At 39.5% G+C, this 288,358-nt stretch overlaps 2 protein-coding genes and 1 long non-coding RNA gene across 5 annotated transcripts; 2 read left to right on the forward strand and 1 right to left on the reverse strand.

The window, feature by feature from the left end:
- Positions 1-5,910: 5,910 nt before the first annotated feature.
- LOC142600313 (uncharacterized) lies at positions 5,911-52,353 on the reverse strand. Of its 2 annotated transcripts, XR_012833732.1 has the most exons (6): positions 52,335-52,353; positions 51,591-51,650; positions 16,670-16,883; positions 16,215-16,379; positions 15,176-15,367; positions 6,362-11,705 (listed from the first exon to the last, which is right to left on the reverse strand). It is a non-coding gene; the product is annotated as an uncharacterized LOC142600313 (long non-coding RNA). The 2 variants fall into 2 exon arrangements; XR_012833733.1 differs by lacking the exons at positions 16,215-16,379; positions 16,670-16,883; positions 52,335-52,353 and having other exon boundaries at positions 5,911-11,705; positions 51,591-52,324.
- Positions 52,354-52,384: 31 nt separating this feature from the next.
- EIF3E (eukaryotic translation initiation factor 3 subunit E) lies at positions 52,385-73,803 on the forward strand. Of its 2 annotated transcripts, XM_075743486.1 has the most exons (13): positions 52,420-52,629; positions 54,423-54,537; positions 57,496-57,613; positions 58,859-58,901; positions 59,362-59,466; positions 61,447-61,572; positions 63,081-63,205; positions 64,272-64,398; positions 66,469-66,570; positions 67,583-67,692; positions 72,054-72,156; positions 72,408-72,542; positions 73,633-73,803. In XM_075743486.1, the coding sequence occupies exons 1-13, from the start codon at positions 52,540-52,542 to the stop codon at positions 73,669-73,671; spliced, it is 1,338 nt and encodes a 445-aa protein (XP_075599601.1). In that variant the 5' UTR covers positions 52,420-52,539; the 3' UTR covers positions 73,672-73,803. The 2 variants fall into 2 exon arrangements, with proteins under 2 accessions (XP_075599602.1, XP_075599601.1); XM_075743487.1 differs by lacking the exon at positions 61,447-61,572 and having other exon boundaries at positions 52,385-52,629.
- Positions 73,804-99,045: 25,242 nt separating this feature from the next.
- On the forward strand, positions 99,046-219,389 carry RSPO2 (R-spondin 2). Its single transcript, XM_075743491.1, is given in 8 exon segments — positions 99,046-99,388; positions 99,642-99,782; positions 99,784-99,838; positions 99,840-99,996; positions 158,874-159,062; positions 170,013-170,156; positions 171,179-171,367; positions 217,307-219,389. Coding segments are annotated over 8 exon segments (1,137 nt in total). The 5' UTR covers positions 99,046-99,236; the 3' UTR covers positions 217,417-219,389.
- Positions 219,390-288,358: the final 68,969 nt, after the last annotated feature.

Genomic DNA, 288,358 nt, shown 5'->3' on the forward strand with positions numbered 1-288,358 from the left:
AAAGAGGAGAAAGACATTTGTGGGAAAGATAGTCCTAGACATAAGTACTTTAGCTGAGTTGTTAAATGGAAAAGAGAAGATGCCTGCAATCTGGTTTACTGTTCCATCAATTCATTAGATATTTCTGTAGTACTGTGTGCCATTATTCCTTTAATTTGAGGTTGCCACTTGTCTGTCATGTGAAACACCATTTGAATGCCAGGGCAACTGAGATTCTGGCACACATTGTTGACAGCTGTTTTGAGACTACGAATATGATGTGTGCTACATCTGGTGAGGTTGGAGTGGAAAAGTGGAGTGGAAAAGTACAGTGGAAAAGTACAATTTCTCTTTTGAGACTGCTGGGAATGGCTTACAGCATCTAAGTAAGTCCCTTATTCAATAGAGACTCTATAATGACCTACCCATACAGATACTCTTGAAAAATCAAAGCCAAAGATTGATTCGAATATTTCTGCAAAGCTGGTTTGTTCTTTGTAACTAGGAAAAATGACATAGAACATTAAAGAAGAGAGATGCTTAAATGAGTGAATGAGTTAAATCAGTGAATCAATGATCTAAAAATATTTTTCATTAATTTTCATGACACAGATGTGACCATGCCAAGCAAGGCATCATGTGTACTCAAGCCTAATAAAGTCTAATACCTATGACTCAGTGGCAGAAGTGGCAGCTGGCCTCTTGGAAGTTGCAATGAATAATCAAGGCATTGTTGGTTTTGGGCTAACTTTGTAGACAGTGCAAACTGAGTACAAGAGTGTAAAACTGCAAATAATGTGCTTTAGAAAGTTTGGAATATAAAAGCCAGGTGAGCAGCGTTACCTCTGCTAGCTCCAGACCTGACTATTCTTAACAGTTGATTTTGGTTTGTGTGTATGTATGTGTAAATGTGAGTGATCTGGGTGTCTGCACTGATCTGCTGTCCTCCTAGTCCTGTGGTTTTACCAAGAGAAAAGTCATCCCTAGACAGAAAGACTAAACTAGCAACAGAAGAGACTGACACGGAGTCTATGAAAGGACATGTTTCCTTTTTCCTTTTTTTAAACAGAGACAGAGGTGCCAGACTGTGGAATAGGAGTGTCAGACATAGAGAAGGTACTTTTGGGTTCAAATCTGAGAACTTCAATATAGGTGGGTGCTCAGCACTCGGAAGATGTACCCTCAGTACTTATGGGAATCTGATGAGGAGCTTGAGAAATCATGAGGTCATCTGTTAATTCAGACACAAATTTTTCTTTCAAATTAAGGTTAAAATGGCAGATTTTTCCCAAGCTTTGTAACTCATTTTGACTTAATTTTGGTACACATAAGACCGTAAGTGCAACTGAGAGTACTGAAAGTACCTCAGACAAGAGAACTAAGGATTTTTTTTTAATTATGCTCCACTCATTTGGTTTCATGAGAAAGCAAATGAGCACATCCACACTGAAAAAAAATTTCAGATAATATTTATTTGGTTTCCCCCCTTTTTTTCCACCTCTAGAAAAGAAGGCACAAGGCCAAACAAAGAAATACCTATAGAAGAGAGTAAAAACATCTAGTGAGAGCAGTACATTTCAAAGCCATCCGTGACCCAGAAGTGTGTAATCTTTAGAAAATTTAGAAAACTGCTGCCTCTTTCTGCTTCAGTTTACCATTTGCCTAACAAATTCTCAGAGCCTTTATTTTGCAATTTGCTGCACAATAGTCCATCTTTACCAGGAGAAGACAAGAAATGCTTAGCCCTTTCCAACCTAAACCAGGGAATCCTTGGAGATGTGAGATGTAGACTTGACACCAATGGACAGGCCTGGACCTGCACATAGGTCTCCCACTTTGATGACAAGTATCCCAACCTTCCAAGTATTATATGTAAAAATGGCCTTTTTTTGTTGTGCTTTGACAAAGCAAACTGTTTGTGAGAAACTAAGGGATGCCTTACTAGGTGTTCTTGGACTATGGCTCTCAGAGCAGTGAGTTAGACAACTAAGTCTGGGAGACAGGAAAAACCATCTTGGCTCTGGAGTTTCTCATTGGCTTTTCTGTTCAGTTTCCTGATTGCTCTGAATCCTTTCATAGGCTCCTAATGCTTTCGTGTATTATACTGAGGTAAGACAGACGGCATGGTTGGGATTGATGATACTACAGTCAATCTGATTTTTTAAAAGTTTGGCCAACACAGACGTCTAACCTTAGACAAATGGCTAGGTGAGATAGTGAGTGAAACTATCTTGGCCAGACTCCCTCACTACGGAAGATTCCATTGCAATTCGCTAATTTTTGCTATCAGATATATAAAACTAAACAGGACTAGAATACTATTTCTCTGTCATTGTTGTTTCTGTATAGGAAGAGAAGTAACAGCAAGTTAAAGCCAAACAGTATCACGTAGAAAGCAATCCTTGGATGTTTTTGAAACTTTTACTCTGAGCCCCTAAGACACTAAAGCCTCTGCTGCAGATGGGTTCCACCACTGGGGCCCTTGAGGCCTCCTGGATCTGCACATTTGCAAGCAAACTTAACTGGCAGCTTAGTTCAAAAATAATGCAAGACTTTAGCTTTCTCTTTGCAATCTGTCTTCCATCTTTTTAATTTTCATATAATTTAGGTAAATTTATGCAACACAAAGCTAAGATGTATGAAAAATATAGCTGTAATGAAATGCTTAAAAACAACAAAAAAACCAAACCACTGCAAGAGTCCATTGATGATAAACAGTAAAGGACAAAAGATTTACTTTTCTGTGGGGATGCAGGAAGTTCATGTGTACATCCATGATGAATAACCAATGGTTTTGAAAACTTCTGGTTGCCACAAATGAGTGTCTACATTTATGAGTGCATAATGTATAAATAATTAAAAAGGTACACAGTGACATTTTAAATGTCAAAGAAATTATAATTCAGGCTTTCATTATATTATTATACCATGCTGAAGCTAACAGTTTTCCATTACTCCCTGAATAATAATGTAATAATGATTTAGTGTTCAGAATAAAAAATTGAAATATCCAAATTCAACCACAGAAGTTCTGGAAACCATATAACATCTGGGTGCTGACTAAACTGGAGACCACCCAACCATCATTTGGCCATTGGTTCTTCAAGTAAAACCTCACTAGCTTCTAGAAGTCTGAAGTAGTGCTTAGTCTTTCAAAGCTCTTCTGGATGGGGAAAAAGAGAAAATCAACATCTCATAGAGGTAAAATAGTAATTTTGAACTTTCCCTGATATTTAAGTGGATAGGAAGCAAGGTTTCTCAAAAATAACATATCAGGAATACACGGGGCTCTCATTTAACAAACAATATCTTATTTATGATAAACAAGGTTTCTCTTCTTAAAACATGCAGTGAATGGAGCTGACTGAGTAGCTTTGAGATTTTCTCAATTTTCTTTTCCAACCAGCAGCTTTCACTTAATGTAAAATCACTCTGTGGCTGATACTCACATTCTTTAAATATGTACTTTTCCCCAAACTAAAGTCAAGTTCTTTTGCTATTTCTTAATACAGATTGATTAGACTGAGTGTCAGAACTCAATTAAGACCATGTGATGATGGAGCTTGCCTGGGGAAAGCGAGTACATCAACAGCAACACTAATATTTTATTTCAGATGGGGAAAGTCTTTCTGTTGAGGTTGCGTATTTCTGAGTACTGGAATGATTTGGATAGAATTTCGCCCCCAAAATCTGAGCACTCACATTCTGTATTTCTATGTGCTACAGGGCCTTTAACAAGGAGTTGTAGTGCTGTCAGGCTATCCTAGGCTCTACTGATTTTTTTGAAATACGACCAGAGTGGAATTTTATTTTCATGACCACCTTATTCTTAGTTGGCTGATTTTGGCAAGGATTCCTGCATTTCCATGAAACAACGCCACTGGCTTCAAATGAAAATATAGTCCTGAAATTGGAAGTGAACAATGAGCACGATGCAATGCTTGAACAAGAATATGCTCTGGTGCAGCCAGAGCAGGAATTACCATTTTAAGCACAAGAGTGAAGACAAGTCTGGATTTTCTATAATAACCATCACCAAAGCATCTAAGTGCATCCCAACTGCATCCCCAATCGGCTTTATCAAATATTCTGTTCTTCCTTCCAGATCCAGTGAAACTTCACTGTTCTGGGCACGGATGTACCAATGCTGGACAAGAAAGGGGCATCTTGACACCTTGCCAGCTCCTCCACTGCAAAGGGGATTTGTGGAACTGGACAGAGGTGGGGAATGCTCCATCCAGGCCTTGAATAATGTCATACAGAGGTCAAACTGTTCTTATGTGGCACAACACAGCCTCGAAGAGAGATATAGTGTGGACACGAGAGATCCTCAGATGCTCAGTGACCCCATCTTTGCTCCAGAGATGTATCCAGTTTTCATGGTTGGTGCTCAGTTCATTGGAAGCACCATGTCTCCAAAAGCCAGAAGGATGAAAGTGCTTGTGGAGCCTTAGAAAAAAGTCAATAAAATGCCAATAATCAAACCAGTCACCTTCCCAGCCAATCCTGTCACCTCCTTATGCATTATAAAATACCCAGGATACTCTTATTTTAGGAGGAACATTCTGGATTGATAAATAGAAACCTGAAATATTTGGAAAGTACTACTCCAAGGAATAAGTGTTGCAGGAGAAAGGCCTACAGTTCCAAAAATGCATCACTCATTGTATGCTACAGTCTGTAGTACAACTTTTCCAGCTTTATTTTTTCAGTATGGAAGTGTATAAAGTAAATTTCTATTTTGCTCTGAAATTAAGCAAAATGAACTATATATTTATATGGTACTTCTTTATAAAGAGTACTAAGCCTCTAAAAACTGAAGATTTCTTGTAACTATAAGGATGTACTGGTTTTATGTGATACCTTTTTTATGTGTGAAGTAAGAGTTTTTACTGGACAGGACATGAAATCATTAATAAAAATCACCCTTTTCACAGAGGAAAAATGTCAACAGATCAAGTTTAAAAAAATAACTAGCCAATCCTCTGCTCTTCCACTCCCCCTTTTTAAGACATGTTGCATCTTAATTAATTAGGTTTGAATTTACTGAGATTGATAGTATTACCATTTTAGCAATTGTCCCATCATCCATAAAGTCTGCTATGAAGTCTAGATCCAACTTTACAATTATATGTAGTAAGTAAACAAAACCATAACTTGAAAATTAGAAGAAAATCAGACAGAAAATGTATACCTTTTGGCTGCCATAGCCGAATAGTATAGGCAATGTCTGTGAGTCCCCTAACTGAATATTTAACTTGGTTTTATTTAACTTATTTTGTAGTATCCCAAAATGTGCCATAGAGTCTTTGGCTTTGATTTTGCAAAGGCATCTGACTGAGTAGATCCTTATGGAGTCCCCTTCCTGAATGAGAGCTTAGATACTGTAAATCTATCCCAGTCTCCCTAAAGAGAAATCGGACTTTTCCACTGTCTGCACTCAGACTTCAGCACCTCCAGATGTAGCACGCATCGCAGCCTTCACTTCAAAACAGCTGTCAAGAATGTGTGCCAGACTTTCAACTGTCATGCCGTACAGGCAGGATCCCACACGACACACAAATGGCAAAACAGAATTAAATAATGGTACCTGATATGAGAAGAAAAATGCAATAGAGTTACAAAATGGTAGCGGTCATGCTCACTGACTTTACAAAATTCAAAATTTCTCTGCTGGAGTGAGTTAAATACCAGACAGTTCTAAAAATCATGAGGTAAAGATGTAGCAGCATCTGTTGAGAGAAGAAATCTACCTGCTTAACGTATTTTAAAAAAAGGTGTCCCAAAATTTATCTGGACTTTTAACTTGTCTAAAACAGCCATTCCATTTAATTTAGCTATTATTTACTGTGTATATAAAGCTCTTCTGTTCATGACTGATGAGGCATAGCGTATAACTAGTGGCCTCTATATAGCCATCTCTATATAGAATTTGGACTAATTTCATCAATTACTAACACTCTTCCTAAATATAAGTAGAATTTTAGTTAGTAATGCATTTGACGAGGCAGATTAAGATGACAGCTTTCATTAGTCAGACATACAACCATTGTAAAAATCTTCCAAACCAAAAGGTTAGTCTTAAGAAACTAGACACTGATGTTGGCAGGTTCAGAGGTATTTTTTCAACTTTATACAACAGTTCATCTGTGCCATTATAAATGACTCAGAAAGTAATATACTGAAATATAAACTGATGGCCTGACACTGAAAGAGGCCAAAGAACAAGGAAAATTTAGATGGTCCCCATCAAGTGGTTTTATTTGTCAGACGCTATGACACCAGAAGCAAGCAACTTGAACTGAAACTCAGGTAAATACTAGGAATTCAGTTTTTCATTGGATTTTGAAATAAACACCATCATAAAAATGACTATTCAAGAAATATATTGTGAGAATTATTTCATTAAAGATCTCTATGACAAAGCGTTTCATTTTGTGTAAAGCACTGCATGTTATTAGTTATATAGTATCAAATAAATTGAGGAAGACTCATCTCGGAGGACTCTCTAGACATTGCTTTTACACAAGATCAAGTCAGGCCAAATGATCTAATAGTCCCTCATGACAATAACATTTATAAATCTATGAAAAACTTTAATAAAATATAAGATCAAAGATGATCTTGTATTTCTAAGTCTTTTGAGCTTTAACTTTTCTCCCCCCGCTCCCTTTTTGTGTTTATCTGAAAGTAATTCAGCTTTTTATTTCAGCTTTTCTTGTATATCTAAGCACACTGGTTGCACTGGTTGTCCACTATTCCTGTTGTTATTCTTGAATTCAGTAACCTGCCAGACACAATTTCTGTTATGGTGGCAATCTAAGTATTTAAGCTTCTTATACACTATTTGCAAACTTACATAGGATGTTTAAAACAAAGTATTGGATCACCAAAATCCATCAAAATTATATTTTAAATAAATAGTGCATAAATTTTTCCTACCTCCTCACTGTGCAACTTGCATGTTATCTTAAAAACTTGTCCCTTGTTCTTAGATCAGAATCCCATTAAGTCCTTATGGACATAATGTCCTGCCAGGTTAGCTCTAAGTAATGAGATAATTGGATTATTATAGTATTTTAGGTATGTCCTGCTAACTGATAAATGTAAATTTAGACACCAAAACTCATGATATTATTTGTTCCCTCTTAATGTAACGTGTTTTTTTATTCCTGCCAAACGGCACTCATCTACTTGTTCAGAGTGAGAACTTTCCATGTGCCAATTAACTACTATTTCTTGAGTGTCACTCAAGTAATATTTCAGTATTTCACTTTTTATTGAGTATCACTCACGTTGGTAAAGAAATTCTGAACAGGTTTTCCTAATACCATAGCAGCATTTTTATTATATGCTATTTAAAACTATCAATGTAGTTGCAGGATGGGTTTGTCTTTTTATCTGTGTTTGAAAGATTGTAGTGCCCATGTAAAGCTAATACAAAGTTTGGGCATTTGTTTGGTTTTTTAAATAAATTCAGGAAATATTCCGCAGTAATAAGAAAATGTGTATGTTCAGATGCTACTAATCATTTTAAGAATCTACATAAAGAGATGGGCTAAACTAGTTTTCTTTTGCTTTGTATCCACTTAACAGCAACAGGAAGCACTCAAAAGAAAACTGTACTTGCTTGACTTTTGTATACTAGTTTCACAGACCCAAAGAATTATGTTAAAGTGAGCTGCCAAACCTGGGGCTGGTGCCAGCCTGAGCACTCCCAGTTTATGACCAGCTGCTCTGCTGCTGCCATTCGAATACCCACTGTCCTGCAGTACGACAACACTTCCTCAAGAGTAAGATTTCACAGTCACTGCGGCATATCCACCTTTTCCAGGGTATAAGCCTCAGTTAAAATATGCCAGGAAAAGACTGTAGCCTACAAAGCACCCTAATATTCACCTGAGTTTCTACCTGTGCTTATACTCCCCATGAGGTATTAGAATCCCTAACTTTTTACGAGTATCTGTATCTAAACTGACGGCATCCACTGTAGCCTGACACTATCTCAGCTGGTTTCTAGCGGAATTCATGCCAGTGGGCACAGTCTGGATCTGATTTGGAGGATGGCGATGGAAATAGGGATTGTTAAAAACACCCCATTATCATATGGTCTGGTAGTTGGCTACAGTGCTGTTCTACAAACATGATTTAGTGCAGATGTTTCATTTAAACTCTAGATTTATAAAGGTACACATTTTTTTGGTTTACTCTGATTATAACCACAGTCTACTCCTCCCCAGTAATCAACTGCTAGAATTTGTCAAATGTTGTCATTTAATATGTGGGTCACTTCCAGTGCTGTGTTTGTTGCATGGAATGCTCCACTTCCATAGAAACAGATGTTTTAACTTAACAGCAAAAAGAGCTTAAACAAGTGCATGTGAAGGCGCAGTGCAAATAATGTGTTTCATTTCTGTTATTTATAGCTGTCCTCAGCTATCATAATTTTTTTATTTGAAAATTATTAAATCAATTACAAGAAGTTTATTTGCAGGTACTGCCAAGAATGATGTGTGCTAGGCAACTGCTTCTGGGGAAAAGTGTCTTCTTCTGGGCCATTACAGAGGTGTTTAAGTGAAGTCAGTGCATTTCTGAAAGACTGCAGTATGACAGGGTCTAAACTCTGAGCCTCAGAGTATACACAGAAAAAAATTACCCATTTTAGATATCCCAACCCTTCTGGCAGATATACCAGGTGGCAAGGGTGGTGGAACTAGTACTTACTTAATTCCTCAGCGTATTTGAAAAGGGCAAGGCCAGCAGAGATGGTGGTTAGAAGGAAGACTCCAGGGAGGGGGCTCTGGCTGGAAAAAGGCTGCGCTGAGAGGATGGGTTTGTTCTTTCTTTCAGTTTGATTTGACTGAAATACATCCCACCAAAACTAGGAATTACTATTGTATGAAAAAATAGTAAGTCTTATCTAGAACACAAGAGGGAAATATCTTTTTGAAACACAGAACTATTTACACACACCACAATGAGGTAACAAATCAGCCATCTGTGAAATTCTTTGCTCGTTTAAATCCTACCTGGCTAGTTTCAGGTCACTGTAGGAGCCACTGATTTTTATAAAAAAAGTGGTGTTTGAAAATGAGCCATACTGCATACTTTCCAAAGCACACAGACAGAATAATTTGTAACAGTGCTGTAACATTCCACATCCAGGGGTGGATCACGTAAAGAGCGAGCTGCGTGCAACCAAGGTAAGGGCTGATAGCTGATGTTGCCTAACATCATTTCCCAAACAAATCTGGTAATTTCTACACTTGAACCGTGGGCAAGGCTGAAAGTACAGCCCAGGTTATTCCAAAAGTTCACCGTGTTCCTCTTCACGGCCCACCCTAACGCCCTGGATGTGTACTCCACCCACCTATACTGGGGTTTCTGTGCAGAAGACAGAGCCAGGCCAGATGAGAGAAATATCTGTCTTTGGAAGGCCTCTTCAAATGTGGGACACAAAAGCAGTAAACAAATCAAATGGGATGGCAGACCAAATGTGTTCCACATTTGCAAAAATAACAAAGTTGAGTCAGGAAGAAAGGTTTATGTGTCTTCTCCTCGTACAGTCCTTCCCAAGGTACTTTCTTTCAATCCCCCCAAAATTAAACCCAGCACAGACAGCAGCAATATTTGTGAGTATGCAGCATCGACCAAATGCATCGCAAAGCCACTGACAGTTCCACATGGCCTGGCACGAAACACGGCTCAGAGGGGTGCGCAGGTGCGGTCCTCCTCCACGGTCCTCCTCCGTGCCTGGACACATTCTGCAGGACACGCGCGTGCCACTGCACAGCACCACTGGAAACAGGCGTTCACACCTCACCTGCCACTTGCAGTTGACCCAAGCTCAGGAGCCAGGCTGGCAACGTCTTCCCATGAAACTCTCAAATCTCTGCCCCTGCCTATGAATACCTGCATGGGAACATCTCCAGATCATTTCGCTAGCCATGAGAAGGACCTAGGGAAGTCTGCCTCTGTTCATGTTGGTGACTGAAAGACTCTTCAAACATCTTTTTGAGGAACTTGCGAAACCAAGGGAACCAGCTCACATCTCCTAGATTGGTTACACAGCATCTGGTAGATCCGCAGTCTGGTGTCCAGTAGCTATGCTACAATAATAGGAAGCAAGATGCAACTGAAAAGCATACAGGCGGTATGGGATAGAACTGCTGATCAACATCAAATGTACATTAAACGTTGAATGTAATATATATAAATTACTGAAAAGTTTGTCTAAAGTTTCTACTAATTCATTTTTCTATGAAAATGTTGATGTGACAAAAAAATCACTCAGGGGTATTCATTAAAGGTATGCTTTAGCACATCCTTAATGAGAGATGGGAATTTTTGAAGGTTGGGAAATCTGGAAAGCTCTTACAGCTCCTTTCAGCGTATTTAAACTGAATATTTAATGGCCGCACATAGCAACTGAGCATGGTCCAACCCAACCCTGTAATAAAGAAAAATAGTATCAGCTGATATTTTTAAATCCTACTCTCTACACAAACTCAGTCAGTCATCGTGATTGTTTGGCAGCAAATCAATATGAAGATATCTTGCATTAATATATTATATATTAAGGGGTATTGGTATATTATTTATTCAATAAACTCAGCCCTTTCCCTGATTTCACATTTTCTACAGAGCTAATTTATTTTGAATTCATTTTTGTCTTAAGATTAAATAGTCAATTTATGGAACAGTTTACATGAATGAGGGTAGTCATTTAATACTTGAAATTTAGAATTTCATTTTGACCTGAGTCAACTATCATTATTTTTAGTCTTTGTTGGATAACTTAAACTTTATAAAGTGGGCAGAAGGGCCTCATTAATTTACCAGGACTTTCATTCATTCCAAAGTTTGGTTAAAGAAGGAAGATGTATTGCACTAGCACTGGATAAGCAGGTTAAAGGAATACTGGGGCCAGACATATTTTTCTTGCTCTCTTAATGAATAAAATCATTATTTTCCTATATATATGGTCTTCATATTTAATACATGCTCTCTCCCTGAACAAATGAACCAAGAAAACATATTGGAATAAACCCCAATTGATTCAGTAGACCTCAAAATCCAGAATCCTTTTTATGCATCAGATATGCAGAGTTTTGCCTGCGCATTATAGTCACATATATCTTTTTTCCTGTGATATGGTTATTTGCCATAGTGTCAAAGTCTAGAACAAAGATTTGACGATCCAACTTTAAATATCAATGAGAAAAAAGTCTTAGTCTGAGACGTTAGGTGTGGCCTCTTCCTGCTTTTCTTTCTATCACGCCTATTTTCTATTCATCAGCTAACTAATCCTCAGGACAAACCTAAAAAGTAAGGAAAAAAGTCATAACAAACTTAGAGCTTGCTTTCTGTACCTGGCACCATAGCCATCTGTCTTCTATCAAGCTTTTCCATGTTCTTCAACTCCTTTACTCGCTGCAAAAAGTAATGGAAGAAAGTATTCTCCTGTCAAAACCCTGTCTTTTTAGGGATTTGTGTGCTGAATATCCAAGGGTTCAAGGGAGCCTCTTGCCATGACTGCCTTCTCCATGGGTTTTCTTTCACTCCTCTGATGTGTATGCCTATGCCTTCAAGGCAGAAGGCTTGCTAGCAGGTCTTTCCTCACTCCCCTTCTCAACTTTTTTCTAATTTTACCTACATTTATATCCTCCTTCTCAATTCTGTAAATTTAAGAATCCATGCATTGCAAGCTCCAGTGTCTTCTTGATCTGAAAGACAACCATACAAAAAGAGAGCTGTTATGAAAAGCATTTCCATAAGGCAAAACTATCCTGTGACAGTACCTTGATAATCATAGAATCATAGAATACCATGTTGGAAGGGACCTCAAAGATCATCTGGTCCAACCTTCCTTGGCAAAAGCATGGTCTAGACAAGATGGCCCAGCACCCTGTCCAGCCAAATCTTAAAAGTGTCTAGTGTTGGGGAATCCACCACTTCCCTGAGGAGATTGTTCTGATGGCTGATCTCATTGCAAAAATTTTTCCTCTTGCATCCAATCAGAATCTCCCAAGGAGTAACTTGCACCCGTTACCCCTCATCTTCTCCATGTGACTCCTTGTAAAAAGGGAGTCTCCATCTTCTTTGTAGCCACCCTTTAAATACTGGAACATGGTGATAAGGCTGCCTTTTCTCAAGGCTGAACAAAGCCAGTTCTCTCAGCCTTTCCTCATACAGCAGGCTTCCCAGTCCTTTGATCATCTTGGTGGCCTTTCTCTGGACCCTCTCCAGCTTGTCCACATCTTTTTTGTATAGAGGGGACCAAAACTGAACCCAGTATTCCAAGTGTGACCTGACAAGCACTGAGTAGTCGGGTAATGACTTCTTTATCTCTGCTGGTGATGCCCTTGTTGATGCAACCCAGCATCCTGTTGGCTTTCTTTGCTGCTGCAGCACACTGTTCACTCGTATTGAGCTTGTTGTTCACCATGAACCCCAGGCCCCTTTCCACAGAGCTGCTCCCCAGCCAGGTAAATGTGATGCACTCCTGGATTATGTTTTCCCAGGTGCAAGACCTTACATTTGTCTTTGTTGAACTTCATAAGGTTCTTGTTAGCCCATTCTTGTACAATATTGAGTTTATCTATCACCCCACTGTTTCCCTTAGGTTGGTTTCTACTTTCTGTCTTCTCCAGTTACCACCACTCACCACTGTCATTTTGCAGGAAAGAGTTAGATGCAAGAATAAAAATTTTCTGTACATACGTGTGTCTTGTCTCAGCAAAACCCTCCTCTCATTTTTAGCCTGTGCTTGCACACAACGCACGGATGAGGAACCCCATCTCCTCTGGCAAGCACCAGACTGCGTCCCTGGGAGGGAAAGCAGCCAACCATGCATGGGAGGTATCACCAGCAAAAAGTGCCGGCTAAAAAAAACCCAATGGCTGCAGTCTTTGACTCGTGTCTGCTGCTACGGCGCATCGCCTGCAGGCCCTGCTCCCAAAGCACTGCCCGGCAATGCTGACAGAAACCTTGATAAGTAACGCGCGCATGACTGATGTACGAATCGGTTTGATTTTCCTCCATTACTGTATTTAACACACGTTCGCTAAATTGCAAGATTCAAGACTCCAGGCACCTCTGTCATTCCCCTTGAACCCTCTTCACACATCCCAACACATATAGCTGTTAAAAACATGTAACTACATTGATTCGGACACTGTTGCAACCCATATGTAAATATGTTTACATGCTTCATTAAACTTCATTTTGTTAAAATCAATGGAAGATCTAAAAAAAAGTAAACAAAAAATGCAGGACAAACAGTAAAGTCAGGTGAAGTCCTGGATGAAACATCTTCAAAATCTGAGTTTTATTTTTTTGGGATGTTTTACCTTTCCCAGGTAAAGGTTTTGTGTTCTGGGAAAACTCATTCGTCCTAGTGCTGCGTGCTGAGTCCTGCCAGCCCGAGCACCCCAGTCCCCCAGCAGCAATTCTCCTAAACCCCAAATCCTCACCGGATCTGCAGCACTGTCAAATTTGGTAGTGCTGCAGTTGCTTTGGTGGCAAGATCAAGCAGTTAGTTAATTATCAAGATGTAGAGATAAAATAACATTTTCTAAACTACCTAAAAAAGACTGAAGAAAAAGGGATTTTTTTCTATTTCTATTTGGAATTTCAGAAATAAGTTTGTGTGTTAAAACCTGCACGGAGCTAAATGCTGTTTCCTTGAAACTTGCATATTTGTGAAAAACTCAACTGGACAAAAAATCCACAAAACCGGTATTTTAAAATCAATTGCTTTCCTGCTCCAAAACTGTCATTTAGGGGATATTGAAATAGTATTTTGTGATGTTATATTTGGTATTTTATTGTACATTATTTTATTATGCCTTGTTAAAAGCAGAAGAGTTACTTTACATTTTCAGAATCCTTAAAGATATCATCATTAAGCTCAGGTATAATTTTCACTGAAACATCTTTTATTTCCTTCCTAAGCCAAAAGACCTTGTGTTTGATAATAAAACAGCTGGACACATGGATATTGAATGTGCATAATATACATGACCATGACTATACCTGAATAAAGCAAAAGTAGAAATTATACAAAAAAGAAAATTATTATAATGCAATGCAAAAAATTATTTTTAACATTTACATTAAATTTTACAGTACCTTCAATATACTTTTCATAAAAATAATATTTAAATGAAATATTCCAATGCAATCCAAAGCAACATTTTCGTAAAAGTTATTTTGCGAAAAAATTCTGCTCACTTCTATAGGGAGTAATCAGGAAATAAACTTAACTATTAATCCTGGAATTAGGAAATACAAACATCCACTTCTCTTTTATTATTTATCTGGAAATATGAATTACTGTAAATTGATGTTATTCACTTTTACTTCCTGTAAAACAGTATAAAATGATAACATATATATAAATGAAAAATATTACAAGATAAAACTGAGGGAAATATCTCAACTTCATACAACTTTTTTCCTAAACCTTGCAATCTGAAACTTCTGGGGTTTGTAAGAGATACAGAAACATGGATAATTTTCATTATATTTCTTCTGGGAAACTCCTTTTACCTGTTTGGGGTACAATGACAAACTCAAAATTCCTCTGAGATGGCAAAATGTGGTTTCCACTGCTGGAAAATTAAAGCTCTACCTTTTATTCGAAGTATCTTTGGTTTCCACCTCCCTGAGGAACTGAGACCTCAGCGCCAATCACTCATCTCCCCGTCTCACTTTACAGAGCTGCAATGAAACATTGATTTCTTTATGCATTTTAGCTTAGGATGCTAGTGTTCACATATTAATCTGATCCTCATTTTCATTTCCATGGCTGCAGAGAAACCTTTTATCCTTTTAAAGGAGTGGACTAAATGCTTCTCTCACCCTGTTTTGTGATCTGGCCGCTTGTGATTACATCTGTAGTCTTTTGATCTTCCCCCCCACACACACACAGTCTTCCAGCGCAGCACAACCCAGGAGATGGCACGTCCTCCTGGCTGGACTGTACAGCTGCAGCCCGCAAAGCACTTCAGAATGCTTTTGAGCAAAAGCCACCTTGTGAGACAAGAACAGCAATAGGTATGAGTTTCTCTGGAGTTACAATGCAGGCAATATTTGAAATGACATTCAGGACTCCATTTTACAGGCAGCTAACACAGTTACAGTAAGCACATGCTTCACGCAAGCTCTGCTCAGGATTTTCCACGCAAAGTACCTTAAGCTATATTATCCACGCAAGATGCCTCGTTGCAGTTCCTCACCAACAAAATCAGAACCGCAGCTCAGCTGCTGCTGGTTTTCCCCATACATACTGTGTCCTGTATGGTAAATCCGTTCCAGCCACATCCTTCTCACGACGCTGGCAAGAGGGCTGGCAGGAATTGTCTGGGCTGCGGCCAGTCACAGACTGCAAAAATGAAGCAAAAAGCAAACTCCTTGTCACACTTGGAGTTGAAGTGGGAACAAAACTACGTTTAGGAACCCAAGTATTTTCCCACCCTGTTTTATCTCCAGTGCATTTGTATCAATGAGCTTCTGTTTCCTATTTGAAATCAGTTCCCTGAACACGCAGCTCCTATCCTATAGATCTGCTCCTATATGCTCTGCTTCCCCTCCCTGAGAAGAGAATATATCTGTGCCAGGAGCTTCCGTATTCTCTGAGCTTCCTTTGCAACTGCTGTCTGTGGTCACTGACATTGCCTAGCGAGCAGTCTCCTCATGAAGAAAGGTATGTTCATCTCCAGTTTGACAACTCAAAGCGTCCTCTGGAATTAAGTAACAAAAAGAATTAAACTGAAATTTGCATTGAATTTTGCAGATTGTATTTTCTAGTTGTCTGTTCATACCGTGATTCAATCTTGATTAAAATCTTGCAAAGTTTTGGTTGTTTTGGTTTTTTTTTCCCCTTGGGAAATGTTTTTACTTAGCAATAATGGTAATTTAAAACAAATTTCCTGAAATGTCTAACATTTCAAATCCAAAAGAATAATTTCAATGAAGATAAATGGTTTACCGTTTTGGGAACATATCACCCGATGTTGATAAACAAAGGATTCAATGAAAATGAATGAAAACTGAAAAGAGATGAAGTGCTCATGGATGCAACATAACTTCACTTCCCAAGCCATCATCCTGAAGTAAAGCCAAAAGGAACCCTGTAGGATTCTCCTAAGCTCAATAAACTTTAGATTAGATCAAATTAAGTATGAGACAGAAGTTCTTCATGCTCACTGCAGAGCTGATTTCTACTCTACATTTTTCCCAGGATAAAAAAATGGGTTTATCTTTGCAGACTGATGGGACATCTGCTGGAATCGAGCCTTTGGAGGGTGAGGAGACAGAGGGTCTGCAAGACAACAGCACCCCAGTGCGCCCGTCAACAGTCCGTGGGAAAGGGAGAGCCAGGAACGCTGCTCCTGCTAGGAAAACAGAAATGCTACAATCTCACTTTGCTCATTATGGAAACATGGCCACTGTCTTTTCTATCTTTGAAAAATAAAAGTTACTATCTGTTCTGATAGTTATAATGATCTTTAAACCTGAAATTTAGGCTGCTAAGGCATTCTTGCTTCACAATTTTTCTTAATTCCTATGCAAAAATTAATTATTACGCACATGCGCGTGGAGTAACTGCAATTATTCCACTCTGCAGCTGCAGACAAAGGCAATTTCCAACAAGTCGGTTCCAACGTCTGACTCTTATTTTTACCTGGTTTGGGGGAGTTAGCCCATCAGCTGGTGGCCCCCATGCAGATCATGGGGTTTTGCTTGCTTTGATAGTTCGTCGCACGCAGAACCCCGTTAAATCCCCTGGCAGGTTCAGACCTCCGTTGGAGAAGTCAGCCAGGGAAAGTCATCTTTCCTGCCAGCGGGGCGCTGCCTGCCCTGCCCTGCGTCTAATGGCCTTTTGTAAAATTCAGCAGCTGTCTCAAGAGTTCAGAAGAGAAATGTGCGGCTTTCATTTAACAAAGTAATTTGATTACTTAGAAATCAATCCCTTGCTAGGATTTGATAACTGCAACAAAATTCCCTGCCAAATTTGACAGAACTTTACTTAAATCAATCTATAAGCTTGTGCTTAAGCACTTTGTTAAATGAAGACTTAAGTAGAGGAAGACAATGTCTGTGTGCTCTTTTTTGGGACAACAATCCGAAACGCTTCAAATTGGGTTTGCAGCCCCTTACATCTCTTATGCCCTTCCCTAAATAAGAACTATCATCTGCAGAAAAAGAGAAACGATGGAAATTTCTCACATTGGAAACTGTTTCCAAGCCGTACTTTTCTTGAACAAGATTCTAAAGTTGTATATTACAACTGAAGTTAAGTTTGAATGTTTTAGGCTGTAAGGAGTCTAAACGTTGCCAGCATGCTTAGCACACGACTCCTGCAATGCTTGTAGTCTCCAATTTCTTTATTGCAAGTGTGTTTCCTGAAGATTTTGCTTTTGCTTCTTATATACTGGAACCCATGGCTGCTGCTTCTTTTTTTTTTTTTTTGTATTATTAACTGTATCTATGTGGGAAAAACCCTTGTATGTTTATAAGCTCTATCTCTTCTTTAAGACGTGATCATTTTGGTGGGGAAGAGGGTTATTTTAAGAATGAGAGATGATAGCATAAAAGCACAATTTCCTTTCATCAGACTTGTCTCTCTCCCTCACTCTTCTGCTCCTAGCTCTGCATCTAAATCACGGTTTTCCTCCACATCTTGGAATAAATGTTTACAAGACACAACATTCGGATTTTCCTTATGGGCATGCAGAGTCAGCCCAAGACCCGGGATTTAACGATGCACATCATAGATTTTACGCAGATGGGTAAATTTCACCAGAAATAAAAGGCAAGAGCAAACCTGGATATCTGTGGATTCCTTTGTACACCATCAGCTTGTCTCAGCCCAGGAGATGGAAGCACACATATTTAGATTAACACCTGCAATTTAGTGGTGGGTAAAAATTTTGTAAAACATGCGAACTGTGTAACACCTCGTTTATTCATTCTTTCATTCAAGCTAAAAAAACCCTGCTCTATAACGCACTGCTGATGGAAAGGCTGTGTTCCCAGTGAGACATTGTATTTCTCAACAAGCCCCCACATTCCAGCAACATTTTTGATGGTCTAAGCACAAAACGTTAATTTCCTTGGAGAGTCAAAGGTTATCGCATTCGGGCCCAGCCTCCTGAGGTGCAGTTCAGCGGTGCTCCTCTCAGTCTTGCCACGAAGAACGAACTTTGCATGCAAAGACCGAGGCACCACAAGATGCTGAACCTCCACCAGCTTGCCCTCAGTGGAGAGCAGCTTGCAGCGGTGCTGTTGGAGAGCTGATCACACCCCATAATAATGTTATGCATAATAATGTTGTTTTTCGTGAAATTATGAACTATTAAATCTGCGTGACATATAGATGAGAGAAGAAATGTTCACAGGCCCACTGTAATTTATGAACATGTGGTGCACAGATGTTACGTGAGATTTTTCTTCCCTTTACTTTTGAAAATTTGGATTACATTTTCTCTCCTTCTCTCTCGTGTTCAAATTCTGTGCTTGATGCTTTATTAGATGTCTCAGCAGGGTAAATGGATGATTAATAATTGTTGATGACAGAAATTTGGTTTCTATAAGCTGTGGAGTGAAAGATAAATACGATGGGAACGGTCCTACCTATATATGACAACTAAGCTTCTTTAAGACTGTCTGTGTTAGGGTTACCCATGATTTATGGGGATGTCACCACTGTCCCTAGATATAGAAAATCTCTTGCAATTTCTCTTACTGTAATCATCACTTTTTCTTCAGATGCCCAAGGGGAAATTATCCCCACAAAAAAGAGAAGACAGACAAAGAAAGACAAAGAAAGAAAGACAGAAAGACAGAAAGACAGACAGAAAGACAGACAGAAAGAAAGAAAGAAAGAAAGAGAAAAAAAGAAAGAAAGTTAACTTTTTCAGGGTGAGGAAATATTCCAAAACCCCCCAATTCCTGATAGTAGGACCATTAGAGCTTTCTTCAGAGGAATACACACTTTGTGCTGTCCTCTTTCGGTTAACCCTTGAGAATGAACCACCAAAACGAGACCGTGGGGTGTGTGTGTGCTAGGATCCAGGGCTGAACTATGGGTTCACCGCAGACTCCAGTCCCCACTTCACTGTTGAGAGGAAAATGAAAAAGACAGTTCTGAATCCCTCCTGAGCAGAGATGAACCATGCTGTCCTGATCTGGATCCTTGGTATATCCGAGGATATACCAAGGTAAGGTTTTGCTTTGAGACCATTTCTTTTGTAATGAGAAGTGGCTGGCCACAGCAAGGTTAATCCAATTTCCAGTCCTTTAAACTCAAGGAAGAGATTTTAATGGATTATGTAGGTCGATTGACAGGCATAACTCAAAGAAGTTGGCAAGCTGAAAGCCTTCCCTCATTTTGAAGTCTATCATATTCTAAAATACAAAATCCTCACTTGCAGAAATACATCACTTCTGTTGCTCTGTTACTCATTATTCTATAATAGATGTCCCTTTCAATATGTAAGCAACTACTGATGATACTTTTCTCACTCAAAACTTTCGTTCTGCAAAAAAAGAAATTTCTGGAAACTTTCATTTCTCCAGAAGTTAAAGAGTTTAAAAACTACTACAAATTTCTCTGACTCTTACTGTTACAGTGTTATCCCCCTTTGGGTCTGTAGGAGTACAGCAACTCTCTGCTTTTCTGCATCTTTCTTCTCATCTCCATGAAATTTTCATGAGTTAAACTTGCATGTACAAAGAGAACAACTCCATCTGGTAATTAGTCTGGGAAATGTACTGATACAAGAGATTATCTCCTTAAGAACCACAGTCAAACTATATTTCTATAAATTATTCTTCCTAATTAGTAATTAAGTATATTGATAGAAACCTCGTCTGATTATTGTTTCAAGAGATTATGCAGCCTGATGAAGGGTTTTTAAAAAAGGATTGGAAGTCCACTTTCTGTTTGCAAAGGAAATCTCTATCATGTTAAGGTTTGGCCCTTCCACTGTTGCTTTGGGTCCCAAGTCCATGTACAGCTGAAAACCTAAGGCAAGACTGACTGAAAGCAAGGTTAATTTGAAGAGACAAGAAGGGACTGTGTGCTGTGAGAGGCTCAAACACTCTGTACAGACACACTGGCCTCCTCCTTCTCCAAGACTTCAGAAAAAATAGCAAATTTGTATTCTCCTATCTGCCACTTTGATCTGAGCTGCTGGCAAAGTGTTCATCCACAAGAATATGAATTACCAAAATCAATAGGAAACTCCCCTTAATTTTAACTGGGTTTGGAACAACTTATTTTAAACATCACTAAATTAGCTTTGATTTTGATCGCAACTTAATTGTGGACCGAAGGGGTAGAAAACTTAGAAACAGGGAACCTGTGCCAAATGTTCCTCTGAACCGTCAGAACTGGTTTCATTATAAAACCCTGCTCCATCGTGCCGAAGCAAAATGACAGCATTTGATTGCTTGGGCAGACAGACGAGCCTGAGGTACAGCTCAACTCACATGGCAGCCCCATGGCTGGCAGGAGGCACTTCAGGGACATCCAAAACTGCTGGTTCTCGGTAGAAACTCTGAGAAAAACTAGGAGGAAAATCTTCTAGGCTGAAAACGGGATATAAAGCTCTTTTAACCTGTTCTCACTGGCTGCCCAGGGCTCGGAGAAGCCCTGATGCCCCAGCAGTGCGTAGGGAGGAGGGTCCTGGCACTTCCCACCAGCTCCGGCAGCTCCTCCGCAGCCTCTTGATGATGGTAAACTCCTTCTCACGTGAGTATAAGCGATAGTCACTGTCATGATGTGAGTTTTGAACCAGGGTCTCCAGATCTGAGACCACTGTTAGTTTTAGCTATGCAGGCAATTTTCTTCAGCTCTGCCTACAGCAGTCAGTCGTTCATCTCTGCCCTCCCCTCGGCTCAAAGAGGGACTGACAGAGGATTACGCAGGGGGTTAAAACAAGCTCCGCTAGGAAAAAAAGATAATTTCTTACAGGTGGGAACAACTATGTTTTAATTCAGGGATGTTTCCCTCCAGAGGAAAGCTCTCATTTAACAGTCTGACGCAGAATGTGCCTCTGCACACTTCCATGCCGAAGGAGGGGAGCGACCTGACCCGACAGTCCTCCAGTGGTCTCCTGGTGCTGGAGCACGTGTTTGTCAGGTTCAACAGTGAGGGCAGAGGGACCAAACCCTTCGAGTTTCTCCAGCTTCCAAAAAACGCTCAAATTGGCACATTCTCAGACATAAAGAATAGTAACCTCCTACTGTCCCAGAGCACTGAGCGGACCTTACCTTATTTTAGAATTACCAGTAGTTTTCAAGCCAGTGAAAAACAAGAGAGACAGCTGCCCCTGTATTTTGGCTGTTCTTAAATCTGCGTGCCACCCACAAGGCTGAGATGGATGTTCCCGTTAATTCTAGGTCAGTGGTGTTGAAGATAATGAGTAAATAGATTGGATAGGTTTGGAGTCTTACCACCTGTGGTGGCTTCTGTGATGGTCCTGGAATCACTTGCCACTTCTGAATTGCACTGTCTTATAGCCTAGTCATAGGCATTATTTTATAGTCAATAGTCTTATAGTCTATCTTATAGCCTAGTTCTATAGGATGAGGATAGCTGGAGAAATGTACTGGAAGGAATTCACACCACCATGGATGTCTAAGAAGTCAACCATGTAACGTACAATATAGATACGCACAGGAATACATTTCTGCTGTTCCATTTGTTGCTGTAAAACCCATCTCCAAGAGCTGACTCTGGAAATGTGCACATTTACAACATCGAGTAATGATGTACCAGCATTACAAATATTGACAACTTGCCCAAAATCAAATCTAGCTTTCTGATTTTCTCTCTTCACTGTGGCTGAGACAGCGTAGTTCTCCCAGGTGGATGAAGGCAATGGATAGTGTAGTTTTTTCCATAGAGGCTTGGAGATAGAGGGACAATGATGATTAGCATAAAGCTATAGTAGATGTAAGAGTTCCTCTGCTTCACACCTGATTTTTGACATTTATTAAGCTACTGATTGAACAGTTTTACAGACTTCTTTTTTCCTCAGTAAGCAGCTTAATAATAAATACTAATTAATGAACAGTAATCCATTGGGGTTGTTCAGCCTGGAGAAGAGAAGGCTCTGGGGACATCTTATAGCAGCGTTCCAGTATCTAAAGGGGCCTAAAGAGGGACTGCTTACAGGGGCATGGAGTGATAGGACAAGGGGTAATGGCTTTAAGCTGAAGGATTTAGATTAGACGTTAGGAAGAAATTCTTTCCTGTGAGGGTGGTGAGGCACTGGAACAGGTTGCCCAGAGAAGCTGTGGATGCCCCATCCCTGGAAGTGTTCAAGGCCAGGTTGGATGGGGCTTTGGGCAACCTGGTCTAGTGGAGCGTGTCTCTGCACATGGCAGCAGGGGTGGAACTAGATGAGGTCCCTTCGAACTCAAACCATTCTATGATTATATGATTCTATAAAGTGAACAATGAATTCTTCCAGATATTTCTGATCATCTCACAGTTCCCACCAATAATGTAGAATAAACTGTAAGAAGGAAAGATGTAAGGAAACAGTAGTTAGCAATATTGTGGTTGTTAGACTTCCTTTTGGAGCCTGGCGTACAGCACTGCTGCAGAGACACCTGTCTAGCTGGACCACTCACACTGATGCAAAATAACCTGTGTCCTTATATGCTACATCCTGGACTGAGATGTACAGGAGGATCTGAAGTAGTATCACATTTAGGTACAAATCTCACACACAGCTTCTGCTTTCAGTCACCTCCAAAATCCTCAGGTTAGTAGCAAAGCACAAGGCGTAAAAGAAAGGAGAGCATGCATTGTGTCACTGCTAGGAATAAATCGAGCCCTCACTACCTTATTGCAAAGGATTCACGCATGAATTTCAAATATTCTTGCTTTGTCTGTTACATTTCAAATATGCTGCCCTGTGCTGCTGAGAGGGAAAAAGGGGACGAGCTTTCTCCTTTCCCCAGCTGATCTGAGCCAGGCGCAAAAATGAGGCTCTAAAAAGCCTAACTGGTTCCAGCTGGATCCTACAGAGTTTACGAAGGACTAGTTCCTCTTAGGCAGATTAGAGGAATGTAAATTCTTCTTATGTCATGACAGTGACAAGCAGTCAAAGCCCCTACCGTGGGGAAAAGTTGTGGAGGGCAATACAAGAGCGTGTAACAGAGAATAGAGTAATTCTCTTAAGGGGAAAAAAATAATCCACGCACGAGATTGTAATAACTAGATGTACACAAGAGTGAACTTCACCAGGAAAGTATAAAGAATCATGTCCCATGAGTTATTAAAAAGTGGACTGGGCAAAGTAATGTAAAATACGCTGTATTGAACAATCTTTCATTAGGAGCAGGAAGGACACAGTGAACTATCAAGTAATTTTTCTTAATATACATGTCTTTTATTGCTTTTGAAAATAACCTGGCTTGCCAGACAGATCCTTGCTGTGGGACAGAAGAGCCTCACATTTATAATAATAGTCCACAAAGATTGAGTCAATGGGGAACCCTTTGTAAAATGCATCTTTGACAACACTTTGGAGGTTGAAAAGTGTTGCTTCTTATTTTATCTTTCATAAGCAAGCACAAATCCAAACCATAACTTTTAATGGCAGGCACGTTGTGCATAACTGAAGCAGTTTCTTGTAAATATGTGAACGTATTTAAACAAATGATCTAAGGCAGACTTAGAACAGTGAATGACAAAACCGAAAATCAGTATAATCCCGAGTTAAACTGGTATGTGCTCTTGCAATATACACCTACTGGGACTTAGTTTAAACGTGTTTTGAAATATTTTTCTATTATTTATTTAAATGGAAACTTTCCCAATTGTTGATGGCAGACATCATATGCTTGTGGTGGTAACAAAACCAGCAATTTTTCTGTTCCTGTGGAACATCTCATTTTAGCTGTTTGCAAAGAAACACCATATTGTAAAGCTGAACTGGAAGCCTGTCAGTGACACGAAAATATGGAAGAAATTTAATTGTTTCCATAATTCCTTATTTGAGTTAAATAAATCTACTCAGACATGTAACCCATAAAAACCTGAAAAAGCTGCAGATGTTATAAACAGTTTGTGGTTCTCTTGATAGCAAATCTTATTAAACATGAACTGATAGGGTTTATGCAAACATACAAGATGATACAAAATAGTAGGATCTTTTAATTTAACTCTGATAACAGCTTCCAAATATCATCTGTAAATATTTAAGCAGGGACAAAAGGTACTGTCTTTTACAGATCTATATACAGCATTTCATTAAAATGAAAACCAATAACCTAGTACATTCAATTATAATATAATGCTGGCAATGACTGCTGCTCCATCCAATATTTTCTTACAATGTCTGTTACTTTCTCCCATTTTGTGATTGCCCTGAATTTCTCCTCTTATCAAAACCAGGCCTGAGTCAGTTTGGTTTATTTCTTTCTTCAGACCAAGGAAGAAAAGGTAGTATAATTCCCACTAAATCTTGGAATATACTTCCTTTTGTACTAGCAAGTATTTTCTTTTTCTAAAAATACAACACTTATCCATTGTTAAAGCTTCTTGTAAAATAGAACTGAACTGGCAACACTGAGTAAAACCACATATCCAAACCAATTCCTTTACATCTGCTTTTATTTCTTGGACTTCTTCAACCTTGCTCAGATTTCAGCTCCATGTACCAAGTAAGCAAGAATTTTGCAAGGGATAAAACTACCAACCTGCAAGAATAGGAAGAGTTCATTGGGAAGGCTCTGAAGGTACTGAGAGGTCAACACTTTTCTGCTTTGTTCTCCTCTAGTCAATTAAACAAAGGGATGTGGAAGAACCAAGGAGAGAAATATGAGCAGCTGAAAAAGAAAAGTGCTGTCCTGATTGTACAATAGGTTGCTGGCATTTACAAAATTCCGTGTATTCAGATTCAATATTTTCCATATGAAGATCATCACTTAATATTAACGTTGAAGCTGTATGGAGGATAGGGCCCCTCTTTCCATAAATAATTTGCAGTTACAAGGACAAGTACAATCCCTGCCCTGAGGAGCTTGGAAATAATATCCTGCTTGTATAAGCTGAAATAGAAAGGTGTTTATTTTTACTACAGTAAGTGCTTAACAAGCAATAACTAAACCAAAACTATTATTTCAAAAGGATTTAGAATAATATTTTAATTATACCAATGTTTATAGAATTGAAAAAGCAGGGACTTTTAGCTACTAACAACAACAGTCTCAAATGCTCTTATTTTTTCTTTGGAAAATGCAGGGACTGGTATAATGAGATGCACTTGTGAAAAAAAAACAACAGTTGGACAGACGAGCTCTTCCATTACAGGATTTGGCTTAGAGGAGTGTAAACAAACTAGCATTCTCTTCAGGGCAATTTACACCTATCAGCCTCCAGAAATTTAGATTGTTGAGGAACTTCGGGAGTTTTACTACACCAAGACAGAAAACACTGCAAGTTATTTAGCAGACCAGCAAAGAAACAGTAACCACATAAAAGTGCATATAATACTTTATTCAGGTTATGTAGGAATACAGAATATAAAAAAGTAACAAGGAAAAAGAGTAAGACCCAGGAAATACAAGTGTTGTGAGAACTCACATACTCTTTTCAGTTAATTCTTATCAATACAAATGCTGAGAAGCATCCATCCTTCACTGACAGTCAACGTACGCTACATCTGGGTCTTAAGAAATGTTATCTCATTGTCTGCTTATCTCATTCACAGAGTATCTGCGATATTCACAGAATATCCGTGAATGAGAACCTATGGGTTTGTTGTTAAGTTACCACTCCCTCTATAACACAGACCAACATGAGTAGAGCGCACCAAGTAAAAGACTCATGACAAGTGCACATACATGAAGAAAAAACAGAAGTGCTATTTGGATAATGCTGCCACACGGAGAGCACAGACTAGCTAGCGTGAGACCAGCACGGAGCGCAGACAGGAGCAGCCCCACACGTGCCATAAGGGAGCTCTGGGCGCCTCAGAAGCCGTCCCCGGGCTCTTTTCCTTGCCACGCTTCTCGGCCGCCACAAGCAGTACCAGAGTCTCATGGCCATGGCATCTGCTCCTGTGCCTGTCACCCGGGGCCTTACAGGATTGCCCACCCCACGGAGGAGCTCCAGCATAGACAGTATAAAAGAGCTAAAACAGGAAAAGACCCAGAGGAGAAAGGAGTACAGAAAGGAGAGGAAATCACTGCTTTAATCTACACCACATGTATAACATGGCTGAGCTACAAGCTCTAGGGAGTCATAACTCTGAATGTCCTGACTTTTGTGTGTTTAAAATCTCAACTGTAGCATTACAATATGGGGTTGGCTTTTTTTTTTTTTCATTTAATTTAATTTTTTTCTTTGGGGAAAAAGAAAGTATGCTTTATCATACAGTCAAAGAGACCACATGACGGACAGTCAAATAAATATCATCCACACATTTATTTGCATGATTAAGCCATCAGACAGTCAAGTAAATGGAATGAAGTGCATTTATTTGAGTAACCTTCAAGGTATTTTGGGGCACATAAATAAAATGGGGACAGCAAGCCATAGCCCTTAATTTTCTCATTGTTTAAAACAGTGCAACTCTAGAGTAACTCCTCTGAAACAAATGTAAAATCAATGTAAGAAAAAAATTATACAAATCTGAAAACCTCTCTGCTTACCCCATCCTCACCCTACACAAAAAAAAAAGCTGATTTTAATTCTTTGTGAAGTACGAGACACATTACAAGTATGTGTCTAGACAAAGTTCAGTGCCTCAGTGGTTAACCACATATCTAACAGAAAATGGTATAGTGCCCATACGTTCTCGCTCTGTAAGGAGATGAGGAAGCTAAAACAACTTCCACAGAGATAAAGAAATGTGGACAAATGGTTGCACTGTTCTCACAACTCCAAGATACTCTCTTCTTCAAAAGCGTGTAACATCTGCATGGTGCGCTGCGGCTTCTACATCAACAGAAGACCAAGAGGACAGAATTAGTAGAGCAGAACACTCAGTGTGGAAGACCTGGCATCCACAGTACACACATTTAAAGGTGTTTTTTTTGCTTTTATCTTCGTTTTTTTTCAGAGAATTCTGGACTAACACTAGGCTGGTCCCATAGACTAAATGCCCTGTTGTGGCTGGAGTGCATTAGGTGTGCTCTGGGAGCCTATACTCCAGCTTAGTTTCATCTGAAGGATACCAGCCCATATGCTCCAAAACTACCTGACAATGAGAAGCAAAGCACAGTCAGTAGGGACAATCGGGAGTTTTCAAGTGCACTTCTAATTTGCACTACAATGTTAACATTGGCACACACTGTGAAGGAGAGGAAAGATGACTTCAGATGATGGACTATTCCTTCTACATTTTTCTCAAAGTAAAAGAAGAAACCTTAGAAAACGTGCCCAGTTCTCACTTCTCCCATGATGTGGACAGATTAATGCACCTACAGCTGGGAAAGCTTCAAGCCATAATTGTGGAAATGCTTCCAAGGAAGTGCATATGAATTCAGACATTACTTATAGTCCTTTATGACTCAGGCCTTGGTATGATGCTTAGTCGTGAGTCTTGTGCTTAGGGAGTGATGACAGAAAATGCTTTAGTATCCAGAAGCATCTAAATACGAAATGGATCTTATTTTTACCATCTGAAACAATAGCTTCATTCAAAAATGGTGAGAAAAATGAACTGAGTTTTGTTTTAAATCAATAGCGAAGGCAATTCAGTACAATATTACAAATCACAAAAGTGGAAAAAGTGTGAAAATTACCCAAAGTGATGACTTTAAGCAAAGAGATGTTACTAAAAAAAAGTTTTATCAAGCTAAGGAAAATGTTCTTTAACTTTCTTGTGCTGCCTTAAGCATGCATTATTTTCCTTATGGGTAGGCTCATGATCAAGGGCATGAAAACAGCAAAGGTCGTAACTTCCAAACCTGGTGAAATCCAGTGATTTACAGTGGAAGCTCCAACCACTCCAGAAAACTGCCCCAGGAGCAGTTTGCTTCATGTCACGCAATATCCCAGAATGACATCGTGTCTTCCAGCAAATGAACTACATCATATGGGGACCTCAGTGGACATGTCTACACTGTGCTTAGCTCCTTGACAAACTCCCAGGCAGTGGTCACCTGGCTACCCACACTGAATAAATACCTTATTCTCCAGCTTTTCTTTGGAGAAAATCAGCTAGCTCCCTTCAAATCAAAACACAAGGGCAGCTCTGTGGACAGTTCGTTAGCAACTGTTCCCAAAAGACAGCACGGGCTAGCCTGCACTGTGTTTGCATCCTTCTTAGTGCAGTCCTCCAACACTATGGCAAATAAACCCACATTTCCTCTCTGTCATACCCTAGAGCCTGCAGCACATACCTTAAGGTTCATACAGTGAAATCTCCACTCTAGCAGAATGAAGTACAACCCATGCATTACACTTTGATTGGAAAAACACATAAAAAATAGCAACCTGTAGGGCCACCATATGAGGCTCAGAAAAGTCAAACACTATGGACGTGACCAGTCTGTTTCAGAGTGCAGTAGCCCTGAAAAGCATGGATGTGACCATCCTGCCCCAGATGGTCTATGGGCCAGGCATCACAGTCTACAGCAGACACATTTAACAGCATAAATGTACTAAGAGCATCTTTACAGGAAACTCCTGGATAATACCTGAGAAGTTATCTCAGGAGAGTTAGATAGATTAGTCCATTCTTGGATCTGTAATCTCAGTGGAGGAAAGTGAAAGGTATTTGATGTTTATGTCAACAGGTGCAGCAATGCGAAGGAGAGGCAGCTGAACTACTTCCAGAAAAGGTAGCACAGCTTCCTAGAGAAGCAATACATGACTGTCAATGGACCACTTATGTAGCCCTTTGAACCTGAGCTACTATAGACAAGAACTCCTATAGCGGTCTTGTATAGAGAGGTGTCCTATGGAAGGAACATCAGCCATACAGTGATGTGCCGAAGTCTAGCAAGCTAAGCTACATGGCAGGGCAGTGATTCTGGTGCCTGGTAGCTATAAATTGTCACCTCTGGCACCAGGGTACCAGCCTGGAAGCCTGTGAACACAGGGTGAGGAATACCAATGGTACCAGCCTGCAAGCCTGTGAACCCAGTGTGAGGAATACTGCTTTCCCATGGCATGCGGGAAGCATGCATCCATCAGGTTCACTGGCACCTTTTGGGTGACAATGTGTTAGATGTTTCAACTCTGACAGAACAAATGGTCTAATAAAGAAGTTTATTCAAATATTTATGTCTGTATTCCCACTGAGAACTAACGGAGATTAAAACCATTAGCATTAATAATAAAAGTTTAATCCTAAAATGAGTAGGACTTTTGTATGAGTAAGGATGGACTCTAAGCTACACTACCATGTACTTTTGCAGATAAAAATGGCAGCTGCTGTGAAAATAAGAGTGTTCTTCGGCAAGAAATCAACTTAAAACATTGAAAATATTTAAAGCAATATATATATAATCATACAATCATAGAATGGTCTGGGTTGGAAGGGACCTTAAAGATCATCTAGTTCCAACCCCCCTTCCATGGGCAGGGACACCCTCCACTAGACCACGTTGCCCAAAGCCCCATCCAACCCGGCCTTGAACACTTCCAGGGATGGGGCATCCACAACTTCTCTGGGCAACCTGTTCCAGTGCCTCACCACCCTCACAGGAAAGAATTTCTTTCTAACATCTAATCTAAATCAACCCTCCTTCAGGTTAAAGCCATTACCCCTTGTCCTATCACTACACTCCCTGATAAACAGCCCCTCTCCAGATTTCCTGTAGGCCCCTTCAGGTACTGGAAGGCTGCTATAAGGTCTCCCTGGAGCCTTCTCATCTCCAGGCTGAACAAGCCCAACTCTCTCAGCCTATCTTCATAGGTGAGGTGCTCCATCCCTCTGATCATCTTCATGGCCCTTCTCTGGACTTGCTCCAACAGCTCCATGTCTTTCTTGTACCATAATAAGAAATCCTAATTACTCTATCACATCACCAGGAGGGATTTTTTTACCCCCCTCTGAAACAAATCATATCAGTCATCCAATAAAAGTTTTAATGATCAATCTAAAATGAAAGTGAATCAAGCCATAACTTCTCCAGATTCCTCATAACTACTCACAGAATATGATGTGCTAGTTACCCCTGAACTGTAAGCTTCACATATAGGTTGCTACTTTGAAAGTGTCTGAAATTCCGTGCAGTTTTAAAAAACCCTTTGCAGCTTCTTGCCAAGAAGAAAAGTTAAGAGAGGGCCAAATGCAAAGAGAACAAGAAAAAGTGTTTTTTTGCAAAAACTTTGAAAACCAATATTGTTGTTCACTACAAAATTAAGGCTTTAGCTAGCCAGTACTTACATTCACTAGTGTGAATTTGCAATCAGTTAAGCCGATTCCCTGTGCAAGCTATGACTAAGCTTTACTCAGCGGGGCACTGACTTGAGTGTCTCTCCTTTAGTATCAATTTTCATGCAATGTGTAAGACCTTAATAGTTCTGAGACCTCTAATCCTCAGTCAAATTTGGTTGAAATTGGCTACCAGGTTCAGAAATTACTAGAGGACTGTTAGACAAGCAGCTGGATAGATGAAAAAACAGAAGAATGGTGTAATCAAGTAATCTCTCTTTCCTCATAAAAACAGTTTAAAAGGGGCATGTTGAAAGTAGGCAGTGAATCAAGGAAAAAGGTCCTACTGATGCTACTATTTGATTATCAAGAGTCTCCCAAAGAAGGTGGTGGATATGTCATCCCTTGAAACCTTTCAAACGTCACTTGACAAAGCATCTGTGAATATATGATAATAAATTACCCTGTAGTCAAAGCATTTTTATAGTGAATAATTAAGTATTTTCAGTAGAATTGATAGACTATATACAGACATGATTCCTTGTCATATCTCTCTTCATGTGAGGAAATGTATATGCATACATATATACAGAAGTTTATAAAAGTATGAAACAGTTTCTAAATGATAATCTCCTTTAGTAAGTCTTCTTAAGATATGAAAAAAATGTCTCTACATCAGAACGGAAACCCATAATGCTTACAAAGGACACTACAGGTGTTAGACCAAAAATTTGTCCCTGGTGGGCTGTTTATTAAATCACCATTTCAAAGAAGTACAATGAAAATAATTGGTTTTACTTAACATTTGTCTGAATGACTCATCCTCAAAGTCAACCTGAGTGTCTGGTTATATGTCCTTTGTTGTATGTCCTTTGTCATTATTCATTCGAGGAAAAACAATCTTAACTGTCTCCTCAAAGCACATATGGATAGCTTTATTGAACAGAATTCACCCTGGCAGTTAATAAAAATCTCTTTACTTGTTCAGCTGTCTGCCAGTGTTCACTGTGTACATTTACAGAAAAAGCAAATACCCTTTCTCAGTCTGTCAGTACTGAGCAAACTAATTTCCTTATGAAGAACTCAGTTCAAACTAGTTTCTCCTCAGCATCTTTATTGTTAAACATCACTTTTGCAGAAATTCCTCATCTAACATTTGGAGTTGTGTTTCATTTTATTTCAGAGACCTAACTACAGCAGTCTTCAACTGCTCTGAGCCCCACAGTGCACAGGGACATATGGAGATGAGATTTGGTAATCTAAATGCAATATTCATTAAAGGGTCACTGGCTGGGACGTGGTGTTAAGATTTTGGGATCACAAAAGCTAAAAGTATGACCATGTAGTTTATTGCAAAAAGACTCAGAAACATTCACTGGCATGTAGACCCACACAGCCATAATACCTACAGGTTATATTAAACAAATATTACCTCTCTCTAAAAAAGAGGCAAAATACTCTTGAATGCCATATTCATACATCAGTTCTGATTTTGACTAAGTTTTATTTTTATATTCAGCTTTTTATTAACAGCAAGGACAAAGAGAGATAGCAGGGAATAACGCAGCATACACAAAAGGAAATCCCAGCTGACTACTCGCTGGTAAGCAAGAGAGAACATTTGTACTTTTCAGAAATTGTTAGATGGCTGTACAGTGCTGTGGAGTTTCTATGTGCTCACCTTAGCAGTAGCTGCAAGTAGGACAGGTACTACTGCTTTCCTTAAATTGATGGAGTAGCTGAAAGACCAAGTTTAAAAGTCTAAAACTGGTCTTAAATTCTTTTCTAAGTTAGCAGATAAAAAAGTTTATCTTTTGAAATGTGAACATCCAGTCGAGGTCCTACAGAAGTCAATGGGCACTGGACGTTTTCAGCATCGTTACATATAATTGGAAACTTTATAATTATAAGCCAAGTATAGGCCCACAAGGCGAAAGTCTAATCCTGCCCAAGTCAGTGGTGACCTCCTGCTTTCAAACCTGCCCGTTGACTGCAACATGGTCAAGATTTCACCAGCAGATTTTAAAAGAGGCTTCACGAGTTACTGGAGCCATATCCTTCTGGGTCGGGCGAGCTCTCAACTCTAAAAGTTGGTTTGATTTCAAAGCTTGACAGAAAGCTGTGTGAAAACACAGAACTATTACTGAGAAGAGGATGGAGAAGCTCTACTTGAGCAACTCCATCCCCCTGTACAGGCGTACTTCTCCCACGGCTGCCTGCGTGGGCCAGGCGCCAAGGCCAACATGCTTTTGTACAGACTACAAGTAATTTCCTTCTCTCCCGGCAGCACCTCGTAAGAGCTAGCAACTGATGAGTAGACGACAGAAGGAATCCTGCTCATGAACCGTGCCAGACTTCTGACAACAATGTTTAACTACCCGTGTAAAGAAAAGTTTAGGGGATACGGAGACTTAGTTACAGTACATTGCAATGAATCTTCCCGTCCATGTGGCCTATAGGACCATTAAAAAGAATATTTTTTTTCAGTGCAGCCGATGAAAATTCACAAAAGTTTCCAGTTTTGCTATGTACATTTGGCAAACTGTTTTACGGGACTTGTAGCCTAAAATCCCAGAGAACTGCTTGGTTTTGCCAACTTTTCTCTTAGGGACAACTCATGGCATCATCACAGATTTTTCTTTTTCCAATCACAATCCTGCACAGATGCACTGACACCAGGAACTTATAAAAGAATTAAGATCTGCATTCCCAAGCAACAGGGGATGCAGGGATGATAGCATAGTAACTGGAAAAATTAATGATGCCTCCTCAGAACAATACAACGCAAAATGAAATGTAGATTAAAACAAAGGGGAAAATGAGGTAATTTTACTTGCAAAGTGAATTGAAAGCTGCCATGTCAGCCAGCTACCCTGCATGTTGCCTTTGTCTCTAGTCACCCAGTAACGGTTAAAACAATTTTTACCTGCCTTCTCTGCACTTCAATCAATTAAATTACTCAACTACTATTTATTCACAGAAATTCTACCATTCTGTGTCATGAACAATTCTAAACATAAGCTGTTAAGAACTAGCTCTTTCAGTTTAAAGCCAAAATTCTTCTTGACATGCAGAAAGATCTGAAGGACTAGTGAATGGGGGCACCTGATCAATCATTTGACCTTCTGTCCTATTGAAACAATTATAAAAGCTACAGTGAAAGTTGCGTTAACACAAATATGCCTGGAGCAAAATTTTTCTCCTCCTGACTCTGGTAACATCAGAAAAAGCGTGTCTAAATATCTCTCTTTTTTGAGAGAAGTTAGACTTAAGGTGTCAAAGTCATTAAATATGCACATTAAACTGGGTTTCAGAGTCAACCACTACTTCTCAAGTTCAGGTCCTGAGGCCTTGTTGGAATTCAGTCATTTAGTGTTCTTTCACTGCTAAAAACCACCACGGTGATAGTGCCAACCACCTTGATATGGCTAAAGTGATTAGAGTACTTAAAACTCAGAAAGGATGGGTGACGAAACCTGATCCAGGATTACTCTCCTGTATTTCCCCATGTAAATTGCATCTAAGATATACTTGAAGCATGTAAGAGCTATTTTGCAATTTACCCTAAATTCAGAATCACATTCCCACAATCACTGAGAAGAGGGCAGGTATTAACGCTGCTTTGGGAAAGGTTAACCTATGCCAGGATATACACTGGCCTGAAAATCAGAAATATGCCACCTCTAGACACGTGTGACAAGCAAAGACAAAGAACTTCCAAAATTAGAGAGAAAATGAATTTGCAAGATGCTTCTTTCTACTATTGTGCTTTGGGTAGACTCTGTAGATGCCTGCTCTCAGCCCTGTGCTAAAGGGCTGGTAATCTCTAGGAGATGAGATGCTCATAAGATGCAAAGTTTTACAAGGTGTTAGATCTACTGCATTATTTCTGAGCTCTGAACGGCTTTGTGAAATACTGGCAAGTGCTTCCTATGCAACTCTTTCTGTTCTTCTACAAGGAGAACTGTGGATTTCTAAATCAATAGCTTGGATTGTTGAAATAAATCTGTATTTGTCATTCATACAGCATTTCTATTTAGTATGTTTGCTTTCAACTCTGCCTGACAAACTTGGTGACCTTCTATGATGGGGTTACAGCATGCATGGATAAGGGAAGGGCAACTGACATCATCTACCTGCACTTGTGCAAGGCATTTGACACTGTCCCACATGACATCCTTGTCTCTAAATTGGAGAGACATGGATTCAATGGATGGACCACTCAGTGGATAAGGAACTGGCTGGATGGTCGCACTCAAAGAGTTGTGGTCAATGGCTCAATGTCCAAGTGGAGAACGGTGAGGAGTGGTGTTCCTCAGGGGTTGGTACTGACACCGGCACTGTTCAACATCTTTGTCGGTGACATGGACAGTGGGATCAAGTGCACCCTCAGCAAGTTTGCCGACGACACCAAGCTGTGTGGTGTGGTCAACACGCTGGCAGGAAGGGATGCCATCCAGAGGGACCTTGACAGGCTGGAGAGGTGGGCCCGTGCAAACCGCATGAAGTTCAACAAGGCCAAGTGCAAGGTCCTGCATGTGGGTCGGTGCAATCCCAAGTACAGCTATAGGCTGGGCGAGGAATGGATTGAAAGCAGCCCCGAGGAGAAGGACTTGCGGGTGTTGATTTATTAGAAGCTCAACATGAGCCAGCAGTATACACTTGCAGCCCAGAAAGCCAACCGTGTCCTGGGCTGCATCAAAAGAGGCGTGACCAGCAGGTCGAGGGAGGTGATCCTGCTCCTCTACTCCGCTCTGGTGAGACCCCACCTGGTGTACTGCGTCCAGCTCTGGGGGCCCCAGTACAGGAGAGACATGGAGCTGTTGGAGAGAGTCCAGAGGAGGGCCATGAAGACCATCAGAGAGCTGGAGCACCTCTCCCATGAGGACAGGCTGGGAGAGTTGGGATTGTTCAGCCTGGAGAAAAGGCTCCACAGAGACCTAACTACAGCTTACCAGTACCTGAGGGGGGCCTACAGGAAAGGTGGTGAGGGACTGTTTATGAGGGAGTGTAGTGACAGGACAAGGGGGAATGGGTTTAAGCTGAAGGAGGGTCGATTTAGATTAGACGTTAGAAAGAAATTCTTTACTGTGAGGGTGGTGAGGCACTGGCACAGGTTGCCCAGGGAGGTTGTGGAGGCCCCATCCCTGGAAGTGTTCAAGGCCAGGTTGGATGGGGCTTTGGGCAACCTGGTCTAGTGGAGGGTGTCCCTGCCCGCAGCAGGGGAGTTGGAACTAGAGGATCTTTTGAGGTCCCTTCCAACCCAAACCATTCTATGAATCTATGATATATAGGGAACATAAAAGCAAAAGATGATCAAGCAATCACACATGAGATGACAAATTCTGGCAAATAAAGTTACACCTTCTGGCATGGTCAGAGTTGCTTACACAAAAAATATAAAATAATAGTGAGTAAAAAGTATTTATTGGAGAAATTTTTTTTTTGTGTGCTCTCCTCTCAACCTGTAAGACTATTCCCTTTTTTACATGATTTGACATACATCAGGAACTTTTTAATCCTAAATTAACACACCCTGAAGTTAGTTACTCCTCTTTTGCAACACTGTAAAAAGATCTGCAGAAATAGAAAGATTTCCTCAGCAAAATTTGTCAATGAAAACTATCACACTTGAGCTCATGGATTTAAGTGTGCATTAATCAGTTTTCTTCACACTTGTTCAGCGAATAGTTCTATTAAAATGAATGAACCAGCTAGTGTTCCAGCAACGACTGGATACAGAGTCTAAAAATGTCTCTTAATTTCAGTATAACTAATGTAAATAGAAAAATGTACTGTGCTATGAGCAGTGAAATCTGAAATACACATATATTGAACTGTATTCCAAGCTAATCTGAACTCTGTATGATTAAAAATTGGAAAAGTGAGTTTCTTTTTAGTGAACTGAGGTAGCATGTCATTGTTTGTAAGGCAGCACGTTGAATCATCCCTTCCTTCTAAACCTTCAGTTTTAGGAGTGCTCCAAGCAGTATTTAATTACAGTTCTGTTAGCAAACCTTAAAAGTATACTAAATTATGAAGGGATGGAATAGCTAGTAATATGCATACAAATATGAAGACCTTGTAAGACGGCCTATTAGTATTTTGTAGTTTGCAAAATAAGGTGCATTGTAAACTCCAGAACCCACCTATTTGCAAAATGTTCCGCTTTGGGCTGTTTCATATGAGCTTGTCGTATCAAGACAGGCAGCCAGTCACCTTATTGGCTTTCCTATGAAAAACAGATATTCCCTCTATTTACATCAACATTGTGTAAATCAGCTTGAACATTTTAATTACGAGATATCATCAAATTTTGTACCTGCATACACAGATGAATGTTTCAAAATCAGGCAGGGCAGAGCAACACACAGATGAAAAGAAATTTTAACTTCTACAACAACAATAGCTAGAGCCAGCCAGTTTTTATTTGAGCTCAGAGTATACAGCTATTGAAGACATTTTCAGTATTTGTAGTAACAGCTGTGATTTCTACACATATTTTGCCAATGGGAGGACAAGCATTTTCCTCTGAGTAACTACTCATGCCTCCAAGGGGTTGCGTTAGCAACACACACATCCTTTTAAGGGAGTAGAGAATGCCATTTTTGCTACAATCTTGACCTAAGCCCAGAAGAGCGAGGCCCTTAGGGTCATGATTTCAAACAGCACTACCCACACCTTTCCCCTCAGTTGTCTATTAGATCTTTACTTCACAACTATGGGAAAAGAAATATGAAAAAGTTCACTTCTGCTTTTACATTTCTCCTGATTTCAGCAGTTCCTGAAGTCTGATATATAGAAAGGTCGTCTTAGAGACTGATTATAGGCTGGTTGCCAGAAAGATCAAATAAGATATTCTTAAGCTTCATCAACCATATGGATGTGCCTTGGGTTTTCAGAGGATGTATTTTTCCCTGAGGATTTCCAACATTTTAAAGTTCTACTATATTAAGCAGAATTTACAGTAACTTCAGATAACGTTAGGATGACTGTGAGACTGTGAGCACAGAAGTCCACAAAACTGACAGCAATTGTCCAAAAGTGCTAAGTTCTTTGATGTTAAATTTCTTTAACTTACGTGATTATATTTTCAGCTGTAGATACATTAGATAGCAATTACTAACAAAATAGAGTTTAAGGTTTGTTGCACACTTGATTAGCTGTAATCAATTATTTCTTGAAGAAGCTGGTTTTGTCCTCATGTCTTGTGGCTGAACTGCAACACCAACACACACTCACAGTTTACAACTCTATCTTCAAGTTCTCCTTATGTACTTGTATTTATTTTCTGTTGGAAAAGAGACATAACACTCTACAACTCGCAGCCAGATACACACCTCACGGGCTGGCTAACATGTAAATACCGATCTACTTGGCTGCCAGCTGAAAATCAAGTCTCTCATGCTCTGGCAGATGAACAAATAGGTTCAGGGGCTGTCTTCAGTCCCTGGAACTACTAAAAAAGATTTTCCCTCTGGGAATCTCTACCCTGCTTTTAAACTTGACTGAATTGGCCTGCAGGTTCAATAGCTGTTACAAAGTGACTAACAGAGGTACCTCTGGCACAACTGCGGAAGCCTTACTTCCTCAGTGAACTGGGTTAAAAACTGACTCGCACCTGATCTCAGAAATTACTACATGAGAAGTAATGACTGTTGAATGCAAGAATAACTATTCATCTGAGCAGTTAAACTAAGGTTTTACCAGATCACACTCACAGGAGGCAAAAGGAGGTGGCTCTAAGTTTTAACACTCCACCTATCTCACAACCTCACAATTTCCACTATTTCAAATCCTCTGAAGCCAGTGAAGCCCACTGCAAAGGTCTCCACAACAAGATGTCAGTTCAAAGCTCCAGTAAGGAGTAACCATGTACATTTGAAAATTCTCCTTCAAGTCCCCCCTATCCATACATGAAGGAAGAATGGGATTAATAGAACAAGATGCTTATCCCCAGTACAGTGTTACTGAAATTTGTAAATTAGGAATTTCTCCTAAAGTAGAAAATTGTCCTGAAAATGTTCTAAATATTAGGTTGAAAAATGGAAAGGTAAAAAACTGTAATAATGTGTACCACATAATGATAAGCAGCCCTTAAACCAAAGCCTCCAAAGCCTCTAGAGAAAAATACATGTTAAGTGCATGATGACATTCATCAAATTTAATTCTTCAAAATGTGTGAGCGTATGTCGTGGTTTTACCCCAGCTGGCAGCTGAGCACCACGCAGCCGCTCGTTCACTCCCTCCCCATCGGGATGGGGGAGAGAATTGGAAAAGTTCAAGTGAGAAAACTCCTGGGTTGAGATAAAGACAGTTTAATAGGTAAAGCAAAAGCCGCGCGCACAAGCAAAGCAAAGCAAGGAATTCATTCACCACTTCCCATGGGCAGGCAGGTGTTCAGCCAGCTCCAGGAAAGCAGGGCTCCATCACGCATAATGGTGACTTGAGAAGACAAACACCATTGCTCCGAACGCCGCCCCCCCCCCCCCCCCCCCCCACTTCCTCCAAGCTCCTTATAAACTGAGCATGACATCATATGGTATGGAATATCCCTTTGGTCAGTTTGGGTCACCTGTCTTGTCTGTGTCTCCTCCCAACTCCTTGTGCACCCCCAGCCATCCCGCTGGCAGGGCAGTGCCAGAAGCAGAAAAGGCCTTGGCCCCATGTAAACACTGCTCAACAATAAGTCCGTAGAACAAAAACATCTCTATATTATCAATGCTGTCTCCAGCACAAATCCAAAACGTATCCCCACACTAGCTACTATGAAGAAAATCAATCCTCTCAGCTGAAACCAGGACAGCGTAGGAATGTCAAAAAGTGGGAGTGGAAGATACCAATGCTACAGAATCTAGAAAATTATGTCTCAATAATCTGCACTAGAAACAGCAGTTTCTTGTAAAACCAATGCTGTACTCTTGTTTGCGTCCCCTGTAAGGTATGTGCACAGTAACTATGAGTGCCACAAATAAATGATAGGAAAACCCTGCAGTTTCTATTATTTCACAGCAACTTCAGAATACACACAGAGCACAGGATCAGTCTCACTGTCTGTACGTTCTTTAGCAATGTCATCATTAATGCTATTTTCAAAGAACGTGCTGGCCTACCCAACTTCATTTAAGTCCCTGAAAAGTCTCCCTATGACTTCCAAGAAAGCTGGACAGTTTTATACGAATTATGTTTTTCTTGTAGACTGATTTGCATTTTATGCCCAAGTTAAAGAATACCAAAACCCCCTAGAGACACAAAATTTCCTAGAACCTACATTTTGCCCTTCCTTTATTCCCCAAAAGCAATCGTGAGTGGAGGCATACAAATGTAATGAACTAGTTTTTGGCAAGTTTTGCCCATCAGTTAAAAGTTTACTGTCTTTTTAAAAAGTAAAACAAGTATGCTCAATGAAAACTGAAGCTTGGAAACATTTCTGAGAAGCTAGCTACTGAAAGGTGTACTACAGAAAGACCACCAAAAAAAAGAAAAAAGGAATTCCTATCAAGTGGGAGAAAGCACGTCCCATTAATTTCCACAACACTGACAGGTCAAACCCAACACCGTAACACATAAGCAATAACTGCTGATTCGATGCATATTGCAAGGTTTTCTTGGAGGAACACACAGGACAAAATTTGCAAGCCAGTTATATCTTTACTGAAGTATCAGCAAGACAGGGATAACTCATTGGGCCTCAGGATTTTAGTCTCACCTGATATGTGACGCAGAACATGCACATGCACTTCAGGAATGGCCGCACACGTGCACAGCCTCCCCCATTCCGCCTACTGCTGCATTTGGCATCAAGACAAAACAGAGGGTGTTGGCAGAGGCAGAAGTTCAAGAGGAAACCACAGCCTCTCTAAAGAGCAGAGATAGCAGCCCCTAGAAACAAGTGCATCGGCACAGGCCATCCACAGGAGCAAATACATGGTATAGAGCACACATGCATCATACATCCAGCGGATGCAAACATCCTCCCACGCATTAATGTCAAAACCTTCCAACTCCTTCCCTCACTTGTTTTGTTCAGGGAGCTCATCTTTCTCTTAGCAGACAAAACTTCAGCCTAAAGCTCTACTTACACACAATCACAAAGAAGTTTACTGTTAAAAGTAATACCTGAATGCATAAACCCCCCCAGTTTAATTACAGGAAGAAAACTGAGCATCATTTGCCCTCTCTTACGTAACTGCTCATACATAAAGTATCTTTAACCTACAAGATGACAGCTCTGACAATTACATTTTATTTAAAGTGTAAGCCATTGCTTTTAGATGTGCTCACAGTATTTGAAATGTAATGTAAATATATTACTGCTGCAGTGTTGCTGTGCTTCCTGACCAAATTTCCTTAAAATGTGATGCATACACTGAGACGACTTCCCCCACTCCTCCAGGGATATATTAAATATCTTGGGAACATGCTGCCCCAAGCAATGGTTCTTTTTGATATGCATATACAAGAGTATGTCCCAGAGTTCCCACTCTCCTCTGGATTTGTTCCCAGAATAATTTCAGGAAATTTCTAGGCCTTTCTGTAGCTTTTCTAATATACTCTTTGGGAACAGACTCTAGAAGCAGATGGATCACAAACATTGGAGCCCAGCAGGAAACAGATTATTAAGAAAGTATTTACACACTTGTACTTCCTTTTTTGTTAAAAAGTGATGAGTTATTGGTGGAAAACTAACATCATCCATTTTGGTCTTCTGAACAGTCTCTTAGTTATATCTGTTGCATCCAATTGTATTTGTCTGATACCTTCATCCTGCTTATCTTCATGACGTTTCCTGAATTTGTGCTAGTGATACAATGCTCTGCCTCATTTGATTAAATAAAGAATTAAATTTCACATCACTTGTCAATGTGAGAACCCCAAAATGATTCTTGAACAAAAATGTGTCTATTGTCCTTTTTTGAAGGAATAGCCCTTAGAGATGTAGTGACCGGGCTATTCCAGAAAATAAAGTAGCAAAAGAGAGAGAAGTCAGTGATGAATCTCAAGGCCTATTACTTCTGGTTCCCTTAGGAACTGTACTGTGTTTCACTTGACATTACAAGAGATGGAGAGGTGTGAATTATGCTCTACTGGAGGTGAATATGGAAGGCTATTAAAAAGCAGTACCATTTCAGTTGGATTTCCCAGGTCCTGCTCCCTGAATCAAGTCTTCTTCTATCCCACATATAATGTTTATCAAAACTTTTCGACACTGAAAAGGATTAAATATATTCAGAGGAAAACAGACTGGCCAATATTTGAGGAATGGGTCTTTGATTCTTAATATTTCTAAAAGGATGTAACAAGAAGTGATTTCAAAAAGTATTTCATATTAACATAAAATACTTATTTACTGCATTGGACTTAAACTTACTCTGTAACCACATTAATTTCATATCTACATCTGACATAACTATGGATCAAAATTTATATGGAAACATTTGCTTGAACATAATTGCACTTGCAAGCATTCTCTCCCACTAATATTTAAACTTTTATCTCAAAGTATTCCGAGACAAACCATTGGTGTATAGCTACACAACTTGGCAGGCAGGAAAAGCAGTATTTCAACAACTTTTCAACTTATTGTTGTCTCAGCACAAAAAAGCCTATACTCACTTTATGAAAAATATTACATCTCCAGGGTGTATAAAACAAATTGCTTTTAATGCAGCAGTTTTGGCTCATATTAAAATCATGTGGATTTCTCTCTTTTTGAAGGTAAAATGAGTTAACTCTGCCAAAACTTAGAAGAAAAGTTCTGATGCTCTTAAGCACTCCATCAAAACATCCAGACCCCAAAGTTATCTTTTAGTGACAATGCAGGTACCATGTGAAACACTACACATCTAATATTTAAAATTTATATAATAGATTATTTTTTGCAAACTTTCAGGTATAAGCAAGAAATTTCATTTCTAATTTCATTCTAAATAAGTCCTTTTCATAAACTGACATTATTTTCAGGATACAATCATCCAGTTTGATCTGATATTAGAAGCAAAGTGTCAATAAATACATGTATTTTTGTACTGTTTTGCAAATGAATATTGAATAGAATACTGCCACCTTTTGGCTATGATCTGGACTTAAAAATGCGACTTCTCTGTAAAACTTCTAAAAACCTTTAACATATAATGATTATTCTAAAGAATTCAATATGTCAACAGGCTAATGTTATGCTTATCATTAACATATTGATGTAAGAATAAAACTTTTCATACTTAACTGCATAGTATTATCCTATTATTTCTTGATAATGAGCAAGCATTTTCACAAGGGCTTTTGTCTTTAGCAGAGAAGACGAGGCATAGCTTTGACATCAAGCTAATGGAATTACTACTTGACAATCATGGCAATTCTTCTGCTGCTTAGAGTAAAATAATACTACTTTTGTGTAACTCATACACTCAACTTCATAAATACTGATTCACTAACTGACTCTCAAAAAATTCTTACTGGGGAATTGTTGAGTCTAATATTAACATATAAGCATTTTAAAATACAGGTGAAAGGCACATAAGCCTTTCAGCAGCCTCCAAAAGAAGGGCTCAAAAGTCTCTTACCGTGAACAAATGATGTCACTACAAAAGACAGTGCAGAAGAATACAGGGCCTGGGATTTGGGCTTAATCCCTAGCAATTGTTCCAAGTCATTGCAGAGAGATTCTCCCAACTGTGAGCTAATCAGGTTTCAATTTAATTAATTTATGTCAAATAAATTAAAAAAGAGGATTTAATCCATCTTTGGGGAGGAGTTTGCTGATTAAAAAGTTCAGGAAAACAAGCACTCCCTTTTTTGTTTCAGTATTTGTTTTATGAATTGGGGTGACTGGCTATCAAGCTACCTGGAAGAACGATCACTTATCTAAGGGCTACTTTAAAACAGACCCTATAAGCCTACAACAAGTTTACAGTCAATTCAGCTATCTAAACTCTTCATTTTTGCATTGTGAGAAAATAATAACTCGATGAAAAATACAAAGAAAACCTTAAATTCCCTTAATTTAAAAGAAGAAAGGTTCTTACCCCACTCCATGTAAAATGCTAATGCCATAGTTAAGTGGAATATGATTCTCAACTGTAAGCATTTTCATGTTAAAAAGCAAAAACCACAACTCATTTTGCTACTGTAAACACATGGTTCTTGCATCAGCCTTTTTCCTAGTATTGCAAATACTTTATATGGACTCTTTATTAAACCGTATCAGAGTTAAGGTTAAGGGAATAAGTTAAGGGAATTCACTAGACTGGAAGCTTAATTTCCACCTACAAATATAACCATTTGAAATATACACTGGAATTGCAAGGTATCATTTGCATTTAGAGAAGAACAAGTAGCAGGATACACAATCCATATACTTTTAGCCACCAATACACTAGATTCCCCTCTCAAATCAAACCTATTTAACACACCTGCATTTTTCTGAGTATTCGCTTATTGGCATGTGGAGTTTTTACACATAGACCATCCTAATTTTCTGACTAAAACTCTGCAAGCTCAGCTTGAAACTACTTACAGAAAAACAGTTCTTCGTAATTAAGCAAGTGTATAAACAATTTAACTTTAGATACTTTTCCCCCCACCTGTCCTATTGAAAACTATTTTTATCAAAATAATCTGAGAAGGACAACTAGTACTATTTACAAACTACTTGTATTTTGGAAACAAAATTTTAAACAGCATTTAACTTTGACAAATAGCCTTCACTAACCTTTACAAATTTGCCTGTAGGGATAAAATGACAAATGACTCTCACAATGGGGCTTATTAGACTCCTAACATGGCCCTTCAGGAAATACTATTTCAGATTGTATCAGCAGTTCCATTTTTCAGGGCCTAATAACTCAGCTTACAAAAAATAATCAACCAAAAAAAACCCCCAAAACAAAAATCTCTCACACACCTTCCCTGTGGGATGAAACTTAACACATAACATCATGAACAAAAGTTGCTTCAACAACTTCAAATATATCACAGTTTCCTAACATTCTGTGCCTGTATGTAGCTTGTGATGCTTGTATTTCTGAAACACAATACTGTAGAAGATAAACGTAGGCAACTGAAATGTTTTCGGTGTTTTGGGAGGGGAAAGGAAAATTTGACTCTTATATTTCTTTAAATATCTTAAGGTCATTTAGCATAGTGGGAAAAATACTGTGCTGCTGCAGGCAGTAACATTATCTGTTATGCTAATGCTCTGGTCCAAATCCTGTATCTGTTTCTGATCCTCTAAAATGCACTGAAATCAACTGATCCTTCCCACTGCCTTCAATAGGTTTGGATCAAACTCCCTAAGATTATATCATGCCACAGGAGACTGGTCTACAAGGATATGATACCAGACATCCAGAAATACCAGTCTTGTTAGGCAAGGAGAGAATAATTATTGAGATCTATGACATCATATTCTGTTGACTGAAAACACCAATATAAATTGTGCAGATCAATATTGTATTATGTGTACAACAGTGAGAAAGGAAAGTCAGCTTTCCCTTCACCTTCCTTGCTGAGGCTGCATTCAGAATGGGGATTCTGAGCCAGTTAGTACTGCAAGATGCAGTCACAGCATCTTAAGTCAGCAGCTAATCTCCCCTTATTGTCAAAGGAGAGCGAAGCCCACAACCACAGGGTGAATTGAGAATTTGACAGTCTGCACCATTCCTTCTTCCACTGCTTGTTCCTAAGTCAGCCAGCTGGGTCTTCCTTTATAACATTATCTGCTATAAAGCCTGAGTTAAATGGTGGACTCAGTAGATGGATGTCAGATTTTAACAAGTTAAAATCTTCACTTCAGATACTCCTTTAGTAATAACAATTTCTCCTCACTGCAGGATGCATCTTCCCTTTTTTTAATCCACTCCTGTAACTTTCTTGTTATAAAATCTTTCAAGATGCTCTTAAAACTACATTAGCTGAGAGTTCAAACTGTCCAGGCCATACTGTACAATCAATTAACAGCAAGAATAGAAGAGTTGCAAAACGTGAGAATACCTGGCTCTCAAAAACCTTAGCACAGAAGCTGGTAATAAATTCATAAAAGGTGTCTCGAAAACAACAGAAAAATTAAACGCAAAACAAACTTTGCATGGTGACTGCTGTCTATATCCTACACCTACCTCCTACCCACATGTCCTCTGCTTCAAACACATAGAGTTCCTCCCACATTTTGTAAGGCAGCAATCTCTCTACTGTTGCATCTTCCTGCCTCTTCGGATGTGTCTAGATTGCTCTGCAAACTCTGTGGTGTCTCTCTGTCCCAGCACCCCAAATATCCAGACCCTGCCTGTACACGTGGATTTCCTACCCAAGGGAAAAAAGTGCAGTTAGACCTCCTTCTGATATGGAAAAAAGATGACAGGGTGCATGGGGAGTACAGAGCTCTTCAGGAACATAAAGAATTTGTTTCCTTTTCTATCTGTGAGCTAATTACTGTGTTTCTTCTGTCTTACCTATCTGTAATACTTCAATTCATGTCCTGCTATGTGACATGTTCCAGCAAATGTTTTAGTTGCTGTTTCTCTTACCCTTTTTTTATCCCTATTTGGATCTGCTGTGCCATCTCCCACATTGTACCCCACAAAAATTGTCCTCAGCTTATTTCTTTGAGCTGCCTTTGCGTAATTTATTATCTCCATATGATCTTCTAGTAATATTCTTACACAACTTTATCTCATATATCAATCATCCATTCTACATATTGTCCCACAATTATCACAGTGAATGTAGGCTACTGCAGCTGTGGAAGAACAATGCCTTCAAAGACAGCTCTCAAACAAAAGATAAATGAACATCTTCACCACAATCCCCACCCCCGTGAGAAATTCTGCTTTCCACTGTCTTAGACTCATTACTGACTGGAGGCCCCTACAACGATTAACTACTGCAAGAGACCAGACTGAGGTCAGACCTTTTCCTCTTTCCTTGGTTCTGCCACCAATCTATTGTGCTAGCTCTGAGTAAGTCTTTATCATCTCCCTGCTTCAATTTTCCTCCTCAACAAATGTGCCTAAAATGTTACCCTCCTGGAGAAGTTAATTTGAGATGAGTACAGAGAGCACAGTAAGACTGGAACGTTTTTCTTGTAGTTAGCATGGTGACTCAGTCCACTTCCCATGGACAAAGCCTAAGAGCAGCGATGGTTTCTTTTTGTATTTTCAGGCACCTTTGGTGCCTTACTGCTATAGGAAAAAAAAAAAAAGTTTAAACACTAGCAGGCAGCTGATAACTGGGTCTATACCTGTGTGAATGTCCAAAACTGAACTTTTGAACTCTACCAGCAACCAGTACAGTCTGGCTATAAATTTTGATAAAACCGAGACTAAAGAATTGCACATCTCAACTCCTTCAGTTAATACAGAGACAGAACCCCAAGTAGGAGGCTGATCATGCATTGTGTTTCTCCACATAGTCTACATGAGAAAAAAAGAGGCTAAGGGCCTCAAAGAAGGGTTCCCTGAAAAGAAGACATGATCTTTGGAGAGAAGAAAGGGGCCTGGAAAGAAGGTGGTGAAAATCCCAGCTGGAGGAAGGATCTTTGAGATGAGGGGCTATATGTGGAAATGACTGCCAGCGAGTGCTCAGGGACCTTGGTCTGTAACACCTGAGGCCAGTAACCATGAGCAGCAGCACGGCACAGTCCAACATGACTCTGTCCCCAGCATTCCTGGATCAGCAGTGACCTCCCTGCTGCGAAGGGAAGCCAGGACCTACTGAACAGAATGCTGGGGGGGAACGTGTGTGTGTGAGATAATCTAGTAATTTGGGTACTACTTTTGTTCAGGTATTTTAAAATCCTGTATTTAGGAGTCAAATTTAGGGTTGTGAACGTTACACATTTGCAGGTCTTATTAAAGCAATATGGTATCCATTATGTGCCATAATTACTGAAAGGAAGATGACCAGTTTCATCCAAGTTGGATTTCAATAATGCAGAAGCTAAACAATGAAACTAACATAGTACTAAATAAAGCAGTAACAAAACATTTACAATATAATGAAAGAAGAAAACACAACAAAAATTAATTCATTGCAAGCTGGTAAACTTCTGCAGGCACTACCTAACATACATGAATGTGACAAAAAAATTATTTTACCCTCTCTTACTTGGAAAAAGCTCAAAAAAAAAATTCCATTTCAAGTACTTGCTATATAATGCTTGCAGTTTGGAACCCTTACACTAAAGTCCTTGTGAAACAAACATCCTCTCCATTTTGTATGTATTAAAAAGATTTCTGAAACATTTTAAAATACTAAAACTTGGAGGTAAACATCTTAAGCTAAAATAGTTTCAAGCCCTGTTTCTTGAACAGTGAAGACAGGAACACATTTTTTAAGTCACAGTCAGAAAATATACCTGAGACCAAAAAAAAAGACCATACAATGAGAACAGAGTCCATTAAACTCGCGGCTACAACCACGTTTATATCAAATTCAGACCGCTTTCAAATTATGTTAAAAAGCCTGGCGATATATCTATCACCTTTAACTCAGATTTTCACGTGCCATCATTCCACAAATGTTTAATTTTTCATAACTGAACCTAAACTGATCAAACAGTCAAGGAGAAAGAAAGAAGATAAAGTAAAAGCTGCTTGCTGTTCATCAGCACGTAGAGTTCTTTCCATATATAAACTTTTAAAATAATATTCACTACAAGTTGTTGTACACTGATTATATTGGGACATTTTCATAATAACCCATTATGTTTCACTACCTATTGTGTATGGGGATATAACATTTAAAAATATTTCCCACTGGGAAAATTTCCTTTTCTTTCCCTTTTCGTAATTTTTTTTTTGATAAATCAAAGAAGCAACAGTCTTCCTAATGAATTTCAAGTTACTTAACACATGATTTATTGTACCCCCTAAAGTATTATGCTATTTTGAAAAATAACTTTGGAACATATGTATTTTGAAAAACCTCATTTGTTTCTCTGATCTCCAGTTCAAGTATTCTTGAACTCCAGTGGTTTTTCTCCAAATCTCTCTCCTGTGAACAACTTGGGATTGGAAAGCAAAGCTTGTTTCTTTCATGCTCATCCATCATCACCAATAATAAAGATTTGAGATTAAATTATGCCTTTCCTCACCGATTCCAATACTCTGGGATAAAAAGCTTTACTTACAATTTCCTTTGCCTTGTTTTGTATACTCAGAGTACACTATGTCATACTTACAGAGCCAAATTCATTTATTGCTAAGCAATCCAAGCTCACTGAAGACTTCTGTAATTCCAAGATCTAGTTCTGCCTTCTAACAGGCCTTTCAAATCTCTTTTGAAAGCACAGAATTGGACAAGGTGGTAACACTGAAGATGGAAATTTGTAATTTTCAAATTAAATTATACTTTCTCCCTCCTTTTCTTGTTACTGTGACAAACAAAATCAAAATTGTACCACAGGGGTGGAAAGATAAGGAATATTTCTGTGCAAAATGTTCCTCCCTCTCCATTCCTTTGATATACTGCATTCTCTAAATAAAGCAAAGCAATAGACTAAGAGCAAACTCAAAGCCACCAGTCATATGGGTTTCCTTACAATTATAATTTTAACCCTATCATGTGCCAGTATATTATAATACATGAGGTATCCTTGAAGAGGATGTCAGTCAGCAGAGACATCTACATGTATAAGAGATCAACTCTTAAGCCTTTATTTATGTCCTGTATTTGTAAGCTATGAGAAAGAGAATATTTTTCCCCACAAGTGGAATGCACACATAAAAGCCTTTTCTTTATGAAATAATTATCTCTTTGCTTCCTCTGTTCTTCCTTACTTTTGTGGAGGGGGGGGGGAAAGTATTCCATTTACGTTTTACAAAAACCTAAGTTGGGTTGAAACCTTGAGAGAGAATGTATTAGAACTGACTTCTATTCAAATGTTCACTTGATTCAAAGGTGAACCTTGCAACATGAGTTCCATAAATTGTCCAGATTTTTATAAAAGAACTATTTCCAAAGACACAGAAAATGTCACATTGAAAGTTGAGGATAGAGCCTAACAGCACCCGCTGGAAAAGTACAATGAGGTAAGCATTGCTACCCTCAACTTTTTAATATGGCCATCCTTTCAAGTGAGGAAAACCTGCTTATACAAGTTCCATTAGTATACAGGCAGAGTAACTCCAGTGATTTAATTATCATGCCATTATCAGTGCTTTACTAATATCCTTGTATCAGAAAAAGTGTATCAAATAATTATAAAGTTTTAACGTGGTATTTCTATATTGGACCCTTGTTTTTCCTCATTTTTTTCGAAATACTTTAAATAGCACATCAATACAGTCATTATTTTATGATGATTCAGCTGAATTATGATATACATTTAGTGTAAATTTGATTGTTATCCAGAAATAATTGATAGCAGTGAATTCTTCTAGATGTCACAATCTTGATTGTAGGAGTATTTTTATTTTATCAAGTGTAAAAATATTTATGGAATGCAGGAAATAAAATCTTTTTTCAGCTATCAACAAAGTTAAAAGAAAAAAAGACAGAAATATCATTTCTGAATTACAAATACCAAAATTTAAAAAAATAAACAAGCTACATAAGATTCAAATCATACAGTCTGTCTTCTATGTCAAAGGATGTGGAAGAAGTTAACAAGTTCAATTTCCCTTTGATAATGTGAGACAAAAATATTTTACTGTGATTTCCTAGTGATTATTTAATTCTAACAATGCAAAGAATGTTGGATTCCACTGCTGTGTTAACAGTAAGATAAATGACAACCAATTATGTAAATGCAATCCTTTAGACAAAAGCTCCTCACTATTTAAGAACTATGAAATCAAAAGAGCCAACCGGAGCAAGACACATTCCTGTTGATTTTCTCAAGATATTTTTCTAGATAACTCTAGCCAAATGGCTTTTATTTCATGAACCAAACTAGTAATCTTCAGTATACTGGTACTTAAGAATCTTAAGTACAGTGGACTGAATTTCCAGAAGAGAAGCGCTAAAGCACTTCAAGTCTGGTCTATGTCAAAAATGAAATTTGGCCTAGAGGTTACCATGCCTCGTATAATTCCTCAGTCAGGTGTTTGTGAAAGAGTTCAAAATAAACGCAAATTTCCAGTTATTCAGTTAAGACTAGCTAAGACTGTTTTGTCATGAAAGCTTAAATGTATTTTAGAACAATTTTCACCAAGAGGGATATAACTATTTCACTAAATGATACAGCTAAAGCAGTTAGACATGCTTTTCTTTTCTCAAAACAGTAGTCCCCAGCACAGAACATATTCCACTTTGGGAATTCACAACAGTTGTCCTGACAGTTTCTCTTGGCACAGTATTGTTGTACGTCTTTCTCCTAAAAGGCTCTCCCCAACTAGTTCCTTACACCTTTCCCTCAATACTGTGCTTGTTTCTTGCAGACAGTCACTCCTCAAATAGAATCGAGCATTGCACAGTGCCTTAGATGCTTTAGCCTTTTGTACTGCTGAGGGCCTTGACTGGCAACTCCACTCCGCAGCCTGCTTTCCACTGGCGGCTCTGTAACCTGCCTGCCACAAGAAGGACCAACAGCGAGTTTCAACAGCCCCTGGTGAAACCCACGTAGTTATTAGAGCAAAAGTATTATGGGGGATAGCTTTCACCATTAGAGATTAATTATGCCATCAGTGATATGTAGGTACCATTTAAAGCAAATGCTATCTACAATTACTATGAAAAATATAAGGTTGTCTTGCAGATAAGAAGAGATTATTTTCCACAGCTGAAGTTCTGAGAATGTTATTATATACAAAACTACAGACACCACACTTTTTATATAAGTGTTAATCACTCAGGGTCACGTGAAGAACTAACTTAATTCATCCTGCATAAATACTTTTTCCTTACAGGACGCCTCCTACCATTGTAATCACTAAGCTGCTCTGAAGACTTACCTCTAAAAACCAGCCTGTCACATCCTTAATTCTGTAAATTCTGGGTTAGTAAATGTACTACCTCCTTATTTCTCATTTCCCATTTACATTTAAAACAAACCAGCCAACTCTACAATTAATGTGTACTACATTAACTCACTATTCAGCATGAACAGCTACTGTAGCTATCACATAGTCTGTAGTTATATGATTCACAAAGCAAATGATTTATGCCTCTGCTCAGGGAAGGAAGAGTTTCCTTGTGACAAAGGCTTAAATCATGCTTTATGTGAAGAGATGAGGTTTGACTCACTAGAATCAACTGTATGTCCTGACAAAAATCAGCAGAAAACTTACAAAGTATAAAAGTAAAAAGTACCTTTTATATCTTTCAATGTTCTGGTGAGTTAACATCATGATGAACTTGAACTTCCTTATTCTGGCTACAAGAAATATCCAAGTTATCATCAGTATTAATGATTCCTCTGTTTCTGTTGCTAAACTCAACAATACATGCCCACACTTGCTTAGATTTCACTGCATCAGCCATTGTCCACCAGCTCCTCAGCCTCCTTATTGCATCTCATCTGTCATGCCCTCACCACTAAGAGCTCTGAACCATGGCCAGCATGGACCAACACATAGTAAGTATTTCATTTGGTACCCAAGACTCTTTAGACCCCCTTCCAGTTCCTCTTTACCAGATTAAATCAAGTCAAGCTCCCACACCAAGCACAAAGCACTGGAGCTGGACTCACACCTCAAAGCTACTCTATAATGCTTTTTGGAGAAATTCACCCCTTCACAAATCAAGCTCTATTAAGCTGACCCCACCACAAGCTCTCTGAGCACTCACACACTACGCTAGCACCTTCACCCAGCCCGAGGCACAGGCAGAGCTGGAGGGCGCAGGCAGGGCCCTGCCTCATCTCCACAGGGCCCAGGCCCCGGCCCCACCACCCCATGCACTGGGCCGGGCCCTACAGCCGCCTCAAGCAAAGGAGCGGAAACCAACCCAGGATTCAGCTCAGCCATTCCCTCCACACCGACTCAGCAGAAGCCATAAGCTCCTTGCCGAAGCCCCATTTGCACCGCTCTGCCCGGCGACCCCAACTCCGACCACCCGCCCCCACAGCTGCGCACAGCGCAGACCAGCCCTCTGCGCAGGCGCCCGCCCCCTCCCCCGCTCCGGCCGGGGCCGCCGGGGACGCGCAGGCGCTGCGCAGGCGCTGCGCAGACGCACAGCCCCTAAGAGCCGCGGCCGCCGCCGCCTCCTCGCGCGTTGTTGAGTTCCGTCTCTCTCTTTTCTTTCCCTTCCCGTCGCCAAGATGGCGGAGTACGACCTGACCACCAAGATCGCGCACTTCTTGGACCGGCACTTGGTCTTCCCGCTGCTGGAGTTCCTTTCCGTCAAGGAGGTAAGTGGCTCTCCCAGAGGCGGGAGAGCCGGCCCTGCGGCTGGGGGAACGGAGAAGTGGCAGGCGGTGCCGCCAGCTGCCTCTCGTGGGCCTGAGCGCGCCGTCTCGTCGCTCAGGCGCCGCGCGGCCCGGGCCCGTCCCGTAAGGTGACTCGGAACTCGCCTCCTGAGGGAAGAGCTTGGGCCTTCAGCGCCGCCTGGGCAGAGGGCGAGGAAGAGGCGTGTGGGCCTTCCCCGTGAGGGAGGCAGAGCCGGGCCGTGGGCCGAGGCCTGGGGCAGCCGTGCCTCCCGCAGCGTAGCTACCGGCTGCTCGCTTGCGAGGCAGAGGGGAGCTCCTCTTTCGCGTTCTTCCGATTTGACGTAGCTTCTTTCCCTTGTTCGGGGGAGGGAAAAGCTAAAGCTTTCCCTCACAGTCGTGGTTTGTTTTCTGCCCGCTTTCCCGCAGCGTGACAGCCCTCGTTAGCCCCGCTCCTTGTCTGCGGCCCTTGTCACTCGGGTTGCCCCTCAGCCCTGGAGTTGCAGGGCAGTCTGTGGGATTGCATCAGTGCAGATAGTGTTGCTAATCAACTTTAAGTTGTTGTCATCGCGAATTTGTGTGTAAACCAAATGTAAGTCCCTTCTAGTGTTATCCTTTATTAGTCTATATATATATATTTAATTATATTACTCTGAAGATTCTGATAATGCTTCAGATACTTAAGATTGATGAGCTTTTACTCTAAGCTATCTGAAGTACTCATCTAATCCACTTTAAAATGGAAACAAAATGTGTAAAACTATGTAAGCTTTGAATTTAAAATAGATATTATTTTAGGCTTCAGAAATGAACTAATTAAGCATGCATACATCAAGATAACTTGACCTAACCAGTTTTCATGTCTGGTATATAGACTCTGCTTGATCTCTGTTATCTTGGGGGCTTGTCTAGTATTTTGGCATTTGTAAATCAGCTGAGGTTAAATTGGAGGTATTTCTTTAGTGTTAATCCTGAACAACACGGTGTTCAGAGTTGAATTAAAGTTTTGTGGGTTCTGTATCTGAGATGTTCATAAATGTGGTGAATTGTAATACAGCCTTCGTGCAGATGTATTTTTGAGATATACTCTAGTTTAGGCCTCCACCTGCATCTCCGAAACCTAACAGTAGTTTACAACTCATGGCTAAATTATGGGATAAGAACTTCAAAACAATTTGACAAGTTTAAAAGAACATCATCCAGTTACACAAGCCAAACTAAATTTATTCTTATGCTATAGACCTAATAACATATTTTAGATTAATCTGTGCTACAATTAAATTATAAGTTTGATCTTGAGTATCTCTTCTGAGATCCACTTTAAAGTATTCGACTACTCTGCACTGTTCAGCATGTTATTTTGTGGAAAGTATTCACTACTTTAAAAGAAAAATCTGACCAAGGTTTTATTATTTTTAAAATATATGTATGTTTATATAATTTTCAGAGATTTTTCATGTTGGATGTTTTCCCATGAATTGTAATAGGAGTTACTATTCCTGATAAAGGAGTAGTAATATAAAGTGTTAGTTATTTTCTAACTAGTCTTCGAAGTTCCTGCACTTAGAAATAGCAGGAAGTGGCTGGTATCTTGCCAAAACCAGAAATACAGAGAGGCTGTGTAGTAAGCAAACTAAATGATAGAGCTATGAGATCTTGCAAAGTTGTAAGATTTGATGTCTAAAACGATTTATTTGGAGAAAAATCCATAAATAAACTGTTCCATAAAGCTAACTACATAATATGAATTAAAAACTATTTAATAATTTCTGTTTCAGATATACAATGAGAAAGAGCTACTCCAAGGAAAGCTGGATCTCCTTAGTGATACCAACATGGTGGATTTTGCTATGGATGTGTACAAAAATCTTTATTCCGATGAAATTCCACATGGTAAGCTGCTCATTTAGAAGTAAAACTTGTTTTACAACCTTTCTATCTAAAGTAATAAATAGCTAGTAATAACTTGCTTGTTGCATTCAAACTAGAATACTGTTTAACTTTGGTGTTAATGAAAGGATGTGCGGTACTGAAACAAATAGAATCCCTTAGTCCTGGGAAGTTTGGATTTGTTGGTCTATCAGGAACTTAGTCTTTGAGTGATGTCTGAAGTATTTCAATGCTTATTTGGTCATTTCAAGCACTTTAAAAATACAGCCTAATAGAGCTGCACTTACTTTTCATCTGTCAAATTAAACACTATTGCACAACAATTTGAGGTCGCTAAACTTTTTCTTTAAAGCATCCAGTATATTAAGGCTAGATTTCCATCGTGAGTAATTCCATTAATCTGTCTCTGTGGCTGACTTCTAGACTTTGAGGAGATACATGTGGTTTTGAAAATGCATGTTTTCCTCACTCCTGTCAACATATAAATTGCTATTTCTCTAAAAGAAAATCAATGATAACTAATATTATCATAATGAATATGAAATTTAATCTCTTGCGGTTTTCTCCGTGATTTTGGAAACTTTCTGGGGGTTTTTTGTGTGTCACTTGTTTGTTTTTTCCTTCCTGAACCTAGTCTTTGAATATACACTTTCTTCCTATTTCTCCATCTGTTTTCATTTTGTGGAATTCTTCACCTTTTTTTTTTTTAAACTAGTGGGACTACAGTCTGCCTTGCCTGCAGCTTAGGAGGAAGAAACTTGTGTGCTTTTGCATAGTCAGGTACAGGATCCAACTGTTCTGCCTCTGGATCTTACTCTTTCCAGGCTCTTGAAGTTGGCAGTTAGCCTCTTTGGAAATGCGTGAAGAAAACTTAGACTTAGAGATGTTGAAGTCAATGTTTTGACCAAATCTTGGATATGCCAACATAATATGTTGTTGTTTCTGGGTGTATATGTGATGATGCATGGGACCAATCACAAATAATGAGGTTTTCTCTCTTGTAATCTAAGAAATAGTTGTAATGCTAGCTTGATCTTTAGGTTACTTATTGGTTCTATTGATTCTAAGGAAAGTCAGACTGTCTCGGGGCTGTAAAAAGCTCAAAGCCAAATAGTTTTTCTTCTTTCTTTCCTTGCTCTAGCCCTTCTAAACTGGTAAAGAATAGTGCTGTTATCAGTAGTAAGTAGTAAAATGCTGAAGTAGTAAACACTAGCTAAGAACATAGTAAACACTAAGCACAAGAAGTAGCACACTAGTACACTTCCATAAAGAAACAAGTCTAATGACCTTATTCTGATTACAGCCACTTATTTAAGTAGGTTGCTAAGTGTGTAATTTCATAAGGTCATAGCTGCAAATAAGTTGAATGGTTTTGGTCACTGGGAAAGCTTTGCCTTCATGGTCCAACATTTTCCACCCTTGTAATGTTTTTCTTAAACTTTTTTTCAAACATCTCTAAGTTTTTATGTCATCAGTTTGGCAGGATTTTTTTTTTAATATGATGTCTTTTTCTGTTTGATCTGTGGCATTTATTCAACAGTATAAAATTAACTTAAGCAGAGGTAATACTTTCAAATAGTCAGCTGATCAGGGTGCTTGCTTATATAGCTTTCTATGAAAAGGTCTTTGCTTACTGAGATCTTTCTGGTATGTGTCATCTTTATGCATCAACACTTACCAGAATGTATGTTCAGACGGATTCTCTTTATTGGTGGAATTACTGACTTCAGTAGAATTTTACGCTGATACTTTTTTTTAAGACCTTGCTGTTTTAAGTATTCAAAGCTAAGTTCACTTACACTATTATACTTAGAAATGTCTCTGCACAATTTATAGTTGCTTTTATCCTCTCTTCCATGGGATCAACTTACAATTACACATCCAGGAGATGTCACAGGAAAACATTTTAGTACTTTTAGTAAGTCAACTGAATGTTTTTTCTTTCATCTGTTTCCGCTTCCTCTTTTATAATATCAAGATTCATCTGAAGTTGGAGGTAATTTCTCCTTATTGGAACACTTCCTATCAGGCAAGTCATTCTTAGATTTAGGCTGGGTCACCATTATGGTGTTATCCACTTTGGACCTCATTTACAAATATATATGTAGTTAAATCACGAAAGAAGTGTTTAATAGGCTCACTGTGGCATTGAGTGTCCTGGTGTGTGGCTCGCTTCCATGGTTTCCTGCATACTGTTCTCTCCTGGGATTTGGTCTTGGCTTCTCAGATCCCATATGTTTCTTGGCTCTGATAGCTAGTCTCAGGGTGCTGCTGGTTTGTTTTTTTAGATTTTTTTAAGCATTTAAGCTTTTTTGAATTTTATTTAACTGTTCATTTTATTGCACTGGTAGCACTTGGTGAGGAAGTTTTGGGTCTGTGTAAAATCACCCTAAAGCTGTTAGTTTTATTTCCTATTGATTTTCATAAAATTTCATAAAATTAAGCATGCATAGTATTCCAAGTCATAATTTTTGCAGATCAAGCTGCTTTAAATTGTTCCTGTCAATTTGCAGTTAAGTATCTTAAAAAGTGATTTTCCTCTAACTGACCAGGTTCTGAAAGCAATCTTATTGGTGTCATAGTACTGTTTAATTTTTCTAAGTTTATTTGGAATAAGTGAACTTAAAAGGTTGTTTCTCCCTTAGTGGAAGTCTGAAGGTACCTTGTCTAATACAGACTCTGCTCCAGCTGTACCTGTTCTTTAATGGCTTCATTAGAACTCCACAAAGGAGGAAAGGAACCAAGTGTTAGAAGCTTTTTATTAAGTTAATGAATTGTTAGATACCTCTGGTTTTGACTGAGGACAGGTGAGGTAGGAATTGAGAAGACATGCAAATGTACTGTTAGCATCATGTAATTACAGGTTGGTTTCTTAAAAAAAAAAAAAAAAACCCAAAACCAAAAAAACCCCAAACAAAAAAACCTTAAGACAGTACAGTAAATCTTTTTTTGTGTGTTTAGCTCTGCGTGAGAAGAGAACAACTGTTGTTGCACAGCTGAAGCAGCTTCAAGCTGAAACTGAACCAATTGTCAAGATGTTTGAGGATCCAGAGACTACAAGGCAGATGCAGTCCACTAGGTAATTTCTAATAATTTCGCAGGATGGCTTGTTGGTATCTTGTAGGTGTTGATGATGGGAATGCTTTCTGTGTAGCAACTGCAAAGAAAGACTTTTATTTCCAGCCAGTATTTAAGTAGTGCTTGTAGTCAGGTAATTGAAATTGCTGGACACAATTTACTTTTTTTTAGTGCTTTTACCAAGTCATCTTTACCACATGATTGAGCTACTGGTATAGAAGCATGCCTGGGGGATGGGGGCTGGCGAATAGACAAAAGTCATTAATTCTTTCTGTATTGTAGAAAAGCAGTCCATACAATCAGAGTGCCAAATTGAAAATACTTTCTATTTATGAATATGAAATCAACTATGTATATGAATTCAACTGTGGTTGTTGTCAGATGATTGCAGCAGAGTTTGAATGGAATTCTTATTGCAATGAAAAGCTGGTGTGTTAAAACCTTACTCTAAGAGCTGATCAATATCCATTGCAGATACTGGATTAAAAAATTATTCACTGAATTACCTGTGGTATTATTAAAAAATAGTTATCTAAAGTCCTGTAGTCATTAGTATGAGACTTACTGGTGGTAGATAATTTCATGCTCGCCTACTTAAGGCTTGAACGTTCCTTTGATACAGATAATATTGCTTTTCCTTTTATTATCCATGTTAAATTAAAAAAAAAGGCTTCAGAAATGTGATCATGTGCAAATTAGATGTTTAGAAAATACTAAGTATGATTATTCTTTACAGTTGTGCATTCTGCAGGCATTTGCTGTGGTAAAGGTATTCTTGCTAACTACTGTGTCCCAGTGGGATAAGTTTCCTCTTTAATACTATTTTACTTTAGTCTTTGCCTTTTTTCTTATCTCCTGTTAAATTCAAACTACTTGGCTAGAGTAACTGCTGTGGAATTAGAACATGAGACTGGGAAGAGCTCTAAGTCAGAATTGTACTTTCATAGTGAATAAGGATGCCATAAAACTTAAAACAACTTTCCACCCTTTCTTAACTCTAGTCATTGTTGCAGGTAGCATTTTTTTGTTTATAATTGTATTAATTTTAAGATTTTGAAACTTCTTCATGACACTTCAGGAATAGTTGGCTCACTATTTCTGCAGTAGCTTTTGCAGAAGTGGAGGAGTATCATTTTAAACTTATACTCCTGGTATTTTAACAGCTAAAAGTTGTGTTGCATAGCATGTTGCATGGTGACAAGGAGTTTGTTTTGTAAAAACATCAGGTTTTATCTTTTTATTACAGGGATGGTCGGATGCTCTTTGACTATTTAGCTGAGAAGCATGGTGTAAGTGTTTTAATGCTTTTATCTGTTTCAAGTCAGTTCTAAATATCTCCATCCCCCACAGCCAACAACTCTGAGCAATTATGGACTAGCATTTTGGCCTGTCTCATAGCAATGTAGCTAAGAGGCAGAGTTCCTAATGCTAACATTTTATTTGAATGCCTTGAACTTTTAATTTTTATACAAACAAACATAAAGCTGGAGCTTAATGTTAGCTGCATTCTTGCATCTAAGATGTGCTTTACTTTCTAATACAGAATTTAATGTTTTTTCCAGGGCTGGCATAATCTGTAATTCAGTGGCATGGATTTAAGAGTATAATAGTTTTCTATTGTCTTGGCTGTGTACAGTGCCTTTCAAAGAACCTAAAGACTTCAAGGGTTACTTTACTATTAAAATGGGCTTGTAACAGCATTTTTTTTCTAGTGAAGAAAAGCTTTTTTTATTTGTTATTCCTTTTCAGTTTAGGCAGGAGTACCTAGATACACTCTACAGGTATGCAAAATTCCAGTATGAATGTGGCAATTACTCAGGAGCTGCAGAGTATCTCTACTTCTTTAGGGTTCTGGTAAGTTTTGGGTGTTTGGGGTTTGTTTGTTTTAATGAAACACTTAAACCAGTAAGTTATCTGTATTAATTCTTTTGAGTTTTTTCAGACAATTACTGTACACCAAAGAAAAGTTGAAAATAATTGTTAATAATCATCACTGACTATTGTCCAGCAGTTCTGTTGTTGTCATGCTGAATTCTGAACTGTCCTTAAATTTGTAGGTTTTGTAGTAACATTTAATTACAGAATACTACTTCTTTCCTCACTGTACATGTATCCTGGAGAAAAATATTATAAATAAATACCAGCAAAAGGAATACTTGTCTTTGTGCACAGATTTTTATCAACAGTAATGAGAAGCTTGCAGGTGGATTGAATGTAATTGGTGGTAACAGTGAACTGCCAGCTTATCTGAGCTCTCATCTGTCTTCTCTTGAGTTTTGTGATGGATTTAAGAGCAGAAATCATCTGCCTAGGAAATGTAAACGGCTTAAATGAGAATTGTAGAACCAGATCCATTGTCTCTGAAGCAGCTCTTTTAATGTTGTTGTAATTCATATCATTTGTTAATGGTGGGAGTGAATCTTGAGAATGAAGATTTAGTGTCTTGTAAGAATCTCAACACAGTAAATTTATTGTCGGTTGTCAGTGAATGTGCTATTTTACTAACAAATGGAAATTTAAGGTAACTGCTTGAAAATCCAGATACTGTAGCTAGAACAGCTGCAGTAACTAAAGGCAATTATGTGAATAGCTAACTAATTATGTGATCTGGAACCAGCACAGTGCACATGAACCTCCTCAACTAACAGTATGTGCTAAATTGGCACCTTGGTTGCCTGGAAGGTAATACTTTCTAACCTATGTGTATCTCACACATGGGTGGAGTGATTGCTGAAAATATGTAGTGTTGCTTCTTGCTGTCCAGTACCCAGTCCTATCTAAAAATAGCCTAAACTTTCTGAAATACTGCTAGAGTAGATAATAATTCCTGTTATTTACTATAATTAAAGAAGCAAAAATGGGAAATATCCTTAATTAGAACAGGGTTTAAAGTAGGATTGAGTTGAATTCTTAATCTAAATGTTGATAAAACTGAGCTCTTTTGTATGGCTTTCAGTGCTACAGGTAACATTCCACATGCTGAGAGGGGAGATAAAAGTTACTTATGTAACTTACTTATGTAGGTTAGTGGGCAGCTGTCCTTAATTCTTTATGCTTTAATTCTGGGCTTAGCATTATATTCTTACATGTCAACTAGTTTCAAAAAGTGAAGTACTGGTTTTGTGTTAGTAATAGGTTGGTATAGGACTCTTGTTACTAATTCTAATGGGAGAAGATTTGTTTAAAGTTCAGTGTGATGAAACATAACCTATGAAAGAACTACTGCAACTGATCTGAGAACAGAATTTGACACTGTGAATGACCTAGTGTAATTCATTCCCATACAAAACTAACACAGCTTGACCTTAGGACTACCCTTCCAGGAAACAGATTCGCTACCGCAAAGTTGCAGTTTTACTGGACGTTTCTGTAAGAAGTATGCTTTTTGGCACAGTATTGGCAGAAAGAACATTGACTGCTAGCTTTTTTTAAGGTGGTTACCTACTGTCATGAGTTCTTTAGGAACCTGCTTTGTAACAACCTTGTTTTAGTAGTTCAGAAGCATTTTTATATGGTGGAAAAAAAAAAATTTGGAACCAGTGTGTCATCTGGTGCTCAGCCATTTCATTTTGTTTTTTAACTTAAACTGCAGCAGCATGGAGCTTTGTCTTACTTTGACAGGATTTTCTAGTTTCTGTTTCAGAAGTCTTACTACTGTTTTTTCTTCTGTACCTAAATTGCTTTTTTAAAAAAATACTTCATTTGGGAAGATAGGGCCATGTAAATTTGATATCTTGTAAATTAAAAATACTGCCAGAAAATATTATTTGTATTTTTTACAGTAAATAATTAAAAAAAATATTAAGAATATGACTTTGGTGTTGTTGAAAATAGGTTCCAGCAACAGACAGAAATGCTTTGAGTTCTCTGTGGGGAAAACTAGCATCTGAAATTCTGATGCAGAATTGGGATGCAGCCATGGAAGATCTCACAAGACTAAAGGAGACAATAGATAATAATGTAAGTAAAATCTTGGTTGTGTTAGTAAGGTGAGAGGTTAGAGGTGTTAGTATTAAAGTCTTACTATGAATTGCTTGCAGTCTTGTTTAGGAGTAGTTTACCACCTTTTCACCAGGTACTTTGTTAATAATAGTGGGAGAGTTGAAGGGTGCTCAGGAAGAAATAGCGAAGCTTCCTTTTGCAAATTACTTGCTTCCCTCTTATCACATTTGAGAACTCTTATGGTATTTCCAGTGAACAAAAACCAAACTAGTCTCAAGGATGAGTTTGAGGGCAAGGTATCATTGTGTAAAATTGTTTGCTTCTTGAATTTCAGATAGCTGCACTATTCATTTTCTGTAAAGAATAAAATGCACGTAACTGAACTATTATCACATGAAAATAACACTTTTGACAGAAAATGCAAGACAGCTTGTTTCTGGAAATAGTTTTCGGCCAATTCAGCTTCCTCACCAGCTCCCATGTTCAGATGAGCACCAAGAACATGAAGGGAAAGAGCAAGGCTGCAGTACTAGTTCAGAGCAACTAAGTGATTAAGGACATCTCAGTCTCTCTGCTCATGGGGCTTTAATGGGCTTATCTGAAGTGTGAGAGTTCTTACTCCTGAACTGTAATCTTGAAAAAGTGTTTGGTGTTTCAGTTTTTGCTTGGGTTTTTTAACTCAGAATCATTCTTTATCTGTGTGGCAGATGACCAACGTTAATGAATTTTCTTCTCTAGTTTTCTCATCTCTATGAACCTATATGGTTATAATAGGCTATTAAACTTGACTTACTCATTGGACTCAAGATCTTTGTAGGTTAGAATCATAGTAGTTAGTTGTCATGCTCTTTGAGTGATTATTACTTGCTGTGTTGGTTCATTGTCAACATGTTGCTCTGCAATCTATTTGAAGTGCTGCTGAAATTTGGAGCTTAAACAGATATTTTGAGCTGAATCTTTATTTGTACATTATCAGCTGGTTTAAATGAAGATAGCTACATTCTTATTTCTTGGCTGACAGTGATTATGGTTTCAATGATTTCATCGTTGTCTGAGAGTGTATGGCAAAAAGCTCTTGAGGCTTTAGAGAGGAGAAAAAACTGAAAAGCTAGGGAAGTCAAGTAGTTCCTCAGATCACATCTGAAGAGGGAATACAAGGAACAAAATTCAGGATTACAAACGGAAGTAATACTTATGTTGATGTGGTGATCTTTGGAGAACAAAAATCTATGTCCTTGCCATAACAGAATACAAATTTTGCCAAACAATTTTGAATATAATAACCAAGATGAATCTGCTGAAACTTATATTAGAAAATTTAACAGATGATAGGTCAAAATGCTGGAAGTCAAACTTGGCATGAAAGTGGTAACAGCTAAAAGGAGCAAGTTGAAAATCACAATTTTTTTTTTAACAATTAAATGTTTTCATGTGTTAGTATTTATGCAAACTTTCTGTGTTTTATTTGACTTAAACCTATGTTATGTTTCTGTGTTTTATTTGACTTAAACCTATGTTTCTTTTAGTCTGTCAGCTCTCCACTGCAGTCTCTTCAGCAAAGAACGTGGCTCATCCACTGGTCTTTGTTCGTGTTTTTTAATCATCCTAAAGGAAGAGACAATATCATTGACCTTTTTCTTTATCAACCACAGTAAGTTGTGTTGTGTTATGTTGGGGTCTTTAGAACGAAATGAAGGCAGATGATGAACAGACAAGCTTGTTGAACATTTTTCAGCCCAGAGTCTGAGGCTATTTCAGAAGTTCTAATCATATTAACGCTTTGGATATTTTTTCCAACCCTTCTTTGAATTTTTATGTATAATCTGCTTTTCTTCATGATTATAATTCCCCTTCAAGAAGAAGGGGTGATGAAGTAGGAAGAACTGGCTCTTTTTTCTGGTGTTTGTGGCAGGGAGGGGACATGGAATAACTGTTTTTGCTGTTACCAACTGCTACTGCACCTTTTAGGGCTGGAGGGGAAGATAGTGTTCTAGTTTGAAGTTGAAACACTATAGCTATTTGTGAGAGGACTGACTTTATAAGTAGATCTAGAAGTCTAGAACAGCTTTAACAATGAGAAATCAGTTACAAGTTTTGCTCTGCTTCTATTACTTGGTTGGAGGTAATGTATTAGAATAGGACAGTCGTACTAAAGAAAAGCTGTTGAATTTTTTTTTTGCACGATGATCCCAGTAGACCAGTAATTTGTAGTGGGCTTTTTTTGTCTCCTTTTTGTTTCACAGTGTATGTGTTGGTTTGGGGTTTTAAATTGCTACTTCTCAGTTGTAAAGATGGGCTAATTTATTGGGGAGTTGAACAGGAGAGTTGCAGACTTGGATGGTGATGTGAAAAAGGACTTCCTATGGTCCTGTGTGCCCATGCAAATGCCTCTTGTGAAACCAGTGTAGCTGACAGCTTAGGCCAGGGTTGACCTGAACTTTGCATATGGCCTATTATTTTGCAGCCCCCTTTCTTCTCTCCCTAGTGCACTGCTGCCTTCTCTTTCCCTTACTTCCCCCCGCCCCCCTCACTATCCAAAAGAGATGATTACAAGACTAACAAAAATAAATCATCCTTCTAGGCTTGAATAAATGGTCAGTCATAAGCCCTGGTGTGGTATTGTATTGCATAAAAGGTGCATAAGCTATTTATCATGAATGCTGTTTTGATGCAAAATGGCATTATCTGAGCTTTATCTGCATTTTTTTTCTTTCTAGATATCTCAATGCAATTCAGACAATGTGCCCGCATATCCTCAGATATCTGACTACTGCAGTCATAACAAACAAGGATGTTCGAAAACGTAGACAAGTGCTGAAGGATCTAGTCAAGGTTATTCAGCAGGTAAGGACGGAAATATCTGATATTTTCTGTCCTCTTTTACTGAGACTTCATAATTTTCTTTTAATAACATGCCTGGTTTAGGACTTCTGTTTATATTTTGGAGCTCAGTGTCTCTCGTTGAACTAATTTTTCACTGTGAAGTAAAATGCATGTCAATCAGTGGGAGGACAGAATATTTTTTTGTCTTGTCATGTCAGTAAGCAATGAGTAAAATAGAATATGCACTCAGTTTTGCTTTTCTTTCTGTATGACTAACCGCAGAAAATTCAGTGAGATGTGAAATGGCTTTGGATCTCATTCTTCTTTCAGCCATCCCTACAAGGATTGTTATATGAATAAGGGATCTTGTTTGCATTTGAAAACTACTGAACTGTGTACGTTGTTTTGTGTTCATGTGCATTTTCTTGAAAATGCTTCTGTTGTCCATGTCTACATCCTCATGTAGCTGTGACAAGCAATAAGAGTTGTACTTCATAGCAATCAAGGGGGTTACAGTAAGGATTCTTACCTGAAATCAGCACGCAATTTGTATACAAGCCATCATGCTTCAAACAGTTTTAATAATAACAACATATGTTGTGAATAATAAACTGTGATATATATGTGACAGTGTAGTTATTACAGGCTACAAATTAGTTGTATCCCCTTCAAGCATTGATGTAACTACCTGTGCAAAGCACAATCAATGCAAAAATAAATTTTTAAGCATATCTTAATCTGTCTTTAAGCATTAGTGTTCAGAAAAGTAGCGTAAGAAGCTATAGACTAGTTGAAGTGTTAGGACTCATCTTTTATCTTAAACTAAAACCTGATTTAGCATTGAACTTCTAATGTCATATGAACTAATAATATTTGAACTAAAGTAACACTTTACAACTTTTTTGCTTTTATCTTGTGCAATTGGTATGAATAAAAAAAAATCACTAAGATGTTCCTTTTGAAAATACTAATCGTAGCAGTGTTGGTTCTGAAATACCTGATGAGATTTCTTTCTTAATACTCTTCTACTCTGTATGGTTCATAGTACTAAAATCATGAAATGGTAGAGCTTTTATAGATTTGAAAGCGCTTCACACAGGATAGCTAGTGACTTGTCTACACAGGAAAAACAAAGTGTTGAATGAAGTTATTTGTCAAATGTCATATGGTAGGCTGATTGCTCTACTAGCAATTAGAGATTGCTCATACTTGCGATAACTTTGCAAGTATTGAACTGATAAGTAAGCAGTTTGTTCGTATCACAAATTTAAAGTGTGATTGATCCAAGACTGTTTTACATAGTGGATGTTAATTACGTGGTTAACAAGTACAATTTTGATGTAAAAAAACCCACCTTTACCTATAAAACTGAATTTTAAACTTAAATGAGACTGTAAATACAGTTCTTTGGGGAAGGAAAAATAACTGATCTGGGGAAAAAAAAATCTCTTAGTAATTCCCTTAATCTGCTGACTTTTTTTTGTATGCTAAAGCAGATACTGACACATGCTGAGTTAAGCTGTCTTAAATTGTCCATGAGACGTATCAGAGGATCTTTAAGTCTTAATTTACACAGATGTATATAGATCTAGTGTTGTTCCTGCCTTATAGTTAAGAAAGTTGAGTCATTCCTACAATGCCAAAATAAATCTTAAGGATTTTTTATATAGAAAATAGCATTATTTGTGTTAGCTATGTTGTCAAATGAACATTCAGTTTGAATTAAGAGGGATTTGGTGTTGGACCACTCTTTGAAATCAGAATTTAGGATTAATATCTGTTCTACCATATTTTAACATATTTGGAGGTTTGATACAGAACCAGCTCTAGTCTGACCTTTTTCTAACCCAAAGGTTGCAGCACTAAATGCTGAAGCTGAAACTGCACTTCTGGTTGTTTAACCATATGGGGCGGGGGGTGCAGGGAAGCATATTTATTCAGCTTTTAGAAGAGGAGTTGGGAAGTGTAACTGAATATTTTATTTAAGATGATGTATGGACTTATTTCCAGTATTTAGTTTGAAGAATATAAGGAATACTCGAGTAATCTTGTGGCCATGATTACTAATACTGTTCCTAACTTTTTTGACAGGAGTCCTACACATACAGGGACCCTATCACAGAGTTTGTGGAATGTTTGTACGTTAATTTTGATTTTGATGGTGCACAGAAGAAGCTGAGAGAGTGTGAAACAGTAAGGTTTATAACATTTATAAGACTTCTTCCTTGAAGTAAAGGTCTCTAAAATTCACAAGGAGGGCCAGCTAATTTATTTGAAGTGGTGTTTGATTCAGTTGCCAGTGTTTTCTCAGAGCTTTAATTCATGGGGATGGGAGTTTTTTTGGTGGATTTTTTTTTTTGACAATTCATTTTGTAACACTTAAGACTTACTGGTAGGGAAACAGCTTTAAAATTATATTTAAGCAGTTCTAGAACAAAAGTGAATAGGTAATCATGCATTTGGCTGAGCTTCAGCTTCTCCATTAGTGTTTGAGAAGTGCTCGAAGAAAAGCTTGGATTTGCCTTTTGTTGTGAAATATAGTGCATCCTGGAATTGTAATGGTGAAAAGTAAAGTGAAATAACTGTAGGATAGTTAAATAGATATTCTTGGAAAATTCTCAGTTAATCTACTGTGAACAGTTAAAGATACCTAACACTTGGGTTGACTAGTTTAGAAGTTAGTATTTCTAATAGCTGAACACTACTACCAATTCTTATAGCCTCTGGTTTGACTTTCATTAGTATTAGTCACCTAATTGGGTGAATCAGAAAGCTTATCTTTACTACAAAGGACTGGTGGTCCTGTAATCTGAACTTTATATGCACACTTGCACTACTAGGTAACCTGGCTTGCATGGGACAGATAATGCTGATCAAATAGCAGAGTGAGAGAAGAATCCTACAATATGAGGAGGGAGTTAAATTTTACATGTTGGACGGATCTTCAGTAGTATTATGACAGCAGTAGACCTTGCCCTCTTCTTGAGTCAGACCTCAGTGGTCCTGTTAGCATGGCATTTTAATTTAGTAAGCTGCAGAACAATGAAAATTTCTGTGAAATTTGTAGCTTTCTCTCCACGTTTTAGAATACACCAAGAACTGTTTTTAGATGGACTGTTCACTGATCTTGCTTTTATTGGTGGTGCCTACCAGTAAATTACTACTACCTTGTTTGCTCTTAGTGTTCCCTTTCTCATGCTTGCAGGTGCTTGTGAATGATTTCTTCTTAGTGGCATGCCTTGAGGACTTCATTGAGAATGCCCGTCTCTTTATATTTGAGACTTTTTGTCGCATCCATCAATGTATCAGCATCGGGTAAGATAACTTCTTAATAGGACAGTTCAGGAAAATCAGTCATGAATGACAGTTTTGACAGTGTAAACTTCAGTAGTGGAAAAAAAACCCTCAGTCATCAGGTAAAATGAAAGTCATTAACTAAAACTTAATTGGATAGTTGTCTTTCTAGTTTTATAGCTATAATGTGATATGTTACAGCAATTATGTTTTAAAGTTGAATTATTGTGATTAACTTTAAAACAACTTTTCCTTAGTACCCCAACCCCCCCAAACAACCAGTTCTTTCAAGCTAAAACTCTCATGGTGTCAAGCTAGATTTCTACTAGATGTAATGGGAACTTTGATACCCAGTGTCTCCTAAGTCCAAGTGTCTTAATCAGGAGCTTAATTTCACACGTACTGATAAAGAGTGGTAATATTAATTAAACACAAATTGCAAATACAGCAATTGCTTATATTTATTTGGTAGATACAGATACCCATGTCCTTGAAAATTAGGACTGTATTGGGTTTTTTTTTCATTAGTTAAATAGAAAGAAATAGATCTTATTTCCTTTGGCACAGAGTGATCCAGCTGTAAGAAAATGTTCTTATTAGCAAGGATGTCTGTCACTCTAATTTTGTAAAAGCAGACTTTTCAAATGGATCGGTTCCAATGCTGCTATTGTAGAAACTAAGCAGGAAGATGTTGTTATGCATGCTTAAGATCCCTTTCCATCTGGCCTTTGCCCCCATTCCCTGTATTTCCACATCTCTTAAAAAAAAAAAAAAAAAAAAAAAAAGTGAAGAACTCAATGCTATAAAAATCTCAATGGTAGAGAACAGTGCAGAGATCCTTGAGACAGCAGAGACCAAAGCTGTTAAATCGATTGAGTCTTGTTACCAGCTTGCATCCAGAGCAAATATGTGTGTCTGGTCCTCTGAGGAAGCGATATAATGCTGCTTGATTTCAAAAGAAAAGGACTTGAGAGATTGTTGAGAGACTGTTGTCTTAGAGTTTTGCAAGCTTATTGAAAGGGTTACTCTTTTATGGTTAGGTATACTTGGAGAAAGGACAAAGATTCTTATTGCTTTTAATCCCTTTTCACTTCAGATTGACATCAATATTCCTACTATGTATCAGTTCAGGTAATTGCATGTGGAATCAATCATCAGTAATGAGATTCTTTTCAGTAGTTCAGTGTGTTTTAAATGATGGACATAAGCCTTAAATTTCTGTACAAACTGTAACACTCATTAGATTTGGGCTTAAGTGGGGTGCATAAGTATTTTTTAGTGCATTTCAAACATGTTTTTGGAGAAATTAGCCAGTCAAAATGCTTTTAATTGAACATTTGACTGAGGCATAGTTTTTGTTTCTTTGTCCATGAGTGATTTCCACTGCTGTTCCTGGAGCTGAAAACTAGTGGTTATACCACAGTGCTTGATAAGTACTGTTTAATTATTCAGAACAAATTTGAAAACACTTAGTGGGAAATCTGCTATTCCTTATGTTGAATGGAAAATAGATTGCTCATTTAATGTTTTTGTTTTAAAAATACGTACATCTGCTAGGCAGCTGACAGTTTTCTGAAGGACATAGTTGCTTTATCAGTTGTAACATACATCCCAAATCGTCCTGCAATTAGTTTACTGTTTGAAATATAATGTTTAATAGGGAGTAATAGATGAAATGAATTCAGAATGTATTTTGGTTAGCTTGATATGCCTGTATGTAATTGAAGAGCTGAATATGCTTCATTTTTCTATGTTTTTCTTCTGTGCATAGTATAAGATAGGCTTGTTTATAAAAGATGATGTGTGGAATTTGGTAAACGTTCCTTTTAAGCAAAGGAAAACTTAAATAATGTTTGCTCTAGTGTGACCCAAATAAGTGAATCCCCATATAAAACAGAGGGACAGAAATAATTTAAAGAATTATTTTTGAAACTGCTGTTGGGAAACCACCCTTTGAAATCACTTGTAACTTGAAATGGTAGACAGTATTCTGTAAGAAAATTTCATTATAATTTTTAGTTTTTATTGAATTATAGTGGGAATCTTTATAAACAATGGTAAACTAGAATACAACTTTTCTTGCTTCTAGTCCTTAGTATTAATGGTGCTAATACATATTTGTAAATCTGAATGTGTCACTGTTACTTGAACTGGTAGACGTTTATGGGGGTTAAGCTGTACATCTCTTGAGTATTAGATACCTATTTGAACAGTGTGATAGGAGAATAGTGGTGTTTGTTACATAACTGTAGTCAGGACAGATCATAAGTGCATTTGCTCTGGAAGGGTGGAAAATGCTTTTTTTTTTTTTTTCGGCTATATGTTTAAATCCATGTAAATTTTAAAGCTAGAAGTTGAGATAAAGTAGGGTTTTGTATCCCTCTTTACTTTCATTCTATGATTTATAAGTTTGGTTTGTGGGTTTTGTTTTTTGGGTTTTTTTTATGCATCTGCAGGAAAAAATACTTGTTCAGAGATGTGTTATTTCTGTCATGTAGGTGCATATATGCTATATGTTTATTCATATAACGTTTTAATTTTAAATAAGCACACCTCTGAAGAAGCTGAGCTAGTAAAATTCAGACATAATAAGAAGGAGTAGAATTATCTGCTAGGTAATACAAAGCACCTCATAGTTTCTGGCTTGGAATGACTCTAGAAGTCTTGTGCCCTCTTAAGCTAAAGTACCTGTGTACTTGGAAGGGAAGGAAAAAGCAAAATCTAGGTGCTGTAGGTTGGTTGGAAGGGGCTTGAAGTCATTGGATTCAATTCTGTGCACCCAATTACAACTCTGAGCAGGACCCACTGCAGTGTTCCGTTATACTAAAGACCTTGTCTAGTTGATTCTTGACTATTGCCAAAGATAGAGGTTCCATGCTCTAATCTTAAGGGTAGGGTGCTTAATCTCCAGTGGCAGTAGCCATTCTTATGGTCATCTGGAGGAGGAGTTATTTTGTCTGAATCCTATTGATGTTTCTAAAAGAGAAATACAAGAGTTCCCCTAACACACATATACCCCACCCCCTGGTCTTTCCGTTTGAAATTTCTTTAGTTTTGAGTCAGGTGCTTAACATCACTGGTTCAAAGGTAGTAAAGTGATTTGTAGCTTCATCCTATTGAAATGCCTCTCTTACTCTGCCTAGATAACTGATAATTCCACAAAAACTTACATCCCTGATATCTTCTATTCTCTTAATTAGCATAGCAGTAGCATTTGTAGTTGGATTTTACTTCCCCTTGCTCTGCCAAACTCCAGGCACTTTGTTCCCTGTTTGTTGTGCACCAAGTTCAGTGCAAGTACAGTATTTTTAAGTTACTTGGTTTTTTATTCACCTCACTTCATGTTTGTCTGTGACCAGAAAATGGAATTTACTTTTATAGTTGGGAGAAGGGTGAGAGGTCAACAACATACAGGAGAGAAGACTGCATAAAGACGACTGTATAGATAGTCTAGCTAGATAGACAGGGTAGTATATTATAAAGTACTTGCTTGACACTAACAATTGTCAAGAGGGAAATCACTCCTTCAGGTAGAGAAGGATATGTTTAAGGTGCTGTAAAATGATGAGGAATTGACCTCTTGTGCAACTTGGTGTAGCCAGCTGGTTTTTTGGTCATGTCTGTAGCCCTTACCTCATGTTTTACCTTAGTCTGAAAGCTGATGAAAGAATGAGCGTTACAAATGTCCTGTATGAGTCAACTGCCAGCAGGAGACTAAAGGAGTTGGCTGGAAAGCCATGGGAAACACAATCAGAAGAAATTATTCCTGGACAAGAATACTTGTTTCATTAAGAATTTTCTTTTTTCTGTCCTCCTTGAAATTGCAAGAAGTCTGAGTATAGTGTATCCACACACACATCTTCTATACCAAACTCTGTCTTGTGGCTCTTGTTACTGAAACTTCAGAGTGAAGTTTATTGCTAAATCAGCTACTGAGAGACACTTTCATGACTGTCAGCTGGTTTTAAATAAGAATAAAAGCAATTCAATTGTTGGTTGCTGTTTCATGTTGTGGTGAGATAAATCTTGACCTGCACAGTTTTCGTATATTCCTACTAAACCTTGCCTATACAAACATTCTTTGGAAAACTGTCAATTAAGTTAAGTGCAAGATCTAGTTCAGAATGACTAAGTATATACTTTCTGGAAGTGTATTCTTTAGTGTAAAGCAGTAAGGGTGGGAGGTATGCATGTATCTAAGCTTTAAAGTCATTTTGGTCAAATGAAACTATGCTTCCCAGATATGTGCTATTTAGTGAATACAAGACTCGGGCTATGCCAAATTTTGTGTTGACTTAACTTGTATTCCATAGTCTGTAGTCATGTTCGCCAACATCAGAGGGATTCTATTTCACCTTTTAATTAAATCTGTTATCTTTTAGTATGTTGGCAGATAAACTAAATATGACTCCTGAAGAAGCGGAAAGATGGATTGTCAATCTAATTCGAAATGCACGATTAGATGCCAAATTGGATTCTAAGCTGGTAAGACTGTGTAGATGGATCCAAGTGAAATTGTTAGAATTTTCATGAAATTTATTTTTCCTTATTCAGGAACAGTGAATTCTAATTTCTGCTGGTTTTTTTTTCTTTGCCCATAAAGTGTAGTGGACTTCATTTATTCTTTTTTGATCCTGTGTGTAAGATTTGTGAAAGCTCTGAAAGCAGGGCATCAAATTAAGGGCATATGCATTCTGAATGACTGTTAAATTTGCTGTTTCGCTTCTGTGTTTTAGGGCCATGTAGTCATGGGCAACAATGCAGTCTCTCCTTATCAACAAGTGATTGAAAAGACCAAAAGCCTGTCTTTTCGTAGTCAAATGTTGGCTATGAACATTGAGAAGAAATTGAATCAGAGTGGTAGATCTGAGGTTAGTAAAAGTTAAATTTTTCTGAATTCCTGCTCTCTTTTGTGAGATGTATTTAAGCATAACTCTTAACCTGTTCCTTAATTCATCCTTACTTCTAGTTCTGACACTAGGTGTTAAATTGAAAAGGTTTTTTTTTTTTTATAGTGAGCATTAGACAGTGATTGTTTGCTTCTTGCGTCTCTTCTCATCACTAGATATTCCTTTTTTTGTTGTTGCATAACTAGGTGTGTTTCATTTATCATTTGATTCTCTACTTCCTTTGAATGGTCTCCTTCACCACGTGAAAATGGCTGGGTTTGAAGGGTGATGTTTGTAAAAGTAGTTGTATTACTCTTTTTCAAGTGGGTTGTACTGTAAAAGTATGTGTAGATACATCTGTAGTATTGAGACAAGAATGAATGATGCATGAGACTGGAACACGAAGGAGCAGTTGTACAAAACCCTAACTGTTAAACCCGTTTCCTGAAACAGTAGAGAATATAATTAGGTCAGCCAGAGGTTTAAGTAGAACTAGTGAAAATCAGGAAGTTGGCAAAATCATCTCGTTTTGCCTCTGTCCACTTTACAATATGGGAAGCTTTATGAGGGTGAAGAACAGTGTAAGGTGGATGACTGAGGTCCACTAAGGACTCAGCCTTGCGTACGTAAAACAAATCACACATTAAAAGAACACATAGTAAAAGTTTTATTGGGCTTCTTCACTGCTTGGCTGAAACATATTGGTGAAAGTAGGACAAGCAGTGATGTATTAGTTTATTCCATTAAAAGGAAGTCACCTGAAACTTATGTGATACTACTTTCTTTTAGAAATATAGCTGCTAAATTATTTTTATATTCTGGATTCTTATAGAACTCTTCCTTTTTGAAATTACTAAATTGGGGGGCTCAGGCTGTACAACTTCATTACCGCATCTATTTCTGCTATATCAACACTTGCTTTAAACTTACAGGGTATCCTTCACTAATTACCAATATTTGCACTTCTTAGACATATGTCAGTATTAAGTTTTTTTAACAATTTCTCATAAATTTCAGTAACCAACAGTATATTATAGTAATTTCTACTGATCCTTATTTATTTATTCTTTAGGCACCAAACTGGGCTACTCAAGACTCTGGCTTCTACTGAAATACTTCTGCAGAAGGGGGGGGAAAAATCAGTTTTCATTTGACTAAAAAGCACATTAATATGTAACCCTTTTGAGAAAAGGTAATTATGTGTTCCATCTAACATTATTTGAATAAAATTGGTTAATTTTAACAGTCTGTGCATCTCTAACTTATAGTTAGATATTTTATGTTGTGTAGGGGCTTTTTAGCATAATGATGTTCTTAAGCATTTTGGATCACAGTTTGCAAAATCTAAAATGTCAGTTCTGCTAGATTGTTTGTACAAAAGGGTGCTATTGCTCTTGGAGCTGTCTGAATTTGGAAGTGGGGAATTATAGCTATTTATTGTCTGTTGCAAATGTCACACATAAAGTGGATGGTACAAACAAATAGTTCCCCACTGAACATTCGGCCAAACCAAAATCTTTTTCTGCGCTTCCATGTTTTTGTTTGTCACAGAAGCAGCTTGGTAGAGTGAAGGCACGTGTAGCCTACACCTTTTATGAAACCTAAGGTAGTCTTCATGCGCAGTAATTTAGGTAGGTCTGTGTGTTCATGCTTCAGAATTTTTCCTGTTCTAAATCTTGTTTTTAATCTTGTCCAGTCTCGGACAGCTTCTGGAGTAGAGCTTTTTGTTCCAGTGGGGGGGGGGGGGGGGGGGAAGTATTTCAAAAGGTCTGGCCAATGAGCTGGGTATGGTTTAAAGCTTTTTGTTTGAAGTATAAATTTATTAAGATTCTTGATGCAAACATGAAACAACAAAACCCTGTGTTGTTCAACTATTGTAATTTGGAGGGGTTTTAAGTTTCTGGGGGGTTTTAGCCAGTTTTTCACACTCCCCTGGGTTTTCTTAACACCTTTGCACTGCAAAATGTATCAGCACCTCTAAGCCAGAAAATCAAAGATCCTTTTTGGGGTTCTGTGAAGTATAAGGACTCATCAGTGACGTGAAAGTGAATATTGGAAAGTTACACTATCTCTGCATACAGTTTTGCACTTAAGGTTGAGGGGGAAAATTTTAATGACTTGCCTTCACCTTATTCCAACCGTGTACCTCTTCCTCTTTTTGCTGTGAAAGTTCTGGAACTCATTTACGTGTGGAAAACTGTGTTAACTTGCCAATCCTCTTGCTTCTGTAAGCATGTGTTGGCTGGGAAACAGTCACAGGAACCGATTTGTCTGTGAAGATGGCAAGTGTCTGTCTGTAGAAGTGATTTTCAAGGCAGGCTTTTATCTTTACTCTCCCATGTCTAATCCTGGGCTATGTACTGTACCAAACCGGGGGAGCAGCCCAGATGCTGGAGTGCAGGGGTGCAATTCAGGGGAACTGCAGCAGGCTGGAGGAATTGGCTGATGGGAACATTTTTAAGTTCAGCAAAGCCAAGTGTCAAGTCCTGCATCTGCAGTGGAATAATCTCATGTGGCAGTGCAGGCAGGGTTCATGGACTAAATGGAAAGCAGCTTTCCAGAAAAGGACTTGGGGATATGGTGGACAGCAAGGTAAACACAAGTCAGTAGCTGCCCTTGTGGAAAGGGACGGGCCTATAGCAGAACCACGGTGTCCTGCCTGGGCTTTATTAGCAAAGGGTGGAACCATCAGGTTTATGGAAATGTTTATTCCCCTTGTGAGAACACTGCTGGAGTACTGTGACCAACTTTGGGCTTCCTAATACAAGGCAGATATTGATCCTCTGGTCCAGTGGAGGGATACCAGAATGATGTGGGGGCAAGAGCATGTGACATAAAAGGAGAGACAGCTGAGTAGTGTTCAGCCTTAAGACTGCTCTTAGCCTTCTTTCCTTAAGTCTCTTCAGTGGGAGGATTCATAGCAAGACTGGTCTTGAAGGTGCATGGAGACAGGATGAATGGCAATGGACACAAATTGGAACATGGGGAAATTCCAATTAGATTTAAGGGGGAGTAAAAAAGATTATTTTTGTATTTTCTACCATGAAGATGATCAAGCAGTAGAATCAGTCACCTAGAGAGATTATGGAATCTCCCTCTTGGGAGATGCTCAACTTAGTACGTGACCATCCTGATAGACCTGCTTTGAGCAGGGAGTTGGACTCTGACTTCCGGAGGTCCTTTCCAGTCTAAATTATTTTATGATGTAATGTGTTACTAGTATGCATATTAATAGTGTAACTTCTTTCAAAACATACTTTAATATAGCAGAGTAATGGAAGTGTTTTCCAGCAGGTGATAGAATCTAGGTTCTCATTGTGCTACAGTCTAATCCTGTAGTGCTCAGTTGTAAAAATGGGGGGGGGGAAGGGCAAAAAGTCGTCATACCTTCATTATTTAGAAGATAATAGGCGTACAGGGCTTTTGCAAGGAGAAGTGTTCTATCATCACATAAGGGATTGTAGAAGAATAAAATTAGAACTGGGATACCTGTGGGATGAGGATGTAGTTAATCATTGTTTCTTTAAACCTTTTTCCTAGAGAGCATTAGGTTTTGGTCACTAGCCCATTCAGTAGGCACTCTGATTCTGCAAGCGGCTCCTTTTACACTTTCTCCTGTGTATGCCCCGTGGCCAGTTGTTCTTACTGTCATGCAACACTGCTGTTGTCCAAACCCCTTGTGCTGCACAACTGTTTGTGCTTTCAAAGAACTGATCGGGCTATAATAAACATTGTTTATTGTGCTTAATTATGTCTTTTGTCTTATGACTGTCAGCGGTTGTGTTGGCCTAGCAGATGGCATTTAAGAAGTGGTGGAAATAAGCAGTTAAAGGTAGATTGTTGCTGGACTGTATACACCAAAGCAAAAAGCTGGTCAACAGTACAAGGATTCACTTTATATATAGGATTGGTTCCTGTGGGGGGGCATGAAGAGTCCTGAAGCAGCTGAAGTTAGCAAGTTGCCTTTGGAGAGCAGAGCTTCCTAAGGCTGAACATATTCTTTACGCCAAATTCCTTATTATTCCTCCAGTTTTCTCTCAAGAGATGGACTAAACTGCAAATTGTAGATTAATTCTGTATTGCTGGAGCCCTAAAACATTCACTGTAGAACAATTCCAGATTGTGTAATAACCATGTTCCCTGTTTGATAACACAATCACAAAAGTGCTGTTGTGTAATAATTACAGAATTTTTAAATGAGATAAAATTGGAATGCTTTTTGTAAACAGCAGGGAAATGGCCCACATGCAGCTTTCCTTTTGACAGGAAGAATTTAGTTAAATAGAGTCTTAAAATCATCTCATCTCAGGAGCCCAGTACTGTGTTATCATAGTTTTCCATTCTGTTTTTTTCTGACCCTTCATCTGTCAGGTGCACACGCATAGAAAAGGTATGTGCAGAGCACTACTGAAATTCTTGGTAATTTCTCTCAGATAGTGAAATGCCAGTTACATGAACAGATTTGAGGCTTTAGAAATTTTTCCATGTGTAAACCTTAAAGGCAAACTTCAGTTGAAAATTATTACAGTACCTTCTGTAAAATTATTGTGCAATATTTTGTCATCCCTACACTTGAATTCCTGCACTAACATGCTAGTCTATGTATGTCTTAATGGGTTCAGTCCAGCTCCCAAAACCCCACGACTTCTACTACATTCACATGCAGTAAATGATCGTGACTTTTTTGGTTTTTTGGCCTTTTTCAGGAAGCTCAAAATGTGAAGTTTATTCAATTTGCTGTAGATGTAAAACTAATGCTTTTGTGGGTTGATTTTTATTTTTGAGAGGGGGTGGTCAATGAGGAGCATCATGGTTTTGCACTAGTATTTAAATCCTGGTGCAGTGATCACTGAGGCCACTGCCTTAAGGCTTCAGAACAGGAGTTCAAAGTGAGGATTCATATCACTTTCCAGAACAGACCTTTCCTAGTTGGTTCACAAAAATAGAAATCATAAAGATGTAAAATTCAGAGCAAACCAGACTCACTGGTGATATCTCAGGTACCTTCAAGTATGTTGTAAGTGATGTTTCCAATATTCTGAAATTCCAATTTCAGATTAAAGGAGTTTTTAAACAAATTATTTGCACTACCTCTGTCAGTCACCTGACATTGTCTCTGCCTAGAAGTTGTGAAAGAGTTTCTGTTGCTCTTTTTAAAATAAAACCCAAAACATAAAGGTGGTTATGTGGTTGGAGAGGAGTGCATGTGTTCTGAAGCCTATCTGCTGTTACACGGAGTAATGTTGCTAAAATAATTCTCTTACATTGTATAGATCTCACCTGGTTTTGATGAGTGAACGGAGAACATCTTATTCAAAATGTTGGTCTCCTGTAGCCTTTAGTTCCAGGGGACTCTGGTAAAGTAAATCTACTGTGTGCTTTAACTGGCCCAGTAAGAATTTAGTCCCCTAACTCTTTCTGTATGTGTCAGCACTGCTGCTCAGAGAGGAAAGTTTTATTGACCCTAAATCTCGAAGTGTGAGCCCTCATAGGATGCACATGGCAGTGCTGCAATGGCTCTTCTGCCTGGCTGGGTGTGTGCTCTGCAAAGCTTGTCGCAATGGGTGTTGGTAATGCACACAGTGAACAGAGGGGGTCTTCACAAAATGAGTTAGGATTGAGTTACACAGGCAGGGGAGAGCAAAAGGGAAGGCAGAGCATGTTTCTCGGCCAAAGGACAAAGCTGGCCAGAGCGTGAGCTTGCAACAGCTTGGCAGTGGATGAAACTTGGTTCAAGCATGACAACTGCAAATTCTGTCATAACATTCCTTTGACTGAGCTTTAGCAATTTCATTAGTAGCAATATTTTATAAACATCCAAGAATAGTTGTTCTCTTTAAATTACATGAAGATAAGATTCACTTTGTGCCTCTTATTTTGGCTTTGTTTTTACAAAAACATTTGTAGTAACTGCTAAAAGAAGTCCTTGGAAAGGGAGAGAGGAGTAAGAATGTTTTAAGACTTTCTTCTTTCCTTTTTTTTTTTTTTTTTGGAAGGGAGGAAGGAAGATGGGGAAATCTTGTACTTGCCCTGCTGAAAGGACTCTTGAACAAAGTTGGTTTATTTTTTCAGTAAATTTATAAGCAGTTATAATGTTATATTGTCAAATTTTCCTTCTTTTGTAGAAAATAAAGGTTGAAGTTTTTCTCTTTAAACAAGCGTAACGTGTAAAGCTATGATTGGCGGGGAGTTAAAATGTTTCATTTCTAATCTAGATATGTTTGTAATTTTTTAATAAAATTTTTAATAGTTTCAATAAATGTCTTCTCAATTCTTACTGCAGAAATGCCTTCAGGAATTAAGCCTGCAAAAGCTATTCAAGGACTCTTTAATTAAAAAGACGGTAGTGGTAAGGAGAAGGGTGCTGCCTCTGGTAACGGGTTCCTTTTGTAGCATCTTCCAGTGGAAGAAGAGCGTGAGGAACTTCTGTACTTCCCTGCAATTAGCTGATAATGGTGTAACCTTTAACATCCCAGAGGAAAGCAAAATCAGATGCCTGTGAGCTGTACATTACAATAAAGGTTTAAACAAAATCCTACCAGCAGCATGGAGAGGTGGACGTGGTATTCTCTATTCCAAGTCATCACTAGGTTTTATGGCCTAAGACTGCTGTGCCAGCTAAAACCACTGACTGCTGGAGTTAAGTTTTATGTCAGAACCAGGGATAAGCAAGTGGAGAAGGTCAGCAGAAGCACCGGGAGCACAGCATTGGACTCGACTTTCCTTGGTCCTTTTGTAGCTGTCAGCAGAGGATTTGGTGTACGTACTGTCTTCATAAAATGAGATGGCAAAACATGGATACCTGCCTCCCTATAGCAACATAAAGCAGCAACGACCTCTGAGGCCAGTGGCTAACAGCATCGCAGGGTGTTTGGTACTGAGAGTAGACTGCCAGCAAACTGTACAGGAGAGACACGTGACCTCTCTGCAGATGGATTCATGAATTCAGTATCATTTCAGTACTCTCGGAAAGGACAATAACTGGCAACAGGAGCTGTTGTGAAACTAACTCATTTCCATAACTGAGCAGCAAGCTGACAGGCAGTAAAATAACTTTCTTATTTACTTCTATAATGTAGTCATTAAATAAACTAAATATATGAAAATGCAAAGCTGCAAGCCTTGTAATGAATATTTTCATTTTGTATGAGAATGAGCAATGCTGTATGAGGAGTGAAACCATCATTGAATTAACAGCTATCCAAAGACACTCACGTTAAGTTGTTCGAGTAGAGGATAGCTATGGTTTCTTAACAGCCTGGGCTAGGGGCTAAGCTGTACCTCAGCATCTTCTTGGCTACACACACATCTTCATAACTACTAAATTTGTTTCTTGCTCAGTGCATCCTCAGTGACAGGAGGGCATTTTGAATTCAGGCTATGTACGATCCTTACCTCCCCTTGTAAAAGAGCAGGTGACACGGTAGCGGACTAGACAAGGCACAGTGCACCTCGCCATCCACACTGCTAGTGGTATGGGCTAAACTTCATCCACTGTATCCCAAAATATCTTTTATGTGAGGCGTTTGCCTTCTTACATGCATTATGGCCACTGGACAAATTTGAACTTTAGTATCAGGTAATATCATAATGTAGTATAGACATATTCTATAGCTTAAGGAGTTTGAAAATGTTTATTAATTAGATGATTGTGGTGTTGGAGCTTGTCTTCCTGGAGCTAACCAACCCTACATACCCTAAGTTGGCCACGAAGAGAGATTTTAACACAAACAACGTGAACATCCAATGTACATGGCAGGATTTGTCATTAAAAAAAAATATGGATGCTTATGAGAGCTTGCACACACGGCAAGAGAAGTGTGGAAAGGTGCTGGCTGTGCTGCGCAGCTATGGCTGGCTTGGCTGAAACGGCCACGGGCTGTTTAAGAGCTGGGAATGTCCAGATTGTATAATGACCCTGGGTGGCGTATGTGGCAGTATTTAGGACAACTATCTTTTTATACTTATGTTGGGAACACTTAATTGTTGTCCCTTAGTGATCGAAGAGTATGGTATTTAAGGAAAAATTGTGCTGTGTCTAAGAGCTGGTTATTGAATGTGTAGAGGTGTCGACCTTGTGATTGAACGATGAGGCTGGTTGTGGAAGGATTGAGAGTCTACACATGGTAGATTGGGCACAGATTTCTTATTTAATAATACAAAAAAAGAAACATATAATCTTTGTGTCTGCACTTAGGAGATGAACTACCTTTTTGGAGTATTGGATGTTAAATAATTTAATTATTTCGGTATGTTTTCATATCCTCGTACAGTAGGAGCCACAGAAATGCAATTTGTTATTTGATAATAATTGTTCAGATGATACTTAATTTGGTTTGTTTGGTTTGTTTTTTTTTTTTTCTTTCCTATTTCTACTGGTTTAAGGAGCATTTTTCCTCCCATGATGCCAGACTGATAGATTTTTGAGGAGGCAAAAAGGTGACGACATTTAGACAGTAAGAGTTTATCCTACATAAAACTGTAGTTCGTCCTTCTCTCTCTCATATGAACCTTGTGTTGTATGATTTCCTTCACGTAAAAACCTTTCCCCTAATGATTTTTGGAAAAGATCAAAGAATTTTTGTTTGTAATACAGGAAATTTTGAGGTTCGAGCAGTATATAGAATAGAGAGCAACCCGTTTTGTTTCTTTTCTGCAGGTTTATTTTTGACCTAACTAGGGACTATTTGTTTAGTGCCATGCCTTTCTTACTGTGTATGTAGGGAAAGGCTGATTTCAACTTATTTTCCTCTCCATTCCTCACTTCATACTGCCTTATAAATCTTCGTGAAGGATCTGAAACTCACTCGGGGCAGACAGCTTCCAAAGCTTTGAAAACATATATTGGAAATTATTAGTACGAAAAATATAGTCCAATATGTTAGATGATTTGAATACAAAGCAAGTGTTACCAAGAATGGGAAATGTCAGAGAATGTCTGTGGCGCTCCAGGAGGTTCAAATTAAGTTAGAAGAAACAAGGACACTCATCTATTTTGGCTTTCAACATGATTAGATATTAGTTTCTTGTACAAAGTCAATCAATGTTTTCAAAGAATATACAGTTTCAGCTAAAATTACTTGCACAGCTTAAAGTTACTAATAATTTGCAGTGCCCTGCCCCACCAAGTAAACACAATTTGAGAGAGGTCAAACACTTGTGATGATCAAGTTGTTACTGGTATGTCCAGCTATGGATTGAGGAACCTAATTTAGACAAGACATGTCATTTCAAATCTTGGCTACATTTTGTGAAGTGCCATAGGAGCCTCTTGGATCAAAGGTGCTTTATTTTAATAGTACAGTGAAGGAATACCCCTGATGTGAAATGAGCTTTCCATTTTGACTTCACTCACTCCTCATTCCCCCAAAAAACTATCCGACTGCATCTTGTTATATAATTTATCTGTCAATTCTGTCAAAAAGGAGAGCTTGTGTTACTTGGAGGGCCTTCATGCCAATTCCAAAATGAAAAGCAATGCATACTGCCAGTACAGCAATTGCCTGCAGGCTTATTGAATTTCTTTCTTCACTCCTACTCACCACCAAAACCAGCTCAGGGGGGGAAAAAAAAAAATCCCCAAAAAAGGCTTGTTAGAAGTCAGCAGAACTGAAAGCTGATAAAATACTAAAAATTTTTCCTGAGGGAAAAAAAAAAAGCAAAATGATATATTAAACATTATTAACGGGCTATCATGTATGTGCTTTAGTCCTGTGTAGACCCAGGCTCAGTGGGACTGTTGACCACGTAGGCAGAGGGAGCCACACAGACGTAAAGGTTGTGTTAGTTGAAGCCCACGTATTCCAGTACCCCACCACGTTCTCTGTACCTTCACTTGCTCTACGGGTTCTGAGCTGATCCCATGGAGAAAGCCAACACAGCCCTCCCCTCTGTCACCCCCTGTATGTGTTAACTCCACACTGTGAGAAAAGTAAATAGGATATAAAAGGATATCTATCAGCTGGCAGGATCCGTCTGTTTAACTAATGGTATCCATCCATTTCTTCAGGATGCATCAACTCGAAACCGAAGGTTCCAGGGCAGCAGGGAATCTGAGATGCAGTATTTGCCCCCCGTGGGTTTTTCCAGCTGTATCATTCTTGAACTGAGGAATTATTATGGTCTCATATGAAGGAGTAAAGATAAAGGATGTAAAGGGAAGGCATGGGGGAAGCCTCCGCTCCAGGAGAGTGAAAGGGATGTCCAAAGAAACAGGATGAAGCAAGTGGAGGAGAAGCCTGGGGAAAGTACAAAGACAGTGTGAAACAACATGCAGCATGTTATGAAAAACAGAGAGAAAAGAAGCTGTCAGATAAGAAGAGTAAAAAAGTACCAGGCAGAGTTAGGAGGAAATTAGAGCAGAGATGTGGACACAATAAAAATTCTTGATAGCCATGAATATGGGGGAGAAGTGTTAAGTTTGCATGAATGTATGGGGCCTGTCAGCCAACGACGTTGGTTGAAATATAGTTTCTAAATATATCTCGGCTATAGTTAATGGTAATAATGGAGATGTAGGAGCTGGACAAAAGTATGATGGGAAAAGAAAGAGGATAAAATAGGTTCTAGTGTTTGTCTCTTAATTTTATCTGTTTTCTGTGTGTTGGCTCATTAGGAATCCCGCCTGCCTGCCAAGAGCGAAACCATTTTGGTTTTGCATAGTTGCAGCCATATGGGGGAAAAGAGATACAGTGTCCTCCCTGAAAAATTTTGTTTTCTCTCTAATGTAAGATAAGATATTTTGGGCACACCGTGCTGTTTGCATGGAAATATTACAGTTGAGGAGTTAAATGGCAGAAACAGAAATAGAATAATAAGCTTGAGGAAAGTAGTCTGGTTGGCAGCTTATTGGAGGTTTTGGTTAGTAGTTATAACAATCCAAAGGCTTCTAGTACCACAAATGTCTGTCTTTTCTTTTTTGGTTTATTTGTGATGAGAGAAGAATGACAGAAAAGATCCAATTTTAAATTTCCAACATACTTATATTTTTTCTCTTGTGTTTGGAATGGTGATTTATTGAGTGACACCGAAGCAGGCTTGCCACTGGGGGAACAGCACACTGCAGCTCTCGCTATCCATTGGACAAAGGCTCCAAGCTATAATTTGCATAGGGGCTTTTATACAAAATGCCACAAATAAATAACATGATGTGAAGATGGCTGAGAGCAAGAAGTCGCCACAGTCCAAACCTCCCAGAGCTAGAGGAGAAGTCTGGCTGAACGATCTTTCATTTAAACAAGAGAGAGAATACTTTTCATACTGGGGCAGCCTGCCAGGAACCGTAAGAATCAGTTTATTATTGCTAGATTGATCTAAAATGAGGATAAAATATTACAGAACATAGTTGTTCCACGCACTATAGGTGTCTTGTGTGTCTTGATGCTGTCAAACGGCCTGGAATATGGAACTAGAAATGTAGCTGTTGCGTTAGCAGCTTCCAACCCCAGGCCTGCGCTCAGGGTCCTTCCACAAGCCCCTTCCAGACGCATCTGTCAAACTGGCACATGGAGAAGGTACAAAGTTCACTGAAGAATTAGGGCCTTAAGCCTATTCTTTACATCCACCTGATCTGCCCATAAAAATTTTAATAAATAGCTGTGTGTGAACAGGGCTTGAACAATCTAAAGCATTCGCTGAGCTAAGGACTCCACGAAACAGAGGTGTGACCATCGTGTATGAAGATGTCCCCACGCCAACCTGAAGTTACCTGATAAAGATGCTAGTAGCAATGAGGATGCTACGTTGCAGGACTGCGCACAGATGAAGAATCTGAGAAGGGTCTCGGTGTCGTCAGCAGGTGTGAATAGCCCAAACCACTGGTGCGCCTCTGCTACCGGCCTGCTGGCTTTCACTTGCAGTTTCACTTGCAGTGCAGATTTAATCTCTGTTAAAAATCCCCCAAACCATAACAAGGTTAGGATTGCCCTCTAAATATCAAAAAAGAAGGACATGCCATGGCTGCTACAGCAATATTGTCCTAGCTACACTGTGCATTCCCAAAATTGTCTGGCTTTCAAGTGAACGGCGTAGCTAACTATGCTTTTACATCTGGTATCAAGTCTATGGGAGGTTTTCTGCAACATTTATTCAGATCCTTTAAGACTTAGACTATGATGTTCTCTTCGTTGTTAATTTTTGTTTTCAACCATAACTCTACTGATAAAGGAAGAAACCAGAAGGAAGAGATGTGTTAGTTAACACGCAAGGTTGTGTTAGTACAACAGGAAGAAACATGTAAGAACAGTCAGTACTCAACCACCTTTCTTCAGCCAGGCAGTGGGATCACAGTAATTGGGGAATCTCTTTGATAACTATTACACCATTTGTCGTCAGCAGTGTCCCTGTGTGACCCCACAGGATGAATTAGTGATAGAAAATCCTCCTTTCACTTTCAAGTGCCTACATCCAAAATTTAAACCTGCAATGCCTTCCATAGCTACAATGTATGTAACCCTTGAGACTTCTGAATTCCTCACATGACTAAATTCCCGATTTCGGGCATGCAGGCTGTCCTTTGCAAGAGGTGACGGTGCGTTCCTTCACCTGGTGGGCACTCTCCAAACGTACCCATGAGACCTGGCCTAGCAGGAAAACAGACAAAAAAGATGAAGAGGGATATGTCTGCTGTATAGCCTGAGCACATGCCTGAGACACTCAGTGGCAAGCTTATGCCCCTCTTTTTCCTGATTTAGAACAAGGATTTGAACCTCAACGTCTCACCTCTCAAGAAAGCACCAGGGTGGCTTTTCCTTTTTCTGTTTTAACACTTCCTAAGTGATTTCTGGAGCAGGTCTGTCCCAGCAAGTTTGAGAGTCATTTCCTTATAATCAATGTTTAAGTGCTTTATTCAAAGCAAACCAGCTATCTCTGATAAAAATAAACAAAATACTGAGAAGCCAGTAACCTAAACACAAATACTTTCTATACCTTGTATACAAAACAATGCAGTTTATGGAAAAGTTTTGGTTTAACCAAAACTCCCCAGCAGTGTAAACAGATTGACAAAGTGGATTTATTTTGACTGAGGTATCAGCTAGTGGTATCTGAAACATATGAGGTATCTGCAATGGGAATCATTCTTAGCATAGCTATGCTAATTGCTGACTTCAGGTGGTTGGCTCAAAGGGTGGCTTTCTTCTGCTATTTGAACAATTTACACAGTATTGCAGGATTTTTCTTATATGTCCATAGTCTCATGATGGACACGTATGACATGCATAGTTTTGGGGTTTTAATATATATATATATATTTTTTTTTTTTTTAAATCTTTTCACTAGCTTCTCTGGCATGTTATATTTGTTAAGGTACTACTTGCTTTTATGAAAACTCTCCACTTCAAGAGTATCTTACTGGAAGACTGAAAAAGCAAATCATAAAAATGAATAAACTTCTCCATCAATATTGTGTGTATTACAGTGTCAAATGCAAAAACAATTGCAGACAATTTGGGATTTAATTAAACATGCTGCAGCTGCCTCAGCCAAATTTCTGACCTGTTATAAACAGACTCTACCAGGTTAGAGGTTAAAATAATATTTGTCATGTAATTTTGATACGACCTCTGTTCTGGCGGATCTGGGATTTTATTTTCATGACAGTGTATCAGCCTGATCAGATTGTCCACAACCAGGCCCAGCTCTTTTGTCCTCGAGGTTCCTAAGCATTCTCAGACCTGTGTCCATCTCACTTGGCCTTTCTGTGCCAGCTCAGAAGAACCACCACTCATTTGCCCAGTTCAAACGAGGCATGGACTTACTAGAGTGAGTCCAGCGAAGGGCCACAAAGATCATTCAGGGACTGGAGCGTCTCACATCTGAGGAGGGGCAGAGGGAGCTGGGACTGTCCTGGAGAAGAGAGGACTCCGGGAAATCTTATCCATGTATATAAATAAATACCTGATGGGAGGGAATGAAGAAGACGGAGCCAAACTTCTCAGTGGTGCGCAGTGACAGGGTGAGAGGCAATGGTCACAAGTTAGAAAACATTCAATTCAATCTGGACACAAAACCTCACTTTTTTACTCTGAGGATGGTCAAACATTGGCACAGGTTTTCCAGAGAGTTTGTGGAGTCTCCCTCGGATATATTCCAAAGTCATCTGGGCAACCAGCTCTGGGTGTCCCTGCTTGAGCAGGGGGGTTGGAGCAGATGACCTCCAGAGGTCCTTCTCAACCTCAGCCATACTGTGATTCTGTCATAATCCCCTTGTACATGAGGCTGCTGAATGGAAATGGGCCAGTACCAAACAGTGCAACTTTTTAAATAAAGGAAGTATGACGTGGCCATGCAACTATGCCAGAGCTGAAGTCAGGCCCCAGAAATGGATGGAGGTCCAAGATTTCCACTAGTACAAACCATCTGCACAAGGACAATAGTTGGGAATGTCCAAAATAAATTTCTCCCAGCAGCTGCAATATGAATGTGGCCAGGATCTGGCACAGGACTGGCCAAGGCTGAGTCTGGAAGAAAGTTTGGTTTGATGCGTCCTCTGGAGACAGAGGACTATCCTGCTTCTGTTGTGAACGTGAGTCATACCCTGTGCACGAACATGAATGGAAGGGATTCTAAAGGAATCATCTTCATTCAAAGGTAGTTTTCATTTTGTATTTCTCAGGACGGAAGTGTAATATAAGAATGACATATGACCAGAGTGAGTGAGTGAGAAAACCATCAGTAGTATGGAGATGGCTGCTGTAAGTCTTGCCAACATGCTTCTACTCTATTGCTACTATTACCCTGGTAAGGAAGATGAATTGCTGCCTTCCCACCTCATCAGGATTAGCTCTTCAGAAGTTCTCCCTTCTTTCCATATTCCTCTTTAATAATGGCCGATTTTACACTTGTGAGTTGTGGTTTTCCTTTCCTTCGGCAGCTGCTGGGTGCACTGCTGCTGGCTGGGCAACAGCTCCTGCTCTGCGTCCCCTCCACAGACACCACCATTTGCCTTTCTCCAGATCTCTTCCAAGCAGGCAGCGGGCAGTTTGGATAAAAAGTAATCAGGACAGACTGTCCTTACAGAGCTGTATGTAGTGACCCTATCAGCCTGGCCTTACACCTCTTCTGTGCTCACTGCTTCTTGCTCCGGGTAGATCACATCCAGGCACGTGGTGGCACTTCTGAGAGTTCAAACGCATACACAGGCATGGCAAACATTTCTTATTACAAAAAGCAGAGCATAGGAAAACTTCTCTGGCTATACCAGTTTTATGTGCTGTTCCCTGCCTTTCTTTTCCACCCCCTCCCTGCAGATGATCATAATTTAAGCATCAAACATCTGACAAAACATCTGTAGTGATAAATATGAATCTAAACCTGAGGTAGCAAACCAACGTTCACCTAACGTTTCACCGAATAGAAGCCTCCTTGGCTGACCCAGCAAGCAGTCACTTTGCCATATCAATGTATCAAATGACACTAGAGAAGCAGATACCAATACAAAGCGTCTTGGTCTGGGCTTCCTTTAGCTTGGATCACTCATGTAACATTTTATGCAGTAACTGATGAATGTATACGTACATCTTTTGGGGGATAGAAACCAGAAACCCAAGCGTGGCTCTGTCCTAGGCTGTGGGTTCCTTTCTCCCGCTTCTCAGTAGTCTAACAAATCCTGATTTCCTTCCTGCACTGGGGCCCTGCTGCCATAGGGATGGTAGAGAATCATAGAATCATAGAATTGTTTTGGTTGGAAAAGACTTTCCCCACCCTGCCTTCCCTTTCTAATTACTTAGGATACATTTGGAGATGTAGAGTTTTGTATTATCAGGCAAATGAGGGAAAATAGTCAGATGTTGTGTAGAGTGAGCGTAGCGTCCTGGCTGTGTCTTTAACAAAGTCACCACAGCCGTGTTTTGTGAGGAAACCATTCCTAGAGGTTTTCTCAGAATGTGTCTGATAAATCACACTGACAGGGCTAGGGGGATAGGCAGGAAACGTTGATACACATTTTGTCTTGGTTTGCATTTAAGGTTTGGGGATGCTTCTGTCAGAGAGGGTCTCAGCCTTCCACGTTTGCTGGTTTGAGGTGGAAGCAAAGCTCTCTTTCTCCAGGATCTTTGAAATCGAGCTAAATGGTGCCACTGAGTTCAAAGCCTCCTGGTGAGAAGCAAGCAAAGAGAGGGGGTTTTTATTGTTGTTATTTCCATTTTGGATGTAGGTGCATCAATTCAGGTGAACCTTAGTTGCAGACATTCAAATATGTTCCACTTGATTGATCCTTAAAGTTCTTCAGGGATTTAGCCCTAGTTTCTATTCCATATATATATTATAAAGTAAGATATAAGGTATCTTATTTTTTCCTAATATTTAAAAAATATCTTAAGCTTTGAAAGTGACACTTTGCTAAGGGGACAGCAGCAGCACAAGATGAATTCACTGTTAAAAATCCCTTGTGTGAAATTGTCCCAGCCACATCCCTCTGCGTCCCTCATGCTGGGCAGATAAAATGTGGATTTTGATACCACAACAATTGTCCACTGTGCAAGATGCTGTTCCCCAGAAGTACTGAACAGTGGGGAGTGGACTTGGGCCCAGCGTTATTATTAGTTGTATTCACCAAGCCAGCTATCGCTCAGAAAGCATTCAGCTGCCAGCTGTGGGCCAAACCAGGACTGGGGTGAAGGAAGGTTTGGGAGTGTCATGAGGGCATTGCAGATGATCAGGAGTTGTTTTTAAACTGAGCCATGTGATTTGTAATATTCCCTTTGTTAATTGTCATGCTGGCTAAAAACCCAAACCTTGTGTTTGCCCCAGAGAGAGGAACTGACATTAAATAATGAAAATCATCACTGAGGTCCAACCAATTTGAAAATATCCATTAAAGTGATGATAAAAACTTCAGTGTTGAGTTCAAGGAAAGTAAAGTGAAATATCTGTGTTTGGCATGGCCTCACTTATTCTCCTTCTTTAAAGGGCTCAGTGGAGGAAAAAAGAGTCAAACGGAAAGTAGAAATTAAATGCGGACAACATCTTCAAGATTACCGTATGTATTTTTCTTCCAGTGCAGGACTGAATCCTTGAATACTTATTTAAGCCTTTCAGTCCCTAAGGAGCATGATTTATGGGCTTTCTGCTGATCAACAGAAGATAGGGATGGTTAGTCTAAAGCTACTTACGTACTGTGGTTCGTGCTTTTGGCTCCAGCAGTCCCCTTCTCAGCCCCTGGGGTACTGCTGAAATGGCAGACATCACAGTTTCTCTGCCCTATTTTCTAACTTCATTCTACTCTGAAGAATGATGACCTTAAATATGCACTGTTCTTCCCTTATGGTTTAGCTCTGTCTTACTATAAGGACAGAAATGAGTCAAATTTTTGTTCCAGAAGGAAGGTATGATACACCTTTCCAAGACTTGCCATGAAGCAAGAGCTGGCATTCAGCTCCCATCATGATTAGCAGGGTACAGAGCCCAAACAAAACAGGATTCTAGTGTGGTTTATGCACTTTTTAAAATTAAAAGCTGTATTTTGTGGCTCTCAAGTTCTGAAAATATGTCCTTGGGTGCATCTGTGCAATTCCTCTGACAAAACTAAACGTAAGCTCTTTTCTTGCCCTTCCACTGAAAGCCTTCATTTCTGTGCTTAGGTATTTGTCCCAACACCACGTGGGGACATCCTGAGCGCGGTGAGATCATACACCCGTTTCCTGTTAGTGTCACTATCTACTGCTCCTGTGGTGTAGGGTTGTCGACTGATCCAGGCTTTCTTCTGAGCTGGGCTGAAGGAGGTGATGGTGTTTCAGAGAGAATGCTCATGAGTTCTCTTTTAATTTGTTTTCCTGAGCTTTGTTTGTTAGATATACAAGATTACAAGGGGTAATCAACGATGCAACAGCGGAGAAGTACAATATTCTGCAGATTACAAAAGTGTCTTGAACATATGCTTTTATATTAATGGAGGCAGTTTTACTTCTGAAACTCACTGTAGATTAACTACACAAATTGTTAGTTTTTTATCTGGGGATTCTTAAACATCCAAAATTCTTTTTAGCATCCCTTCTTTATTATCATTTGGCAAAGATACTTCTTGTGTATTCCAACAAATATTGCAATCATTTTATTGCTAAATAGATATGCTGGAGAAAGCATGTGCTTAACATCACAACATTTAACACTTAACCTTTATTAACATTAAGTAGTAAAGGTCTCTAAATTGTACTTGGAAACCATCTCCAAAGCCAGTTACTAAATTAAAAGGTTATTTGGACAAGATGTTGAATACAAAATACGTCTATGCTGAACAATGCTTCTGTTACAAGAAAATAATCTGTAAATTCTGACATTTCAATGAAAAAGTTTCCATCGTATCACTTTCCTCTTAATAAGGCATCATTTTGAGAGCCACTTGTCATTATCCGTGCTCGTGGTGGTAACAGTTCTGTGTTTACAGATATCCAATCAATCATCCTTGTTCCTATTTCCTTCTGTAATCAACAGAAATAGTAGGAAAACAAGGTAGGTGTCTCAAAGTGATAGGGCTCATCTCAAGGATGTAATTTTTAAAAAATATTTTTTAATAATCTTCAGTATTTTCTCTATCATCTGATGTACAGGTGCTAAAGAAACAGAGGAAGTGCAAAGTAGAAATAAAAACTAAACATACATTTAAAACAGAATTTACCAGAAATATATAAATATAATTCAATTATATGTATATATAAACATATATATACATTCAGATATAAAAGGGAGCTTATAAGAAGATGGGGTGCACAGAGAAAAGCCAAGGGGCAATGGTCACAGCGTGCAACGAGGAAAGTTCTCTCTGGATGTGTGGAAACAATTTTCACCATGAGGGTGCACAAGCACTGGAAGAGGTCACCCAGCGAGGCTGTGGTATCTTCCATCTTAAACATTTTCAAAACTCAGCTGGACAGGGCCCTCAGCAACCTGACCTAACGCTGAAGTTAGCTCTGCTTTGAGCAAGAGGTTAGATGATCTTCCAAGGTCCCTTCCAAACTCAGCTGCTCTATAATCTTGTGTGGGTGGGTTTGTATCTGTATGAAAGATAAAGCAGTGATTGCGTAAAGCTTAGGGCAGAAGATGTAAAATCTACGTAAAAGTATGTGAAAAACTGTGCAAAAACCAGGTCACATTTCATCTTTGCATTCCACAGGTCCTTGTGAAGCCATTTTTCTGAGGCCATATTAGAGCATATTTCAATTCATACATACGTGTTGCAAACCTGTACTCTGTCGTGATGAAAAATATTGCAAAACAGAAAGCCTGAAATGGCTTGGTATACATTATTTTTTTTAGTAATTTTCTGATCTATATGCTGGCAAACTGAACTCACCATTCTCCAAAAGAAGTGGATTACCTGCAGCTGCCAAGCTGGAATATGAACTCTCAGCTTCAGAATGTGATATCCACACACGTGCACACTGGCTCTTGCATGCTCCAAGAGAAATATGGTGTCCACAGCTGGCAGGCAGGAATTGGTTGTCTTGTGTCAGGCCAAATTGGGAGAGGAGGATACACATCATTTAGAGCATATTTTTCTTATTAATTTTTCTGTTTCTTTTTTTTCTCTTTACAGAAATAACTGGAAATTAAACTCAAGAGAGCTACAAAAGTTATTTTAGGGATGTTACCCCTTCTTTCCATTTGCTTCTCTGAGCCCTTAATGAAAACATACAGCTTTAATGAATTTGTTGTTCTTCAGGCAAAATGCTCATGGATACTGCTGGAAGTGTTGCATGACCAAAGCCTGCACAAGCAGGTCAAAAACCCAGGAGTTTGATCGTGTTTCAGAGGGGGAAGAGAGTCAGAAGGAAGACAATCTTTGATCCTCTACTCAATATATCGGAGAATTTGGTTGGATTTGCTTCTAATCGCAGTCTCTTAATATCTACAGTCTTCCTCCATAAGGCATTGGGTATTTTTGCTGAGACAAGATGTTTTTTAAAATTAGCCTAGTTTGAAATCTCTGTAGCCTGACAGAACAATTCGGAATAGTCTTGCTTCTCTGGCTTTACACAGATAATACTTTTTAAAGAACATCGTAGCTTAAAATTAAAATTAGAATTATTGCTTCAATCATTTTATTGCTTCAAACCAGAGACAATTTTATGAGAATTTGGGATTTTTGTGCACTGTGGATGTTGCAGAGATACCAGGTGGCCAGGTAGGGTTTGAAAGAAAGCTACATGAGCGTCTAAAAGGTGCACAGGCAGTCTTCTCACCCTATTTTGGGAGCTCATGTTTTTTATAGGATTGCCAAATCATCCAGATTGGCAAGGACTTTGGGAGGTCCCTCTTGCTAAAAGCAGGATCAGCAGAGTCCAGACCAGGTTGCTCAAGGCCTTGTCCAAGGAAGGCAAGTCCACAACTTCTCTGGCCAAATCTCTTTCACTGCTTTTTCATCCTCACAGGGAAAATTATTTTATTTTATACCCAGCACGAATGTCTCCTGTTTCAGTACATGACCACTGTCTCCCATTCTTCTGCCTGGCACCTCCATAAGGATCCTGGCTCCAACTGCTCAGTAACCTCCTCATAAACCTCCACGTAGATATAGGAAAGAGCTGTTAGGTCTCCCCAAAATCCCCTCTTCTTCAGAGTGAGCAAGGTCAGCCTTCCCTCACAGGGCTACTGCTCCGGCCCTCAAATGTGGTGGCTCTCCAGTGGTCTTGCTCTGGTTTTGGGAGACCCAAAACTTGGCACAATATTCCATTATTGTTCCTTATTATTTTAGATCACATTTTGAAGAACTAATAAGTTTATTTTAAGAATTTAAAGGAGGTAATAAAGAGTTGGAAGCTTTATTTCTTTTTGAAGTTTAAATGTAAAGCCTGTCAGGATCACTCATTTCACTGAAAATAAAGATTCACCTTTTCTACTGCAGTGTAAAGCTATGAAGACTTATGTATTATTGCTGAGGCTCTGGTCTTGGGAAAGATCATGACTTCAATGTAGAGAAGATGAGTCACCCAGTTGTAGGAATATGGAGAAATTTCTTTTAAAATAAACTTTGGTATTGTTCATTTTTAAGATCTCGCTCTGCTGTGTGATGAAGTTAGAGCACTACAGATCACATCCTATGGAGCCCAATAAAGAATGGAAAAGTTCAATTACTTTATATTGCAAAAGCAGCAGCACTTTGGCTTTAATACAGCCGAAGTGTAGAAGGTAAGATCTTTTACAGTCAGTGAAACCTCTCTGGAGCACAAGACATAAAACTGAATTTTCAATGAACAGAACTCTAGTTCTATAAAATAATATGATTTCTGAACAGTTTGTAATGAATCTTCTCAGCACTGTTCAAGTGCATTAATTTGGCTGCTGAGACTTTTGAATAACCTATGTAAAACACACGCCTTCCTAGCTATCCCCACAGCTAAAGCTGTTGCCCAGACTTTCATCATCTGGTATTTCAATCGTTGCCACATCATCTTCTTGGGCCTTGACTAACTCATTCTTTCTATGACCACATTCATTGAACATACTACTGCTCAGACAATTTTCCCAGTTCCTCCCTTTGACAAAGTTCCCCCTAGAACTTGTGCAGTGTTCATTGGTGCCCCAGTGCTGCACGATGGTTCACACACAGTGCCATGTGTGATGGGTTGACCCTGGTGGGAGGCCAGGTGCCCACCAGAGCCGCTCTGTCACTGTCCATCCTCAGCTGGGCAGGGGAGAGAAAATATGACGAAAGGCTCGTGGGTCGAGATAAGGACGGGGAGAGATCACTCACCAATTACCATCACAGGCAAGACAGACTCAGCTTAGAAAAAATTAATCATCTGATTTATTACCAATCAAATCAGAGTCGAGTAATAGGAAATAAAACCAAATCTTAAAACACCTCCCCACACCCCTCCCTTCTTTCTGGGCTCAACTTCACCCCCCCATTTCTCTCCCTCCTCCCCCCCAGCAGCACAGGGGGATGGGGAATGGGGGTTGCGGTCAGTTCATCACACGTTGTCTCTGCTGCTCCTTCCTCCTCAGGAGGAGGACTCCTCACACTCTGCCCCTGCTCCAGCGCGGGGTCCCTCCCACGGGAGACAGTCCTCCACAAGCTTCTCCAATGCTACCACTGTCACTGACAGGCTTGGCCTTGGCCAGCAGTGGCTCCAAGTGTCTTGGAGCCGGCTGGCATTGGCTCTGTCAGACACAGGGGAAGCTTCTAGCAGCTTCTCACAGAAACCACCCCTGTAGCCCCGCTGCTACCGAAACCTTGCCACGCAAACCCAAGATACCATGCTTACAGTGAATTCCTCTGTTGATTTCAGTGGGACTATAGACACAAAGGTCTACCACATCCTACAGAACCCATTCCAGTACTTTTCCTTCCTCTGCTCTTTAACCTCTCAACCCTGCTGACTCTTTTCCCTCTGACTGTAAACATGTTCTGGGCTCTGAGGACGCTGATTTGGCTTCTGAGCCACTGACACCATTCTTCCCAAAACATTTAAGGACTTTTTCTTAATCATATCTCAAAGTTGCCTTCATTTTTCTTGATTTATCAACTGTCATAAACAGCTAGCTATGTGCTTGAATTCTTGTCCTCTTATTAGCTCTGTGGTTCTTCTTGTTCTCCTCAGCCTTTGTTTCCTGTTATCAGTCCTTTAGAAGCTCACCCAAAGGGGATACTCTGGTGATCCTCATCCACCTTCCAGCTGACTAGTCCCTTCAATGTATCTGTTCTTTTCTCCTTCTACCCTCTATGTCTGGGTAGTCTTCTCTGAAAACACAAATTCAGATGTTATTTCTGTAATGGTGACTAGTCATCATCTGAAACTTACCTGCAGATTTGACAACCAAACTATATCTAGAAAGAAGATTATTTCCAGGCAGCCTATTTTAAAACATGAATTTTCCATCCATCGTAGTGTCAAGTCCATGACCTAGATTCTTATTGCCAAAAATCTTGCTTTTTGCAACATTGTATTCTGTGAATTTAAATCCAGTTTAGCCTGCTGTCTATGTAGCATTTACATGTTCTTGCCATTAACTTTGATTGTAATGTTCTTTTTCTTGCATACTTCCCATTTCTTCCTCATAAAAGGAACCATAAGCTGCTTGTCTTCTCTTTGAAAGCACTCCTTGCCTGTCATACATCATGCAATACTGAACGTTTACCTCCAATCACTATTTGATCCAGGATGCAGGTCTTCATCACTCCAATTCTAGATCTTCCATGCTGTCTCCTTAACAGCCCATCATACTTAGAAAGAGCTCTTCATAAATACTTAAGAAAAATAAAAATAAAAATTATATTCCTACCAAAGTCTTGAAAATGCCACCCAACTCAGCTGCCTGCCTGTTACAGACAAACAGTGTCTCAATGCCTGCAGATGTTCCCTGTCAGCTGTCCTTGATGTAAATCACATTCAGCTGTCCCGAGGAAGTAGCTATGTCCTGTACTTACATGGCATGATAGGATGCTAGCCCATGGCTAGTGCTACCAGGTATTACATGGGCTGCCTGTGGGTATTCAAGTCTTACAAGGAGCGGCTGAGGGAACTGGGGTTGTTTGGCTTGGAGAAGAGGAGGCTGAGGGGAGCCCTTATCGCTCTCTACAACTACGTGAAAGGAGGTTGTGGTGAGGTGGGTGTTGGTCTCTTCTCCCAAGCAACAAGTGATAGGACAAGAGGAAATGGCCTCAAATTGCTCCAGGGGAGGTTTAGGTTGGATATTAGGAAAAATTTCTTCACCGAAATGGTGGTCAGACATTGGAACAGGCTCCTCAGAGAGGTGGTGGAGTCACTGTCCCTGGAGGTGTTCAAAAAGCTTGTAGATATGGCACTTTGGGACATAATCTAGTAGACATGGTGGTGTTGGGTCGACGGTTGGACTTGATGATCCTAGAGGTCTTTTCCAACCTTAAAGATCTATGATTCTTATGATTCTATTCTAGCCTGCCTGGCTCAAAGTGGATGTTGAAATCCCAGCCAGCTCCTGAACCATCAACTGCAGGCTTCCTCCACAGAGCTGACTCCCACCTGGGCTACTGCCTCCCCCATTGCACACAGGAAAAACTCAGTGCTGAGGCTTACTCCTGCTCTCCAAGGCTAGGAATTTCACCTGGAGAAACTTTCTTCGTATTTATTTTCCAGGTCTGGGAGACCTTCAAAGGAAGCCAGGCTGGAGAAGGCTATCCTTCTTTAAGAAATGGGGAAATGTCTGAGACCTGTTTCCCCTGAAACCCAACACTACACTGTGAGAGACCTCAGTCATCTTCAGCGTCAGCAGGGCACCTTTCTGAAAGTCCATTTATACTTCTGTATATTTCAGACACATCCAGAAATGGTGTTGTGTTAGCGGGGAGGTCCTAATATCACTATTTACACAAATGACTCCGAGACTCATCTCCAGATAACTGCTGTAGACTCAAATTCCCATGACTATGAGTTTGTAGACCTGAAAACAGGCAAGGAGATCAGTTCCTGGAGTCCTCTCGAAGGTGTTTTGAACACCTCTCTTTCTTTGATTTCCTCTTCCTCTTGTAGTCTGATACCTCTCTGCCTTGCATTGCAGCTTGGGGTGGTGGTACACTTCTCATTTCTGCATCAGAAATTGTAACTATGTACTTTAAAGATACTGTTAGTACAAAAAGTCTCAGTGTCAGCTGTCTGTGGCACACAATCTGTCACATGAAGTTAGAGTGGATATGGGGGCTACATGTCTTGGAGAACTCTAGTTGCCAGTAAACATACTCCGCTAAAATAAATTATGGCTTCTGTTACAACAAGTTTTATATATATATATATACACACCTCTCCTTTGGAAAGTTTCACTGTGTAAGTAGATTGGGGAGAATAAAGACCACAAAACACATATATACATGCCTTATTTTTTGCAGTCTTTCCCATAGCATCCACTCCAAATCCACTTGGAGACCACTGACACGGAGCTAGAATGACCTTGACTGACCTAGTTCTTAGGTCTGTGTTAATTAGTTGACGGGACACATCTCGGTAATTCTTATATTATGACAACACTGAAAGGTACAGGTGCTCCGTGTGGCACAGTGGGATCTCATACACTGTAACCCCATAATGACAGTTATAATAATCTTCTGACCTCAGAAGATATTATTATATACTGTAATGTGACTTTAAAAAAAAATCTTCAAATTTCATACTAGCAGTTAAACCAATATAATGCTACTACTGTACAGTAGATAAATGTAAAGAAGGGCAGCCCAGGGTTTACAGCACTGTCAGAGATCTTGGGAAACTCAGGACCAAGTTTTGACACTGCTGCCTTCAACCCTTTTGATTTCAGAAAAGTTATTCAGCCTCTCTGTAACTCAGTCTTCTGTCTGGAAACTGGGGATACTGATGCTTCTCTGCTTCAGACACATATTATACTGATAACTACAGTCAAAAGTTCTGAGGTCTCAGGATGGCATGGTAAGCACCATACAGTCAGACTTAATTTATCTGTGGTCAGATTGTCCGGGACATAGATGAAAAGCCAGCTTGGGTCTAACACGATTTATTAGGTCAGGCACAGCGCCATGTGAATGCAGTTATGCTCTTGCTAGGGCCAGCTCTGCTCTGGAAAGAGTACATCTGCTTTTGTGAGAGCCTGGCTGGCTCCATCCCGAGGCAGCTCAGGTATTTCAGCACCACATTCCCACAACCAGAAGTGTCGGGAGGTAGAAAGGAGCAGGAACACCCAGCACAGAGTCAGCCTGGATCCAGCTGGGTTTATGAGACCTGGCCTTGTGCTAGTTGTGCCAGACTCACGCTGCCTCCCCAGCTTTTGCACCTGCTCCCTAGTGCCCCAGGTCCTGTGGGGCTCATTAGGTCAGGCACAGCAGGTCTGGCACCGCAACCAAGGAGCCACGGTCTGTCAGTACCTGCAGTGCTGGGGAACAGGCTGTGAGCGAGGAGCAGAAAAATCAAATGGCTCTGGGGGGTCAGTGCAGGTGATGCTATGAGGAATTAACAGACCCTCCTGCATCAGAGCTAAATTCACCTGGAACATCTTGGGTGTTCACTTGTTTCATACTCTATCTGTACTATTAGGGTTCCCGTTTTACCAGCTTTACAATATCTTTGCCAAGTAGAAATGTGGCTAGAAACAGCTAAAAAATCAATTGCTACAGTTATACTTTAGGACTTCAAAAGCCATCTTGCCAGGACAATGAAAGTGGTGCTTCAAAGTGAAGGCTTTGGAAACATGTGAGATCAGATTTTAGGAAACTAGAAGAAAAGGAGGGAAAAATAAATGGATCAAGGTCATAAAACCAGGGATGAAAGAAAGAAATAGTTAATTATCAAACAGTGCGAGAAGAAACAAACAAACAAAAAATAAGGGAATAAAAAAAGAAAAAGGAGAGAAGTGAGGAGGACAAGGTTTCCCAAGGCTATAAGCAGTGCAGGAAAACGACGAGGAGTCTTTGCGGGGAGAGGGAGAAGCGCTCCCAGTAAGAGCCTCCAGGCAAAAGCCTCAGCGGCTCCCGGGGCGGGGGGCGCGGGGCGGGCGGGCGTTAGGGCCCGGCGGAGGCGGGGGCGGGGGCGCGGCGCCGGGCGGCGCTAGGGCCGGGCGCGGGATGCCTTGGACCACAGCACCACCTACGTACCGCGGCCCCGCATCCCCGCCGAGCCCGCACGGCCCCGCTGCCCCCGGCTGACAGCCCCCGCCCCACCGCATAAAAGGAGCGGGCGGAGGCGGGCAGCCGGGGGAGCGGAGGGGGGTGGTGGGGTGTTTGGCGCGGGTACCGCCTGTATGTGGCCAGGAGTCTCCGCCGCAAGTCCCGCCGCACCCGATTCTCGGCGGCCGCTGGTCCGCGCCTTCCCGCGGGGGTCTGTCCCGCGGCGCGGAGCCGCTCTCCAGACCCGGCGGCGGGGCGGGATGGCCGCGGGGCCGCGCCGCGGAAGGTAGGGGGGGGGGGGCGGCTTCGCCCCGCCGTGCCCGCGACCTGAGCGGCTGTGGGCGGGGTGCGCCCCTGCGCCGGGATAAATAGCGCTTTCCCTCGCCTGACAGCCCGTCCCCGGGGCGCACGGGGGTGCCGAGCGGCAGTGCTCGCCCGCTGCTTCGGGAAAAAGTTGGGGCTTTCGGTGACTCTGCGCTGGGGCCCCGCTCTTGCCCCGAGCTGGCTTTTTGATTTTTCTCTTTTTGTTTCTCGGGGAGAGCCGGAGAAGGGGGAGGACCAGGAAAGCCAGGAGCCAAGCTTTTCCCCTCTCTCTCCCTGCAGCGCAGGGGAGATGCTGGAAGCGGCTCTGAGTCTGCAGCGCCCGAGAAGGGGAGCAAGAGGCGTGTGAGCTCCTGCCGGTCCCCGCGGCGCTCCGCCGGTCCCCTCCGAGGCCGCTCGCAGCCCCGCACGCAGCCTGCCGCCGGCCTCCGCCGCCCCTCGCTGCCGCTGGAGGAGGCTGCCCACCCCCGCGGCCCAGGATGCAGTTTCGCCTCTTCTCCTTTGCCTTGATCATCCTGAACTGTATGGATTACGGCCACTGCCAAGCCGGCCGCTGGAGACGCAGCAAGAGAGGTGAGTAGCGCCGCCTGCTCACCCGGGACACCCGCCCGGGGCGGCGAGCAGGAGCGCTTGCGGGGCAGGAGGGGGGCTGCCGGAGGACTGCGTGCCCGTCCCCTCCTCGCCGAGGAAGGGGAAGGGGAGCTCCCCGGCAGGTGAGCCACCCCCCGCGGCGAGGAGCGCCCCGGCTCCCCGCCCGCGGGCTCCGGGCCGACACGTGGGGCGGCGGCGAGCCCGGGGGCGCGGGGCCGTGTCGGCGCGGAGACCCGTCCGCGGGGCTGCCCGCCGCCCTCCTGCTGGGGAGGCCGGGTCGGGAGCGGGAGGAGCGCGGTGGACGTGAGCTCCGATGGGAAAGAACCGTCCGGGGCGGCGCGGCTGCTCCGCGACCCGCGAGGGGCTGCCGTGGGACGGGGACGTCGAGCGGTAGGTGCGAGCCCCCCGCGGCCCCCAGCCCCCCGCCGCGGCCGTGTCCTCCTCCCCCGCGGGGCCGGCGGAGCCGGGGGGGGGGGGGGGGGGCTCGCTGGGAGCTGCCCGCCGCCGGACGGGCGCTGCCGGCCGCCGCCGCCGGCCCCTCGGCCGCAGCCAGCAGCGGGAGCCGCTGATGTCGCCGTACCTCGTCAAACAACTCGGAGCAGCAGCAGCCGGAGGTTCGCTGTTAGCCCCTGCCGTAAGGCTCGCGTGTCCGTGGGGCGGACTTCGAGGCAGCCTGCCGTGGACGATCGCTTGGAGTGACCGTGTTTCCGAGGTAGAAAGGCGGCTTCTCCCCTTCACGCCGCGGAGGCCGGGCACCCCCGGCCCCGCCGTGCCGCTCCCGCGGGGCTCGGGCAGCTCCGCCCGCGGGGGAGCCGCGGCGGCGGAGCGGGCTGCGCCTTTCCCAGCGCCGAGGGGATTTCTGTGCCGCCGACTTTTGCTCAAAACCTGCAGATCCCTCGGGGTGGGGGGGTGTGTGTGAAGAGAGAAACGGTGCGTTCGGGTTTACTCTGTTTTCCTAAAATGCTGGGGTCGGAATTACCAGAGTTAGGAGTCGGAGCGGAGAATGTGCCAGTACAGCACCCATGTGGACGAAAAGGTCACTGCAGCTCTTCCCCTGCTGTCAGGGTTGTCTGTGAGGTTTTTCTTTCTTCTTTTTTTTTTTTTTTTTTTTGAGGGGGGAGACACACACCTTCAACATAAAATATTTTCATTACCCACATATTCTGGATTATTTTGCTCTCCCTTTTCCTATTCTTTTCTCAGCCATGTCTCCCCTCCCCATTTCTAAAGTCAGCTGAAAATCAGGTGGCTCAGCTGCTGAGAAATTTTTATTTCTGAAAATCGCACTTTTAGTGCAATTATTTGGAAGGGTAAGGAGCTAACATCTCCAGTATTAAACCAGTACAAGGAGTAATAAAACTCTGAAACGAAGACAGTTTGCATTTTCATGTGTATGTCACCTTCAGAGTAGGTACAAATAGAATTGTAAAGCAATTCAGTTTTGCTGTTTTTTCAACAGATGGCTTCCAGAATTTAATTTTTGTGTGTGTGGCTAAAACGATAGCAGTCCTTTAAAGTGACCAGACTATCTGTGCTAACAAAGGGTATACTGTGTCTTTAATTAAATGTGGAACTACTTAGAGTGCTGGCTAGACAGCGGAGGGTGATAGTGGTATTTCTGCTTTACAACAGAGCTTAAGGATTGCATTGTGGGAGTACTGAAATGAATAGACATCTAACTCGACTTGTGTGAATTGTCCTACAAAAACTTAAGCTGGTTTTAATTGATCTCATGTTCGCTGATTGATCCTAGACCAATTGTTGTGCTTGTTGAACAGTTGGCTTTTCCAAAGGAGGTTGATTTAAATTAGTTTTTAGTTTAGTTATTGGATAAATAACATCAGTATTGACAGTTGACTTACTGGCACTGTTTTGTGCTATCACCTAAGGGTTTTGCTTTGCGCTTTAAAGAATGCAGTCCTTTTCACTTAAGTCGAAAGAAGTAAGCATAGCCAGTTCTAAGCACTGAAAGCAAAATCTAAGAATGTATTCAAATTATAATAGACATTAGCCGTGACACATGCAGCCTGAAGTAATGCTTTCGTACAGGACCCAAAATTCCAATAATTTCACAATTTTTCCATATCCCATCTGCAAATAATCAGGCATTCACTGTGGGGTACTGGCAGTTAAAATTTCTCTGGCATTCTGTTTTTGTCTGTTACATGATCTCAGATGCTCCATAATATCATTTTCTTAATGAAATAAAATTTTTGGCATAGGTTAAGTCTCCTGTGCAGTAGAAATCAATTGCATTCAGTCTGGAATTATGGGCAAATATCATGTGTAGATTTTTTTTTTTAAACTTCAAGTATATATGCCTCTACTGGAGTTTGTGTGGATTTGTAGCTGATGTAGAATACTCTAGCAAACAAGAGCTTAGTAAATTTGGGGGGATGTTCCCAGATTTCTTCATTCCCCTTCCGCTTTCAACTCTTTCCCAAACCAAGGCGTGCAACGCTGCAGTAGAACTGGAATGAAATATTAAGGTTTAAAATGTGGTTCCTACCTGGCATTGATTTGTGTTTTGTTAGTCAATGCCACTTCATTAAAGATTATTCAGTAAATGCATTACAATCAACAGAGTCTGCTAACTCCACTGCTGTGTTTAGTTACTTTTGCAGCTCATTAGAATATTGCTTTGCCTAGTTGGCTCAGAGCAGACCCTTACTTCCCTTGAAACACCCCAACAAATTCTCCCTTTGGAAGTCTCCGTCCTGAGCAGGTAATTATGATTACTTGCCTTTCCTTCAGCAGCTATCCTAAAACATATTTAAGGGTTACATAGCTTAAAGGTCAGTGGTGTAATCTCACAGCTGGCTTAGCCTACTATCAAAGCACCTCCTTTCCCTTTCTTGTTTAATTGTATAATTTGATTTTTCATTTCTCTTGCATGCCTACTCGCTTGTTCAGGTCAATGAAAATTTTTATCTTTTCTTCAGATTTCCCTTTAGCAGTCAGTATAAGATGAGCAGCTTCATGTCTTAGCATTTCACTGAATATCACAAGCCACATGAAAACCCATTGGTTTTTCCTTGTCTGAGACATGATAAAACCAACTTTCCCAAAGAGTACCACAAATCAGAATGGGAATATATAGAAATAAAGGCTGTCAGGCTAGCTTACTGGTGGGAGTGATGTATTTCTGCAAAAGCATTGATAGATAATAATATAGGGATCTTTGTAAACAGCCATCAAAAATTAGATGCCAACAAAATTCCCTCCGGGGGAAAAACAGTCAATGTGACAGCAGTGCCTGCATTGATGGGAAGACTTAACTGTAGTACAGAGAGGCTCTCTGGAGTTGGTGAGACCAATGTTGGAATAATGAGAAATTGGAAGTTACCTATATCCAAGAACTCAAATCAAAACGTGGCGTTGAGTCCTTGACTTTCTATTCAGTTCATATTCAAGGAGTGTGGTAAGGTGCACGCTCAGCTCCTGGATGCTCGCGCTCTGTATTAGATGTACATAAAGAAAGGGTCTGTGTCAATGAGTGAATAGTAAGCGACAGTGGTGATGGCAAAATATCCACAGATGGAAATAGGAGTGCCTGGGAAAGGAAATTTCCCCAAGCATTTCTCAGAGCTCACTATAGCTCTGCGTATGGTGTTTATAGAAGTATACGCATACGTGGAGGAACATAGTAGCTGGAATCAAAATTATGTCACTTAAGTCTGTATCATAATGTAAGGTGGGAATCTTGACCATGAACCAGTTATTAATATAAGAAGCTGTTACATGGATTTTCAACTAGAAGAAAAACCGGTTGAGATATTGGGGATTGTGATTTGGCTTTCCTAACTAGATACTTTCCTGAGATGGGGAAAATCTTGGAACCTGTTTCACTTGGATTGTGTGGTCAGGCTTTGGGAAAGATTGATGATTTGAGCATTGGGGAAAAGGAATCTGTGTTGGAATTACTTGATTGAAGTAAATACCACATCTGCTTTTGCAAGGACTGTACTAACTCCAAAAGAGTAATTTACTACCTAAAAAAAAAAAAAGTCATACTATAAAGAATATCTTTTAATTGTCTAACAGTATCCAAATATCTTACCTATTCTATCCTCCTCTTTTTGAACTTGAAACATGTTTTACATTTGGAAGACAGTTAACTTTTTGTCTGTGAGTTAAGGCTTAAAGTCTTAGGAGGAAGCTGTACTCTGAAATACTTGTTTTCCTCAGGTGTTACATTAAATGCTTGTAACAGAATTTGTAAAAGAATCAAGATATGTTAACACTTTCTGGAGTAATTTCCCAGGTACTTGTGATCAGTGGTAAAGCTTCTGTTCCTCAGCCCCTTACCACTTAGGAGTTAGTTATTAAACATTCTTTGTATACACATCATTACTACAGCAGTAAGAATATCCTAACACCGTAACCATTGAAAAGTCTAAACTTTTAAACTTTTGGCTACTTATGCTCTGTTATCTGGTAAGTCTGAGGAAATTTCTTACACTAAAATGTCAGCAGAAGTCAGAACTTCTGTGTGAGTGACTGACTGAATACTGAACTAGCTAATGATGCAGTGTTGCTGAGGATAATCGATGCTCAAGTGGAACACAAAGATTTGCAGAAGAGACACTCAAAATGCCGAGAGCAGGATTCGGCATGAAAAAGGACACCTAAGTTTAGGTGCTTGATTCAGTTGCCAAAAACAGGTTTCTAGTGCTGCTTGTGATATTTAAAAAATATCCTTTTGGGCCTGGCACGTACCTGACCTTGAGCAGGTGGCCAGGCAGGACACCGTGCAGCAAGTCATACGCATCTGACACCCTTAGGTGTCTCAAGGCCTGTTATGGTGGAAATTGAAAACGGGGAGCATGTGCTGGCACAGTGTTGCTCTACGTATGCTTTTCCTTTCCTGTATCCATTACATTCCATTACAGGTCGCTTGGAGTTAGGATACTGGGCTAGATGGATGTGTCTGGTCAGAACTTGAAGTCTATGCTTATATGCTTTTGTATTAAAACCTGCAAGAAGATTTACACTGTGATGAAGAAGTTACATTTGTCTGCTTGATAAACTTGGCTTAATTTTATGTTTTCCCTTTTTGGCGGCGGCGGGGGGGCGGGGGGAGGAATGTATGTTTTTCCAAAGCTTGGCTGAAATCTGTTACTAGAGCAGTTCAAAATGCATGACAAATACCAAAAGTGAGATTGTATACTAATATAGGGAAGCTATGATGATAACAGCAAGAATGCAGTTTTTCACTTCAATGTATCATTTACAGTATACAGGCCAGCATAATTACTATGATAAAGTATGTTAGCATGGTGTTGTTTACGTAAGCTGCTTTTAATGAAAAATATGACATTATTTAAAAGCTAGAAAGTGGAAAAGTTTTTCACTATCAAAATTCAAGGCATAAAGAAGTAAACAATGGCCTTTCTGTAAACTGTTTTTTGGTTTTCTTTTTTCTTTTTCTTGCTATTTCTGCCAAGAGTCTGACTATCCCGTGGAGGTCTGCATTTCATTTCTGATCATCTAGCTATTTTTTAATACAAAAAACCTTAGCTAACCATAGATGAGAGAGGACTGCCCAGTCAAACCTGCATATCAACACAAGTTGAAAACTTTTCCCGGTGCACTGTACATCAAACTCAGCTGACCATAACATCCCTTTCCAAAATTGCATCCTTGATTATAAAATCCAGGGGATTCGTGTGACTACATGTAATTATCTGCAACGTGAATGTCTAAATTTTCTTATATAATTGATGTAGTGCTAATTGGTACAGTCCATGGAGATGTTGGTACAATTAACTCCATTCTACAATAGATGCCTGCCTTTGATCAGATAAAGCTTACCTCAAGCTCAATAAATATTAAATTAGATGACCTGATTGCCTCTATAATTGAAGTGTAGTTCAGATGTACACATCCTCATTGTTAGCCCCTGAAGTAAGCTGAAGTCAACCCCAAATGCTAAGGCACCCACCACATCCAATCTTCTGACCTTTTATTAAAATTATGTGTTGGTGTAGCTCTGTTAACTTTAACAGATGCAGTCCCTGAAGTTTATACTTTCTCTTGTATTAGAGATTTATTTAGCTTCAAGTATTTTTTAATATTAAATTAAATTCCTCAGGCACGCCCTCTCTTCACCTCAAAGTTTTGTTCAGGCACAGTTGGAGAACCTTTTGTATTTGTCTAGGCTCCAAGTATTTGCTAATCCTTTTCTTAGTGAAAAGCATGACTTCATACATGTTGGCTTTTGATAATGCACAAACATAGCAGCTTGATCCTTTCATCATAGGCTGCTTTAGACACCAAAATTAGGTGCTGCCATGGTTTGTATACTCATTGTCTTTGTAGTACTTGTTTAGCAGATGCAATGCTTTGGAAAGTAATTTTGTGCATGCAGAGTAAATCTATCACTTTTTGGGGCAGTAGTGCTTCAGTTTAAAGCTTATTAAATATCTTTCCAAGTAATTTTTGGTATAGAGTGTGGAATAGGCTTGTGGTATAACTTTTTGATACTTGGATTCTGACCCATATATCTTAGGAAATAAAGTGTCAAGTGGATTTTGCTTCTGAGCACCATCAGGCAGATGCAGAGTTTGGTTCATACAGCAATTTCCCGTATTTACACGGTGACTTTGTCCACTTAGCTCCATACATAACGGTCATTATTGACCAGGGTTTACTGTTTCACTTGTTGAACTTCATATATATGTGGGCAGTAAGATGACTTCTGAGCCTGACTTGAAACTGAGCTGCACCCCTTTATTCTCTCTACATCTGGCTGGTCCAGCTCTTGCAGGGTTTACCACGAGTTGAACCATCCTGTCCATTTTCACTAATACTTTTTCAAAACTCAGGAGAAATGAAGTTGAAAGGGTCAGGGAGGCAGGTGATGGTGCAACACAGTGTCAAACACAGGAGAGGCAAGAGTGAAAGAATGAGTCTGACAGACACTCTAATTAATGTCACATTTCCAATAGTTTCTGCGGTGGACATAGAGGGCAGGAAAGAGGAATTACAAGAAACTGGTGTTTGTACATAATCCTATTTCAAAATACGTAATTGATGTGCAAGTCAATGTGGAATGGAGATGACAACTGTAACTAATCTAGAATGATGGACTATCACAGTACTTTCCTCTGTAGATCTTTCTCTGAGACTACAAGAGTTCGAGACCTTAACTGTATGTCTTTAATTCGGGATTGCTCCATCGTAGCACCTTGATTTCAAAGCTACACACGTCTCTGACCGTCATCTATCAAACTGTGGTCCATGGAGCAGATGCTAGTATTTTCTGGATGTGTACAGGTCACAGTACCTCATCCTTGTGTTTGTACTTAAATACTCTTGAACGCAACACTCCAATGAATATGTTCTATGCTTTGATCTTACTCTATTTTGATGCTTAAATGTGATGCTTTGAAGTTATGGCTTCAGATTTCTTTTTAGGTGGTAGCATGTGAAATATTGGTGATTAAATTTCCTGGCCTTTCCTCTTGTTTATGGACTTGAATGCCCTTAACAACCCCATGCAACGCTGCAGGCTTGGGGGAGAGTGGCTGGAAAGCTGTCTGGTGGAAAAGGACCTGGGGGTGTTGATTGACAGCTGGCTGAATATGAGCCAGCAGTGTGCCCAGGTGGCCAAGGCCAACAGCATCCTGGCTTGTATCAGGAAGAGCGTGGCCAGCAGGACTAGGGAAGTGATTGTCCCCCTGTACTCGGCACCAGTGAGGCCCCACCTCGAGTGCTGTGTTCAGTTTTGGGCCCCTCACTACAAGAAAGACATTGAGGTGCTGGAGTGTGTCCAGAGAAGGGCAATGAAGGCAGGGAAGGGTCTAGAGCACAAGTCTTATGAGGAGCGCCTGAGGGAACTGGTGTTGTTTGTAGCCTGGAGAAAAGGAGGCTGAGGAGAGACCTTACGGCTCTCTACAACTACCTGAAAGGAGGTTGTAGCGTGGTGGGTGTTGGTCTCTTCTCCCAAGTAACAAGCGATAGGACAAGAGGAAATGGTCTCAAGTTGCGCCAGGGGAGGTTTAGATTGGATATTGGGGAAAATTTCTTCACCGAAAGGGTTACCAAGCACTGGAATAGGCTGCCCAGGGAAGTGGCTGAGTCTCCATCCCTGGAGGTATTTAAAAGATGCAAAGATGTGGAGCTTAGGGACGTGGTTGAGTGGTGGACTTGGCAGTGTTAGGTTAATGGTTGGACTTGGTGGTCTTAAAGGTCCTTTCCAACCTAAAGATTCTGTGTACAAACTGTGAAGAGTAAAAGAACATAAATAAAGGAATAAAATTGTAGTATGGGGCAGAAAGAAATTGTTTTTTATTTTTTTTTAAGGGAAAACAGAGAAGCAACTGGTATTCTAGGTACTTTGATGTGATTGCAAAGCAAGGGGAGGTTTTTAAGATCTAATCTGCCAAGATGTGGTGAGCAGTGAAAAAATGTTCATGCTCTCTGTTTCACTGTAATGGGAGAAACATCCTTTGATAGCAGGCAGTTTGCAAATCTTGGCATCCAGTAAATAATTAGTTATGTATTTCTTTTTGAAATACCAATTTCAGTAAAGCCAAGTACTTGGTGTATCTGTAAGACTTTGTCCTTTTATAAGGGAATGGAGTTTATGCTATCTGCTCTCATTCTTTCTTTCTTTCTTTTTTTTGTTTTTATGGGGTGTTTGTATGACTGTAACAAGGAAAGTGTAAGTAATTACAAGTAATATTTAGAAAAAGCATGCAGTTCTGTAATTACATTTAAAAATAAACACTTTGAATTATGAACATTATTTGAAGAGGGTAAGAGCAAATCTCATGTATGGTTAACATAGATTGAAAATACTATGAAAATCCTTCTAGTAGGATTTTCTGTTTTTTAAAAAATTTTTACTCACTAGGATTATAAAAATGTAAATCTAAAAATAATCCAGAGTATATGGTGTAGGGATTATGAGTCTCAAATTTAGCTTGCAGAAACTTTTGTCTGTATTTTTTGAGAATGTCAAGATTTTCTCCATCTTGATGAAAACCAGACCCAAACATAGATGTAGTGAGATGGAGGAAAGAACCTAAAATATAAATAGTGTTTGTGATGTTGGCTTTTAGGTACTGCCTAAATTGGTGCTTTTTTTTTTTTTTAATGACTGGACAGTTGCATGAACATGAACTCCCAAGTAGACCATGTGCAGCAATGAAGCCAATGTCTGTGCCTTTTTATGTATAGAGAGAAACTTGTACTGATTTACGCTGTGAAGGAACAACAGTATTTTTGTCAGAATTGCAGTGGTGCGACAAAATGTAAACTTCCTGATCTAGACACGTTATTTTCTTTTTTGAGTTGAAATGCTGGCTGAAATATGTTACATACAAATATATGCTCTGCACTATGTATTGTCTTTTCAGCCGTATGGTTGCCACCTTTGAAATACCAAAAAACCCCCAAACTAGCCACATCAGACACATGGCTGTTGTGCGTGCACAGATTAATCTGCACATGCATAGCAGTACTGACAACACCCAGTGTGTCCATACTAAAACTTGTTGGGCAAGTTGGAAACCACTGAAACAGCAACTATGCTTAGCAAAGATAGGTGTTACTGAGTTGCTCTTGCTTCTTTCTTGGATTCCTACAGAACATTTTAGTAGATATATGTTTTCATTATAAGCCTACCGACTTATCCAGTGATCCCACTGAAAAGCGTGTAGCTAAGAATCTTTTGAATGGGAATTAAAGTTTCATCATCTTTTTCACTTTATCTATATTGAGATAGTACTTAAGGATTCCAGCTGAGGTGAGGTCCTGTAGCGCTGACCCTGCTTAGACAATAACCTCTGAATTAAGGTCACCAGATGTATTAGGTTTGCATGGCAAGATTTTGGTAGCGGGGGGGCTACAGGGGTGGCTTCTGTGAGAAGCTGCTAGAAGCTTCCCCTGTGTCTGATAGAGCCAATGCCAGCCGGCTCCAAGACGGACCCGCTGCTGGCCAAGGCCAAGCCAATCAGTGACGGTGGTAGCATCTCTGGGATAACATGGTTAAGAAGGGAGAAAAAACCCCCACTAACAGCAATTGCAGCCAGAGAGAGGAGTGGGAAGATGTGAGAGGAACAGCTCTGCAGACACCAAGGTCAGTAAAGAAGGAGGGGGAGGAGGTGCTCCAGGCACTGGAGCAGAGATTCCCCAGCAGCCCATAGAGGATGATGATGGAGCAGATATTCACCTGCAGCCCATGGAGGACCCCACGTCAGAACAGGTGGAGGCACCTCAAGGAGGCTGCGACCCTGTGGGAAGCCCACACTGGAGCAAGCTCCTGGTAGGGCCTGTGGCCCCGTGAAGAGAGGAACCCACGCCAGAGCAGGTTTGCTGGCAGGACTTGTGACCCCGTGGGGGACCCACGCTGGAGCAGTCTGTTCCTGAAGGTCTGCACCCCGTGGGAGAGACCCACGCTGGAGCAGTTTGTGAACAACTGCAGCCTGTGGGAAGGACTCATGTTGGAGAAGTTCATGGAGGACTGTCTCCTGTGGGAGGGACCCCACACTGGAGCAGGGGCAGAGTGTGAGGAGTCCTCCCCCTGAGGAGGAAGGAGCGGCAGAGACAACGTGTGATGAACTGACCATAACCCCCACTCCCCGTCCCCCTGTGCTGCTGGGGGGGAAGGAGGGAGAGAATTGGGGGGGTGAAGTTGAACCCGGGAAGAAGGGAGGGGTGTGGGGAGGTGTTTTAAGATTTGGTTTTATTTCCTATTACTCGACTCTGATTTGATTGGTAATAAATTAGATTATTTTTTTCTAAGCTGAGTCTGTCTTGCCTGTGATGGTAATTGGTGAGTGATCTCTCCCTGTCTTTAACTTGACCCACAAACCTTTCATTATATTTTCTCTTCCCTGTCCAGCTGAGGATGGACAGTGATAGATTGGCTCTGGTGGGCACCTGGCATCCAGCCAGGGCCAACCCACCACACCAGAGCAGCATCTGTCCTGGATTTCCCTCCACTAGCAGAAGTATTCTTTGGGCTTTCCAGCTAGTTCAGACCTGGTTTAGGTCTTTTAACACAGTGCGTGCTAATAAAGTGATGGACATGGATTCAGTTTTGATTCAGCAAGAGGAACTGTAACTCAGCAGGATCTCTGCAATGCACCCAAGCTACGTTAGGTTGTGTTCACAACACAACAATACAGCAGCTACTTGGTTTTGGTTGGTTTAAAGCTATTGCAAATTATTACAAAATACTTACAAATGATCTCTGATCTGAGATGCTTCACTCTTGCAAGGGACCGAACACCAAAGAACATTTTATTGAGGGTTTGCTTATTTCTCTGTCCTCATGGAATTACATGTTATAATACTTTAATCAAGAGCATTATCAGCAGGTGGTTTTACCTCTAAATTTCTTCTCCTGCTCTCTCCCAAAATTTCTTCTGCTCTCTCCCAACTGGTCAATCTCTCCCCTACTACGCTGAATGGTCAATGTTGAGGAAAGTTGACTTTCTGAGGGATAACCAAGGGACAGCACCTTTTGGAGTAGGGCAGTTGTGTGCCTTTGCTGTTGTGATCTCCTGTGGCAACAGCTGATGAAAGGACGGTTCTTCAACAGGCTCCTTGCCTGGGCCATCAAAAATATACTGGTCTGCATGTGCCTCTCTTCGTGGTTTCTAAGATGTTCAGAAAATACCAATTGCACGTGGGCAGATCATGTGCTTTGTGTATGTATTGTTTACCTGACATGGTTCAGTGCTGGGAAGTCTGCCTTGCTGGTAAGAGGGTATGTTCAGGGAGTCGGAGGGATTGCTTTCGTGGTTAGTCTTTCCACATGTTAAAGTTTTGGTTAATATGTGCATGCATGAATAGCAATGGTAATAGAAAATAAATCCCTGTTTTATGTAAATGCTAAGCAGTGTTCAAGCGTGAAATGTTAATATGATGGAGTTAATAATGAAAGCATCTAATTGAAATGGTGCTTCTCGACAGGTGCTTTGGCTTCCAACTGCATTTCTCACAGCAGTGCTGCAGTATGCTGAAGTGCAGCAACTTCACTGATGTTGAGATGACAGTGGGCCATGGTTTCTCTTTCTAGCTAATGAAACTATAGAATTACAAATGCTTATCACACTCTTTTAGTCTCAGATTTTGCTGAACTTCACCTGTTGCACTTGGCCTTCAAAGTTTGTTTTTTTTTTTTTTGGGGGGGGGGGGATTGAGTTTTAGGAAACATAGAATAGAATCATAGAATTGTTTAGGTTGGAAAAGACCTTTAAGATCATCAAGTCCAACCATTAACCTAGCACTGCCAAGCCCACCATTTGTAGCTGTAGTTGGAAAGTAAAATGAGAAAAATCCCCAACATTTTTGCGGTGTTTAAAATAACTTCTTTTTTTTTTTATAAAGCTAGCTTTGATTCAAGTTTACTGTGGTTTTTTTAAATACAGATTGTTGTAGAAGCAGAAAACTATGAACTACTTCAATGCAATTTGTGTGCTGTAAAATTGAGAAGCAAATCTTGTGATATTTAGGTGAACAGAACCTGTAGGCCACCTAGTGCTACACAGTGTGTATCTCTGCTGCTGTACAGACGTGTAGTAGTAAAAATACATACTTCTTTTGAAAGGTTCAAGTAAGCAAAACTGATGCAGGGTAGGAGAGGAAGAGGAGGCACAGAATAACCTTGTGATTAACAGTCTGGGACAAAGTTGGGTATCTTATCTCTGGTTTTGATTCTGACTTGTCCATGTTTACTGGATTATCCTGTTTCTCTGTGTTGAGAGCATGTACCAGCACAAAAAAAAGTGTATATTTCCTTCATTTCAGATAGTAGAGTTCAGCCTCATCTGTATCTCTCTCAGCAAGAAAGTCAAGAGTTTTCCACTTATCTTCCTATATTTGCGGTGCATATGCTTTATCCATCTCTTGCATAATCTCTGCAACTTTTACATTGCATCAAAGGGAATCTTGTTTTGCTCAGCTTCGGGTACAAGAAGATATTGTCTGTTCTTCTGCTAAAAATGTAGTTGCGTCTTGTGCATATTAACCCCCCATCCAGGGGGACCTCAAAAGGCTGGAGAAATCAGCAGGAACTCATGAAGTTGACCAAGAAGTGCAAAGTCCTGTACCTGGGAAAGAATAACCCCATACATCAACATATGCTGGGGGCCACCCAGCTGGAAAGCAGCTTGGCAGAAAAGGCTCTGGGGATCATGGTGGACACCATGCTGAACATAAGCCAGCAATGTGCTATTGCTTTGCAAGGAAGGCTAATGGTGTTCTGTGCTGCATTAGGAGGAGTGTTGCCAGCAGATGATCCTTCCCCTCAAGTCAGCACTGGTGAGGCCACACCTGGAGTACTGTGTCCATCTCTGGGCGCCTCACTACGAGAGAGATGTGGACATACTGGAGAGAGTTCAACAAAGTGCCACAAAGATGAGTAAGGGACTGGAGCATCTCTCCTGGGAGGAAAGGCTGAGAGATCTGGGACTGTTCATCCTGGGGTAGGCTCAAGGAAGATCTCATCAGTGTACTTGAAGGGAGAGTGCAAAGAGGCCAGGGCCAGGCCCTTTCCAGTGGTGCCCAGTTACGGGACAAGAAGCAATGGGCACAAACTGAAACACAGGAGGTTCCTTCTGAACATCAGGAAACACTTTTTTACAATGATTTGTTTTGTTTTGTTTTGTTTTTTGCTGAATCATATGCAATTGCAATCACCTTAACTTTGTTGGAGTACTGAAATCAACCCAGAGGAGCCTCCTGGTATTTAGCAGTGACACAAGACTTCCCGGCTCTCTCACTTTCCCCTCGACAAGACTCCTGGTCTAGCAGAAGTCTTGAAATAGCACCTGCTCCACCTCTTGCTTCCCGTTGCCCTCCTATGCACACTTCCAAAGCAGATGAAGCACAGTGGAAATGAAAGGTAAGAGGTGAATCAGAGGGAAGATGAAAAACTAAATTTGTGGTGATGATCTGCACCATTTAAAGTTATCATAAAATAAAGTTCTATATCATGCTAATTTTGCATCATTTGAGTTCCTTGCTCCCCCTTTTTTTTTTCTTTCCAAATGTTTACAAATACCAAAGAGTCCATTGTGAATGTAATGATTAGGGTACTAGCTCTAAGTCTGGTCTCACTCATTTTATTGTAAATCTGTGTGTGATGTCAGTCTGTCTCAGATATAGTGTATATTTTTAAAATGATGCTTGCTCAGGTATATTGTTGACTCATGCAATATTACTGTCAGATCATACAGAAAGACTGAAAACCAGGCACTTTTTTAAGAGTTGTAGTTCACTTTGCTAGTGCTGTATTTGAGAACTTAAACTCTTTTTTCATTACTTTCAGTTCTTTCCATCAGACTCCTGGAAAAAGTCTTTCTGCTTCCAACTTTTATTTCAGTTATTGTAACATTAGCAGTGACATCAATATGTAGGGTTTTTTCAGCTTTTGGAAAAGGGTTGAAATGTGACTCTATTAAACCTGAATCTGAAGACAGACTTGGTTTCATATTGTTTTCTCTTAATAGCTTTCCAAGCAGCCGCTGAGTGAAACTACTGCATATTGAGCCTGGTGTAATATGAGGCTCATTGGGTAAAATAACATTAGTCTGTGCTACTTAAACACACTCTGGAAGGCTTAAGGAGGAGAGGAAGGAAAATATTTGAAGAGATCAACTGGATGTGGTGGCATACAAGTAATGTCACCTGAGAAGGATTAGAATTTGCCAAAGCTTGACCTGAATGAAGACCTCCATTTAGGGCTTGTGTTCCTACCAGATCAGCTGTGGTAGTTTTTCCATGCACAGTTTTCTAGCAGAAGTCATATAGTGAAAGAGTCCAGTAATTTACTTGGCTTCTGTGTCTCAGCTGCAGTAAAGTTTAAAAAAAAAATTAAAAAAAAAATAAAATCCCAGTTTAACATTCCATTTCCTTATTAGCTACAGCTGGCTTTTTCTAATTACTAAAGTCTTAACATTTTTTCATCTACATTCTGTTGCTTTTGTCCTTGCTGGGAGATCAGCGTGTGTACCGTAGCTGATAAATAGCTACACGTGTAGTTCATATCCTTAGATATGGACAGCTTCAAAGTAATACATTAACTGACACTTCAAAATCCAGGAGAAAACCGAGTGGCCAGTAGCAATGGTACTTCGTCCACCATGGTCTTTGTTTTCTGATTACGTGGGGTTAGCGAGCCCAGTGACCTCATAGTCTTAATAAGATGCCTACTGTGACGGTGTCTTTGAAAATAATTTATTCTTCTGTTTTGTGATTGTGTTTTGGAGTGCTCAGGACACTTTCCTGTACAACTCTCCTCTGAAGTGTGAGGTATCTTATAGGTGTAGAAATGGAGTCCTGGGGTTATAAAGGCCTGAGTTCCTCCATAAGGTAAAAGAGAATAAGGATTAGGGTTGCTTGGCACCTCTGAAAAAAAAAAAAGTCACAAGTAATTATATATAGGTTTTTTTGGTTTTACTCAACTCTGCTATGAATTCGGATAGGGGTAGAATCAAACGAGATGATTGATTGTGCCCACATTATGCAACTAGGTGGATGTTCACCAGAGCAGGCCACTATAGCCATTCCTGCTAGATCTGAGATTGGACCATGGCAGGGTGAAGTAGGAAATATTTTTATATGGAAATATAAAAAAACTATGCTTATTGAGATTAGAATTTTTCAGAGGAACTACTTCATCTTATGCTTCTAGGTTTAAACTTGAGTGTCACAGACTGGGAATACTTTTAGTGTGGAGATGAATTTGCCTTTGCCAACTAGAGGTTTCTTAAACCTTTCTCTGAAGCATTATTGACCGCTGCTGGAGTGAGCAGTGCTTTTACTCAATACTTCAATTTCCATGTAAAATTTTCATTACAAAGTTTCTGTTTCTACAGAAAACGGTAATTGATTCTGTATTTTTGTGAGGTTCAGCATAGCATATACCTTTCTGGGCTTGATATTTCTTCTTAAAAATACCTCAAGTCATAGTTAAACCTGGCAGATATGTAATGAGAAAAAAGCACACAACAAAATACAGTGCTGTAGAGGAATAACATGTCTCTCAAGGGGCTTGTATTGAAATGATTTAATGTCAGAACTATTTAGCGTTATCCTTCTTTTGCAGTTACATCTCACACTGCTAACTTATGAGATCGTGACTAAGCATTAACCATTTTGTTTAGCCACAAACATAGTTGAGTTGTTTTTCATCGCTGCTTGTTACCATGTTGTTTCTTGATATATTTTTCTTTTTGTCATTCATGCTCAGTTTGTAACAAACACTATCTCTTCTCTCCTTGTAATAACCATGTAGAGATCTCCATGATATTCTACTGTATGGAATAATTTATCTTTTTTTTTTCACGTATGTTTAGCCAAGGAGAACTCTGATTATCTGAATGTTCTTGATAGTATTAAAATATATCCTAGAGCTTTGCATTTGCTGTTTGATGTTCCATTTTACAGCTTTACTTAAATGCTCTGCAGGGATTGTGGTTTAGTGGTGAGAGCATGAAATTTGAATCCAAGGTGCCTGGTTCTCTTACCAATAGAGCTGGTCAGTATGTTTAAAACCAGATTCTTCTACCCCACCACCCCCCATAATGGATTTTTGCATGTGTGTCTGCAAGTAAGGGGTTTTTTTCTCTTTTTTTTTTTTTTTTTTTTCCTTAAATGTTGAGCATTCACAGCTTAAACAGGAACTTCAAGTTTTTATTTCACTTCTGTGCCTCAGTTGCTCTGGTGCAGAGGGTGGTGTTTTATCACACTGCAGTTTACATTATATCAGTGATTTGCATGGTCCTAGAGTGTTAATCTCTAGGCATGTATATGGTTATTATGAAGGATAATAAGCACATAAATGAGTTTCCTGCCTCCAGGTTTATTGACTGAGCAAACAGCTGCATGTAGAACATTGCATCCATGGCAATGATCTAAGGGATTTAGAAAGTGTTGGCTCTATCATCTGATGTGAAATCCTATGCATTCTCATGTCTGCCAGAGATGAGATAGCAAAACCTGCGTGACTCTGCGTCTCCACTCTGTAGCATGCAGAAATTACTGCCATTTTTTTATGACAAGATACGTGTCTGAAAAAGTATTTAAATAGGGTTTTATCCTGACGTATTTTATTAACTTTCAGACATAGAGGATGGAGCTCTTCATATGCAAGTAGGCATTTGCAGTAGGCTGACTAAATTGCTGTGAGAACAATTTATATATTTATAAAAAACAAATGATGTTTTATTTCATACTAGAATAAGATAATTATATGATCAGATTTTGAAAATGACAAGAAGCTTGAGGCACCTCAGACTTAGGCTCTGAAATTGAGATGCTTGAGGCCTGCATTTAGAGATACTTAGCTGAACACATTACTGACTTTTACTGTAACTTATCTGAAAATGGAAACATAGCTTTAAACATTTAAAGGCATTCTCAAAGTTAATAAATGTGTATTTCTTAATTAAGAATAAAAAAAAGTATATGTCATATTTGTCTTTACATCCTCAGAGCTGTCAGTGTCTTTCCTTTAATTCTAGAGTCTCTTATTATTCACATTACAAACCTCTTCTGTGTCATGTGAGCCAAGTGGCTTTTAGGTTTTTTATAAACATATGACTTGGCTGTTTTTAAGAACTTATTTGCATTCCCACAGAATAACCAAAGAAATTCCGTGCCCCCTTGCCAAATACTAATTTTAATTTCTGCTTGAAATATGCTAAACACAAAACACCCAGAGTGCACAGGTAAATTGAATATATTTTTATTTTTTGTCTTCTTTATGAGGGAATTCTGATTTGAATTAAAAAAGCCCTATAGCCATTAAGTGTCATTCTTTCTGGATGAGACTCAGCCTGCTGTGATTTAAGTAGACCTGAAATACAGAAGCTACTTCATTTAATTTAATTTTTTAATGGTATTCGTGCAAGATGAGGAGATAAAGCTGTTATACATATCTGAACAGCAAATGAGCTCCATCTGTTCTAGTTCAAGATTTCTAAGTCTGGTCCATCATCATTGTGTGATGTCTCAAACTCTGATGCCTTGAGCTGACAACAGGGAGGATGACAGCTTTGGTGGATGTTTTGAATGTGGTAAGTACATGCAGGATGCAAAGCACAGTGCTGTTGGATTGAATTATGGTGACGTCCTGCAGCTAAGTGCATATTTGTGTTGTGTGGAAACGGTGAGTTGGAGTTGTCTTTTCTGTACATTTTTCTGTAACTCAGATGATACATTAATGTGTGGGAATATAGGCATATATCCAGAGTTAAAATTTTCTAATCAGGTGTCTCTCCACTACGTTTAAAGACATCTATTCTGCTCTTCTACCTTCCTCATTTCTAATTAGATGGCTTTGCTGCTCCTTTGCTTTCAGTCATGTGCAGCTTCAGCATAATTTCTAGCATTTATTCTTTCTTCATGGTTTTTCCAAGTTTCTATGAGCTCTTTTGTCTTGCCTGCAAATCCTTCAGTTTTTCTCTGAACTTGTTGCTGAAGCTTCCATATTTATTGGAAGTATCACCTTCTTCCTGTCTCCCATACTCCCAAAACCCCTGTCTTTATTTGAAAATGGTTTTATTGGTTCATTTTTGTTTTGGAAGAAAACTTTGTAGGAAGTTTTGAAGTCTTTTAAAATTTAGTAAAATTAATTTTTTAAAGAGCTCTATGAATTAAAAGTTTTGCACCAATTATGTTCAGTTTTGCTACAGATTTAGAACAGGAGGACTGCAATAATAAGGAGCTGTCTCAGGATGCAGAAGAACTATTTTCACTTCCTGACTCTCAGCCTGTGTGACCTTGGTGAGCTATTCAGTCCATCTCCTATCCCCATCTTTCTTCATCTGGAAGATGGAACTACACATTTGTTCCTGGCATAGACCTGTAGCAGCACTATAATGGTGAAGAGTCTGCACATCTTTAGAAGAAATAAATTCATTTCTGCTATCTAATTCTCTGTTTCTACTTACATTCTGCTACATTCCTTTTTTGTTCTGGTATTTATAACTTGGAATACCTGTTCCTCAGCACTCATTATTTTCCACTTGTAGTGCCTTTGTGCAATATGTTCTTTGCAAGCTTTCTCCATGAACAACAAGATGGTCAAAACCTCATACTTGGGCTTTAGAGCAGTGCACTGTTATTTGTTTAAACTGCTTTGTAGGTTCTTTAAGACAAAGATAGAGGGAGAATTCTGGCCCTATGAAATTAATGGCACATCTTGTGTTGACTTGAGTGCAATGAGAATATCATCATTGGTTCATAAGTGCTAGGTGAAATGCTGCGACAGTTGGATATGGCTGTCAATAAACTTTGCTTACCCAGTGGTTTTGCTGGGTTCTGGTAGGACTGTACCCCTTTGCTTATTCGCCCAGTACTCCCCACGTCTTACGTAGATTATAATGACGTGCTAGGTACCTTAGAAGTAGCTGAGATGAGCTGTTTCCAGTACAGAGCCAAGCTTCTTACTAATGGTCAATAAAAATAAGAGAATAGGATTTCCTTTAGGTTTCTGAATTTTATTTACTCGGCATAGTCTTAGCATGTGAAATCTTATGGGCATGAATGAGATTTAGTAACATGCGTTCTTGTTAGCATTGTTTCAAACTTGGCAATAAACAAACTGTGCCCTTTCCAGCCTCTCAGTAGATAAATGCTTCATATTTTATTAGAACAATTTGGCTCCTGACATGAACTGTAGACCCATTAATCCTGTAATATAGTGAATAAGATTGGAAAAATACAGGATGTAAATATGTTCTTCATTATGCACTTTAATACCAACCAGATATATAGTGTGCATTCTAGAACATGGTAGTCAGAGTGTACTAAGCAACTAGCAAATTGTTGACAAGGCTCATCTGCTATCGGTTTATTTTGGGGTTAAGTGCAAAAAGCCCTAAGAAATTTCAATTGTTTGACATTATATGTTGATGTCTACCACATTTTGCTGGACATAACTTAAATAGATAGGGCCAGTGGCTTTATTACCTTCAGCTCAGTATTCTTCATTGAATCCAGGAACAAGACAACTTAAAGAGTATGTGAGAAGTTCTTCAGTAACTCATAGAAGAAAAAGACTCCTCAATTATGAGAATAGTTACATTTTTACACTGGGGATTGTAGTAATAATAATAAATCTAGTCAATGAAGCAGTAAATCCAAGCTCTTCTATTTTACCATGATCTTTTAATTTGGGACTGGTTTTCCTTCCCAAGTTTAATATGAGAGTTACTCAGATCACTTAAGAAGTAGGAAAGAATGAAGTCCTATTGATACCTTAGCGTATGCTACAAGAATCTTAGAAGTGATGATCATAATGATCTCAGTGGCCATACGTTCAGTAAATTAGTTGGTGTTACTCAGTGGGGAAAATGGACCTCCAAACACTGGGCTCCAAACTGGGAAGTATACTCTAGCAAATAGCCTGTGCAGCTTCTTTGTAGCTCATCCATGAGGACCATACAAGTGGAAAGGAAGCTTGAAGGCCTTTGAATCCAGTTTTAATTTTCCCATGCAAAATTTTCCTCTTGGTTTGGCATTAGCACTGTCAAGGTGCCAGACTTTTGCTTGAAATTTGTGAAGGGCAGAATATTGATCAAGGGTCTTCATTATATGTGATGTTTCAAAAGTTTTTGAAGCCTGTATTTCCAGAAATGGACCCATTGCGTACTGCAGAGTTTCATATTGTTTGAATTGAAAGCCATCATGTTTTTTTATAAAGTTTCCCTTTCTTCCCCATGGAGTTCATCCTGAAGATATTTCATGGTGTTGGCTTCCAGGATAGACAGACTTTCAATACATTTCTGAAGTGAAAGGACAGTTCCTTTATAAATGAAAAAGGAGACATTCTTTTGGGACCACCTAATTAATGCTTAATTAATTACTTATATAATAGTGCTGCAAAATTCTGGTATTGCATTAGCGTACTGCCATATTACTTTCTTCCTCTTCTTACAAGACAACACAGCAGAAATTTTGGATCTTCAGTAATGGCATTTGTAAGAACAAGTCAAGTTCCAGTACACTGGCAACTGAGCAGTAAAAGATGTAGTGAAAGAGAATTTGTAGCCATACTTTGTTCCTTTCTTAAGCCTCAGATCTTTGCTATAGGATTGAGGTCACTGTGCTTCGACAGCACAGAGATGCTGATTTGGACAAATGAGCAAAGGAACCAGTGTATTTGCAGGAGAAAAACAAAGAAGTGGAGGGGGAGGGTAGGCAGAGAAATAAGGGGGAAAAAAAGCCTTTTTCGTGAAAAGCAGACAATTTTCATAGAAAGTATCATTTAGTAAAAAGAAAAACAATTGCCAAACAAGACATCAGTGTAGAAGCTTACAAGCAGCCATAGAAAACAGTATCTAATCCATTGGTATGGGATTTTTGGGGTGCAAGTTTTACTGGGTCTGACAAAGTGCGTTATGATCTCTTTGGAATGAGACTTCATGGAAATATACTAACAGCCTGTGCACAGATTCGGAAAACATTCCTGTATTTGAAGTGGTTTAGCAAAATTCATTTATCCATTAAATCAAGAATTGTGTTTAGGCTGCAGGACCTGATGGCCCACATAATGTGCACCGGGCTCCTAGCAGTCATATGTAAACTGTCTAATCACTCTCAGCTGTGTTATAACAAATAATTGGAAACTTAATATCTACCAGCAGTGGTACCTGTATCTGTAAAAGTAGTAGACATTCCTCTTACAGTTCCTCAAAAAAAAGACGAGATCTCTCAGAAAAAGTTGTTTAGATTTCTTTTTTTTTTTTTTTTTTTTTACTGCTACTTTTAAAAGCTGCTGTTACAGCTTGGCTGCCTGTTGTCCATGTTGCATAGTTTTCTTTGAACAAAAGCCAGTTCTTTTTTGGCAAGTACTTTGCCATTTGAAGAACTGTCAGTAGGGAGAGATGCATTTGTGTGTTGATACAATGATGATTTTGACAGGTCACTATTGCAGTGGAAGACGCTCCAGAAACATTCCTGGATACAGAAGTGCTTGCTATGAACTGTGCATTGTGAATCCCAAGGCGTTGTACAGTGGGCAGCTCTATCTTGTCCACTGTGTTGGCTTTCATATCAGTTAAAAGACCTGTAAACTCTTTTGCAGTAGCATTTGATATTACTCCTTGCTCACTTTGGGTGCGTGGGATGCAAAAGCAATGAAAAAAATCACACCCTACATTCTGTCAAAAGATTGTTTCTGTTTTTGTAATGTTACCCGATCTATTGGAATTTTCCAGATTCTGAATTGAGGAACCCAAATCTGCTCAATTGTGTTACAAGACCTGAAGGTAGGGTTGTGGTGGGTAGATAATATAGCTGTGCAGTCCTCTTAAAAACATAAAGGACATATTTATGTGAAAAATTGTGAATAGTTGAAGCAAAGTAGTAATGAGATCTCTTGAAAACTATCATTATGTACACTTTCATTTTAACTCAAATATGAAATGAGAAATCTTTTTTTTCCCCCCCCAACAGCTGTATCTGAGCAGATGTAACAATTTTGGTGTTCTATAGTTAGCCCAGTAATTAGCTGATGATTGCTTGGCAAAGAAGCCAACAAATCAAGAATATAAAGAGTACAGTGACTCATCTGAGAACATTTGCTGTGTGTTATATTTGATTGTTAATTCTTGGTTATGTGATTGCTGTATGAAGTATTGAAGGTTTTGTAACTACAGAAGGGAGATAAAGTGTAAGAGCTGGTTTTCAAAGGAGAGTCTTCTCTTGGGTTCACGTGAAGATGATCTTTCTCTTTTCCATTCAGAACAAAGCCAACGAGGCCAAAATAGGAAGGAAAAAGCTTCAGTAGTGTTGCTATAAAGCTGCAAATGATGGTATCTGCTTGATTTCCAGCATTTAGCTGGGAACTTTACATTCACCTAAGTCTGGCTTCAGCTTTGTAATATTTAACAGGTGCTGATAAGTATTAACTACTAGCATCCTCCAGCATATGGTCACCTCATCTTCATCTCCTCCTGAGCTGAACCAAGCCAGTGATGGACTCGGCAAGACACAAGTCTGCGCAACAAAGAACCTTGCACATCCTGATCTTTGTGGCCTTGTAACACTTCACAGGCTGAGGCTGGCCCAAGGAGAACAGTCTTCACTGGACTGTCCTTTCTTCCCTCCCACTTTCTTCAATGCATCTACTTCCAGTGGCCAGCATATGAGCGAGATACTATATTTGTGGACTATCAGGTTCCCTTAGATCTCATGGCAAAACCTCACACTTTTTAGTGCTAGATGGTTTTACGTTAAATCGAATGTGGTGGTCATATGGATTTGAAAATTTAAAGTTTTCAGTAAGACAAGGGAGTTAGTTCCTTTACTCTTATTTGTGTCTGAAAATCTTTCTTCTTAACTACGTGATAAGTTTATTAAACCCGGGTTGTTGGGTTTTTTTCCATTTTAACTGCATTTCCCAGTGACAGAGGGCTGAGTAAAGATAAATGAGCTTTCCTGTGTTGTTTTCTTTCATTTAGTCTCTGCTGTGAAGATTTTGACTGACAATCCATATATGCATAAGTACATGTGCAATGCAGCTATATTTTTCTAAATATCTCTTAGCTTTACTTCCTTGCTGTTTGTTATGTGGTTAGGATGCTTTGCGAGAAGATAGTCACTTGAACATTGAGCATGCGCCTTGGTCTTTGCCTCTTTCATCGTAGCCCTGACATTGATATAAGGTATATGCAAGGGATTTTCTAGGTTCATACTAAACTCCACTGAATTCAGGAGCTGTGTGTAAGACTGAGGTCTAATTGCTTTAATTAGGAAGTCCAAAAGATCATAGTAAAGAAAGGAAGGTGGGAAAAGATGATGCTGGTGTAAGCAGGCAGAATGTGGCACCAAGAGGAAGGAACAGTGAAGAAGGCAGTTTTTATTATGGGAGGGAGATCAGCTGAGTTGATTGGTTTCATGTGTGGAATTCTTTTTAATATTTATTTATAAAATTAAATGTAAATTCCTTATTTGGGAATATTGTGGTTGAGTATGGTTATGCATGTGTGACAGAGGATAATAATGTATACATTAAAAAAAAAAAAAGACTAACCATTCAAAATATCAGGAGATTTACGGGAGAAGCACCTCTTCATTGACTTTAACAGCAGCTAAATTGTGTGTCCCTGACTTAATTAGTGTCAATGTTATTTGGCTCTCATCGTATTAATCTTCTATTTGTTACAGTTAGCTGAAATACAGTTCTTGACGTTGTTTCAGTTTTAGGTGCTGATGACAAAGTTTGTGCAACTTATAAATTGCATGCAATGTGTAGAACTCTTATTAATTGGTGGTGGAAGTTACAATCCATTTTTTAAATAAGTAGCATAATACAGCCATTCAGAATTACACCACAAAAAAGAGAGGGGTTTAATGGACTCCATATGTCTGCTTTTAGAACTGGTTGAGTAAAACTTTGCTATACCACATAATGGTAAACCATCACTGCTATAATGTCTTTGGGGTCTTTTAAGAACCTTCTTTATAGACACTCTTCTGACAAAGATTAATTCATTAATGGATTCAAGCCAACAGTATTATGGTTTATATTGTTACAATAAGCAGGCATCAGTGTTGGTTGTGTTGTCCCTTTAAATTCCTGAAAATTGAAATGTAATATCCCTGCTTTTGAGGAAAAACTCATTTTGAACAACAAGCAGCTTTTCAAGTGTATCACTTGCATTTTTAAAACAATTGTTTCAACTCATATCTTAGTTTATCCTCTTTCAGAGCAGAGATTACAGAGAGTAGATGCATACAGGAAAATGTGGATATAGGATGCAGCCTTCCCACATCAGTGATAATTTTTTATACAGAAATGTTAATAACCAGTTCTTAAAAGTTGTTTCATGGCCAACCATTTAAATAAAGCAGTAGTGCTTAGGTACTGATGGGTAGCTAGCCTAGGGCCACATTAGTAAGTGGGTTGATTGCCTGCTCCTCCTTCCCCCTCCAAAATAGCACTTACACTTGGGAGTATTTCCGAACCCATTGACCCTACATATGCACTGCCTGGCCTAGCCACTCCTTTCATAGCGAAAATCAGATCACTGGATTCTGTATCAACATTCCTGTGGGGAGCATGTTAAAAAAAAAAAAAAAAAAAAAAAAAAGAGAGAGAGAGAAAAAGAGAGGGGGAAAAAAAAAAGAAAAAAGAAAAAGAAGTCTGTAGCAACCCCTCCTCTGCTTCCACCCCTTAAGGACAGGCTGGTGAGGGATGTGCATACCCCAGATGGTGTCAGAGGATGCGCTGCTTCCCCATTCAGACCTGGCTGGGTGTGCTGCTGCATGGATCAAAACAGCAGAGCGGCATTGAGGTATCTGCAAGAGGGGGGCCAGAAACCACTGATGGACCCTGAGGGAATTCTGGACATTTGCATAAGTGTACCCTAATGAGACAAGCATGTTTTGGTAGAAAACAAAGGCTGTGACTCTATTAAAAGGGCATAGGCAGGAATCTAATATTTTTTCATTATATGTCTTAAAGTGACTTGTGCTTTTCAGAAAAGTGTGTGTAAATGCTTAAGTGTGTGAGCACAATGTAGGGGAACTACTGCATACTGTTGAAGTTCTTACTACATTCTGTCTAGGTGTTAAAAATCAGTATTTTACGAAAAAGTATATAAAAATGTTATTTTCCAAGACTTTTTTGGAAAAACTAATAAATTTAAACCTTTCTATTACTTTCATTCATTTTTTTCATACAGAATTATTAATTCCATGAACTGTTTAGATTTGCTTAAACAAGTAAGCTGCCTTTGAAAGGAGCTGGTTTAGTACTTGTAGGTGACTCCTTCAAAATCATATTCTGAGCAGTTAGTTCTTCTGTTCAAAGGAACAGACCCACGTTCAGGAGCATCTCTCACTTCCATAGTCCACATGGGTATTCACACTTCATCTCAGGATTGTTGCCTGTGCCCATGTGTGGTGGGCTGACCTTGGTTGGCTGCCAGATGCCCACCCAGCCACTCTCTCACTCCCACTCCTCGACAAGATAGGGGAAAAAGTAAGATGAAAAAGCTCACAGTTTGAGATAAAGACAGGGAGATCACTTACCAAACTAGATGTTCCTTTGCTATATGGGAATAACAGCAGTGGGATCCATTTTTAACTCCTGGAGGGACAGAGAAGGCATATGGACCATTCTCTTGAGTGGTATCACAGCATTGTCTCATGATAGTGAAGTAAAACAATTATTTCCTCAAAACTTGTCAAAATTACGGATATTTCTATAAAGCAAGGGAGATAAAGCAAAAAAATGAAAAGTTCTCCGTGGTCTGTAAAGTAGTTCCTACATTTCAAGGCTATTACACAATCTGACTGCAAATGTAGACACTGCTTCTTCTATTTTTCCTTTACAGAGTTGGGTTTTTTTTTTTTTTCTTAGGAAGAGAAGAAAGAAATCCCATTGTTTGCTCTTTTATTTATCACAGGAATGCAGGACATGGGTATTTGGGATCCCATCCTCCCACATCTTAGGTGTTGGCAATACCAGCTTTTGGAGATTCTGCTCTTTGGCATCAGCCCATTTTTTGAACGGCAAGTGGAACTAATTAATCTACCAGGGCTTGTCCACCATGCATTTCACCAGAAAACTAGATTGCTGCTGGAAGGAAGGGAATGATATAGCTGTCAGAGAAGGAAAGGAGAACTCTCATCTCATGGCAGTTTATTTTAAGTCCTCATTTCTGTTTTCTTAAAAGGCTGTTAATTAATTAACTTAGTTGCTTGTCAGCCTACATTTGATAAAGAGGTAGTTACTGTAGCAACAAACATCCGTTCGTTATTTCAGATGTTGGGATTTAATACATGCTCACAGTTACCTTCTGCACATATGTAATACATTCTAGCTTTTTATAAGGCTGTTGGTTACAAATAGCTTTGAAATAACTACCATGCCTTCCAGCTATAAAATCCCATAATAATTATTCATTATATCACCATCATTTTTATTAAGCTAAAAGAGATTCCTCCACACTCCCTCCCACAGCAGAATAAAGTTGTAGAAGGGATTTCATTTGCCCACGCTAATTCAGGAGGGTTCAACACAGCAATACAGCTATATCATCTTTGTTTTAGGGAAAACCAAATGGAGTGGGACAGCCGCTCCATGAAACTTCAGTAATTGGATTCATGTTTAAATAACGTGTGGGCAAAAAAAACCCCTTCAGCTTCCTAGCTTAATTCTTTTTATTATCTGCATGTAATCTGAGTAGGTCCTAACTAGACGTTCTCTAAGAATTAGGCTAGCTGGCTTTATAGCTATAATTTAGGCATAGTTATACATACCTCTGACAATTCCCACTTCCTGTTACATATTCAGGACATAAAAGACAAGGATATTGAGATGGTAATTTGTTTCTGAAAATGAATTCTGTTTCTTTTTCTTTTAACTCCTCTTTTCTCAAATTTTAAAAACATTTCTTGAGATTAAGGCCACTTATTTGTGTGTGTAGTGGTTTTTGTTGTTGCTTTTGTGTTTTGTTTTTCTTTTTTTTTTTTTTTTACATTTCAAACTGCCAGAATAAAGTCTGATTGTAACTCAATTTCAATGTGGTGTGTGCTGTTATAACATCCAACTGCTTAAACATATTTTAGGCTTTAAAATGTACTCATTTAAACTGCTTTCGTTCCAGAGCATCTGATTTAGATACTTGTGCATTCACTTCTTAAATAAAGTGAAAGCATATTGTGTCATACAAGATTTTTTTTCTTCATTATCTGATCCTTATGCATTTGAACTTGAGCTTCTGTGACAAAGACACAGTTGTTTGTCTGCTGATTGAATTTAACAAGAAGCCGGTGTTCTCCAAGTACGAGTGCCTCATTACCTATAGCATAACAGTACAGTAATGCTAAATGCACATATCTACAAAAAAGCATTAAACCCCAGAAAATCCCCTTAAATCTCAAAGCTGGAAATTCAGCCACTGAAAGGTAATTGTACTGAAATTTAAGCCAAAAGTAGTTTTCTTATGTGGTTAAGGAGTTTTAAATGTAATAAATAAACTGTGATAAAAGGGATCTTTAGAGGCAACCTCAAGGAGATGGTATGAATTCACGTGCATTGAGTGATCATTTCCAGCCAAATGTAGTGCAAAAATACATTTTCAAAGCTCTTGTGAAATAATAGGTAAAATAGCCCTCATTTTACTGCAGCTTCTCAATGATTTCTGTTAGATATCTATGCAAATGATTTATTTTTGGAGCCGCTGCCTAGTAAACAGATACTACTGGCAAGCATCTGTCTGCTTACCCCAGAAGTGTAGCACCCTTGCATTACAGAGGTTGTTACAGCAAAGAGTACAAGAATGTCATAGATTAAAGTTTAGAGAGGGACCCATTTCACTTAGTTTTAGCCATCTGGAGGTTAGATTCAGTCTGACCTAGCCATTAGTCAGTGAAATGAAATTGGCATCTCAGCAGGGATGTTCAACCCACTTAGCTTTTTGGTTCTTCTGTAGTTACTGGAAGAGGACGAGCATCTCCAGAGGGTGATTTGTCTTATCCCAAGAGGCTGACCTAAGAATGAATCCTTAAGGTTTTACTGGTGAAGTTAGGTGAAGTGAATTCCATCCTTAGCTTGCTGAATATTGTAGCTTGTTACTAGGGTGTACTTGTCTATGACTTGAGAATGATCCAGGATGGATCTGTGGTGGAAATTAAATTGCGTTTGTTACAAACTGTAGTAAAGAAGAGCATTTGTTTTAATGCAGTTGAGCAAAACAACATTTTGAATTGTCAATTTGTGAAAAGAAATACCTTTGTCAAGATGCAGAATCCCCAGAGGTGGGCTCTGGTCTGGGAAGTTCTGGTAGAATCTGAAGACCAAAGTTTCGGTGAATTTTTTTGAAACATCATTCCATAACGGACTGATAGCAGAAGGGATTATGGTAGAAAAATGCCTTTAAGATGAAAATTAAAAAGCTTATGACAAATATTTTACATTATACTACCTACACAGGTCCCTTCCTGTTCTTCATTCCTGTATTTTCAAAACCTTGACTTCACAAAAGTAGATTGTCAATAGATCCTGAAAACCTTCATGTGCACAAAGCTAACACAGTTCCTATGGGTGACATCCCTATTCTTACAACTGTCAATGAGTTGATGGAAATACCAAATAAAGAAATCTGCTTGTCTCCAGTTCTGTTAAAGCAATTTAAAAGTTGAAACTTTTTCAGGAGTAGTGTTCATGGAGAGTCTTGCCATGGTACGTTGAATTTCAGGATTGCCTAGAAAGCATGTTAGGATGTTCTGCCAACCTCCTAATCTTGGTATGTTCACTTGCACAGCAATATTAACCTCTCCATGGTATTCTGTATGTATTATTGTTATAGATTATTGTTTTCCTCTGGTTCCTGTCTGGCTCTGCATAGTTACTATCCTGGGCTTTTTTTTTTATGGTGAGGGGGGAATGTTGGCTCTTCAATTGTTTTGTTTTTTCGCACTGGTGCTTGACTGGCTTCTGCCTTCTGTTTAATTCCTAGATATTTCTTTGCATTATAGTTACTGATCTTTATCTCTAATACTTATATTTGTGGTGAAGTGTTTGTTTTAGAGTTTCCACAGTGTGCTATAATTTGTTCTTTGTATCGTCTCATATGTTCACTTACTGGCTTGGAGACGAGAGCAAAGAAGAAAAAGAAAAAAAAAACTAAAAAGGAAGAAGTATATGTATTTTTTTCCAACATTTGTAGTCAATACAAAATACACTGTGGAAAACACAGTTGTTTAAACAGACTCTCAAAACTGAGACCCGGGTAAAGTTTATAGTTTCAATGGGACTCAAGGGAACATGCATTTTCTGCCAACTCTAAAAAGACTTAAAAATGTGTTGAAATCTTATATATATTGTATTTGTTTTGTCTGTGTAGGCAAGTGCTTCTGTGTGGCCCCTACTTTTCTTGATACTCTCTACAGCTGACCTTGTAGGTTGGTTTTATGTCTCCGGTGTCGATCAAAGGGAGTTTGTAAAGCACTTTTTAAAAGTGCTTTAAGAGTTGGTCTGACTCATGTTTCATGGATTTGAAGGATTTATTGAAAATATGTTCAGCAAATTAATTTTTATTTCTATAAGGAATTTGAATTCAGTTTCTTGAGTGTTAGATTTTTTTTTTCCCCTCCTTACCACAAAAAATAGGGTTTTCCTAAGGTATTTATGTCTTATTTAAGTAGGAAGCAGAGAATTCCTATTTGATGCTCTGATTCCTTATAACTGAGTGTAATTTTTCTCATGGTAAAGTTACTGGCCACATGCAGGTGAAACTACTTGACTTGTATGCACCTGTACATTAAGGTAGGATTTTTGGAGTGGTATATATGGTCTTGCAATTTCTAACACCTCATTAGATTCACTATTTTTCTTTTTCTTTTCTTTTTTTTTTTTTCTGTCTATCTTTTTATTCCAGTTCCACAAAACCCTTTTATTACTGTTAGACTAGACCCAATGCAGCTAGGGAAGGGTTAGGGTATTCTGCTGTGCCACTTCAGTTGGCAAGGAGAAAACGAGTACTTGCTATTTGATGTCAAATGAAAGAATAGTACTTTTTCTCTGGGACTCAGCTTGACTGATTGATTTATTGTCCCAAATGTCCTTGTTTGGTGCCACATATTGTCTAGAATCCCCTATAATTTCATTTTGAAATTTAGTTTCATAGAAACATAGAATGGTTTGGGTTAGAAGGGACCTTAAAGGTGATCTAGTTCCAACCGCCCTGCCATGGGAAGGGACACCCTCCACTAGACCAGGTTGCCCAAAGCCCCATCCAACCTGGCCTTGGACACTTCCAGGGATGGGGCATCCACAGCTTCTCTGGGCAACCTGTTCCAGTGCCTCACAGTGAAGAATTTCTTCCTTATATCTAATGTAAATCTACTCTCTTTTAATTTAAACCCATTACCCATTGTCCTATTGCTACACTCCCTGATAAACAGTCCCTCACCATCTTCCCTGTAGGCCCCTTCAGGTACTGGAAGGCCACAATTAGATCTCCCCAGAGCCTTCTCTTCTCCAGCCTGAACAATCCCAACTCTCTCAGCCTGTCTCCATAGGAGAGGTGCTCCAGTCCTCCTGTCATCTTCATGGCCCTCCTCTGGACGTGCTCCAACAGCTCGATGCCTTTCTTCGACTGGGGCCCCCAGAACTGGATGCAGTACTCCAGGTGGGGTGTCACAAGAGCAGAGTAGAGGGGCAGGATCACCTCCCTTGACCTGCTGGTCACGCTGTTTTTCATGCAGCCCAGGACACGGTTGGCTTTCTGGGCTGCAAGCGCACACTGCTGGCTCATGCTGAGCTTCTCATCAACCAACATCCCCCAGTCCTTCTCCTCAGGGCTGCTTTCAATCCATTCTCTGCCCAGCCTGGAGTTGTGCTTGGGATTGCGCCGACCCATGTGCCGGACCTTGCACTTGACCTTGTTGAACTTCATGCGGTTCGCACGGGCCCACCTCTCCAGCCTGTCAAGGTCCCTCTGGATGGCATCCCTTCCCTCCAGCGTGTCGACCACCCCACACAGCTTGGTGTCATCGGCAAACTTGCTGAGGGTGCACTCGATCCCTCTGTCCATGTCACTGACAAAGATGTTCAACAGTGCCGGACCCAACACTGGCCCCTTAGGAACGCCACTTGTCACTGTTCTCCACTTGGACATTGAGCCACTGACCACAACTCTTTGAGTGTGATCATCCAGCCAATTTCATATCCATCAAGTGGTCCATCTGTCAAATCCATGTCTCTCCAATGTAGAGACAAGGATGTCGTGTGGGACAGTGTCAAATGCCTTGCACAAGTCCAGGTAGATGACATCAGTTGCTCTTCCCTTTTCCACCAATGCTGTAACCCTGTCAGGCCCTATAGAAGACCTCCAAAGTTGTCAGGCATGATTTGCCCTTAGTGAAGCCATGTTGGCCGTCACCATTCACCTCCTTATTTTCCATGTGCCTGAGCATAGTTTCAGGAGGATCTGCTCCATGGTCTTGCCGAATACAGAGGTGAGACTGACTGGCCTGTAGTTCCCTGGGTCTTCCTTTTTTCCTGTTTTAAAAAGTTCCATACTCATGTTTCCAAACAAATTCTAATTTGTACAGATGTAACTGATTTTTAATATTCAGTCAAACGAGGCTGGTTTCAAGACCATTGGAAGTAAAAAGTATCAATGTGCTTTCCATTTTGACTATGGTGCAACTGTTTTCATACAATTGCTTATTGAGGTGGATTAAGCTGGTAATGGATTCCTATCACTACAAGTGGAGCTGAGCAGAATTCAGTCTTGTCTCTCCATGATGGTGTCATCTTCAGAAAGGTTCTGTTCTTTGTGAAAATGCTCTGCACAATAAGTATGTAAAGATGGGAGATCTCACAGGAACATACTTGAAACTGCACCACATTTGTAAGCAGATGTTATTTTGTGGTTTATAAAGATTAACTTTTTTTTTTCCCCTCCAGCTGTATGCCAGAATCTTACATTTGCGCACTTTCTGGATACAGTCAGAAGCTGATGTATCAGTTTAGAAAAAAACAGTCTGTTCTCTCATGTATTTGTGCCTAGTGTTGCCAAAGACACCTAGATAGATTTGGATGAACTTTTTCACTTTTGGATGTATATTTATTTGTTTATGATATTTTGAGTTCACATGTGTCCGCAAGAGCAGCACAGAAGGAGATGAGGCTAATCCTTAGTGTAAACAGTTCAAAGACTAAACTGATACAGTAATTGTTTTTAGAATCTCCAAACTGCTTTGTTACCAAAATCATATATTTAACTCTCTCCCTATTTTAATAAATGCATTTTTATTGAATCATCATCTCTATGTGAGAGAGGGGAAATTTGAGAAAGAAATGATTTGGGGGATTGTAGTAGGAGTCAATGTTAGTCGGGGCTGAGATCTGCCTTTTTTTTTTTTTTTTTTTTGTCTTTAGTCATACTGAGTCATGGTCTCTTCTTTTCCTATAAGGGCACTTTTCTGATAGCAAACAGTGGAGGTGTTCAGCTACAGAGATTGAGTGTGTGTGTATAGCTTTCCTTTCTGGGCGTTGTTTTCTGAAATATATATTAATTCCTGTTTCTAAGGACAGGTACTTTTCCTCACACTGTCTTGTATTGCAGTGCTGAAACGTTCCTGCCAGCAGGTGGAGAGCGATTAAAAAAAGGCAAATTGACCAGATGATCACTCCTTTTTATGAAAGGTGACCTTTTCAGAGGTTTTCAGAATGTCTAACTTCATTTTTCATATTCTAAATCCCACTTCAGCATATCCCGTTAGTTTCTGTTTGTTGGACAGCATATGGAGAAAAGGGCATTTGGGGGGAGATTTCCTGAGCTGCAGGAATCTTTAAGGAAAAGCTGATGGATGGGCAGAGATGTTACAGCTGTTCAGCAGGACTCCAGTAACACTTTCTGTGCCTGGAAGAGCCTGGCGACTCCCTGCCTTTCCAGCTGAGTGCCACCGTGGGAATCTTCTCCACAGACATGAAAAACATCCGAGATTTCTCCGAGCCCTGCTAAATGTGATCGATGCCTTTGTGTACACCAAACTGAGAATTCCTACTGCCAAGCAAGAGTAAAGGTTTGGGATTGGCACAGTTGCAGTTAAGAGTTTCAGCCTTTCTGATCTGGTTCCAAGAGGGTTTTTTTGGTCTTGTATTTTGAGGACTTTACAGGTAACATACCACAAGAGATCTGATGGTTAGGTTTTTATTGAGCCTCAGGTGGTCTGGTCTTAACCACTGGGCATGTGAACTAGATGTCAGTTTTGGGTTTCTTGGGAGACAACAGCAGCAGAAAGTCAGGGCAACCCTGAGCTGTGTTGGAGGCCGACCTCTTCCGCTCCTGTCCCCTTTCCCTCTCTGATAAACAGCAGCTCGCAGTTCTGCTGACTCTTCTTTCTTCCACACTTGAAGAAAACTGCAGCGCTCAGGTTTCTTCAAGGCCGTGACGTTGCGGGGTGGCAGATGCTCCCAGCCCAGCTGTGCGAGAAGCAGTTGGCTGGGCTCTGCTGGCTGGTTTGCCTCCTCCAGGGAAAAGGCACTGGGCCAGATTTGGCTTGTTAACTTCCAGCTGGATCTTAGTAGCTCGTCTGTCCCAGCAGCATTCAGAACAGCTGGCATCTAGGAGGTAAGCATGGAACTGCAAACTGTTAGAGAACAGAAGAAATCTGAAGCATCTCTTAAAGTATTGAGCGGACTTTCATAGTGCGTAGAATTGATCCAGTAATCAGTTGTCCATTCTGCATCTGCAACTGGAATAGGTAGGGCTTGAAATCAGCCAGCCCTGTGAAACAGAGTATTAACAAACTCCTTTGCTGGCTTTACCTTGGTGTTTATTTTCTCTTCCCTTTCCCATGAGAGCTTTGTTGTACATCCACCCCTCTGCACACCACCTTCTCCAAGAACCTTTCCTTGAAGCCTGAGGAAGTGGTTTAACATTGGATACAGACGCACGCACGCAGACACACACAAGTGTAACATCCCATCGTTAGAAAAGGGAGTGTGACTTCCTGTACACAGCGGGATTGTTGGGGGTGGGAATGGCACAGTTGCTAAAATGCAAACAGCAGAAAGGCAATCCCCAAAGTATATACAATTCCTATAATTTAAATGACTAAATCAGCTGAATGCTGGTAAATGTTCCACTGGTTCATTCCAGAGTCTGAATGCGTAACCTGCAGCCTTTCTGAGAACCAAACTTGGACTGTGGAGGCAAGCAAAAAAAACAGGGGATGGGTAGTGGAAAAAAGATAGCAGGAGTGGTTTTAAAATACTACTCAAAACTGATTGCCATTTTACTGTCAACTAGAAAGAAAGATGGGCAACCTAGCTGCAACATGACAAATTTCTTTGTTGGAATGAAACCTAGGCTTCCTTGTTACTGCATCTCTGCTTCATGCTGTTAATATGCATCTCATATAGTAAAGAACTGAAGTAAAGACCTTAAGTTGAATGCATCTTGTCCTGGAGTGAGGTTGCTTGCTGTACTTTTTCCTCTCATAAAAGAGGTGGAATAGCATGAAAATGGTGTGAATGTGATGAACTCATTTTCCTTTTTCAACCTTTTCTGGTCTGTACTTCCCCCATACGTGTTCTCCCTGTGTTGCACGCTAATCTCCTCGCAAACTTGTTGAAATTCCTTCTGTATGCCCTTAATGTTCCTACGTGCTCTCAGACCAGCCTAGCTTGTCGCCTTCTGGGGTAAAAAGTTGGCGTGACCTGCTTCTCTGCTGCAGAGCACATTTAGTTAGATACTTGGGCATGTAAGTACTTGAGTATCTCGGTTCCAGACTGAGGTGTTCCTAATTCTCTCTGCGCTTAATGAGAGAATGTATGTCTTTCCACAGGGGTCCACGCCATGCTAGGTTGTACAGGGGCTGCAGGAGGACCCAGTAAAACAGCATTTGGCTGGAACTTTATGAGGAAAGAATCAGCTGAGGGTGGTACAACAAAGAGTTTTCTGATGGATCAGTTGAAGACCTTAGAGGTCTTTGACCCGGCAGCAAACTCTAGTGCTACCTGTGCCATCAATAGGAACAAAGCTATGGTAAAGACCACGCTCATGTTTAAACAGAAAGGGAAAGCTGGATGAACCTAGAAAAACACTTAAGCCTACTCATACCAACCAAAGCACTTCTTGCTTCTCCACCAGCTTTTATGGGGAAGAAATCCATTCTTGAAAAGAAGTGATGTTGAAACTACCATCTCTTTATCTGAGGCCCCCTCTGAGACCTCCTCTGAGCCCCGTGGTGGTGCAGACTTCTAAGAGCACAACTTGGACTGAAAGAATTATGACAAGCCTTTCTTTCTCTCCGAATCACCACGTTCTCCAACAAGACTGCCCCAGTAAATGTGTATTGTTCTGTATTCCTTTTCTCTTGTGTTTTTGAATATGATACACTAAGTTTTACCCTTAGATAACCTTGTGTGCCTAAAAAAAAATTATTTAGATGTCCACGTTCCTAAAAATAGGACATGAATGAAGCATTCCAAGAAGCAAACCACAGCTTCCTGAGGTAGCAGTGGCAGTAGTGCAGTTTGTAGTTCAAAGATTTTGTTTTATAAGCGATATAACATTGCAGAGTCTACATCCATTTTTACAGCATTGCTTTGCTGTGTGCTGTTTATTTTTGTTCCTTTAATGATACTTGGATGCAAAGCACGTGTCATGAGTTGGCTAATATAACAGAAGATTACCAAGGCATATGTTTTGTGGTATGTGTGCCTACTTCACTACTTAACAAGGCTGTTTAACCTATATATTGTTTCTACCCTGAAATGATCAAAATACTGCCCACACATTTTAGTCATATATTTTATCACTTACATACTGAAAGTGTATTTACTTTTGCAGAATATTTTTAAGACTGAAAGTTTGGGTTTAGTACTCTGACTCTTGGTACAAATTGTTTTCCTGGTGTTTAAAGCCCTGCTTGCTCAAACTCTTTGGTAAAAAGGGATCTGGCTGGGATTTGGTTGCCAAATGTGTTTAGAAAAGGCATCATAAATGATAAATAATGACTTTCAAGTTCATTTATCTGGGATAAATCCAAGCATGATATGTGTTCTGTTCCAAAATGAGTTCAGCAAAATAGGGTGGGGGGGAGTAGAGCAGGGAGTGAAATGGTCATTTAGGAATACCAAAGTACTTAATTTTCTTGACAAAGTTCTTAATATTTAAAAACTTTTCCATGTTTTGGACAAAACCCATACACTCTCTAATTACTGGCAATAAAACTAAGTAAAGTATTTAAGACCTATGAATGTTACAGTTGGAGGAAACTATAATTAAGGCTGGCAAGACTGTGTTTCCTTAAGGAAACAGAGAGTTCAGACAGCTTTTAAAGCGAGATGGTAATTATTTTTCCCACTGAACTTCTATGTCTTGATAAATGCATGTTCTCCAACCTTCAACCAGTAAGTTAAGCAGTAAAGTATATCCTAAGTAACTTAATTTGTGTTTCCCAATGTGCTGGTTTAGCTCTAAGACATTTTATCTAGTAATAGTTACAGTTTCTTCTGAGTGTAAATCACTATTCTTCCATTCTATATCTTCTGTTGGGAAAAAGAGAGGTGTAGAACAAAGTGAAATTTAATGGCTATGGTTAAATAGTAAGCTGGTTCTAAAACACTGCATTGTGTCTGTATTTGCATGCACTCTTGTAGCCTGTCTGCTTCCAGCGAGCCTGGGAGACTCCGTTACTACTGAATACAATACAAGGAAGATTGTCATAAAAGAAATGCGGATGCACAGGAGTATTGCCAGTCAGCAGATCATTACGTGTAACCAAGTCGGACCATCTTGGAATCACAGCAGAAACCAGTGGCATATTTATAAATCCTTCTTAGTCTGGTGGGCTTCCCTGGCGCAGTATTTCATAGCTGGGAAGTAGCTGGGAAGCCCTGGGGATGCCGGTTCCAAGTGCCTCTGTTCCTGCTCCTGGCGCAGTGAAATACTCATGTCGGGTGGGCAGCAACAGGACTTGGCTTATCTTGGAAATATTTATTCCTACTTTATTTGGCACAGGAATGAAGACTGATTTTGAAACAGCAAGGTCTTCTGTTAAGCGGGATTTTATTTTCCATACATCCCTGCGAATGAGAAGGACCATTTTGTACCAGGGGATTTTGAATTATTAGGTAGATTCAGATGAAGAGCTATACAGTTAGGGAACAGAATACTTAACCTGTGTGTGGGAAGCGTCATGCAACTAGTGGGGTGGCAGTATAGCAGGACATATACTTTGTATCATTTTTCTAACCAACTCCCTTTGTCACAATTTTTATTAAATTGCTGGATGTTTGAAGAGTCAAGCATTTGTGGTGATTTTCTTTGCCTTTTGATGAGGCGGAGTTCATGACTCCGGCATATAGCCGGTTCATCTCGAAAGCGAATGAGTTTGCGTAACCAAATCATTTTGCGTGTGAGTGAGTTTGTCTTTGAGTCAACTTCACCAGAAACTGGTTGTCCCATTAGAACTGTCTGCAGATAAATCAGTTGCTGCAGAGCTGTGCAGAGGAAGTGTCGTGTGTTCATGCGTCTTTCTGTTTCTCCAGATATGAATTAAGTAATTTTTAAAGACTAAATTAAAATCAATGTGTTTTTTATAGTGCTTGCAACAAAGTAGAGCTAAGCATAGCACAATGTTTTCGTGCAGGTATATGGCACAATTATCTTTTCATTTCTTTGGAGATGGAGGAGGCAGCTGTTCAACAAGGACCATAGTGGAGAGTGACGGAAATCTGTGCACAAAAGAATCTGGGATTCTTTTTCCATTTCTATTTTTCACATGTAACCTACCCTAAAAAGGCACGCAAAATGTTAAAACACAAAGTGTTAAAAATTACTTTCCAGGTCACAGGTTACGTTTTCAACTAGACTCGTGTTGTTATGGTTCCTGCTAATATTTCTGGAGTTAGAAACCTGTCAGTGTTTCCATTTGGAGAGAGGGAGCTATAACTGTCTATAAAAATATGTTCCCAGCCAAAGCATGCCGCATGAAGTCGTTGCTGAAAAGCAATTAAAGTCTGGCAGCTTTGAAATTAGAGGAACATCAGCAAGACTGGGAAATCTGCTGCTTTCTGACTGTGCTGCACTCCTAGAAGTCAGGAAATGTGCGACGATAGGTGTACGGGGGCTGTTTGGGGTCTGCTTTTATGGGTCACTCTGCGCAGAATCGGGTCTGGATGGATGATTTTGGTTTGTGTAGATGCCTTTAGTTGTGCTCTGGATGTAATTTCATAAATTATGCTCTTGATGGATATTTTAACACCTTATATCCATTTCCTAAATCTTTTGTGCAATTGGTCCTTTTCCTCTGGTTCACCACAACTTTAAGTAGCTCCAGCACACTCTTCCAATTTACGACGTCTCCCTGACTCGCCAGCTGGACTCCACACATAGCCTTGGTGCTCCAGGAAGGAAGACTTGGCATCAAGTGAGTCTGGGGTTAATGAAAGCCTGGAGTGGGAGGTTATAAAAATCAGATGGTTATAGTAATTGTAAGGGGCTATATGCTGAGTTTAATAGCTCCACAGGGAATGGTGATATATGAGGACTGTAGGAGGAGAGAATGGGCATGGGAAGGTGCCATTATATATAGATATATATATATGTATCTATATATATGTATATATATCCCTCTTTGCCCTCCCCATTCATTCCCTCTTTGCAGGATACTTGGTATTTTTTGCCAGAATCCTAGTCTGACCCGACTGCACTGCATCATCAAACAATCCCTACAGAAAGCCTGCAGAGAGGGGAAGCTGTTTTCGAGATCCAGTCCTCTCCTCTGGCTGATATGAAATATGTCTGATAATCACACGTGACTATCTCTCCAGCATTTTCCATGGTGATTCTAAATCATCTACTTTATCTTTTTATCTTGATCACATACTTCATCTGTTTTCATTTTATGTTCAAGGGGATGTAAGACATGGTTTTTTAAAGGAAAACAGCCACAAAGTTAATATCACCTTGTATTTTGGTGTGCCCTGAGTTCAGGGTCAGAGTCACACAGGCCAGTGCTCCTGGTCAGGAGGAAAGAGTGTGTAGCTGGAGGCAGGTCTACTGTAAAGGGTTGTCTGTAATCAGAGAGTTACCATCACTGGCTGCCTGTGATGACCAGCGTGGAGGCAGTGGTGCTAAGGCAGGAGTTTACATCTCCACACGGAGGCACTGGCAGTCACTGTACCTACAGGGCTTGGTGCTCCCGTCCCTCTCCCTTCACGGAGGTGATGCCACTCCTTGATCTTAGGGAGCTGGACCATTGTGTCTTGTCCCAAGACCTTGACTGTAAGGAGACCTTGATGTTACTTGCTGGCCATAAGAGGACACTAAAATTAGGAACTGCCTCATGTTTAGGATCGTGCCGTGTCTGGATGATTGTAATATTAGTTGCTGAAAATGAGTGTTTAGGCAACAGTTAATAGTACTACATTGAGACATAGTGATTATATTTTGAATCAAAAAACAGATAAAATAATCTTGAAAATATTAAAAAAAAATCTTTCATAAGGTAAAGTCTTTTTCTCTGGGACTATCTTGCATGCACTCTATCATTCTTGCTTCATAGAGTGAAAAGATGCTCGTTTGTCTTGTTGACTTTGCAAAGCCAGCATTGTGACAAAAAATGCTTTGGATTTCGGCTTGTATATTTTAATCATAATGAAATAAAATTGCACTGGCAACCTAAATTCTGCCTTTATTTACATTTCCTTTTAATTATGAAGACTGTGTTTTTTAAGTGGTTTAATAGAAAGCATAGTGAGTACAAAATCTTTGAGGGAGATACAAGCACCTTCCATGTCATGATTTAATTAGTTGTTTCATAGGGCTGGTTTTGGCAGGGAATATGTATGCGTGTGTGTATGTACACGTTTACATGTGTGCAGCTCATAACTTGAGCAAACTTTGTTCTGGAAGTCCTTGAGGCACAAGTGTGGAACGCCACAATGTTGTTTTTGCAGTCATGTTTTGGAGAGAAGCTGTACTTTGAAGGAAATTCTAAATGCATCACTTCTTAGTCCATTTTTTAAAAATGGTTCTGTACTTCAGGTTAGGAAAGCCTGTTTTCTGTATGCTTCACAACGTCAGAAAATAATAAAAACAAACAAAACCCCAACACTATAGAGATTACGTGTAACTCAAGGTTTCAGTTTAAGTAGGTGTGTGTTTAAATATCAATTTAAATATTAGTATGTTTAATGATTTCTTTTCAGAGGCAAAGATAAGTGTCATAACTTCCTAAAAATTTGCCTCTGGTTGTTGAGATGAAAATGTGCTTATGATTCTCAGCTGCAGCTTTATGTGTTAAAAATCCCTCTCAAAAATCTTAAGGAATTACAAACTCAGGTAAATCTGGGGTACAAAGTGAGAGGTGCATTTAAATATTTTGCTTTCTTCCTGTGAAATAACTGTGAAGAAAACAGGTGTATTAGGAGATCCTCTCCTCGGTACATGTCTTTGCAGTCATATATGCAATGAAATAAATTTATTCTCGGTCATTTTCACTTCTCACTTTAGAACCCAGGCCTGTCCGCACCAAGGCTTCTTTTTACAGATATGTGAATGAAGATTTATTTTTTGTTTTGAGGTCCTGGTATGTGACTTTGGACAAATATATATGAGACCATATTTAGTACTGCTAATTTTTAGGTGGCTTTTGTTAAATGACAATATGGCTAGGATTTTCTTTACTGAAATGGTGCATTTTGGGGTCTCCATGGGCTTTCCTAATAGTCCAGTTCTTAAAGATCTGTTGCCTATCTTTGCAGAAAACTCATATCATCTGCTTCCAGTGGGAAGATGTGTTTTCTTTATTCCAGTGAATTAGTTCGAGTTAAAAATCTAATAATGAAAGCTGTAATTATGATATGAATTAGCAGGCTGAGTTAAAGACCATAGTTGCGCCAAGGCTGTACTACACAGTCTTTCCTCTGCAAACCTAAACCAAATATTTATCATCAGGAAAACTGAAGGCTCATACTTGGAGTGGTCTTGGCTCCTACTGACTTATTTCAAATTATTGAAGTCTGTTAATGTACAGCAGTATCAAAATTAAAACCATGTTTGAATATCAAAGTATTGATTTAGCTGCCAGATTTCAGGCACCTCATTTGAAAATTCTGGTCTGTGTTTTTCAGTAGCTGTTTTTTCAATGGTTTACACAGGTTTTACCTCTGGTGATCTCTAGGATGAAATGTTCTGAGACTTGAGGGGAGAACTTTGGAGAAATTATTTCTTTCTTCTCATGAAATACTCCAGAAATGAAGGGTTTACATTTTTTAATGGAATTGATCTCTTTCTCCTTTTTTTTTTTTTAAGAGAGAAAAAAACCCACCTGTGTAATTTCTTACTTTAAGTCGCTGACACTCCTTTTATTCCGAGATAGTGAAGTGCTATTATCTCAGTTTTAAGAATGAGGACTTCAGAGTAAGAAAAGTTAAGTTACTTGCCCAAGTCATGAAAACAACTGTGGCTCAATTATTCTTTGAACCGAGGTGGGTCTTATCCTAAGCTGAGGGCTCCCTTGAGTAGTTCATTCCTCTTCTCAAAGGTATAGCCTTTATAAAAAAAGGGAATAAAACCATAAACTGACCTATTTAGCATATCCTCACTTGGTTTTTAAGACTAGAAAGGACTGTTATTATAATATATTGCGAAGTACTATTACCTTTTACCCAGATATATGTAGTCTAAAGACTCAAACTAGCACAAAGCACTTTGATTCGCAGGATGCTAAACTATGCGTCACAGGCCACAGCAGTGACCAAGCAGCCACAAAACACTTAAGGCCCTTGGAAAGGCAAGACTTTAAATGAAAATTGCCCAGACGGTCTCAGCAGGTGAACCACGCCTCATGCTACAAGTCTGTGCTGATTTGATGGAAGAAAATTCCTTCCTGACTGTAATCTGATAACTAGCTTGACTCTGAGTATATGCAGGACATATACAAACTAGACACAAGTTTTGATCTAGCATGTTACTTGCCCCTAGTTATAGCCGGTCTCTGATCATTCAGAAGAAGAAAAATAATTTTCCCTCATTCTTGGGAAATGACATCTGCCAGTTGCATGTTAAAGTCAGTAACCTTTTCAGGTTACTGGCTGGGCCCGGAAGTATGAGATTATATGTGATTTATAACTAATGTCTTAACAGGGAGGAGACTATTGAGGGCAATCTGGGCATTTGTGTCCTACCTGGGATCAGAAGAGACTCACTAGCCATGTCTACAATAGCAAGAAATGAGGCCCAGTGGGGTGCATTTGTAGAACTAAAAGGCTACTTCTGGGGACCTGGTGCCCACACTTTACACATTTTAGGGTTTTACTTTGGGCTAGCTCTAATCTGGTCCTGTGAACTGGATGCATACTACTTGTTGAAGAATGTTAGGTGTATATTTGGAGCATATTTTCCAGTTCAGGTTAATTTGAAGGAAACGTAGCTCCAGGAGTGCTCTGGCATGCAGAGCAAAGCTCAGTCTATAGGGGATCATTTGAATTCCTGATATAAAAGCACACCGATGATCCAAACTGTGATAGACACTCACAATTCATGTATTCTGAAGTGATTGCATGACAGCTCCAGGGGTAAGAACCAAATACTTTATCCCAGAAGTGCCATGAAAGCATATAACTTCTGAAGAGAGAGTAGTCACCCTAAGAGGGGCTTCAAGCCAGTCCAAACCTCTTCCTGTTCCCTTCTCTCCCTCCATCTTACAGGTAGCATGTTCCAGTGTTTAATAACATGATGGACACATCCTGTTTTATTTCAAGTCTAACTTCAGCTTCCAGTCATCATCAGCAAGATGGACCCCTCCCTGCCTTCCCCTGAATAGTTGGTATTTATCTTTGTTCAACTGTGTTTTTTGGGTTGTAAATATTTAGTTGAGACTTGAGGTGGCACTGTATCAGTAATGATTCCTTGTGATGACTTGTTACCCCATCAACTTTTGCCATCTGGAGATTGTGCCAGCAAAGATTTTGTATATTCTTTGAAGCTTTTTTGGTAAGCATTGATTCTTTCTTATTACAGTGTACATTCAGAGTTTAGTCAGTGAGATGGGTTTTAAAATCAGAATGTCATCTAAGTCAGATGACTTGGAGAAATCAAAGTATAACTCACCAACAGTTTTCTTTTGTTCCATGCTCATAGAAACAGCTTATTTTGCTCTAAACCCATGCTTGTTCTATCTATCACATATGTATACATGTATATTTAGTCTCTACTTCTCAATGATGTAACACTTGCTTAATAATTCCATTTTTTCTCCCTGAAATTGATGTCAGGTGAATCAGTCTGTAGTTCCCTACTTGGTACATAGGCTGTCCTCAGAGCTGTTGGGCTTTTCCTCAGTATTCAAGCATTTATTAAGAAAAAAAAAATAAATCTAGAGGGAAACATCAAGTTAATGCATTTAGCAATTGACTGGCAGTGATAGTTGTTTAATTTTTTTCTCTTTGGCAAATGCTCTTGCATAGCTTCCTTTTGTATGGATGGCAAACTTTTGATTACGGCTGTGTTATCACACTGGGTGGATACATCCTGCTTTATTCCAAACACAAGATGTAACTGTTAGGCTCTTTTGCTTTCTCTCTGTCTGTTATTTTAAGTGTTAGAAATATGGTTTGTTATTCTGGTCTCTATTCACTGTTGAATTTTGGGATTTGAGGGCTTAGAGGGGTGGGGTTGGTTTTTTTTGGTTGGTTTTTTTTGATCCCTTTAGGTTATTTGTCAATTATCTCCATTTTTTAACTTACATTATTTGCTATTTATGTCTTGTTTTTCCATCCTTTGAAGTGATGCTTTGATACCACTTCCACATTTATTTTTTTAGTCAGTTTTTTTTGCCCTACGTTTTTTTGTTTTGGTATTTGTGGTACTATGGCTTGTTATTCATCCAGTAGAATATCCTTAAACAGTTATCAATTTTAATTCTTCACAGTGTCTAATTTTTTTTCCAGTCAATTATGCCAACAAGTAATTTAAGCTTGGTAAATTTGGCCCTTGCAAAGCTTCAAATAATCACATTTCTGGCTTATGCTATCTACTCCTTGTGTGGTGGAGGTGTAGCCAGTCCAAACCTCACAGGTACATTGTCAACTGGTAATTTTTGATCAGCAGTTACCTGTTTTTTTGTCTTAAAAGTTAATGTAATTTTTAATCACCCCATAATAAGCATACAAAGGTAGTGCTCTTTATAAATACAAAAGACCCCACCTTGTTAAAGAAACTCTAGATAAATTTCTTTAAATGTTCATATAGGACATATACCAGATTTCTCCAATGCCAATGTTTCCTGGGATGGCTAAGAAGGAATTTATCCTGGTCTCTCAGGAGGACTGTAAGTCCATCAGTACTAACATTTTAGTCTTGTGAGTGAGCTTTATAGGCCATGGACTTGCTGTACTGCTGCATGTGTGAGATGCTAAAGGGTAGTGGTTTGCTTGGTGCGGAGTACTGCCCCATCACTGCTTATCTGAGTCTCACCTCCTGGAATGAGGGGGCGTAGGTAGGATTTTCAGCATTTGAATGTACAGCCCTTTCTCCTCAGTCTTGGTAATACAAGGTAGATATCCATATCAAAATTCGTATTTTAGGAGTGTGATAATGAAACCTCTGTTCTGGTGTCAGAGTACGGCAGGGTGGCTTGTGCTTGTGGGGGCCACCTGTCCTTCTGGAATGTCTCTGCTCTTTTCAAAAGAAAGGTATCTCTGGAGGGAACTGTTGGGGGGTTTTGGCCAATGGTGGATGTTGTTTTGTGCTTTCCTGAATCTCATCTGGAGCTGCGTTGCTACCTGTAGGTCTTCTCCCCGGTCAGCTTTTTTCTCCTAAGTTGTCTCAGTTTGTGAGGGAAAGGATACTTCCAGCTGTGAAGATATCCTTTAGGTTCCCTTATTTGCAATTACAGCACATTTTCAAAATGTTTTGTTTCCATTTCATTGATACTTGTTGCCTCTCTCTATGGGATCTCCTGTGAAATGGAACATATCTGGACATCCAGAAAACGTTCCATATCCCTGTGTGCTTTGTTACCTGTTCCTCCTCCATCAGAACTGTGTTGCACATCATGTAGCTCAAGATGCTTCCTTCTTCAAGCAAGAAATGAAATCTGATACTTCAGATACAGGTCATAGGACCACAGGATAAGTCAGTCTGGAAGAGACCTCCCAAGCAGGAGATTAGACCTCCCTTACCAATCTCCTGCTTAAAGCAGGTTCAGGTGTGACACCAGACCAGGTTAGCTGGGGCTTTTTCCAGTTGGGGCTTGAAATGGCTGTGCCTTCCTTTACCTGTTCAGGAGTGTTGTGATGCCACTTGGAGATCTGGACTTACTGAAACTAGGTAGCTGTTGGAGTAACCACAGCATCCATCTACCTTTGAATTTCCCTCCTGGGCAAAGAGAAAATAGTGTCTCCTCTCTGCCTAGTGCTTCAGAAGAGTTGAAGGGGATTCAGCCCAAGTACCCCACCTGGGACCTTGTAAGTGCTATTGGTTTTCTAGTGCAAACATAATCAATAACTACTCTGTCATCTGCGGAAATGCAGTGCTGTGCCTACACAGTACCCAAATGAGTTTCTCTGCAGACTCGTCATATCTACCTGGAGACTAGCAGCCTTGTCCTCTGCAATACTGTGGGGAGCAATTTTACTTCTGTGTGGTCTAAGCTTCATTCTCAACCTAAGGCCTAATCTGAAACCCGGGTTGCCTCCATCAGAATTGGACATTTGGCAAATCTGCTTGTACAGACCCCCACTGAAGCATTGCTCAGAACTAGCTTTTGCTGAATGTAAGGACCTGTACCATGTTTCTTCTGCAAAAGTTATGATACTGTGAATATAACTCTACGTGCATTTTAAAGTTTCCTACTCAGCTCCTTATGTCTGAAGCCATTAAATCTTCCAGACTGTTCCCAACTATGTAAAGCTTACATTTTTTCATTCTTAGAGGGTACCACTTTCTGTACCTTTCAGTTTAATAATATTCTTTTAAAAAAATAATACTAAAAAAGCATAAAGCTCCCTTTACATGCTGTTCAACATTTCAGAAGTTTGGTATTTATGAAACACTAACCAGTGTGTTCACTGTTTTATAAACTGGAGAAATAAGGCATGTTCTTCACTGTTACAGATTTACAATCACAGTCAAATATTTATTTGTTTGGCATTTCCTTTACATGCCAGTTCTTGTTGTACAATAAAATGCAATAGTAAACAATAGTTAAGCATGTAGTCATTAGTTTAGTGGTGCCTAATATAACAATGAAAATAACTATATAGTCTTTGCCTCTGTTTATTTCTGTTGGAATTGCTGTATGGATTGTCTAGAGTTCAGATTTGACATCTATGACTTCTAAAGTATGTTGAATTTTATCTTCCAGAAAGTGAAAAGAAAGGCTTGAGCTCCTTCTCTAACTACTTTTTTTTCTGTTCCTCAATCTTTTCTACCTTTTTAGGAATTGTTCAGTAAAAGTATGAAAAGGCAAAGTGAAATATCATGCATCATACTTAAAGTCTTCTTGTACGTCATTGTACTTTGTGTCTTAAGCGGAGTGTTCTGGATCTTCACCTCTTTAGCTTTAGTGCTTTCAATAATGTTTTGTCTTCAGTGGTTTGGGTGGATCTGGGTTTGGAACTGTGTTTTTGTTGGAACGCCTCTACGTTGGATCCCTGCAGTTTTCAGTGCTTGGAAAAGTTATAACTTACAATAGAAGACAAGGTAAACATGCCATCAAAGGGGAAAAAATTAAATCTCTGTTTATTCACCTGCATGCTAGAGATGAATCTTATTCACAGCAGCTAGCTGAAATATTCTAGATATTAAAAGGCTTGGAAAAAAATGAATTTGTTTAAATACCTGGGACTTTGTTCCAATAGGATTTGTGTCCCAGATGTTGATTTGCAGCAGCAATATGCTGGATGAAGTTTGCTGTTGAATGTGCCATCAGGTAGTGGCACACAGCATATGTACGTAGGGAAAATGCATTCCTGTGCAATTTTGTAATTAAGAAATAGGCAGTGACAGCCTGTGCATTTCTGGGTGGCTATAGCAATGCAATTTATCTTCAATAGAAGGCAAATAAACTTCCAATTTGAAATAAGCTGGGGAATGTGGGTTTGTCATGTACTGTCTTCCCTGCTTCCCTTTTCCTACATAAAAAGCATAGAAGGAGCTCCTGCGCTTCATACGTAGGTGAGATATAGGAGATATAAGTGAAAAACAGATAAAGCCTTAGCTGAGGAATGTGATTTTCAAAAGCCTCTTTGGGAGGACACAACGATTGGTTTTGAAAATTCCTGATCCCTGCTGCAGATGGTTTAAGGTTGGCTCTGTGCAGGCGCAGCGAGGATGCTCAGTGCTCACGCTCTGTTGCACTTCACAGGGAGCTGTGATAGAGCGGTGGCCTGGTGGGAAGGAGCTGTAGACACCCCTTTGCTGAAACCAGCCGGCTGTGCCACTAAGGTGAAAGAGCCCCGCCACTGCATGAAGGGCATGCCAGAAAGAGATAGACCTTGGGGTAGATCCAAGGGTTAGAGCAATCTGGGGGTCTGGTTTCTGTCCCATCAATTGATTTATGCAGTTTTCATCAGATGTAATTAATCTGTGCTGTTGCCAAAGGTAATGACTTGTGGTTCTTTGCCTCCATGTCTGAATTGCTGGGGTTTGGGGAACAGCCCAGAATCTCAGTAGTGGCTTTGGGAGATTTCTACATTTTACTCTATAGACTTGTAAAAAGCTGAAAGTATAATTAATGTAAAATCCAAATAAGAGAAATTTGAAGACAACTTATCCTTCGAAAGTACTGCATGTTAACAATCCTCTTGGGTTTTAGGGTTGGAGTTTCTTGAGGTTACTATACATGAAGCTACCGGCATTTAATCAAATTATCCGGGGTTTATAAAGTATCCTAAATCATAGAACTACCTGATGGAAGTTTATTTAAAGCTTATATCATGGATGTTTTTACAGAGACTGAAGATGCCAGATAAGATAAAGAATTTTGAGACTTGGAGTAGACAAAACTGCCCACAGCTGTGCAAACAGTACAGCGATGGGCACGTATTGGCTATGTTTTGGTACTGCTAGACTACAGAGTTCCTAAAAAAAGCATCACTCTAGCAACTCATAAGCAGATGAAACAGAGGTCATCTTAGAGGGACTCTTCTCAGCATGATAACAACTGAAGCAGCCACTTTACAAATCAAAAACTTGAATGGATTAAAGGAAATGGCTGGTCCATTTGTTGGTGTAATGCAATTTCTTACTATAGCTGAAATGGATTGGCTTATAAATTAAAACTCAGAAGTGGGATTGGCAACATGCACATGAATGTGCATCATGTAAGATTTTTGAACACTAAATCTGAGTATTTGGGCAGGCTGGGCTTCAAGATAGATGACCTGTGAGTGGTATTTGTGAACCAGTTGCTTGGTAATGCTTGATTGTTGTTTTTTGGGTGGTTGGTTGGTTCGGTTTGGTTTTGGTTTTTGTTTTTTGTTTGGGTTTTTTTTTTTTTTTTCTGAACAGGCTATGTAGCTGGCCTGTGTGCATGAACACAAGGGAAGATGGATATTTTATTTTATTTTAACTTTTTTTTGTCTCTGCATGCGCTTTGTGCCAGTGATGCTTGGACTTTTTATCCCCAGTGTTTCACATGTGAGTGTTGAACTACTCTCTGTCAGTGACAGCAGGAAGATCTACGATAAAACTGGTGAATCTGTGAATAGCAAACAGATAATATTTCCTAGGACAATTTGAACAGGGAATGGGAACTTTCCTCTCTGTGTCTATTTCTGTACTTGATTTTTAGGATGGCAGGTGATGGTAGGCTGTGAACAGCAGACAGAAGAGGACAAGGGGAATTAAATATTTCCAGTTGATAGCAGGTATCCAGAAAGTAAACTATGAGAGATGCCTTTAAAAGCTTCAGGTGGCTGTATGAAGACAGATGGCTGAGATGCCTCTGTGACTGGCAGGTCAGCCCAGCTGGAAAGAAAGTCAATAATGTTCTCAAAATATCTAAGCAACCAAGGCATCCTGAAACCAACTTACATGTAATTTTATTGATAAAATGGGCTTCTGAATTTGGTAGTCAGTATGCAATGCTGATAATATAGTCACTAAATATTACGAAATATCTCAACATGTAGGTGATTTCTTGACACTTGTCAGGGTGCTGAAGGAGAATAATATCTAATGGATCTAGTGATTCTCCCTACCATGGTGGTGGGGAAAACAGTACAGAAAATTCTGAAAGTATTCAGCTGGATAGCCACGTAGCAAAAAGTAAAATGTTTTGATTTGTAAGTGGAATAAAAGTCCACTGTCTTTTGAAATAAATGGAATGAAGACAAGTCTTTTGAGGCCTAGACTAGAATAATCAGAAGGATATTATATCAATAATGAGAGAATGAAATGAGCTGACAAATGAGAGTAGTTTAAGCCTAAAACTGTGATATCGAAAATATAATTAAGACCTCAAAAGGAAGTGAAGAAATAATTTTATAATAAACAGGCAAAATTGTTCACTTATGAGCATAAATTTGGTGAGATTTATACCAAACTCATGGAAGTGAAATGCCACCCTACAGTTAGTCTATCCTCAGAGGAAGAGTGGGGAACATGTGGGTTTTCTGAATTGTGGACAACTCCAGAGAAAATGATCCTGAGTGGTTAAGGCACAGCACCCTGAGAAAGATAGCACTGGGTCGTCTCCTGCCTAACTCCAAAAAATGGCTGCTTCCTACCCAGAGCAGTGTGGTGCTTGGGAAATGGTGTCTTTGTGGTCAAAAAAACTTACATGAATGCTTCAGGAGAGTAATATGTAGGAAAAGTAAAGAAGTTGTATCACTTCTGTATTTGATGCTGGTACAATCCCTTTTCAATTGCTGAGCTCTTTTTTTTTGGTGTCCATAAGCCTGTTGATAAAATGGTAAAGGATTGATCAAAGGACTGGATACTTTGCCTTGCGGTGAGACATTCTGGAATCTTGCTCTGTTTATCTTGCCCATAAGGAGGCTAAGACTTGACCTGATCAGAGTGTCTGCATTGGGGAAAAAAACATTGAAAAACTGTTAGCAATCTGGCAGGCAAAGATATAAAAAGGTCCAGTGGTTGCTATTTGAAGTTCAAAATTCCACTGCAGATTTTCAACAGTGAGAGTGATTAGCCCCTATGATATCTTAACAAAGATTGTGGTGGTTTTCTTACCACTGGCAATTTAAAAATCAAGATTGAATGGTTTCTTAAATGATATGTTTTAGTAAAGCACAAGTTTTGTGGCTTCTTTGTACAGAGCATTGGGCTAATTGTTCATAAAAATCCCCTTTGACCTTGAATATCTTAATTCTCTTAAAGACAATGACTAGAGTCAAGCTAGTAATTTCCCCCCCCCCTTCCCCCCCCCCTTTTTTTTTTTTTTTGTTATTCAAGTTTTCTGTCCAAAACTTACTTTTGCTTTTACACAGGTATTTTTCTTGACCATCTTCTATCCATAGCCCATCAGATGTTTTTTAACTATAATGACCTTGTATACAGTGTTAGTACATTGGTATACTATGTAATATTGGTGTATCTGTAAGGCTGTATTCTTTGTTCCATTCTTTTGTACCCTGAAGATACATGCCAAGCATGAGTGTATTTTAGTTGGGTTTATTGAGATATGTATCTGACATCTTTATAGCATTAATCGAATTCAGGATTATGAAATCTACTCTTTCTGCAATAAGTGCAGCTTGTAGTGGTCTTTTAGTTGCTTCTCTCCTCTGAGTCGTGTCTGCATACCGCATGTTTACAGTGATAAGTGTCTTGGAGACTTGCCTGCTCGATCTGAACTAGAATCCAATTACCAGTATTTATGTGGCTGCAAACCCAGTTAGGGCAAGAGTGCTATTAAGCTGGCCATTGTACCAGTGAGTCCAGTTTCTGACTTCAGAGACTTCAAAAGACCAAAGACAGCCAAATGGTGACACAATGACCAGGCAATGAGTGATATTAGGATCATAATGAACATGTTAGCCTTGCCCTCTAAAGAAATTATATTTAGGTACAGTGTTTTTCTACTGCTTGTTTCTCTGCCAAGCCCCCTTCTTTCTCCAATTGGTTTTGAATTCATTTGGCCATTCCAGCCTGGTTTTTATGGAAGTGTAAAAATACCAGGTTCTTGTGATGAGCTGGAGCACCAGGTTCAAAAGAGGTTTGTGGCACCTAACGAGTGAGTATACAAGACAGACACAGATTAGTAGCAGTTGTTGTGGTATGGGCTGCAAGACAGTAACATCATAGGAAATCAAATGCTCTTAGTTCTCTTGCTTACAGAACAACTTGTGTTCTTGTGGGGAACAGGCTAGACTCATTTTGTATTGTTGGTTCCTTTGTGATTTCAAATAGTCATAACAATTCACTTAAAACCGCTTCAGCAATATGGCTTAAACACATTTGATCCAGACAAGAGTTAAAGTAATTAGCTGATATTTGATTTTACTTGATATGGATCCAAACCATGAAACTTTGAACACCCGTAGAGTTCAGAAATGTTTCGTTCAGTGTTTGGGTGCTAGTCTGTGTTCTCAAGTAACCTTTTCAAATTTGGCAAATTTAATCCCAGATTTAAAATGAAAAAGCAACATAGGGAATCAAGTCTATAAATACTTTTTCCTCAAATACAGAGATGCTCTAGAGCATAGTTGTAGAAGCAGCAAGCAGAAGGAATAGAAAATGTGTTATCTGTATAAAGGTGTGTGTTTGTGTGTACGTGTGGTGTTCACACCCGCGTACATACTTATGTGGCTGTACAAAACCTTACTCCTGCTGCAAGGACCTTACAGTCTTTACAGGCAGCCAGGGCAATCATGTGCTTTGAGACCCAGAGGATGGTGATAACTTAGAGCATGTGTGCATTTTCGGTTTTATGATGTGACGACAGCAGCACTCTGACACTGGTTAACATTTGTGGGCCTTGTGGAAGGAGTGAGTTTCCATGAGGGATTTGGCTGGAGGAAACCTGCCTGCCTGGCACACAGAGCTGAGGAGGGTGTTCCAGGCAGGGTTGAAATAGAGATGAGTAGCATGATGTTTTACATTGCCTATGATGCCTCTGGTAATTTGGAATGGGATTGACCATGTTTTGTGAGCTTGTAATTTTTTCATGCAGTCTAATACAGAAGGAAAAATAAGAGGTTATGAAGAAATTCAAAAGGAAGTGTATAGATGTTTCTGCTGAACACAGAGGTGTTCATTTCCTCCTTCAAAGAGCAATTATATGAGAATTGAAAAGCTGTATGTGATAAGAATCCATTGTATTTGCTTTGTTAAGAAACCAAAATCGAAGGGAAGACTTTGGGGCAGGGGGGAATTTCGTAGGATTTTATTATAGCCTGTGTACATAAGGGCAAAAGAGAAAGTTAAGTTGGTATCTTCAAGACGGCATGCCTCTGTGACACAAAAAACAGTGCTATGGAATTTGATTTGTTAAAGTATATGTTCAGTCTCCAAGTAATTTAGTAGTAGAGCATATCATGATTTTCCCCACTTTGGGACAAGTTGAACTGAGAGAAAGATTGCAGAAGTCAGTGTCCTTCCCATGAAGCTCTGAAAAGAATATAAGCAAAAACAATGTGGAAGAACACCGATTCTGTGATACACACTTCACAATAACTTACTGTATGCAAAACACCTGGAAATTATTCAGTTTGGTGCCTAAGCAGCACAGTGGGAAGTTTTCAGATTCTTTCATAAAGTTTTCTCTCCGTATTACAACATACAAATCATGTTATCTCCCCTTACCATTGTATAATACTACAGTGATTTCTTTTTGTGTGCTTAATGTGGTAAAGAAATAAAAGAAAAATATCAGATGCATTTTTAGGTTTTTATTATAACTTTTAACTAGGAGAGCAACAGGGAAAGTCATCACTATGTGACCATTAACTATGTCACCATCTTGAACTCAGTTATCCAAATTCAATGTGTGAGTTTAATAATCATTCATTTAAGTAACAATACATGTGTCACATCTGTAATGCCTCATATCTGAGGATTTCAGAGCAGTTTAGAAGTTTTGATGAACTGAATCTCACAGCTTTCCTACAAGAGGGGAAAAAATACAGGCATAGAAATTACAAATAAGGCTGCTCAGGAGATAAAGGAGGAGAGCAAGTGTCACGGTTTGGGGAACCTACACACAAGTTAAAATTTTGGGATAAATATATGCAACTTACAAAATTGCTATATTATTGAACTCTTTCATATATCTTGTATTGACCTTAAGCTGTGAAAGATGTGCCATCCGTCTCCTAAACAAAGGATAGCACAGGATATTGGAGGAGTATTTTATGTTGTTTGTTAGCTCCTTTTCATGTGAGAGTATGTTAGGACAGAGGATGTAGAACACTATATGGCTGAAGCCCAGAGAAGTCAGCATAATTAAATTTGTCTGCAGAACAAAGGGTTATCAACGAAGACATTTTACCAGAACTAGAAAAAGGAGGTACTTGAGGAGAGTAACATGTGGGCAGTCGTAGATAAAGTTGGACAGTAGAGTCAAACTGAGAACCCATTTTGTAGCCAAGAAGCCCGAATTTTAATGGGGGTCAATGAGGGAAGGTGGGAATGAAACCTACATGGACACTACAAATGTATTTTAAGCTCAACATGAGCTGGCAGTGTGCACTTGCAGCCCAGAAAGCCAACAATATCCTGGGCTGCATGAAAAACAGCGTGACCAGCAGGTCGAGGGAGGTGATCCTGCTCCTCTCCTCCACTCTTGTGAGACCCCACCTGGAGTACTGCATCCAGCTCTGGGGGCCCCAGTACAGGAGAGACATGGAGCTGTTGGAGAGAGTCCAGAGGAGGGCCACGAAGCTGATCAGAGGGCTGGAGCATCTCTCCTATGAGGACAAGCTGAGAGAGTTGGGATTGTTCAGCCTGGAGAAAAGGCAGCTCTGGGGAGACCTAATTGCAGCTTACCAGTACCTGAAGGGGCCTACAGGGAAGATGGTGAGGGACTGTTTATCAGGGAGTGTAGTAACAAGGGGCAATGGGTTTAAGCTAAAGGAGGGTCAATTTAGATTAGCTATTAGGAAGAAATTCTTTCCTGTAAGGGTGGTGAGGCACTGGAACAGGTTGCCCAGAGAGGTTGTGGATGCCCCATCCCTGGAAGTGTTTAAGACCAGGTTGGATGAGGCTTTGGGCAATGTGGTCCAGTGGAGGGTGTGCCTGCCCATGGCAGCGGGGTTGGAACTAGATGATCTTTAAGGTCCCTTCCAACCCAAACTTTTCTATGATTCTATGATTCTGTTCTACTTAGTTTCCTTTTATGACAAGGTCACCCATCTAGTTGACCAAGGGAAGCCAGTTGATGTCATTTTTTTAGATTTCAGTAAAGCTTTTGATACTGTCTCTCACAGTAACCTTCTGGACAAAATGTACATCATACAGCTTGACATAAACATAGTGTGATAGGTGAGCAAATGGCTGATGGGTCGGGCCCAAAGAGTTATGGTAAATGGGGTTACATCAGGCTGGCGGCCAGTCACCAGTGGGGTTCCCCAGGGCTCCATTTTAGGGCCAGTTCTTTTTAATGTTTTCATAAACGACTTGGATGTAGGACTAGAAGGTGTTGTGAGTAAGTTTGCGGATGACACGAAGTTGGGAGGAGCTGTTGATTCCGTCGAGGGTGGAGAGGCCTTGCAGAGAGATCTGGACAGATTGGAGAACTGGGCAATCACCAACCGCATGAGGTTTAACAAGGGATTCTGCACCTGGGAAGGGGCAACCCTGGCTATACATACAGACTGGGCGATGAGACGCTGGAGACCAGCCATGCTGAAAGGGACTTGGGGGTCTTGGTCAACAGCAAGTTGAACATGAGTCAACAGTGTGCCCAGGCTGCCAGGAAGGCCAACCATATCCTGGGGTGCATCAAGCACGGCATTGCTAGCCGGTCTAGGGAAGTGATTGTCCCACTCTACACTGCGCTGGTGCAGCCTCACCTCGAGTACTGTGTGCAGTTTTGGGTGCCGCAGTACAAAAAGAACATAAAACTATTGGAGAGTGTCCAAAGGAGGGAAACGAAGATGGTGAAGGATCTAGAGGGGAAGACGCATGAGGAGAGGCTGAAGTTCCTTGGTTTGTTCAGCCTAGAGAAGAGGAGACTGAGGGGAGACCTCATTGCGGCCTACAGCTTCCTCACGAGGGGGAGCGAAGGGGCAGGCGCTGATCTCCTCCCTTTGGTAACCAGTGATAGAACCCATGAAGGCATGAAGCTGCGATGGGGGAGGTTTAGGTTGGATATTAGGAAAAGGTTCTTCACCAAGAGGGTGATCGGGCACTGGAACAAGCTCCCCAGGGAAGTGGTCACAGCACCGAGCTTGACTGAGTTCAAGAAGTGTCTGGACAATGCTCTCAGTCATATGCTCTGATTCAGCTGGTCCTGTGTGGAGCCAGGAGTTGAACTGATGATCCTTATGGGTCCCTTCCAACTCGGGGTATTCTATGATTCTATGATTCTATTTGCTCCAGAGCCTAATCCCTACTCCCTGAGCCACACTATTGAGAATAATAGCCTTTAGCTATATCCATGCTGTTCAGCAATTGGCCTGGCCCTGAGTCATAACCATATACGTGCCGTGTATGAGATCCTGACTTCAGCTGATTCAAACTCCAGAAAAATGCTTAGAGTGGTGAATAAATTCAGGCATCTCACATCTTTACTTTTCCTTTGTTCCTTTTAATTCTTTTGTTATAGTACAGGCTTCTCTGAGGAACCTTGAACAAGCTGGACATACAGATTTACTGAGAGTGTGTCGTGGTTTTACCCCAGCCGGCAGCTGAGCACCACGCAGCCACTTGTTCACTCCCCCCCTCCATCAGGATGGGGAAGAGAATCGGAAAAGTTAGAGTGAGAAAACTCGTGGGTTGAGATAAAGACAGGTTAATAGGTAAAGCAAAAGCCGCGCACACAAGCAAAGCAAAGCAAGGAATTCATTCACCACTTCCCATGGGCAGGCAGGTGTTCAGCCATCTGCAGGAAAACAGGGCTCCGTCACGCGTAACGGTTACTTGAGAAGACAAACACCATCACTCCGAACGCCGCCCCCCCCCCCCCCCTTCCCCCAAGCTCCTTATAAACTGAGCATGATATCATATAGTATGGAATATCCCTTTGGTCAGTTTGGGTCACCTGTCCTGTGTGTGTCTCCTCCCAACTCCTTGTGCACCCCCAGCCATCCCGCTGGCAGGGCAGTGCAAGAAGCAGAAAAGGCCTTGGCCTCGTGTAAACACTGCTCAACAATAAGTCCATAGAACAAAAACATCTCTATATTATCAATGCTGTCTCCAGCACAAATCCAAAACGTATCCCCACACTAGCTACTATGAAGAAAATCAATCCTCTCAGCTGAAACCAGGACAGAGTGAGATGCAAGGAGACTAAAAGGCAATTCAGAAGTCTACAGGATTGCCTACCATGTGTTAAGCAACAATTGCTTTGGAGTACATGGTCAGATATTATTTGATGTGGTTACAGATAGGCAATCCCTGCTGACAGTGAGATGAGGGATACATCCAGGCCTAGCACATCATCTGTTTGTTTCTCTTCTTGTATGTCTTTGAAGATGTGGATTGTGAAAGAATAGTTGTAAGATGAACTGTAGGAAAAGTTGTATCTGAGGTCTTGTGGGCAACAGGAGATGGGAACTGGTTTAGGAGTTGGTCTGGCAGGGTGTGTCATTACAAAAGGGTGAACAGAGAGCCAAAGAATCATACATATACCATAGAGGGTAAAGATGCTATTCCCATCAGGAGCATATCACCAGGTGAGCCTGGTGCCAAAGGACTCCAACACTCAGAAAGTGTCCCACTGGCTGAGCTGTTTCACACCAGATTGCGTGGCTTCTCGTCCTGCCTGCCACCCACTAGCATTATTTTGTACAAGATCGAAGCTGAATGCTGTCATGCTGACCTTGGTGAGACATGTGGCGGGGACTGGAGCAGAGGGGGAGTGGGAATGTGGTGTGCAGATGTGTGAAGGTGAGAGTAAAGCTTATCAGCTACTGGTTCCAGAGGGTGGTGGGCTTTTCCTTTTTTCTTTTCCTGGCTCTGCTGATGAAGTCATCCATTGAACAACCTCAATTATCCATCCATACAAGATAAAAGTACCAGAGTACTATGTAGGGTGTGAATACATTTGAATATTTAAAATATAACAATCAAACATAGTCCTTCCCTTGTTGGCCAGCTGCTCTTGGGGTGGCCTCTATTAAATAGCTCTCGAGATCCCACAGATACTTTCCTTCTGCTGCATAATATTTTTCTTTTCTTTCCAGCAAACCAGGTTTGAACTGGCAGATTTCTGTGAAGTCCTGTAGCCAATTTAATATTTAAAACAGACCTGTTAAGTTATGCTGGTTTCAGGAATGTCTTGAGCCATCCTCCCTCTGCTAACCTGCTGTGCTGACTCAGCGCCTGAGAAGGAGTTGACAGCCCATGGGGACAGGGGGGTGTTTTGCAACTCTCCAGAAAGACAGGATAATAAAAGCTCATAAGGGTAGAGAGTGATGCAGCTAATATTTGTGTTGCAGTTATCAGCCAAGTAATTTAAAAGAAAAAAACAAAACAAAAAAAACCAAACCCAAACAAAACAAAAAAACCAAACCATAACCCAGAAAATAGAGTTGAAGGTACAGCAGCTGGTGACCTAAAATGGTAATCTGCACTAAAAGTCCTGCTTTGGTAATATCTGTGCATATACTTTTCAACCCATTTTGGGTAGAAACTTGTAGAAAAAGGCTCTTAGGAGTTAAAACTGCTACTCTTTTTCTTTGAAATAATCATCTTGACATTCTCATTAGAAAGACCAAGAAGAGACTGCAAGAAGACAGCTGTTGTAGAACCCTGAGAGCGATGGGACAGCAGGTGTTGCTAGTGCTGTACCTGTTCTGCAGAGAGTTCTCTACTATTAATATTGCTGTCTTTACAAGTCAGAAATTACATTAGTGTGGTTGCTGAATTTCCATGGACATATAATTCCAGGTGCATATATCAGGGTGCTGATGTTCTTGTATTTTGTTGCTGTTGTGTGCTTATGTCCCCAGCTTCAAAATAGAATTCAGGACTTGGGCTTTATTTACAGTATACTGGTGAGCTTTATATAGCTTGTTCTCTGCTTGCCTGTACCTTTATTTTAAGTGTGCGTAAATTCATTAAATTGTGCTACATATAATTAAAAATACAGAGATTGCATCTCGTTTTATTTACTTCTTACTAGTGCAGACGTATGAGAGTGAGTGCACTTTCAGAACCTTCCTTTCAAAACTACTTGTAATCATGCCATAGATAAGTAACACTTTAGAGGGAAGAGGACCTCCAGCCAAAATAGTTTCCAAATGATCTTAAAGTGTAATTTATCTTCTTATTTTGCAGCTAGCTATGGACCAAATCCAATTTGCAAAGGCTGTTTATCTTGTTCAAAGGATAATGGGTGCATCAGATGCCAACACAAGTTATTCTTCTTCCTACGAAGAGAAGGAATGAGACAATATGGTGAATGCTTGCATTCCTGCCCATCAGGGTACTACGGACTCCGAACGCCAGATATGAACAGATGTTCAAGTGAGTTTTTTTGAACGCTTACATTCACTTTTGTAGAAAGGCCATAATTCATGCTCGGTTTTTATGATGATATGTTGTGGAACATGATGGTATTTTCACAGATGTCTCAAGATCATCATCAAACTTTGTTAAAGAATGTCCCAGCTCATTCCAAGATATGTAACATTCAGTGGATTAAGTAGTTGATGCATTAACCTAGTTTTTATTGTTGTTGTTATTTTTATTGTTATTATTGCTGTATTTAGAAGGGAAATTTAGGAAAGAATGATGATTTAAGCAGCTATTCCTAGTTTTAACAAAAAAATTGCCACTATATGAAAATAAAAAGGATTCAACCTTAATTTAACAGTGCCTCATGTAGGTACTAGTCAGTATATGCACTAATATATGGGTGGGCTTCTTGTCATGTTTTTTGTTCCCACACAAATTTCTGGTGAGGTGACCAGACACCTCACACCAGACATGCTTTAATATGTAAGTGTTGCTATTTTAATAAAACAGATGTACTATTAAAAACAAAAAAACAACCTTTCACTTTTAGTACTGCATTTTATTTGGAAATTTACAGCCTGCTAATGTGCAACAAGATTCCCTGTTTACATGTCTGTGCCTAGAAGCACAACTGTTAAAATCAGCGAGTGCTCTGGTATCTCTACACATTATTTCACCACTGTCTGGCAGTTGTGCCTATTTGTATCGATTTTTCCATACGCTTGTATGTATGTGGACTATTACCCATATGGATTATTAATCATTGCTATTACCTCTAATTCATATTTATGGGGATTTTTTTTTGTGTGTGTGTCATGGTGACCTAATACTGGTTAGACTGAACCTAAGAACCTGAAGTGAGAAATAGCTTTTCTTCACTTCCCGGAATAATCGAGTGTCTGTTAAATGCATGGCACTCTCCCCCTCAGTACTGCGGGCTGTCACTGGGGCACACCGCGTTGTGGGAAAGCGGGTGCTGGCTTTTGCATCGCACGTGATCTTGAGACCCACGTGAGGTCACTCCGTGGCAATCTGGGCTGGATGAGGAGCACTCGTGGTCGTGCTTGGCCCCGTCCCAGCCCGTGCAATGACATCCCGCCTCTTTCCCCTCATCCCCTGCACAGGCTCTGTGGATATGGTATTCTCCGCATTACGTTCCCAATTGCTGTGTAATATTGCTGACTGCTGCCTAATCTATACCAGGTGGCTAGGCTTTGATGAAAAATTAAATGAGGCCAGTATATGGTTTATGTGTCCCTTCTGTAAAGTAAGTTAGGATCTTGGCCTTAATTTTCATAACACATTTGTGAATTCAGGAACTCGTCCACTTTAACTTTCAAAACTGGTCTGTAAAAACTTGCCCATGTAAAAATGTTCTTGAATATAGTTACATCTTTGGGAAATAGATGAATTTGTCTATATTAGCCTGTACTGCACTTGTGAAATAGGAAAAGTAGTCATACTGTCAGTCTTTCTTTAATTTCTTAAAAAGAAAAAAAAAAATATTTGCAGAAGGTAGATGGTGAATTCAATATAACTTTTTTCAGTTTTACCATTTATAGAAAATTATCTTTTCCCCTGAATTACAGGATTGGTTTTGAAAATAAATGCAAGTTCTGTCTAACCTGTATTAGCATGTGTTGAGCGCTGAATATTTAACTTACCCTCATGCCTTTGAGAGTCTCCCCCTGTAAGAATAATGATGCAGTTGCATTTATCGACCAGTCCTGGTTCTCCTCCAATGATTTTTGTATTGTATATTTTTATTTTAGTGTAACTGCCAACTGGTGTATTTATAAATCACATCTTTGGTTTTTTCTTGATTTGGTGATCTTGCATGGCAGATACATTGCCTTGTGGATACACAGACATTTTGTGGATTGAAGTTGAGTTAAAATAAACATTCTTAAAAAATAGAATAAGTTTCTTCCTACTTGATGTTAGATACTTTTAGGTATGCTTAGTACAGACTCCATTGCTCAGATAGTACTATCTCAGCTAAAAATAATAAAAATTCTGGCTATGTTAAAATCCTTCTGGGAGTTACAGGGCTTGAATTACATAAGTTGAAATGATTTCTGCCCTATTAATGTCTTTATAGGCACAAAAGCTATTTAACGTTTTATTACTGGAACACTTGCCCATTTTTCTTAGAGAAACTATAGAACATATTTTTATGGAAAATGTTGACATGATTTTAAAAGCCAAACATAGTTATTGCCAAATGTAACACAATAAATACCACAGCCAAGTGCAGGAGCTCTAAAATAATGGAAATTTTGAATTTCAAGACTAATTTTCTTTTCTACATGTAAGCGGTATGTGTTTCTTGAATTTGCTAAGTGGTTCTAGACTGTTTTTCTAGTAACAGTGAATCATGTAATTTTAAGACTGCTTGTCTCTAGAAATCGATGTAGAGTTTCCTGCTGGAGATGATTTTCATTTTGAACACTGCAGTATGAGAATGCAGTACATTTGGACATGAAATTGGAAAGTGTTGAGTCTCATCTGTAGAAGAGTGCCCAAAAGAAGAGCTACACTTTGTTAATTTTCCAAGAAATTTTAATAATTAATGACTTTCAACTGAACTGCTCCAACAAGAAATAATCTCATGAGAAAAAACCCAAAACTGAATTAAAGAGTCAGATGAAATCTGTCACCTGGGTGGTTGGTTTAACATTGGTCTGATTAATGGATCAAGCCTATCTTGAACCTTTCAACTTAGTCTGTATCCATAGCAACCCCTACAATTTTAGGGGGAGGAAGCACTCAGAGTTTAGAAATTACAGCTCCCTTCAGCTTTGCTTGGCTACTCCATTTGTTTAGGTTCACCTTCTTTCTCACAGGAGGGCCCAACATTGCTAAAATTGTAGTTTCCCTTTCCATGTGCCTTCAGTAAAAACAAGATAAAGAGAAGGTTTTAAACAAATTGAGCAGTTATTATACATGTGTAGTTAATTCACTGTATTAAGAATGGTAATGATTTTTTTGAACTTTGTTACAAAATAGCAAGTCATCATTAATGTATCATGGCTTGACTATTTCTTATGTAGTATAGCAGAGCATATGACCTTCTGAGACTATTGTAGTCAGTGCAATTGTAACAGTCCGTCAGGGGGTTCAAGTAGCACAGGGGCAGCACTATTTACTTTAAATAAAATAATTTTTCTACCTTTTTAGAAATAGTTTTCATTACATTTGTATTTATTTCCTTCATATATGGCTTTATCTTTTAAAACCAAGCTTAATATAGCATTTGAGATTTTGAAAATGAAGTTGGATGGCCAGAAATTGAGGTCTACCTGTCATTATTTTACAGGCATTTATTTTTTTTCCTTATCTCTTCCACTCTTTTTTTCCTCCATCAAGTGGATTTGATTTTTTTTTAATTTGGATTTTTTTTTCTTTTTGGCCTTACTTGATATGTTGACAGAAGAGTTTTGTTACATCCATCTGGCAAAAAAAGTCATCATAGTGCTTTGAATTAAGATTTATTAAATCTGTAGTTGATTTACATTTAATAGGGTAATTGTACATTTGTAAAGGACTAATTGAAAACACTGTGGTTTGGCATTTATTTAAAAGATTTCAACTAATAATGAATCAAAATTAGAACATACTGGAAATGTATCACCAAGTGTTTACTAAGTAAATTTATTTAAAAACATAGTCTCACTATAGTATTTTATAATCAGCATGTTGTATTCCGGAACTGTTATGGTGAAGTGGCTGTGTGTATCATTCTCTAGCACTCACATTCAGCCCCTGCTGAAATTGTAGCTTAAAAATCTTTGTATAATAAAGATAATAAACCTGCAACTACCTAAGACACGTCTGCTTAGGAGGTTAAATAGCTAGCTATTCCCTTGTAGGCTAAGGCTCTTTTGCTTATGATTTTCCTCCTCTCCTTACTGTCTCCTCAATGTCTTTCCTGAATCGGTTCTGCAAGTGATATTCCATCCCCTACAGAACTGCTCCCATCATATCTATCTTCAGCTCCCCGTCTCTGTCTCCTGCTCTTGTTAGCACTAGCACAGTCTTTGTCTCGTGTGCCCGTGTGTCCTCAAGGCGAGTTATGAAACGTGTAGTCTGTCTGGATTTTTGAAGTGTCTCCCAGCTCAGGAAATGCAGGAGAGGATTAGCACAGAAGGTGGTGTGGGTCGATGGCAGACTGGTGTGGAGTGACAACGGACACGCCAAGATGGCAGTGTGAAGTTAAGTCTCTAGCACCAGTGCTGTTCTACTGAGCAGCAGAGGGATGAGAGCAGGAGTTGGAAGGAGTGAGCGTGATGGGCGTGAGGACAGTCTGGGGATGGGTGAAGTTAGGAGGTTCTGGGTTGGAAGAGGCAGAGAGATCTAAGACAAGAAGAGTAGGGAGCTGTGAGTCAGAGCTCAGTATGAAAGAGCAAAGTAGGTGCTTTGGACCCAGCAACAGTTTGTCACACCCCAGGATTACCAATCTCACAATTTACAGGCCCAGAGGCTCCTCTGGAATGATGACTTAATGGAAAGACTGACTGTGACCTTCAAAAGGAAAACCCTGACTGTAGTGGATCATCATGTCCTATTACTTTGTCATCTTAAACACAAGGGGACACCTCAAGCAAGAACCCAATTGCAGCGCAAAGACTACCAAGCCCTTCAATTTAGGAATTCCACGTTTCCTTCCTCAGTTTCAGTCTGCAGCTTCCCTTTGCAAAACATGAACATCGTCTCCATCCTGAAGGTGTTCAGTACAGTTCTCTTTCTTACGCTGCTGGTTGCTGGCTTCCACTCATGCAGATCCTCTCATGTGTTCTCACTTCCCTTTCCCATACTCAACTGCTCTTTGCTGGTGTCTGCGTTTCATGCGGAGCGAACTTGCTGTGAATCGTTGCTATTATTAACATTACTAGGAATTGACCAGCTGTTTTTTCTGCTATAGGTACTACAAAATATTTTTGTTATGAAGGGAGTTGTGGATGAATATTCAATCATATTGATCATCTTTAGAAAGGAACAATGTGACAATGGAAACACTACAGAATAGGGATCTTTCACAAAGGCAAAATAAGGCTCACATAAATTTTTCAAGAATATGGATATCAATAAAAATACTTTACAAATGAGTAACCACTTTAAAAAGTTGAGATAGACATCTTTTGACCTTAAAATTCATTATATTGCATTTAGCATGCTAATATAGTAACCTTCTTCTTGTAAAGGTATGTTAAACTATGAAGCACATGCATCTCATTATGGAACATTTTATGCTTTATTTTGAGCTTCAAATGAATTATATTTCCCCACAATTCAGCTTATTCTGCTTTATAAACTGGTGATAAGTTTTACAATGGAAGGATAGTATTTGTTTTGGTAATGTTATGCTCTCTGTATAGTGCAGAATTAAGCTATTTACAGGAGCACATAGTCTTTTTTTACAGTAACAAAGCATATGCACCTGGGTGTAAATTTAATTCAGTGTCTGAATTTGTAATTTGAACTCCTGGGCTTTTGATTTCTTCTCTAAAATATAGGTCTGTCAATTCTTTAATGCTTATTTTAAAAGAAGAATGAGTAGGAGTGGCTTATGATGACTGTCAGGAAGCCAAAGCAGGTCAGGAAAATCTTTTAATATCACTGTGGTTCATCTGCTTAAAATGTATCTCCAATTTGGGCATTTTTTGTAATCTGGGCTTTCTCTTTCCAGAGTTCTTTAATGCACCATTTATGCAGTTTTTTATAAATATTCTAAGTTTCATCCACATCAATCAGATTTGTGCTTTTTCTGCTATTTAAATGGCAGAGAAACATTTAGGCGATATAAATGAGATTATGAAGCCTAAATACAAATATTTTATTGCTGGCTGGCTAAATGCACTTTTTACAGACCAGATTGGTTGCCCTAACCTTGACTGAAACATGGTTCATAGCTATTACTTTTTAAAAAAATCTGGTGTATGCGTAAAAGCATTTCAGAAGAAATTTTTTTCTGAAGTGTCCTGGGGGGTCAGAGCTCACTGAAAATTAAGGAAAAGGGGATTTTGGCTCCTAAGCCCTTGCCACTCTGTTTCAGTACGCAAAATCGAAGATGTTTGAAATTTCTGTCTTCAGATTCTTTTCTGACAATGTTTTTTTTTGATGGAGATATTATGTCTTTTTTTCTTTTTCTCCTCTGCAGAACCAAAGAATCTGGTCTTTCCTTTCTGTAGGTTTCCTGTCCCTTGACTGAGGAGTGCCACAGTGTTAGCTCATGGAGTTACGTTTCTTTCTTGAGCATATTCTGTAACTGCTTTCACCTTTACTTACTGTAATCTACCCTTGCGCTGCACTGCAACGCCAATCATTCAAGTTCTTACTCTCCTGTCAGCCTAAATTAAGAGACTGCCCAGCATGAATAGACTTTCCATTGGAGAAAGTATATATCTTGTCCCATAAATCAACATTTCAGAGCTCTGACGAAGGGATAGGTTGTTGTTTTGCTTTGTTTTGTCTGAACACTGAAGATACTTGAGCAGGGTGCTTCTGTCTAATTTCAGCCCAACTTACCTTCACCAGACAAAATAGTAACTTCTCTTCCACCCTGTCCCCTGAGAGGTTAAGTCGTGGAGCTGTGAATTTACAACCACTCCTGTGACAGTGTGAGATTGAAAATAGACTTCTAGAAAGTTAGCTTTTCTAACTTTTGGAGTGCTGCTCTTCTTCAGTTCTCACTTTTCCCTTTATAAATATGTATTTATCAAGAAAGATTATATTTCTTCAGGGTTTTTAATATTACTTTTGTCCATTAAAGTAATTGCAGTGAGCTCTGGTCTATCTGATGGGATAAGAAAGTTATCAGTTTCAAACTGCCCTTGCTGAAGCAGTTAGGACCTTTGCCATGGATTTCAGTGAGGTCAGAATGTTGTTCTTTTAGCATTCACATACAAGTCTTGTGGGAAGTACGACATAACACTTTAAAAAATGTCATCTGTTTAGAAATAGGCTGTACTAATCAGACATACCAGCAGATTTCTCTGGGTCTCCCTGGGTGCTTTTTGTAGTCAGTTATGTGAGGATGGTGCCAGGTTAAGATGTTCAGTCTTCATATGGGGATGGCTTTCAAGGGTGTTTTATACCTTTTGTGTGGAAGGATGGGCACAAATATTTGACTTTCTGACTTTCCCAAGATAGAAACACTGGGAAGAAAATATGAGGTTGTTCTAGAAGAGCTGTGGTAAGAGTGTTATGATGAGTCTGAGAGGTCTTGGCTATGTAGAGGGTAGCAGAGCCAGTGAGATGTGAGGGGACGTGATGCTGAGCAGGAATAGAAGGCATTTGAGGTCTTGTAGGAAGCAGACCCCTGATGAGACACTGCAAACTGAATACAAGGGAAGGAAGAGGTAGGGAGTCACAAGTGTCTTCCCCTAACCTACAGACCTCTTGTTATTAGCTAAATGGGAACAGCAGCAATGAAGCACCCTTTACTTCTTCACTCTCAGGTTCTGAAGATTAAGCTTCCAACCTTGTCATTGTTGCCCTGCAAGTATGGTAGGCCTGCCAAAGGTATGTGATTGCTCTTTGGGGTGATTCTACACAAGTGAATTTATCAACTCTTTCTCCCTTCAACATCAATCTTATCTTTCTCCATGCCTCCAAAGCTTCCACTTCTAGCCCACCTCTCCTTACTGCTTCTAAAATCTCTGAGGCAGTTACACTTGTCTATCTGGAAACATCTAGTGGGCACCATTTTCTGCTTATTTTTAGAGAATAGAAATCAAAGCATTTCTGAAGAATACTGTGGGTTATGCAATATCTATTTCTTTCCTGTAAAATGCTCCTTGGGTCTAAAATCTTTGCTATGCTCAAGTGTTTTGATCTTGTTTCCTTTGGGGTTTTTTAATGTTGTAAACTTCTAGGTAATCTGTTAAGTGGAATAAAAAGAATGCAGCATGGTTTAGCTACTGAAATTATTCAGAAAATGAAAGCACTGAACTGGTGAGAAAAGCAATTGGCTCTATAGATAGTAAATTGAAGTAATAAAATTGCTTTTGACAAGAACCTTCTCCAGATCAAAAAAAAAAACAACTCTTTTTTTCCAGTTTATTATAATCATATCAGTAAACTAACTAGTTATTTTAAAGGTAATCTAAAGGGATTTAGAAAGAGGTTTTGAAAAGTATGAAAGATTTTGCTTCCCTTCTCCAGAGTTAGGCATAAGATGCTGAGATCAGAAAGTTCAAAGGGTGGCAATCAGAGGAAAGCAGTTCAGGTCATTAACTTTAAAAAACATTTCCTTGTTTTTTATTATATTATTTTGTGTAAAGGCTAAAACAATTTTTTTAAATGCTGGTTTTCTTAATTATTGTATGTTATGTCAAACAGCTCTTCTGTAGGTTTCATACTAGATTGTTCATTTATTATCCAATTGTCATGGTTTAACCCAGCAGGCAGCTAAAACAACCACGCAGCTCTTCACTCACTCCCCCATCGCACTGGGATGGGGAACAGGAAAAAAATCTTGTGCGTTGAGATAAAGACAATTTAACAGGGCAAAAAAGGAAGACGATCACGATGATAATAATAATAATAGTAGTAATATACAAACTGTGTATGAACAGCCCAATTTCTCACCACTCGAAGTTGATGCTCCACAAGGCCCCGAGCTGTCCTGCCTCCCGGCTCACCCCCCTCGTTATATACAGAACAGGACATTATATGGTATGGAATATCCCTTTGGCCAGTTTGGGTCAGCTGTCCTGGCTGTGTCCCCTCCCAGCTTCTTGGGCACCACCCACCTTCTCCTTGGCAGGGCAGTATGAGAAGCTGAGAAGTCCTTGACTGCTTGGCAACAACTAAAAACACCAGTGTGTTATCAACATTATTCTCATCGTAAATCTAAAACACAGCACTATACCAGCTGCTGGGAAGAAAATTAACTCTATCCCTGCCAAAACCAGGACACCAATTTATTATTTAAATAACAGAATGCAAAAAAAATTTTCAAATTCTGCAATAGACTTCCATTAAGACTTATATTTAACAAAATATACACAGTTAATGATGCTGATTACCCATAAAAAATACAAAATTTGACACAATTATATTTAGTTCCAAGCCAACGTACCTTAATATTCATAATGGAGTATCAATGTTCTTTAAGAGTCCAACTACAAACGTGTATGCTTTCTTTCTCTCTCTATCCGTGTTGGTATATTTAGCTGTAAAAGCAAAAGAATTTAAAGAATTCATTTATTCTAACTTACTAACCTCAGTCACAGTTAAAATAATTTATTAATAGCACTTTTATAACAAAAAAAAAAAAAAGAAAATTTGCCCCATAAGCATTTAAACAATATAATAAAATTAAGCTAGGCACTAAAGATAATAAACTCTTTAAAAATGTCTTTCTTTTCTAACCACTCCTATGATAGTTTGTAATTGGAAATAGACTTCCAGAAAGTTAGCTTTTCTAACTTTTGGAGTGCTGCTCTTCTTTAGTTCTTTAGTTTAGTTTATTTAAATTTTATAAAAAAACCCCTGCAAGACAGAAAGCTGCACCAGCACCATTCGTGATTTGAAACAGAGTGTATGGAGGATGTCAAAAAGGAGTAGTTGTCAATCCCAGCTGATCTTCAGCTACGGTGTGGTCTGTTACTGAGTTAAATTATCATTACAGTTAGCACCCATTAACCCCAAGCATTGTGCTGACTATCACTTTGCTGAATTAATGTTTTAACTTCAGAATTCTTAAAGTATTCCTAATACTTTTTCAGTATTTTCCCCAAAATTGCATCTAATAGAGATTAAATAATAGGTATTTCATGTTTGGACTAATTTATCTTCATAGGAAAAAAAATTGAAACTAAACTGCCTTGTTGAAAACTCCACCCAACCTTAGCCCAGGAGCCCCTACTAATGCTTCCAAAATATAATTGTCATGACAAGGACTCTACCGTGATACAAAAGAAAACTGGCATAGAAGGCAAAGCAAAAGATATAAATAGGATGAGAAGTTTGAAGTAAGATCAAGAAACTGAAAGAAGATTGATTAGTTCATTTAATGTTTAAATATGGGGTATTCACATATGTACTGTTAAACAGCAATAGTTTTATGGAGGAGACCCTCAGCGTAAGGAGAGGCAGGCTTTCGCCTGCTAAGCCTGTTTATATGACATCAAAAGGCAACTGTATGACTGACTTTCATAAGCCTGCATGTAAGTATTTTTGCTTTTCGGGTGTGCATATGATTGTTGATACATAGTTCATTTCCAAGTTTCCATGTTTTAGTATGGAATAGGATGTTTCTGAGCAGTCTGCTTCTGAGTCTGTAATCTGTATCTCTCTTAAACTTTCAGACAAATCCAATATTTCAAAAGGGAATAGTAATTTTTTTTGCTATTGATTATAACTTTATGACTTTATGTCTTTTAGTCATTTAATAATGGCTATTTTTTATGGTTTGACTTCATTAATAATGAAGAGGAGTTATATCCAGAAAAATTGCAGGTGCATATGTGTAGATATGGAAATCAGACATAACACATAAAAGCATTCATTGAGCTATTCATAGGGTCAACTTATGGAAAAGAAATTGTATCCTGCTTGCAATGACAAATAATAAACTGAATGCGGTACATATAATACATGCACACTTCCCAAAATAATGTGTCACATCTTATTTTCCTCAAAATTACTTAAACTCAAGAATAATTTACATGGAACATTTTTCCTCCAAAAAGATGTAATTAATTCAAATATCACTGAATTAGAGGTTTTATCTACAGTTTTGATTTTAAAAATAGTATTAAAAGGATGCAGGGGAAAATGTGGTAATTAATTACAGTTAACTATAATTTCTGTTATAGAACAGATAGATTTCAGAATGACAGTATTCCTCATTAGAGCACTTCTGGTTTTGCTATTTTATTGCTTTATAAGAGCTTCAATTTTATAGTCTCGCCCTAACTCTCAGTATTCCTTATGATCCTTTTGATTCAGGATGCAGAATAGAAAACTGCGACTCCTGCTTTAGCAGAGACTTTTGTACCAAATGCAAAACCGGCTTCTACTCGCACAGAGGCCGCTGCTTCCGAGGATGCCCCCCTGGATTTGCAGCCTTGGAAGAGCTTATGGAATGTGTGGGTGAGTCTTCTAGCAGAGCAGTGCTGCTGAAGCAGCTCTCTTGCCAGGCGACTGGGTTCAAACACTTACGACGTTATGTTTAAGCTGATGCTTAGTATTTTCTAACAAGAAATATTCACTAAGGGATTGTGTCTAGATCTCTTTACCCCTAATAATAGTTTGTTGCAAACTTTGACATACTGCATCGTTGGGAATGTCGCTCTGTTCTGCATCAGAAACGTCTGTCCTCTTAAGTATAAATCACCTTGTACGAGGATTTATAACTCAGAATTTGTAAGATTTCAGGAAGTTTTTGCATTAGAACTTCAAGTCAATGACGTACTCAGACTCCTTCCCTCATAAAACTACCCGCTCATTTTGCCTTTTACCAAGGCCAGAAATCAGGGGCAGGGCAGATGGAATTCCTGTAGCATCTGGACTTAAAATGCAGTTTTAGTTTCTCTGCAGCTCCCTCCTTTTCCATTAGCAAGTAACAAATATAAATAACTAAATAAGTGGTTTTAGTAGAAATTTACTTCAGAACTCTGAGCCAGCACTGGCAGTTCTCACAATATTTCTTGAGTCTCACAATTTGGCGTTTTATCTTAAAGCCTGGGAATTGTGTCAGAACAGACTCTTCTTTCAAAAGTATTCCTTGCATTTCATGATGGAGAGGACCTGGAAATGTAAACTCTTGAAATTTGCAAATCCAGGTGACAACCAAATAGGATTTATTTATTAAAAAGAAAAAAATCTAAATCAATCTCACAAATTTAGGAGGAATTTTGAATATTTAGAACTGGCATGATGTCTATACATACAGATTGATAGTCTGATGGTTTTATACTCAGGTTGATACTGGCTAAAAAGATTCTTTCAGGTTCTGTAGGAGATTTTAATTTTGTTTCGAAGTTTTTGTCTGTTAACAGTAAAACTTTCAAGTGGTGCTTTCTAATAGTGTATTCTAATTTTACAAAAATGAAAACAAATTAAAACAAACAAACAGAAGAATTGCTCACTTGTGTTTTCCTTTGCTTTATCAGAGGGCTGTGAAGTGGGTCAGTGGAGTGAGTGGGGAACTTGCAGCAGAAATAACAAAACATGTGGATTTAAGTGGGGCCTGGAAACAAGAACAAGACAAATCGTGAAGAAGCCAGCAAAAGACACGATACCATGTCCAACTATTGCAGAATCCAGACGGTGTAAAATGGCCATGAGGCATTGCCCAGGAGGTAAGTGTAGTCCATGCCACAAAAATCTTTATGAGCTTTCCTTAGCTGAAATCCTATTTCTAACTTGAAAAAAAAGAGCTATTTCATCCCAGCTGAAGGGGAAATCCAGTCTCTGCTCTGCCAGCCAAGCTGAAAGGCAGCAGTACTACGGCAGTCCTAGTGTGTGCAGCCAGACCCCATGGAAAGGCTCGGCGTGGGAGTGATCAGTCTCCCAGCGGACTGTGAAACTGTGTTTTTCCTGGTGTGGTACTGAGGCTTTTTCAAAGAGGTGCCTCATGGAGGAACCATAACAGGTTGCGGTTTATGCTTCAGCATGAAGATGATAGTGATGGTGGAATAACTAATTGCTCTGTGCATGGCAGGAAAGACTGTGATTCTAAACCTCTCTGCATGCAGCACACCCAGTGCTGGTGTGATGGGTATTTAAATTAAATTTGGTTAGTTGCATATCGCATTGTTAGCTGAAACTATTAACTGGAATGTATTTATTGTTGTGATTATTGTAGATCAGGGTCAAACTATTATAGATGCGATACAAGCAGAATAGTGACAAATACCAAGCTTTTCAGCCTGAGACCAGCTTATGGCAATTACCACAGGTAGATAAAAGAAATAATCAAATTTCTTTATCGTGGTGTTCTAAGACTTAAGTAGTGATACTGATTTGACAAAGGAAATGGAGTTTCAAATTTGCGTTCAGTTTTGTAGACCCCGAACTGGAGACATGTCACTGAGAGAGAAGTTTTTGTTACTTTTTAAATTGAAATGATTAACCTTTTACTTGTGCAGACTGAACGCTTACAGAGTTTTCAGAATTTGTAGGAAGTGGGTGATCAACAGATGATAAAAATGACATTCCTTTTGGAATTATAGGATTAAAGAAAGAATCAGGCTTGAAGGGACTTCAAGAGATCTCTAGTCCAACCTTCTGCTACAAGCTGGGTCAACCGTGAGATCAGACAAATAAAAAGGAATAAAGGGTTGCAGAGTCCTGAGAAAAGCCATAACCTGATGAATAAACTAAAGCTGAAATAATCTTAGAATTCATCAATAAGTTTGCTTTGTGTTTGGGTATTGTTGAATATGTCTCTCTTGGCTTGAACGTACGGCCCACAAGTATGCATGAAAATTATACATAAAGTTTTAGCTTACGGATTCAATCTGTGCAAGCTTCATTTTTGTCTCTAGGATCCTGACACAATCTGGAAGAGAATAGCAAGTTGATTCTCTGTTATCCAGGTTAACTGAGTCTGTTATGCACTCTTCCTCCCTGTCCCTCTCCCTGTACTCATACACACGTGCGTGCACATACAGTCCATATTTGCAGCGGTACTGGGTGCATTGTACAGCAGAGTTAACCTGCAACCTAAATAAACGTCTCAAAGACATTGACGGGTGGAACCTACAAAAATTAACATCTCCATAGGAAGGAAGAAGAAAAGGTGAAAATCGAGGCTGATTTGGGCTGCCATGGTATGTGTCTCATGGTATGTTTGAACGCGAGTCAGCTGCATCTATATCAAGGCAGCTACACGTACTAGTGCTTGCAGCCTGCTGAGGTAGATGAGTTGTTCCGGTGATCAGATCGACTGGGGAAATGTTTTATTGCTAAAATGGAAAGAATTAAAAAGACCCTGTGTGAAGTTCTGCTAAATGTCGAGTCAGTATTTTCTTCTTCTGCTGTTCAGATGCATGAAGTTTACCTTGTAGTGGAAAATTTGAGAAAAGTGCAGAATATTTTCAGTTCAACTCCATGCGGTAAAGATTTAGTCATTTATGTACCCAATGTGTATAGATGGAGGTATTTCGTGGATGAAATGTCCAGCTTCTATACAAACTCTTGGTAAGTAGAAATTTACACGTGTGGGTTTAGTCTTGATAATTTAGTTAGGATACAAATTATTCAAATTGTTGTAAATAGATTGAGAAGTATGCTTCAGTGGACCACAATATTTATGACTGCTGTAGCATACTCATGTGGTAATGTGGAGCTATTGAACATTCATACCTTTTTGTAGCAGATTCTCTTAGGTTGTTTCAAGTATTCTTGTCCAGCAATTCAGGTCACAGATTAAAGATTTACCTCTCAAATTTTATCTTTTGAAAGGCACAGTGGTGGGCTGTCCTAAGAGTTAGGAAATTTATTGCCTGGTCTGTATCAAGATCGTTGACCAAATCTCTGCATTTTTTTCACTATGTATCAGGAAAGTTACTGCTTCAAATACAGTTTCAGTGTGAAAGCCTTGTCGTACTCTTTCATAACCATGGGCCCCAGTAAATCCTAAAGATTGCGGTCCTCTCCTCTCTTCCCATGCTGTAGAATTCCCTGCCTGTGTTTTCAGAGATAAAAATACATATGTACAAAAACGCAGGTTTGAACTCTCCACCCTGAATGCTGATGCTGAATACTGCTTCTGTGCAATCATATCGAACACTGGCCAGAGTATAAACTCCTTTCTTTCTCCTAAGAAACTCCTGGGAGGGAGTGTGTTAGTGGTAAGTCTTCCAAGGCCTGGTTATCAGGTGAGGAAGCCACGGCGATTGTCCTGCTCAAAACTCCTGCTTCCTAGTATGATTTAGTTATGCTTATATACACAGCTGGTCTAAGATCCCATTCCTTTATCACATTTAATTTAGTTAGCAGGTTGCCCCATCAGACACTTGAAATGTTTCTTTGCTTAGGTACTCACTGTGAAGTAGCAGGAGGCGGAGATGCTGGTTACAGGGAAGCTGAGATTGAGCAGATCCTGGCTGTTAAAGAGGACACTTTGTCTTTTTTAAAAATACGGTGTATTCCTAATGTTAGAAATTTTGTAACTGAACTTTTAGACTGAGGAAATAAGAGAAAAATGTAACATTTGCACTACTGGGGGACTGAAGAATCATAATCCATGTAAATGTTGGTTGAGAGGCTGTTAAATCCTTTCTTTCTAATGTTCTCAATACATAAACTCACACAAATTTGTAGGATAAGTATTGGATTATACAGCTAAAATGGCTGTAGATTGTGATGGATTAAATTGAGCACAGGAAATAAGGATATTTTTGGTAGAACAGGGTCAAATACAGTGCTTTTGACACATACTTTCTACTTCTGTACATTTTAGAGTTACTATTTATGGTCCACATTACAGAAAAAACTTCCGAAACAGATTTTTACATTTTTTGCAGAAGAATTGGGGTTAAATTCAGTTTTCCTACTAAGTACTTCAGTTTCGTATTTGTCAAGGATTGAGATGTTGTTACCCATCTGTCTGTATGGCTGTGGTACAAATATAGCTGATGAAGAATTCTTTGTCACGTTCCCAGTATTTGCAGAGTTGCAGAGGAAGAAGCCGGAATGCAAGTGAAAGATGATTTCACTTCTTTCCTATTGAAGCCAGCAACATAAGAGGATATTCTACTAGATTTCAAATATGTTATTCAGTGGTATTTTCTTATTGTCAGTACTAATTGATTTAACTGTTATTACCGGATGGGAATGTCACATTTGTGTATCTGTTCATGTTATGTATGTTACCCTGTGGCTTGGGTGTAACATGACTCATAGTGTGAGAGGTTAGACTTAGAAGAAGATGACTTGGATCATTCAGGCCACCTCCTACCCTTGCTGGTCTTTTGGGGATAAGGAATCTTCTCCTCTTTATCTTGAAAGAAAGAAACAATTTTTAAAAAAGTGATTGCGTTACAAGCAGGCAGACATTTTCTATGGGCTGATACAGCTTGCTGTCTAGAAGTTTTCCCATATATTTAGTATGAATATTCTCTTTTTACTTCTTATTTTTACATGTTCCTCATGTTCATCTCAGTAAATTACTCCTCTCTTGTTTGTACCCTGAAGGTACTTGCAGATTGCTGTCATGTTTCTTATTAAGTATTACAAAAGCAAGCAAAGCAGCTCTCTGCTTCTTTTAGTCTTCCATCAGACCACAGTTCTTCAAGTTATCATCTGATACATGATGATCTTTAAGGTCCCTTCCAGCCCAAACCATTCTATGATTCTATGAATATTATTCTATTGTTTCAAGTAAAAATCGTGATGCCTTTTCTGAGTGCTTATTTTGGACAAGAAAAAGAGAGGTGAAGATGGGATGTATGTCTGCATTAATTTCCTGAGCTCAGAAGAAGGAAGGTAGCAGGACAGGTCACGAGGCTACAGTGGGAAGGCGTTCTTTCCTCGACACAGACATGTAGTTGGATGGACTTCATGCTGCTTGGTTGGACTTTGGAGGATTTAATGCAGTAATCTTTCTTCTTTCCATTGCTGCAATACAATTTAAGACTTCTGGAAGAGCAACAGTAAAAGGATCCAATCAGGCTTTCTGTCCTTATACTGCAGTTACATTTCATTATTAATATTCAGAATTATCACTGAAAAGATTAAAAGATTAAAGAATATATACTTAAATATAGAAAACTAATAAATATGCAAAGCTGAAAAATGGACGTTAACAACTAAGTAGTGTGAGTTCTTTTAATCTAATATGCTACTGGTGATACGGCGAACAGGGAGTTAATGATCCCAGTGTGCAAGAATATTTCAGGTAGTATAAACAATATTTAGAGTAAAACTGTACACACATTTTGGTGAAGACACTAGCTATACATGTAAGTATACTAAACTAAAAGAATTTCTAATAGAAGCCATGTTACAAGTATAGTTATCTCTAGTAGGTAAGTATTTTTTCCTTCTTTAAATTGACATATTTCCTCTGGGAGTGAATGTTTTAAAATTTCTGGCTTTAACTTGACAACCTGCAGTATAAAGGGTCAAAAATTTTCTTGTGTAATCTGCTCCACTCCTCCCAAAAGTTTGGTGCTAACACTTGTTTTCTTTTGAAACCTGGCAAAGGAAATCAGGATTTCTCTCTTTCATTAGATTTATTCAGAAGAGGCTAACTGAAGAATTTTTTTAGTTGTGCAACCAACAAAGTCATAGAATTATTGAATAATACAGGTTTGAAGGGACTTAGGGATGTTACATAGTCCAACCCCCTGCTCAAAGTAGGGTCAGACAAGGTAGTCCAAGGCCATGATTTTGCTCTTGTCTTTGTTGAATTTCATGAGGTTCCTTTCAGCTACAATGAATCTCTTCTTCAAAGTGAGAAATAAATAATAAAAAAAAAAAAGCTCAAAATAAATGTATTGCGAGAACTCAGTGAGTCATCTCTGTGATCAGACAGATGATTATGTTCTTTTGATCTTTCTGACTACCTCTACGCTGAAGTGCCCAATGTGGAAAAGTTGTAAGCCAGGATGCTTTTGAGACCTTAATTTATACCTTGCACTTGTAGTCACAATACCTACAAATGCTGTCTGCCTTTTCGGTGTCCATGCTAGGGCTCTCTCTCTCTCGGTGGTTCTCAGTAAACATAACCACCACATTTTGTGTCTCCTGTTGGTCTTGTTATGTTGCCACAAGAACAGATAGCTGAAGTGGCAAAGACTGGTGGAGGAACAGCAAGAACTGTTACCTTCTCCACAAGGACAGTTGAGTACTGGGCTAGATTTGTCCATAGACTGTGGAGCCACCATCCTTGGAAGTTTCCAAGACCTGACTGGACAAAGCCCTGACCAATCTGATCTGAATGGTCTTCATGCTACTGAGAGTGGGAAATTGGACTGGGGACCAACCTGGATGATTCCGCTGCTGTGAAAGGCAGAATGTGCTGGATTTAGGCTGAAAGAACCCTGTTCTTCCTGTTTGGGCTTTGCAAAATTTCTGGTATCTTCTAGTCCCAATTAGAGAGAAGCTGAAATGACAGGTCATAGGGAAAAGGAACAAAACAAGTCTTTACCATGTTTGTTATAGTGCTGAGATCTCTTATTTTGGCCTATTTTACTGATACTGAAATAACACACAGAGTATGTCTAACATTTTGAATATAATGCTGTTTCATGCATTTCCGAGTTTACCTTTAATCAGTATGGAAGCTTAGTTGGAAGTGCTGATTTCTTAATTTACTTTATTATCGTTTGACCTGTTCATTTAATTGTATTTTTAGCTGAATCCTACAGACTTCTAATTTCAAAATCTCGTATAGGATCTAAAAGACACATAGCACAACGTACTTTTATTTTAAATTAATGCACTATGTCCGTCTAAGAAAACATTCAAAGACCAGCAGAGGTACTGTAGAGATGCAGATGTAGAACTTTAATTTAGTTTTAGATTTGCTTTGACTTTTCAAATCTTAAAGAAAAGTCCAGTCTAATTTGTTGAAATTTTTAGTAACTTGAAGATTTAATTCCATTGCTAGTTAATTGATGACATAAATGTATGTGGCAAGTTATAGATAAAAGAAAACGACAAAGATAAAAAAGATAAAAGATTATCATGTAAGTTGAGGTATGATCTGAAGAGGGATGGTAGCAAACAAAAAGCATCATGATGCTGGGAAAGATGACAAGATTTACAAACAGTAAGGTCTTACTGTTTTGGTTAGTATTGCATGAATCTTGAAGACATTGGAATATTATTTATCACTGTAATACTAAAAATTAGTGTTTGCAAGTCTTATCAACATTTTAAACGAGACAGTAGTACATAGTATTTACAACAATATACTGTCATTGCCTACTGCAGCTCTCTATTAATTTTGCAGTAGCATTGGACCAAATCTGCCCTTTTTTGCCCTCAGCGGACAGGTAGAAACTGCATTAAGTGCAGCTCTGCTCGAGTACTGGTATCACCAAGCAGGCTTGCATCCTTGATGTATTTCGTGAGCACCAATTGCACTCTGACCAAGAAGGCTTGGCCTCAGTTTGTCTGAAAATACAACCCATAACTTTCTGTTACAAGGCATGACTCAAAGCTTCTGAAGGAAAAGAGGAAAACACATTTCAGCATCAGCAGAGAGCTTACAAGAAGTGACCTCCACCAGAGACACTTATTTGCCCAGTGCAGGTTGGGAAAGCCATAGTAATAAGCAAATACGTCAGTGAGTGTCTGAGTCAATTGCCGTTCTGCACATATTGTGAAGGAGCTAGCAAGTGGGAGCAAGAAGGGACAAGATGAGCACAGTTTGGAGACTTTCCAGAAAACAAGAAGTGTTTTATAGCATGGCTTAACCCTCGGAGCCTGGCACGCTTGTTAGTAAGCTTGTTCAGGAAACAAGCTTTTGTCAGCTGCAGAATCTGCTCGCCTGGATTGTCAACATCTGCTTCCTTCAGAGAATGTTGTGCTGAGAAAAAACCCAACATTTTAATACTCTACCCTTTAGCTGATCATATTCAGAAGGGACTGCTGCATGTTAAAACTACTAGTATAGGAAATCCTAAGGAAAATACGACTCATAATATTGCTTATTCCAGTGAGAGTGCCTGCAACTAGACTTTAAGTATTTTAAACTAAGGCTCATAGGCAAGACGTATAGTTATATTATCAATAGTCGATAAGTGTGTGCCAGCTTCAAAAAAAAAGAGCACAAAGGCTGTCATTTCTATTTGGTAATAATAAAAAAAATTAGATTAGTAGTTCAGGTTGGAAAGGACCTCAGAAGGTCATCTACTCCAGCCTCCTGTTAAATCAGGTCAGCTGTGAGAATACCAGGATTAGCTATTACTCTGAAAGTCCTCAGAGATTAAATATTTTCCCTTTTTTTTTTTTTGCTCATAGCTCTGTTCCTCTTCACATCTTTATTTATGAGATGCTGCTTTATAAACTATAGGGAAAATGGTGTTATTTTGTTTCTAAGTTGTATTGGGTCTGGCTGAGATGGAGTTAATTCTCCCCACAGCAGCCCTCATGGTGCTGCGCTGTGTGTTGGTAGCTAGCAAACTGTTGATAACACACCAGTGTTTTGGCTACTACTGAGCAGTGCCAGCACACATCAAGGCTGTCTCTCCAACATTTCTTTTTCCCCAGCAGGAGGCTGGGGGGGGACAAGATCTTGGGAGGGGACACAGCCAGGACAGCTGCCCCAAACTGACCAAAGGGATATTCCATATCATATGACGTCTGCTCAGCAATAAGAAACTGAGAATAGGGGGAGGAACAGGGCGGGGGCATTCGTTGTGTTTTTTTTTTTAACAATGTTTGTCTTCCGGAGTAAGGGGCACGGATGCTGAAGCCCTACTTCCCAGGAAGTGGCCGGACATCACCTGCTGATGGGAAGTAGAGAATAATCTTTGCTTTTTGCTTTGCTTCCGCGCGCGGCTTTTTGCTTTAGCTACATTAAACTGCCTTTATCTCGACCCACGAGTTTGGGGTTGTTTTTCTCCATCTTCCTTTCTCCCCTCCCTGCCTTGCTGAGGAGGGGAGTGATAGAGCGGCTCTGGTGGGCACCTGGCCCCCAGCCAGGGTCAACCCATCACAGTCCTTTTTGGCAGCCAACGTGGGGCTCGAACCCACGACCCTGAGATTAAGAGTCTCATATAAATATAAAAATGCACAGCAAATTTGAAATTACATTTTCATTCATTTACACTTGGATGTGAAAACTTATATAATGCAGGTAGGTACCTGTATTAGAGCACTTCTAAATCTGATGCCTCTTAGATTTCCAGATAAAAGTTAGGCAGTGTACCTCTCAGCTGATAGATTACTATAAAATAACTGAAATATAGCAAGAAACTCTGATTTTTCTTTTCTTCATTAAAATATAGTATTTTATAATTTTTTTTTCTTAGAAACAAAAAAACCTTATACTGATATTTCTCGTGTGTTTGTCTTCTGTTTCCATCCTGCAGTGGGGATAGGAAAATTAGGAATCTGTTGATAGAGGAGTGTTCTTCTCCATACTTTTGTATCAAAGCAGTAAAGAAAATTAAGGTCTGTTAATGATGAAACGTGAGCAGATATGTTCTTTCGTTAAGGGTGATGAACAACAAATCTGTTAATCCTGACAACCCAATATGACATGTTGATGTTCACAGCTATAGGACAGAAATAAAAAAAAAAAAGAATATAAATATTATTGTTCAAACAGTGTAATTTGTGTGTTATTTGGTCATATGAATGAGGAAATATGTGATTGAATGAATCTATGAAATCCTGTTTTGAAACTTGCATACAAAATGTTTCACCTGAATTTATGTTACACCACTTGTTTTAAAAAAACAACCCACACCCAAGCAACAAAACCCCTGAATACATGGAGAAAAGAAAACGCATACACACATGTGAACTAAGACAATAAATAACTGTATTACACATGCATTTGATTCACATTCATTAAAATGAGTTCAAGTATAAATTTAGTGTGACTTTTTAAAAATTGCTGTTATTTTTCTGCTACGTTGTTGGAAGCAATCATTTCCCTAGTTTGTTTTCCAAAGGGAAAATGCAATCCAATTAGACTCATGTCTGAAAAGCAGTTAGAAAATATTTTTTAGAAGTTTTATAAACTTGAACATCAGTTTGAGTAGCGGTTGTGTTTAATTCTAAAACCAAGTACTATCTGGCAAGGACCAACATCCAGGTTTCCTTTGCAGATTTTAGAGGAATGATGCCTCTTTGCTGTGATTAAATTACATCACATCGCTTGATTGTTTAGATGGCTCTCAAATCTCTGTGAACAAGATATGGCTGTTGACTCATCGTTCTCCATTTTCTATGTGTTTGAAATGAGGCTCGTTAAATTAAGCAGCTAAGCAATTAAGTTCTCTGATAAATAGCAACACTTATTGAAAATAACCCTTCCAAGATTTAAGTAATTAGTATGTTCTCTCTTTGCTTATGCCCATATGGTGTTCATAGAATTTCTCAAAGTTTGAGGGGTTTTTTAAACTGTTTGGTATGTGGGTTGGTCTTTTCCTTGAAACTGGTATGATGGATCTTGCGTGGAAGTTGAGGCAGGTTGATATTAAGTCACAGTGCTCCTACGAACCTTTTTTTTGTTGTTTTAGTACAGATAAATATTACAATGGGCTACAATTGCAGTTATTAAAATTTGTGGGTTTGTGTGAATATGGTGAAATAATACATTACTTTTATTGAAACATGTAACTTAGCTTAGATGCAAGTAGCCTAAATTTCCTTGGAGGGGTGTTGTAGTTTTGGTTTGTTTGCTTATTTAACTAATAAGTTAGAGTTTTAAAGGTTTTAAGAGGCTTAGTTCTCTTTGACAGAATTTAAAAATTCATGGTTCTTTTTAAGATTATAAATAAAATCTGTCTAAAGTGACCTTTAGAGGGTACCTTTCAAGACATCAGCAAAATATTTTTGTGGAAAAGGGTTGTTGTCATCTGATTTTGGCAGTACCACTGCCCAAAGCTTATCTTGTAATGGACTATATATTCCTGAGTGCAAAGTTTTAGCTGTACGTACCTTATCAGGACAATTCAGCCTGTGGAATTTTATGTTTTGTTTTATCATATTGCAGCATGATACATTTTCAAGTTATTTTCAAAGGATTATCAGGGAGTTACTGGCAGTACAGAAATACTCAACTCAAGCACGGTTTTTCCCTTCCTTCTGAACATAAATTATCCTTCAATCTTCTTTTTTAGTAAAAGTAATAGGAAATATTTTCTTGGGAAGACTTTTGCATAGTTTTTCTAATCATTAAAAGGTTGTGTGCACAATTTATTTATTGCTATTATTATATCTTAGACTAGATAACAACATATGTGTTTCCTTAAGTATGTTGTATTTCAGAAGTAGCATGAGCATCATGTGATGCGGTATCTCCTGTGGGAGTTATCTGTTTTTAATGAATAATCAAGTAAGTACCAGAGTGTAAATCCTGGTAAATGACCACAGTGTGAGTTAGACCTGTCCCATGGCAATTTTACAGTTCAGGGTTGTTTAAAAATACTGAAAGAGAGCCAGCTGCTAATCCACATGGAAATACAAATACTGAAGAGAGCTGTAGCTGATCCAAGTGCACAGATTGAATTTGTCCATAAAAGGTACCTGACAAATTTTATTGTGCATGCTTTTATGAAGTAACTCCTGTAGATTTTGTCTTTTGCTCATTCTGAAACTACAATCCACCCGTAGGAGGAAAAGCCATATACTTACTCATTTCTGAGTCTTAGCCAGACAGCTTTTTATATACATTATAGTATTAGTCGTTTCAGTCACAGCAGAGACACCAGCAAACTCTCACCTGCCTGAGCTTATATTTTCCTCCCTGAAGATCAGTCAGTAAGGCACAATTCTATGCCTATCCTCTCCCAAACCACAGGCCTCGGTATAGCAGGTCTGGAGAACAATCTGCTTCAGGTATGGTATGTCAGGAGAGCAGGCAGCCTTGCTCATATTTAAGGATTCACTTTCCTTGCACAGAAGTCTCTTCTTAACTAATAAACCTATTAGGCTACACAGATACTATTTGTTTTCACAACATTGATAGAAAGGCCACATCCTGATGTACTTCTGGCAGAATTTTTGGTTGGATATTTCCTCTATTCCTTATCTTTTGTACAGTTCATCTCTCCAGCAGAACATGTACTAACAATGGCAGTGTTTGAATATTGGAAGTTATTCCATAAATAATGCAGCCGTGACTGAAGTAGAAAGCTGAAGTAGAAAGACTTCATCATATTTCATTATTTAGAAAATAAGCAGTATTTGTATGCAATATTTAGATTCTATCTGCCTCATCATCCTTAAGGATGCTATAAGAAAACATGACTCTGAACACTGGGCCTTGCTCTGCAGGACTGGCTTGGTGATCTCTAACCAGCTGTGACAGAAATAGAATCATAGAATTGTTTTGGTTGGAAAAGACCTTTAAGATCATCAAGTCCAACCATTAACCTAGCACTGCCAAGTCCACCACTCAACCATGTCCCTAAGAACCACATGTATGTGTCTTAAATAACTCCAGGGATGGTGACAATCACTTCCCTGGGCAGCCTGTTCCAATGATTGACAACGCTTTCGGTGAAGAAATTTTCCCCAATATCCAATCTAAACCTCCCCTGGCACAACTTGAGACCATTTCCTCTTGTCTTATCACTTGTTGCTTGGGAGAAGAGACCAACACACACCACGCTACAACCTCCTTTCAGGTAGTTGTAGAGAGCCGTAAGGTCTCCCCTCAGCCTCCTTTTCTCCAGGCTAAACAACCCCAGTTCACTCAGCCATTCCTCATAAGACTTGTGCTTTAGACCCTTCACCAGTTTCATTGCCCTTCTTTGGACACACTCCAGCACCTCAATGTCTTTCTTGTAGTGAGGGGCCCAAAACTGAACACAGCACTTGAGGTGGGGCCTCACTGGTGCCGAGTACAGGGAGACAATCACTTCCCTAGTCCTACTGGACACGCTCTTCCTGATAGAAGCCAGGATGCTGTTGGCCTTCTTGGCCACCTGGGCACACTGCTGGCTCATATTCAGCCAGCTGTCAATCAACACCCCCAGGTCCTTTTCCACCAGACAGCTTTCCAGCCACTCTCCCCCAAGCCTGTAGTGTTGCATGGGGTTGCTGTGACCCAATGATTCTTTGGATGCTCATGTGATTACCAACAGTTAAATTATCAGTGTAAGTAGATAAAGCTTTTCAGCTGAGGCATAACTGGGTGCATACTCATTGCACAGCACCAATGCAGAGTAAATTACCTAAGCAAACATCACCCTCTGACTTGCAATAGGCTAGCAGTGTACATGCAGCTAATTGCAGTTCCTTGGCTGCTAAGCTAGGAACTCAGTACACTGTGGTAACTTGATTGATTGTGATGGCCCGTCTGTACCCCTTGTAACAGCTTTCTTCTTCTAGAGAATCATTTTGAATGCTTGATAGCTAGTGGCAACCTAAGGTAGCCCTAAACAGGAGCCTCGTGGATTTGGGCTGAATTCAGCAGAAATTGTTTGCTCCTATCCTACAACTAGACAGGGCAAATCTGGAGAGTAAAGAATCCAGCAAAGAGGAGGAGAGAGGGAAGAATCTGAGAAATAGATAGTTACGGCTTCTTCCTGTTCTTTGGCTCTTCAGACAAAAAAATCTTGTAGGGACATCTGAGTCCTAATTAATGGCTTTGTTAGCTGAGTGCCAAAGGTAAAGCCTATCCACCCATGCTGCTTCACTGACAGATTTCCAGTGCCTTTAAAAATCTGACCCACAACAGGCACGTCTGCAGGGATGCGTAGTTCAAAGGCTCCCAAGCTGGTGCTGCAAAAGGTAGCTCAAGAAACAGAAACAGTTTAAAAGTGTCAGCATAATACTGTGCAAGAGTTAATTACCCCTGCTGAGAGACAGGATTTATTAGATCTGGCACAGTGCTGTGCAGGTATAATGTTTTCAGGCCATGAGGTACTATGTTTGTGACAAAGAACTGTGATTTGCTGTATGGGTGCATAGCTCATGAGTGCTAACTTGGGGGACTCATTCTCTTGCAGGGTTTATTCCTGTCAAATAATTATCACAGAGGGGCTCACAAAAATTCTGGAAAGGGACACTGAACAATTCATAAATGCAGCAACTTCCAGTACTCTGCTATAGGCCAGATTTAATTTAATTAACTTGCACCAGGTGGCTACAGGAGTGAGTCAAGGGGGAATGCCAACAGGGAATAGGTGGAGGAGCAATCTCCCCAGCTGCTCTCACTTGATCAAGCCTCCTCAGTGTTAGAACTAGGCTGGAGTCAACTGCACTGATTTTTAAGGATGTGCTGTGGAAATCTTTCATAGAGAGCTTTTAGATATGTCTGCATCTTTACCTCTTATGAGCAGCACAGAAGGGGGGGAATGGAGGAAAAAAACCTGCTGCTTTTTTATATTGTTGCTTGGTTTTGCTTTTTTTTGTTTGTTTGTTTGGTTTTTTTGGAGCTTTCTGAGATAATTTTACCTCAGATTGTAAAGCTTGGACACCACTCATTACTGTAGTACTTCTTGCTTTGCACCTCAAAGATGAATGAAAAGAACTTCCTCTTGAACAGTTTGAATTCCAGGTTCATTCTGACAAACTGCTAACATGACTGCAGATAATGTTTGGAAAAGGAGTGGGAATGCAAGCAGAGAAAAAGAGCAATAGAAAGCAAGAACTGCTCACGATGAACAGGGCATCCCTACTCTGTGTTGATTTTACATGGTACTATAGCCTCACATTAAAAATGGGTAGATTTAAATAATTTTCTGGGCACAATCTTAAGAATGAATTAGCCTAAAATGAGTAGTAACATGTAAAATAGCAGTGCAATACTACAGAGGTAACTCAGTACTGTACCTCTGTCAGTATGACAGTATGATCAAGCATAGAAGCCCTATTAATTATGATGGACACAATACTGCACCAATATGTTTGGTTCCCAAAGGGGTCCCTAATGCCTTTATGCAATAAGTCCTTTTTCTTAAACATAGTTATTTTGTGTGTCTAAACTGGCACAGCTTAAATTCTGAAGGGGCCACAAAAGTCTGAGGTAAAATGTCCTCCACTGAATTAGAATCTTACATCATCTTTGCCATTTAATGTGAGTGTTTATTGGTTTATGTTTCTTTACACAGCGTGAATCAGGAAGAAGGCTATTTGAGTTTAAATGAAGGCTGAGTTTGTACAGCCTTACATATCACCTCCAAGTTTGACACTTTAATCTTATGTCATGGATATGTACTTACTGCATATAAATATTGCAGAGACAATAGCAAACTGTTAGCTCATCTTTTAAGGCTATTCATTTGAGAGCTTTCTTCTTGTAGAACCTGATTAGTTTGACTGTTCATATATTTGTCCATTTTAAGCCTTTTTACTCAAATTGTTGCTTATTGGTTTCCTATGAGCTTTTCTTGGCATTCTTAGCAGATCATACACTGAAGTCTGATAACTTCTGGGAACCTGGTACCAAGTCAGACTCTGCTGGAGAGCAGAGAAGCATGCAGGTATCTAGTTGCAAAGAACAGCAGCAGTAGGACACCAATAAGGTGTTTTTCAGCACATTAGATTTATTAAGAACTTTGTTAAGAAGTTCAAAGGGGCGTGACTTTAAGCACCTATGTTTGAGTTGCACTATCATGTGGCATAAAGATCACAGGTATTTCCAATGACATTAATATCCCCTGATAACACCATGGCACACATTATAGCGTGTATAGTGTATGCCTGGTGAAAATGACAGCCAGCCCTTAAATTATTCTGCTTCTCTGTCAGATACAAATATGAACATCTTGAATGGCTTGCCAACTGGACTTATACAAAGAGTTCAGCACAGTAGAAAGAGTACTGTAAAAACTGTCAAACTTTTTTGCTTAATTGCTTTTTAAAGTTGTACAATTAAACCTTAGCTGTTGACCATGTGCAAATGCTAGGCAACTGTGACCATATCTAGCATAACTAGCCTTAATACTATAGTATCATCAATACTGACAAAAGTGCTACATTTATCTGCTACTTGAAATGGCAAATGCTTAAAGAATTTCTAAAACAAAACTAGTTAAAAACTACCACAAAGATGGTTAAATTCTAGCTTTGTATTTTTGCTCTGATTTTATGGACCAGATTATTTTGTTACGTCCTGTGGTGGTTTAACCCCAGCCAGTAACTAAGCACCACGCAGCAGCTTGCTCACCCTTCCACCCACCAAGGGGATGGGGAGGAGAATGGAAAAAAAATAAAGCTCGTGGATTGAGATAAGACAGTTTAATAGGATAACAAAGGAAGAGAATAATACTAATAAGAACAGCAACAACAAGTGATGCACAAATGCAATTGCTCACCACATGTGGAACCTCCCAACTCTGATGCCCAGTCTGTTTCTGAGCAGCAAATCTGCCTCCCAGGTAGCTTCCTCAGTTATCCATGGAACATGACGTTCTATGGCAGGGAATATCCCTGTGGCCAGCCTGGGTCAGCTGTCCTGGCTCTGCTCTCCCAGCTTCTGGTGCACCTGGCAGGGCGTGAGAAGCTGAAATGTCCTTGACTTGGTGTAGGCACTACAACTACCTAGCAATAACTGAAAACATCTGTGTGTTCTCAACATTATTCTCATACTAAATCCAAACCACAACACTATGTCAGCTACTAGGAAGAAAATTAACACTATCTATCTCAGCTGAAACCAGAACACCTCCTGATTTACCGTCTGTTCTTTATAACATCTAAACTAGAAGAATCAACTTTTGTGAGGCCTAGCAAAGAAAACTCACAATTTGGCCAAATACAGTGAATAAATTTTAAAGCATTGAAAAAGATTGTGCAGGAAAGGTGCACTAAAAATCAGTTCACAACTCTGCCTTATAGCACTAGGAGTGATATACAAGCAGGATTATTTGAGTGTATTTACAACAGAAGAAAAGATTGTATTTGATAACTGATGGCTGAAGAAATTTCTGGGCCATAAAAACTCCACAGTTTAAAAATGTCTACTGAGCAAGTCCTGTGTCAGGTTTCAAATTTTTGCTCTGGTTAGACAACTAGAATAGCTAGTGGAAGATTTCTAGCTAAAAGAAAGTTCCAAGGTGGAATACAGAGAGAGAAGTCTTGAGAGCAAAAGGAAGTTGGTTTCAAGTTCATTACAGACTCTGTCAGTTTTATAATACAAAATACTGACATTTGGATGTAATGATCAAAATCAGTTTTTTGTAATGATTGAAGGTGATTAAATATATATTCTCTGCAGGACTTACGAATAGATGTATCAGCTGTAATTCACAGCACTCAGTACGTGATTATTCTGTCACCAGACTTTCTTAATCGGCTCTGCAATCCTTTGCCAGCTTGAGCGTAGGTTGAAGTAATACCTCTTTTGAGAGCAGGGGAAGCCAGTGGATCCTGAGTCCTACACATGTAAATGGAATAAATCCTGGGAGATAAGGTTTTTTTTTTCTTGCAGCTGTGGCAAGTAAAAGGAGAACAGGGATTTATCGTTTCTGTAGAACTCGGTAATAGACATGGCCCAAAAACCACCAAAGTGTTTTGAAATATTTCTTTCAACTGGAGTTTTTTATTAAATAAGTAACTGTCCTTAAAATTTCTAAAAAAAGGTTGATTCATACATCTTTTCCAGAATAATGTTTTTCAGGTGGAGTATGTTGTGAAAGAAAAATGTATTACTTTTCTATTACTTTTCTTCCAACCATCTGAATTATTTTTTCAGGAAAAGAAATTCCATTTCTTTGGAGAGGAACACTCCTGCGCCGCCCCTGTCCTGCCCTTTTATTACAGTGTCGTAGCTTTGCAGTATCTCAAACTGTGACTCAAGCTTATAAAGTATTCACATCCTAGTTCTTTGGGTAAGAAAGATACTTATCTTACCCAAATAGGTTAGCGTTGTTCTGTAGATGAGTTCCTATTGATTTCTCATAGCATTGATGAACGTGAGCTTCTTGATGGTTGTTGCCAAAAGTCAGAAGTTCCGTCAAAGCCAGCAAAGTTTTATTGCTTGATTGGTTTAAATGAGAAGCAAATCTGGCTGTTTTGTTATCATTAATTGTTCCACAAAATAACAGGATCTCAGAACTTAAAAGTGAACTTAAAAGAGAAGCCAGAATATAACTACACTTGCTTCATTGAGCAATTTTGGAACCTCTCTCTAATTCAGGGAAGGTTGTCCTAGAAGAAATGATTGGGGGGCGGGGGGGAAGGATACACTTTCTGAACTAGTTGAGTACTGAATAAGAATTTAAATAGCATTGCTGGAGTTATAAATGGCTACATCAGTGTGTGCACTTCAAAGCTGGGAGCAACATGTTGCAAAAGAACTATTTAGCTTTTTTTTTTTAGACAGTTGTCCAAGTCAGCATGTTTGTATCATCTTTCAGGGCTATTAAAACAGGATGAGGATCTATTGATAGGGGTGTGTTTTATTTTTCTGTGTGAACCAAAATTTCATCTAATTACACAATTAACTGTGTAAACTCTCTAGAACTGTTCAGTTTATGGTAAAGACATCATGTCAGCTCACTGGCAATTGAATTGTTTTGTCTACCTTTTATACCACTTATGCTAATTTTTCTAATGCTTTTCTTCTAAGACAATATTAAACCAGAGAATAAATGAAAGCCTTTTTTACTGAGAACAGTGTGATGTGGAAACTTTGGGCTTCTCCCTCAATCAAAAAATGACTGATTTTGGAAAGACACTTTTTCAGGAAAAGAAACTCTGATACTGTCAGTATCTCAATGCTTCAGCTGCTAAAGGAAAGATATATGATCTCAGTAACAACTGCTCTGAAATCTGTAAGGGTATTTGTCCCCTGTGAACACTTGGAGGATGCTCAGGCACTTCCTTGAGCAGAATACTTTGAACTGTGAAGTCACCGTGCATCACTCTTGCAGGAATTGTTACAAAAAGGCTTTATCTTATTATTTCCTAAGATAATTCAGTGGAAAGAATAAAGTAGCAATCATAGAATCATAGAATGGTTTAGGTTGGAGGGCACCTCAAAGATCATCTAGTTCCAACCCCCCTGCCATGGGCAAGGACACCCTCCACTAGACCAGGTTGCCCAAAACCTCATCCAACCTGGCCTCGAACACTCCCAGGGATGGGGCATCCACAACCTCTCTGGGCAACCTGTTGCAGTGCCTCACCATCCTCATAGTAAAGAATTTCTTTCTAACATCTAATCTAAATCGACCTTCCTTCAGCTTAAACCCATTACCCCTTGTCCTGTCACTACACTCCCTCATAAACAGTCCCTCATCATCCTTTTTGTAGGGTCCCTTTAGGTACTGGAAGGCCGCAATTAGGTCTCTCCAGACCCCTCTCTTCTTCAGGCAATTTTTCTCAGCCTGTCCTCAGAGGAGAGGTGCTCCATCCCTCTGATCAGCTTCGTGGCCCTCCTCTGGACTCTCTCCAACAGCTTGAGGTCTCTCCTGTACTGGGGCCCCCAGAGCTGGATGCAGTACTCCAGGTGGGGTCTCACCAGAGTGGAGTAGAGGGGCAGGATCACCTCCCTCGACCTGCTGGTCACACCTCTTTTGATGCAGCCCAGGACACGGTTGGCTTTCTGGGCTGCAAGCGCACACTGCCAGCTCATGTTGAGCTTCTCATCAATCAATACCCCCAAGTCCTTCTCCTCGGGGCTGCTCTCAATCCATTCCCCACCCAGCCTGTAGTTGTGCTTGGGATTGCGCTGACCCACGTGCAGGACCTTGCACTTGGCCTTGTTGAACTTCCTGCAGTTTGCACGGGCCCACCTCTCCAGCCTGTCAAGGTCCCTCCCTTCCCTCCAGTGTGTTGACCACACCACACAGCTTGGTGTCGTCAGCAAACTTGCTGAGGGTGCACTCGATCCCACTGTCCATGTCACCAATAAAGATGTTGAACAGTGCCGGTCCCAGTACCGACCCCTGAGGAACACCACTCGTCACCGTTCTCCACTTGGACACTGAGCTGTTGACCACAACTCTTTGAGTACGACCATCCAGCCAATTCCTTATCCACCAAGTGGTCCATCCATTGAATCCATGTGTCTCCAATTTATAAACAGGGCTGTTGTGTGGGACAGTGTCAAATGCCTTGCACAAGTCCAGGTAGATGACTTCTGTCACTCTTCCCTTGTCCACCAGTGCTGTAACCCCATCATCAAAGGCCGTCATATTTGTTAGGCATGATTTGCCCTTAGTGAAGCCATGTTGACTGTCACCAGTCACCTCCTTATTTTCCATGTGCCTGAGCATAGTCTCCAGGAGGGTCTGCTCCATGATCTTGCCAGGCACAGAGGTGAGACTGACCGACCTGTAGTTCCCTGGGTCTTCCTTTTTACCCTTTTTAAAACTGGGGTTATGTTTCCCCTTTTCCAGTCAGTGGGAACTTTGCCAGACTGCCAGGACTTCTCAAATATGATGGAGAGTGTCTTAGCCACTTCATCCACCAGTTCCCTCAGGACCAGCAGATGCATCTCGTCAGGTCTCATGGACTTGTGCACCTTCAGGTTCCTTAGATATTCTCGAACGTGATCTTCTCCTGGGCGGTTCTGCATTCTCCTAGTCCCTGCCTTTGCCTTCTGTGACCTGGGCAGTGTGGTTCGAGCGCTTGCTGGTGAAGACTGAGGCAAAGAAGCTGCTGAGTACCTCAGCCTTCTCCATATCCCGAGTAACCAGGTTGCCTGTTTCATTCTGGTGGGGACCCACATTTTCCCTTGTCCTCCTTTTATCACTGACCTATAGAAACTTTTCTTGTTGCCCTTGACATCCCTGGCCAGATTTAATTCTGTCAGGGCTTTGGCTTTCCTAACCTGATCCCTGGCTGCTCGGACAGTTTCTCTGTATTCCTCCCAGGCTACCTGCCCGTACTTCCACCCTCTGTAGGCTTCCTTTTTATTTTTGAGTTTGTCCAGGTGCTCCTTGTTCATCCTTGCAGGCCTCTGGGCATTTTTGCCTGACTTCCTCTTTGTTGGGATGCATTGCTCCTGAGCTTGGAAGAGGTGATCCTGGAATATTAGCCAGCTGTCTTGGGCCCCTCTTCCCTCCAAGGCTTTGTCCCATGGTACTCTAGCAAACAGGTCCTTGAAGAGGCCAAAGTCTGCTCTGCTGAAGTCCAGGGAAGTGAGCTTGCTATGCGCCCTTCTCGCTGCCCTGAGGATCTTGAACTCCACCATTTCATGGTCACTGCAGCCAAGGCTGCCCTTGAGCTTCACTTTCCCCACCAGCCCTTCCTTGTTGGCGAGAACAATGTCCAGCATGGCACCTCTCCTAATTGGGTCCTCTGTCACTTGGAAGAGGAAGTTATCATCGATGCATTCCAGGAACTTTCTGGATTGCTTATGCCCTGCTATGTTGCCTCTCCAACAGATATCAGGGTGGTTGAAGTCCCCCATGAGGACCAGGGCTTGTGAATGTGAGGCTGCTCCTATCTGTCTGTAGAGGGCCTCATCTGCTCGGTCTCCCTGGTCAGGTGGCCTGTAGCAGACCCCTGTTATGATGTCCCCGTCCATGTGCTCCCTTTAATCCTGACCCATGTGATGAGGACATTAATGTGAGTTCCCTGTGCTGCTTTCTGGTGTGATTTTTTTTTTTTTTGTCACCAGTTTCCTTATTTCTTGAAGCTCAGCTGCTGAAACCACCGCATAATAACAGTTTTCATGTTTTAGCTATTTTTCCAGTCTTTGTAGCTACAGGCAAAAGTCTGAAAACACAGACACCCTGAATGTTTCAACATCAGAAATGAAATAAAAAGCACTGCAAGTTAATTACTGCTTTAAAATCTAGTGGGTTTAAATTTTACTTGCGACTGGCTCAAGATTTCTGACTGAATGTGGTTGTCAAACTTGTACCTGATATCCAGCCCCAAAAAGAACATATTTAAAGGTGCTGGTTTAGAGTTTTCAATGTTTGCTAAAATGCTGTGTCTCATTTAGGTATTCATATGAAAACTCTGATGTATTTCTATATGAAAATATTTGCCATATAATTTGTGAAGAAGAGAATGTTGTCATGTAGGACTATAGATTTGGCATATTTCCAAAGAGCTTGCTTTCATGGTATTTATGTAAAACCTAGTCAGCAGCATAAAATCAAGGGTTATTAGTGAAGGAACATTTCAATGCAATGATCTAGCATGCTAATTTGAAGAGATTAAAATTCATATTCTAGTTTAGGCTCTGAAAATGAGCTAACACAATGCATTGTGACCGAGCGAAATAATAGCTGGTAATTTACTTCCTTGGTTCCTGTCAGCAGTATCATTTGTGTTGAATAGGTATAATTGTGTGTCCTGAAAGAGATTGCACTAAAACCAGTTATGGTATAGTCAGACTTTCCAAATCCTTCATTAAGCACAACAATTTCCTGTTATAGATAAAAATACTTCAGTCTTCAGTTATATTTACAGTCTGCTAGTAAAAAGTAGTTTTCTTTTAACAATGCATTACATGTCATCCTCGAAGTTGATTTGATTGAAGTTATCTTACGACATTAGCGTTCATGTGAATATGGTGTTCAGCTGAGCCAAATTCACACAAGCTGAGCCAAAATAACAAATGCACATTTTAAAAGGCTGCGGAATGGTAGTGATGCCACCATGATACTACACCTATTAGATTTTGAAAGCCAGCGCTTTCTGATTGTTTAACAGTCTAGGATAGTCGCAAGGGGAAAGTGTGGGAGTTTTCAAGCCTAAGCCATTTTGCAGAAAATGAAGTGATAACAATTACTGCCATTAGCCATATGACTCAGTAATAACTCGGAGAAAAAATGTTTACATTTGGCAGAAGTTAATACTAAACAAGCTCCATAATCTCATTTTTGCTCCCAAACATATTTTCCTGTTAAAAAGGAGCTAAAAGGTACTTATGGTGATGTTACACTTCTGAACATAAGTGCAAGAGCTACTTTGTCTAGTTCAGAAGTTTCGGAGTATTTTCCTGGCAAATTAAAAAAAAAAAAAAAAAATTAAAAAAAAATACTCAGCTCTAGATCTTTCTTGCTTGAAGCGTCATAAAGTGTTTAGTCCAGTCTAGCTTTATTTTGATGGAAAAATAGCAAGAAATAGAGTATTTAGTCATGTATATAATGTTAAAATTTGGAAACATTTTTGTTTGAGTTACTGTAGCTCAAGAGACAACATTTATTATTCTGCTTTGATTTTTATAACTCTCAACACATTTGGCTAAGATATGGAAACTTAGATTTTGTGTGTGCTTAAATTTTTTATAAATAGATTTGACATCTCTCATATTTTTCTTTTATACCTAACACTCATCATGTTATCCCCACAAAGTAATGCTCCATGTTAGAGAGATTGGGACAATAGTTGTTTGTTTATGTATAATACAAATATTAACATGTTTGCATATATGAATAGAAATAAAAGCATTTGTATGCTTCCAAGCTTGCTAGTATATCCTAAATCCAGAAGATACTTACAGCTAGAATAATTGAATCTTTGGCTATTGGTACTTGTAATACACAGCTGTTGTTGGTCAGGCTTTCAAAAATTTGTTCCATAACAATTTTGTTATTAGCAGGCCCTATTGAGTGGTGACCACTTTGTAATATTTGCTACTGAAGAGTATCCTTTCAGAAGGATGAGTGTATTTTAAGACATTCCTCCAGCTTTTTTCAAAATGCCTTACTGACTTCTAGCTGGACTTGCCATTCTGAATCCCTCAAGGTTTTGTGAAAATGTCCGTCTTAAACTTAGTCTTTTTCTGCCCAAAGTAATGGTATTGTAGGGCATGCTGTGGGATTTTTGCAGTCTTATAGTTGTCCATACAAAAATTCAAGATTCTAAAATGCTAGATTACAAATAGATCCATAGAATCCTGTTTTCCTTTTTGTGGTTGTTTGTTGTTTTTTTGTTTTGTTTTTTGTTTTTTGTTTTTTCAGAAGCAGTGACCTAATTTATGAAATATTTCGGACTAGGTTGCAGTTACACTTATTGGCCCAAATGGGACAAAATAATCCAGTGGGCACATGTGCTGAACACTCCTCAAGGAGCCCTCCATGGCTTTGGTTTAGAAATGGGGTTTGAAACAGTTTAGAAATAAATTTTTTTTTTGCACTGTTCTTGGAATTGGCTGGTATCAGTGAAAATATACTTTATTTTCAAATATTTAAAACCTTATTTTTACAACAGCTAAATCAAGGGGTGGAATAATGAAGAGTGCTCTGTTTGAGAAATTTCTCTATTGTAGCTATGTGTACATTACTTTTTATTTTGGAATGATGATAGCACAGTATGTCTTTGAATACAGTAGGATATTAACCCACATCCCCAGCATCTTAACCATGACTTCAAGAATATTTAGCTTTCTATATAATTGCAAAAATTCTTGACCATCATTTAATTTATCTTACCCTTTAAAAGGAAGGGATAAATGTTTCAGTAGGTAATAGAAACATGTAAAATCTTGCCTTGAAATTATGCCATAAGAACAATGTTTCTTCTATCTTTTGGAGCTTCCAGTACTGGCTAAAACTATGAATTGCAGAAGCATATGAAAATATTCAAATGGTGGTTAATGGATTGCATTTTGTCTTGTACTATTATATTGTTACTGTATTGTGTATAATTGTGTTACTTGATATATAGCTATTTTTCTAAATGTCAAGATGTGGCTAGTAAATAACCTTAAAACTCCATTTCATGGTTACTACAATAAATTAGTTTCAGTGGAATAATGCAGTTTGGCGAGGAGATATAGCTGTTGTGCACACTGTGCATTTTTGTTGAGACATCATATCTACTTCTGGGTTGTTTTTTTTTTTTCCTTTCTTTTACTTAGCTCTCTGACATAGCCACAAAAAATTTGATATGTTTTTTAAGTCACTTGAGGAAAAAAAAAAGTCTGATAGTATTTCATGTTCCATTCAAATCTTATGCATAATTTGTCAGTCTTGTATTGAGACAAGATTTGGTGTCCTTGTTTGGTGGAGCGACTCTGCACTCAGGATGCTTGCACAAAGACAGATATGCTCTTCTACAGGCACTTGCATAGCTTTACCAAAACCTGAATTTTCAAAGTTGCTGAGCTTATCAGACCTGCATAATGCTATCAGTTTTCTGATTTTTCTCCCATAAAATAATTACAATACTTTATTTTAAAAATAATTTATTAAATAAGTAATTACTTGCCTTGGTGCTGTCTAGTCCAGATGTTTTATTCCAGGTGTGGACATTGCTGTATAGGGGAAGGGCAATTTATATGGCTAGATGAGTAATGGGAAGCTGTACACCTCACTGCAACATTAAGGATGATCGTGGAGAAAATTTCTGAAACCTGTGGAGCACTATGGGAAAAAAAATTTAGTGACAATTTACCGAAGATACAGTAATGCCAGCAAAATATCTGCAGCTTATTTGATATATCTGAACACAGAATGTCATTCTTTCATTCTTTGTTACACTGTTACTTTGTTATCTTTCCTTACAACTGAGACACTTAGCACCATTTTTGTCTCTTTTTTTTACTGTCCTAAAATACTTCCTCTATTTTACAGTCACTCTGTCAATCTCTGTCTCTCTGCTACAATAATAACAATAATCAATATAATAAGTGACTGTAGAACCTAAAAATATTGCTTCTGCCTTTAAATGTTATTATTAAAGCCTGAAATCCATTAGCCACTTGTACTTCGATTTCTGAGTCATTCTACATCTTCTCGAAATAACGTTTACAACTGAAAGTTTGTCCTTTTGGTGGCTGAGGTTGAGGGACAATTGACAGGAAGGCACTGTGCTTAAAATTCTCTTTTAAAACACTTATTGAACCCACCATCATCTTCTGTGTGTAGTTTCTGACTGCAAAAAGCCCAGATGATTTGGCTGCATCATATTCAGCTGCACATCTGCAACAAACTTATCATTTATGTTAGCACAATAGTTGGCTGAATAAGCTTGCCTCAACACAGAAAATTAAGAGATGCCTTTTTCTTTTCTGACCCCATTTAAGCACAGGGAAAATAATTTTCTGTTTCCTTTCCCAAAGATGATAGAGCTTTTAATTCAGAATGTTGTCTGATGTAGTCAGCTTATAAGAGAGGGAATCTTAGCCGGTCATTTTATCAGAAATTAGTGTTTCCACATGCTTTCATCTTTTGTAACTAACATTCTGGGACAGTTTTTCAAAACTGTGAGTAACCAGGAGCCATAAGCAAAATTATGCAATCACTTTCCACAGTTGTAAACCTGGAACAACTGAAATGCAGGCATTATGTGTCTGATTTGTAAGGCATTTAAATTAGGGGTGGAATGATGCACGCATTTTTGGATGATACACTATGGAGCTAAAAGTTTTTCAGTGGCAGCCTCTGTGTGAATACATGATGCTGTAGGTTGGCATTGCAAAAGAAGTAGATTCATGTCCTATCACGTGGGTAATGGACCTGATGTGCAGGGCCATGAAATAACAAATATCCTGATTTTAGCATGAAAACACTGTTATAGTCAGCTGTAACTCCACTCTTTCTTCCACTCTCTATTAGTCTCATCTCATACAGCAGTTCAGACTTTCTTTTATCATTTCTGGTCTCTCGTGTTTCTGGCATGTGAGATTTGCAGGTTTGATGCCCGTATCGTGCTTTTTCCCCTGGTAAGCCTAGATTTCATGCATTTTCAGTGTCATGCGAATTCTGCTGTCCCTTCTGTGCAAAAGAAGTTTGGCCTGATCTATAATCAGCTGAAAAATTATGTGACAAAATGTCACAGTTGCATGATCCTAACTAGCTTTGCAGGATTAGGATCATGAAGTGGCAAAGAAATTACTGAGTGGCAGAAAGGCAGATAGCGGGGCTTCCACTTACAAGAGTTCTACCAGAAAATACATTCCCCAGCAAAAACCTGTTTGCAAGCCCTTCCACAGTAAGTGACTCCGTACAGCCATGTACATGCCAGGCCTCATGCGTGGTATCATAGAATCTTAGAATGGTTTGGGTTGGAAGGCACCTCAAAGATCATCTAGTTCCAACCCCCCTGCCATGGGCAGGGACACCCTCCACTAGACCAGGTTGCCCAAAGCCTCATCCAACCTGGCCTTGAACACTTCCAGGGAGGGGGCATCCACAACTTCTCTGGGCAACGTGTTCCAGTGCCTCATCACCCTCACAGGAAAGAATTTCTTCCTGATATCTAATCTAAATCGACCCTCTTTTAGTTTAAACCCATTACCCATTGTCCTATCACTACACTCCCTGATGAACAGCCCCTCTCCATCTTTCCTGTAGGCCTCCTTCAGGTACTAGAAGGCTGCTAGATGGTCTCCCCGGAGTCTTTTCTCCAGGCTGAACAATCCCAACTCTCTCAGCCTGTCCTCATAGGAGAGGTGCTCCAGCCCTCCAATCAGCTTCGTGGCCCTCCTCTGGACTCGCTCCAACAGCTCCATTTCTTTCTTGTACAGGGGATCCCAGAGCTGGACGCAGTACTCCAGGTGGGGTCTCACCAGAGTGGAGTAGAGGGGCAGGATCACATCCCTCAACCTGCTGGTCACACTTCATGGTAGTGAAGTTTCTTGTGAAAGGGAGAACATATTTTTGTCCTACTCTTATGCTGTTACCAACATGTTAGTTTTGGGTCACTGTTACAACAGTGGTTTTGATGGGTCCTCGGTTGACCCAGAGCAGCCACTTTCATGTTTTTGTGTTCTGATGCTACCAGCTGACTGTCCCAGCCTGCATCATTATGCACATAGGCTTTTAAGGATTTATGAAATTTGAGGGTCAGTGCATTGTTCAACACTTATGGCCAACATGGAATGAACAAAATTCTGCTAGTGATAGTAACTTATATCTGATCTGTTGTTTGAAAGCTCAGCTATGTTCCCAGGCAGTAATTCTTGCACGGAAGAAGAGAATAAACCAGTTCTTCAAAGATGACCATATTTTCATTGCCAGATGAAATTTTGGAACAGAATCACTTATCAAAACAATGTTCTTGAGAAATTATGAAAACAGGCCAGTTAAGTTCTTCATTATGTAAATTATGGATTGAAATCAATCCCATCTATTATAATTTAGAAAAGAAAAAAAAAAAAGTATCTTCCCACTTTGTAACATATTGTAGTGTTCAGTGTTAGTTTTAGCTTCTGTTCTTGGCCTGTTCATAGATCTGCAGCCCATTACAGTGGCGCCTGTTAGAGCAAATACTGTAAAAGTTTTGCCAGTTTCTCTATGATAAACCATGTTTTCCAGGAATTGATACTTAATCATAAAAAAATCCCTCGCAGTTGAGACTTGGCATGGAAAGTCTTGATTCCCAAAGATTTCGCTTGTATATTTATCCAGATTTTCAAAAATAAATCAGTCATCTAATTTATTAAGTCAGAGGTATTTCAAAATAATATATTGTTTAAGGATTATAGAATTGTATTTGTTGGAAATAAATAATATTATGGTCACTTAATCTAAAAAGACACATTTCCTGACAATGAGTAATTACTTTGTTGCTCTTACCTCACAAATCACTCTTAAATGTTTCTATGTGTTTTGTCTATTGGGTAGATCTATGCAGAAACTGATTAGTAGTTTAAAATGGTCAAATTATTTTCAGTATTCTAGAAATACTCAAATGGCTAAGGTATTTTCCTTTGAAATACTAACTGTATATCAATGAAAATTTAACTCTATAAAAAACTCTTGAACTTATGGTATGATGTTGATATTACATCCTAATGTGCATTTTAAAACATTTTTTTCTGTATAGCATGCTTGTTTTACAGGTGACAGGATTTTTCCATCTAGTTAATTACATGTTAATAACTATTAATGCACATTGTGAATGTTCATCATGGAGATACAAGCATCAATCTGCTTTGTGACTCTTACGTAGGATGTTTCCATAGTTCTGATAGAGACACTGGCAATTTCTAACTAATAATCCATATAACTGTGCAGATTTTAATTGTCCGAATAGACAGGCAAACGGAGAAATACTTATTCTTTATTAAAAATACTTCTTTTTGACTGCATATGAGGACTTTACCTTTTCTATTGAAGTCAGGTTTGGGGAAAGAGCTATTATCTAAAGCTTATTTACACAGATATTAACAACAACAATCACTTGTTCAAAGCCTGTATGTATGAAAGAAGTTTAACAATGAATAACTGCATAGTGTTGAGGAGTAAGTCATCATTCGGCTACACAGAAGGAAACTGAAAGTTGTTAAGCATAACTGGAAGGAGAATAAATTCAAACTAGAATTTGAAAGGAATCTCCCAAAGTCAGCAAACGACAGGAAGAAAATGCTACCTTCCAGTCTGACTTAGAGAGAAGGAAAGTGGCTATAATAGTGGGGTAATTGTCTCAGTAGAGAAAATAAACAGTTGAGTGGATACTTGTAACTAATTTGATAAGCATGTCACACCCCAAATGATCCAGTTGTCACCCACTATTAATCTTATAGGACAGTTTAAGTCAACACATGGAACAGATTGTGATGAAGGCACTGGCCAAGAAATGAGTGTTTGCTAACATGATGAAATAATTAGCATTCCGTAGAGATCAACTATACTTCAGTGTGAGAAGCTGATAATCACTTAACTGAGCTTGGTTCAAATAAATACTTCCTTCCAGCATTCAAAACAGTATCAGCCCAGCCTGCGTACGTAGGCAAAGTTATATGCTTGCATGTCTGGTTTTCAGGTCCGTCTATTCCAGTCCAGGGGCTTATCACGTATGCATCTAAAATCAGAACTGTAAAAGTTGTACAGCTTGAAAAACAGCTGCTAATTTGAAATTAGTGAAGTCTAAAGGGTCCAGGTAAATGTTTCTTTCATCATCTCTTGGTCTTCTGCAAAGAATGTAGAGACAGGAATGTACCATTGTATGGAGAAGTACTAGTTGGCACAAGTCAGAAACTTGCCAGGAAACCTGCTAGTGTTTCAGGACAGCGTTCAAACCTGTGCCCTGACTCTTTTTATTTTGTTCATAAGATGTAGCCCTTGCAGCCGGCCACCAGTTTAGCAAGAATTGTGGTTTGTTTTACTGTACTCACTGTACTGTACTGCAGGATGGGCTCTCTATGACTGCCAGCCTCAGTATCTACTGGTGGAAACACTTCTGGCCCACAAAGAATTATTAGCATCAGGCACTTCTCAGCAAAAAATAAATAGATCCTGAACAATTTGAGTTGTGCAATGTCTTTAATCGAATACTGTCACAAAATAATGAAGCCAAGATCTCGTATCCATCAGAATCTCACCCAAAGTAGCCATAAGAATGTGATGATGTAGAGCAGGAATAGCATATACATTTACATTTTTCATATGTTTAATTAAACCCATAGAATCATTCTGTACATACTAAGGTTTTATTGGTAATAGAATAAAGAATTTCTTTTTTTGAAAAAAATAACTGATAATTACTTCTCTCTGTGCTTCTAATCAACAGTCTTTGATGTACATCTGTTTTTTAAGTATATCTTTAACTTCCAGTCAGGAAAAGCCTTTTATGGCAAGTAGTCTTTAGGCTACATGCTGTGTTTATTTCATATATTCTTCTTCCTTTTCTTCTTAAGAAAGCATCCACACATATTTCTGCAACTTTATCAGTGAATCTATGCTTTAAACCATTTTATGCAGGAAGAATCTTTAGTTTTCAATTTACTTTAGTCTGGTTGTTTAAACTGATGGTGGGGATTATAGTGCTGTCTTTCTTGCAGATGTATTTCAAAATAAGAAGAGAACCTAATTTGTCCACTCCACGTGTATTACTAGACACCACATTATACTGCTTTTTACATCATGTGATGCCAAGGCTGCATCCAGCTGCTGTGTATATGAGGGGGGAAGACAGTCCCCTGTGGTGCTGAGAGCATCTGCAGCGGTAGGCTGGTGTAACAGAGATGCTGCAGTCCATTCAGTCCCCTAGCAAATTAATGTCTCTTACCTCTGGAAGGGGAAAAAAGTATTTTTGTTGTTGTTCTTCAGGTCAGCACTAAATATAAAAAATACATGGTTTTAAATACAACGTGTTTAAACATTGTTGCATTTTGGGTTGAAATACATATTCCTTGTTCAATCTATTTAAGCATGTGAAACAGCTCATGTGGATAAATTTATTGTCAAGGGCCTATTTCAGTTTAGTAAAACCATTTTCAAGTAACCCTTTGATCAGTTCTGCATGGTTGCTATACATGAAGCCAGCACTGCCCCACTGCAGGTGCTCCTGCGGCTGTGCTGGGGGAAGGAACCTGCCGTGCTCCTCATCCAGCCCCACCGTCTGCCCAGTGGCCCTCAGCACCAAGGGAGGCAGTCTGAGCCTTCCTGCAGGCTCGATTTTGTACTTCAGTGGATTAGCAATTGTTAATACAGTGTTTTCTGTCTGCAAAGCTGTGAGAGTGGTAATTGCCAGGTGGTGGGCATGGAGGAATAGCCGGGGCACAAATGTCCTCAGCTGCTCCAGCTGGATCCAGAAAAGGCGCATTCCCCATAACAGCAGTAATACTGGTTCCATTCTGCAAGTCACTCAGTTCAGCATTATGGAATCATAGAATGGTTTGGATTTGGAGGGACCTTAAAGATCATCTAGTTCCAACCCCCCTGCTGCGGGCAGGGACACCCTCCACTAGACCAGGTTGCCCAAAGCCCCATCCAACCTGGCTTTAAACACTTCCAAGAATGGGGCCTCCACAATGTCTCTGAGCAACCTGTTCCAGTGCCTCACCACCCTCACAGTAAAGAATTTCTTCCTAATAGCTAATCTCAATCGACCCTCCTTCAGCTTGAACCCATTCCCCCTTGTCCTGTCACTACACTCCCTGATGAACAGTCCCTCTCCATCTTTCCTGTAGCCCCCCTTTAGGTACTGGAAGGCCAGAATTAGGTCTCCCCAGAGCCTTCTCTTCTCCAGGCAGTTTTTCTCAGCTTCTCCTCAGAGGAGAGGGGCTCCATCCCTCTGATCAGCTTCGTGGCCCTCCTCTGGGCTCTCTCCAACAGCTTGAGGTGTCTCCTGTACTGGGGCCCCCAGAGCTGGACGCAGTACTCCAGGTGGGGTCTCACCAGAGCGGAGTAGAGGGGCAGGATCACCTCCCTCGACCTGCTGGTCACGCCTCTTTTGATGCAGCCCAGGACACGGTTGGCTTTCTGGGCTGCAAGCGCACACTGCCAGCTCATGTTGAGCTTCTCATCAGTCAATACCCCCAAGTCCTTCTCCCCAGGGCTGCTTTCAATCCATTCCCCACCCAGCCTGTAGTTGTGCTTGGGATTGCACTGACCCACGTGCAGGACCTTGCACTTGGCCTTGTTGAACTTCCTGCGGTTTGCACGGGCCCACCTCTCCAGCCTGTCAAGGTCCCTCTGGATGGCATCCCCGCCCTCCAGCGTGTCGACCACCCCACACAGCTTGGTGTCATCAGCAAACTTGCTGAGGGTGCACTTGATCCCACTGTCCATGTCGCCGACAAAGATACCGAACAACACTGATCTCAGTACTGACCCCCTGAGCTTCTCATAGCTCTTCCTAGACATAAGGTTTTATGGTGAAAGTGAGTAACAAGTCTAGGCCCTGTGGCACTCCTCTGATAGATCACATTTTGTTATTTGCTTATTGCAGCTTCTGATGTAAAATTTGTTAGAGGTATATGGTTAAGATAAGCCCAGGTAGAGTTTTGTTTTGTTTTTTTTTTTTGTTTTATTTTTTGTTTTTGTCGTACTATCAGCAGATAAATTTATCCAACCAGAATTCCTTTCAAAGTAAAATTTCTTTGTGTGAGGACTAAGCCTGTACATTCATATGTGGAAAGCTTCTGCAAAGTCAGTTCCTTTTGGATTAATATTTGCAGCTGTGGAAATGAAGCTAACAACAGAAGCATCGCAGAAGTCACGGGTAGGATTAACTACCATACGTGAAAATGTTCGGACTTGGGACTTTTATAGATCTGTAAAGTTTTCTTATCTTTACCACAAAATAAAGTTAAAACACATGCTGGCTGGATGTCTAGGAAAAAGTGATGATGGCCTTAATACGGTTCTGTAAGCACTGCTATTTGTTTCAGTTATATACACATTTTTTTAAAAAAGAAACAATCTGAGGATAATCTGAGGTAAACAATAAGCAGACCTAAAGATAAAACCAGGTTGCTTTGTAAAGTGATCCTATTCAGACACAATTAATTTTCGTTTAGCTGAATGTAAAATTATCGTGGAGAATCAAAGAGTTATAGAACTAGGAATGCATACCTGTAGGATGAGGAATGACATCTAAAAAACAGTGTTTCCCAGCAGAAACCACACAAGTCCACTACAATATAAAGAAAAAAATGTCAAATTCATTTCTTGGCTGTATAACTTTGGCAATAAGGAAAAAGCACAATAAATCAGTTTTATCCCATGTACGAGCAGAACTCTGACATCCAGTCTGAGACCCATATTTTATAGGAGATACTGGAAAACTGAACAGAGAGTTCAGTTGGCAACTGTGCAGATAAGAGTCAAAAACTTTATTTAAGGGCTACAAAATAAGCTTTAAAGAAAGGTGCACAAAGACTCCCATATGTTTAACTTCTCAGAATGATGATGAGAAGAGATTTATCTACAACGCGTAAAGAGAAAAGTCTGATCTAGGACAGAAAGGCATAATGAGAAATAATAGCTGGATATTAAAATTTAAGTGAGGAATTGGACAGATATGTCTGGTGGTGGAATGATTAACTGCTAGGACAATTACCAGAGGAAGTGGTGGATCCTCCGTCTCCTCTTGTCTTCAGATCTAGACTGGCTGCATGTCTCCAACAAGTTATTAGCCTCAACAGCATATGAGAATAATGTTTGATTTTTCATGTTTATGTAAGAGATCTCACTAGAGGTTCTCTTGACTCCACTTCTCACTTGCAATCACTGCATCATCTTACATTTTAAGGAATAAAACATGTTTTCAATTATATTAATATAAAGTGTAAGAATTCATAGAGATGCATTATCTGATTTTCCTATCTAGGTATTTATTATTTAATCTACAAACTTTGAAAAGGTATGCAGGTTTGAGACAATCTTGATGCAGTGAACTTCAGATAAGAACTGGTTCAGCTGACTTCAAGGCAAAAAAGACACTTTAAGTTATTAAGTCTAATAATAAACTTTGAGAAAACACAGCGTTATTTCGCTTGTGGTTTGTCCTTACTATGCTCTCATGTGCATCTGCAGTAAAATTTAATATGGGATACATTATATCTAATGCTGCTATTGCATGTGGACTTGAATTTATTTGGAAATCTTGTAGACCATAATTTAAAGAAAATACAGCATAAATTGTTTGTTTCTGTGTGAATTTCCATTTTAAATAACCACAACTTTGAAATCACCTCATTTATTTCCTTCAAATGTGACACTTTCACTGTGAAAATCTCCAAGCACATCAGATTAAATTTTCTGCTTTTGGTTCTTTTACACTATGTTCTGACTTAAAAAAAAAAAAAAAAAAAAAAAAAAAGCCGGAGTGGAGGGGAATGCCTTTCAATAATTCAACATCTGCCTTACAAAAAAAAAAAAGCCTAAATGTTTTCCAACCCATTCCCTGAAAACCATTAACTATCACATTTTTAAAGGCTCACAATACCTTGAGCAAAATTATTTTTCCAGGGCACAAGAATTTCATGAGTGGTATACACCAGTTTAGTACTTTAGGGGCAAAAAAAGCTAGGTGGTCCTGTGGTCTGTTTATGCAATACTTTGGAGAAAGCCTACAAGAAATACTTCTAAGCTCAGTTTATCTTAGGTCTTTGATCCTAATTTATTGATATTTCCTCCTGTCCTCAGCCAGCTCATTTTCAAGCCTCAGGTACCAGTCAGTCAAAAAAGTTTAGTTAACACTTCACAGCAACGTGAGGACATTTGGGACTGCTTGCGTGTTGTGTTTTCGTTCTTTTTTTTGTGGTGATGGTGCTGCAAAGTTTTTCCTGTGGCAAGAATTATGCAGGCACTTGAACAAGCATTGCTGAAACACTCAGAAGAAAATCCTGGAGGAAGTTTGAAGAAAATTGGTTCAGTAGTTTTAAATTCATGATGGATGTTTTTACGGTTTCACAGTCCAGAGTTTGAGGCGGCCCCCACAGACACTGCCTGTGTGCCAGAAACACGGCCAGGCTAGGAGCCAGAGGTACAGCAAAGCTCTAGGCGTGTGGTGCGTGAAAATGAAAATAGGCTTAATGGTACTTTTTTGTGAAATAAAATAGACAGTAACACAAAGAGTCGATGGTCATACAACTTCTCTTTCTTTCACGTTCCAGGCAAAGTCTGTCAGGCAGCATGAAACATTTAGTGTCAGATACTATAGTCTGAATAAGTCTCCTTTTAAACCAAAGAAGTTACACACTGTGTATGTGCTGGTGAATGTATAGTTGTTGTGTACCTGTTTGAGTACCAGGTTTGGGGTAGGGAAGGAACTGCGTTTTTCCCTGGAGTGGTGAAACTCACGCTTTACTCCAGCTGTTCCTTTCCACAGCTCTCCCCATGGCATGTTTGCTTAAAAAAAACCAAACATCAACATCCTGGGAGAGCTGTGCTGCCACTTCCCACAGAGGCAGCCGATGGGCTCAGGGGCAGTGGGACCATGTTATGGAGGTACCGTCGTCCTGATGCCTTTTTGTTTCCTTGCAGAACTCCTCATGTGCTCCTATTCCAAAGATAAAAGCACAGCTTCAAAAGCTGGTCCAGGTCATAGTTAACAGAACCCAGTCAGGTGATTTTATGTCCCTAACTTCATTACTTCATTGTTTAAAAAAAAAAAAAAATAATATTTTTTTACTTCCATTGGACATAAAGCTGTTTCTAAAGTTGTGACAGTGCTTTGATGATACTAGTGCACAAGCAAAAGTTTTAACAAACTAAAATGCCATACTGGATACTGTATGTATCCATTTTTTATAAATGGCTATGCAGTATTAATTTTAATATCCATGAAAAACTGGTGTGTGACTATTGGGAAACAAGTAAGATTTAGGGTGAAAAGTGCCCTTTCTCCAGCTTCTGATAGTGAATAAACCTTCTGTAGTGATATGATGTGGAATTGACTGATGACAGTATAAATCAGCCTGGCATGCTTCTGAGTGTTAGGTCCTTGCAGGCAGTCTGTGGAAAGTGCTTCTCTTTAAGCCAGCATGAAAGCTACTGTAACACCTTTAGGGATAAAGCCATGTAACTCAGGACATCTTTTAAATCCCAACTGGCTATGTCTCAAAGATAGTGACTATCTCTGTGGTAGGTAATTAAACGTGCTGGGGTGTTGTCTGGCACAGTACTGAGTGGCACAGATCGGTCATAGAATCATAGAATGGTTTGGATTTGGAGGGACCTTAAAGATCATCTAGTTCCAACCCCCCTGCTGCGGGCAGGGACACCCTCCACTAGACCAGGTTGCCCAAAGCCCCATCCGACCTGGCCTTGAACACTTCCAGGGAGGGGGCATCCAGAGCTTCTCTGGGCAACCTGTTCCAGTGCCTCACCACCCTCACAGGGAATAATTTCTTCCTAATAGCTAATCTCAATCGACCCTCCTTCAGCTTGAACCCATTCCCCCTTGTCCTGTCACTACACTCCCTGATGAACAGTCCCTCTCCATCTTTCCTGTAGGCCCCTTCAGGTACTGGAAGGCCAGAATTAGGTCTCCCCAGAGCCTTCTCTTCTCCAGGCAGTTTTTCTCAGCTTCTCCTCAGAGGAGAGGGGCTCCATCCCTCTGATCAGCTTCGTGGCCCTCCTCTGGACTCTCTCCAACAGCTTGAGGTGTCTCCTGTACTGGGGCCCCCAGAGCTGGACGCAGTACTCCAGGTGGGGTCTCACCAGAGCGGAGTAGAGGGGCAGGATCACCTCCCTCGACCTGCTGGTCACGCCTCTTTTGATGCAGCCCAGGACACGGTTGGCTTTCTGGGCTGCAAGCGCACACTGCCGGGTCATGTTGAGCTTTTCATCAATCAATATCCCCAAGGCCTTCTCCTCAGGGTCCATGTCTCTGTTGCTCTGCTCCCGAGCCAGGGAGATGCCTGCACGAGCACCCCCAGGGGTGAGTGCTGGCTGCCGCAGGTCAAAACATGACAGAGATCTGAGGTGCAACATTTGGGGATATTCTCTAACTAACACAAATGTAGGTGGGCAATATGAATACTTTCTGTTTCAGCACCTTCTCAAGTATAAGCCAAATGAATCTCAGTAAGCAACACAGGTGCAGCGGTTAATCTAGTACACTACTCCCGAGGAGCAGACTGAGGTAATAATTTTACATCATATTATTAGAAATAATATATTAAACTTCACTGACAGGTTTTCAGTTGTTATTCAGTAAGATTCTTCCTGCTGGATAGACTCCACCTGGTGTGTTGAATTTATCCTTTTTTCTTACTGAACTTCAATAGGATTACCTGTGCATTACTTGAAGAGAGGTAGAAGTGATAATTAAAACTATTTTTCGAGCTGTTTCAGTTAAAAAAAAAAAAAAAGAAAAAAGAAAAAGAGAAAAGAAGAAAAAAATTCCTGGAACAAAATTGTTCCTCAGTTCTTGACCAGAATCCCTAAAGGGAATTAAAAAAGACGAACCCTTCAAAATTAATTAGTTTTTCACAGAAGAAAAAAAAATCTCTACAAAAATACCAACTGTCCAGTATAATCTCTCTGTACAAAGCCCTTAATTGAACAAAATGCAATTTACAGTATGAAATTAAACCTTGCAGTTGCCACAAGTAAATGTTGTCTCAATGGAATTTATTTTCTGTTCCCTATATGATGAGATAAAAAAAATAATAATTAAATTGGGTGGAAAAGGGGACATAGAAGAAAAAATAAAGAATTTGTTTTGAAATACTGGACAGAGGGAGTTTTAAGTCAGATCAGTGTCCAATCAAACCTAGAGAAGTTCAAAGCCAATTAGTTCTTTGCTATAATTGTTGCCTATAGAGTCAAAATATAGTTACATGTGTATACGTACTCTTGACTGTGTATAAGTTTTTTTTTATTATTTTGAAATTTTCTTTATATTGCACTGTGAAAGGAAGGAAAACAAAGAAACCCAAACTTTTCATTGGAAATATTTTGCTTGGCTCTGCTTGCAAAACATCTGATCTCACATGGTGTTGACTAAGATAAGAATAGTGAGTACCCTGTATGCAACTGATAGTCCTATTATTTGAATTCTGAGCTAAATCTACATTAGAAAAATGTTTTGGCTGTAATGGAGTCCTACTGTTTTCACAAAACTGTGACTGAAATGACAATGGGACCCAACATTTAAAGATCTATACTGTTCAGTTAAACATAGGTTTCTGTCAGAGTTTTCTGAGAGTTTCCATGTCACCTTGAGTTTGCTAGTTTTCCTCTTCCCCCAGTGTGCTTTTTTTTTTTGCTTTCTTCTCTGAGTCTGTATGTGTGAATTTTTATTTTTTGCACTTTTTATATTCATTAATGAATAGAACGGCTTATGTTCTAGGGTACTTCTATAAAGAAAAATTAATATTCTTTGAAATGATGGAAGTGGAAGCCAGTTTTCAGTTAATACTTGTGGTGGTTTAACCTCAGCTGGAGGCCAGGTGTCCACTAAGCCGCCCTATCACTCCCCTCCTCAGCAAGGCAGGGAGGGGAGAAAATTAAGATGGAAAAAACAACCCCAAACTCATGGGTCAAGATAAAGGCAGTTTAATGTAGCTAAAGCAAAAGGCCATGCGTGGAAGCAAAGCAAAAGATTTATTCTCTACTTCCCATCAGCAGGCGATGTCCGGCCACTTCCTGGGAAGCAGGGCTTCAGTACTGGTTACTCTGGAAGACAAAAAACATAAAAACCCCTCATGCCCCCACCCCATTCCTTCCTCTATCAGCTTTTATTTCTGAGCAGACGTGCTATGGTATGGAATACCCCTTTGGTCAGTTTGGGGCAGCTGTCCTGGCTGTGTCCCCTCCCAAGATCTTGCCCACCCCCAGCCTACTGGTGAGGGAGGGGAAATGTTGGCGAGACAGCCCTGATGTGTGCCAGCACTGCTCAGCAGCAGCCAAATCACTGGTGTGTTACCAACCCCTTGCTCGCTACTGATACACAGCACAGCACTGAGAGGGCTGCTGTGGGGAAAATTAACTCTATCGCAGCCAGGCCCAATCCAATACCTCACTGCCATCTGCTGTACACTGTGGGAAACGCATTGCTTTTCTGCAATGTAAGACGACTCTTTTCCCAGTGAATTTGCCCTAAAGTCGAGGAAAAATCCACTGAACTCTCAATAGGCTATGACGTGTAAATTCCATTCTTTGTGGAGGAATCAGTATTTCTTAAAGAGATGACAATGTCTGATGATACTCAATTGTTGTCCAGAAGGAAAGAACATCAGATTTTAGTATTGCTTAGTTAGTTTGTATTCAGGCCAGATGAAAAGTAGATGTGTAATTTGGGAGAAAAAGATTATCTCCCTTTGCTTATTCTTGCCCTAAATAGTAAAACCTTTAATTTCTTAGTGTATGTGTCAAAACAAAAAAAGCTAGGGGGACTAAGATACAGAAACTTGGGATAATTTGATATTTCTTTTAGTTGAGGAATTATTCTTTGATTCTTTAAAATTAGCTGGTGTCTACAAACACAAAGTATATGCAATGTTAAGTGTTGGTTGGGATATAATAATTTCCCCAAAGTTGTGAAATTGCTAAGTTGAAAATAAAATATCAGGACTCTGGCTGTGAGGAACTGAACAAGATATCACGCAGGTTAGATCTGCGCTACCAGTGCTTTTTAATGACATGTGTAGAAATTACAGGGTTTGATCAAGACAGAAATTTCCCTGATTTTTCATCAGGAAAGCTGACATCAAAAGACAAGAACATGTGAAAAACATCAAACTGTGCATTTTACATAAGGGAACCCATTTTCTTAGTCTATTATTGTTATAGCTTTATTAATTTCAGTAGGTTGGGAATACTTATCATTTATACCATTAGCTATTAGTAGTGCACCAAAAAATACAAAAGACAACCAGTAAGCTTGCAAACTCAAGCACTTCAAAGCTAAGGAAATGCCTTCATGTGCTCGTTCTTTGCATCAGTTGTGATAAAGTCTGTAATTACGGTATGGTTTTTTTCTATTTTTATTCAGTAATTGTTCTAAGACCTCACTTGCTCAACGTTATTCAACCCTTGCAAATGAAGAAAGATTGATAAAATAATCTGTGAGTTTTCCATCATGTCCATTGTTACAGTGTTTCAGTGCTTTGCAAACTTTACATAACCCACCTTTAAAACTTCTGGTATTTTGGGAATTGAAATGGTGGTGTGGGCAGCTGATGTACTCTATATGATCATCCTTTCTGTTGTCTTCAGAGGCAAATATGTATTTGCATGACTTCTTCAAATGATATCAGAAATTGACCCAGGAAAACGAAGAACTGGTTTCTGACATTTGACTTTCTGTCCCATCTCCTCAACCTTCTCACTTCTTTTCCAGTGTCACCATCCAAGCCCCAATCTCTTTCACTCCCTGTCCAAAAAGGCTATTTCATTGTGGCTGATTTCTGCCAAGTCATATTCTTCCTGTAGCACACATTCAGCATAGCCAATTTCAGCTTAAATTTGATGCTGTTTAAAAAAACCCCTACAAACTAAATTTTCATTAGCAAAGCTGTCACGGGTTCGGTAGCAGGTGACATTAGTAGTGTTGCCCGTGGCGTGCAGTTTGCTACGCTATTAAAGCTCTTTGCATCTTCTTCCTGTGGGCTATTTGTCAGCACTGGTCTGTAAATCATGCTTTAGGAAGAGGTTGACTTTGTAGCAGTGGGGGATTTTTTTTTCATTGAGTGTGTGTTTATACAATTTCTTAACAATTTGTGCATTTCTCTGGCAGTTTCAGTATCCAAAATTTTTAACCCGACTGAAAGCCCCAGGAAATAAATTACCTCTGGGGAATAATTTCTGGACTGAATCCTTTGTTTGCTTTGTTGGTGGTGTTTTGCAGTCACTGTTTATATGTAGTTTGAAGTGCAGTGCAAATAAGTAGTAAATGATGAAGCATCTGCAGGTCTGTGCAGGACAGAAGTTGTCCTGCCAGAGTTCTCTTGAATCGATCTGACTGGTTAATCATTGAGTATTTCTATCATCTTTCCACTGCTGTCGTTAGTTCCCTGGTGTCTGCCTTCCTTCAGCAATATAACTTGTGTGTAATAACTATTCTAGCTTACCACGTGAATGAGATGCTGCCACACATGAGATCTATGAAAAGCCACCATAGGAGAATGATGTACAAGTGTGCAACATTTAGCTCCTAAAAGGTCAAATGAAAGGGAAGAGAAGACTAAAAGGTATATTTAGCAAGGGCTGTTATTATCCCAGGACACCACTGTGCCTTTGCTGCTAGCAGTGAAAGTTCTGCTTATGAAAATCCAGGGAAGGGAAGCAGGCAGGCACTTGTAAGTCCCATTATTCAGTAATCATCAATAGAAGAGAAAAATATTTTAAATAAAGAAGGCAGTATTAAACATCCTGATATCTCTAAAATAATAATGTGTGTGTGAGAATGCTGAAAATTTTTGAGGGAATTACACTCTGAACTAAAGCTGTTGCTTTTTTTTCTTTTATTAAATGTTTCAAACGTGAATCCTTGCTGCCCTCATGTGGATGTACACTGTGTTGTCTCCATCTGCTGAAACTGGCAATGGATGGGGTTTGTTAGAATAGCAAGTACATACAACAGTATTTATACAGCAGATGAAGGACAATTCAGATACTGAACTGATGCTGTCTGAGCCAAGGATCTCCACCAACATGTCTGGGAGTCCCTGTGAATCCATCTGCTGCTACATCTGAATACATCCTGGAGAATCAGGAGAGCTCTGAGTATTAGGAATCTGCTGCCCAAACTCTGTCTAGAAAAAGCTGCCTGGTGATGAAGGTTCCTTTGGAACCAGGTAATGTGTATCCCAAATTGACCAGAAGGAACATGCAGTATTTCCAAATACCTTTCAGCTCAAGGTATGAGACAAACCAGAGAACTGAGCACAAGTCTCTAATATATCTGCGTGCAGCAGCTATAAGAGCAACACTGATAAAACGGTACAAAAACAACAAAAAAAGGAAAAAAAATAATCCAGCAAGACCCAAGTTAATTATTTTTGTAGCTGTTACTCTCTCATGTATGGACAAGTGCTGCGTACATTAGCATAAATAATGTTTTTTTCAGGAATTTATGTTGGAATTCCATTATTACCTATATGTTATTGTACCATTACCTATATGTTATCATACCGTTAGAAGCTGTGGTACATTGTTAGCTAGTGATAATGTTTCATTGCATAGTGTATTAGTTGCCCATCTACCTACCATAAGCAAGTTGTCAAAAGGTCAATGAATAACACTGTAAAGATACCAACTATCAGGCTAAATTACTTAGTAGAAAATGAGGACTTACTTACTCATTGGTAATTTATAAAGCAAACAGCAAAACTGAAATTTTATAGCATTGCAATAAAAGATTTGAATGAATGACTTTGCCAATCTTGCTTCTGTAAAATAACCTGTGCAGAAATATGAGATACAGAATGACAGATAAGCTTTTAAGGGTTTTATTGGCTAAATAATTGAAAATCAAATCCAGCTAAGTTTCAGATCTTTCCTAGACCCTATACATTTCAGTGTATACATACCACTCTGTGGAGTATTAATCAATTTCTATAAATTATGTTCAGAGCTGTCTGATCATAAAATTGAGGACCCCTTTTTTAGACACTCAGAAAAAAAAAAAGTGCTTTTCAAGGAAATGTTAGTTAGCTAGTTAGTATGCAAGCGAAAAGGCAATCAAAATGAAAATAGGAGTACAGTAACCTGAACAGCCCATGTTCAGATATCCTGCTCTTTGATTGAATTATTTGTATTTGCTCCTATTGCTGTTGACACCAGGGGCTTTCAAGGATAGATTGCAATCATAAAATAAAGATTGAAGATGAGACCTGATGTGGAGGCTTGCAACTTGGAAAGGAGAAGCGAGGCACATGGCTACCTGCCAGATGACAAGCAGGGGAGTTATCGCTAGGAAGGAGGTAATGTCGCCTAAAGAGCGGTGCTGGCTGCGGATCCCAGGCGGCTGCACTGGACGAGTTGGATGCTGTTTCTGATCAGGAGGGATTTATAGGCCAGCTGGATTAGACTTAATATCTCAGATATTGTCACTTTCTGTCCTGTGCAGTAATACTATACCTGTTATTGATACTGGAGAGCTGGAGCTAGATGGGGAGGAAACACTGTGCTGAATAACTGGCTGTGGTGGAGCCTGGTGTGAGGCCCCAGTGCCTCCCAGGACACGTAGCAGGTGCTCCCTTTCTAACCAGCAGCCCTGTTTTTACACAGCAGGTTTCAGCAGTTTTTACAAATAGCTTCGTCATTCTCACCAGAGGGGTGGCTTGCTCTCCTAGCCTGCCTGGCCCATGCTGAAGGGTTTTTGCTGAGCAAGGATGGTCATGGCTTTCTTGTCCACCCTGCTCCCTTTAAGGGCTGGGAGTCCACACAGTGGATTGTAAAACCCCTCTAGAGAGGCAGAGTCCTTTTGCTCTCCCTCCCTGTTTGCTTCAGCCAGGAATTGCTGTCTGTGTGCAGCAGCAAGTTCTGGACTGTAATACACCGCTGCTAAAATCCACTCCTTTTCAACTGCCCCAGCAAAGCCAAGCACAGCAGAGTCCTGCTGCTTCCTATGGATTGAGGGGCTCGGGCTCAGGGCTCCTGCTCTCAGGAGCAGGGAACATGGCAAGACGTGGGGGACACCGTGCAAGGGTCCCTGTGGGTGAGGTTCTCCGCACCCGACCCATGGCACAGAGCGGAGGGAGCCGCTGCCAGCCCAGACCCAGGGGAGCGCCTCCTCCGTTGCCTGTCCTTGTCCCACAGCCCTCCAGTTGGGGAACTGGGATGGTCTGGCTCCTCGATCCTCTTTGAGGATCTTTCTGTATCATAAATGTCATGTTCTTCAAAAGATATCTGTAGCAAGATATTCAGAAGTTACTTCTGCTCACTGTGCTTCTGCTGACAAAATAAGCAGCGCGATTGAAATCTGAATTTAATAAAAGTTCTCATGTGTGGGGACTTCAGCAGCATACTTTGTTTGAACTTTCTAGTCTTTATAGTCACTTTTTTCTTGCTAATCTCTTAATCTCTGTTGTGTTCTTGTAGCAATATAGGAACGGATGGTTAGCCAAGAAATACCTTTTATATTCAGTTTTCTGGTTAAAATGACAGTTGGAGTTTGGGACTTTGTTAGCCTCGCCAGCCATCTGGATTTTCTCTGTGTGGTTTAATATTGTCCTGAAAATAATGAAATTTATTCTGTACAACAGAACACTTAGAAATATAGTGAGCACCCAAAGCGCTCGCTGGCAGGGGAACGAGTTATCAGGTATCAACGGCTCAGTGGTACTGACTTGGCACGGGTTGTTGCTCCACGGCACGTGTGAAAGAAGGTAACTTGCCTTCAGTGCACGCTGGGGCAAAAACAGGTACAAGGACGATTGCTGCAGAGCAGCAGAAACACGATAGAGTGTTTGTTGCACAATGAGACGTCAAGTCACTGAAATCTAGTCTGGTTCATTTCTGTTTTAAGATTATTGTATGGGGAGCATGCTGGCAATTTGATTTGATGCTTGCCTTACAGCCTTACTTTGTAAGGCTTACACAAATAGATACCAAGTGGATTATGTGTCCTTTTATCTGTGCTTTTCAGAGGAAAAAGAATAATCTTCCTTAAACTTACAGTAAGCATTTACACTAGTTCTCTGGAGGAAATCGTAGAGAAAACTGGATGTGGCACCGACTGGAGTTTGTATTTCTTTTACTAATTGGACGGTACAGTGAAAAACTTCAGGAAGTATCACTGAGCACAGTGGATAGCAAAACCCCACTTACGTTCTACTTGATTCTGCTGGTCTCCTGATGAGCAGCATTGTCACTTGTTTCAAATTGTTTCCCCTCATCTACTTCTTCCTTAATAAATATTAAATATTCAGGTTAAAAAAAATCAGAATATTTAAAGTGCAAGATAGAATACAGTGTTCAACTATACATTCATCCCAGTTCTCTTACCTTACAATATACCAGCTAGTAGAATCGCATAATAAAATTTTGATATGGAAATTTGTATAATTGAAACCATCTTGTAATGCCACTTTGTGTCAAGTATTCCTTCCCTCTGACCTCATTAGGTGTGCCTAGTCATTAGATACAGTGTTACTAAAGAGTTTTAACTTAGAAGCTGCTTTGATTAATGATTGGTTGGACTGAGGTTTTACTGTGTAGGATTAACTAGATTTAAAAATGGCAAAATGCCATAATAGCATTAATGCCAGACTTTAATGAGAAGCAGAAGTAAACTCCAAGGACCTTTATGATTTTAATATGGACTAAGCTCGTGTGCTCGTTACCTTAATGTCCTGTTCTATTTTATATACAAGTATTCCAATAATTCCTAGAGAATAGTAGCCTAGACAGCACGTTACAAATATGTAATGTCAAGTATATAAACCTCTATTTTTAATGAATCATAAATTTTTATAATTTTAGAATCAGATTTATGCAGTGTTATTATCAAATAGAGAAAGACACTTCATACTGGTTTGGGCCTTTGTAGTTAAGAAACAATATGGAAATAAGACAAAGCCAGACTGGCAAACATCTCTCCCAATTAATAATGTCCTGACATTGTAGATGAAAAATGCATTTTCACATTTTTGTGTCATCTGCTACTTGAATTTCCTTTTACTGTCACCTTAAGTTAATTTAGTTCTCCTGAAAGTTTACAAAGTTGGCACCTCTAGAGATTAATAACCTTATTTTTTTGCCATTGGTCACATATTTCAGTACATGATACTGCCAAGAAAACCCAGACTGTTCTCACTCCAGACAGCATTTGGTCGTCTCCTTAAATCCTGCTGTCCTACTGTCAATAGGATTTAAGCATATACTTAAAAGGTAATGCATTGCTGAATGAGGGCCTTTATATCTAGCATTTTTTCAGTTCATGGTATCTTTGCTGAGATAATTAAAGGACACTGCTCTATTATTAGAGCTGAACAGGAAAAAACTTTGCCATCCCAGGAGTCCTGCAAATTTTTTTTGATCCTGATTTCCCAATTTTGATTATTTTTCAGTGATCTTCCAATAACAAAAAGCATGTTATGGAATTTTTGTTTCTGCACAGTAATATGCTGTGAGAATTAGGCACTATGTACTAATAAGTAATAATAGCAGTTCTTCACAGAAGCGATACTGCTTCTGCCAAAGCATGTAGGATGACATCCAACCAAATACTTAGGCTGCAATGCCTAATTTCTCATTGAAATCACGGATGTATTAGACTTGACTTAAATAGGATTACTCACTCAAGCAAATTTACGCAAGGGTCTAAGGCATGTATCCAGCTTTCAGTGAGTTAGGAGTCTACGTACTCGTTTGGCCCTGAACCCCAGGCACTTGCATAACATTGCTTGCGTGAGGTATCCTGCCGAAAGTCAGATGGTTACTCATACCAGCAAAATTGTGCCTGTGGACAAGCGATGACAGTCGAGAATCCTGCTTCCTCTTGTACCACACTGAAAACTTGTGTTTTCACTGATCATTGACGCTCATTAGCCAGCATTACCTTTGCAGTCCTCATCAGTAATTTCTGTGCCTCTGAGTTTTTCGACTGCAGTCTAATATCACTTCTGTAATCTTTACTTAATTGACTCATTGATATTGTTTTTCCTTTTTTTTTAGGAAGAAGGCCAACAAAAACAAAGGACAAGAAAAAAAAGAAAAAGAATTTGATGGAAAGGGCTCAGAAGCAGCACAGCATTGTTTTAGCAACAGATAAAACAAGCCAGTAAAGACTTGATTTTCTTTAATATATTTTTTTTTGGCTAAATGCACAAAAGCTGCTATGTGCTCCTGCCCATGGATGCACTGCGATTCAGCTGCTTTGACAGTATTGGTGGCAAATAACTTGTGAAAAAAAAAAAGCCCACAAGCTTGTTTGTTTTATTTATATATTTTTATTGTATATTTTTCCTCTCATTTTTGACCTGAAGACTTCAAGGTCATGAGTGCACTGAGTTGAATCAGTGGAAGTGGTGCTGAAGTGCATCAAAGATTTTGTCCTGAGTGCCTGGTTAACGTGTTGACACGGAAGGGGAGCAGGAAAGAAACCTATGTATCACCATTAGGCGGACTTGTGCATATTTAAATAAAAAAAAGGAAGTCTTGGAGGTGTAGGTACTATTGCATTTATGACCTTTGTTTCATATATTTGTACATTTCAAGAGTAAATGGGTATGACTTACCTACTTAGCATTAATGTATGTTGTTCTCAGCACCTGCTACATTGAAACAGTTGTATAATAAAACTGCTTTAAGACAATATACCACAGGAATTACTGCTTAGAGTTCCAGAAGCACAACAGACCCTCTCTGTACATAGTACTCTGTCTACATATAAGTGAACATATTTACTGTACATCTATGCATTTTTATGTATAATACTTTATACATGTTAAAAGTTATGTCCTGTTGGTTCTAGTAATATACTTTGAAATAATCCAGCAAATGTTTACTTTTTACTATATTTTAAGTATCTTCTCATATTTCTCAATAGCTACAAACTGGACTTTTTTTTCTCATTTGTAAAGCACATTCAGATGGCTAAACTACCTTGTACTGGCCCTCGCAATGGAGTGTCAGCTCTGAAGTAGACTTGCCACACTAGTAAACTGCGAGTCCTTTCTGCTATTCTGTACTCCTATCTGAGCCCCGGTCTATTTTGTCTCAGAAAAAGAAGTGTAACTTTTTTTAAGATGAGGCACGATGATGATAGATGTTTCATCAGGAGAGAAATTATATGGAAAGTTCTTGGTATCTAAGATTCTATGCACATATAATGCACAATGTTTTATTTCTGTTAGTCCTGATCCCATTGGTTACAACAAACAAATAGGGGAGAATAGGGGAGAAACAAGAGAAAAAGCTATTCAAGTTCAGTCATTCAAAAGTATAGGAAACCCCAGACAATGTCTCAGTATTTCCAATTATTTGTAGAAGTTTAGCAAATTTAATCTGCATCTGGTGTTTTGAGGTTTTTTTGAGGAGAGGTGGAGAGAATTTTCTGTGCAGGAAGTTAAAATGGCTCAGGATATATCATTTGGTAATCTAGCATTATTGGGCTTGCATTAAAGGACATTTATGAATTGCTGCCTGGGAAAACCCACACTAAAATTGCTGTCATTTATGCTGTTGCTTAGAGAAGTTATTCCAGTTCTAGGACTAAAACTTGCATATGACGTACACTAAGCAAGGGGAAGGTAAAACAGACCTCAGACAACTACAAAACTCTTTTTGACGTATACTTTAGAAAAATCCCACAAGTCTCAGTTTTAGCTTTATGGGTTATATGCTTTACAAATAAACTAGGGAAATAAAGCATCTATAAACACAAATATATCCATATTTAGCTAGGGCAAGTGTTGCTACAATAATGTGCAGTAGTTAGGCACATATGAATGTTCCAAGAAACCGCTTGTGGACTTCCACTTAACCATGAAAGTTTCACCATCTTTCATTTAGAATATGTTCATATTTACCTAGAACATAACAGTGTTAAAGACAGTAAGATTGTTCTGATCCTGGGCTGCTATTTTGGACATTAAATGCTCACTTCAAAATAAAAAAAGCTGCCTGTTTGCTTACTGGTTATCAAATTTGGCTGTAAGTGCAGTGAACGCCCTCATACAATCATTTTAGTAGTGGTTACAAATATTGTATTAGGCATGTCATGGAAAGAATGCTACAGAATACAATAAAATGATGTCACAAGCTTCTGAGTAAAATATTTTTGGTCCTTTTTAATTCAAAGAGTGTATTCCATCGGAATAGCATACATATAGAAGAATTGGAGAAAGTGTGTGGATGCAGATTTTCACCCACTGGAGTGGAAAATTTCAGGGTTTTCCAAACAGCTATTTTTTTGATACTTACAACATGTTTGAAAAGGCACTGTACATTAGATATGCATTGATTTCTCTTGTCCCGGTGACCTTCATATTCAGAGGTTCCTTGAGAGTGTAGATACAAAAACTCATTCCTAAGTAATGAGTGCCCTCGTGTGTAGTTTCTTCTTTGTCCTAGACATCTGGTTTTATCCTGCCTTTGCATGTGGATCCTATCAATGTATTCATAGCACTGGGGTTTTTGTAGGATCATACTTCTCCTGAGGTTAGAAAGGACCGTTCCCTGGACATTAGGAAAAGGTTCTTCACTGAGAGGGTGGTGGGTCACTGGAACAGGCTCCACAGGGAAATGGTCATGGCACCAGACCTGTCAGAGTTCAAGGAACATCTGGAGGACGCTCTTAGTCATATGGTTTAGTTTTAGGTAGTCCTGAGAGGAGCAGGGAGTTGGACTTGATGATCCTTATCAGTCCCTTCCAACTTGAGATATTCTATGATTCTATGACCTTGAGAGACCATCTAGTCCCAATCTCTGCTTGAAACAGGGCTAACCTCAAAGTAATATCAAATCTGCCTGAGGTGGAGGATTTCCCAACCTCTCTAGTCTGTGTTGCCATGTTTGACCACCTTCATAGGGATTTTTTTTTGTTGTGATTTGTGTACACTGCCCCTTGTCCTTTTGCTGTGCCCTTCTGAGAAGAGTTGAGCTCAGTCTTCTCTATAAGCCCTGATCAGGCAGCTGAAGACTGCTCCTAGATTTCCCTTTAGCCTCCTCTTTTCCAGGTGAAACACCGACAGTGCCTTTGGCCTCTCTTTGGATGTTTTGTGCTCCAGCCTCCTAACTATTTTAGTGACCTTCCAGTGGACTTACTCCACTCCTCTCTCATACTGAGTACTCCAAACCAGGCACAGTACCCCAGTACCCACAGCCTCCTGAGTGCTGAGCAGAGGAGGTCCAACCTCTCCCTCACTATTCCCTTTCAGGGTTCCAGAGAAGATCCTCACAATGGTGGGTTTCATACATCTGCTGGGATGTTTGGAGAACTGGGGACAGCTCTGGGAGAGGACTGATGTACGCTACTGCTTCAGGATCTTCAAATGGATACTGTTTCTTGATAAAATTAAAAAGATGAGGTTTTCAAAGCTGGACCATGAAAGCGGCTTGTGCCTGCTCTGCCTCTTATTTCCTTTAAATTTCATCAGAAGCAGGCTTGTAAAGGTCTTACTTCTTGTCTTATAAGCAGCTGACCAGGTACAGATGCCACCTTTTCCCCCTTCCAGAGCTGTCATTACTTTTTGAATGTAACTGTTTCAAACAGTGGAAGGATTCAGAGCAGAGGAGCTTCTGTGTTCGCAAGGTTTTTATGGCCCTGGCTTAATGATTACCTATTGAAGATTTGTTTAAAACTAGAAGAGATTCAAGTTAGTAGGTTAAAGAACTTTCCATGCTGTAATCATTGGTTAAAAAAGTGTTACATTGCTATGATGTGCAAAAAGTTATTTTTTGAAAGCGTACATTCTTTTATATCTTATCCGCCTGTCCCAGAAGAGACAATTTCATAGCCACCCTCTGCGTTTAGGATCTCTCTATCCTCAGTATGCCTTACCTAATCCTGACCCCCTAGCATCTGTCTCTTTAAATTAAAAATAAATAAATAATTAAATAAAAGCAGGTGCAAGTTTAAAGCAATTATTTTGTGGCTGACTGGTCTTTAATGCGTATCAGCTGTTCGTACTAGTGAGAAATTATTGTTACATGTCTCTTTTCTTACTCCTAGGGGAAAAAAAAAAAAGAAGTTGTGTTCCACATTATGGCAATGCAAACCTTCCATATCACACATCAGTATTAGGAAATTATTCTCCTCTTTTACACCTATGTGCTTAACATAAAGATATCCATGAAAGAAAAGTGAATATTTGTAGAACTTATATATGATGTGTCTTTATCAGTATGAGTTTATAGTACAGAAAAATGGAGAGCAGAAAAAAAATATAAAATAGATTTTCCTTTGAGCTAAAAATAAACCAAAAATCAATTAAATAGCATGTTAACTTTATTAAAACAAACAAACAAACAAATGATAAAATCTTGATTGAAAGCTTCTAAATTGAGAAGAATTTTCCAGACAGATTAAGATCAAAGTTAATGCTTCAACTTTATTATGCTGATGAAATAGAATATAGAATAAAATTACCTGGATACTACCAGCACAAGTGGCAAACTTTTTTAAATTGGTGATGCTACTGATGACTGATGTTACCACTTACTAGGGGATATGAGAGATTTTTGAATTCAAACTGCACATCTCTCTGCCTTCACCAACAAAATGTACTTGTCTCTTGACACTAGTTCACTTTCACTTCTGATGGTGTAAGCCAGCGTAAATTCCAGTAAACTTTAGACTGATGTTATTCTGGACTGTCACCAACAAGAACAAAATGTACCCTTCTGAAAGCGTAATGCAGAAACCACAGTCAGCTTTTTGTTCAGTTCTTTACCGAAAGCTCCGCACTGAACCTGGCATCATTTCCTTCATGAGGAGACTGTCCAGGAGTGAGGAAAGGACGTTAACTTTAGGAAGCATTAGAGCAGCCTGACCTACAGGACACCTGAGGGAAGGCAGGCCAGTGTATAAACTGAGTTCCTCTCAGGAGTGAAAAGTGCTGTAAGGAAAGTATGACTAGAAAGAGCATCTTAAGTGAGCCCAGCCTTCAGCCCATTGTCTAACTCTTCTAGACTTCAGCTAATATTTTTTTAATGCAAACTAGCTCTGTTTACATCTAATGAACATATATTCTCAACCCCAGGGAAACTGGATCCTTACTTAAACTGTCTGTAGTGTATCTGGCAGTGGTCATGCCAGCTGTGAAAGAGCTGCCCAGACTCCTAGTTTTCAAATTCTGTCTTCAGTGACACTCATGTGATCTTGTTGATTTTACTTAGACAATACCAATGAAACTAACTAATAGTTCATAGATGATTAAACACTGAAAATGAGGCTGATTTGTTTGTCCCCAGCAGTTCTCAAAATAGAAATTCAGCTCAAGAAAGCAAACAGTGTCAGTTAGAGAGTATGTCATGGCTTGGCTTGCAACCATGTCTTAGCTTCCCTGTCAGACTTTAAAGGGGCTTTATGGGAGAGATAAGAGCTTTTTTTTTCCCCTTTCTTCTCCTGAAGTCCTCTTTTTATGAGAAACTTCAGTGAGAGGTTATGTTTTATTTCTCTTTCTGAGTGGACTTGAAGGTATTGGTTGCTATGGACAGAAATTAAGGCCCTCAGCTGCAGGAGGGCTCCTGATCTTTGCTCCAGAATTGTTTCAGTCTTTTATCTAGTGGCTGTCTAGTGGTATGTAGACAAAAAAAATCTCAGGAACATGGAGTGCAGCCACAGGATTTCTCTGTCACAGTTTGGTATTCTCCTTTTGGCCTCATGTTCCTTACTACCCTGTGGCCTGGCTTCGGCAGGAGCAGCGAACAGCCCTTCTACCTCAAATGTCCTACAGTCTGCTTATTCTCTTGACTAGGGCATGTGGATTCAAACGCTAAGGCTGATCTCAGTAATTTATTTTGTGATCAGATACTTTCTCTTTAGAGACTTAAATTCATGGACTAAAGGTCTATAAACAGATGATGAGAGAATAGGCAAGTATGTATCTTCTTAACATCCATAATATAATCCAGGAATAGGTAAGTATATAGGCAAGTATAATGGCCATGCCTGATGCAACGATTGCAGATGAGGCAGTATGAGATGAATGGACTGATCGGTTCTGTTAGGACAGTTGATAAAGACAGTTGGTGACTTTGGCAGGTGCAAGGTTCTTATCACCTAAAGGTATATTTGACTTTAAACTAAAACTACAAAGAATTTTCCAGTTTATGACAAGGTGATAGTTCATACAAGATTGGCAACAGTAAAAATGCATGTGGAAGAAACATTTTCAGTCTGAATTTTGTATGCAGTTATGGTAAGGATGCATGAATGCTGAATTAAAGCATTTTAAAAGTCTCTACTGACATGATCAGAATTGTATTTCTTGTGATTATAAATGAGCTGCAGCTCTGCATTGCTGATTAGTTGAATGAGGCAATCATTCTTCATTCTTATTCTCATTTTGTTATTATTTTTCCTTCATGCAAACAGTGCAGCACAAAGATTTGGGGTTTTGTCTACTCTTTCTTCCCCTGCCTTCCTGCTCCCCTGTGCTCCCTATACCATAATTCAAGGAATTCCCACGAGCTTTAAGCTGCAGATGCTTTGCAATATGATTATATTCATATAATCTGACTTGCAGATGTTTTGACATATACTGCAGAGCCAGCCGCTCTGAAGAAAATCCAGATGTTATTCAGAAAGAGAAAGTAGGGAGTGCATGCATTCTGGAGAAATATATTAATTCTTATGATTTCTCTGGTCAGCTTCATTTTTTGAGGTGTGACGTAAAAAGAAAGGGCAGATGTACTATCATCTGGGAAGCCTCCAAATCCACTTAGAAAAATGAGATCCTTGACCATACTGGCACTGAAGAATATCAGTCTGTTTTTAAGCAGAAAGCTAGCATTATTGTACTGAATACAGAGAGGAGATGGAGAACTCAGCTGTACAACAGAATTTCCTGCCACAAATAACCTTATCATAAACCCAAATTACCTTTTCCCTATTAGCATGGCTAATTAACAGATATAAATATATATGAAGGTATGTTGAGCAAATATAGGTAATTTAAGGCTGATGGACCCCTTGCTAACAATGAAGACGGGGTGTGCATTTCACCCTGGACTATTGTATCACCAAGGCTATATTCAAGACCAGTCTAGAAACCCAACATATATTTCTTAAAATCTGGAGTAGATCTTGAAGCCTAGAACAATTTTGGTTCCTAAGCAGAATTTCTTCTGTGGAATATAGCAGATTATACAACATAATTTCTGAAATGAGTGTTTTCCTCCATCTGACCTAGTCTCAAGAAAGAAGCAAACTATTCATTCTCTCCACATCAAGCTTCTGGTGGTAGCGCCCTCCTTCAGCCTGCTTTCACCTGCCTAATTATTCCAGCAGCAAAATTGTCCACTGGCTGTAGCCCATTTTTAATGCTACATTTGCATGCAGAAGTCAATTTCCTTTCCTGTAGAAAATTTTATGCCACCTCTGTCCTTTATAAATAAATAATTTAAAGGTTTTGAGAATAGACAATGATCCAGAGTGCAGCAGTCCTGAGGCTGATCAACAGCAACGAGGTCTTTTGTACATACAGTACCGTGTGTACTTCCTGCCTTCTTGGGAACTAGGCAAGGGTGGGTTGATCAGGCAGATTGAAATGTCTGGAGAAACCTGGAGCTTCCATTTTCCACATGTCATCTGCTATGCAATGTGCACCTGGATCAGTGAACTATAGTTTCAAAACTGTCAAAATTGTACAGTTGTTTCTGTATGAAATGAAGAATACCCGTCCAAGTGAGACTAAATAGCAAATCCACCTCAGTATTGTGGTGGTTTCACCTTGGCTGGACTCCAGGTGTCCACCAAGCCACTCTATCACTCCCCTCTTCAGCAGGACAGGGAGGGGATAAAAATAAGATGGAAAAAAACCCCAGCCTGTCGTGGTTCAGCCCCAGCCGGCAGCTGAGCACCACGCAGCCGCTCGCTCATTGCCTCCTTCCCCGGTGGGATGGGGAGGACAATGGGAAGACAAAGGCAAAACCTCCTGGGTTGGGATAAGGACAGTTTACTGGGACAGCAAAGGGAGAGGGAAATAACAACAACAGTACTTAACTGAATACACGAAACTGGTGACACACAATTCAGTTTCTCCCCCAACAACTGTACAAATCAGACCACATGGTCAGACCCATCCCGAAGCCAGATCATCCCCGAGCCACGCGCCCTGGAGCCGCCCTGCCCCTCCCTGACTATCCCCCTTTTATACTGAGCATGATGTCACATGGCATGGAATGCCCCTTTGGCTAGTTTGGGTCACCTGTCCTGGCTGTGTCTCATCCCAGCTTCTGGTGAGAATTAACTCTATCCTAGCCAAACCCATGATACAACCCCAAACTTGTGGGTCACGATAAAGGCAGTTTAATGTAGCAAAATCAAAAGGCCATGCGTGGAAGCAAAGCAAAACCAAAAGATTATTCTCTACTTCCCATCAGCAGGCAATGTCTGGCCACTTCCTGGGAAGCAGGGCTTCAGTATGTGTAGCACTTGCTCTGGAACACAAACGTTGTAAATAACGAATGCCCCCCACTCAGCTTTTATTGCTGAGCAGATGTGCTATGGTATGGAATATCCCTTTGGTCAGTTTGGGTCAGCTGTCCTGGCTGTGTCCCCTCCCAAGATCTTGCCCACCCCCAGCCTACTGGTGAGGGAGGGGAAATGTTGGCGAGACAGCCTTGATGTGTGCCAGCACTGCTCAGCAGCAGCCAAATCACTGGTGTGTTACCAACCCCTTGCTCGCTACTGATACACAGCACAGCCCTGTGAGAGCTGCTGTGGGGAAAATTAACTCCATCTCAGACAGACCCAATACAGTACATATAAAATCCTGACTTATTAGAGCTTTGCTTAGTGTGGCCTGGCCTATTAGCTACACTTTTGCCATCCATTGGACATTGAAGCCCAACTAAGTGTGAGGTAAGGCATTTGCAAAGGAGATTAGTTACCTGAAAGGAATACGTGATAGCTCTGCATGTATTTATTTTTCTGAAGCAGTATATGTGCATATGGCCAAAGAGAAGGGCAGTGCACAGCCCATAACTAATTTTTAATTCTTATACATATGTGTCTGTACAGTTGAGGTGGTACTGCTGAGGACTGACTCACAAGCCTTCTTTAACTTAACTGTGGCAACCAGACACTTTCAAATTCCTACCTGTCTTCTCAAGAGACTGCCAGAGGTCATCATCACCAGCCTTTCTTGTCAGCTATGATGGTTGAGAGTCATGCATATTCATGCATATTCATCTAAATTAAAATAGATGGCAATGTATCTGTGTTTAGGAGGCTATAACTTACAGCAGCCCAGAAACAAGCATTCTACCACGTAACATGCTGCCATATCACATTAATCTTCGGTGTGGAACTGAGACAGATGCCTAGATGTAGGAGCTTCATTAGATATTGCAGGTGAATCTGTAGATCTTTTTGAGAGGAAGCTATCAGATTCATCTGTGTTCATCTTGTTTGTGATCTCCCAGAAGGCCCATAGAGACTTCAATGACTCACCATGAGTCTGAGGAGGCACAAATCTGTAAAAACACAGTCTTGGCTGGTGTCTAAAATGTCATGCCATTTTTTTGAGAAAATTCATATTGGTATTCAGTGAGATACAAATAAAGACAAACCCAAAAACATTTCAAAAATGTTCTGCCCAAGCTGAAGAACAGTATAATCTTAAACTGGCAAGAATCCTACCCTTAAACTTTTTGGAAGTTAACATCAGATGTAATCCTAAGCACAGGCTCACAAATGCTATTTGTCTGTGAAGTATCTTCATGGGTAGATACTATTCAGTTTCAGATCTTCAAAGCAAAGTATGTCTAAAAAGTATGTTGTACTTACATCTTTAATAGCTGTTTAATGGTAGCAGTAATAAAGACATAATATTGTGAACTAAAAAATGCCAGTTGCACAGGACACTGAGATCTTAAGAGGAAAGGAGGCCATCCAGTATCTTACAGGTTATAACCAGCTGTATCTGTAGAGTTCAAAACTATGTGCCATATGGTGTAGCGTATGGCACATTTTTAGATAAGTATTTTCTTTGTAAATGGTAACACAAAAATACTATTTGATTTTTAAAAGCTAGCCTTGTAGATAAGATCTTCCTTAGCTCTTCCCATTCAGTGTGTGTAGGTAAAACTGCTGCCTTCTGGGGAAATAAATCCTTTTTCTGGTCTTCATGAAAAAGTATAATTGCAAAGGCAGTTTTTCATCAGTGGGGAATAGCAACAGCTGAAAAACTAGTATAAGCTTAATAAGCCCTCAAAATTCTGAAAATGCCCTCATTTCTTCCAGGAGTATTATTTTAACCAATCCTTGCATCTCTGGATCATGGGGGAGATAGAAAGCATGTGTGCAAATATGAACTTCTCAACAGCATGGCTTGGACCCAATGTCTTGCATATTCAATGCCAGTTCAATGCCAGTTATGCAAATTGCTATTTAGAAGACTGTGAGCTTCATAATTGTTGCTTGGCTTTTTAGAGAAAATGCCAAGCCTTTTGTTTGGAAAAAAAAAAAACCAAAAAAATTCTTCCATGAGTTGTTTATCTCAGTGAATGAATCAAAGGTAGATAACTGCCAGTTGCTAACCAGAATTGGGGTATGATTGGTATCAGTCAATTGGAAAAATTACTTTTTAAATGAAAACCCCCAAACTTAAATGTCTATTTTATACACGAATTACAAATTCAAAAGACTCTTTTGATGAGAAATATTTGGTAGTGTGAAGCATAAGAGTACAACATAAATATCTGAGGTATTGGAAATTCAGTGCTGTTTTCACAATACCTTGTCACATGTGACCATTTTATTTTTCAGCACACACTAATTTTTTGCAAATTCATATTTGGCATATAGGTATAAGTGGGCATAAGTTACAGGTTTTATGTCACAGGATGAGGCATGGTGACCAGTGTGGGGAGGCCACGAACTACCCTGTGATGGTCACAGCTGCTTCCAGGTGGCTCTGAAACAGGTGTCAACAGCAGAAAAACCCATCCCTGATCAAAACTTTAGCCCCCAGTGCTGCTACTCACAAATATTTTAGAAGGACAACAGCAACTGCTGTGGTCTGGAGATGCACTCTTGGAGCAGGAGATGGTCCATGTAGAAGGGGATATGGACACCCTGATGGGCCTGTGAGTAACCCAAGCCGGGGCAGGTACACCTCTGAGGGACTGCAGCTGTGGGTCGCTGATGCCAGGGCAGGGAATCGCCTGAGGGACTGCGATTCTCATCACCATCTCACCGGATGGGTTTTGATGGATTTAGTGTAATCCATGGCAGAAAGAAGGAAAAGAGAGACTGAGGACAGAGGAGGACAGGGGTTTATGCAAAGGGGTTTTTTTTGTGTGCGTGTTCTTTTTCTCAGTACCAAACTTGATAAGCAGATGTTTGTGTTTGTTGGTACTCCAGCAAAATTCCCCAAATCTAGACTGCTTTGCCCCTAACAGCACAGGTTGAAGTAGACTGGTAGAGCTGCTAGCGCTGAGATTCCAATTTAATATACAAAATTCTTCTTTATGTATGTATTTGTTTTGCAATATTCTGGAAAAATATTTTTCAAATTTTTTGAGTCCTTGTGGGAAATGCTGAAGGCAGTCTATTTAGAAAAATTAGTGCCCATCAGAAGAAAAGTGAGTCATAAACCTCTGGCTTGTGCTGTTGTGCCAGCCTGGGAGAGTTTTCAGGAATCGTCCTGCGATGCATGGTCTCTTGCTTAGGATCAAAGAAATGGAAATATATATCAAAAAGGCTGTAGCAGGAGCAAAGAGGCAGGTTGAGCTAGTAGTGTGATGCTATAGAGAGAATCATGGCAAAATGTTTTAGTCACTCGTATTTCAAACTAATTGAGGACAACTGCAGATTTGATTTAAAAAGTTTCCATACCCTGGGATGGTTGGCATGAGAAATAGTGCCAAGCTGCGGGAACTGTTAACAATGTTCAGGTTAGAGAAGTAATAAAAAGGTCCTGAACAGATTAGAACATCAGAGAAGACAACATTTTTTTTCTCCAAGCTGAAAAAACACATAAAGCTACCTTTATAAGGATATAGTAAAGGAAATGAACTGTGTTGGGCTTGTTGGCAGGTTAACATTTATTTTGGTTCTTTGCTTCCTTGAAATTGTATCAGAGGTTGTGTGCAAATATTTCCAGATAATTTACTGTCTGAAATGATCCATTTGACAAGACCACTGCAGAGTTTCAAACTCTGATTGGAAATGTAACAGCAGTACTTAAAAAAAAAAAAAGAAAAAAGAAAAAAAAAGAATTAAAGTGCTTTTAATAAGGAACTCATTTAGCAGTTCTATTTCATTGTGTCATACTTTGTGTCAAGCGGTAGCTAGTAATATTATTTGCAGACAGAAATGGAGACCTAGAATAGAAACAGATGCTTCACTTCACAAAAATTGGTGTTCTCAAATGCCCCTGTGTTACAAGATCTGTGATGTTACCCTTCTGTCTCTCAGGTAAGGTTCAATTCAAATCCATCTAACATATAAGCCTAGGTTTTTAAGGGGGCCTTGGCTGAACATGCTGTACTTGAGGCATACGCTGCAGCAGAGCCAGTCCAAATCAGCGCTGCTGCAGTCGGTCAGCAGTCACTTGAACAGACGAGCCGATATTGCAGGTTTAGCTGGCTCAACAAGTAGGAACTACTGTAACTTGTTGCAGCTGTGCGATATTGTAGTGTTAATCCTCTTCTCAAGAATAAGTCGTTCAGGTGAGCACTGAGGCCACAGTGTTCTGCAAGAAAACCTGTTTGCACAGAGCTGGCATTTTGTTTAACAGTCTACCTCAGAAAGCAGTTGGAGAGGGATGTGTTGTTAGATGGAAACATATGAGGGAAAGTGGTTTTCCCATCACAAAGATTTTCATGACTGGCTTTCTTCCTCAGCTCTGTGGGCGAGATTTTGCAAAAAAACTGGGGCCTAAAGATGTGTCCCAAGCATTGTTCTCTAGCACCTCACTTTGCACCTCTAGTGCACCCCTAGCACTAGATCACTTTGACTAGATGTCCTAATTCTGATTAAAAACTAATGAAAAGACAGGAGTTTCTCTTATTGATGTCCTGGTGGACAGAAAGTTGTCCATGAGCCAGCAGTGTGCCCCCATGGCCAAGAAGGCCAATGGTATCCTGGGGTGCATTAAGAAGAGTGTGGCCAGCAAGTTGAGGGAGGTTATCCTCCCCCTCTACTCTGCCCTGGTGTGGTGGGTTGACCCTGGCTGAGGGCCAGGTGCCCACCAGAGCCGCTCTATCACTCCCCTCTTTCATTAGACAGGGGAGAAAAGGTACAATGAAAGAAAACTTACGGGTCGAGATAAGGACAGGGAGAGATCATTCTCTAATTATCATCACGAGCAAAACAGACCGAACTTAGAGAGGGAATTCATCTTATTTATTACTAAGCAAAAACAGAGTAGAGGAATGAGAAATAAAACCAAATCTTAAAACACCTCCCCCCACCCCTCCCATCTTCCCGGGCTCAACTTCACTCCCGGCTTCAACCTCTGCCCCCCCTCAGCGGCACAGGGGGACAGGGAGTGGGGGTTACGGTCAGTTCATCACGCGGTGTTTCTGCCGCTTCTTCATCCTCAGGGGGAGGACTCCTCTCATCATTCCCCTACTCCAGCGTGGGGTCCCTCTCACGGGAGACAGTCCTTCACGACCTTCTCCAACGTGAGTCTCCTCCACGGGGTGCAGACCAACAGGAGCAAACTGCTCCAGCGTGGGTCCCCCACGGGGTCACAAGTCCTGCCAGCAAACCTGCTCTGGTGTGGGCTCCTCTCTCCACGGATCCACAGGTCCTTGCTCCAGCGCGGGCTTCCCATGGGGTCACAGCCTCCTTCAGTCAGGTGTCTCCACCTGCTCTGGCGTGGGGTCCTCCACGGGCTGCAGGTGGAATCTCTACACCCCCTCATCCTTCCTCCATGGGCTGCAGGGGGACAGCCTGCTTCACCATGGTCTTCACCACGGGCTGCAGGGGGAATCTTGCTCCAGGTGCCTGGAGCACCTCCTCCCCCTCCTTCTGCACTGACCTTGGTGTCTGCAGATGTTCTTACATCTTCTCACTCCTCTCTCTGTCTGCAAAAGCTTTCTCTAACTGTTTTTCTCTTTCTTAAATATGTTATCACAGAGGCGCTGATTGGCTTGGCCTTGGCCAGCGGCGGGTCCGTCTTGGAGCCGGCTGGCATTGGCTCTATCAGACACAGGGGAAGCTTCTAGCAGCTTCTCACAGAAGCCACCCCTGTAGCCCCCCCCGCTACCAAAACCTTGCCACACAAAACCAACACACCTGGTGAGGCCACATCTGGAGTTCTGTGTCCAGTTCTGGGCTCCCCAGTTCAAGAAAGAGAACTACTGGAGAGAGTCCAGTGGAGGGCTACAAAGATGATTAGGGAACTGGAGCATCTCACTTTTGAGGAAGGGCTGAGAGAGCTGGGTCTGTTTAGCCTGGGGAAGAGAAGACTGAGAGGGGCTCTGATCAATGCTTATAAATATCTAAAGAGTGGGTGTCAAGAGGATGGGGCCAGACTCTTTTCAGTGGTGCCCAGTGACAGGACAAGGGACAACAGGCACAAACTGGAACACAGGAAGTTCCATCATGAGGAAAAACATCTTTACTTTGAGGGTGACCGAGCACTGGCATGGGCTGCCCAGAGAGGTTGTGGAGTCTCCTTCTTGGGAGATATTCAAAACTCGCCCAGATGCAATCGTGTGCAACCTGGTCTAAGTGAACCCAGGGGCTGGACTATATGATCTCCAGAGGTCCCTTCCAATCTCTAGCATGCCATGATTAAGAAGTAGTAACATCACACAACTAGTAGTGCAGCCGTTTTCTTGCCTTCTGCTACTTCTATTGGAAACTCTTCAAAGATCCTAGTGCCTTTGAGGGAGATACACACATTCAAGTCCAGCTGGAGAACTGTCAGAGAATGCCCATATCTATATTACACTTTCCTGTCAAGCACTTTCAAAGAGAAAGGGCAGAGACAAAACTGTCCCCAATGTCAAAACAAATGAAAGGATTGCTGGCAGAAATATCTTCGGGAGAAAAAGCCAAAGCAAGACCCCTCACCATGCTGCTGTCTGGCCGCACAATGATAAACTGGAATGCATCCTTGCATGTTTATGAAGAGGAAGTGAACAGTCATCAAAATGTCCCAGACAGCACTTGTCATTGCTGAATCTCCACCTCTTTCCTCCATGCTGGAGATATGGACAGGATGAGAGTTACCAAAGTGACCAGGTACATTCGAGTAGACTGCCTCTCGGGCACCATGCTGGACACACTGTAAGGGAGCAGTTCAGCCACTCTGAAAGTGCTACAGAGGGAATCTTCTCTTCTGCTGACTTCTGCGCAGGAGACACCAAAATTACCCTTTTCTGCATATCAGCTGCCTGCTGCAATACTTAGTAAACCTACGATCCTTCCTTAGGATTAATGCCACTTATTCAAGCAGCTACCAAGTCTGAAGAATTTAAAATTTCCAAAATCTTCAATTTCTGCATGAAATCCTCAGTCACAGCTCATGTTTGTTGCTTTCATGCATTTTCCCTGACTTACTGTCTGCTTATAAAATCCTCAGAACCCATGCTGTCCTTTAATTCAAGTTCTCTGCACAAAACAAGTGGAAATATTCAGGCATTGCACAACAAAAATGTTTATAATAGGGGAAGATACCAAGAGTGTAACTAAAACAATAGGAAAGATGTATTAGCTCAAAGATGCATTAATAAATTTAATGTTAAATAAAGCTGAATCTTCCAGAGGTAAATATTTAAATCAAGCCACAGAGATGGCTCAAAATTGTATAAATCTTTGAGGAAGTATGGAGTGTTTTGTTGAACAGAGTTCTGCAATGTGAATGCTAAAATTTGCATTAAACTTATGCAGATTTCCGTGTATCATAAAACTGAATAGAAGCCAAAGAGGATGTTTTGCTTTGTTGTGTGAATTGGAAGTCAAAGCACCACTCAGAGGGCCCGACTGACTGACTGTTTGCCCTCTGTACCTATAATAAATGTTGCCAAGTGAATAGCAGCACTTCATTCCTTTCTAGTTTGTCCAGGCCTTTCTGGACAAGACCCTTGAAGGAAAAGCCACCCCAGAGGAGACGGAGGGCAACAGCATTCCAAAGCTCTGAGCAGAAACATTTTCATCCTTGTTAGCATGAAAACTAAGAGCAGCCCAACATGTTCTTGGGCTTTTTATCATTTCCCTTAGCAACTGCAGAAGTACAGCCCATGTGAAGATGGGAACTGTCACCCAGAGGGAGGCTGACAAATCTTCAAAGAAAACTGTGAAGGGAACACAGGCTTCAGCTCCATCCCTGCAGAAGGTCATAGACTGTCTGGGGAGTTTGGTGGAGCACGTGACTGGAAAGGGGCATGATGCAGACTCTGCAGCAGCAAAGACCTGTGCTGGAACCCCTTCTGTTACAAATGTCAAATATTGCCTCCAAGAAATATGGAAAACAATTAATTTTTCATAACAATCCTTGACACAATATTCTCCTCTATTGCTTTCAGAGAGATGGTGTCAGGATCTAGCTGGCCATTAGTGGTGTGCAGGTGCTGAACAATTGTGCTGTGCATTTATGCATCACTTTTTTGTATGTTTATTATTACTATTATCTTCCTTTTCTGTCATGTTAAACTGTTTTTATCTCAACCCACGTGTTTTACCTTTTTTCCCGATTCTCTCCCACATCCCTCTAGGGAGTGAGCAAGTGACTGTGTGGTTGTTTTTGCTGCCTGCTGGGTTAAACCACAACAGATGGAGAAGGAGACTGCTTTGAGCACATCACCTCCTAGGATTTTTCTGAACACCTCTTTGTCCTTCATCTGACTGTGCCTCAGTTCCTCTGATCTTAATTTTTACCATAAGTTTGTTCTATTACCACTGTTTTATTTCAAGAGTAATATGTTGCCTGCTGGTTTAGTATTAATAAAATAGTATTCCATTGCTGAAAGAGTTGCTTGAAAAGTTTAATATTTTACTGTTATTTTCCAGTTTGAGCAAGGAGATTTCCATACAGCATGGTATTTATGCATAACCATCTCTGCTTAGGTAGAAATAGAAACAACCCAGTTTTTCTGGTTGCTTGGGATTTCTTCTTCCTTACTGCTGTATCCATCTATCACACAAGGCTCTTAATTAGAAACATATTATCTTTTAATAAGATATTATCATCGGCCCATTAATAGCTCCATTGTTTTTCTGACCATTGCACAGGAGAAAATGTTCCACTACCTTGCCTAAATTTCCAGTGGAACGCTTCACAAACTGGGTATTACAGAGCAGGAGCTGTGCTGTGCTAATATTTATGGTCATCATATATGACTAGTCAACTTGGTTGCTGTTACTTCCTAGTGAGGTACCTTTTGGACTGCGCCCTTCCTCTTATCTACCTGTCACATGATTTTATTTAAGCATAGGTGGAACATACCCCAATAAACTGTCTTCTTCACACTGTGATTCATGCACTCATGGCTGTTTACTGAGGGACAGAGCTTACCAACCTTTCTTCTGGAATATCATCAAGGTTGCCTAAAGCTTCTGGTCTGTGGCTTGTGTCCATGCTGTGTAGACTTTGGGCTTTAATGCCAGCTCTGAGTTGCTCTTGGAATACTGTGTTATTAGGTATAGTCCTATCCTGTTGATTCCCAGTTAACTGCCATGATTTCTAAATATCCTTTCATCATACACTTTTCTGGATCAACTGCCCTCCAGCCCCACTGTGCTGATGTTACTGTTATCTTCCACGGGAATAAATCAGGACTATCGCACTGTGGACAAAGACTGCTACTAGTCTTTCAGGCTTAAACAAGAGGAGTCAATTACTTTATCATCTTCATCCAATCTGTCACTGTTCAGCAGGATATAATAGAACATTATTATCTAACAGCTATTAGGTTCATGTATGACTTCTTGCTAACAGTTTAACAGTTTTGCATCAGAAGAAGATTACCAGATTAGATTTCACAAAGAACCCACATCACACAAATCTTCAAGAGATCTTCTCAAAGGAACAAGAACCAAAATAAACACTTCTTGAAAATAAGGCAGTTGATGAAAATTGACCACTGCTTCCTTTGAAAGTAATCAAATGAAGATTTGTGGGTAAAAGGCATCCTCTGGAGGCAGCAAGACTGTTTGATTTTTTTAAAATGAAAGTCTTTCTATTAATGAAGAATTTAAAGTATTTCATTCTGCCTAAATTGAGATCAGAAAAGGCCCTTGATATGCGAGTAATAATAAGTATAGAACACTTTTTTCCTTTTTCTTCCCACTATAAAAGATACTATAAAGATGGCAGCTACATATGCCAAAGGTGGTTTAGACTTTAGATTTTTTGCTAATTCAGATTCAGTTTATAGACAAAATAAAGGACAGTTTCTGCTTCCCTCATATTAAACATTATCTGGCTAATCAGGTATTATTTGATTGAAGAAAAATGGTGTGCAGCTTGAATAGAGATGAGAGATTTTGCTGTCATAGATTTTAGTAACAAAACATTGTCTCATTTCCAAAATCACTCTGATGCAGAACTACAAAGGAGATGTCAGATCCACTAAACCTAGAAAAGTTCTCAAAGAAATCCTAACAGAGTTTGGTTTATTGCCTGAATAGAATTTTTTTTTTTTTTTTTAAAAGACAAAAATATCCAAGAAACCTTGTCTAAGGAATTTCATCCAAGAAACCAACATGCATATTCATGTGTGCTGCATTTTTCTTCTGTGGATGAGAGTAAGATTATTTTTAGTGAAAAGGAGCCTGACCCCTCAGGTTTATCACTGAACAAAATCAGAACAGTAATGTGTGTGCGTTTGTGTGTATTTTAATATTCTCATGCAGAACAAGAAATGCTGAGTTACTACGGGAAGCCGTTCTGTTGGCACTTCCAGCTGGGCTAGAGCCAAATATAAGAGTTATTGCATAGACGCCGCACAGCTCTTTTGTTTTTCTCTAGTTTTCTAGGGGTAGTTCTAAGAAACATGCAGATTTGAGCACGGGATTAGTTTCTGATGGGAAATGGCTCTGCAGGCGAGGAATAACGGAGCTGTAAATCTGCGGAGCGCTCTGCCTTCCCGCGGCTGCCCGGCGGCGGAGCGCGAGTGCCGCCCCGAGGCCACGGAGGAGGGCTGCTGCCGCCAGCGGCTCCCGCGGGTATCCCAGGTTTACGGAGGCCTTGTCATCCCTTACGGTCCCAGTATTTGTTTTATAAGGGTGATGTGAAAAGGTCGTGGCTCTTAAACCTTTAACATGTCTCGTCTTCCCAGGTAACAGAAGGAAACAGCGCTGCAATTCATACAGCAGCGTTTCTGCGCGGCTGGGAGAAGGAGCCGTTACTGTAACTTAAGGCAACATATGAAGCTGCATCATTCTTTATGAAATGTGAAACACTTCACAGCAGCAAAACAAAACAAAAAACCCCGACAACTTTCATAAACTGTGGCTTCTGATTTCTAAACCATTGAATTCCAAACTTGGCAGTACAGTGGAAACATTAAACTAACAAAACATCCACTGCAGGTTCCTCCCAATGCACATTTACAAGTGTGCCTCTGCACTTCACCTAAATTAATCAAAACTTAATACGTCAGATGTTGAGTTTTGTTTCTCAATGACATTTCCTTTCTCAGCTAAACAATATAAAAATGTGTGTGCAAATAATTCTACAAAACAGTGGTGATAAATAGCTGACAATACACAGCTATAAGAAAACACAAAGAGAGAATGCATTCCTGAAAGGAGGCAATATTTCACATAAGGACATTTTTCACCACTCTGTGTGACCTTTTTTTAAAGCCCTGCAGAAAACACTAGGAATATTTCATTGGGCAATACTGCACAGTTGAAATATTTTTTTATTTCTGCCTCTGGATGGGGGCATATATCCTCCTCTGGATGGATTATCCTACACTGATAATACCTATTTCATGGAGACTGTGACATGAATTTTTCCCTCGTGTATTCTTGTAATTGAAAGAATGATCAGAACAGTACATAGATTTGATTATGCTTAAAAAAAGAAAAGAAAACCTGTCTGAAAGGCTGAACTAAGGTGAATGTTGTTTGGAAGGTAAGCTGTTTTACTGTTAAAAAATATGATATTTAATATGATATTTTTTAATCCCACTTCAGATTAGACTGAAGGAGGGGATCCATCCTCAGTTCCAACTTTGACTTTTCTTCCACTTAACATTACAGCCAAACGAGAGCTGGCGTGACAAGATTCATCTTATATAGTATGCTCACACGTTTGGATGTACAGATATGGCTTTGTCCTATACACTCAAAGCTTAATAAAAACAGATCCTTTTCTGCCCTGGTGATGTTGCCTGTGGTCTTTATCTGCACAGATATTGTGGATGCAATAGTTAAAAGAAATAAGAGTATCAGGATTTGGAAGGGAAAATCATTTTTGTGGACCAAATTAGTGTAATGAAAAATATAAACTTTCTCTCCAAATCATATCCATCGCTTAAACCATAATTACATGTAGGCCCATGACGAGACATTTCATTATCAAAAGACAAAGGAAGTGTTGCCTCAAAGTACTGCAGTTAATTTTTTTGCCTGCTCTACACTGTGGGGAGAAAAAACCCTACAGCTAAAACCAGCATATTTGCAAAATCAAATATAAATTAAGTATATCATGGCTTCCTTTCTTTCACTCCTTTCAGTTCAGCTATGTGGCTTGAAGAAATATTGCTTATTGCTTTCAGTTCAGCTATGTGCTTGAAGAAATACACTGCTTCCAGGGAATCCAGGACTTGTCACTTGCAAGGTATGTATGTTTTATTTAAAAAAGAGAAGTGTAATATCCCAGTTAGAAGTGCTGGCAAGAGCTTTTACTTTGTAGAAGTACCTTGTTTCTCACTTGTTACTCTCAACTGGCCATGCATTTTTGGTATTATGTGAGTATTAGAAATCTTTTCAATTTTCAATGACTTCCCAAGATAAAAATGGACTGAAAGATTTAAGCTTTTCATTTGCAAAACAAAGGACGTAGGTTTGGAAACAGAATCACAGAACTACAGAATAGTTGAGGCTGGAAGGGATGTCTGGAGATCCTCTAGTACAACCACCAAAGCAGGGTAAGCTAGAGCAGAGTGCTCAGGGCTATGTCCAGCCAGGTGTTGAATATCTCCAAGCATTAAAAATCCACCACCTCTCTGTTTGAACAGGTTGTTCAAAGTTTTCAATCACGTTTACAGTAAAAAAATCTTTCTCTTAAGATTAGATGGAATTTCCTTTATTTCAGTTTGTTCCCATTGCCTCTTGCCCTTTCACTGCACACCACTCAAGAGTCTGGCTCTGTCATCTTTATTCCCTATCATCAGGTATTTATTAATATTTAAAAGATCCTACTGAGCCTTCTCTTCTCCAGGCTAAACAGTGCATGCTCTCTCAACCTCTCCTTGTACAACAGATGCTCTAGTCCCTTAGTCATATTCATGGCCTTTCACTGGACTCACACCAGTATGTTCATTTGTTCCTTTGCTGGGGCACCAGTGCTCCGGATGTGTCTCACAAGTCCTGGGTAGAGGGGCAGGATCACTTGCCTCAACCTGCTGTTGATGCTTTTGCTGAGGTATATCAGGATGCTGTTGGCCGCCTTTGCTGCAAAGGCATATTACTGGCTCATGTTGAACAAGTTGGCCACTCGGACAGTGTAAAAACCCTTACTAAATTCAAGATAAATAACGTCCAGTGATCTCCTCTCATTCATGGAACCACTTATTATAGAAAGCTATCATGTTGGTCAAACATGATTTCCACTTCATAAATCCATGTTGACTTCTCCACATTATCTTTATGTCCTTAATACTTTTGGTGACAGTTTTCAGGATTATTTGCTCCATCACCTTCCCAATAATTGAGGTGAGGTTGACCAGTCTGTAATTCCCCAGATACATTTCTTTGCTGTTCTTAAAGATAGAAGTGACATTTACTTTCTTCCACAAGTGACGTGTACTTTCTTCTGGTCCTCTGGAACCTCCCCAAATTTCATCCATTGGTGCATCTCATCACATCCTGTGCATAAGCCCCATTTGTTTAAATGCTGCCTAATCTAGTCCTCCTCCATGGGTGTCTTCCTTGCTCCGGACTTTCCCATAGGCCTCAGGGGCCTGGGATTCCTGAAAGCTGGGCTTACCAGTGAAGACCAAGACAAAGAAGGCACTGAGCACCTTGACCTTCCCCATGTCCTTTGTCACCAGGACCCCTATCCCATTCAGAAGTGAGCCTATGTTTCTTCTAGTCATATATTTGTTTCACTATTGATAGATCTGTAGAAGCCTTTCTCATTGCTCTTCACATACCTCACGAGATTGAACTCTAGATGGATTTGTCTTTCCCATTCCTGCATGCTCAGACTGTTTTTATACTCCTCCTGGGTCATCTGTTCTTGCTTCCACCTCCTGTATGATTTCTTTTTATGTTTGAGTTTTGTCAGGACCTTCTTGTTCATCCATGCAGGACTCCTCCAAACTGCCTTTGTTTGATTTCCTGCACATGAAGACGGTCCATTCTTGAGCTTGGAAGAGGTGGTCTTTGAAAATCAAGCAGATCTCCTGGACTGGTCTTCTCTCCAGGACAGTATCACATGAGATTTCTTCAACCAGATCCCTGAAGAGGCTAAAGTCTGCTCTCCCGAAGTCCAGAGTTGTGATCCTGCCATATTACACTGTGCAATCCTGCTTTGTACCACAATCTCTCCTCTATGGAAACAAATCATACTTGGAACAGAGAGTAAATGGATCTTCTGCTGGTTACTGGGTAACTATATGGTACCAAACTAATAATATTTCCTTTTTTTGGTCAGATCTGCCCATCTCAAGATCTTTGATTCATCTACAGTCCAACTACCTTAAATCTAACTGAGACTACTAGATTCCTGTAAACTGGCCATAAAATCATTGAGAGGTTTGTAGACTATTGGGTATTGTGCTTGTTTCTTCTCTCTTGCACAGGTAGTTCTCTGAATAAATCCCATAAACCCTAAGAGAGCATCTCCAGGGAGTACTTCAGACCAGTGACTCAGGAGCACCCCACTGCATACCCCTTAGTCAGTAGCGGGAGAGTCAGGTACCGCAGGGTGAGGGAAGCTCTTACTTCTGCCTTACTTCACCAGGGCTCTTCTACGGCAGCTGCATGCTGTCATACTGCCGCTTAGAGAATCAGTCATACCTGCTAACTACAAAATAATACACTGCTGGAAGTTACCAGGAGAAAGAGAATTTATATGGTGAGAGTAGGATTGTTTGGGGTCATTGCAGTAGGTACGCATGAAAACTCTTGAGCTTAGCTGGCTAGAAAGCCTTTACAAAGGTGAGAAAGACACTGCTGCAGGCATGGCCTTGTTGACAGCTTGAAGATAAGTGTTTTGAAAAGATTACCTCATTGCTAGTATACAGCTAGTATTGGTGTGTACTCTGCTACTATTATCAGCTTTTACTTGCAAATATTTTCTCGATGATGTAGCTACATGCAGAGAAGGCAGCATCCTAGCCAAAGGCAACTAAACCAAACTGCATTTGTTTTGTTTAATTTTGCTGTCTTTGACTTCAACGAGCTTTGCATTCTACTGTGTTTTCATTATAAAAGTGCATCTGTTGTCAATATATACTGCATCTTAACTGTGGTTGCATTAAATGATTTTGATTTGTGCATTTGCAATAAATCTTCTACGAACTCTTCAAGGCATAACTTGCTGCTTCTTTCTTTAAAGAGTAATCTGGTTTCAATTGTAACATTAAAGTGATATTCATCCTTTTAATTTGAACTAAACTGTCAGCTGACTCCAATTTTTGTGTTTATAGGAGTAAATGAAAAGAACACAAAATATGCTCTTCACCAGCCCTTCATGGAATAAAGTGCTACTCTACTTGCATCGGAACACTTCTTAGAAAAACTAATTCTTACATAAACAATATTTTACTTATAATATAATTGGGGGATCAGTGATGTTAGAGCAGACACCAAATGAACAAAGGAATAAAGTGACATTTTTAATGGTCCATCCCCAGTACAAATGCCATTGATTTAGTATGGCTCTCACACAAGTGATGTAAGATCCATTTCCAGTGGTGCGCTCTGACTGCTCCGCATGAGGGTTTTTGTCAGTCCTTGTTGATGTATTGACTTTCAGAGCTCAAATCTCTTGTTGGTCTGCTGAGATCTGGCTCTTCAGCTTGGGATTGTGTTCAGCTCTGGTAATTTGCTTATTCTTTTTTCTTTCTTTTTTTTGCTTATTTATAAGAGTCAGCAGAACTTCTCAAGGACATCTCTCTTTAATGAGATGTTGCTCATAGGAAATCTTTTTTCTTAGGTAATTTGTTTAACAGTGGAAAAAGCTGGAAATGTCAGATGCTAAATGAAAAGCATTTCACATTTTTGCACAGTGGTTAAAGGAACAGTTACACAATTTTTCCTCTTTTTTCTTCTTGTTAGTTTTAGGAGAAAATACAAGAATATGCAATTATTTTGCTACAAGGGGTTTCTTTCCTGAGTTCTGTGAATGACTTAATACCCAAATGGGAAAAGTCACATTTTTCAGACTATCGTTTCAGACTCAGCAAACATTGGCAGATATAGCATTCAAAACATGAATCTGATGCAAAACATGCAATGATCTTTCCCATTACATGGGTAAAAAATTGCTGTTTTTAAAACAAGCCCATTGTTCTTCTGGAGCATAATATTGGACACTGGAAAAGAGTATGTCATTCCAAAACTTGTTATCCTACAATTCAAACTCATTGTCAAAATTTCAGATCAAACAACACAGTAAGTTAAATCGAGATGCTGTCACTTCTCATCTTGGCTTACCATGGAGTTAGAGCTTAGCTAGATTTTTGATATTTCTATTATAGATTTCTGTTAAAAAAATTCATCCACCCATCCACCAACCCATCCATGAACTCATCCATCCACTCATCCATCCATCCATCCATCCCAGGATGAAGTCTAACAATTTGGAGGAGGAAGCCTGCTGATCAAAGCTGCCTGAGATTTCTTTTGTTTCCCTATTGTCCTCAAACTGAGATTGTAAGAAAAAATGCTGAAGTCTCTGTTATACCCTGGTCTCTCCTTCACATGCAGGTCCCTCTGTCTTTCCTTACCCCTGTTAGGTCTTTGGATATAGACTGGTAGCATATGATGCTGATGTTCAGGGGTAGGAAACAGCAAAAAATTCATCCAGTCCAGACCATATTTTGAAGCAGTAGTTGTTTGAGAGTTGTTTGGGCAGTTTGCTCGCTCTGTATGCACCAGCTAATACTCGGACAAATTATCCCAGGCTCAGATTTGCTATTAAAGTGAATGGAAATTTTTAATGACAAAATGAAGCTCTCTCTTTTCTTTTCTTATATTACAGTTTTAAACTCCTTAGGGAAAATATGAAGACAAATTGTTATGCAAATGAAGAGTTAAAGGGTTTAGAATATCCAGCATATTTTTAAAACTGCTTTAATCATAGATTGTTGATTACCAGCTGCATGTCTTACATAATTCTTTGAGCAAAAAGTATGAAGAGTTGGGAGACAACAGGGAATATAACACTTACGTGCAACACTGACAGCAGTGAATAGCAAGAATTGTTAAACCTCAAGTAACCTGCCCATGCAGTTAACTCCAGCATCCCTAGACTCTTTTTATTCCCTTCATGAAGCAAACATATGCATTCTTTTTGATGCAAAGTTGTATGAAAAAGACTATGATTTCTCTACATGGTCTAATAAGAAAATGACTGATTAAAGAGATCCCAGATGTACAGATCAAACCGGAACATGCAAATTTACTTGACTCACTTAAAACACATACAGAATTGTTAGAAAAGTGCATTTTAGAGGGTAGCTAGCCCCAAAAGGGAAAGAATACAATTTAGAATACATTTTAGACTGACATGGGGCAAGATCTCTATTAGTGGTGCTTTCCGCTCACCTATATTCTGTAAAAAAAGGTAGCATTAAAGAAGTAAAACACGACAGTTTTATGATGACTCATAAAATCACAAAAAGCATTCAATTTCCAGGGCTGAGGCTTTCAGCCATTGACTTGGGACCCCTCAGTGTACAGTTTTGTCCAATATACTTCATAAGTCTTTAAAGAGTTAAGTCCACTCTTCTTAAACCTGTGGTGGTGCTCCCTTAAAACTTACACTAGATGCTGAACAATATAGCATCTAAGTGTGTTCTAGTCTTCTTATATTCCTCCATGATGTCAATGAACTTTCACAGAGAGACAGCCGCACATGAATGCAGCCAGCCATTTGGGTTTCTAGACATTTTTTCCAGATTACTGTATTCTGAATTCAGAACAGTTGCATGAGCATGAAACACACTTAGAGATTTTTTCCCTCTCACAACCTCCCAACTTTTGAATAATTAGCTGGTTTTATAGGTGCCTGTCTAAATAAGATTAGGTTTGTACAGCTACATGAATCTTTCTGCAAATATAGATCTTCAGGCTTCTCTGTATTCCTATTCATTTAGTGAGCTACTGATAGGTATTAATGTTGTGACCTCACTGCCTTACCAGTGAATCATTAAATGTTTTGTGCTCTTTCTTGGGTTTACAGAGCAGCAGACTAATGTTTTGATTTATCATCGCTTTTCAGGCCCCAGGACTTCTGCCTGACAAGAAGAATGCAAAGGCAAAATACTCCACACTTCCAGGAGTAATATAGGGATGATCTTCAGATATTTTAGGAAAAATACTGTAAAGAGTGCCCACAAAAGGGTTAAGAAAATGCTCAAGTAATTCTTTAAATATATGGCTAAGCTGTTTAACGTTACCGATGAAAACAAATTTTTGCTCAGTCATCTGTATTTTGCTCTTTAACAAATTAAGGGAACTGGGGATGGAAAAGTCATTAGATTTACCACAGATTTTACCAGTTCTGGTAAATGGTGTATTTGTTATATAATTCACCGCATCTGTTCAACTCTAACCTTGTTAACTAGAGTTCTGTGAATAAATGTCATATCTGGGGACAAAATATGATCATTTTGAGAAACAATAAGCCCAACCCTAAGCTGACGCAGAAGTTTAATTCTAAGAATTAGTGAGCATTATTGAAAAAAAATCATGGGGATTTTCCACAGTTAAAGCCTTTCTGAATTGAAAAAAAAAAAAAAAAAAAAAGGCATTTATTTAAAAAAATCAGAATAGATTACCTTTTTTGAAAGACCTTTCTTTTATTTCCTGTATGAGACAAATGATTTTTCTTGTTGGCATCAGTAACTCTATGCTGCTGAAAACTCAGCTAGTTCTAGTGCTAACTGCTAATGCATATTAGGGTTCACCAACAGGAGAAACAATCCAGAAGCATGAATTTGTTTGAAGAGCTATAACCGTGTCCAGAGTGAATGGTGCAGCATGTTACAGAGATATTTGTGGTTCTTTCAGAAAACATCCTATTGCTTCTGGACTCAGAAGAGTCAGGAGGACCAGCTACCCACACGTAACTAAACCACTGAAAATTTCAGTTAATTTTCCAGGAAATACCCCTGGCTAATGCAGGACTGGCTGATGATTTCTAGGACAATTCTTTGTGTAATGTAGATGTATCACGTTCAGTTAGAGATATCTAGAGTTACCACAGTGCATTGTTTAGTGTAAGCTTAGCGTATAGTAGGTGTAAGAGCCTTACTTCCAATGAAGTCATAAAATTCCAGTCACCAGAAAGCAAGTGTGAAATTGCCTACAGTTGGTTTTGTTTTTTTTTTTTTTCCCTGATATGCATCATGCCAATGTATACTTTGTGAATTACAAGTCCTAAGAGAGTTTCCTTTGTTTATGGATTTTTTTCAGTTTGTTCTAACATAAGAGAGGAGTTAAGCTGTCACATTACAAGAGCAGAATAAACCCCCATATGATTTACCAAAAATTCCAAATAAAACAGTATGCCTATAAATCACAGCTCTTAGAAAATGTTATTCTGTACTTCAAAGACTGTTGAAACACCAAAGGAACTTTATAAAATAATTTAAGTTTTTGTTTTTGTGGCAAATTGTTGGGGAACATCTGTTGTAACATCTTCTAATAACAATACTTTGTATTTCTCCAGTAGTTCCTCCAAAGATTTAAACATGTTTTGCAAACAGCTTCTTAAGAAGTTAATACAGTCAGTGAGCAGCGCATATTACTGATATTTCTATCACTGTACCAAAGTTATTTATTCATATTATTTTACTATCTAGACACAATATTTTTGAGGGTGAGGTGGGTATAGCTCCAGAATTGGAACATAGTTAATAATTCACTTAAAGAAGCACAAAGTGAAAAAAAAAAAAATCTGAGATACAATACTTTACTATAATAGTGACTATCATTGTAGTATCTTAGGATCATCTTGTGAATAATTTTTTTTTTTTTTTTTTTTTTTTTTTTAGTTTGGCACTAGCTTGCCTGCTGCCTGCCTGCCTGCCTGCCTTCCTTCCTTCCTTCCTTCTTTCTTTTTATCACTGATATAAAATATGGAAGAGAGGATGAGTTATTCTATGATTATGGATAAGTTCAAATGCAAAAATGAGCAGTGAATTTAGCAGCACTGCTGGAAGCAATTTGCTTATCAGTAGCATATTTTTCTCTGGGAGAAATTTTCATAGTTCTACTTGATTCTTCAAAAGATTCTTTGTCCTGCTATTATAGGTTCCTGCTTTCCTTTGCTCCAAGGAATATGGGCATAAAGTAGTTTGAGAAGAGATGGTCCATCCAATATCTAGCATGAACTTCAAAAGTATGAAAGAACTCTCTTTTACAAGATGGGGAACGGAGCTGGGTACCAAATTTTGCTGTCAGTAGTTGACATTTGTTGCTGGTTCTATTTCACATGAGCAAATAATGATTGGAAACGTGGCTGCAAAGCATATTAGTGACGTTTCACAGCAAGTAAATCCATGTATTCTTCCAAACTGTCTCATTCCACTAAGTGTTTGCTCTTGCAAACAAAAACATTAAAGTTTTATTTTATTGGTTTATTCCTGAGTAAGCTTAAAAAAAATCCATGTCTGTGTCACCTGTGATTTCATGAAATGCCTAGATTTTGTTTCTCTCCCTGTAACTTTTCAAAAATTCCACAATTTTAAAAAAAGTATTCAGCTTCTATTTGCTCATCATGAGATGCCTCAGATTTTATTTGTAAAAAAAAGAGAGTGGTGTTTTGGTTTTTTTTAATTTTCATTTTTATGGTAGTAGAATATATGAGATTTAAGGCTATAAATTTTACTAATTTCATTGTTGTTTGTGTCTCAATAACTATGCACTTATTGAATACTTTTGAGCTGGCATTTTTCCAGGTCATTTTAATGTGAATGTTCTTCTCATAGAGAAAGAGAATATTTCTGGTACTTGTTTTCCATGGACTTCTTATTACACTAGTCTAAAATTCCAAAATAACTTTATTGTCACTCAACACAACAGAATGGGCAACTGTTCAACTAATAGCAATGAAAAAGGAAAAAAAAAATCAGACTATCAGATACTTCAGTCTATCTCAGTAGGACTCTCTCTTGCATTTAAGTTTTTCATGTACTTATACCTTCTCAGTTGATTCCCATCACCTGAACATCTTTATCTTGCCAATTGACCTTAAGTACCATATTTACCACTACTAATTACAGGAGTACACTTCTATGAAGTGAGCTGCTGCTCTAGCTCTTTCAGCTAAATGGGCTTTCTTTTATTAAGAAGAGAAAAAAAATAATTCTAAACTTAGGCTTGGATTTACTTTTTGTCTGCAAAGCACCTTTAATGTATATGCTCCTATGTATAATATTCCTTTGCCCTGTTGAGTTTGTGACTCTCCCTCTCTGGGGTTAAATTTGCAGCTTTCCAATTAGCATCTTGTGATGTCTGCCTTGCTTCTAATAATATTGTGATCTTTCAGGTCTGCTGCAGTATTCTGTCTTAATAGAAGACAGAGGTTAGAGTTGTAATTTAGACAAGCTCGCAGATGATCCATGGGATAGGTAGATAGACCTACTTCAATGAGATAGCTGGCTGTGCAATATTGTCTTTTTTTTTTTTTCTTTTTTTTCTGTATAAACATGTGAAGTCTTTCTCATATTCCTCCATAGTATATGAATGGATGAAAAATAAGAAATGAAAAGTGATGTTACAGATCTGGCAGGATATAAGATTTCATAGACTTGGCGAGCACAATATTGCAAGTCTTTCATCCTTGATCCATTCTTAGTCTAATTAATGAAGTACTAGAATATTCTTCAAGCTGACAAGGTGTGGTTTTTTTTTTTTTTTTTTTTTTTTTTTTTTTTTTTTTATCTAGCCCAGTATTCAAATATGCCAAAAGAAAAGTACTGGTTGAATATCCCTGCTTATATTTAGATTTCCTTTTTAACCTGTATATCTGTAAACATACATAGTACAAGTTTAAATAAAAAATCTTTAGTGAATGTCTGTAAATAGATGTCACTGGGAGACAAACATGAGTGGAAATTGTAGGAGAAGTCATGCTCTGCAGAAGTTCTGCATAAAACCAAAATTATAGCAAACTGGAAGATGCATAAGTAGGGGTTTTTTTGTACATTTTGAAATTTCTAAGGAGTCTGTAACACTAAAGCCTGCCTCCATGAGAAATCATTTTAATTTAGGGTTAAGAGTGACCTGAACTTACAGCAAAAGAAACAATTCTTAAAACAAAAATGATAATGCTAAAATTGCCTTTAAAAATCCCATTTCATTAAACCAGTGTAACTTGACTGTAAGAACTAGGTCTTCATTAAGTCAGTTTACTCCCTGGTATTTTTGGTTTAGAGTTCTTTAACAATTATAATTCCTTATAACTACTTAAGTACATTCAAATCTTAAGAACCTTTCCTTTGGCCTCAAAGAGTTTTGGTCAATGACTCAATGTCCAAGTAGAGAATGGTGACAAGTGGTGTTCCTCAGGGGTTGGTACTGGGACCGGCACTGTTCAACATCTTTGTCGGTGACATGGACAGTGGGATTGAGTGCACCCTCAGCAAGTTTGCTGACGACACCAAGCTGTGTGGTGTGGTCAACACGCTGGAGGGAAGGGATGCCATCCAGAGGGACCTTGACAGGCTGGAGAGATGGGCCCGTGGGAACCGCATGAAGTTCAACAAGGCCAAGTGCAAGGTCCTGCACGTGGGTCAGTGCAATCCCAAGCACGACTACAGGCTGGGCGAGGAATGGATTGAAAGCAGCCCTGAGGAGAAGGACTTGGGGGTATTGATTGATGAGAAGCTCAACATGAGCTGGCAGTGTGCGCTTGCAGCCCAGAAAGTCAACCGTGTCCTGGGCTGCATCAAAAGAGGTGTGACCAGCAGGTCGAGGGAGGTGATCCTGCCCCTCTACTCTGCTCTGGTGAGACCCCACCTGGAGTACTGCGTCCAGCTCTGGGGGCCCCAGTACAGGAGACACCTCAAGCTGTTGGAGAGAGTCCAGAGGAGGGCCACGAAGCTGATCGGAGGGCTGGAGTACCTCTCCTCTGAGGACAGGCTGATTGTTCAGCCTGGAGAAGAGAAGGCTCCAGGGAGACCTTATAGCAGCCTTCCAGTACCTGAAGGGGCCTACAGGAAAGATGGAGAGGGACTGTTCATCAGGGAGTGTAGTGATAGGACAAGGGGAAATGGCTTTAACCTCAAGGAGGGTAGATTGAGATTAGATGTTAGGAAGAAATTCTTTCCTGTGAGGGTGGTGAGGCACTGGAACAGGTTGCCCAGAGAGGTTGTGGATGCCCCCTCCCTGGAAGTGTTCAAGGCCAGGTCGGATGGGGCTTTGGGCAACCTGGTCTAGTGGAGGGTGTCCCTGCCCATGGCAGGGGGGTTGGAACTAAATGATCTTTGATGTCCCTTCCGATCCAAACCATTCCATGTTTCTATGATTCTATGATATAGCTACATTCTTATCTGCAAAATGAAAGCTAAAGCTCTTGTCAAGTAGAACTCTTTCCTATTTCTTTCATAACAACAATTTTTCATGTCTCTGTGTCCAAATGGGCCATAGCAGGCCCTGGTTTGGAGGGGCATATGGAATGCCAAGGCCATCCTGCAGTTTATTGATGGATGTTTAGTGCATAATAGTGCTTACTTTTATCTTGAATTTGTGGAATTTCCTGTTCTTCCAATTGGAAACACTTCAGTCCTCTAGTGAACTTAACTAATACAGTTTGTAAGTACAGAAAGATGATGACCATCCATATACAGTGAGGTAGATGTTGCTGAGTGTTAAGCCATGTTCAATATAAACCTGTGCAAGAGGAACTTTTTGAATCTATCTGTAGCATTCCCCTCTTTCACAGTAAAAGAACTGACAAAGTCCATAGCAATACCATGCTTGTGGATTCTCAGCTGTTTCTCAATATAGACAATTTTATTATCAGCTCTGAAACAGAAAAAGACTTAAAGTATGCCCCTGAAAGAAACAGCTTTTTTATGCCTCTGACCTGTTGTACATCATTTTATTACAGCAGTCATTGTTCTGTCTTTAATAACTTTGTGCTCTGAATGATTCTATCCTCCTGTAAGAACAGTATCTGCACTCCTCAGATGAAGTGCATAGCCTGTGTCAATTCATCTTTCAGCACTCATCTTATTTTTGTGTAGACGCCTTGAACTTGTTATCATTGGTGAAATAAATCCACATTCTTTGGCTCTCAACTAAAGTTTTGTCGAGGAATTTCTACTCCTGTGCCTTTGACAAGCTCCTAGCTAGCTGCATGATTCTAGCGTTATCACTGTTTTCTCTATTCCTGAATTATATTTCTTGAATTCCACATATATATTTAGTTAGTTTGTATCTTCTCTCACTTTTTTTTAACTTAATCCAGTGTCTAACAATGTCAGTAGGAGTCTTTCTGTTGTCTGTAGTGGGCATTGCACCGGAACCTTTCTAAAGTTTGTATGGTATAACTATTCTGCTATGGCATTTTGCATTGGTATAGCATTCTCGGAGAGTTTGAGTAGTTTCTTCTAAGTCCTGCTTTCCAGATTAAAGGAGAAGGATGGATAAACCTGTAGAGATAGAGTTGAAAAGGAGTTAGATCATGTTTTACTCCTTTTTGTATGGGTAAGTAATTTGGATATATACAAGCTATATCCAGGAAAGGAGCTAAGAAGCTAAGGGTTAGAAACCTTGTTTGCATCTATGCATGTAATTAAAATGGGCTGTTAGGGAATGTGTCATGGCACAATTTACATCCATGTAACTAAATGTTCTTTCTCCTATACCCTATGCTATCCCCAAACTGTTCTCAGATGTTGTTTGTGAGAGTGCTCTTTGGCATGAAAAAAGAAATGTGCCAGGAGGCTTGCTAGTAATTAAACAATATGGATTGTCCATAATGCCAGCTCTTAGACAAAGAAGGCAAATTGTGGTAAATGAAATCCAGAACCAACACGCATCCTCATGCAAGGCACTGAAGAGTTTAGAACTTCTAAAAGATGGTCAAGAAATCTTGCATTTTGATGAATCATTGTTTTGTAGAATTTGCATAGATATTTATAAGGGCTATGAATGGGCATTTTTGTCCACTTAGGAGCCAGAATGTGAAGTTCTCTCCTGAGATTATGTATCTGTTCTTTGGTAGAACAGAGCAGTGCTTAATTTATTATAGAACAGACAGAAGAGGTTGTGTTTCCTGATTTCTGTGTAATACTAAAGCAGCTAGAGCTCTTGCCAGAAAGTGGGAGTTTTACAATCAATATACTTTTCCAGTCTGTTAGGATTCAAATCCATGGGTTCTCAGACAATGACAGCGTAAGTGGGTGAATAACATCACCCACTGAATCACAGAATTATACAACAATTTATGTCGTAAGGGACCTCCAGCCGTCATCCAGTCTGACCGCTTGCTCAAAGGCACATCTACTTAGACTAGGTTGCTCAGGGCTGTATCTGGAACATCTCCAAGGATGAAGATTCTACAGTCTCTCTGGGCAACCTGTTCCAATGTTTAATGGAAAAGTAAGTTTTCTAATATATAATCAGAATTTTCTATATTTCTAAGTTGCGTGTCTTGCCTTTCTTCCTATAACTGTGCATTTGCAAGAGCCTGGCTCTGTCTTCTTCGTATCTATCCTCTAATCAGGTAGTTGTAGACAGCAGTAAAGTCTTCCTTTAATCTTCTCAAGGCTGAACAGGTCCAGTTTTCTCAGCTTCTCCTCACACATCATTTTCTCTGGCCTATTGGCTATCTTAGTGGCCCTCACTGGACTTGCCCCAGTGTGTCAGTATCCTTCTTGTGCTGAGGAGCTCCAAACCAGACACAGTACTCCAGATGTGGTCTCACAACTGTGGGACAGATGATAAGGGCATGCACTTTAGTCCATATTTAGGTATGTAAGTTCCATTACAGAAGTTCTAATATTTAGAAACTTCACAAATCAGTGGGATTTGCTCTCCTGTGAAGCTTGAACTTCCACAAACTTATGCCTGAGAATTGCCATTATGTTTATTTCCTGAGAATCAGAAGGTAACATGGTTAGATGGCTATAATCTGTTTTTTAATGTCTCTGAGGCATATTTAGAAGCTGGTTTCCTCTGTCCTCATCTTGGAAGATGGAGAAGTGCCTGTCTTCCTGTTTGTAAAATGATTGAAAATACAGAGCATGAGTTGGAATAATGACTTTAACATTTCAAGGATTCTGATGTGGCAGAAATAGATGCACTTTTATGTATTCATGAAATAGTCTCTGAACTGCCTTAGACCATAAAAAATATGACCACATCTACTTTGAACTGTTACAAAGAAGCACATAGAGTGGTTGTGAAGGGTCAGGCCCTGCATCATACTTTAGTCTTGCTACTGAATTTTGGGGAAATTGTATAAATTCATTCTTTTCTTATCTACATGATAGACTTAAAAGGATATATACAGTGCTGTTTGAGAGGTCTAAATCAGTCAGTCTATAAATAATACTAAAGAAGCCACTTACTTATTTACACCTTTTCCTTCAGATTTTCCAATAACCTGAATAAAAATTGGAGATACTGTATCTTCCGATGAACAAGAACTCCTCTGTATTCCAAGATCTGTCTGTATTTCATCTTTTTGTAAGTGACAGAGACACTTTGGTCAGACTTTAACCATGTTGGAATTTTATTGTGTTAGACTAGTGTGTAAATGGAAAAAAAAAAAATATTCACTTTTGCACTTGAGTCGCTTAAGTATTCAATCTGTAGCTATTTACTCCTCTGAGTTTGCCTTGGTACAGAACTCAGCTGTGTGTTGAGGAGTCCTGGATCCCAGTGAATGTCAGAATGTCAGACCTTTTACATTTGCTTTTTAAATAAATAAAACAATAAAATAAAAAGAGCTTCCATGTGCCCTTCCTGTTCAGTCTGTCAGCAAATAAGGATGGGTGAACTTCTCTTTTCAGAAAGGCAGCTCTTTGAAGATGTTTTGAAAAGAAATAGGGAGGTCAAGATCAAAGGACCACAGAACCTGTTCTGTGTAGTCAGTGAGTATTGTTCTTGCACATCTGGGTCAGTTCAGAGTGTTTTTTTAGAGGCAGAAAATCTTCTCCCTGAAGGCAATGAGAACTCTCTATACATTACTTTCTCTTGAATTTATTATGTGAATTCAGTGTTACATTGAAGTTAATTGGTAGTGACCCTAAATATACACAATCCTAGACTAAAGCTGTGCTAAGCCCAAGTTAAGGTCACAAGATGTAGCTATAATTTGGAGTAATAAAGATATCCAAAGGGCATGCAGAACAAATACAAGAAACAGAGCTGTGTAAGAAACCTAAATTAGTCTGATGAAGAAAACGTACAAATGCCATACTCCATAGTGATGCCATGTGGCAATAATTTGATTTTTTTTGTAACAGCCCAAATATGATTAAACTTTTTTAAAGAAATGAATTTCCTTTAGTGGTTCCATGCAGCAGATCCAAATCACCCAAAATCACCCAAAGGTTTTTCCCACTAGTTCTTCATTGGCCAATGAACACTAGAGCCTCTCTTCTTGTTACCTTCTCACTGAAAAAAAAACAAAACCAAAACCAACTTTGACAGTTTGACAGTTTTATATTTTCATGAAGGAAAGAAACAAACAACATAATCAGCAAATCAGCATGTCCATATAAAGCACTTGAAGCAAACAGCAAAAAATTCCTGTGAGCGTCACTGAACAAGAAACCTTTATTCAGGACCTTCTTCACTACCCAGAAGGAAGACACTGTAGGAGTTTCTGAAGGTCCACAGTTCCTATGCTCGGCCAACAACTGGGCCCCATGCCTGACCGCCACTGCCAACCAACCAACCCACCCTTCTGCTCAAGCACATCCTGCCTCTCTCCTTCATTCTGTCCCATATAAATTTGATTTGCCCTTGTTTGCAAGATTAAAGATCAGTTGGCTGATCAGGCAAGCAGAAGATCTCTGTGAAGCTCTTTTGGACTGTTATCCACCTGCTTTCTCAAAGTCATACTGGAGTCTGGGTATTTAGTGTAATGCTACAGCTGGCTTTTGTATCCACTGTTTTGAGACAGACTAGTGAAGAAAACCCTATATAAGGGACAAATATGATCATTTTGATAGGAAAGAGGTGATTTTCTCTGTTGAGGATGGAGGGCATCTTCTCAGTGCAGTAGATCTTTCCCTTGATTTCTGGAAATGCTTGTCATTCCAGGGCCACCCTTCGAGAACTTTAGCACTGAACTTTGCTGAGGTTCAGGAAACACCTGCATCAGTTTAGTTCAATTATTTGGGTAGCACAGCCCCTGAATTTTCCAAATCGGTATATATATGATGCCAAATAATAGTAGATCTATAAAGTAGATGTAAAAGAGAAGTCAGTGTTTCTTGCCACATTCCCAGCTCAAATTCTCCAAGCCAGGAATTTCAGCTGGGTGTTCACACTTCTAAGAATTAGATTTGTGGCATTGACTTGAATGGGAAATTGTGTTACAACTGCAGGATTTGTTCCTATAGCTGGTGGTTCTCCAGGAAAAGTAATAGTTTTGCAGTCTCTTAGAAATCAAGTTACATTTCAGAACTTTCTACATTTGCTCCGTCATTAACTCCTCTTCAGAGAGTTTCTACTTCTCTGATGTTACCTTTTAAAACGAATGGAGTTTTTATAAAGATATGAATCCTCTGTGCAAGCCTTTATTTTCCTGTTCTAGTCCCAGAACTACCTGGTCCCCTCCCCAAACTGCTTTTCACAGCTCTGTAAAAGTTGCCTTGTCTTTCTGACCTTAAACAGTAGAGGGCAACCTGAGAATGGCTATTCTAACAGTTCCTACAGCCTGAGATGCTCTAAGTCTGGTGGTTTAAAAGTTACTACCAGTTATTGCTACATTAAATACATGTTAAATAATAACAGTATTCAACATCGAATGTGGATGTGCTACACTTGTTATATTTCTCTGTGTAAACGGAACTTTTCATTCTAGGTCAATTGACTACAAGAGCTCAATACAAGAGTCACACCATACTCAGTATTTCCATGCTCATCATGGTCTGTCATTTGCAAAATAAATCTTGTAAACAGGTGGAAGAAATGTGTAAATACAGATAGGGGAATGGCACTAGGGAAAGCATAAACTCTTCTGGAAATATCCTAGGATTAAACAAGGAAAAAAATAGTATAATTTACAGAACTATTATACATTTCTATAGACATTTCTTGACCATGGCATATAATTCTCTGTTTATCTCTATGGGCTTGAGTACAAATCCTGTATTACTTTTTATCGTAAAGTTCTTGACACAACATACCAAATTTAAGGGACTTGTACAGTCTTTGTCTAAACTTAGCTGAAAGTGTTATTATTCTATATTAAATTTGGTGGAAGAAGTAAGAATCTACTTAAGAGACAGTGAGACACCAGAAGACATGAAATGAGAACCCAAGAGAAAAGAACCTGTATAATATTAAATATCATGAGTTCTTGGCAGCAGTGATTGCTTTGTTGCTTATGGCCTGATCTGAATACCGCAGCAAATTTATTTGTTAAAAGCCATCTTTTAGATCTTTGGAAATCATCTTCCTGTAACTATATTACAGAGCTTATTTATATGCAGCCGTGTTCACTGCATTTCTTTAAACAAAATTTTGGGTTTTCAAACACAAGTCACAACAATATGTGCAAAGAACATTTGCTGCTACTGTTTCCCTGGGGAGCCTGCATGCCTTCCTCCCAAGTTTCTCTGAGGTTTCATGGGACTCATCCCTTAATCCTACATCTGTTTTTCCCTCCTGTGGATCCTCTTTACAGACACATCTCCAACTATCATCTGTACGCCAACAACTCACAGGTTTACTCCTCCACTCCATGTTAAATTCAAATTCTTTTCCAGTGTTCTCAGTGCTACTCAATACCAGGGCAAGCTCAGAATGCTTGAAACGCAATTCTTAATCATCTCCCTTCAGTTTTCTTTGTTATCTTTGCACGATATTACCACTGTCTTTCCTGGGCCTGATGCCTGTAAGATGGGGATTGTGTTAACCTCATTCTTCTTCCCAGAGCTTCAGGTGCCATTTCTAGGAGAATCTTTCCATTTCATTCATGTGGAAAAAAAATCTTAAGTTTTAACTATCACAGCTTTAAAACACTTAATTTACATCCATTTAAGATGGCACTGTTATGCAGAACTTGGTGCCTAATGCATTTTACACCCTCATATTGCACAATCTCCCTTTCTCCTGGTAACAAAACACAAACTGCCTGTCTTCTATCGCAGAGCACTTTTTTGCAACCCTTACTATCTCTGCTGTGATTCTGAGCTTCTAAACTCATGTCTTTTCTGCCAGTGTCTCCCCTCATCAACTCATTGTTACATTATCTCAACCAAGTATTTTTATGCCATTTGCTATAAATATTAGAAGCAACCTACCCATTTAGAATGATTTGTTGTGATTAATGCTAATGAAATTTTGGGAGGAAGTATTAAGCCTTAAACTTCACATTTTAATCCTGTCTTTCCCCGTTATTTTTTTAAAAGCATGAACAATATGACAAAATTAATTGAGATCAGAATTGGCTTTGTCATAAAAATAAAGGCATTATACCCAGCTGATCTGTTCTAAGTGAGGTGTTGGTAGAAGATGGGCAGGAGTTGGATGAAGCCCTTCCACTCCTCTGCCTTGCCTCAGAGGCTCAGCCTTTAGGATTTCAAGGGATCTGTATCTCCCAAGCATTGCCATTCATCCTGGCTTACAGCACAAACCTATTTTTTTTTCTTTTCATGGAGAAAGTGAAATTCTTGGATTTGCTCTGCGTCAGAGTTATGTCACGTTTTCGTTCTTTGCTTATTTGCATTGCCTTTCTCTGTGTGTTTCTGAGAACACTAGAACTGTTTAAGTGTAACTGTCTCTGTCTCTCTGAAAAGCAGTTAACATGTTAACTTTCAACCCGTTCTAAATTAGTACACTTATGCCGACTACAAGACAGCAAAGGGAAAGGAAAAAAGTGATGAACTCACTAGATGTGTTTACTGACCTGGCTAGTCTCATGAGCTCAGTATCATCACCCATTTTTTTCTTCCTTTACTTCTCCTTTTCTCTATGTTCATGTATCTTTGTTGTTGTCTTTTAGGCTCTAGTCTGCAAGGGCTTCATGATAAAGGACAGTGTGAGATTATGTGAGTATATCTGGGCAACTGAAAACAAATAATGATAATATATATCCATTATTTCACAGGACAAAGAGTGAGTCTCTTTGTCATATGAAATATGAATGTATTCCAGAGCTCTAGTTCTTAGTTTGTTTTCTTTTTTATCCAGTGGTATGAGATACTGGACAGACATCACTTTTCATAAAAGTCTACTAAATGTTTGCATTTCTTAGATGTCCTTCTTAATATAACATTGGCAAAACCTATCCACATTCTGTGAAAATATTGGCAAGGCTTCCATTGGCACAAGTGTTAAAACAATATTACTTAGACAGAAAGCAAAACTGAGTGAAGGATTAACATGAGAGATTACAATAACTTTTTGCTTTCATTTGTTGAAGGTGCAGTCATTACGACCACCAAGAATTTTTCCACCCACTTTAATTTTTTTTTTTTTAAATGAGCTATTCCTGGGCTTTTTCTCATAAAGCTACAAAACATCATGGATTTTGAGTTACTGTAAACCAGCAAAGCTGGTCTGACCACAGATGATCTGTTGTTGTGCCACCTTGTTTATTCTAGCTGAGGTTCTGGCACTCTTACCTATATTGTGTATTATTGTCACCAAATAATTTTCTAATGGGAAATTACTAGCTGGTATGTCCAGTTGACATTAAAACAATTTCCCTAACTTCAGTCTGCCTAACCTGCTGTCAGCTGCAGATACAAGACTGTTTTACACAGACAAACCTTTTTGTGCTCTCTTTCTGAGCCCTATGTCTTGGTGGTGACTGCCTTGAACTTCCTTCCACTGTGGTGGGAAGAAGCACCACACTATCTTCCCTAACTGTTAGGATTGTGAATAAGTGGTGCAGAGTCTAGTTGGAGGCCTGTAGCCTGCGGTCTGCCCCAAGGGTCAGTACTGGGTCCAGTCTCGTTCAACATACTCATCAATGACCTGGATGAGGGGACAGAGTGTACCCTCAGCAAGTTTGCTGATGATACAAAACTGGGAGGAGTGGCTGACACACCAGAAGGCTGCGCTGCCATTCAGCTAGACCTGGACAGGCTGGAGAGTTGGGCAGAGAGGAGCCATATGAAATTCAGCAAGGACAAGTGTAGGGTCCTGCACCTAGGGAGGAATAACCCCAAGCACCAGTACAGGTTCTGGGTTGACCTGCTGGGCAGCAGCTCTGCAGAGAAGGACCTGGGAGTCCTGGTGGACAACAAGGGCTCCATGAGCCAGCAGTGTGCCCTCATGGCCAAGAAGGCCAATGGTATCCTGGGGTGCATTAAGAAGAGTGTAGCCAGGTTATCCTCTCCTTCTACTCTGCCCTGGTGAGGCCACATCTGGAGCTCTGTGTCCAGTTCTGAGCTCCCCAGTTCAAGATTGGAGCATCTCTCTTTTGAGGAAAGGCTGAGAGAGCTGGGTCTGTTTAACCTGGAGAAGAGAAGACTGAGAGGGGATCTGATCAACACTTATAAATATCTAAAGAGTGGGTGTCAAGAGGATGGAGCCAGACTCTTTCCAGTGGTGCCCAGTGACAGGACAAGGGACAACAGGCACAAATTGGGACACAGGAAGTTCCATCTGAACATGAGGAAAAAATTCTTCGCTCTGAGGGTGACCGAGCACTGGCACAGATGGCCCAGAGAGGTTGTGGAGTCTCCTTGTCTGGAGATATTGAAAACCTGCCTGGACGTGATCCTGTGCAACCTGCTCTAGGTGATCCTGCTTTAGGAAGGGGGTTGAACTAGATGATCTCCAGAGATCCCCTCCAACCCCCTACCATTCTGTGATCCTGTGAACTGTTTGCATGATCAGTTTCTGCTCCTTATTACTACCTCAAAAAACAGTGTCAACAGGAATCTGACATGGTGACCCTTTCCCCAGGAACCACAGTTGCTCTGTCTTGACATGACTGGGGCTACTACACTACCTGTAGTCCTGGCAACCATCACCAAAGGCATCAGTGCCTAGCTAGTCTGTGATCCAACCTGGATCATCCAGGGCTGCTCAAACTGCACAGCTCTGCTCACACAGTTATTCCCTTACTGTGCAAAACTCCTGTCTTCAGGCTTAATATTTGTAACCCTGAGGTTATTAAACAGCTATTTTGAAATTAAGTCTCATTATTATTTAAGATGTGTTTTGGAAGAAACAGCCAAAGTATTTTCAGTACATGTTTTTAGTTTTACAGGCATTTAAGAGTGGAAATTTTCAAAAAGCAATGAATGTAGCCTTATGTCAGAGAGACAAAGGGTATTGTTAAAGAGCAACTTGGATTGATGATGAATTGTACTTTTATTCAGAATGATCATGTTTTGGCCAGTTGAAGAAAAGGCTATTTATTTTTATAGAACAGGAAAAACACAAAGATTTTTAATGAAATTCTGTGTGGAGTCTTAATTCACTGGCACCTTCTTATAAATATTTAGTTTTATAAGAATATTACAATATAAAAATTTAATAAAATGCACTAATAGAAACAGACTAATGCCAAAACTGAGGCTGAATAATTTCTTTCTGAAATTCTAGTAGTTTAGAATATATTAAAGATACTGTTTCCTTCTATATTTATACAATCATATAGGAAAATGCTCAAATCATTTTTTCTTAATATATAAATATATTCAGGGCCCAGATACAATGTGGGTGGGCATCATGTGATCACTGACTTACTACTTGCTTACTACTTGCAAATGTGCCTCACTCGCAGCTTGGGAGACTAGACTCCTATGGGCTCAAAGGGCAATTCAGTTTTTATGCTTATTTAGTCCTACAGCTTTTATTAGCTACAACTGTTTATCACAATATATTGTGCAGCCACTTATTCAACAGAAGCTGAGCTAACAGCGTTGATTTATGGCCTTGGTTCAACCCTGGCTGCAGAGAGAGGGATGAGTGGTCAGTGTAGAACAATCAATACCAACCAGCCAGTTGAACACAAGGCAACAAGAATGGAAGTGAACCATAAAGTAACCCCTTGTACCACCAGCTTATGATGTCAGAAAAGAAGTAGGTATGTTGTGGCACCGATTGATGGTAATCAAAAGAAAGAGTGTAAATGTATTTGTTTGTGCTTACTATGTCTTATATTTTTTAGTTTTCCCAGAATTAAAGATTTCATTTTGTGTATGGGCTCTGGACTACAGGTTGTTAAAGTGCTACAGGTACACTAGTTTTATCTTACCTGATGTTTCACAAAATTTTCTTGTACAGTTAACAAGTGAAAAGCCCTTGCAGATGGGAGAGACAATCATATATCACTAGACCTAAGCCTCAGGGCCTTGGAGCACTTCCACACACCATACTCTTGTATGGTCTGTACACCTTGTCTGCTCCGTACACCCTTATTTCCACAGCAGGAAGCTCAGGTTGCTCATTGGAAAGAAGGTGCAATTTGCTCTGACCAGATCCTTGCTATGGATGTTTAAGGGCCCACAATCCTCGCGTGCCTGCTACCCAGTCTAGGCATGTCTTTCATAACTTTGACTAGTCACAGTTCACATTTAGGTTACAGCCTACCTTTACTACCTGTTGGAGGATCACTGGTGAGGTGGGCCACAGTATTCACAAAGAATTTCAGACAGTCCTTCACCAAGAACTCATATTCATGGTATAGCAGTATGTCAATGGAAAATACTCCAATGTGGCATATGTATTCTGCATGCATGAATGACTGTTTATGATATCCACTATCCACTGCTGGGATCTTTGGTTATATTTCATGAGATATGTTCGGAACTGAAAATTTTATTAGATTAATGCACTGCTTAACCTTCCTTTTTTCAGGTCCTTGGGGTTCTACAGGCTTGATTACTTCTGAGAGGTCTGCTGTAATTGACCAGGAATAACTAGTCTATTGTCAGTAGGATGATTCTCTAGTTAAGCATACACACCTCTCGTGAAAATTTTTCGTGTGGTAACCCAAATGAAATTAAAAAAAAGGTTAAATGCCATTGGACTAGCTAAAAGTGTGTGCTCTGCACTCTTTTATTGCCACATAACTAAGGGACATCAACATTTTGCTGTTTATTGTCAAAATCATGTACAAAGTTGGACAAGTGCCCATTTTGTGCATGTGCAATCATCTATTTCCATGTATGTTATAGCCATTTGTCCAACTTAAGAAACCAGTTGTCTAACTCATCTCTTCTCTAGTTCATTACTGGAGAACAAAACATTGCAGATCTAACACTCGCCTGCCTTGGTGCCACTAGTGAAATCTTCACACTGGTTGGTATCAATGTACCTACTTGAAAGACAATGTGACAGTTGAAGGAGAGCTAACCTTAATCACATTGATGGTACCATCTTCCACCTCCCCACTTGCCTGAAGCAGCAGGTGGCCTTTCTGATGATTTCAAAGAGTATGGAAACAGAACTGCAGTGGCTTATAATCTTCAATTTAGTAAAATAGGTTTAACTAGAAGACAGCTCTGAGATCTCTGTATATGAAACACAGTAGAACTATGACATACTTAGTTAGAGTGTCATCAAATTCTATTAGAAAGAAAATTATATTGATTTTATTGTCTGTGGATAAGGCCTTTCCACTCAATCATTTTCATAGTCTACTTAACATGAAATCTTGGAAGAATAGAAACAATTCTTTTAATTTTAATAGCAGTGTTCTTACTGATCAAGTCCAGATGATGGTGGTGATGATGATTACTGTTATTATTATTATTTACATTGATTTCATATTTTTAGCTAACCGAATTTCTTGCATTGCATTTTGAGATAAAAGCTGTAAACTGCCCACTGTACATAATAAGGACATAATTTCAGGTCGAAGTGGCACAGTGGGCTTCTGCATTGGTCTTTGATGTCTGGAGAGTTGAACTCACATTCTGGCTTTGATCTCAAGTGAAATTAAGTTTAGTGGGTCTTGTTTTAGCCTCTGTTCTCCACAGTATAAGTGCTCCCACAGTTCAGTACAATTGGCATTCTCTGTGTAAGAGAGGCCCTAGGCATGGGGCGTTGTGGGGTCAGTGCTGACATTTGCTGGCAAAGCTGAATGGGGACGCTTGCATAACAGCTTGTGTGATGCCTGATTTATACTTAGTGCTGCAGTATAAAAACCACATTATTAATATAAAACAATATAGATCCAAAGCAGCTGACAGATAGATATGTCTTGGTTCATGCATATGAAATATTTTAATATATTATCTAATTTTAAAGACTTTTTCCTCTTCACTTGACATACAGGTTTTTAAATGCACATTTGAAATCTCTCCATCATATGCTCCATCTAACAGTAACCCTCTGGTAAACCCATCAAAGCCTGCCAAGACCACACACACACTGCATAGTTCTACCTAAAGACAAATGCAGTGAATCATGATTGATTCTGAATGTTCAGTCATTTTTTAGCTTTGCATTTACTTCATTCCTTTCAATCAAGTCTTCACAAGTCCTGCTCTGTCATAGCCCAGTTTCTGAAAAGTTATTCTTCAGTTGGTCATTGAAGATGTGATACATGGCCAAGCATCAACTCCTCAGGTTTAGGAACAGAGGATCTTGTTTTATTGTGCATCTGTATAACAGCACCTAGTATAATTTGACCTTCATGTTAGGTGCTATTGCGCTACATAATATCTAAAAAAAATATTGACAAATGAAATATATAAGCGCAATACACTAGAGTTAAAAACTAGAGATACCTTGAAACTCTCATTGTAGAGTTTACTTAGCAATACAGAGACTTAAATTCAGGGAAGAGTTTTGTGTGTGCAGATTTCACAGATCGTTTTGGTATTTGCTGTGATTCAAAGGTTTTTAACAAAATGAAAGTAAAGAAGCAATAATGAAGACCTACATCCCCTTATTTATTGTTTCATAGGTTAAACATCCCGTATCCTGGGCTGCCTTAAACAAGGTGTGACCAGCAGGTTGAAGAAGGCAATTCTCCCACTCTACTCTGCTCTGGTGAGACCCCACCTGGAGTACTGCATCCAGCTCTGGGGGCCCCAACATAAGAAGGAAATGGAGCTATTCGAGCGAGTCCAGAGGAAGGCCACAAAGATGATCAGAGATATGGAGCACCTCTTCTATGACAAAAGGCTGAGAGTTCTCTTCTCTCAGCCTGGAAAAGAGAAGGCTCCAGGGAGACCTAATAACAGCCTTCCAGCACCTAAAGGGGCCTAGAAGAAAGCTGGAGAGGGACTGTTTAGAAGGGCATGTAGTGATAGGACAAGGGGAAATGGCTTTAAGCTGAAGAAGGGTAGATTTAGATCAGATATGAAGAAATTCTTCACTATGAGGGTGGTGAGGCACTGGAACAGGTTGCCCAGAGAGGTTGTGGATGACCCATCCCTGGAAGTGTTCAAGGCCAGGTTGGATGGGGCTTTGGGCAACCTGGTCTAGTGGAGGGTGTCCCTGCCCATGGCAGGGGGGTTGGAACTAGGTGATCTTTGAGGTCCCTTCCAACCCTAACCATTCTAAGATTATATGATTCTATGAAAATCAATTTTGGCTCCAAACTGTGGTGGATCTGGATGGCTTCCCTCTCATAAAAGAAAGTCTGCATGTCACTGTTACACTTATAATAATTTTTATTGTTCAAAAAATGTAGAATACTTCATCATGTGATATGAAATTAAGGCATTAACCCCAAACTCCATACTTCGCCTCTTCCAATGTACTGCAGAGATTCTTTTGATGACTGTTGCTTTTTTTTTTTTTTTAAACTAAGTAAGTAGATAAAACTGAGGAACTTCCAGAATAAATCTAAAGTCCATCTTCCCCAGTTTCCTATTTTAATAGTTACCTGGTAGTGGATGCTTACACAGAATAAGAAATAGAAGGTAAGGTATAGGGTGAGTATGTTCAGGCAATCAGCAGCTGGAGACTTCTTGAGCTAGAGGTTGCTAAGAAAGTCACGTTAATGGCTACCTAAAAACCTATCATGAGTTTTGCCTGAGCTCATGCCCAACAGCATCATGCTGCTGACTGAGCAACTTTGGAGGAGAAAATACCAAGGGCTTTTTGTGACTTTGATGACATTGTTTTCATTATGGACTCAGCAGGATTCCAAGAACAGGGAGCAGGTGTTTTGTTAACCTCACAAGATCAGGAAGCAGCTCCCAGCTGGCTTTTCTCAGGACCATGGTACCAATACATCGGTGTCAGATACCTTTTTGTCCCACCTTCACTGGGAACTTCTTGCCTTACTTTTGTAGACACATAAATCTTCACAAAATAACATCCAATGGTACTTCCAAACTCACCCATCCCTCATGTTACCTGTGCTTTGTGCCATGTTTTCTTTTGGTGGAGCGTCACCTATTTTTTTCAGCTCTCTAGTTCCAGGTGATGCCACAGCTGCTTCTCCCATGGACAGATGAAATGGAAATGAAAATCAGTGATTTTATTCATTATATTCAATAAATTTTAATCCAAACCTCTAGTATTGTGAACAGTCTATTTGCCACTTGTTACAGTAAAAAAATATTTACTTGCATGTAGTAAAGCAGCTACCTGTCAGAAAGCAGGAAAATAAACAGCCATGTCTCATCCCTTCACCTCTAACACACAAGCAGCAGGTTAAATGAAGACAGAAATCTGAAGGATTAACTGTCGCTAACGGTTTCTGTAAAACTCTTGCCAGGCAGGAACTTTTCCATTCATTGTAAACATCTGCTAAGGAAACCACGTACATTTCCTAAGGAATAAGAGGTACAAACATTCACCTTTTACACTTACTAATGAATACATAGTTTTCAACCAAAAGGTTATTTATATTCATAAAAGGTTTTTCTAAATTAATCATAAAACTGGGTATCATGCTCATTTCCTAACACTTGATTAGAGCAATGTAAATGTTTAAGTAGTTTAATTAAATCTATTAAACCTTTTCAAATCATGTAGCTAACTATTAGCAGCTAATTATAAAACACTGTGTGCTTTTATAATGTCATTATAACTAATTTCAAAGAGTTACTCTTGTAGAACAGGGAAATGTATCAACAAATACTCACTAAACCAACACTTGGACTCCAAATAACTGCTCAAGCTTCAAAATGCTGCAAATTCAAACGTTTCTCACCTTTGCTGTGTAGACATGCCTGAAGTCTCTGTACACATTATTGTTGACACAGATTCCCTGTATCTTGTATTTATTTATTTCTGAGCTATTATAATCTTCACTTGGCCACACAGAGGAGTGAGGGACAGTGTGATAGATTCTTTGCCTCTCGCACAGGCTATTGGCTTCATGAGTCCCCAAATGAGCAGCAGGAATTGTGCCTGAGTCTTCCCTTCGCCGTAGTTTTTGGGAAGTGCAACAGGTCTGTCGAACCTGAATCCTCACATCCCCCCAGTTCTACAGGGCACCAGCCAGTTGGACAGGCACAAAGGGGTGACCAGCGCATGGAGAGGTGTTTGCTGGGGGGGTGTGGGTAAACGCAGGAAAGTTTTACCCACATGCCGAGTCAGACACAAGCCAGTTGTTTCAGGAGGCATGTAGCTGTGCTAGCATCACACCACATTTTGGAGCTAACAAGCTCCAATCTACTAACTTTCTAAACCAGAGCTGTCTCATCTGATGGACCGTTTATATCAGTCTTGGAACATGGAGAGAGCTGAGGCCGTGGTATGAGGGCAACTGTTAGAAAATCCAGCTACTTTTTTCTGTACTTTAAATGAGTGAAATCAAACACAAATGTGTTAGCTAATTATTAAAAATCCTCTTTTAAAATCCTCTCCAATTACTGCAATTGGGTTAGTTCTCAATTCCCTGCTCTTTCCTCAGAGCAGATAACAAGCTGACAACATGATATGAGTGTGAGGTTTGGGAAAGGTCAGTTCATTTATCAGTTACATCTTTTTTAAAACTGAACCAGCTATTTCTTTTTTTTTTTTTTTCTTTAATTTGTGAGTTTGGCCCACTTTGAAATTTACCTGAATGCCTCCTGTCTCAGGGTTTTTAGCTGCAGACTTGACATGCCATCCATCATGTTGATGAGAGTTGATACTTCTAGAGTATCTGAATTCAGCTAGGAGGATTATGGTGCCAGGGAAGAAAAGACTACGAAACAAAGGAGAACCTGTCAGCCTACTGGAAGGAGGCTGTTCCAATCCTCTTCGGGGATATCTATACTGCTTTTCAAATAATTTGTTTGCAGTAGGAATGATTTTGTTAAGGATAATATATAAGGCAATTTCTGACACGCAGTGAGTCCAGTGAGATATGGAGACGTAGGAACTAGCCAAATAAACATTAAGGAAAGAGCACCAGCTAGACAAGGCTGAGAGATAATGTAGAGGAGAGAGGACCTGGTAGCTTTAGTGCTGGTCTAAACTTGCAAAAGTCACATCATTTCCCTGCTCTGCCAAAAATATCCTGTGTGACCACATGCAAAGTGCCAAAGCCAGGTATTATAAGGTGATTATGATTTACGGCTTAACCTTAGGCAAACACAACGTGTCTATGAATTTCGGAAGAAATTAGGTACCTAATTAGAAGCAGTTGTCTACATACCTTTGTGAAAATTGCCTCCAGCATCTTTGTATCCTAGTGCTGAATGTACTTCCATACCTCTCAGAGGTATTGTAGGAATGAAGCCCTTAAACAGTGGGCTGATGGGGAAACATGTTTTGGGCACACCCATGTCAAGATGAAATGATGTGCTAGAAGAGCTTATTTTTCTCCATGGATTATAATGAGAGACTCTAGATGTCACACTTTGATGTCTATAATACCTATGCCCGAGTTAGGGCAGATAAATCCTGTTTTATGTGGTTAAATAATTCCTAGAAGTTAGTATGAAGTCTCCATGACATTACTGTCAGAAAATGAGTAATGAATAAAATCTAGTGGTATATACTGAAATGATCTCTGTGGAGTTCATGGACATAGCTTACAGAAGTCACACAGAAGCCTGTAGGACATCCATATTTATAGGATTTCGTAATCCTTTTTTGTTGCTTAAGGATTAACCCTGAGCAAATGCAATTTTCTGAGCAAAATCCTACCTGGCTTCTTCTGTCCTCATAAGTTGGATCCTTTTTGTTGCCTTTTCTTGCATGCAGTGGGTGGGGAAATGGCATGATTAAGGTGAGGATATGACTGAGTTTTTGCTTTACCTCATTCTTTTGTTAGCTTCTCATGTGGAATTGGTCTTGTTTTCTATATACTATACACTAAATTAAAATAAAATGCACATAGTTCATTTCATGATGAGCCTGACAAGTTAAATTAAGATGGGAGTGTGTGGCTGTGCCAAGGCTGTTACTAGAACATTTGCAGTACTATGTTGCCAGAGTATAATCTTGTTCAAATTTAATACCCAGCAGACCTATCTCTGACAGACCCAATTTTACTAGTGTTTTAGGTTGTTTTGTACAGTTGTCCTCATCATCAGGCCTGGTCATACTTCATTGAGACAAATGTACACAAAGGTTTTTTTAAAAAAAATCACTCATTATCTATGAGGCAACGTGAAGAGCCAGAACAACGGAACAAACATTATTTTAAATACGATATTTCCACATCTTTCTTATGGATCTACATATTTTTAAGTTACCTATTGGACATACACTTGTCCATTAGTCAGCAGTAATTATACTGCGACAGGCACATGTGTGTAGGGGGGTGTGTGTGTATGAAAAACAGTACTTTAAACCTGCATACTTACTGTTTCCTACTTTAATGGCCCCTCACAACTTAGGAGAACAGTGAACTCCTACATAGCTGACTGCCAGGCTTGTAAATTCAGCCCAGGTTTTGGTAATGAAAGTTAGGTCTGCCTAGTCCACGTTAATGGGTTCTACATTTCAGCTTGCCAACACTTCCTTGGAGATGCATCAGATGATACAGAAGATCTGCTAACAGCCAGCTCTGGCGCTATAATGACCCACACCTCCAAGGCTTATACACTCACGTCTGTCAAAAATAAGCAGATAGAAAGGCCTAATTCAGAAAGGGGAAAGATTTGGTAAACAATTAGATGCTGTTTTACCATTAAGTCCAAACCACAATGGCACTCCTAAATTAAGAGTTTATTCTGAAATTAGGATTCAAACTCCTAGAGCCTTAAGGTGTTTTGACTATCCCAAGAATGGTTTATCTTTCTATATTCTGTTCTGAGCATTACAGTATAATAAATATTTAGATTTGGTTACCAAAACCATCACTAAATTACATTTGTGGTAATGGTTGGAGTGTATCAATCATCAGATTTGTCTCCTTCAAATAATTAGAAATGTAATTTGGGACAGATATTTGACCATTCTCTGCTTGTTGTAAGAAATGAGCAGCTACTGTAACACCTTGAACTTTTTGGCATTCCTATGTGTAAAACTAAACATAGAGTCCATCACCTGGTAAAAGGTTTTGGAGAGTGGTAAAACTGAAGAAGAAAAAGTATAGAAAGACAAGGATAAAGATGGAACTTGCTTAAGTAGATGGTACAAAGAAATTTACATTAGGAAAACAGTACCACTGCTTTAAAATCTCCACCCAAAATAAGTAAAAACAAAAGTTATCATCCAGTTTTTCAACAATTTTATAACCACAGAGCAGCATAAATTTCAGATAACCATAGTAACATTCAGATACTCTACAAATTAACTGGGACACTGCATCTGGGGGAAAATTAGAATATCTGAGTCCTAACTGTTTTGTTTTTTACTTTGTGTTTTGTGTTTTACTTTTTAAGAAGTCAGTCCTTCTGCTTCTCGACACACCAAAAAAAAAAAAAAAAAGTTGTACCTTATCCTAAGAATCAGGACATATTTACAAAAATTCAGGTCTATGAGGCATGAACAGTTATGAGAGAATTCATTATACTCTATTTTCCCTTGTAAACCTTTGTGGTCAGAGAGGATCTGAGTAGAAACCAGAGGAATTTTACACAAACCAGACACTTCTATTTCCCTAATGTCCCACTCTTCATCATGCCAAGAGGTTTTAAAAATATGTATATACTCTTTGCTTAAAATAACACTCTGTTTATTTCACCCTGACAAAAATGTGCCAACTGTTTTCTCCTCTAAAAAGATTAGTGAAATCTGTAAGTCGGAATCAGTGGAGAGCTCTGTAGCAATTTGCTTGGATGAAATGCTGTGCAGTTTTCCTTTTACTTTCTTCTCTCTCTCCCTCTCTCCTTTCCTCTTTCAGAAAGGTAGCCCTGCACATAAGCTTTATTAAGAAATATCTCTATATTAGCAGAGGTAAGATGCAGTTACTGTAAAGTGTGTTTCTACCAATTGTGCTGTTGATATATGTACACTATCAGTGTATTTTGGCTAATGATCTAAACTGCACCACAGCTGGAAACCTTCAGATCCTGGACACTTGCCACATTGTAGTAACATCAAATACACATACATACAAAATACATGTACACACGCATGCACATACATGCCTATATTCTCATATATATGCACACTGAAATGAGGGCCAGGGCTCATACATTCTATAAGGTCTTTTTACAGATCATAAATCAATTTATTATGAGCCTTTCTGCTTCAATGTTATGAAATGGAGCCAAAAGTTTTTTAACATAATATGATGTGACTTAAGCCAAACATGAAAAAGCATAAAAAGAATGTTCAGCTGAGGGAGAATTCATGAGGACCAAACAAGAAAAGCTTTCATAAATCTCCTTGCATGTGTGAGGATGAAGTCAACAAATTAAAGGTCTGTTCACGTGTAACAAGGCAATATTTTGCACATGTAAACATGGCATGGCTTCGTTGTTAAATGATGATATTAAGGGGAAGAAGTAAACAGTATGAAAAATAAACATATCCCAGAAATGATGAATGTAACCACGGTGAGCTAGAAACAATCATGGGGTAATGCTTGTGTGCTGGCCTCCATCACGAAATGTACAGCGCTTGCTTCAGCCTACTGACGGAAGCTGGAAAGGGGAGGGTTAGTGAAGGCTCGGCAATAAGCAGGGAGAGATGAAGAGCAGTAGCAGTGAGGTGCCAACTGTGAGCATAACAAGCCACTGTCTCCTGCGATACCAAAACCATTCGCCTGGAAACAGGGACAATGATGGATAAGCACTTTAAACGTTCAACGAAAAAAAAAAAGAAGTTTAAAGAACTGATTTCTTCAAGTCCGCCAGTAAATCAGGTGGTAGAATCTGGAGCTTCTTACTGCTAGATTTACTTTTATACTCCTCAAAAATAATATGGAAAAAAACCTGGAAACGTTAAGCTTATGCTCAAAGTGACCCAAAATTCAGGTTATTCAATGTCAAATCCAAAAGGTTTGATTTTTCGGATGAACTGATAACTGCTCTTTTTACTTACATAGTATGTCTGAAGTTGGACATGCAAAAATAGCAAACACTCACAAAACTATCAATTCGTCTCTCTTTGCATTTAATCAACTTTTAATAGAGATAATATTTATCAACTTCCAGAGAAAAGTTTCTGGTGTGTGGAAAGTAGATTAAAGTACATTTTCAGTGAAGGCAGTGCATTTAAAGTGGAAAATACTGGGTGAGACCTTGAAACCTTCTTGAGGAACAATCTTAACAAAGCAAGGGCAAATGGTTGCAGAATGTCTTCCAGAAATTCTTTCTCATGGTGGGAAATGCAAAAAGTTGCTGAAATCTATTTATTAATCTATTTGTTTTACTGACAGTTTGTGACTTGGAGGAAAATGTCAGGAATAATAAAAAATAGTAAGTTTGTTTAGGGACAACAGTGAGTGGAAGATGGTGATGCTTAAGGAGGAATGACTGTCCTTAGATCAGTGCCTTCTCTTGCTTTTTGAATATCAACATCCACTCTGTAAGTCTCAGCAAGACACAGAAAGATCTTTCCGCATCTTATTTGCCTCTTGCAGCAAGTGCAGCCTGCTCGCGTGCCTGCTGCCACAGCGCAGAGGGACAGGAAAAGTAGCTGGAATGGGGGATATACCTGTGTGCTGAAATACGTTAGTCACCATTGCTTTTGGCCATTCTAGCTACAAAATCTGCTGTTTCAGGACACAGTGGAATTCTGGAAATCCTTGCAGGGGAAGACTTCTTACTGACAAAGTAAAGATAATGAGGAAAAGGGGCAACAACTCACATGAAAGCTTTTAAAAGCACATTGAAAGATTGGGTCCAGAAAATGGTTTGTTACAACAACTAGAAGTTTAAGAATGTTTGACTGACTTGGATTGTGTAGATTATATTTTGCCTATATAACTTTTAATGTTTACTTTTAGTTAAAAAAAAGAGTTAAATAAATCGCCATTGTTTAGTGATTGAGTCTACTGATTGCAATAAATTAAAACCACTGGTTTTCGGATAAACATGTAGAGTGTGCCTTATTTATGGGCAGAAGACTGAGACGCAACATTTTTAAATGGCTTAACTCACACTTAAGGAATAGTTGCAGAATTATTTCTAAGCAGCATTTTCAGGTTTAGAAGGCAGTCTCTTTTTATCTGTGTGCTTATGTCGAAGTCCTCTCAGCTTACTTCCTCAGTTCTCAAGGTAGATCTGGCTGCAGAGGAAATGGAAGGATAGTTCTGCAAAAAGGCAGAAGAGTGTTCATGAGCTTTTATGTTTCAGAGTAAGATCCTTAATGGATGTTGACAGCTTTTTTGTGGTTGTGTGCAATAGGAATGTAATTCATTTACCAAATAGGAAGGTCTTGTGATGAATGCTGGTAGCATTTCTTCAAATCACAGTCTTTCCAGTGTTCTAGGTTTAGTTTTGGATCCACAGATTTTTAAAAAAATCATCTTTACAACAGCAAACTGGAGGAGAGTACCAATAATCTGCACTTTGTCCTTTCTGGCTCTAGAAAAGAAGTTTTAGAAATGGGTAAAAATACACTCCCTGTCTCCTCTGCTTCCGTGTTCAAGACTCCTATCTACATTCTCACACATGTTATCAATCACTCCACATCCATCTTAATAGAGTCAAACTTCACTCTCTTGCCTTTCAGCACCATGCATACTCTACATATTCCTGTAGGTCATCAACTTTCCTAACTATCTTGGAGCTTAAAACCTTCAGCTGGAATACACTTAATTGAACAATGGCCCTAACAACCAAAGCCAGCACAATCTGTTAATGTATTTCTCTTTTTATTAGAAAGCAATAAATGATGTTAGAATTGCACATATTTTTTGAAACAATCAGTAGAGACAATACCTTTCTAGGAGGAGCTTTCTAAACAGTAGATTTTTTGCCCTCTTCTTCAATATATCTGAACTCATTTAAATATAACATTGTACCTGAAACATTTCAGAAACTTAAGGCCTTTTGTGTAAACTGGTATTCTTTTAATTGCATTGTTCGCATCATGCCATCACAAGCAACAGTGACCGATGCTATGCTTGAAAGGTAAACTTTTTTTAAAAGACATTTGAGAGAGGTTAAACATCTTAAAATAGAAATTTTTTAAATTGTGAAGTGCCATCCGAATATCCCCATGATCCTGCAAATGTTCCACTGTTTAGGCTACAAGAGGAAGTACATCTTCTGGTACATCCTTTTTGGTATTATTCCTTGGATGAACTAGGCAGACTTGTTTTTGGATGAGGGATTCCTTCTTTAAACAAATAGTATCAGATCTGCAGGCACCAGCTCGATCCCAAGGTCTTACTTGCTGTAATCCCAATATTCTACTTGCCTCAAAAATAAAACCCAAGATTCAGAACAAACTCTTTGCTTTATAAAAGCAGCAGCTCTCTGTTTGTTCACACCTTCCATGGGTTGTTCGGGCCACCCAGGTGGAACAGTCACAAATCAAAATGGAACTCCCATTATGCTGTTAAACACTCCCCAAAGATAAGACCAACAGGCCTGTAACATCGATTATCTCACCAGTAAGAGACAGCAATGGGGTTTCAGAGTATCTTGTTCTTCTGACAGTTTGTGTTAAAATAAAACAGACTACAGGACAACAACAACAACAACAAAAAAGTTAAGAAATAGTCAAATCTGTGTGGCAGTTGTGCATAAAAACAGCGTAGATGTCACTATAGCGAACTCAAACTGAACCGATTCTAGGACTGGTTAATGACATGGCAAATGCACTTAGCTTTGCTGATAGGCTTCTACTTCAATACTGGGGAAAAACACTGAATTGTTGATGGGGACAATTAAGCTACACAGGAATTTATTTTGTGTTCCCAGGACTGCTTTTGAAAAAAAAAGGAAAATGCTCCAACTCTTTCCCCATGAATCAGAAGTACCTCCACCCAGTCTTTTTCTTTGGAATGTTGTAGGTTAAATCAATCAATTTAATTTACTTGAGAGTCAAGCAGGAATGTCAAGAAAACAGCTTAAATGGTTGGGCGAATTAGCACAACTTGCCCATTCTTTCATTAGGCCAAAGACACAATCAATGAGTCTCTCATTCACCTGGAAAATCCTTCCTGCATCACCTCCGAAAAAGGATCCATTGAGCCCTTAGCCCTGCCATCTACCTGCTTCTTCTCCTGCTGTGCATCATGATCAATATTCCAGCACTCAGTAAGAGTCTAAGCTGGGGGTCTGAGTCATCTTAACTTGTGTTTCTCAGATCAATGGGCTGGATATTGGCAAAGGTTTCATAAGGCTGTTGTGAACAACATACACTATCATTCTGCTTCATTTAAAAGCATTTAGAGACAGAAAGCACACCAAAGTCAGGGAATACTCTGTGGGTCTTCCTTTTCTTATTTTTTCCCTCATGTATACTGCATGCATTATCATATATGCTGAGAACTGGTGTAGTCACTGTGTCGGTAGTAATAGTCCACATTATTGCTGTAGGACATGATAAGCAAGTTTCAGGTTATTCGGGCATTAACATACCTAAACTCATTGATTTCTGTAGGCGTTTATACATACAATGGTGTTAATGTTATTTCTTCTTTCCTGTAAGAATCAGCCAAGAAAAGAGTGTGTATTGTTACTTTTTTATAGTCTTTCTTTTAGTAGCAACAGTGCTATCCAGTAGTAACAGAAGTATCCAACAATATCCCATAGTGTATGGCAGGAGTAGCAATATCAAATACCGGGTATGCAAGAAGTAATAAATTAATCAGCAAAATAGTTAAGAGACTAATCCTTTCCTCTCTGCTTTTTCCACATGAGCATAAACTCACGAGGAAGAAAGTTTTGCATGTTCCTTTTTAGCTTTTATTTAACAAATGACAAAAAAGTCCAGACAAATGAAGCAGAAGTCTTTCCTAGCTTTTCTCATCACATGGGAAAACTAGAAATTAGTATTTTTTATGCGCTTAAGGCTCAGAAAACAGAAAGCAAATAAAAAGAAACCAAATATTTTCACTGGAGGAAGGATTCCGAACTGGGAATTTTTTGAATTCTCAACATTGCTAGTGATGCTTCAAAATAGTAATTGACATCAAAACACTCCTTTTAACTGCAATTTGAACAATTTATTGTACATGACCTAAGGCCTAAATTGCAAGGTTCCGTCATACCTTGAATAGTTTGCTTCTATCTGTCTTTAACAGGGTAGAGGGTCGTTTGCATGATAATTTCATGTAATGAATTAACTTAATCTATGAATAAGAGAATAGTAATGATACCAAACAGAATTGTGACATTTCCTAGAAACACTGTTCATTCTTCACATTTTCTTCTTTAAGATCTGAAAGATTTTAATCTCAAATAATTATTTGTTGCCAGTTGTGACCGTGGCTGTCAGTGACAACTTTGCCTGGTCTCTGCCTTCATTCACAGTCTTTTCTAACTGGTATGCTTTCCCTTTCCACTCCTGTGTAGCACTAGTGACGTTTCTTGTAAAAGAAGACAACTTGACACTGCAGATCTGGCTAGAGGCCTGCTGCACAGACTTTCTACGCATTTGTTCTCACTTGTCAGAGTGATTCTTACCATCCACGTTCAAAGTCTCAGCAATCTACATGGCCTTCTACGTCAGGTCAGTGTTCCCAGGCATGATTATAAGAATCATACATACAGAACAACCTTCCATAGTTTTTATTAAATAATATGATAGAAGTACAGTTGCCTTCCCCCCCCACCCCCACCCTCTTCTTTCCCCTGGGGAGGCTTTCATAAACTTCCTATCAGTGTTTCTAAGTCTGCATAACACTAGACAGCCGTGTGGCTCTCCACTTTCAATGTGATTTTGAAGGCAGGCTCTGGAAAGTTGATAACATATTTCACGACCTTTGTGTCTGGAAGCAGTTTCCCCTGATTGAAGTCATATAAGTTCAGCTAAGTTGGAGTGTGTTGTAAATATTTATCTGGCAGTTTGACATATAAAGTTGTTCTGAAATTACAAAGTACATTCCTGTCTTTCATGTATTATTACCACTTTTTTCAATACACTTGTGAGTGATATTATTTAGAGAACCTTCTATAAGTGACTTATCATTGCTTGTTAAAGTTCTCACACTCTGTTGTACGGTCATTTTTTTAGGATGGTAGCTCTTGAGTTGTATCACTTCCCTATCTTTTAAAACATAAATGTGAGATTATTTCAGAAGTGTGACAAGAATTTATGCAATGAGGTAAGCATGGTTGGCACATTTAATTTTAAAATTTGGTTTTGTGGCACTTATTTCCACGTAGGGCTCCCAGATGCTTTCTATTGCTGGCAAATCTGTGGTGTTGACAACTTCTGTAATCGTCAGGTCGTTTGTCATTACCTATCAAATAATTATATATCAAGTAATGCTTCTGGGTAGAAATTCTTTCCCAGAGACAGAATTAATTCAGCTCCACCTTCGCCTGCATTTCCTTGTTTCTTTCGCTTATCTTCTAAAATGAGTTTTGTGCTATACAAGGTGCTGTATCTGAAACGTACTTTTTTTCTTTACAGAGATATAAGACAGGTTCAATAAAGTCACTGTTAAGATGAATTGGGCACAGCTGTTGCGCTCTCAGTTGGAGACGTTTCAAGTTCAAACATAGTTTTGTTTCTAAGTGTATTTTGCAAGACTTCTGAGTGTGCTTAAATGTGAGTTGTTTCTCTGAGTTTGTGAATAGCTTCCATGGGAAGAGGGACGAAAGGAACTGAGGTGACAAATCAGCTATTTTCAGCAAACATTTCTAATTTGTGGCAGTTTCAGTTGAAACAATCAGTGTTAGGATGAAGTAGCTGCAGAACAGCTTCCCTGCCACCTTGTTTTTCCAAGGCCAGAAGGTATCACAGTCCCTCAGCCTTGTCACTGAGGGCTATTGGGATGCAGTTACTGACTGCAACGTGCAGTTCCCCTGAAGGTTATAACTGGAGATAGTTTACCCTTGTAATAATGCTAGGAAGAAACCCCTGGCTTACATACATATGAAAAATGCTAACTCATAATAATGAGTTAAGATTGTGTTCTAGTTTTGGTTTGGTTATTTTATTGTTGATTTTTAAAAATAATTATTGAAATGACATAAAAGCCAGTCATTATTCTTAGACGCCTACCTCGGGCTAAATTGAAAGCATCTCTTCTCCTTCAATCCTGACTGGTAGCAAAATATAAACTACTCTGGAAACGTTAGGAGCGAGTATTAACATGTAAAATATCTGTCACTTCAAAGCATTAAATGTATTCATTAATGCAGATGCAACCTAAAAACCGTAATGCACAAGGAAATTATGATTATGTGTGATTAATTTGCAAAAAAACCCCCAATAATAATTCTGTATAACTAGAGCACAAATTCTCACATTACAAGTTTAAATCTGATTAAAATGTGGTCAAATATCTCTAAGAATTTAAGGCTGAGGTTTCTGGAGAAAAAAACCTAATTGATTGTTTATGGTAACTCTGTGTGCAGAAAAGTGAGGACTTTCCTTTGGTCCTTTGTTTTTCAACTGAGAGGGAACTGAATAGTTGCAGAAATAAACTAGTTTACTAACAACTATTTGGACCAACCAAATAGAAAATTGCTTTCTGCAGCTCAGAATGGTCAGGCAGACTGGTGACTGATCCCAAAACCTACAGATACTATTAAAAATATAGTGTGTGTTTCTGGGAAGAGTCTGAAATTCTTTCCCTGTTCTGTTTAACAGCAGCAAAATAGGTGCTTCTGAGATAGTATCATGATATTTAATATTCTAGAATGTTGTATAGTAGTGTCATTTGATGTTTTACACTCTATATTGCAGGGCTTTGCTGTTCTGGATTCTTAGGCATGCAAAAAGACCCCAAAACCTTAAGAAAACCACCTACTCATAGATACCTAAGTAATTTTTTACCATGTAAAAGAGCTTACCTTTGAGAGGATGCAAGGTTCAATAAAGAATCTGGCTGTCTCCCTAGCTGACTGCAGTCTTTTGGGAAATTTACAAGAAAATAATGTTTTGATTAAAAAAGATTATTCTAACGATTTATGCATTTAATTTCTAAAACTTAAATGAAAATTGCTGCTTTTCAACATTGGTACAAATTATATCTTTTTTTTGTATTTTGGATCCAAGTTCAGTAAAGCACTTGAGTCTTTATGGAAGCACATCTTCAGGAATATCACTGCTAAAAACCTATAAACTCTTAAACAGAAATCAGTATGTGTAATGACCTGTCGCTATGGCTTTACAAAAAGCTGTGCATTGGCAGGGTGGTAACTCACCCATGTCTGATTCACAGTGGGAATCCCAGTAGTGACACCGTTGTCCATCCAGGTTTGTTGTGCTTCTGTGGGGTAAAGCACACTTGAGCAACCTCTTTGCATTGGAAGAAACAGTGTGTGTGTGGGGGGAACAAACTGCCACTTGACCCAATCAAGCACCAGTATGACCCAGCTAAACATGTGATCTCAGATGAGTAAGAGTTGAAAATTTATGCTCTAATATGTATCTTACAGGAATTCAACACGACACTGATTCAGTATGTTGTGGTAATTTCACTTTTCATGAAGGTATCATTCAATGGCATGAATATAATCACATTAGCAAGACCACAAAGTGCTTAAATCGGATTGATTTGTTTTGACTTTATACTCAACAGAGATGTGATATAGTTAAAGGTATGTGTAGGAAATAGTTAAATGTTAAAACTGAAGATTTAAAACTAGGGGCTTGATGTTCTGCTCTTGGCACTGTCACAGTGTTGGTATGGGATGTTCGGCCAGTCACTAAACCTCCCTGTGCTCTTCCTGCACCTTTCGTTACCAAGTTTGACTGAGGTTTTATTTTCTCTCTTATTGTGTTTATAAAGTGTTTTACAACTCTCAAGAGGGAAAATGAGCATTACAAATGTAAAGTTACAAGGTTATTACTGCATTTATGTAATTCTACTCATTTTTTTCAATCAATGAAAAGCTTTACAGTATAGCACTAAATATTTTTAGCTGAGCTAGTAGATACCATATGACAGGCTGAGTATGCTTGTTGCTATGGTTCATATCTATTTCACTGAAAATATCTGATGCTGTTTTTTGTCAAAAGCAGATTATGGACAAGATAGAGACAGTTTCATCCAAATGGTTGATTTCTGCGTTCCAAAACCTAAGCTCTTCACGCAGTGATGGGGAAGACTAATGTAATAGATAGATAGCTTTCTTGACTGCTGTTATGCCACTACTGCAGTGTTAACAGTATTTCAGTTTAATCACTTTGCAGAAGTGTAACGCAGAAGGTACATCCAATCGATATATACTTCATTTGCATTGGCATGGATTCGCACTACTATGAAATTTTGTTATTTACTTTAAGTAGTTATTAAGTACAAATATTTTTCCTAAGCAGAGTAAGATTTGTGTGTGATTCATTACAGGAAGAGTGTTTAACAGTAAAACATCTTTGTTTCCGTCACTTAGGTCTCTGCACTTTGTCTGGTGCTAAGATTTCAAGCCTTTAGGATCCTCTTTGATGTAAGTGTAATCCTTTCTGGATCAGGCTCCTTTAAAATTAGGTAATTCACTTGTTTATGCAGGTATTCTACTGTTTAAAGCAAAATTTTATCATTTTTACTCCTACTAGTCTTTTAGTTAAATAATTATACTGTTAAAGCTGAGGTTACACACAACACTTAAAAGTATCAGGTTGAGTGCTCAAAAAAGCAATCAAGTTAATGTTTTATCTACATTTCACATGTACTAAATACTTGAATATCCATCTCTCTATTCCAGAAGAGTTTGAGTTCTTGTAATGTTACAGACATACAGAACTACATCTTTTCTTACTCCTATGTTGTGCTTCTCCTAAGTTGCCATTTGCTATGCCTGCTTTGACTCTTGTAGATATTGCATTAAGATGTTCTGGTTGAACACTCTTGTCACACATCAGTGATGGTAATGGTAATGTACTCCATTCTTGTTGCATGAAGCACAGAATTACCTTATTCTTAAAGGAAAAAAGAAAGAAAGAAAAAAGAAAAGAAGCAGACTCAATCGTTTATTAAGTTTAAATGTTGAAACATCTTTATATTAGTAACAGTAGAGGGCAAAACTTACCTTGGGGATTCTGCTGCTGTTTTTAAATGTGTGATCTAGTGGTTCCTTATGTCAGCAGCACTCCTGTAAACTACAGGCTCCAATTGCCCTGAGCAAACTTCTTTAATCTTTCATAACAAGTGCAACCAGCATTACAGCAATATGTTTGTATTATTCCATTGGAAGCAAGAATACTGTTCTTATCACTTTATTTCTGTTGATATTCTAAGCTACCTCTTATTTCTATTCCAATAAACACCTCCAGATACAGAATGTTCTTCACAGAGATTTAGTAAAACTAAATAACACCTTCAAGATTTTACGTAAATTCAGTAATATTTTATTCACATGTCTGATCCTCAGCACCAGAGGGAAAGTTAAGACGAGGGACTGTATGGTGCTCTTTGGTTCTTTTAACCCTTTCAAAACACATTCCACCTTAAAATCAACAGCCTTGTTACATTTTAAAATGTCAGAGATCAGAGATTTGTAGCAATGTGGTGGTGGGGACACTTGATTTCAGTAGAAGAAAACATAATCTATCTTCCTTCTGTACTTTCTGAGAACCTGTCCCAGCTGGATCTTGGCAGCATTAAAGATATCCATCACTACTAACTATGCTTGTCTTGAAACAACACACTGATCTGCCTGTTTTAGAAACCTTGATTTAGACATTTCCACTTCATCACCGCACATGAGTTTCCAAGCATGGAATCACATAGGTACTCCCAGAGATGCACTTTGTAATCTGATGAGTGCTGCGAGCTGACGGAGGTGGACATGGCCGTGTGCCTCTCCATGAGCATCTCAGGAGGGCTGGCCCGAGCAGGTTTTGCCAGATACAAGGAATGTTGCTGTGAACTTCACAATTATTACTCCAAAAAATTACAGAGTCTGGCTGTCTCCCAAAATACAGCAATTTACTCTGATGACTGATGTTCTGGTAGCAAACTGCGCATACTCTATTTTGATTTACTGTGATTATGGTATGTCCCTTCAATGGCTTTTTCCTCGTTTTCAAGGAGCTTATAGGTATGCTTTTCCCCGGACCCCAGAAGTGCAGCTGTGAGCTGGAGAGACATATGTATGTGATTAATCAGAGGATGATGAGAAATCAGTGCCCCAGTTTCATTATTTTATGGTGATTACAATTTCTTAGTTATTCATGCAAAGAATGGCTTTGAGGTGTGCAGAAAATTCAACATCTGGATAGCAATGGGGATAGCTGAGTGGGGATGAGATTTTTTAGGGGAACGTGTTTTTTTTAAATCTTCTTTTTACAGAAAATTAAAACTGGGGCTATCCTTTACAATAATAGAGGGCTGTGGGATCAGACTTTGTCACAATGGCTGGTTCTATCGGTTCCGCCAAAAATAACTTTGAGGGCTAAAAGAATTAAAATGTTAACTTAACTTACCCAGAGAAAGAAAAATAATCTGTTGTTTCTACAAACAGCCTTTCACTGTCTCTCTGCAGCTGCCTCAGCATTGCTCAGTAGGATAAGAAATAGGTTTTAGTTGCTATTAAAGACCATATGAAAATATATGGGGGAGTCTCCCCTGAAATAGGAGGCTGATCCATTTTATTTTCTTTTACAAACGGAGATGAGTTATGCATTACTGTACAGCTTCTGAAGGATTTAATGGTACTCATTATAGATATTTAGAATTATCTGACAAACACATGAGATGCATAAAGAATTTTTTCTTTGAAATATTTAAAGATGGAGATGAAGATTTACGTGCTAAATGCTGAGGTGCTTCTTATCTATTAGAACATGATCTATGTATTTTAGTGCTACTGTGTTAGTGATATTTGAACAAGAATAAAAATATAGGTTTCTTCTTTGTGTGAGATGCATGTTATTTATTTTCAGCTTGTGTTTGTACATATACTCTTGGAGGTATGAATGAATGGGATTTGGAACCTGGCATGAAATGAGGAAGATATATAGCATAAGTTAAACCTGCAATTATCAGTGTTTATTGTTTCTGTCTACTGCTTCCCTCCTGTAATAGAGATAGGTAATGGTTGGATGAAATGCATGGACATGATTAACCTGTTTTCAGATAGAGAGTAATGAGATCACTGGAATTTAGCAAATGTTACTTCAAATGGTTGTTGTGTTTTATTTCTTAAAGTTTAACTGCCTTACTGAAATAAATATATGATACACTGTGACACTCCATCTGTGAATCTGTCGGTGTCTGGAGTCTTTCCCAGGACCTCCTTGAAAGATTTTTTTATGTCAAGAGATTTTTTCTCATTACATAGCCCTAAATATTGGAAATATATTCACCAAATGGTCATATGTCATGATATCTCATTGTTACTATCTAACAGATGGTTTAGTGAAAATCTGGCTCATTGCTTTCCATCAAATCAAGTTATAAGCAACAGCTAATGAAAATTATGTTGAGAGGTCCCAGGAGTGTATGCTTTTCTAATTAGATTGATGTTTAGATAAATTTTATACAGAGGTGGCCAAGCATTTTGATGGGGGGCCTACACAACTACTGCACCGAAGTTAGGAGCTTGCTTCTCTCTCTTGCTCTCTGATCAGAGCAGTGGAACATCTTTAACCCACACTGGAGACAGAGAGATTTGTATGACCATACTTTTGTGGTTTGGAAAGTATGGCAGACTAAAAACCTCGCAAGAATGCTGCAATATAGAAACAATGTTGAACCCTGCTACTGGAGAGAGACTGAAAGGAATGGGCAAGACCTGTGGGGCAGTAAGTTCCAGAGGAAAAAGTGGAGCGCTGCTAGCAATGGTCAACAACAAGTGATGCTTCTTGCCTAGTACTGAGTAGAAGAAAAATAAGGTGTAGGCATAGGAGATGACATAGCACAGGATACCATCTCCTCAAAGCCTGCTCCTATCACAGCAGTGGAGTCTCTGTGTTGCTGTAAATAATAACCTAGACCTGGTATGAAAAGCTTCTACAAACATACAAAGAGAAGCAGCAAGGATATTTTCATAATTCTGCACTCCCTGATTTGTGAGCAGGTCTGCACTGATCTTTCTCCCTGTGGATTTGCTGCAGTCCAATAGCTATACTTTTACTGGCTTGTTCAAAGTATTCCACAATCCATATTTTCTTCCCAGGAAGATCTGTTGTAATATCTATTCAGTCGTTGCATGCACACAAATCACCAGTGTCTGGTGCCTATATAGGCAGCTTCTATCCCATGGTGAATCTGGAGATTAAGGAGGCACAGAAACATTTCTCCACTGCTGTTAAGCACTATTTTTAGATATCTCTAGTGTTTTAAACTCTGCATTTGGACCAACATCATACTTGAACTATTCCTGCTCTTTAAAAAATCCTGCAGACTGGACAATCTTTAAAGGTTTTAACCTGTTAGATGTGGCTGGCTTCCAGGAAATTATGGCAAGGCATGCTTTAGAGCATGAAAAATGTCTTCTAGGTGGAACTAAGTACTCCAGGGGAAAAAGAGTGTCACTACCCTGTAAAGGAGTCATCACTCTTTCCCAGACTTTCTAAGGGACTCTGGAAAACAGGATATTGTTTCTAGACTGCTGTACTCAGAATCGGCACAATTTGCAGCAGGGTTTATGGCACTGTGACGGGGTAAATAAATGATAAATGTGCATCTTTATGAGGACAAACTTACAGCACTCCAACTTGATTGGCAAAAAGGGAAAAAGAAGTGTTGGGAGCTGGTGCAGCGCACTATCCTTACCTTCAAAGCCGTGATCCTTACTGTAGTGGCCGTAGCCTTAGAACCAGCAGAGTTCAGTGTGTCTGTTACAGCTGAACAGGCAGCCTTCTCAAACTGGGGGCTGAGAATATGTTTCCCCCAAATTCTCAGACAACCCTAAGACAAATTATGAATCCCAGCATTTTGGTTACAGTTAAGAAAAATAAATAGAGCAGGGTACTTTAAGCCAAAACTATATTTCAAACACAAGACCTGTACTGTATTTTAGCGTTAGCTCACAAGGTCTGAAGGTAGACAATAGAAACACTATTTTTCTAAATATGTGTAAAACCCAAAACCTGGTTAAGTGTTTCAAATGAAATACTATTTTAATTAAAAAAAAAAAAGTCACTTTCATACTTGTTTCCATTGAAGTTTTTGCACTATTATTGCATTTTTTTAATTAAAATATTGGAATAATTAAATAAATATTAGAAAACCTCAAAACAACACTAATCTGACTTTTTCTCCATTTCATTTCCATTTTTTAACAAGTTCAGTAATCCAAGAAATCAGTCAGATCATAAAACTATTGGATTACCCATTTCAAACCCATAACCACATCTCCAGCTATCTAGATTTTAAAGAAACAAAATTAAATTTCCACTTATGCTGAAGAATGGGGCTTGTATTTTTCTTATCAGTGTAGGAAACATTCCTGAGGACAGGTGGGATGCCAGACCTTGGCAGTCTGCACTTTCTGGGTACAGCTGCACCTGTACAGCTGAACATAAATTTCATGACAGATGCTTAATGCTCATACAGAAAAAAATATCTTCACAATTAACCACATGCGAAGTTTCCAAAAGATTTAATTAATGTGCACAATGTTCCTGCAAAGGCCTGTAGTTTGTAAAACATTTTTGTATTTTACAGTTAGTTCTCTATGTTTCTGTTAATATATCCAGTTTTCCAGAGTTGGTTCATTTCACTCTCATTCAATCTGCTTCTCATGTTCTTCTTCTAAAGGTACTTTGCAAATAATAGCAATAAATCCCAAAGGAATGATATATATTGAACTCGCATCTCTGTAGCAGACATATGTTTGAAATACACTGTAGACTGAAATGGTAGGTATCTAAATTGATATCTACAAAGACAATATCTCCTTAGTTATGGTTCACAGACTGCCAAAGAAAATACTACATTCTCACAGTGCAGCCTAAAAAATCTCTTGGTGCTTGCAAACAGAATTGGACAAAGACAGGAAAATCCATTGCTAGAGGGTTTGACATTTGCTTCTATTTGAATTTGAAATGAAAACTAAAATTTACAAAGGTCTCCATGGAAAAAGAATCCATTATGAATTCAATTTCAAACTAACTGCATTATTTAGTTTTTAAAAAATCATAAATTAAATGTAGTATCACTGTAAGAATCAAATTTTTATAATTTTAAATGATTTTAATATGTTAAAATGATTTTAAGCTGATTTTGTTATTAATATGTATGCACATTGTGATTTTATAATAGTTTTATTTAAAATGTATTTACTTATTTACATTCATTTCTTCAAATTTTTTAATCTTATTGTAAAGAACAACTGCTTCTGACATAGAGCTTGTGTTATTTTTCTCTTCAGAGTGCCTTTTGTTTAGAGTTTTCATAGAAGACTCTGAAACTTTGAACCAGAAAATAAGATGAGCTCTCAGCACAATTTAGATAGATGCCTGTTTTTAATATCTGGATGGCAGCTTGGTTGCATTTTGCTGTAGTAATAAAACAGCTGCTACTCTAACTTGTATTGACTGAGGCACCTTGCTTTCTTATTCCAAGTATTTCTTCCCTGGTTTGATATAACATTGATTCAAGGTGTCAAATTGCTTTATTACAACAGAGGAGATACTTTGAAGAAGTAATTAAAATGAAACATTTAAAATGTTGTTCAAAGCTTCTATTTAGAATGTTTACAATACATTAAAAAATATAAAAAATAAAATGCGTGGGAGCTGTGATTTAGAAACTGCTGAAACCCAGAGGAACTCATTCCTGGAGCAGTGTGAAGCATATTAAGGGCTATGAACTGTGAAGGCCCAGCTGTGTTGGGGAGCTGGGATTTCTGTGGCACCATTTCCCAAGGAGGTGGCTCATGATTCCTGAAAGTCAGGCAGCCCAGATGGTTCAGGAGCTGGGGCAATTGCAGAGAAGGCTTATAAACTGTCAGAAAACAGGGTTTCTCTCATTTCCAATGGGAAGATATTGAAATAGATGCATTCCTACAGTATATGTCATTCTTCTAATGATTCAGTATGTTTTTCATGGGAAAATGTTGCATTCCCTAACCAGCTCTCCTAGGGAGGTAACTGCCTAATCTCTCTGTAACGCACAACAAACTTGCTTCTCCACTCACTTCAGTGTAAAGATCACTCATAACTCATAGCTCATGCTATGATTCAATATGCTTCTCTGTTTACAGCTGTTTATAGCTCATTACTCTGGACCATCACTAAGACTGAAGTCAACATCATTGGCTAGCTCACATCACAGCAAGATGATTTAAAAAAAAAAAAAAAAAAGTATTCCTGTTTAAACCTGATTTCAAATTATTTTCCCCAGAGTGAAGCTATACTGTCATTCCTCTGTAAAAAATGAGAAGATTCTCTCTGAGGCTTAGTCTAAAATTTTAGCTTGCAGAAACCAGAATAGCTCTGTGGTGCTCATGGAACAAAGATTTCTGATAGCAATATAAAATATCTACTTTTCAACTGAAATTTAATGACAAGCTTCAATACATTGCTCTCAAGCTCCAGTGAGCTCAACTGTTTCCTTTCAGATGCAGATCAGTTAGAGGTCTGACTTTCAGAGTTCAGCTCTTCAGGTCAGGACTGCACTATTATAAATGTGGAGATCATTCTGGGTTCTTGGTGTGAACTGATATTGCAATTGTTACATAAATATTAATAAAAACTTCAGTTTCTGTTCACTTACTGTTAGGACTTAACATTAACCATGTCTAAATATAACTAGTGTGCTCTCCAGCTCTTAGAAAAATTGGTGTTTTAATGTAAGACAGTATGAATACATAGCCAAAAGGTTAGTCATTGTGGGCAAAATGCACTGCTGGTTTTGTCACTACATAAGCAAATAACAGACTACAAATTACAAATGTGGCAACAAAAATAATGAATAATTTGACCAAAAGCCTCATATCCTGATTTCTTGGTGCCCCAATTCTTCAAAGCAAGACAGTTTTCTAAGATGTGACTAGGATGATAGTCTCTCAAAACAAGATATTTTTTAGGAGAAAATACATGTTGGCCTCTAAAAATACAGAGGAGGGGAATAGAGTAACTTAATTGAAGTGAATGATTGCATATAAAAAAGTTTTACTTCTAAATTACTTTTAATGAGAGGTTGAGAGAGCAATGCAATCACAAAAGAATATCTGCATTAAGATCTTAAGTGTTGTGACACTTCAGGGAAAAGTACAACATACTTTCTTCCCAACAGTCAGCCAATTCTCCAGGCAGTCATATACAATGCAGCAGAACTCAGCTATGACAAGAGGAAAGTAATATGATTTCATTAAAAATTAGTGAATGAAACAAGTTAGGTCCCTATAAATAAAGATGCTCTTTAAAATGTCATATATGTATAGGACTAGAAAAAACATTGTACGTATTATTTATAATGTGTTACACTAGTACTGTGAATTAAACCTTCTGTGTTTGAAGATCTGCCTCTTTTCAGCTTGAGATGTTGCTTTTCAGCTGGAGACACTGCTTGTTTAACTCAGGTGCAAATCTTACAGCTATCATCCACACCTTTTCCTACCAATGTTGAACTACTACCCTATGCTCTACTTCCATTTAGGACTCAACAATCTGCTAAACAAACTACACAAACTTTAACTTACTAATTAAATTGAGATTATTTTTTTTCCTGTAAGTGAACTCAACCATTAATATATGATCTTTGTTAGTTTATCTTGTTTTCAAGACTGATATTAAGGTGGCAATCCTGGGCTATAAATGGGGATTCCAAACCAGAATCACAGAATCACCAAATGGTTGAGGTTGGAAGGGATCTCTGGAGGTCATCTAGTCCAACACCCCTGCTCAAGCACGAACACTTAGACACAGTTGTCCAAGACCATGTCCAGAATGTCTTTTGAACATCTCCAAGGAGGGAGACTCCACAACCGCTCTGGGCAACATGTGCCAGTGCTCAGTCACCCTCACAGTAAAAAAGTGTTTCCAGATGTCCAGAGGGAACGTCCTGTGCTTCAGTTTGTGCCCATTGTCTCTGGTCCTGTCACTGGGCACCACTGAAAAGAGCCTGGCTCTGATTTCTTTATACCTTTCCTTTAGATACATTGATGAGATCCCCCTTGAGCCTTCTCCAGGCTGAACAGTGCTGGCTCTCTCTGCCTTTCCTCACAGGACAGATGCTTCAGTCCCTTAATCATATTTGTGGCCCTTGTTGAACTTTATGAGATTCTTGTCAGTCCATGTCTTCAGCCTGTTGACATAACTCTGGATGGCAGAAGGACCCTCTGGCATATCAGCCACTTTTCCCAGATTTGTGTCATCAGTAATCTTGCTGAAGGTACACTCTGCCCCATCCTCCTGATCATTAATGGAGGTGTTAAACAGGACTGGACCCAGTACTGACCCCTCGGGTACACCACTAGGTATTGGCCTCCAAATAGACTTTGTGCCACTGATCACCATCTTCTGGGCCTGGCCATTCAGCCAGTTTTCAGTCCACCCCACTCTCTGCCCTTCAAGCCTGTTCTTCTCTATGAGCCTGTGGTTCCTTGGGTCCTCCTTGCCCTCCTTGATGGTAGGAGTAATGTTTGCTTTCCTCCAGTCCTCAGGCACTTCTTACCACAATTGTTTGAAGATTATTGAGAGTGGCCTTGCAATGACACATGCCAGCTCCCTCATTACTTGTGGGTGCATCACATCAGGGCCCATGGACTTACGTATGTCCACTTTGCTTAAGTATTCCCTGTTCTGATCCTCTTCCACCATGCATACATCTTCCCTGCTCCAGGCTTTCCCCTTGTTTCTTGGACCTGGGATTCCTAAAGAATGGTGTTACTAGTAAAGACTGAGGTGAAGAAGGCATTCAGTACCTCAGCCTTTTCCATGTCCTGTGACACCAGGTCCCCTCATCTTCTTCAGCAGCAGGACCACATTTTCCCTAGTCTTCCTTTAAAGCCAGGTTGGATGAGGCTTTGGGCAACCTGATCTAGTGAGAGTGTCCCTGCCCATGGCAGGGGGGTTGGAAGTAGATGATCTTTAAGGTGCCTTCCAACCCAAACCATTCTACGATTCTATGACTTCTTTTATCAGCCACATACTTATAGAAGCCATTTTGGCTGCTTTTGTCATCCCTTGCCAGATTCAATTCCATATGGGCTTCGACTTTCCTAATCTCATTCCTACATGTTCAGACTGTGCCTCTGTATTCCTCCTTAAGTCCTATATTCCTCACAAAACCTGTATTTATGTTGCTAGATATACAACAGTGACACAGATAGATT

This window comes from Balearica regulorum, chromosome 2, assembly GCF_011004875.1.
Source record: "Balearica regulorum gibbericeps isolate bBalReg1 chromosome 2, bBalReg1.pri, whole genome shotgun sequence".
Classification (NCBI taxonomy): Eukaryota; Metazoa; Chordata; class Aves; order Gruiformes; family Gruidae; genus Balearica; species Balearica regulorum.

Coding starts and splice junctions, on each gene's coding strand:
- EIF3E (XM_075743486.1), top strand. CDS start 52,540: ATGGCGGAGTACGACCTGACCACCAAGATCGCGCACTTCTTGGACCGG. Junction 64,399..66,468: donor TAGTCAAGGTTATTCAGCAG/GTAAGGACGGAA, acceptor CTTTTTTGACAG/GAGTCCTACACATACAGGGA. Junction 72,543..73,632: donor ATCAGAGTGGTAGATCTGAG/GTTAGTAAAAGT, acceptor TTTATTCTTTAG/GCACCAAACTGGGCTACTCA.